This window comes from Melanotaenia boesemani, chromosome 1 (genome assembly GCF_017639745.1).
Source record: "Melanotaenia boesemani isolate fMelBoe1 chromosome 1, fMelBoe1.pri, whole genome shotgun sequence".
Taxonomy (NCBI): Eukaryota; Metazoa; Chordata; class Actinopteri; order Atheriniformes; family Melanotaeniidae; genus Melanotaenia; species Melanotaenia boesemani.
Window position 1 is genome coordinate 32,926,812 of NC_055682.1, and position 252,192 is coordinate 33,179,003.

A 252,192-nucleotide genomic window follows, 5' to 3' on the forward strand; every position below is an offset into this window, starting at 1 on the left:
CACATCTTTGGTTTTCAGAAGCATAAAAGGGCAGAGGGACTTGTTAATTTGGTTCAAACCAGCTCAAAGAAAAGAGATTAATGTATTTTCTATAAAGCTGTATGCCAAACCTTTGACAAAAACACATAACAGTTGGATGTACAAAGCTAGTGTAACACCACACATTTTCAAGGGCAAAATATTCTTAGGCATGATGACAGCTGCTAGTTTAGCAGAACACGACATGAAAATGTTAACAATAATGACACACTGGACTTTCATCTCACTTCTTTAATGAAATAATTAAGTTCTCAAGATGCTAGAAAAGGAATATGTGGTGCACAAGATAAAACACAGAACACAAACAGTTGCAGCAAAATGGAAACTGGTTAGATTGGAAACCGTGAAAATTCATTATTTCAAACGTATCAAGAACAACACCTTTTCACTGTCAGGGAATGAGTAGCTTTCCCTATATTGCTTTCATCTCTCTGATTTTGTCAAAACAACTTGTGTTTTACTTCTTTACGTAGTGGAGGTGTTGTAGTAATTAGCCTATAAGTCATTCTACACAGGAACTTCTAATCAGCACCACTCTACATCAAACGAACCCCCTACTGAGGAAGCCTTTGCAACAGGTCCCACTTTTCTGTTGTTTACTCAGCCGTTTGCGTTGTTGTTAAGATCATAATCAGTTGTTCCCGTGTAGGAAGACTTCCATGTATGTTTAGCATTGTGTTCAAATCATCACAGCTCTTGTTCTTTCAGCGTAACGCAAACCCTTGTTCTGAAATTAGTGAAACAGAGCTGTTTCAGCATCCATAGCTGAATAATAAGTATTAATAATCAGACTTGACCTACACCTTGCCATGTTGTGTGGTGTGAACCCACAAGTCACATATATTTGCCTCTTTGTCCTGAAGCATATTTATAGATCACCTATCAGAATAGCTTCCGTTGTCAAATATAATTTAATGAAAAAAAGAGCTTTTGTCTTAAACTGGTGGAGAAATTTTATGGTGTACCAACATAGGCTCAAACATGGAATGCAAATGGTCAGTGCAACACACATTTATGCACATTTCGTCAAAGACATATGCTAATTTTGAGAGGTCAGAAAAGCAGAGGTGTTTGATGTGACTGGTTGTGTGATGATCAGAGAACGCAACATATTAAAGCTGCAGCAGGAAATGAGGGGTAAGGAAGGCAGAAAGTGTTTCATGTCATGAAGACCTGAAGGAGAGCTCTAATGTGATTAGCATTTTCTCAAGTCTTTCATAGCCAGTATCATAAATACACAGGTTAAATGCTAAGTATTGTTTCTCACCTCATGCCATTTCCCCCTCTATTTAAGGTATTTACCTTTAATGGGCTGAAAGAATTCTCTGTATAATTAAGTTAACATTAATGAAGTTAACTTTAACTTCATTATACAATGGAACTAAATTATTCAAAAGCAGGGTAGAGTACTTACGCCCAACAGCTATTCATCTTGAAAGTAGACTTTTGTGTATTTGTTTTTCAGCTCCCCTTTCATTTACATTTATGTTCATTCTTGCTTTCATACACAAGCTTTCTGATACAAGTAAAGGTTTGCACTGTAATCCTGCAAAGTGGAACAAAATATCTCTTCTGCTGTGCAATTTATATTTGCAACTAGCTGGTAGTCCAGCACTAAATAAACCTCAGAGGTTGGAATTGGGACTAAATTCCTGAATGAATAAGTGATTTTTGATACAAACTGTTCCCATCCCTTATTTAATGTTTGGTTTATTAAACTAAAATGTGTGGACAGTGGTACCTTTCACCATGTTAAATAAATGTACACATGCATTTCAATTAAATACAGTATGTCACAGTTGTTATTGTCTTTATTCCATGTTTCCTTTCATGCATTTCATGTATTATCTATCTATCTATCTATCTATCTATCTATCTATCTATCTATCTATCTATCTGTCTATCTGTCTGTCTGTCTGTCTGTCTGTCTTGGGCGCTTGCATGATGCCACCTTCAAAGACAGAGATCAAGGGGACACCATCAGCGGTATCACTAAGTCCCTGGTCTCTGGCAGTTTTGAAGCTCTGTGTCTTTAGTTCAGTCTCCTACCTGATGTGGCCCTCTGACCATCTTTGGGTGCACAATCTCAAAGGCTGACAAACTAGAGCCCCTGCCCCTTTGCCCCTTGATGCAAAATGCCCCAAAGTGCTCTTTTGTTCACTTTGTTTGTGTGTGTGTGTGTGTGTGTGTGTGTGTGTGTGTGTGTGTGTGTGTGTGTGTGTGTGTGTGTGTGTGTGTGTGTGTGTGTGTGTGCGTGCGTGCCTGCATGTGTGTGTGTGTTGTGGCCCAAAACAACAAATAAAACAAAATGATAATAATTCAGATTTTCCCTCGATAGGTCACATGATCCACACTCACTGCCCTGATGTGCCCAGACCTGCCTTCCTGCCGCCAAGCAGCAGAAGACGGTAGCTTAGAAACCGAGGAAAGACGTAAATGGCTGCTGGTCCGGTGAGTAGGTTTTGCAGTATTTGCTTGTGCACGGTGTATTCTTGCAATATGAGTGATGAAGTGCAGTGAGCATCCTGTATGTGTGTGTGTGTGTGTGTGTCTGACTCTGGACACACCTCTCATAAGTTATAGCCACTACTTGACCCCATAGTGTGCTGAAGGGAAAAGTATGTCAGCTTCTCTTTGTTTCTATATGAAGAGCCCAGTACTAAAAGTGCCCAAGTAACTTTTTTGTCAGTTTCAGGCTCTCTGTCCTTGATGCATATATCAGTACCAATGTTTACCAAGCAACTAACTTTTTCCTTTAAAAAAAGTGTCTATGTCCTATTTGGCTAGAATCTTCTATTGTTAAGCTTAAAAGCACTGAAGTCCTGTACATAGGACATGCTATTTATATAAAAAAAAGTAATGTTAGTCATTGGAAGGTACGAAATTGGTGTGGATGCTGGGCATTCATATCATTATGATACTTTTCTTAATGTTACCTATTCACCTTTTATATTGCAACAGTAAAATCATTTGCCTTTCTGTCTGAAATCCAATTATATATGTAGGACTAATGTTACAGGTAAAACAATTTACACTTTTACTCTGTGGGTTATGGTAGGCCTGTTCTTTATTTCTCTGAACTTGTGGAACACTCCTTTTCTACACTTAGCATAAATGTGTTTTTTGAAATCAGATTTTTCAAGTGAACAGATATCCATATAACATAACATCTGAACTAAATGTGAACAACCACCATTCTATCAATTAAGCTATAATATACTACACTGTATTTATGGGATAAGTATGTTAGGAAAGAAAGATGCTGTGGTGGTAAAACAAATGGATGCAGGTATCAAGGGCAGCTGAAACTGGTCTTGGCTCAAATTAGAAGGCAAAGTCACTGTGAAAGGACAAGAGCTGTCATTTCATCTGTAACATGTGTTAGATGCTTTATTATACATTCACACTGGCCTGTCACTCTGCTTGATGCTTTTAAATATAAAATGTACAAAATTTTCTTCCAGGGGAGCATGCCCCCGGGACCTCCCTAGAAAGGTTGCATCCTCCTCACCTTTTTTTTTTTTTTTTTTTACCACTGACCCATTTTCATGTCTGTCTCGTGCTCTTTTTAGTGTCTACTCAGATCAATAGAGCCCACCACAGCCTCTTCACCAACTACCTTCCCAGAAGGTGTTCAGCATACCCATCAGGTAAAACATGAATTACTTTTGCTTTGCATTGCCCCCTAACAGAGGCAAAGATTTATTGTTTTAGCTGATTTTTCATTTTGCTCCTAAACACAGATTTTTGTGGGATGATGAGTTGACAAAGGTAATGTTTGCTTGCTAGGAGCTTCTGCCATCCTTCGAATCACTGTGCTTTTAACTAACTTTGCTAGTTTGTGTTGTGTGAAAGAAATTTCACTGCATATGTTAATCACTCATATATACTCATATAAATGTATACTCATATAATAATCACATGTGCAGTTTAGTTTTCTTTATTAATTTATTATTGTCAATCCATTCGCTATTACATTTTCATATTGTGTGTTCTCATTTTCCAGAATATTGAAGTTACTGTTTTTCTGCAGGTTTTTTGTGCATGCTTGTGTGAGGTCAGACTGACCACTCTCTTCCAAACCTTGAATATGGGAAAGTTAAGACTGGTTGACGCACCTGCTAGATAGCAATAGCTGTTTAGAATAACAGCCTATTTTCGGTCCTTGGGTGTGTTAATCGCCTCTGAGAACTGGAAGAGAATGGCACCATTTAGTCTCTTTTCACTCGCTTTATCAGTTTTGTTATTGACCTTCAGCTGGAGATGGGCTGAATAAAATTGTTTTTCTCTGATGGATCAGTAGAGTCCTCTCCTGACTCTTCATGGGTCAGAAGACTGCTCTCAACTTGCAAGTAATTCTGTATTCAATAATTCTCCTGTAATAAACTTTATATACTTTTACTCATTCCAGACTCTTTGTAATTTTTCTACAACAGTTGCCAAGTTTTCTAGTTTTACGTTTACTGAAGAAAAAGTCACTAAATGTCATGCGGTGACTGAGTACTGGTTAGATGATTACACGGCCCACACGCAGTAGACAACTAGATCAAATTCTTGCAGAGCAATACTGACCGCTCTTTTTTACACAGTAGCTAAGGTTTGTCTTAAATGTCCCTATTTACTGGGTCTCCCCATGTGAAAATAAGCTAAATCTGGTGACAAATCTGTTAAGTTAGCAACATTAAGGCCACTCCCAACTTCTTCTTCTTCTTCTTTGTAGATGTTTTATTATCAAATTGTTTATGGACATTACGTTTCCCAATTGTGTCAAATGATTTTTTTATATTTATTTTACCAACACTTTTAGAACCACTTAATCTATTTGAAAATAAATTTTGGTACGTGTTGATTTCATTTGTCTATTGTAAAAGTTGAGTCTACTACACCCTCACCAGAGATTATTAATGGAAAAGCCCACTGAGCACAATGCAAAAGCCTGCAAGCAGTTTTTAATTAAACCCTCTTCTGGTCATTCAAAGAAAGTTGAGTGCCTTTTGCCACTCTCCAATATGTCCCTAGATGACTGGTTAATGGCTTCTGCATTTTAGTCATTGGTGTAAAAACTCTCCTTTGCCCATTAGTTTTGAAAAATGTGTTTATAAAGCAAACAAGCATCAATTCATAAGAGAACAATATTGAGAACAAGAACTGACACATTTTCATCAATATCACACTCCATGTTCAGGTTTTGCTGCCTTATTCAAGGAGAAGATGCTCATTTATTTATTTTTGACACGGTTTCAGTTTTCAAAAGCATTACTTTTAGGACACAAACCATCATTGTCTAAAAGAGCAAGTGCCTTAGAAATGTTCCTGTCCTCCTTTGCAAACGTCCAAAGCCTCTAGAAGTGAAGTTTTGAATTCAAAGTGAGCATTTTAACTGTATCGACACAACTTGCAGCTGCTGCTGGAGATATGATTTTGGATGCAGGGGAATTGGCCTGTGGTGACAGTTGTGGCTTAATGCCTGATGTCCCAGACTGCTTCTTTGTACTGCCAACAGAAACACTCCCTCTCCACCATGGGGACATTTTAGGGGGAACAGTGGCATTATTTATGCATGTAACATGAGGATGAGGATTATGTTGTTGAGTTGTGACACCATAGGGAAGCAAGTCACTGATTGGACTTTTAACACATCTGACATTTCTGTAAGTGTATTTCAGAAGACAAACAGAAATGGTAATAATTGGATCAGCCTATATTTTGTCCTTTAGAAAGTGCTAAATGTATTTAAAGAAAATTAGGGCTGGAAAAAACACGTCTTTCACAGTGTTTCAAATTAGACACAACTTATCCAGAGCAATGTCCTTTTTTAGTTTAGAGACCACAGCTGCAGAAAGGATGGTGGAAAGGTTACCAGTCTTATTAATTTTGTTCTGAAATCCAAATTATTGTTGAGTATTCTTTTTCATAGTCCAAATTCTCTGTACACATTTTAAATGGAGTTATGACATTAGCACATACATCTAACTATACTTAGCTCTCATAGGTCAAGAGTCACAACAGTCAAAAATATAAATTTCTAAACTCCACGAAGGTAAAAGATTTTCATCAGAAAGAGTGTTGAAGGAGTTTTTAGGATAATCCTTCTAAATAAAGAGCGATCGTGTCATTACTACAATCATCAGACTTATCCTTCTTCAGAGTGGAAGGTGTTCATGCTTCATGGTGGGTGTGTTAACCCTCTTGACAGTGTGTCATTCAGGCCTGGATGTTGTCTTTCATGACACATCTGCAGTCGCCAATAAAACTGAATTTTTTCTTGAACTATCCCAGAAATGTGTTTAAAGAGAGTTGCATCTCCCCCTACTGTTACTGTAAATGCACCGTAGCAGAAATAAATATAATCTCAACCTGGGAAGCTGATTGTATCAACACAGAGATTTTTCTGCTTCTGGAGGTCTCATTTTGTTTTCAGAACAATGAGCTTGTAATATGCAGCAGATGTCAGTGAAGTTTTTTCATATTCATGATTTCAAGAAATCATGAATATGTAAAAAAAAAAAATAGATGTTTACTTGCAACTCTGTGTGAATTGAATTGATAAATTTTACTCAATACCAACACCTCTTTATCAGTGAACTGAAAGGTGCCTTTTGTTATTAGTCAGCTTTCTGCGGTAACAATGTTCTATGTAAAGTTTGTTCACAGAAAAGAAGAAAGTTATTTCAAGAAGCAGCTGATTTAACTGCATTGATTAGACCATCTTCTCTATTTTTCCTTTATTTTTGTATCTATCTTCTTGTGACTCATTTAAAAATATGTGAAATGGTATTTATTTAGACTAAATGCAGTGTTTTCTGTAAATGTTGCACCAAATACGTACGTTAACGATGCAGGAGATGGACATTAGTATCCGCCAGCATGTCTGTCTTCTGTGTCGAGCATAAATGGATCTTTACTCTTTTCTTTCTGTCTTCTGCCTCTCTTCCTCTGATAACTTCCTCTTGCATTTCTTTGCTGAATCAGTCCCTGTGCGCATTTAAAACGGCTGGTGAGTTGATATCTGATTGTTAGCATGTGACACAGAACATAAAGCGAAACTTAGCTGCAATGTCACGCAGCATCCCAGAAGTAAAAGTTGTGAAGTGCGGTTACCCAGCGTTGGGACTCTCATGAGCAGCGACGGCTCCAGAAATGTAATTAATAAATGTCACTGTGCCATCAAATGAATCAGGAATGCTGAGTTTTAAGGTCAGAAAGTTACACAGTGCAACTTTCATAAATTACTCTTAATTTTCTTGTGATAACTAATCAATCTCATTCAACAATCGGCTGTGGCTGACATTAAATATGAACTGCCTGTCAGGTTTTCAGACGGAAGTAAGGAACCAAGTGTGGGCCCTTGAGGCAGGAGGTAGACTGGTGCAGGAATGAAGGTTTTATTGATGACGACAAACCAGGAAACACAACAGGTACGTGAAGAATACAATGAATACATAAATACACTGAAGGCAACTAGAAACAGGTGAAGTGAGTTAGCTAAATTAAACTGGGTTTACTAATGACAGGAATCAGAAAGCAAAACAGAACACACAAGATAAAAGAGGATTACCTTCAGACAGACATGATCTGTCCTGCATGTTTGCTTGAAGAATTTTCAGTCCTTTCTAAATGTGAAAACAAAAGAGAGAGTCTCAAGTTCTCAGATCATTGATTATGTTTCCATGCAGTCCTGTCTGCATGTGTCCGTATAGGCTCCATAACACATGGCTACTACAAATAATGTATCAGCTGGGAATAAAACCTATCATCTTATCCATGTATGGGGAAAAACTGTTGAAAACTTCAACAATCTTTTCCACTTCTGTTTTTTCTTTCCTGTCAGGGGGTTTTGGTTGTTTTTATTCTCTGAAAGTAGATGCAGTACATCAGTCATTTCAAGTTGTTTTCATACATGAGCTGGAAGCTATTCTCAAGAAAGTCCAGATGATATAATCAGGTCTTTTTCTGCAGATGCTGTTCACACACTTGTTTCACAGCAGGCGGCTTTCTGCTGGGGATGTGCTCTCACCAGCAGACATGTTCAAACATGCAGCGTTTGCAAATGTTGCAAAATATGCTGTCATGTTCATACAATGTCTCAGCTGCTGATGAGCAAGTGATTTTACCAGGTGGAAAAATATAAAAATATAAATATTATAATAAACATAAAATTTTTGTATCTACATGCAGTTAAGAGACTGAAACTAGGGGGCACTTCTGGGCTCTCAGGGCCCTGGACCTTTCGCTCTGGCTGCCCTGGATGGCTGGCAGGGTCGGCAGCTGCCGATCCTGACCCACCAGGGCCTGTGCTGCATGACCGTGGGGGGGGGGCTCTGCCTGGGGCCTTCCTCTGCCACCCTTTAGGTAGGTGTGAGGTCTGAGCCTTTGGTTGTTGTTGGTGTGGTTGTGGTTGGTGAAACTAGGGATTGGAGTTCATGTTTGTGTATGGGGAGGGGGGTAAAATGTGCTTTTTTTTGTGCATGTGTGTGTGCGTGAAGGAGATTATCATGAGGTGTGTGTTTTAACATTGCTATGTTACAATATGAACCTTGGTGTCATACATTTTTGTTTTATTATGTAAAGCACTTTGTGTTGCTGGTTGCATAGAAAGCGCTTTAAAAATAAAGTTTTGAGGTGATTTTATTCGATGTGCACCCTGCTCTGGAACATTTCTAGAACATTTCAGAAGTCCAGGGCATGTGTGAAATCAGCTTATGTAACTTGACTGATTTGTATCTGATCTTTGAAAAAGGTCAGAAAATAACTTCTAGCAACCTTTGACATTTTTTCTGTAAACTTAAAGAGTTGGAATTTTACAGTGTACGTTCATCTTTTTTATAATTTCAAAATGTTAAAAAAAAAGAAAAACTTTTGAGTGGAAGTCAGTATAGAGTAACTTGTATATGAGACCTTCTACTGACATTAGTAATTTCCAGTGTAAAATGGACCCACTGAGGCCATAAAAAGCTTTTTCTTTAAAACCAAAGTGGTTTCTGGACTGAGCTGGAATCAATGTTTCCAGTTTAACTGAGAACAGAACATTCAGTTTTTCATTCTGTAATGAACCAAAGAGTGAAAGCAATCATATAAGACTACATTTTGGCTGAATATCTCAAATACTGAGTCCCACATTTTAACCATCACACTTGAGGAAATGGGCTTCTCTAAGCTGCTGATTGTTTGTTTAGGTTTTTTCTAGCTTTCCTTAAAACTAAACCTTTGCGTTCATCATATTTGACCTTGTTTTGAAGTCAGTGGTATAATAAACATCTTAGTGGAGTTAATCAGTTACATTTCTATGAGCAGACACATCACATTTACTGATTAAAATAAAATTCTGACAAGAGGACTATTGTCATGACAGGATGATGATTCTAAAGTCCACAACAAAGAGTTTTAAATGGTGCAAGCTGAAGATCTTGTTGTAGCTCAGACTGTTACCTGAATATATGGACACACCTTATAAGAGCTTTGCATGCAGTACTACCCACAAACCTGACAAAAATAGAAATTATTTAAAGAAAAATTGTATCATATCTCTGTAACAAGAACCAAAATCCCTTTTAATATACTGGTTACTGGTTATTATACTTTAATGCCCAAGCTTTTGTTGATAGCTCCAATACAGTGAAATCTGGAAATAAAAAGAGTCTTGTTTAAAAGAGTAGAGAGATGTGTCATTATTAATGATGAAGATTATGTTTACATTATTTACAATAACAGAAGCTTTTACCTCCAATATCTAAAGTTTTTTATGTCTCTCTATCTCTGGATATTGGAGAATATATTATGTGACTGATCCTGGATATTACAGTTACGGCAAAGCAGGCTTCTTCTCTTTATATCGTCTCAATTCTAATTAATCCAGAATCCCACCAGTTATCTCCACTCTGAGCCCCCTGAGATGTTCTGTCTCTTCTGTCCTTTCAGACCTGTCTACTGGCTGGGTAATGAGACCCTGAGGGTGTCGGCTGCCCTTTTTGCCGAGAACCGTGGAAGACTGTGCCAGGGACTGAAAGCCAAAGACGGTGTGGTGCCAAAGTCGGTGGTGGTGCTGCAGGGTGGAGAGCAGAAGCAGAGGTACTGCACAGACACAGACGTTCTCTTCAGGCAGGTGGGTTGTCTGCAGGTCGCCATTTCTTTATCCGACCATGTACGTTTATGTCCCCTCTGCATGTCCTGGCTCACTCTCCTCTCAGTTTGTTGTGCCTGATCTGTTATGGAAAAGCAGCCAGAGGGCGTTTGATCAAAGTGAGCTAAAACCTCCAACAGGTCAGCGTGAAGTTTGGAGATTCTTTGTCACTCATGATCTTCACTCTTACACAAGCATGTGGCCCCTCCTGTCTCTTTTTCTGCCACTACCACATAAACAAATAACTGTGGTTAGTTTTGCTCAAACATGAATCATAATAATCAAGATTTTTCTTTTAATTAATCACATTTCTTTTCCTAAATGGCCCAGTCAGTCAACCATCTTATATGTCTCACATTGCCTCTCTAATGCAGAGTTTGACTCTGTGAACTGTGCAGGAGTCTTTCTTCCACTGGGCGTTTGGAGTGACTGAGCCTGACTGCTACGGAGCCATTGATGTGGACTCTGGGAAATCCATTCTTTTTGTTCCTAAACTGCCTGAAAGCTATGCTACTTGGATGGGAGAGTAAGTCACAGTAATCCTCAAAGAGTTGTGTACACTGCCAACACTCATCAGCAGCTAGTCCAGGATTGTAGGCTGTGAATGTAGCAGGCATTTTTCTCACCTTTAGAGCCTGGTTGTATTTCATTTCTTAAAAATGCAGCCAAAACTAGTTTAGTTTTTTTTTTTTTTTTGTCATTTCCCAAACATCTTATTTTGTAACATGTTTCACTACATAGACTAAAAAAAACTTTTGTAATGCTATACAGAGGAAAACACACTATTAAACAGTTTTTATATATAGCTTGATCTTAGCAAGCTGCAGTGAAGTTGCTGATGAACGATTCTGATTCATGTATTGTCCTACTTTCTTTAAAGCTAACAGCAAACTGATTGCAGAACCAGGACTCTGCGCGTGTATTGGTCCAAACTCCCCTCGTAACATCTTATGTGTATGAGAAGGGAACTCTTTTGATACACTCATTAGAAATAATCTGCACCCTTTTAACCGTGTCACATAACACTCAGAAAATGTCCTGTTATCTAATATTCATATAAAATTAATATAATCTTTTTCTCAGGAGTAAATTTAAACACGTCTTTGTTCTTGTGTATTCAGAAAAATTTAGAGTAAGAACAAAGACACCCTCAGTTTCACTTGTCCTTATTTACATTGTCTGGGTTCTTGTTGTCATGGATTCAGTGAACAAAGCCAAATTAGACCAAATGTATTAAAGTTTGTATTATGTTGTTTAAAACTGGGTGTACTCACAAAACCAGAAATCTGCAAACTGGTTGTTTTAGTATATATTTTTTATACTTTATAAGATACCCACCTGCACAAACTTGATTTCCACTCCCATTTGTAGCCATGAATGGAAGTAGACACTCCTCTAATTTGTCATTAACATCAAGACATTATTTACTCTAGGCATAAATATTAAAGCAGTGTTTTTGGTTCAACAGAATAAATATTAATTGATTTAAAAATGTAACATGTAATAAGCTCTCTAAGGTCAGAACAAAAGGTTCAGCAGAAATGATCAGCCTATCCAGTAGCAACCAAAAGGTGCATCTGCTCACATAAAATGTAGGCAAACAGCCCTGTGGAGGCCTTTCAGACAGTCTTGTCGTAGAAAACCAGAACAATTTTTTAGGGCTTATATTATTTTACAGTCCCATCAGAGAGGTCTTCCATAGCGAGCACACACAATACATGGATGCAGTTATTTACACTTACTGCCCACCTTATTTGGTAAATATTTTCAATTGCTTGTTAACACAAATAACTAATTAGCTAATTGCATGTAGACACGTAGAAATGACCAAGTTCAAGCTGAGCTTCAGAATGAGGAGAAAAAGGAGTTTAAGCGATTTTGAACGTGGTATGTTTGTTGTTGCCAGACAAACTGGTCTGAGTATATCAGAAACTTCAGATCTACTGGGATTTTCACACACTACCATCTCTAGGGTTTACGGAGAATGGTCTGAGAAAGAGAAAATATCCAGTGAGCAGCAGTTGTTAGGACCAAAATGTCTTGATGATGTCAGATTTCAAATGAGAATGGGCAGACTGGTTGGAGATGACAGAAAGGCAACAGGAACTCAAATAATCACTGTTTCCAACCAAGGTCTGCAGAATAACATCTATGAATGCACAACACATCTGACCTTGAAGCAGATGGGCTACAGCAGCAGAAGACCACAACGGGGGCCACTTCTGTCAACTAAGAACGGGAAACTGAGGCTATGATTAACAAACATGCAATTAAAATGGACAACAGAAGATGGAGAAACACTGCCTGGTCTGATGAGTCTCTGTTTCAGCTCCATATTAAGAAGGTAGGCTCAGAATTCAGGGTAAACTAGTACACTTATAGCAAGATGGCATTTACTTTCTCTCTAGAAATCAAACTGCTCCATTTGATATCCAATGGCATTGTGATATAATGACATTTCTCAAGCTTTGCAAAATATACATGGAATGACTGTGGAACATTTTCTGATATCTTTAACTATTTTTAGCTCATTGTACATTCACAAAGCTCAAATCATCTCCAAGTGGTTTCTTGAACATGACAATAAGTTCACTGTACTCCAACGGCCTCCACAGCCACCAGATCTCAGTCCAGTAGAGCAGCTTTGGGATGTGGTGGAACGGGAGATTCTCATCATGGATGTGCAGCCGACAAATCTGCAGCAACTGTGTGATGCGGTTGTGTGAAACACCTTGTTGAATCTATGACACTAAGAATAAAGCAGTTCTGAAGGATAATGGGGATCCAACTTGGTACTGGCAAAGTGTACTTAATAAAGTGGCTAGAGGTGTGTACATCTGTAATTACTGTAAACTGACAATGAGAAACAAAATTAGCAAAAACATCATAAACACTCTGAGCAAGATCTGCAAATTAGTCTGTTTTGTTTACATTTCAACTTAATTTTAGGGCTGCATTGGTATAAAAATGTGTGGGAGCTGAATAGGTGTGCACAGTCTTACATTCTCCTAAGAAAACAAACAAGATGTATGCTTTACATATGCATCAGAGCCCAGCTGGGGTCAGAAGCAACATAAGCGACATGTAGAATAACAATGAAAAGAATTTTAAAAAGAGACAGTCATCCTGACTTTTCCTGTTTTTGTAGAATATTACACACAGAAAAAATAAAATAAAACTTTTTTTGCTTGACATAACACCCCCCCATTAGACCAGTCAATTTTAGTAAATAAAGTTGGCAATAAACCATAGCAGTCATTATAAATTATCAATTATAAACATGAAGAAACAGTCAAATGTTTCTAAAATGAATTAATTATCATAATAAAAGGCTCAGCCAAACAAACTGTGCAGCAGATGATATAAATGAACAACAAATAGGATAGGATAAAGTATTACTATGACAAATAAAAATTCATACAAACGTTTATCATATCTGTTAAGTTCCACTTAATAGTGGAGGTGGAATTTTTTCCCAGCTTCCATCAAAGATGAGGCAGTTTGATCGTGGACAGTTAAAGAGGTCCCCAATACATCACAAGGCCCAAATAAAAATCCAATAAGTTGATCTGAAAAGTGCTTTTATATAAAATCTTATTTAAATTTGTCGCCATTCACATCTAACTTCACAGGATGAAACTTATGTTCTGCACATGTAATTCTGCTTGTGCTGCTTCATCAGCCAACAACAACAAACTGTAGGACAACATGCAGCATAACCTGCCTGGAGTGTGCTCTACTCAGACACCAGACAAGACTTCTTCTCTCATTCACACACTACTAACAAGATCCTCACCTGATTCTGCCAACGTTATCTGAAATTCTGTGAAAACACCTCTTGTGTTTGTACGTATGTTGCACCTTGCTTTATTAGCAGCACATTTTGCATCTGTCGACAGGAGAGCACTTTAAGGGGAAATATGCTGCTGATGAGGTGCGATACATCTGTGACGTAAGTCTATGTGTGTTTGTCATTTCAACCACTCTCATGTGATCTTTTTCTGTGCAGAAATTAAACCTTCATGTTAAGTCCTAAAACAGGGACTTAAATAAAAATGCACTGGAAGAAATTACATTTCTTCTCAGATCATATCACTAATTTTCGTACCTTGTGCCAGATGTGACTGAAGTCATTGTTATTGCAGGTAACTCATCTCATCAGTTAAAAACAAACTGAAGTAAAAAGGAACTTGCAAGGCCATTTTAACATGATTTTTGACTCGTGTGTGTCTGCATATGATTGGACATTTGGGGGTTGTGCATGTATTTCCATAAGTGGATGCAAAGTCTCCATGGGGGCAGTCTGTCACATTCTTGGCTGTTATCTGAAATAATGTGGGCAGTATTCGGCTTCACCATTGTGAATAACTCTGACAGACACCAAACATCATAGGGGGCTTTCATTTGGAAATTAATTTAAAGTTGTAACCTGCAGCTTCATTTGCAGCCAGTTCTGGAAAATACACTTCTGTTCAGGCTGCGCTTTACTGCCTGTTCTGAGAGTTTAAGGAAATGTTTATCAGTGTCGACGGCAGATTCCCAAAGGAGCAAAATTCTTGGGTTGACGGCTCTGGAGTTATTTTGGATCCATATTTAAAATAATGAATTCCAAAAGAGCTTTTAACAGCCAACAAGTCAATGGGAAGTTTGTATTTGAAAAATTTATTTCCATATTTACACCTTACCCCTTGATGACTCATTCAGCTACTTCTACTTCTTTTTTTATTTATTTACTTATTTATTTATTTTTCATCACCTGCAGGTGATATTTAATTTCATAAACCCATTTTATAAAAGATAATCAGTCATTTGCTCCTTTAAGCAACAGGAACTGTAAAACTGTAGTATTAGGAAAGTATATATCAAAAGTATTACTCGCTAATGACTATTTCTCTCATTTACTAAAACAAAGAAAGAATCTTTACTGTTATCAAGTTTCAGTGTCAGTGTGATGGCCGCACCTACATTCACACAGTTAAAGGCGGTAACCCCATACACCAACACATTTCACTTATGTTAGTTTATCATTTTAGACTATTTTGATTGACAGGTATCAAATATCCACGGAAAGGAGGGAGAGTGCAGCACAACCACGGCTTTTAGCCGGCTAACAGCATGCCTTAGCTTTAGCTCCCCTACCTCTGTTAGCTGTTTAGCTCCGGATTAGCTCGGTTAGGTCTTAGCTACAGGCAGCTTGGAGTTTGATGGATGTCAATCATCCACCCCCATCTTCACATTTCTGCTCTCAGCTCCACCTCTTTGCCCATTTTTGGATTTTCCAGGAATGACGACACCGTGACGCTGCCAACATAGCTACGGTGGGAACCGCCCAATGAGCTTCAATTCAGCTCTTCAGAAACCTACGGGTGACGTCACGGAGGCTCCGTCCATCTTTTATTTACAGTTTATGGTGCGCACATTAGGGCACTTTTGTATTTTCAACTCTGTTTTATTGTTTAACATGTAACACAAAAGAAACCAAACTAATCTAACAAAGTAAGAGAGAAACAAAAACAAGTTAAACAAATAACAAACAGTTTGAAATTAGTCTGAGTTTCCATTATAAATTTGGTTTAGTTTTGTTCATTTCACCTCTTTTAAAAAGGGCCCTGGTGTTTTGAGTATTTTTTGGCTAAATAAAACCTTTCCTTTTTTAAGCCACCTGTGTTCCTTATTCTTTACCAGCTCGGTCCATCACAGTCAGAATGTCCATTTAATGTATTTAAAATTCCAGTTTCTGTGGGGCAGTAAAGGACCTAGATAGTAGGTTTTTGTTGTTGTTTTGTTGGGTTTTTTTTTGTTGTTGTTTGTTTGTTTTTTGTGAGAGTTGGAGGGCAAAGAGCTTCTTTTATACATGACTGATTTATCGGGCTGATTTCATTTTCTGAGGTTACTGGAGTTAGGTCAGGGTGGAAACAGGTAATGAAATTAACTGCAATGGCAAAGAATTTAAGCCTGCAAAATCCGCATCCATTACCACTTCCATGTTGGAAGGGTACAAAACCACAGTTCTTTGGAATTTTGTTGAAGTTAAATGCAAAATCATGACATAACTCCACATCTTTTTTCCCTTCTGAAGCTGGAATCTGACTGATGTACATTAATAAACTATCATTTTGTGTACTCTGTAAACAACTGATTATGTTCTCCACATCGCTGCAGAATTTTCTACATCTGCATTTTAACAGCATTGTTGTTGAATCAGTCTTTGCAGTTGTTCCAGTTCATTAAAACAAGTCAGTTAATACTTAGAATTTATGCTCTGAGAGTGAAGGTGTCCTGCTGTATGTTTAATGAATTGAGTTTAGTCATTAACTGTTCTGCTTATTACTGGAAAAGCCACAGTGACACAATGATGACTGCCAGAGTGACCTTTATTCAGCCAACTTGAAGTAAAAGGAAACTGATTGTTGTCCCTGCCTCCTCTAATTATTCCCTTTCTGCCTTCCTGCAGATTGTCGATGTCCTGTCCAACCTGAAACCAGCCGCTCTTACACTGGTAAAACAATTTAATCATACTGAATGACAACTGACATTTAATTCCATTGAATAATTTATGACCAATAAAAGGGATTTTTTTCTGAAGATAAAGTTGGGAATCCATCCATCTTTTTTTTTTTTCCGGTCCCACCAGGAGATAAGCTCCTGGTGAAGCCTCACCTGAATCACCTTCCTGTATCCTCCAGCACATTTGTGGCAAAAATAAAACTGGATTCTTTCAGTTTGTTGAGTAAGCAGCTGAAAGACAAGTACCGGCTTTTAATCATTTTATAGTTTGTTTCTCTACTGCTAAGAATGTGTTGTGAGAATAACTACAACCTCGGTTTAATAAACAGTCCTAACATTTCAGCTCTTAGCGGAGGTGTAATTATTTGTTTATTCATCTCTTATTTTTCCTGCAGCGAGGACAGAACACAGATAGTGGGAACATCAGCCGGGAAGCCTCCTTTGAAGAAATTAGTCGGTATTTTTAATTGGCAACAATTTGCATTAACATAATCATACTTTATTTGAGGAGGTTGGCTATTTTCCATTTATAACCTAAGATAAAGGAGACTGTTCTGCATACTGATTGTAGCTGATTAGCCTAGTTCTGAATTTCGTTTGATAAATATCATTTGCTTTTGCTTGTAAGTTAGTTGCTGCTGTCCTTGGCACTGGTCTTTGTTCTTTTCATAACTGTCTATATTTATCATTTTATCTATTTACCATTTTATATTCTTTATTTTTTTGTTTTTTTTTTTCTTTATCTTAACTTATTAACTTCTGAAAATTCTTCTAAACTTTGATTAAACTGTGGAGTGCTTTAAGTCTCATCTTAAGACACACTTTTATTCCTTGTTGTGTGAGTTGTGTGGTCATCTGTGTCTTTTATTGTATTTTATTTTTATTTTATTTCAGTTTTTTTCTTACATGATTTTATTTAACTTATTGTGGTATATTCATTTTGTGTGCAGTACTTTGGAAACCTTTTGTTGTGAAATGTGCTATATAAATAAGGTGATTGATTGATTAATCTGTGTCATTGTATTATTCAGAAAGTCCACTCTAAGGACAAAATGCTTTTTCATTCAAAAATCTTCACGGACCCGGTCAGTTACACCTGCCTTGGGAGGTAATCATGTTTCTGGAATAAGAAACGGGGTCTTCTCTTATGGTTGTGTTATTTTCTTCCTCTGAGTCAGAAATCAGTCTGCATGGACTTAATGGACTCCGTGCTCGCCTGCCTGTCTTTGGCATTAGAGTTTGCACCCTCCAGATGAATTGACATTTCCTGAAATGAGGAGGAATGCTTTTCAGGCACACCTCCTGGGGAGTTGAGCTTGATTGAACCCTCTACCCCTTCTTCTTTCCACAGCTAACAAGGCACTCTTTAATGGACTTTTTTATTTATTTAAAAAAAAATGTATTTGTGTTTCTGCTGGTTATGGCTGCCTGGTGTTATTTCAGAGATTCCAGTATTGTACAAATGATCAATTCCCTCCAGTACCTAACTATCTCAGGTATTTTCAAATAAAGAGTAAAAAGAGGTGATTGAATTGGCCACCTGCCTGAAATAAAACTTAGTTTTCTCTTAGCTAAAATCTATTTCAGCAGCTCTACAGTTCAATGAAGTAAATTGTTTGGCTTTAATGGATATGCTTGATATACACACTGAGCAACTGCACTCAGTGGACACTTTTATTAGATATACCATGTCTGTTAGCACCGGCTGAAAACTATCTTTTTTTATGACAATATAAAAAATTTACAATTGGAAGTACAAAAACATCCACAGACCATATGGTCCAATGTGGTTTGACGCTTGTACAAAATGCACCATGTGAACCACTGATGATTACTTTCACACTACATGGACATACCAACCTATTTAGTCTTTGTGGGAAACAGCAACTGAAAAACTCTCCAATATCCTGAACTGGAGAATCCTTTGAATCCCTCCATCCACATTACTTAGCTAACTTAACAACCCCAGAGAAAAACAAAGACTTTGTACATATCCATAAATGGACTACAACTCTTCTGTGGCTTACATTCAGAAAAACAATATATCTATTTTCAGTGAGATCTGGAAATTTACTCCATCTTCATTTAAGGTAAACACCTGGGGCAAAGCCTGTAATAACATTCCCATAAACACAATAAAAAAGAGGGGGAAATCATCATCATTATCAATAATAATTGTATTTATTTTAATAATGATTATAATCATGATTTTTACTTTTAGATTATTAGATATAGTGGTGTATTGGTATCCCCCCTTAGTATAATTATGGGGAGATAAGAATAATTTTGCCATTAGAGCTTTTAATTAAAAAATAATGGCCACAATAATTGGCAAAAACAACAACAACACAACAACAAAAAAACATTACAGTGGCCTGGTGGGGGCTGCTCTCTCTGAGTGCTTCTAGTTTTATTTGTGACTAAGATTTATGAGTAAGTGGACTTTCTTCTTCTCTGCTTTATTTTGAGCAGACATTCTGCTGTTGCTGTCACTTCAAAGACTGAGTCAGTTTATGTTTTATGTTGTGTTTTACTTGTTTCCCTGTTTCAACACACTTAAATCAAATTAATGGGTCTTTGCAAAAAACCTTTTTCCTTTTTATAAGGATCCCCATTAGCAGCAGAAAAAAGATGCAGCTATTCTTCCCGGGGAACAGGTATGCCTGCACACTATCAATATATAATAATAATAATATAATAATAATGATTATAAAAACAACAGCCATCATCATCATCATCATCTTGATAAAAAAAAAAAAAAAACATCAGCTTTGTAAATACTTAGTGTACTGATGCACTAGCAAACTGACTTCTAAAGATAAAGATGTTTACAAGAATAATATTATGATAATAACAACAAAGCTAAAAACCGAGCAAATTATAATAATATACTACCTTGTAATATTTTAGTGACATTAGAACATACTGTTTAAGTAATAACAGAAATTGGATTTGGTACTAGTAGATGAAATATTTATTGGAAGTGAATTCCATCCATACATTACTCTAAATAATACTTGTCATTTGCCTTGTAATTACAGCCTAGTGCTGTGCATGCCGCTCAATTCTGAACCATTTGAATTTTATTTATGAATTCAGAAGAAGCTCTGGAGCAGGCATCTGGAGCATTAGTTAAGGTATGATCATATTAATGCTTGGGTAATATGTTTTGTTGGGTTAGATGTTAAAAATACAGCATTTCTTTTAATAGAGGAGATCACACTCATTTTGTTAGAATGGAAAACAGGCTGATTAGAAGAGAGAGAGAAGAAGCAGAAGACTATGGGACCAGTTTATAATGTTATAGTTAATGACATGGGTCAGATCTCTTTCACAGAACTTTTTAAAAAGCATTATAATAAAATATAATTGCTGGATCTGTTAAATATTTAAATTTGATAAGAAAGGAACAGGAGTGGTAGTTTAGATTGCACAGAGCGTGTTTAAATGGAAACAATGGAAATGCCATGACTCACCTCATACTGATATCTTTTCAGAAGTATGTTATGATTATTATATTAGGCACAAGTTAGTAAGCAAGTATTGTTTTATATCGCCTCAGAGGTCTGTAGCTGCATTCTAATTGTAAAAACAGTAAAAACTGAAAGACATAAACTCCTTATCCTTTTGGTTCGATGCTGATGAGACTTTTCAGATGAAAACCAAGAGTCTATAACCACAGGGAAGTACAAATCAGTAGAAGTCTAAAGTTTAGACACACGCTCATGTTTTGTTTTGGTTTTTTATTATTGTTATTTAGAAGTAGCCACTTTCTGCTTCAGTGGTAGCTTTTTACACCGTTCACATATTCTCAGCCGGCTTAATCATCTGGGATGCTCTTCCAACCATCTAAAGAAAGCAGCCAACAGAGAGTTTTAAATACTGACTGTAATGCAGCACTCTGTATATACAGATGAGACTTCCTCAGAAAATCCCTGTAGATATATGGCTGTGCTTTAATTTTTAATCAGCTCACAGTGGTCACAACAATCGGGCGGCAGCTGCTCTGCAGGGCAGGGGCTAAAAGAAAAAGAGTAACCCTTCATTCCTGCAGGACTATTTCTTGTTCTTTAATGGAAAGTAACTGCAGTTTGTCTAATACGTTGCTTGTTTTAGAGCAATTATTTAGCAACAAATTGCAGCATTGTGAGTTTTGGGCAGAAATTTTTAGCTTGCAAAAATAATTTAATTATGCCTCACAGTAGCACTTTAAACCATTATCATGCCACCCAAAACTGCTATGGTTTTGGGTGGTAAATTTGTTTTTTTAGGACTAAAGGCAATGACCCCAGATTTCCCTATATTCAAAATAAAAAATAGTTATGAATCATTCAGGTTTTTATGTCTCCAAGATAAGTCTGAAAATTTAGTAAGTGATTAGTTTTGTCATTCTCTATGGATAATAGGGTTGTGTTTCCAGCAGCATAGCAATGAAAATGCAAGCTTTACTTCCTCAGAAGAATGTATAGCACAAACAAAACTGATCCTTGACTAGAACCCTGTGGTGCGCCATACTTAAGTGTGATGGTGTTGAGTACATTTGTTTTGTTGTTTGTTATTTGTACAAACAAACTAGAATATAATAGATAAATAAGACTGAGACCAGAGCAGAGCTGATCGGGGCTGTTGAATTTATCGACATAACAATGTGATGAAGATTTAGCATTTCCACTGTATCAGCTTGCACAACATGAACATTGCAGAGACATATGTACGTCAAGCACAGGTGTAATAATGAGGGCTGCATTCCATTTAGAGTTAAACAGATTTTCAGCACATGCACAGAAGGGGAACTAGTATTTACTGATACTCCTGAGTTTACCACCATATATTGAAGTATTTATTTTGTGTTGAAGCAAACACTGTAGCTGTGTCCAAACTTTTTTAGGTGCTACTGTACAGAGATGTTTTTGCTGCGTAATAGCTGAAACCTGATGACCAAAATGATGTCAGAAAGTCTCTAATCATTTACATTTTCAAGGTTTTCAGTTCAGTGAAATGGAAACATAAAACAGATCATTTGTTTGTGAAGGTGTGAAGTGGAGAGCCATGCACCGCCTTGCTGACAAGGTTCACCTGGACGAACTTATAAAGCTTGGCATCCTGCATGGTAGCATTAAGGACATGATGAAGGTCCACATGGGCTCAGTCTTCATGCCCCACAGCCTTGGACACCTGCTGGGCATCAACATGCACGATGTGGGAGGTTGCCCTGAGGTAAGAACACTTAAATTCAGTGTAGCCTGGAGTTAGGGCTGAAACAGTGAAGGTAGAAGTACAAGACAGAAACACACTCCTGTTTGTTGAATATTGATGTGTCATCAATAATACAGAGACTGTCGGAGCAGAAGTGAGAGGGGAACATAGTGAGGTCAAGATGAAGGAACAAGTTCAGGATGAGGGCAGCAGAGAGGGGAAGATGAAATGTCTGAACTCTGAATGCAGATGATTTCATGCCCTGGTTAAGGAATTTATAATGTTGCACAGTTTTGACCCGTAAATGTTGAGAACTAATGACCCACAGTGTTTCCAGTGGAGCTGCTGAATCATAGTGTAATCTTTTAAGTGAAGTTTAGAAACTGATACCCAACAGTATCTGGGTTTCCGGTGCCATTTTTTAGATCAGCATTTAGGAAACATTGATTTAAAATAAAAAAGGGTGAATGAACATAGTAATAACTGGTTATATGGTGGCTTGAAGTGGATTTTCCTGTTTTGATGAATATCCAGATTGATGCAGGGGCTGGAAACAATTTTGCAAATAACATTTAACCTGGCGAAGAGTAAAATGAATAAAATTAATAAAATTAATAAAATGACATGACTCAGCGTTTCACGTGACTGACTGATGTCTTCTGAGATTTGATTTAATTACCCAGATGTTCCTAGAGACCAGACTAATTCCTGAAGAACTCTTGCCATTTTAGTTTTGTGAATGTCCATTGTTGTTTTTCTCCTCAAGAAGAAATTCTATCGTCACCCTCTGGTGACATTTTGCAAACTAATTTATTCTTTTCAAAACTGTCAATGGAAATGTTTCTTCACATTTCTTTTTTTTTTTTTTTTTTTTTTATTTGGTTGTGTGTTGGACTTGCAGCACAGTACTAAAAAGGTCGACAGAAGAACAGCAGTCATCTCCTGTCATAATCTGCAAAAAAGCTAAATGTGTGTTCTGGTAAAATCTGTAAAGATGGAATACAATGGGGCTTTCTTTTACTAACTGTTAGCACTTTGCTGACTTCTTTCTGCTGGTTCAAACATGGCTATATTTGTGCAAGCCACACACTGTGGGACCTTGAGAAAGTTGTGCAATAGCATGGACATTAAAGTTACTTTTCAGATGAGGAAAGTCTTTGTATATTTGTATAAACCCTCAAGGGAAGTAAAGTTATTAGAAATTGATGAAATGATCGATATTGCCAAACTGTCCTCAGATGTGCATTTTCTCCAAAGAAAGTGCTAAATTCACATTTTATAAAATGTTCTAAAAGGAAAATAGGAAAAATTCTGATGTAAACTTCAGATCAACATTTTATTTGAACTTTTTTAGCCACAGACTCTGGAGATTATGTTATCTTAGTTTTATGCAAGGAGCTGCCCTCGAGTGGTTCAGGTCCTACTCAGCTGAGATAACTTTTTGTCAGTCTCGATTCTTTTAAATCCTCCAGTGCTGCTCTGTCATATGGGATCCCATAAGGCTTTATTCTTGGGCCTTTACTTTTTTCTTTATATCTCCTCCACCTGGGTTCTATTTTTAGAAAACACAAGTGTGCTTTTACATTTCTTTGCTGATGACAGTCGGGTTTATATGCCTCTGAAACTAAAGGAGTCATATTCCCTGAAATTGTTGGTAGAATACCTTGAAGCTGTAAAGTCCTGAATGGCTTTCAGTTTTCTGCATTTTAGCAATAAAAAGATGGAGGTTTGATTATTTGGTCCTAGTATAACCACTGGATCCTCCCCTGTTGATTTGAACCCTCTGGAACAGTTTGTTGAACCAACTGTGACCAAATGTGTAAAAATGGACAGTGATTTGAATTTAGAAAGGCAGGTCAGTGCAGTGGTAAAAAGCAGCTAAAAACTGGTCAAGATCAAACATATTGAAGTGTCTGATCCTCAACATTTCATAATCATAATTCCTTAACATTGTATAGGTTAAAGCATAAGCATTATGCAGGTAATCATATTTAGATCTGCTAAGCAATTTTAGACACAATGTCTGTTTCCATAGTCCTCATATGGATCCAACTAACACAATGGCTCTCAGAATACCACTATGACGTGAATTGGAAAAATGCCATGCGAAGCAGCACAAAATGTTTCCTAGTATTATAGCTCTAGGAATAAAGTAGTTTAAAGGATGTCTATTGTTTTTGGAATCTATATAAGGCTATTTTGTATGAAGAGTCATTGGGTTTTTTCAGCATTGACTGAGAGACCTCTGGATTCTGCAGATGTGTTTCAGATGTAACTTTTTGTAATAAAACCATCTTTTTTATTATTTTTATACATCAAGTTGGCGTCCAGAACTCTTTTTTGCCTCAAAGTACTTTCGTCACAGCACCTGCTTCAAGTGGTTCACTACAAAATGGCATCATGATTCAGAAAAGATTAAGCCACCACATCGCAGAAACAACATAATGGCACCAAGAAGCACAAAGAAGGATGCCATCACAAACAAAGAAACCACAATAACCTTCAGAGAAAAGATTTTGAGACAGTTATCTATGCTTTTATCACAACACGGCTAGATTACTGCAGCTCACTTTATGTTGGTCTTTCCCAGTCATCTTTATCTCTTCTCCAGCTGGTGCAAAGCACTGCTGCACGTTCTTTAACAGGTACATGGAAGAGAGAGCACATTTCTCCTGTTTGAGCTTCACTGCACTGGCTGCTTTTATTTCTTTAAAATTATTTTATTTGTTTTTAAGACATTGAATGGTCTTGCCCCGTCCTACCTCTCTGAACTGTTGCATGTCTACTCCTCCTCCTGGTCATTCAGGATGTGCCAAGGATGCGACGTAAGCTCAGAACACGTTGTTTATTTTTAAAACTCTGCTTTGGCCTTTGACCCAGCGTGAGAGTTGATTTTATTATTATCTAAATATTATTTTTGGTTTTATATATTTTCATCTTGTTTTAATTATTTTAGTTGTGGTCTTATTTTACATAGTTTAATTATGTTTTTAAATTTATTTTGTCTATCCATGATCTATACCACTTTGTCCAATGAAGTTAAAAAGACCTGAATGAAGACGGTTATTAAAGACCGAGCTGTTTGCTGCAGTATCACTACTCAGTACAGATATTTCTAAATACACAGAAGTTATTTTGATATAAACATATATAACATTGTCATTGCTACAAAAGAAGCTTCATATAGTTTCATTGTAAAGTTTTCATAGTAATTTAACTCTTGTAATCAGGACTTTCCTGAAGGAACTCGCTGTGCAATGACACAGTAAGTTTCTTTTATACATTTTACAAAAGAATGCTTCACAGTATTGTAAAATTTGTAAAACTGTAAATAAAACTTCCATCAAAAGCAAAAAAAAAACCATCAAGAGTACCGGTTGATAGTATGAGGTTAAAATTACCAATGTGTAAGTAGATTCCATCTTGTTCTGTGTTGTACTGCCTTTCTAATCTGAATTATAATCTACTGAAAACTACTAACAAGCTTCTTTAATAGTGAGACTTTATTTGACTCCATAAAAGCAGAAAAAAAAACTCAAGCTGGGCAGGAAGACAGCAGCATCCGTTTGTACAGTGTTATTACAAAACCACTGTGTCCCCTTGTTTGACTTCTGTGGTACTAAAACAAAGCTAATCAGGCTTTAAATCACTGAGAGATGCACATTTATCCCTGTGCAAACATGGTTCGGTAATGACTTTAAGAATAATAATTGCTGGTCTAAATCCTGGCAGATTACGAAAAAGGGATTGAAGATGGTCGGTGCCACAGTAAGTTGATCCGCTTAGATCCAGAGTCACTGTATAAACCATATAACCACCACAGCATAACTAATGTTCACTCACAAGAGGCTAAATGTCAAAACGTCTGATCCACATCTGTGTTAGCAGGCTAACCATCACCTCACATGTTCTGGGGTTATGTAAGACCCACATTACTATGAGAAAAATGTCATAAATATGACCTTTGTTGTGTTCAGATGGCACACTAGTACATCCCATATAGCTAAAACATAATTACAGTAGACGTTCACATCAACAAGAAAACATTGTGTTTATGTAACTGAAATGATGACTTTTCAGTAGTGGAGGACAAATTAATGTCTGAACCTTTCAAGTGTCCATCAGAAATGTATACCATGATCTTCTTCATGAAAGCAAAAGAAAAAAACAAAGGAAAAACCATTTGATATTTTTAAAATGGTTTATTTCAACCAAAAGCATCATGTGGTTGCAGTGTCCTGCAGCCCAAAAAACGCATTATTTTATTTATTTATTTTATTTATTTATTTATTTTACTTAACCAGGAAAAACCTCATTGAGATTAAGAATCTCATTTACAAGAGTGTCCTGGCCAACACAGCAGCAAACCAAGTTACAAGTCAATCAAAACCACCAATAAAATTACATATAAAATTACAAACATACATCAGCATTTCAAGTTACAATATGATATTATTCAAAATTTTACAACTTAAAGACTCATCATTTAATGCTCTTAACTTACTTTTAAAAAGGTGTAAGGAGCCAAGTTCCCCCAGACATAGCTTATCCTGCAGCAAATTCCAAGCTGTTAGAGCAGCATATCTAAATGCATAACCACAGACTAAGTTATGCTATTCTCCATGCAAAAATCAAAAAGCAGCCCAGATTGAGAAGAAAATGAACAAGAGATTTACATGTGCTGTTATTTTGATGACAGACTTTGCAGGAAAATCTGACTTGTCCACAACTTTACAATAAACTGTACACTAATTAACCAGGAGGTTTGGGTACATTTAACCCAAAAGGTATAAAGAACAGAGCCTTGTGTGGTTCCAGAATCCCAAATGGTTCATATACATGCACATGGAAACCACAAGGCTACCCTCAGTCTCTTACCTATTTTAATAATGATCCGACCAATCTTGTGCCTTTGCCCTTTAAAACCAGTCCACAGGTCAGTAATGAGAACCTGAGGGTGTCTGCTGCTCAGTCTGCAGAGACCTGCAAATAGCTCTGACAGGAGCTGAAAGCCTGAGGTAGAGCTGTGCCATCTTCCTCCTTATATAATAACTTAACTGGAGTTGAACAACTTTGTGCTTCTTTGTTACTATAAAAATCACCCTCATGACACTGCTTGCAAATTCCTTAAGCATTTTTTAACTGTCTCAGTCTGACAGCTACCTCGATGTGGCCGACAGCGGTTAACTGCAGCCTGAAGAAGTCTGCAGTCATGTTCTCAATATTTAGATCCTTCACCCTCAGGACAAAAACATTTTTTGCATTTAAGTTTAGTTTTAAAACAACCATGCATCGAGATATTTAACTTTGTATCCTCTTTCTGATCTTTTTTTCCTTCTATGAAAAAATGTTTATTGCTTTGCATCTGTTGAAAGGATCTTTCCAAAGATAAACATATGCTGTTAATGAGGTTCAAAAAGTCTGACATAGGTCTGTCTGAGTTGATCATCACAACCACTGTGGTGTTACTATGTTTTTCCTTTGCAGCACTTGAACCTTTATGTTCAGATGCAGGGCCATGATATCCCATGATGGCATCACTGGCTTCAGCCATTCTTTTCATTTGCAGCTTATGGCAAAATATTGGATGAATCATAAGATAAATATTGTGTTCATACAACATGTATCCATTTTCTCTCAGTATGGTTGCCAGTCATGTCTCTCAGTTAGATGGGGAAAATAGTTGCTTTCTGTGGTGCATATTTTCAAAGCATTACAAATACTTTAAGCTATCGAATGCAGCTGTTATTTGTACACAAAATGTGGATATTATGCTCCCAAAGAATACCTATAAAAGTGATGCTCGGCTTATTGGAGTTTAAAGCGTGTACAACATCTCAGTATGCCAGTATCCTTTAAGGCTGGCAATAATTTAAGTGCTATTGATTTTAGTTTCACACAACAGCTCAGAGGCTAGCAGTTTACACAGCATTAAAGTCATATATTTGCAATACAGTCACATGGATTCTCAGCTATCTGGAGGTGTGCAGTGATAAAGTCTAAATCAGCAAGTACCTGAGGGTTGTGTTATTGATGTTTTCCTCTGTGTAAACACTTTGCTCAAAACTCCACAAGTTTACTTCACAGTTAACAAACTTTAAAGGGGTGAAACTGAGAAAGACAACTTCAATACGTTTCTCAACATGTTTTTATTCTGGTAAAATCCTAGAAATATTGTCAACTATTCAGTTAAATGAAGCCACAACTGATCGGTACTCCTACTGAAATATCAGTGTGCAAAAGAAACGGTAATTATCTTGACTCTGTCGCCATCATATGGCTGTTTTGGGAATTGCAACCAAGAAGGCTGCACATTACTAAAACCTTTTTTGGAGGGGGGACATGCTTTAATTTAATGAATAAAAACAATTAAAACAGTAAGTGTGTTGAGTACAGAAGTATACTGCTTCCTGGTAAAGAGCTATCCACTTTGGGGTTCATTCACTTTGTTGATGACTAATAAATTAGTTATTCATGCTTAATAAATTATTTGCCATAAGTTCTGGGTGTGAATATTGTATCCTCTAGCACATCAAACCCCTTCAAGTATTCTGAAAGAGACAATCAATGAACTATTTGATCACTTACCCTCTGGAAATAAGAGTGAGATACAGGATCACCAGTATGTTAAAAGACAACCAATTATAACTGAACTGCTCTTAGAGGGATTTTTAAATTATGAACATGGAAATTGTTGGCTCGGTAATGCATTGCATGATTAACCACTTATTAAACACTCAGTATCTTTTTTTCCCTGTAGGTTATGAAGCAGGTGAAGTGTGGAAAATGAGAATGTGATCATTAGAGGTAAGTGGGGCATGCTACAAAGTGTTTGCATGGAAGCACCATGAAACATGAACGCATTGTTCCACTTGCCTGGCTGTCAAAAACCATCAAAGTGAATTGTGTGCTGCAATGTGGTGATGAAAGATGGAGGGCTGAATGAAATTTTTAAAAGAAAGGAACCAATTAGAGGAGAGTAAAAAATTTATGTTTCCTCTTGTCACTGCTGTTTTGGAAATATTTATTTACCATTTTCACTTTAGTTCTATTTTGTATATCACCCCCCTCTCCAACACCCACCCCACCCATTCGGCTATTCTAAAGGATGTGTGATACCTTGTATTTAAATCTGTAGCTTCATCATGGATGAGATGTTTCCAGATGTTGACTGTAACTGTGGTCATGCCCGTTGTATCAAAAGAGATCTGTGTTAAAGGCATTGCCTTGGGTTGACTTACTCATTACACTTGATTAGCAGGTGATTTTATTCAAATTGACTTAGAAATAAAGAACACGTGTATCCCGTCCAAGAAGGGGGAATCAAACCAGCAACCTTCTAATTGAAAGAAAATTACTCTACCTGAAGTTTTTAGTCTGCAGCTCTTTGTAAAAGACAGAAAATAACTTTACAGGACTTCCAGAATGCAGTTTCTATTTTGAAGCCGATATGTCCTGAAGACGTGAATGCAGCAAAGCGCCACATCAGCTGATCTAACGCCAGAGCGTTACCAAGCTCACGTGACTCCAGTAACACGTGACAGTGTATACACAGGCATCATGGCTGCAGCACCACAGTGAGTTTGAGTTTTTACATAGTAATTTTTATTTTCTTACTTTTATTCTTATATAGTAATAACACTAGAAAACGTTATATTAGGTAACAGTTATATAGATAATGAAGCTGTAATTGTTTCTGTTTGTTTGTCGCCCAACCGCCTTGTACAGATATTGTTTAGCCAAGCGCGAGCAAATATGTAATTTATGTGATGTGTATCATGTTGGAAATTTAATAAAGTGCGTAGATTATTAAATATTACTGCAAATAATGAAAAACCTATTCTCATCTCAGGACAAGTTAAATGCGTTTTAAATTTCAATTTCAGCCTCTTAAAATAGAAAAAGCTAAAGTTAACGGTTGATCTCAGTGTAGATTAATTTAGAGAAAAATAAGTTTTACATTACAAGTGTGGCGTTTAAAATTTGGATACTAAAAGGATTGTAGAGGTTTCTAACAATACTAATGCCTCCCTGTGTTAAAACTGTAATGTTCAGAGGACTTTGACTTACAGCTGGTCTGTGGCATGAATAATAACGTGATGGATCGCTACCTTTTTTTTTTTTTGGCGAAGCAACGAGTTCTATTATGTGGAAAACATCAGATTTTATGTGTTTAAAATGTGCTCTGTCTAAGTAGAGAGGTTACTGAAATATTTAAGAGTGGAAATAAGAGGAAGTACAGCGACAGAATCATGATCAGTTTGGATCACATGATGAGACAGATGTTTTGTTTTTTCTGGGTTTTTATTATTTCTGTCTTATTATTAATAATAATATTATTATTATTAGTAGTAGTAGTAGTAGTAAACTTAATCTCGAATGGCCTCAGGACAGGAACTCTACAAACTACTTAAGTAAAAAAAAAAAATGAATACGTAATAATAATAATAATAATAATAATAATAATAATAATAATGTTGGCCCTGCAATGAAGTGTTGACTGGGCCATGGTGTACACTGCCTTTCACCTGATAAAATGATGGGATAGGCTCCAGCTTACTCGCGAACCAAAACGAACAAAGTGGTACAGATAATGAATGAATAATAATAATTAAAAATAATAATAATAATTTGTTTTGTTATAAACATAAAAAAAAGCTTTTGCTGCTTTCAGCATGACATGCAGTATACAGTGATGATCTTGATAAAATGTTTATCACTTTCTGGTGATCACTACTTAAACCCATGCAATAAACTTCTGCTTCTCAGGAAAATGTGAGTGGTCAGCATATACTGACTGATCTCTGCTCGAGATGAACTGATTACAACTAAAAAGAACTGATATGCCGCAAAATATTATGTAATCTTATTTCGTTGACACATAAACTTTGCCCACAAAATTAACATAGTTTAATTAGTAGCATGGTAACCCTGATTATACACTAATTAATTTTCCTGGACTATAACTGGACTGTTAGTATTACATGGTATTGTGTCTGTGAGGAGGATCTATCCCATATGATACCCAGCTAAACTCTTAAACTCAGCAAACAGTGAATAATACAGCCATAAAAGTGTGTGAGGTTATGGATTAACCTTCGCTCCAGCCCAAGTGGGATTAGATATGTTGTGTTTTCTTTAACTTATCAGTAGAGGCAGGGACTAAGATTTTTATCAGAGACCTGCCAGTTACAAGGTCATCTATCAGTCTGGATCTTATGTCTTAACTGTTTCCCAAGAGGGGCAGAGTTGTGGTTCACTCATCTCTTTAGACAGCAATCTACTGAACAAATCCTGAGGATTACCTTCAGACAGGCCTAAAAAAAAAAAAAGCTTATCTTTGCTGCACAGTGGCTGATTTGCAGACATTTCCAAATGAATACTGGCTTACTTTACCTGGTTTGGAGCAAATGAACTTGACTGTGTAGATTCAGTGCTGTATCTCACTGGGTTCCTCTTGCTGCTGAATAATTTTGCTGGTGACTTTATAAGGGGAAAAGTCTTCAGACATTCTTACTGCATGCATTCTGTGTTTTCTTCTATGTCAGCAAGTTCTGATTATGCTCGTTTTCTAGGAACAGAAAAAGCTGGTCAGTCATGTGAGTAACTTGACTGATTAACATCTGCTCCTACACACATCAACCAGGTTAAATCCTACAAGTGCCTTGGTATTTATGTTGATCACCTCTTCAGTTGGAATTTCCGCATTGACTATCTGTGTTCTGTACTTGTTACAGTGACTATGGATGTTTGGTGTGGATCAGAAAATGATGTTTTATTGGGCTGTGCTGGAGAGCATAATTAGGTACGGGATGTTAGCATGGTATGGCAATCTCTCAGCACAAGCAAAATCTAAGCTGCTTCGTTTGGTACAGACTGCCATGAAGGTGATGGGGAGGACTGGGAAGCCCATCAAACTTTTACTGGTGAGAGGGTTCAAAGATGAGGTTACGTGTTTAAATGAAACATCACGTGGAAACTAGTCAGATGGGAAGTCACGTCTTCATCGCAGACAAATTTTTCATGACTGAAATGACAAACGCTGAAGCAAAAAACACAGAGGACAGAAAACAGTCCAACTTCTGAAGTGTCCTGATGAAGTGAATAAAGACGGTTTTACTGAGTTGAGTCGGACAAAATAATCTTAAAGTTCAGATATAAGATAGCATGTTGATTCTACAAAGAATTTTGGATCCATTTTAAGCTGTAATACGACTCAGGAGTGACTACAGTGATGGTAAATTCAGCTTGTTCAGGTTCTCAGCATCTTAGACTATAAGATGAACCCAGAAAAGACGTTCAGAAACAGATTTTCGCTCCACAGTCTTTAATTTTCGGAGTTAAGCTAAAGGCGAACTGGTCTTTTTTTTTTCGAGGAAGAATTGTGTGGTCCCCAGACTGTGGAGTGAGATGAAACGATAACAGGTTTGACCTCACAGCCTATCTGCACCTCCCTGGGCAGTGGTTCCCAAACTGGGGTCGTGACAGGGGGGGCACAGCAAGGCTAAATAAAGCTTATAGTTTAAACTGCTAGCAAAACATGGACAAATTTGTGAAAGTAACAATGATTATTCAAGAATAGAGATTTCAACTACGAAAAAAAAGAAAGAAAATATGAGGCATATCTTGCATCCCTAGGCATGACCAGGTGATGGTCAAGTAATGATAATGGTCAATAGTGGGTAATGAAGACAGACCACACTGTGTTGTATGTCTCAAAATATCAGCATCTGACAGTATGAAGCCAACTAAGTAATAATGCTACTTGGGGACTTGTCATCCTGAACACAAAGAAAAGACTCTTGATTACTTTAGAAATAAACTACTCACCTATCATATATAGCAGAGTTGTTTTACTAAAGCAGCATCTGTCTTATTGAAAACTAAACTCACTTAAAGTTGTTTGCAGAGTTTCCTGGTTTAAAAAATCTCATACTTTGGCAGATGAGTTGATCATTCCTTCTGCCACTGACATGGTTTTGACTGTAGTTGTCGAAGAAGCAGCCAATAAACTAAAGACTATTTCGTGGCACATTTGTTTGATCTTTTCTTTTTAAGATTTGGGCTGCATGTGGTACAGCAGTGGGGTGGGGGTGTTGACATTATTGTTCATTGTCAATGAAAAGGGGGCCCTGCAAAAAAAAGTTTGGGAACCACTGTCCCTGGGAGAGTAAAAAAAAAAAAAGAAACAAGATTTTTTTTCTGACTTTCAGGCGATTGAAGCCACAAACTGTCCTATATGCATTCTCTGCTGGAGTGTGCACAGTTGCACGAGCACGCACGTTTCTGTGCATGTGGCACCGGGGTGAAACTGTGATGTGAGCAATGCAGAAATGTAGAGAGAAATAATGTGCTGTGGTGTAAAAAAGATAGTTATCAGATTGTTTAGTTTCCCTACAAGGACAAAGTAGAAACCTGTTCTAGAGGAAACTTCAGTGTTTTGGCCTCAGGTTGCATCTTGCAGTTGGTGAATGAAGCTGTTCATATCTCAACTTTGTGTGCTTGTTAGAATATAGAGAAGTTCATATTTAGATGCCATGTGATAACCCTCATCTTATATTGAAAACATATTTTTGCATGAACACTGAACAGAACAGAAGGTGGGATTTAAAGGATTAAATTACTACATTATTCAGACCTACTGGGAACCTCTTCCTCCAGTCCATCCATGAGCACGGAGAGTTTTAACAGATCAATTCCATGTTTTTTATCCTGAATACGAGTTATTACCTTCTGGTAGAAAGTAACAAGCTCCAAAATGTAGACTGAACTGTTTTAGGAATTATTTTGTCCCATTTCTATCAACATGTTAAATAATTTTAAATAATGTCTTTTATGACCACATGGATGGTCTCTTTTTGGGGCTGTGGTAAATTGCACAATAACATCTGTTTTGGTCTTTTTCCGTTTCTGATGTTCTTCTCATTTCTATCCCAAATGGGCATTGTGTGATATATTTCTGATTTATGCAGTGTGGGTGATAGTTGTATGTAGATTACAGTGGTTTGTTATTGTGTTGTGTGGTTTATTTATTAAGACAGCTAATGTAACAGCACTTGAGTCCAAGCCAGATTTCCTAACTAGACAAGTTTTTCATAGCGTATCAAATTTCTTTGTGAAAAGAAAAAAGAAGGTAAAAACTGTTTCAGGTATCATGAAACATTCAAGGCTTTTGCTCAACCAAATATCTTTGAATTTACGTCTGTGTTGCACCAGACATTATGACATGGCATCAAAATAAAGAAAAAAACCATGCGTCTGTAGAAGCAACAGGAAACATCTTCTCCAACTTCTCAAGCCTCACCTCCACCTCCTCACCTTTAGAATAAATCCATCTATCTGCAACATAACTGAGCTACCACTTGACCTTAGCAATTACCTCAATCTCTGTTTTCCTTTCTATTTTGTTTAAAACACGACATTGAAATTGAGTCAGTACTTTTCAATAGCATGTATATAGGACACAGTATTGATAAGGAGAATTTACAGTGTAAATGTGGACCTGTTGAGGCCCTTAAAATACAGTGAATGCCACCACAGTATTGTGGTTTTGTGTCTGGACTTTGTATGGAGTACATTTCATCTTCGCTCTTTTCACAAAAAAACAAAACACTGTCACTGCATCATCAGCATAAAATTCAGTTTCAGAAAAAGAAAACTCTACACCAGCCTGCATTATAGAAACAAGTCATACAGTTAAATAAATTTCACATATAACTTAAGGAAAAAAAAAACAAGCTGAAGGTTTTACCATAACCTTGAAGTCCCCCTACAGAAACAGAAATGATAAGTTTCTTCAGGAAAAGTTGTGTAAAGCTTCCAAAAGAGCAACTAAAAGCCTTATACTGGCTAGTTAAAGCTAATACTTGTCAAAGGTTGTGTTAGTAGGTGCTTTCATGGTTGTCACTTTGTAATTTTCCTCATTTCCTGAGAACTGTTTTCGTTTAATGCATTTAAGGCTATTTTCCCAGTAACACAAACTCTTATCTGATGTGACTGATCCTGGTCATTGTAGTTATAGTGATTCAGTTTTATCCTTTTTATATCGTCTCAATTCTAATTAATCCAGAATCCCACCAGTTATCTCCACTCTGAGCCCCCTGAGATGTTCTGTCTCTTCTGTCCTTTCAGACCTGTCTACTGGCTGGGTAATGAGACCCTGAGGGTGTCGGCTGCCCTTTTTGCCGAGAACCGTGGAAGACTGTGCCAGGGACTGAAAGCCAAAGACGGTGTGGTGCCAAAGTCGGTGGTGGTGCTGCAGGGTGGAGAGCAGAAGCAGAGGTACTGCACAGACACAGACGTTCTCTTCAGGCAGGTGGGTTGTCTGCAGGTCGCCATTTCTTTATCCGACCATGTACGTTTATGTCCCCTCTGCATGTCCTGGCTCACTCTCCTCTCAGTTTGTTGTGCCTGATCTGTTATGGAAAAGCAGCCAGAGGGCGTTTGATCAAAGTGAGCTAAAACCTCCAACAGGTCAGCGTGAAGTTTGGAGATTCTTTGTCACTCATGATCTTCACTCTTACACAAACATGTGGCCCCTCCTGTCTCTTTTTCTGCCACTACCACATAAACAAATAACTGTAGTTAGTTTTGCTCAAACATGAATCATAATAATCAAGATTTTTCTTTTAATTAATCACATTTCTTTTCCTAAATGGCCCAGTCAGTCAACCATCTTATATGTCTCACATTGCCTCTCTAATGCAGAGTTTGACTCTGTGAACTGTGCAGGAGTCTTTCTTCCACTGGGCGTTTGGAGTGACTGAGCCTGACTGCTACGGAGCCATTGATGTGGACTCTGGGAAATCCATTCTTTTTGTTCCTAAACTGCCTGAAAGCTATGCTACTTGGATGGGAGAGTAAGTCACAGTAATCCTCAAAGAGTTGTGTACAGTGCCAGCACTCATCAGCAGCTAGTCCAGGATTGTAGGCTGTGAATGTAGCAGGCATTTTTCTCACCTTTAGAGCCTGGTTGTATTTCATTTCTTAAAAATGCAGCCAAAACTAGTTTAGTTTTTTTTTTTTTTTTTTTTCTTGCTATCTCCCAAATGGGAAATGTTACAAAAATGTCACTACAGCGATTAAAAAAATCCTTTTGTAATGCTATACAAAGGGAAACACTCGATTAAACAGCTTTTATCACATATAGCTTGATCTCAGCAAGCTGCAGTGAAGTTGCTGATGAACGATTCTGATTCATGTATTGTCCTACTTTCTTTAAAGCTAACAGCAAACTGCAGAACCAGGACTTTGCATATATAATGTTATTAAGTTATGTAATTAACTTGTTGAGCAAACTTTTCTGGAAAAAGTCTGAACCTTCTTCATGTGTTTTTCTCATCTCATGTGAAGCTCTAATCATCTGAAATCTGATTTTATTTAAAAAAAAAAAAAAAAAACTTTATGGAGTTAATGAAAACAGGTTTTTTTTTTTTGTTGTTTGTTTTTTTTTTTATCTCTGAGCTTCATTCTTGTTGCTCCAGCTTCGTTTCCATTTTCCAGATGTCTGTAGAAATGACTATAAAGCGGATTTCTGGCTGCCTTTGAATTTAAAGACATTAATCAAAGGAGCTGTATGTGAGAAACCAAAAGTCCAAATAACAGGAACTGCACAATGTGTGGAGTTTACTGTTATCTTCTTCGTACAAAGTCTGCTTCACCTCCACTGTGTGATTACTGCAGATAATGGTTTCCACAAGTACTCTGCAACATAGGTTCCATGCAGATAATCTTTACTGCTTTATATAGTTTTATTAATTTTGTGGACACATCATTTTTATATCAATATTAGGAATGATTGTTAGTGTGTGTCCTCATTCACCATCCTCATTTTGTTTTTTTGTTTTTTTTTTTTTGGCTCAGGCTCCAGTCCAAACTTTTCCTAGAAGTGAGAAAATGTCTCTCATCTGTTGTTTAGTGAAATAACTTCTAAAATTCCCATGTGTGAGCACGCCTCATGTATGTATGTGAATAACACTTGGCTTTATGAGTTACATGTCTTGCATCTGTCAATAGGATCTTTCCTAAAGAGCATTTCAAGACGAAGTATGCTGTTGATGAGGTGCAGTACACCTGTGACGTAAGTCTGCATGTTTGTTTTTACAGCCACTCACATTTTACCTTTTCTGTGCAATAATAAACCTTCATGTGGAGTCATAGCTGTGATTCACATCAGTTCCTCCATGAAACATATTAATGAAGGATGTTATACAATGAGCTTATACAATAGCTAACGTGATTGAAGTCATTGTTTTTGTAGGTAATGTCATCTCATCATTTATAAATGGATTAGTATAAAAATAAACATGTATTTCAACTTTAGACATAATCTTTTGTGTGTCTGCATCTGATTGGACATCTAGGGGGATGTGCATGTAAATAAGTGGATGCAAAGTCTCCATGGGGGCAGTCTGTCACATTGTTTGCTGTTATCTGAGAAAATGTGGGCAGTATTCGACTTCACCATTGTGAATAACTCTGACAGACACCAAACATCGTAGGGGGTTTTCATTTGGAATTTAATTTAAATTTGTAACCTGCAGCTTCATTTGCTTCAAGCCAGTTATGGAAAATATACTCATGTTCAGGCTGCGCTTTACTGCCTGTTTTGAGAGTTTGGGGAAATTTTTATCAGTGTCGACATCAGATTCCCAGAGGAGCGATATTCTTGGTTGATGCCTCTGGGGCAGTGTTGGAGACTAATTCAGCATAATGAAGGCAAAAAGAGCTTTTAACAGCCAGCGAGTCAGTAGTTGGTCTATGTTTGAAAATTATATTTTATATTATTCAAATCTTTTTTTCTTGTTTTTACTTTTTGGCACCTGTGTGAAATGTTTAAAGTCCTTATAAACAAATTTTTAACAGTAATTTTACTCCGTTATTTTAAATCAGACATTTTCAGAGATGTGACCATCTCATGCTCCCATCCACTAAAACTAAAACAACAGATGTTAGTTTTGTTCAGCTTATGATGTCAGCTGTGTAGGGACACAAGAGTTCAGTATTTTTTTCTTGTCAGAACCAGAACATAAATATATTTGGCAGTTTTCCATTTTTTTAATACATTTAGAGGCATAGCTGGCTTCACACTGTTCTTTCTGCTACACTACTTAACTTGCTGCACACACTTATCTTTTAGATTATTGAATATTAAGAGGGATGAACATTCATGGGTCTCATGATACAATTAAGATTCACCTGCTAATGAGTACACACCTCTAATTACTGTATAACTGATCACAGCTACTTCTGAATTAATAAACAAAAGCAACTGTTTACTTGCCAAAGTCAGATAACTGTTCAACATAAGCAGCTGTGTGTTGCAGAGGTTAGGTTAGGGTGAATATTGTTCCTTTGGTTTAACGGCAAAGTATGCTTACAAATAAAAAGCATACCTGGGTGCTCATTCTCAAAACACATTTATAACTCGCTGCTAATCACCACCGCTCTGCCAAATTCCTCTTCATATCACAGTAATGATAGAACTTTTCATGAGAAGTTCAGGGTAAGAGGGCTTTATGACCAAACTTATTTGGAGTTTTGCAAGGTAACAAGGTAATGATCACCAAATGACCACAAATCATTGTCCAGTTCATTAAAAAAAAAACTTCAAATTAGATTGAGATTTTATGTCCTTGGTGATGTTTTTCACATTATACATGTTGTTTTAGCCGTATTAGTAATTAATCACAGCACACTGCCACTGAGGATCAGGTGCGGCATCTGTCGTGTGTTTTAGGATGTTGGCAGAGGAGTAAGAACATTTCTTTAGTCATTTAGTGTGCTTCTTATTACCGGAAAAGCCACAGTGGCACAGTGGTGACTGCCAGAGTGACCTTTATTTAGCCAACTTGAAGTAGAAGGAACTGATTATTGTCCCTGCCTCCTCTAATTATTCCCTTTCTGCCTTCCTGCAGATCGCTGATGTTCTGTCCAACCTGAAACCAGCCGTTCTCCTTACACTGGTAACATCATTCATACCTAATGAGAGCTAATGTTAAAATTTATTAGATTTTACTGATTATGGGGTAAACCCTGGAGTTATGCTTTGGGAGTATTTATCTGCTATAAACAGTCCTAACACTTCAGTGGTGGTGTATTTATTTATTTATTCATCTCTTATTTTTCCTGCAGCGAGGACAGAACACAGATAGTGGGAGCATCAGCCGGGAAGCCTCCTTTGAAGGAATCAGTAGGTATGTTTAATGGGCAACAATTTGCTTTAACATAATCACACTTTATTTGAGGAGGTTGGCTATTTTCCACTTATAATCAAAGATAAAGGAGACTGTTCTGCATACTGGTTGTAGCTGATTAGTCTAGTTCTGAATATCATTCAGTCAAGAAAGACATCTTGCTTTTGCTTGTAAGTGGTCAGGTTTGATCTTTACTTTCTTCTTAACTGTATTTTTTAACCATTTTTTCTACTCACAGTGACTCTTAAATGTTTCTGAAATGTCTCCTATACTTTGCTTAAACATTTTGCAGCACAGTATATTTAGTCTAAGTAATGTTCCACCTTTTTTTTTTTTATCAGCTTCCAAGTGAACAACACCCTTTTACATCCAGTCATTGTGGAATGGTATGTAAGAATAATCTGTGTTATGGTATTATTAAGAAAGTCCACTCTGAGGACTAAATGCTTTTTTGGTCAAAAATCTTTACAGACCCGGTCAGTTACACCTGCCCTGGGAGGTAATCATGTTTCTGGAATAAGAAATGGGGTCTTCTCTTATAGTTGTGTTATTTTCTTCCTCTGAGTCAGAAATCAGTCTGCATGGACTTAATGGACTCCGTGCTCGCCTGCCTGTCTTTGGCATTAGAGTTTGCACCCTCCAGATGAATTGACATTTCCTGAAATGAGGAGGAATGCTTTTCAGGCACACCAGAGCTTAATTAAACCCTCTGCCCCTTGCCACATGTAACAAGACACTCTTTAATAGACTTTCTTATTAATTGTCTTTATTTTAAAACTTGTCTTAGTTTCTGCTGGTTATCGCTGCCTGGTGCTATTTGATAGATTCCATTATTGTACAAATGATCAATTCCCTCCAGTGCCAGACATTTCTGAGGTTCATAAATAAAGAACACTGTGGATCACCTGCCTGCTCTTATTAAACTAAGACTTCAGTCACTTTAATAATAAAGATAAATTTGAATTTGTATCTAATTATGTCATCCAGCACAAATCTACTGGTTGCTTACTTTGTGTTTGTGGTTGCAGTCGTCTCATTAAGACTGATATGGAGCTGGAGGTCCTGCGCTATACCAACAGGGTTTCCAGTGAAGCTCACAAAATGGTAAGATCCTCCTTGCTGAGACAGACCCCATGTAAGGGTTCTTACACTGGTACATAAGAAAACAAAAATACTAAATACTAATAATAGCACTTTTACAAAACAAGCCCTATTCTCTCTCTCTCTCACACACACACACACATACACACAGCACTATGCATGTGTGTCAGTTAATTTGACAGCATCCAGTTTAGAGTTTTGCTATGATGAAAGTGTGAACTGTGCTGAGTTAGATTAAAGATGTTACAAAGACCAAGAAGCTCTTGGTTATTCAGTTTATTCACTTTCAGTTGCTGCCAGATTGATGGACAGTGAATGTTGAAAACTAAGATTAATTCTTAATGAATTCATGATAGTTTTACCCAGTAATGTCATTTGTTTCTAATCACATAATCCCTTTTTTCTGCAGATCATGAAGCATGTGAAACCTGGACAAAAAGAATATGAAATGGAGAGGTAACCAGTGCGATTTAGACATATAGAGTAATGTTTAGTTGTAAAACATGGAAACACATTGTCTCACAACTCTTTTATATTCTTCTCAAACACACAATATTCGACTTAAGTTTATAGACTTGAGACATTCTGCTGCTAATACTAACAAATAAATCAGTGTATGGCAGAAGGGTAACAGGCCACATTTATATTGCACTTTTCTAGTTTTGTTAGTCAGGTGTTTTTTTGTTGCCCAAGGACACTTCAATGTGTTTGTTCAAGCCAGGAATGAAAGCACTGCTGCTTTGCTTGCACCACATTTGGATTTATCATGGTAAAATACAGTTACTGGAGCAGCTAAATCTTTGATTTTGAAGAAGTTTGGATTGCAGAGTGCTAGTTTCACTGGAAACGCTGGAAATGACTCGGCTCACACTGACATCTTGCCACAGCTGTTATTATTATATCAGCAAAAAGTGTATGCCACTGACAGAACAGCAGTCATGGGATTTAACTCCGTTCTGTATTTTTTTAAAAAAAAAAGGTAAAACTTCTACTATTACTAAAAGATGCTTTTTGTTTCCTCATCAGTCTTTTCCAGCATTATTGCTACACCAAGGGAGGGATGCGCCACACCTCATACACCTGCATCTGTGGAACGTAAGCCAGTCCATCTTTAACCTGTTTCATATCTGCCTTAGTTACTTTTGGTATTACATAATATACACATTTCTTTATCTAGCTACCAGCATCAAGGAGGGTGAAAATCATCTTTGCTAATCACTCCCTGACTTTTTGTGTAAAGGTCATGTTTACTGAGTTCCTCCCAGTAGTCAATGGACATGAATTGTAATATGCTTAGATTAGGAGTTTCAACTAGAGTCTGGGTTTATATTTAGTGCCATTTCTATTTTGTGGCTTTGTGGCTTTTCATTTCTTTTTAAATTATGCATTACTTTGTTTTACCAAAGGGGCAACAATTCCTCTGTTCTCCACTATGGCCATGCTGGGGCTCCAAATGACAAGATGATTGAAGATGGAGACATGTGGTGGGTCATTTTATAACTTTAGGACATCTTGGACTTGTGACTTCCTAACTGTTATCTTTTTTATTTATATTTTTTCTATTGGAGTTCTATGGTAAACTAGATTAAATAGCATTTTTTTGTTCTTTTTTTTCTTTTTCAAAAATAAATTGGTGTGTTTGGAAAAATACACCAGAATTTGAGACACAAACCCCAAGCATTTGATCATTCTGCTGTTCTGTCCCCTGCAGTCTGTTTGACATGGGTGGAGAGTACTACTGCTACAGCTCAGACATCACCTGTTCTTTCCCAGCCAACGGCAAGTTCACTCCAGATCAAAGGGCCATCTATGAGGCCGTCCTGAAATCCTCCCGCACCGTCATGGCTGCCATCAAACCAGGTGATCATCATCACTTTAACTAAGGACATGTTTAAAAACACAGGGATGGAAAGTAGTGAAAATATGATCCTCCTCCTTTAAATTAAACTTAAATAAAAAAATTAGATCAATGAGTAATGGTCATTTAGCTCTTTAGTGTTGGGGGCTTTTTCGATGATTATATGACCAGTACTCTGTGATACCCAATTAAAAGGGAGAGTCTGTAACTGCGAAAGGGAAGGGTAGTGTCAAGTGTTAGGGCTAAGGGAAGGAAGTGAGTGTGGGAGAATGTTGCTAATAAGGCCAGAAATACAAACATTGAAAGCTTTGCAGAGGAAACGGATTGTCTGACTCACCATACTGTACTCAAGTGAACTTTGTTGATTTTCGATCTCTTGGAAAAATGACTGATAAAATTGATATTCGGCCTAGACTAAACAACAATAAAACACCCTCACGCCTTCACACCTCCCCTCTTGCCTGTTTTGCACTAAAAACCGATATTGCTTTATAAAATAAAGATAAATAAGATGCACACATGTAAAACATTTAACAACATAAGCTGTAAATATTATAAATAATTATGCTGAGTCAGTTACACGAGAAAATAGCACTAACATTAAGCCACTGTAAATATAAGCACTATCAAAATGGAAGGTTATGATATTGGACTGAAAAGCAGAGAAGGTATCTGTGTCCCGCAACCAGACTGGCAGCTGGTTCCACTGGACAACAGCCTGACGGCTAAAAGCCCCTCTTACTAGTTTTACCCATAAAATTCCGGAAACCACAAGCAGACTTCAAGTTGGTCTCCTTTTAATCTGTTCTGAAGACAAAGCTAAACTGTAAAACCTTTTTATTATTATTATTTTAACACTTAGATATTTCTAGTGTTGTTGCACAATGTCTAAAAATATCTTTTTTTTTCTCACTACAAGTACATATGTTCAAACTTCTGATTAGTACTGTATAAAGATATGTTGTTTTCTTTCTTTTTCTTTCTTGCTGTAAAGCACAAATCAACATGACCAAGGTTTTCAGTTCAGTAAAATAAAAACATATAATTTGTTTGTGAAGATGTGAAGTGGAGCGCCATGCACCGCCTTGCTGACAAGGTTCACCTGGAGGAGCTTGTGAAGATTGGCATCCTGCATGGCAGCGTTGAGGACATGATGAAGGTCCACATGGGCTCTGTCTTCATGCCCCATGGCCTCGGACACCTGCTGGGCATCGACGTTCATGATGTGGGAGGTTACCCTGAGGTAAGAACACTTAAATTCAGTGTAGTCTGCAGTTAGGGCTGAAACAGGGAAGTTATTGAGACAGTAGAAGATGGACACACACTCCTGTCTGTAGGGATGCACCAATCTGCTTTTTTTGAGATTCTGATCTGATACCGATATCTGAAATTTGGATATCTGCCGATATTTGCCGATACCAAATATGTTAATGTGAACATTGTTGTTACTGTGGTTATTATTGCTGTTATAGCTGTGTGAGATTTCATTGGGTTGTAGTAAACAACACATTCTTTCTCACTGAGTTAACTTTCCAATACTGCGTACCAATATGAGCATAATTACAGATCTAACAATTAAACATTTTTTATTTTCTTTTGGTACATTTTACCCGAATACAACTATATGCTTGCATTTTTTAACAAAGATCTAGCTTTTAGTGTAACAAAACTTACACGTTGTAAAATTACCAAGGCATTTCTTTCTTATAAAAACAGCCTTTCCAAACATTTCACTCCAACATACTGAAGCTCTTTAAACTTTAATGTAACAATATCAAGATAAAACTGGTAGAACAACTGAAATGACATTTTCTGTAATTACTGCCACTTTTTAAAAAGTGAGGGGCAGATTTTTTTAATGATAATAGCTTTTCTGTATTTAATGTATCTAATGCAAGGATCTATAAAAACTCAAGAAATAGCCTTAAAACTCAGCAAAGGGCTAACCAAAACAGGAGAGGTCAAAATTCCACAAACAGGAGGACTAGAGAAGCTATCGGGTCCTCCACAAAAACAAATAGACACAATTCTGATTGGGGACTCTATAACACAGCATGTGAGGATGGCAAAGATGGTAAATCATTTTTTGATACATCAGTCAGGGAACTGATAGAGATGTTGCCGACCATTCTGTCTTCACATCCAGATGTTATGAAAATTATTGTCCACACGGGGTCTTTTGATTTTCTGAGGAAAAATGTCTCTGCTGTTGGAGAGACTGTGTCAGTTTGGAGCACACCATGTTTACATTTCAGGACCCATTCCTACAGCGGGTAAAGGAACTAAACTTTTCATGAGACTTCTTGGCCTGGACACATGGTTATCAAATGCATGTGTTGCCCATGGGATAAAGTTCATTGATAACTTCAATATCTTTTGGAACTGTAAGGAGCGACTCAGACCTGATGGTGTGCATCCAAATCTAATTGGATGCAGATTACTTGGTGCACATTTGCGTCATGCTGTTGGGACAACAAACCCAAACATGAGTGTACAGTAGAGAGGTTATCAACTCACAGCTCTGCCCCTCACCAGACCCTCTTCTCCACATAACCCAAGGTCTTCAAAGAATGTCTCTATACCAGTCTGGACCCCAGCAACCACCATCTACCAAGAAATACAGGGCTCCCCCTCCTTAGATCATCTGTCCTGGCAGAGCAGGACACGGGAGGATGTGCAGGAGGTTCACAGAGCAGCAGCAGAATTCACAACAAAGATAACATGCCATGATGCGTTCAGGGTTCTTGCTGTAGTTTTGCTACTACTGACAGCTGTTCTGAGATCAACCCTGAACCCAGTAAGATTCCTGTGTTAGTTAGTAAAATAAGGAATCGAACACGGTCAGTTTGTGGGGTGAATCGATCTAATCTGTTAACTATACCTTGTATAACTCAGAATACAACAGAGACCAGTGTAAACTTCATAAAGCTAGCTGTACTTGATGTTAGATCTCTGTCCAACAAGTCACTGTTAGTTAATGACTTCATCATTTCTCACAGTTTAGATTTTCTTTTTCTGACAGAAACATGGTTAACAGCAGACACAAGTGCTACCGTTCTTAATGAAACAGCACCCCCCCATTTTAGTTTTATGAATAAATGTCGAAACGGGAGGAAAGGGGGAGGAGAAGCTGCCTTATTTAAAGATTCATTCCAGTGTAAAGAAATTTCATTTGCTGATTTTACATCTTTTGAATATCTTTTATTTTAAGGGGCTTTTCTAAAATCCTATTTCTAATCATCTACAGAAGTCCAGGACACTGTAAATTTTATTGATGAATTTTCTGAGTTTTTGTCGGTTATCTCTACTGATTTTAACCATTTCATCTTAACTGGGGATTTTAACATTCACATAGATAACATGATGGATGGTTATGTTAAGGAATTTTCACCCATATTGGACATGTTTGGTTTGACTGGAGTATGTTTGCACAACCATATAAATCTATTCCTACTGTATGATACTGGTATCGAGTGTAGTATCGGAACACTTTTATGAATGCCGAGTACAAGTACACGAACAGGATATCGGACCGATATTGATATCTTTACCGGCGCATCCCTACCTCTTTGTTTAATATTGATGTGAGAAATGTCAGAAATGAAAGGGGAACATAGTGAGGTTAAGCTGAAGGAACACGTTCAGGATGAGGGCAGCAAAGAGGGGAAGCTGAAATGTAACTCTGAATACAGATGGTTTCAAGCTCTGGTTAAGGAATTTATAATGTTGCACAGTTTTGACCAGTAAATGTTGAGAACTGATGACCCACAGTGTTTCAGGGGGGTTTACTGAATCTTCACCTAATTTAAAGTGCAGCGTTTAGTGAATGTGTGAATATAAACTGTATCTTTGTCTAGCTTTTGCTGTCCTGACTGTTTTACTTGAATTTTCTTTTTGTCTAGATGGATTTACTTTAAGTCTCTGCTATAGCATTAAAAGGGAAATCTTTATTGCAGGCTGTAAAACAAGCTGAGGTATTAAACTGTGAACATGAAGTCAGTCTTGTTTTCAGGTGATAATGTCTCTGCAACATTTAATCAGAAATGGTTATGAAATCTCCTGTTCTGATGTGTTGAAGGGGGTTGAGCGCATTAACGAGCCTGGACTGAGGAGCCTTCGCATGGGCCGTCTGGTCCAGGAGAGGATGGTCCTCACCGTGGAGCCTGGCATATACTTTATCAACCACCTGCTGGACCAGGCCCTGGCCAACCCTGCTCAGAGCTGCTTCATCAACAACCAAGTGCTGGCTCGCTTCCGGGGCTTCGGAGGGGTGCGTGTGCTTGGAAATTTTATTTGGATTTATTTGTGGTATTGGATTGAAGAGGAGGAGAACTGTAATTAGCATTATGCAAACTAACAGTTCTGAGACCACTTTATAATCCAACTTGCAGGGCACTGATATATTTTTTTCATAATTTACAAAAAGTCAAATGTACATACTGATAAGAGGTGTGAAGATTGACTGCATAGTGTGGTTTTTCTTTTCTAGCTGAAATCATCTTGCTTATTTTCTGCTGTTTCAGACAGAAAAGGTTATGCAACATTTAGACGTTTGATTATAGATGAAGAGAAGTCTTTTGTTTCTACAAGGGGAAGTGAAAAAGAGAATCGTACATTCACTCTTCCTAAAAAGATCATGCAGAAGAATATAAAGTAAAAACCACTTTTCTGATGTATGTTTTAGATCAACTGATCCAGCTTGTATTTGCTGATCTTTTTCAGCTTGTCTTTAAACGTGTCCTGTTTTAGTTTCTGCTGTTTCACTGAGCACTGTGTAACCCCTGTCTGCAGGTCCGCATTGAAGATGACATAGCTGTGACAGCAGATGGCATTGAGCTGCTGACCTGCGTCCCTCGCACTGTGGAAGAGATTGAGGCTTTCATGGCTGATTCTGCAAAAGCCTTCAGCCCAGTGGCCAGTTCCCAAAAGTAAAAGTAATGAAGAACATCTGTAAAGCCTGAGCTGTGTGCTGCAGTATGATTAACTATCACATATTCATCAATAAAACTCAGATGTCTGTATTTTAAATGTTACATGCAGTAAGGATCTTCATACAACATTATGATTCTCATAAGTACGCCTTCTATAATAAATACACCAGACCGTGATGGATTAAATATTTTATGCCTTCTCAGAAAAGTAATTTTTGAAAAATATTTTTTTCTAAAAACACTTAATTCATTCACGGTTTCTTTGTAAACATTTATTCAAACAAATTTTGTGAAACTTAATTAAAACTTTTTGATTTGCAACTACATGCAGCTGTTGGTAAATTAATTTGATTGCTCTCATGAGTTACTATTAAATAATTTATTTTAAGCAGGAACTCACTTAACACTTTAGGAAAAAAGCAAGAGAAAAATGTGTCTGGAATTTCTTTAATTTGGACAATAAGACTCAGCCTTCAATGGTTTAACATCTAGTGTGAAAACAAAACTAATGAGGCCTAAATCACAGAGAGCTGCACATTCATCCTCACTAGAACATGGTAATTCTGGCAGAAACGGCTACAGTGGGTGGATCTGGATCCAGATCCAACCGCATGACATCAGCAGAACTTTCTTTCTTTCTTTGTTAGCACTTTAAAAAAAAAAATCCACAGAGGACCAAAGTGCTGTACAAAACTGCAGTAAGACATTTATAAATAGTTTGATAACACATAACCTGAAACATAAAACTTCATGAAGAATAAAATGATCAACATCCCATGAGTGGTCAAAGGCCAGGGAGAAAGATGGGTTTTTAGAGTAAGATTTAAGTTCAGGCAGAGAAGAGTCCTGTCTAATGTGGAGTGGCAGGTCGGTGATGGGTAAGGCACAGTCACAGAATCAGTGGTCACTCGCTTGAAGTAAACTAAGACCTACTTTTTTAGTCGGAGCAGAGTTCAGTTGCACATTTACACCTCCCCAAATGAGCACAACTTTCTGAGCAAACAAATTAGGATTTGAATCCGAAGAGATGGTGTGAAGGCACCCTTAGAGTCACAATGTCTGTCCAAGTGTAGTTAGGTTTGCTGGCTGTCAACTGTGCTGTGCTGTGCAATGTTCTGTTCTGGGTCTATGTGAGACTTGTACTGATTTCCCAAAAAGAGTCATAGATATGACCTTTGCTGTGTTCTGATGGCTCACCAGTTTACCTTATCATGCATCTGCTCCAATCAACAGACACATTTAACATATGATGTAACTATGACCATTGCATATCCTGAACAGAAGAATTAATTCCATGAACTTTTGACCTTAAATTCTCATTTAAAGTTCTCATTGGAAATTTTTGCCATGCATCCCTTCAGAAGCTGAATTGATGAGTTAAAATCTCCACTGTTCACTATGTAAAAGTGATAAGATGTTTTATATATATATTGATGGTGCCCTGTTCTGGTTCCTACTGCCTCAACGACTACACACCAGTTGCCCTAATATCCTATATTGTCAAAGTCCTTAAAAGACTGTCATTTGCTCACCCCAGTCACCAAGTCTCAGCATTTCTCTGTACACTGACAACTTCAGACTTCCAGTACAACAGAGTCCTGTCAGCTGTAATAATAATCTAATGACTCTGCAGTAGTGAGGCGTATCAGTGACGGACAAGAAGCTGAGGACTAGCAACTAGTCAAGCACTTTGTGGCATGGTTCAAAGCAATCACGGCATCTTGAATGTGAACAAAAGAAAAGAGGTGATGTGGATTTTTAACAGACCAGGAGTAAGCAAACATAAAAAAGAAAAGAACACATACAAAAGCTCTGAGCACCTTATTGAGTTTGCAACCTGTCAATATACCAGGGTCCTCTAAGGCTGATTGTGTGGGTCAGAAGTGCTATCAATTTGAACTTCATACAACAGCTGAGAGGCTCGCTGTTAACACAACATTAAAGTTGTATATTTACAATATGGTCACACGGATTCTCAGCCATCTGGATGTTCACAGTGAAAACACAAAATCAGCAAGTACCCGAGGGTCGTCATTGATGTTTTCTTCTGTATGAACACTTTGCTCAAAACTCATTCTTAGTTTTGGGTCGACAAGCTTTAAAAGGTCAAAAAACTTAAAAAGACACAAGGAACTATTTAAAATGCCTTCAGAGGTGATGCATTTTATAGTCAGATAAATTCCACAGCAACATTCAATGTTCCGTGTGGGGGAGGAGATACACCTGCAAGGTTCAGCGTTTACAAAGGTATTCTGAGGTACAGAAACATCCCTGTTGTATGGGGACTTAATATTATTTTTAATCTTTTACCATAAAAATATCTATTTCAATTTTGACAGATACTTTACTTGTATGAATATAAAGTTAATGCTTCAAAGACTGTTTACAGACGTTTACTTAGAGGTCTTCATGCTTTGATCATTAATAAGTTATAAAATCCATGCCTTACAAACTAACTGTCAAACATCAGTTTTGGATGTGAATATCGTATCATCTGGCACAATATTATTGTCATTGTGCCTCTTTAATGTTTTTTTTTTTTTTTAATAAAGCCAACCAATAGACTATAGAGAATATAGTATATATGTAATCTTGCTTTTAAAAGCTGTATTTATCACATTTTCAGATCAATAAAGCTACTTCAGCTGTTTGAATAAAGACTCACTTTAATTTAAATGCAGCAATAAACACGAGTAAACCATAAATTAGGAGGTTTTAGGTTTATCCAATAACCTTCAGGAACAAATCATAGCAGCGGATTAAAAGTTATGAATTGCATCAGTTGTAGGTGCCAGCAATGAGTTTACATATGTGTTTCTGTTCAGATGTCCTGCAGCTCTTCTCTAGATGTAAACCAAACAGAATATCAGGAGGCTCAAAAGACAAGAGCTGCTCTGTAATAAATTTATAAAACTTTGATAAATCAAAAGTTGTTCTTACATCTGCTCTATGAGTCTGTGTTAAATTATGTACTAACCAGTAATAAATGCATCACTTCTAAATGCATTTTAAATTATAAACATATCTAAGTACTCTTGCATGATAAAATATTTGGCATCCTTTTTTCCCCCCTGTAGGTCATGAAGTCTAAAAAAAACAGAGTAATAATAATGAGAAGGGAGAGCATGGAAGTGCTGTGAAATAATGCATTGATGTCAAAGAACCATCAAAGTGACTGGTGTGCTGCAGTGTGCTGTTTAAAGATTTAGGGCTGAATCCATTTTTAAAAGAATGGGGTTGATTAGAAGACAATGAAAATCCTTGAAAATAGCCGGTTCTCTGATCCCTGCTATGCTGAAATTGTTTGATTTCCCCATTTTTCTAAAATATTTAGTCATTTTGCTTCCCCCCATCCAGCTTGTTGCAACACTACTTCAGCTCTAGAGGATGTGTGACACTGTACTTAAGGAAGTCTGTGCTCTGTCATCTTTGTGGGGATTATTAATGTATGCAAAACGTGGTGCTGTGACATATATTTAGACTACAACAACTCCATAATATGTCCCAAACTTCTCTTAAGAATTTATCCAAAATGCTGCAGTGAGGGTTCTGCTAAGAAAAAGCCAATTTCTCCCATTTTAACTTCTCTTCTTTGGCTCCCTGTTAAATATAATAATAGAATATAATGTTAAACTCTTATCCCAAAATATATTGACTGAGCTGGATTGTAACGATCACATAGTTCCATATTTTGCGAACGGAGAACTAAAATAGAGAATGGGAGGCATACCCTTCAGTTAGCAGATACCACTCTCACAGAACCAGTTTGGGTTCAAAAGGCAGACACTTTTTAATTAGGCTTATATTTAACATTAAATTGTGTTTCTCTTTCTTATTTATCAACTAGTTTTCCTAGCCAACAACTATAGAATTAAGATTTGTTTTCTCCTGTTTCTGTCCTTTCATCCCCTACCAGGAAAGGTAGACGGCTGTCCTTCCTGGTCCTGGTTGCTGGCTTTTTCTGTTAAAGAGGCGTTTTTTCTCATCACTGTCACCCACTGGCTCATGAATACTCTGGACAGAGGACGGAAAAAGACAAAAAATTCAATGTGATCTGTTGGTTTCTTTAACGAGACAATATTTTTATGAATCAGGTTTATATAAACGCAACTACAATGAATTAGACTAATGTTGATTAGTCTGATAATGCATTTGATTTAATATGCTTATAGCTGGATTACATTTAACTGGATCATAATGGGATTGAATTGGACTGTATCTTTAAAAGTGGCTTGAGATGACCTTTATTGCATATTGGCACAATGTAAATAAAACTTATATAATATAACTTAATTAAATATCCACTTTCAGGTACATCTAGCATGCAGGCTGAAAAGTCTGCTGAGAATCTAAAACCAATTTTTACCTTATGTAATGACCTGTACTCCTTTTCATATATTAATCAAGAAATTTAGTGATCTTTCTAACCTGAGCCCTGTTTTCCAATAGATTTGGGTATAAAATATGAAAAGGTTTTCAATTTTCAGTTCAGTTACAATCCTTGTGTGTAAACATCTTGTGTGTGTTTTGCATCAACTGACAGGATATTGACTAGAGAGCATCTAAACTGTGGTTCACATCAAAACATAATGTTTAAATGATGAAAATCATTATATATAGGTTTTGGCATAAATGTACATTTGTTGTCGCATGACTGAGGTCTCTGACAGTGCTGGTACTGAACAGGAATATGCATGTTAATGTTAAAGATAACGTTACACTCGTGTTTGTCTCTGCATGCCATGAGAAACTTTGGACATGTGCACATATTTAGGAGGACAGATTTTTCTGTGGTGTAGCTTGTGACTTTGTTGGCTACAACCTGAAAAACTGTGGACAGTATTTGACTGTTGCCTGGTATGTGCAAACTCTGAAAGTGTTCAAATATTCACAAAATCTCTGGGGGACATTCATTTAGACTTTTATTTCAATTTATAACCCGCAGCTCCATTTGCTTCATTTTAAAGCCATTTCTAAAAACTACGCTCATGTTCAGGCTGCGCTTCAGTGCCTGCTTTGATTGATTGGGGGAAATGTTTTTGTGTTAAAATCAGATTCCCAAAGGAGCAATATTCTTGGGCTGACAGCTCTGGAGGGATTTTGTTGACAAGCGTGTCAACAAATTGAAAATAATATATTCAGAACACAGTAAAAATAGATTTTTGACAGCCAACAAACTGAGAGAAAGATGTATTCAAAATAATTTTAGGTAATACTTTTTCATTTACATATTTACACTTCAACCTGCAATAACTGTCAAATAGCAAGTTAGTACAATTTGTGTTAAAATATATTACTAAGAAAGGTCCTTTAGGTAAGTGTGAGATTAACAGCCTTAGTGGATTTTTGCCACTAAAATAATTGTGCATCTTCAATCAGAAATGGAGTTATCCATTTTGGTTGTGTTATTTTCTTCCTCTGAGTCAGAAATCAGTCTGCATGGACTTAATGGACTCCATGCTCTCCAGCCTGTCTGTGGCATTAGAGTTTGCACCCTCCAGATGAATTGACATTTCCTGAAATGAGGAGGAATGCTTTTCAGGCACACCTCCTGGGGAGCAGAGCTTGTTTAAACCCTCTGCCCCTTTTTCGTGCACAGTTAACAAAGAACGCTTTAATGTACTTTTTGAAGGATTTTTTTTTTTTTTTTTTTGGTATTAATGTTTACGGTGGTTATCACTCCTTTTTATTATTTGTTATATTTATATATTTAAGAGGTTTTCTAATAAATTATATGAATCAGCTACCTACCTGAACTTAAAACTTGGAATTGCATCAAGCATTGTGATAAACTTTGTTGTGGGTTAAAACAGCTTCATTTATCCATCCATCCTCTATTCGCTTAATCTAATTCAAGGTTGCAGAGAGAGCTTGAAGCCTATCCAAACTGCTCTCTCAGTTGAGAGGTGGGGTACAACCTGGACAAATTGCCAGTCAATCACAAGGTAACACAAAGAAGAATGAGAAAAACAATCCAGAGTACCTAGAGAAAACCCACGCACTCTCTGGGAGACAGAAAAGCCCCGGCCAGGGTTTAAACCCAGAACCTTCTTGCTTTGAGGCTGATTAGTTTCATTAAAAGGCAAACTTTCTTCAATTGCTTGTCATTGACTTGGTTTCTATTTTGATCATTTAATGACCCCAAATACTACATATGTCCATTCTAACAGCTGCTCTTTGTTCTGTCTGTGGTTGCAGTCGTCTCATTAATGCTGATGTGAAGCTGCGTTACACCAACAGAATTTCTAGTGGAACCAACAAAATGATTAGATCATTACCAGTAAGACAGGCCTCATGTAAAGAAGCTCAAGCTAGCACATTAAACCAACTGAAGCCAAGATCTTTGACTTCAATGACAGGATGTATCATCTTTTCCTTTTAAGGTAAATCAACCTTTTTCAATGGTGTAAACCCGTAAGAAGAAGAAGTTACATGAGCTGCTGCTTTTTGCATGTGTTTAATATAAAATTAAAGAAAAGTGAAAGGAAACATATTTGATGAAAGTGAATCAAATGGCTTACACACACAAACCTTGCTGTGTGATGCGTATTCTGTCCTGTGCCATTCTCTAACCCGCTTTGTCTCCCTTGGTCTTGGCAGCAGCTGCTATTTCTTTAGTGTCATTCAGCTGAGCAGTAAGGATCAAATACCTGTCGTTCTACACAGAGAGACATAATGCAGTTAGTTACACTTAGTCACAGAGAAACTACAACATTAAAAAAATAACCGTGAAGAACTGATTAGTCTCAACAGTTTAATGTGACATTAAAACTATGTTATGAGTTCCCTGCTGCTCTGGGGAATTTACTTTTTGTGCTTCATTCAGTTGGTAAAAGAAATGGCTAAAAAATAAAGTCTGATCAATCGACTGATGAGTTTCTAAATGCTGCTGTAAAATGTTTTACTGACACAGAAAGTCATAGGTCTCAGCTTTTATTTCTCCTTACTGGATCAAACTTACCTCTTTTCCTTCTCCTCCTCCTCATCATCACTGCTTTGCATCGCTTATGTCAAGATCCAATCCTTCATGCTTGTTGTTTCATCCTTCTCTGTGACCTGGCAAACACCACACACAAACTACAAGTTATTTCACAGAATACCTCATGTTTAGCCATCCCACATGTACGTTGTCTAATACACAAACATCGGTGGTCTCTTTGGGGGTGTTGTTGGATGCTTTGAGGCCCTGAGCTGCAGGTTTTTGCTGGGGAGGAGGCTGAAATTTTGGCCTGCTCTTTTGGCTCTCCTGCAGCTGCTGGCAGAAACCATCTGGCAACTCCTCTGATAAATTGATAAATATTTACATACAAAAAAAGAAATATAAAAAAAACTACTCTTGCCCATGTTGCTATGGGCAACATGGGTGCAGTCTGTGTAAGGGTGCAGAAATGAAAAGAGGCAAAGAAAAAAACTGAATTCTGTCATTTCCCACAACCTGTTTTCTAAAGTACCACTCATTTAATGTAATTTTAGTTGGGCACCCCCACGTCAGCATGCTGCTGAAAAATGTCTCATACATGTGCTGTTAGAACAGAGAGTAAGAAGGGTGGGGGACTCCTGATCTCACTGATGAAATTAAAGTCAATCACACCACAAATTGTTTCCAAATAAAGTATATTTCACTCAGAGTTTGGTTTCATACCTGTAGAGTCACATTCATGTATTGGTTTGGTAGGTTATGTGAAATGGTGAGAAAAAAGTCCACAATGGCATTTTTATTTCAACTGGGTAACAAATACATGTTAAGTGTGACATACAAATTGTAATTTAATGTAAAGGGCACTCTTGAAACATTTTGTGGTTCCTTCTGCCGCCAACCAGGATAAGGAGCCGTCTACATCCTCAACCGCACATGCTTCTCCACTGATTGTATGGATGAAGGCTTCCTGGGCTTCAACCCTCCTCTGTCGGACTCCTCGGTGTTCATGCACACACCAGGGGGTGAGTTGGGGAATACATGGACAAGTGCATTCTTACATAACACTTTACTATTGTAAATGTAAGACTATTCCATAATACTGGGTATCGGGAAACCATGTCATTTTTGTTGTTTGTCTGGTAGTGGCATTGGAGCATAGCAATGTGCGGTATACTGTATATTGAACAGTATGAGTGTGTTGAATGGGGGGTATTCCCTCTCCTCCTCCACTTCCTCACCTTAATTTCATTATATACTATGTTTTGATTGACTCTAAGATGTTTATGAAAGTTTGTGGTGTTGCTACAATACCTCTATGCCTTCCCACATCCAGTATACAGTGTACCGTTGCTGTTCAGCTCCACACGTGCCTTATATCATACATGACAATGGCAGGTGGGAAAAAAAGTAGTTCTCACCAAACTGGGTATAATTTAGACAAGATCCTAAAAATGTAGCTCTTTTCCACTGTATTCCAGTTTGTGATAAACTACACATTTACCCCAAATTACTAAAATATCAATGTGAACAACTGTGAACAACTTAAAAAACGGGATTTGTGAATCAAAATGATTTATACATACTTCTGTATTTGTGTCATGGTGGTCACATACATGTGAATACTATTATTGTAAAAGGGATAAAGTTAACGTTTAACTTCAGAAATTAGTTCTTTGTGTGTAACAGAGTGAACACTCTATTAACTATCAGATGACATGCTTTCATCATGGCTATGTCGAGGCTTTTTGAGATATGTTGCAATACGTGTTTGAGAAAGCGAGACGCTACAAAGCACTGCAAGACTCCAACGTTAGATGGTAGTAATTATTGCTTACATGTTGTCCCTTTAAACACTACTAATCCCATTCCTTTCTTTTTGTAAATATTTATTTAGTTATTTAGGGCTCTCAACTCTCACACATTGGGTGCACGCATTTCAGCTTGAGGAGGCGTGTCACCTCTAGCAAACTGGCCCACCAGTACGCACCACTAGTACTACAAGTCCCACAATGCACTAAGCTGGCACGTCAATCAAAGGCTCAAAAATGAGCACCTAAGTACATACGCTGACAAACTATTTAGTGAATCATTCACCAGGAATCATTGTGTGGCAAAGTGTTGAAAACAGAACACGTAGTGAGCACCAGAGCATGATAGTTAACTTTATAAGAGTCAAATTTAAATCTAATCACCACCAGTTAAAGTTTTATCTATAGGTGTTAACCCACATAAGTCTATCATGTTACAGAATGTTTTCAAATCACTGTAACAAAAAACTAGGTCACAAGTTAACTAGCTGCTGTCAACTTACAAAGTGTAGATTTTAAAATCTCTTGTTTTATTTGACGTTGATGGAGAGTTAAACATACATTTGAATTTTATTTGACTGTACGAAAATATTAATGAGTGTTAGATGTGATGGAATAATCAGGCTCTCTTGATATTCCCATTATTAAATAATTTAGTGTTTAATGTTGCTAATACTCTCATAACCTGTGTTAGTTTGAGGTTTTAGTGGGAAATATTTTCATTAGAAACTACAGTAAAAACTCTGCAGAAAAAGTCATAATAAAACAAATTAAAACAGTTCATTTATTTACTGAGTTTTTATAGGCAATGACCTGTAGACTGTTAGTTATAGGTTCAAAGAGTGCAATAAGGTCCTTTTTATTAAGTAAACATTAAACCAGTCTGGCCCTTGACTAGAACATTTTTAAAAAAAAGTTTAGCACACTGTGTTTCACATCCCTGTTTTACAAAGCTCTGCTAGGCAAAAACTTCCATGAAACATGAGACAGAGGCAGCAGGGCGTGATTAAACCAGTATGATGTGATTAAAAAAATCATGATTTTAAGAATAGTGTTAAAAAAGCCAGCTTTTATATGTTTTACTATTTTTAATATTTAAATTGATATTTAAAAGAAAAAAAATTAACTGCTGCTATATAACATGAATAGGGCTGTTAAAAAGCAGCTGATCTGTTTAAAGTATTATTTGAAAATATGTAATACACTTCTTTTGATTCATTGTTGAATTTAATGCATAACATTGGGATTAATTGTGATTAATCGCACAAAATGAGATGAACTATTGTGATTGTTTCCTAGCACTATAGGCTACATTTTAGTTAGTAATTCAATCGTAATTGTAATATTTATTTCTGTTTTAAATCTTTAAATGCATGCATTAATCACAGCATTTTTTTTTTTTTTTTTGTCTCAGATGTCAGGGGAGAAGCCACTCAGCATATCATTTATCATAATGGTGCTCACGTCTCACGCTGGGCCGAGTTGCAAAGTTGAGAGCTCTGTGTTACTTGCAGTCAACAGCAGTAAGAGCACTCTTCAGCGAATTGGGGGGAATTCTGACAGGGGAGCTAAATTAACCCTTCAAACAGTGGTTTTGAGTAACCTGGGCTCAACACGCTACCTGATTCTTTCAGGCCTGTAGACAGATTTCCCCTGCTGGGCTTTTTGAGTGGCTGAGACTGACTGCAGGAGAACTCCTGATGTGGACTCTGTGAAATCGATCCAAAGCTGCCTGAAAGCTATGCAAGATGGATGGGAGGGTGAGTAACAAAAGCCTCAGAGTTGTGCATGCAGCCTGCAGTGCTCACCGGCCAGCTCACAACTCTGAGCTACAACTTTTCAAAAGGGACCAAGACCTTGTTGACCTTTACATCTCTTAAGTCAAGTGTAACAATGCTTTTCATTGAGTTCTTTTTTTAAAGACTATAGAGGGCATAATGTTACCACTCAAATCCCACATTTGATTTTTGCATCTGATCTCTATTCAACCGTACAGTAACATGTTTATTGGTTTATCACAGTTGTCCCTTGTACTTTGCATCTGTTTAAAGGATCTTTGAGGTGCAAGATATCTGACATATTCTGTCTGTGTTGGCCATCATGGCTGCTGTGGTCTGACTTCATTCTGTGGAGCAATTGAACTTTTGTTTTGCTGCAGAACCATGACATTATATCAAAAGACATTGTGACTTTTGTCATCCTTCATATTTAAAAGGTTGGTGTAACAAGGGAAAACACCCTCTGTAATAGACAGGAGGACCACATGGAAGAGGCCAAAGAACACAAGTGATTCAAATACCCAGAGCTGCTAGAGGAATGCCAGAGGAAGGGCAGGAAAGCCTGCTGCAAACACACAGAGGTAGGATCTCGGATTTGCTCTGTGCTCCATCTGCAGGATCTACACCCTTCTCGGCATAACTGGAGCTGCAAAAAGGAGAGCCATCGAGTCCACAATAGAGTTGGCAGAGAGAGCTTCTAGGTGGATTTGGATCAAGAGATCTGAGAAGTGGGCCAATGCTGCTGGGACACAAGTTGAGGGTGGATTAACCCCAGCTGGGTCGCCTGAGTGCGGGTGTATGATGTTGCGAGACCAGAAACACCCATAGACCTCAGGAACATCACTGATGTTGTGTCCCAGCACACCATTGAATGTATCTATACACAATTTAGATCCCCAACCATATGAGTCTAATTTTTTTTTTCATTAATGTTGCAGCAAATGATCCATTCAAGCAACATGAAGTTGCTGCAATGCATCACACTTTCAGCAAAATGCATTGCTTTATGCAAAAATACCTCTAGTTACTGCAGTTTTCACAGACTCTGTTCATATTGTGTTTTTTAAAATCCCTTTAAAAATATCTTCAGAAGTACTGAGTGCATTTTTTAAGTTTAAAGAATATACAGCATATTGATATGCCAGTATCCTTTAAAGCTGTTCATGTTTGAAGTGCTATAGATTTTAACCTTATACAGCAGTTTAGAGTCAAACTGATAAGATAACATTAAAGTCAGACATTTACTATACACTCACACAGATTCTCTAATTGCTCTACTCAGAGGTGTGCAGTAAAAAAAAACAAATGAAATTTAAAAACAAACGAAAAAAAAAACTACATCAGCAAGTACATAAGAGTTGTCTAATTAAAGTTTTTGCTTATTTGAACTTTCTATGAAGTTTAGTTCAGAATCAATGAGCTTAGAAGGAACAAAACAAGGAAAATGCAGTTAAACAGCATTTTATAATTTAACCATTTTTGTACTATAATAGATGACTTCAAAGACATTCAACCACTCAATGGTTCATTGAATTTCATGTGGCAAACACCGTCATGAATGAGAGGAACTAGATCTGTTTGGTGTATAGCAGGACTTAAATGCTTCAGACTGTGTCGCCATCTCATGGCTATTTTAGGTATTACACTGCAGTAAACAACTCATGCTACTGAAGAAATGTTTAAAGACATTAATTTTGTTAAAGATTAGTACTTATTACAGGATAGTTTTAGATTAGTACTTAAAAAAGTTGGGAAAAAACAATAAAGGAAACCAAGACCATACAAAACTAAGGGAACTTAACAGTTAATATCAGAAACAATCTACCATGACTGTTTCTGGTGAGAGTGAACAAAAGTCAGCTAAAGATTATCATCATCATTGTATCTAAAAGAAAATGTGTTGCGTCCAGTTAAAATTATTACTACCATGTGGCACTCAACTTATTTTCTGATACTTTTGAAAGGTTGGTTTTTCAGTACGTTGGAGACATTATGATCCAGCAGAAGATGCCATCACCACTGCTCTCCACTGTCTTCACACATGACGGTATGGATCCTATACCTTGAAACGATGTTTGTTATTTTACTAAAAGGCCCTCTTCTGGCCCTTAGCTGATGAGCTTGTGGATTATTTTCATGTCAAAATTACAAGCATTACTGAAGTCCTTGCTCCCACCAAGATGAAACTGATCACCGGCATGGAAGGAACTGAAAAACAAGAACTTTGAAAAGCTGAATGCAGGTGGCTAAAAACAAAGTTGCACGTTCACTTTGAGATCTATAAGGACAGACTGAAGATTTAGAATCTGGAGCTGAGAAATGCAAGACAATCAATCTTTCTGAAATCAATGCTAAGAACAGCAATAATGTTTTTAGACTAACTGCTCCTCCTGTGTCAGTAATCCTGAACTTCTATCGAACCAGGCCTGAAATGAGTTTGCTTCTTTCTTTACTGATAAAATCCATAAAATCAGGCAGTCCATGCCAGGGACTGGACTTTTGTCACCACTGTGTCCACTCAGAAAACACTTAAAAGCTATTACATTTAATCAGTCCTAAAAACCTGGTTCGGATCATTTGCCGCTTAAAATCCACCACATGCCCTGCCAATGGGGTTTTCCAAGAATGTTTCAGGATGCATGGCCTCCAATATTTTACAGATTGTAAACGTGTCTCTGCTTTCTGGTGTCGTCCCTCAGACCCTAAAAACAGCCGTCATCAAACCACTCCTGGGGAGAAAAAAAAGAAGAACCTTCCCATTTCTTGGTAAAATTATAGAAAAAGGTGTCTTTCAACAATAACACAACTTCCTGACACTAAATAATTGATCTGATGTCTACCAGTCAGGTTTATACCCCCACCACAGCACTGAGACTGCTCTACTGAGCACAGATAGCAGAAACATTGCAGTCCTGGGACTACTGTATCTCAGTGCTGTATTTGACTTTCTACACTGGCTGAAAAACTGGGTAGGAATTTCAATAGTTCACTGGTTAAGCCTGATTTTAAAGACAGGAGTGTTTAAAAAAAAGTGTCTGCGCACTGGAAAAGATGAAAGTGTTGTTGAGTTTTGAATGTTTTGTACACTGATGAGACAAAAAAAAGTGTTTGATTAAACTGTATGCTGGAATAGGTCTCTGATGTGCAGGAGTAATTAGCAGTTACAAGAAATACTTATCTGCAATTATTTCAGCACAAAGGGGACAAAAACTACATTTCCATAAGAGCAACAATTCAGATTTTGTGACTCAGATAATAGAAATAGTGGACCATTTTCTTAAATAAATAACTGACCAGTTGTAACATGTTAGCTTTGTTGAGTCATTCAAGGCTGGAGTGATTATCTTTATCTTCCAGGTTATAACTTTAAAAGGATCATTTTGTATTTTTAGCAGCAGCCCGTTCAGTTGCAATATTGCCTTTATCCTCGAGATGGATGACATGAAGTATCAATTTTCCATCATCTGAAGGAATCACAAGAAAAAGCTGTTGTTTAGTGCAGAAATTAAGTGTCATCATGTTTATTTCAGTAACTCTCTGGAACACTGAAAATTAGCTGATGAAAATGTGAAATCTGAAAAAAATTACATGATTTATAACTCAGTCATAAGTCTGCCATTTTACTTTCACCATTCTTGACTGCCCTCCTCCCATGGGCTCACCACCTGCAGGGTGCATTGTGAGCTGGGCAGCTGCCAGAGGCGGGGACCCTGGCGGTCTGATCCTCGGCTGCAAAAGCTAGCTCTAGGGACGTGGAATGTCACCTCTCTAGCGGGAAGGAGCCTGAGCTGGTGCGCGAGGTTGAGCGGTTCCGGCAAGATATAGTTGGGCTCTGGAACCACTGTCCTTGAGAGGGGCTGGACCCTCTTCCATTCTGGAGTTGCTCCCGGTGAGAAGCGCCGAGCAGGTGTGAGCATGCTCATTGCCCCCCGACTTGGCGCCTGTATGTTAGGGTTTACCCTGGTGGACGAAAGGGTAGCCTCCCTCCGCCTTCGGGTGGGGGGACGGGTCCTGACTGTTGTTTGTGCTGATGCACCAAATAGCAGTTCAGAGTACCCACCCTTGTTGGAGTCCTTGGAGGAGTTGTTGGAGAGCACTCCTACTGGGGACTCCTTCGTTCTGCTGGTGGACTTCAATGCTCTTGTGGGCAATGACACCGAGACCTGGAGGTACGTGATGGGGAGGAATGGCCCCCCTAATCTGGAGGTGGATGAGGTCTGCCCAGAGTTCCTTAAGGCTCTGAATGCTATAGGGCTGTCTTGGCTGACACGCCTCTGCAGCATCGCGTGGACATCAGGGACAGTTCCACTGGTCTGGCAGACTGGGGTGGTGGTCCCCCTCTTCGAAAAGGGGGACCGGAGGGTGTGCTCCAACTAAAGGGGAATCACACTCCTCAGCCTCCACGGTAAGGTCTATTCAGGGGTGCTTGAGAGGAGGGTCTGTCGGATAGTCGAACCTCGGATTGAGGAGGAGCAGTGTGGTTTTCATCCCGGTCGTGGAACAGTGGACCAGCTCTACACCCTCTTCGGGGTCTTTGAGGGGGCATGTGAGTTTGCCCAACTAATCTACATGTGTTTTGTGGACTTGGAGAAGGCATTCAACCGTGTGCCCTGGGGACTCCTGTGGGGGGTACTCCGGGAGTATGGAGTGCCGGACTCGCTTGTACGAGCTGTCCAGTCCCTGAATGACCGGTGTCAGAGCTTGGTTCGCATTGCCGGCAGTAAATCAGAATCGTTTCCAGTGCGGGTTGGACTCCGCCAAGGCTGCCCTCTGTCACCGATTCTGTTCATAACTTTTATGGACAGAATTTCTAGGCGCAGCCGAGGTGTTGAGGGGATCTGGTTCGGTGGCCTCAGGATTGGGTCTCTGCTCTTTGCGGATGATGTGGTTCTGTTGGCTTCATTGGGCCGTGATCTTCAGCTCTCACTGGAGTGATTCGCAGCCGAGTGTGAAGCGGCAGGGATGAGAATCAGCACCTCCAAGTCCGAGACCATGGTCCTCAGCTGGAAAAGGGTGGAGTGCTCTCTCCGGGTCTGCAATGGGGTCCTGCCCCAAGTGGAGGAGCTTACATATCTCGGGGTCTTGTTCACGAGTGAGGGAAGGATGGAGCGGGAGATCGATAGGCGGATCGGTGCGGCGTCCACAGTGATGCGGGCTCTTCATCGGTCTGTCGTGGTGAAGAGGGAGCTGAGCCAAAAGGTCGATCTACGTTCCTACCCTCACCTATGGTCATGAGCTGTGGGTAGTAACCGAAAGAACAAGATTGCGAATACAACCGGCCGAAATGAGTTTTCTCTGCAGGGTGGCCAGCCTCTCCCTTAGACATAGGGTGAGAAGCTCGGTGATCCGGGAGGTGCTCAGAGTAGAGCCACTGCTCCTCCACATCGAGAGGAGCCAGATGAGGTGGCTCGGGCATCTGGTTAGGATGCCTCCTGGACGCCTCCCTGGTGAGGTGTTCTGGGCATGTCCCACCGGAAAGAGGCCCCGGGGAAGACCTAGGACACGCTGGACGGACTACATCTCTCGACTGGCCCGGGAACGCCTCGGGATCCCTCCAGATGAGCTGGTGAATGTGGCCAGGGAGAGGGAAGTCTGGGTTTCCCTGCTTAGGCAGCTGCCCCTGCGACCCGACTTCGGATAAGCAGCAGAAAATGGATGGATGGATGGATGGATGGATGGATGGATGGATGGATGGATGGATGGATGGATGGATGGATGGCATTCTCGACTGCCTTTAGAATGGGAATGGCTCTCTACTAGACTTAATTAGGTATACATTTGAGTTTTTCCTGAACATAAACAGCAATACATATACAGTACTTGTAGATCAGAGGTAAGTTTGTAGTACTTGGAGGGAATTCATAACAGCTATAATAAAAAATACAGAACATTCGGGATTTACTGAATGAAGTTCTGTAAAGAGTTTAAAATAGCTGTGGTTTTACAGAAAAAAATGGATGATAAACAAAAATTTGAGCACAAATGTAAATCTCAGGGATACTACAACAAATCAAGAGCTGTGAAATACTGTTATTACATGTGAATATTCTAAAGGTAATTATGGATTAACAGAGGTGGTACAGGTGTGGAATGGTCATATCCCAAGCGGGAAAACAACAATATATACAGTCTGTTTCAATCCTCAAAAAAGAAAAAGAAAAGGGTTTCTGAGCATCTGCTTCTGCCATCCAGCAGGCTATGAGGCCTACATTCAGTTCAGAGGTTGGGATTGGTTTAGAGGCAGCGCAGCCAAGAAAGAAGCCACCAGTGGCCGATAAACCAGTGTCCTCCCTGGGGAGCCACATACATAAATAAAGAGAGCTTTTTTCTCTTCACTTTCTGTGAGGGGACTGAAAACTATTAAAAAGCAAAACGACCTTTATCATTCATTCTGTCACACACACACACACACACACACACACACATATATACACATACATATATTACATAAGCTGCTTTTACACCTCATGGCTGCATAGAAAGAAAAACAGGTGGTTTGACAAAAAGATATCATTAAAATTCAGATTTTTCTTTTGTGACTGATGATGAAGAATACTACATTATCAGCATTTTAGAGGGGTTGATGCACAATATTGGTTTCTTAGTATTAAGAGTGGTTATGTGCAGTTGTCAGTTTGTTGAGGTTAGATATCTTATATGATATGTTGTCTTTGGTAGATGTTAAGCATTTGATTATCGGTGAAACTGCATCGACTTCATATGGCATCATGCCAAGAATCTGAGTATTGTGATGTTGAGAACCATAATGAAAGATACACTTTGCATATAAATGGTTCACAAATGGTTTGCTGGAGCTCTCCTTTTCAGAAGGAAACCACAAGAGCCCTTACTGGTAAAAAAAAATAATAAAAAAGCTGCAAACTGTTTCCTTGAAGCAAAGGACTGAAAGTGTTCTGGATCGCCCTGTTTGCATATGATTTCCTCCATTTCACCACGAATCTGTCCAGCAACAAGATTTGTGTCATCAACAATTCATAGTTGTTGTTTTTTTTCTCCAAACAGCTGCATCCACAACAAAAATGTTCCTCCCTCAGTTTCCATCCTTGGCAACCTAAATAAACATCCATTCCAGGCAATGTTTTGCCAGTCTAGTTCTTCAGAGTGCCTTCTGTGGATATCAAGTCTGGCCTAACATGGAGCTGAGGGACCCTGGTAGAGAGTGCTAGCTGCGGCCCCGATAAATAGTCTGTTTGTGGGCCCCTCGTGAACATGAAGCACAGCATGCTGTCTTGTAGTAATCGTACACACAGAGGCGAGCCTGGACCACCACGTTGCAGTTGTAGTACTTGTCTTTGCAGTTCTCATCTGAAATAACAAAAACGAAGGAATGTATTAGTTTCCAGCAAATACATGTGCAAAGATTTGTGCAACGGTCTTGAGCCGACGTGTCTGGTAATCCTTTAACGTGCTCTTGCGCAAAAATTTTCAAGACTTTCTAAAGGTCTTTGAAAGTTCCTCTCTGGACATTGGCAGCTTGTTCACTCATTTTCAGACCATTTTCACATAAATACGTTTTCTAGCTTGTTGAGCCAGTTAACACTGACCCTCAACTCATTTATTCATGAACCTCAAGGGATGAATGACTGTTAAAGACTTGACACAGACCCAAGATGCATCTGACCCATCTGTTCACTTTCAATTCACTTGAATTGAAAAAAAAATGTTTTTGCTTTATATATTATATATTTCTTTTTATGTTTAAATATGTTTTTTAAAAAAGCAAACTATTATCTGTTTTCCTGGAATCAGTATTTATACACAATACTGTATAAAACCCAGAAAACATATTAAGAATAAATAAAAATTGAGTGTTCCTGTGAGCTGGGACATTCCAGTCGCTGCATGTTTGTGAGGATGTTAAAATAATCTGAAAAACATTCTCAGACCTATGACTGACCTATGTGAGGTATGCAGGGCTCTGGGTTGCAGTCCTCCCTCTCAGCTGGTCTTAGCTGATCATCACAGCCCTCACTGGACTGCATGTCGTCAGATAGACAGCGCACCTCCCGCACACGGAAACCTCCCTCACATGTTTTTGAGCACTGGAAAGGCATGAGTGACAGCAGTCAGCCCATCATAAACAAAACTCTACTATGAAGGTGGTTTATACTGCTGCTACAGCAAGATTCCTTACTGCTGCTGTGTGGGTAGTACCTACTAGGTGTAGACACCACAGAGGGGCTCAAAGGTCAACTGATTCATGAACTTTTACAGTAAAATAATACTTAATTAAACCTAGAAAGTTTTGAATTCCAAAACTTTTTTCCTTTTCTGAAGATTCAACATATTTATAAGCAGATATATTTACAGAGATTAAAAAGGTTTATCTACACATTAGGTTTAGTTATAAAGGAAATATTCTAAAGGTCTGGAAACACTGACAGGAGAGAGATTTTCATATCTTACTCACAGTGCTCCAGTCAGTGTAATACCACTTCACTCCACAAGCTTTAAGGCTGCAGCTTTGCTTGCTGAGCGGTCGGTTCAGGGATGAGCACTCATACAGCGGAATGACTGTGAATCCTTCATCTGACTTCATTAAGCACACCACTGACCTCTGCTGACTCCCTGTGCCACACTCTGCAGAGCACTGGATCACATAAATCGACAGCATACGCATTTGAGTGTAATTAGAAAACGCTACATGGAGACACTGTATCACTGCAATATACCCGGTCTCCTGTTGTCTTTATACCTGGCTCCAGGGGCCTGTGAACCACTCAATGCGATTTTCACATGGGCCGTTGTTGCAGACCTGAGAGTCTGCTGGCCGCTCACTGCCACATCCTTCCAGTGGGAGGCTGCTGATGTGGTTGGTCAGGCAGAGAACTCCCCGGGTTCGTATACCCATCCCACATTCAGCAGAGCACTGTGGGGTGAAAAGCAGACAACCAAAACATCCCAATTCTTAAAAAAGATACAGTCTAATTTCTTGTAGCTAAATTGTAATCCATTTAAAACAAATCAATTATATGGGTCACATTAGTCCAGTAAATAAAAACTGTGTTTATATAAGTCAATTAATAAAAGACTAACTGCCTTGCAAAGGAATCCAATGGATTGCATCAAAACTCATTCATCTTAAAAGCAAAGTCTCTTAAAGCTTGAAACTCAAAATTGTTTCAAATTCTTTGCGCTAAATGGTAAACAAGTGCACCATAATCTCTTTAAACAGGTACCACAGTTTAATTCAAAACCCCTATTTATTAAATTTCCTGCAGTAGCTTAATAGCTGTTTAGCAGTCAGTTCTGCTGCCTGCAACTGTCATCCAGTGTTAAGCTGAAAGCAGGAAAACCCTGGGGCAACATCTCTGGTTCTGTTTCTCGTACACATTATCTGTTGTATCATAATTCAACTTTCCCCTTTTTAAGCTCATTTCTAGTTCTCACACTTTTCTATCTGATGCGCATCTGTAGTACCATTATTTGTTCAACGAATGAAATGAATTTGATCAACAAAAGACCTACAGTGAACAATAAGTACCGCTGCTGTTAACAATGAATAAAAGTTACTGTCTCCTACCATGTTGCCCCACTCAGTGTAGAACCAGCTCTTGGCACAGGCTCCCATGTCACAGTTCTCCACATCAACGGGCCGCAGATTCATGTTGCACTCCTCATCAGGAACAAAGTCGCCCACGTTGCTTACGCAGTGCACCTCTCTTGACCTCTGACCCAGCCCACATGGCACAGAGCACTAGGGAGACACAGTCTACTTGGTTAACTCTGCACCGTGCAGGTCGGCACTTTTAAAAAGTATATCCTCCAGCTTTGGATAGTGCACATAAATTTGAGAACTACATAAATGTAAATACCATCCCAATTCCAGAAAAGTTGGGACTCTGTAAAAGGTAAATAAAACATGATGATTTGTGCATTTCATACCATAATATCAAATGTTTAAAGTAAGACATTTTACTATGTTTTGAAAAATAAAAGCTCACCTTGAAGTTGTGCAAAACATCTAAAGAAAAGTTGAGATGAGAATAGCAAAAGGCTAGAGAATTAAGTGGCCTTAAAGAAGAAGTAGATGGAGGAAGATCTTTTAATAAAGCACATTAACTGACAGCATGTCAGGATGATTGGGAATTAAAAGAGCAAACTCAAAAGAAAAGATTAGCAGAGATTCAACAACCTATAAAAATAACCATCTACAAATCGTGGAGCAATTTATTAAAAATGTTACTCAACTAATAAAGACTAAACATTTCATCATCCACAGTACATGATATAGTCAAAGGATTTCAAGAAGCTGTAAATTCAGCACTGAATATCCATGATCATCAGACCCTCAGGCAGCACAGCATAGGAAACAAACTCAATACCACATCCATTACAACAGTATGTTGTTGTAGCAGAGTAGAGATGCAGAACTGGCCTGCTTACAGTCCAGATCTTTCACCACCTAAAATGTACATCATTGAAATGCCAACTATGGCAAAGAAAACCCCGGACTGCTGAGCAGCTAGAATACTATATCAGACAAGAATAAGATAGGGTCTGCCAAAGGTCTTCAGTTCCCAGGTTATTACAAACTGCTGTAAAGGAAAAAGGGGGATGCTACACCGCTGTGGCTCTGTCTTATGTTGCAGCCATCAAATTCAAGATAACCTAATATTTTTCATGAACTAGTAAAATGTCTCACTTTCAACATTTGACATGCTTTCTGTGATCAGTTGTAAATAAAACGTCGGTTTCTAATATTTGCTAATCATTTAGTTTTTTACACACACACTTTTTGGGATCAGGTTTATATCCAACAAAAAAATAAAACTTTTGTTGCTGATGTGGATGATGTAATATAATTGTAAACATGATAAGGAAAAATTTCTGGTTTTTTAAAGTGCTGTATCATGGTAAGAAAGCTTACTTAAAATGACAAAAAATGATGATAGTGATTCAGTCACTTTGTGGCTGACTGCTGCCACTCACAGCGGTCCAATCGGAGCGGATCTGCCACTCACTGCAGATCTTCAGCTGGCAGGAACTGGCCGTTTCAGGTCGCTCTAGATGTCGGCAATGGCTTGTGTGGACGTTGAGGGTGCGGTTGGCATAAACCTGGCGACACAGGACCTGCCGGTGCTGCATCCCCAGACCACAGGTCTTGCTGCACTCTGACCACTCTCCAATATCCCAGCTGCTCATGTAAAAACTTAATGTTAGCAATGCTGGATTCTTTAAGTTGCTTTTAATTGTGATTTGTTGCTTGGACCTGTATGTGTGTAAGGGGTAGGTTGAGATTATGTACAGCAAGTCTATGTTTTACACACAAAACTAGTAATGATTGAAAGTTCAGTGTGATGTAAAGAACACTATATAGTTTGTAAAGTTTGTAGTTTATAAAGTTTGGCTGAATTTTGAAACGGAAGTCCCTTCATTTTAGCCTTAATCAGTAATATTAAAAAAGTGTGAAGAGTGATCCCTTACAAGGCTGGGCAGGGCTGCAGGTTGCAGGCCTCCTCCTGCAGAGCTGGTCGGCTGCTGCTGTCACACAAACTGTCCGACACCTGGATATGGCTCAGCCGGTGGACGCAGTGAAAGACCGAATATCTAAAACCTGAAAAGCAAATATATGATCATGGTTTTGACTCTATATGTAAATTGTCCAGTTATACATTAGATGAAGATTTAAATATTTTCTTTTTACATAATATTCTACAAATTGATCTAAAGCATGTATGTTTGTCTCTAATGCTGTAAAAATATTACATTCCTTTTAGCATTTTTCTTAGCTATGAATTTTACACAAACAAATGTTATCAAACCTTTTCCACAAGAAGCGCTGCATTCAGTTGCACCAGTTACTTTCCAGTTGTACTCCTGTTCACGTCTGGGTGGTTGTACAGCAGGTACCTGGTTGTCAGGGAGATGAGGTGGATACCTCCCACCACCTGCTGGGTTAAAGTTTTTTTGTTGAGCGTTGCTGTGCTGCTCATTTTTATCAGATCTATTCGCAACTTTCCCTAAGACAGATGCATAAAGTTTAGACACACAGAAATACTGTAAAACAAAAGATTAGTCACACATGGGTAAAGTTCACAAACTGATGGTGACTACTGTAAAGCTTTGGTTGAACAGGTAATTGTATGAACAGTTTGACCTGTGTTGGGCTGATAGAAATTTATATGAGCCATTCAGATTTTCAGGGGATTGGCAGGCTCCCTGCTCAGAATAGATTTATCCAGCCACAACATATTTATCACAACCAAACTTTAACTTTAAATCATGCTGCATGTGCCATACTTAAGCAGTAGGATGCTGAAATCTTGCCTTATTTGCTTTAAACAGCATATTTTTATCAAGATATATAAAGTTCACTTAACTTAAGAAGTGACCCGGTAATGCACTACTAGTACCAATATCATGACCAAGAAATCCAACATCTAAATAATGTTAACTTTTTTTTCCCCAGTCAGATGTTGGATTTTAAGGTCTCCCATTTGTGAATAAATGCACCATCAGCAGTGAAACTGTTTTCTGTCCACCTATCCCTTCATTTTCTACAACAGCTTAACCTAACGAAGGTTGGTGAGGGGCAGGAGCCTATCCCAGCTGCAATCAGGCGAGAGGCGGGGTACTCAGGTGAACAGTCTGTGGTAAAACTGCAGTTTATGATTCGATCAGTTTGGTATGTGACAGGGTGAGTTCTTTTGTATCTGCTTGTATGATCTCTAAGGCTATGTATTCTCTCTCAAATATCTATAATGTGCTTCAGTGGGTGCTAAGTGTGGTCTAACAGTAATTTCCTCTAGTGAGTAGGTCTAGTTTACCTTCTGGTCTGTGGTTGGGTTCTTGAGGTGTGACTTTTTGCTCAGAGGGGAGAATGTATTCGTAATGAACACCAGGGTTTGGCTGCTGGAAGATCATCTGAGGAAAAGTGGGGGAGATTTTGTAAACAATCCTAAAATAATCAGCTGTTTATTTTCTTAAATTTTTGCCCATCCAATATGTTATACCTGTTATATCATTTTTTTAAACGTTATTAAGTGACAAGACTTATAATAATTTTGATGTTAAGAAATTTTTTAAACTCACATAAACATCCAGGATTTCATTGGTGGGCCCTTCAGCAAGGAAGGATTCCCCAGCTGTGCTACGGATCTCGTTGGGCCTGCGGTAGGTGAACATTGTCCCCCCACCTTCATACTTCCCTGGCCTGTCAATAGCCCAGTTTCCATTAATAATGGATCTTCCTGAACGGCTTCGTAGAGCTGGAAAAGACAGAGAGAACAACCACACAATCACCATTTGCAACCCTGAGCTCAAGCAAAGAGGAAAATCTTCACATAATTACCATTCAATGTAAAACCAGGTTACCTATAAAGACATCTGGTTTATTGGGGGGTGGGCTCTGTCACCAAAATGAGTTAAAGCTGAGTAAGGGCTGTCACACACTTTCAAAGGAATGTCTTTTACTGAGGTGAGAAACTGTTTGTTCCGACAAATCTTCCATGGTTTGCAACCAAAAGTCTAAAAGACGTTTTTCACTGATTTCACAGATTGAATGCAAGAGGCCATTAGAAAAGCATTAGGAGTGTAACATTAGACAGCCTGCAAAAAGACTGTTTGGACAACTAAATACACTATTAGACATGCACAACATAAAACAGATGCCTACTGAGGAAAAAAATAAAGTAATAAAGTCAAAATGCTATATGTGATTGAAATGTGGGATTTTGCAGCCTCTTGATCTGCATTTTCTGAGATTTTTTTGTTAATTATAAACACAGGAATGTTCCAGTTTCTTTTCCTGAAAAATCAAAACAGGCTTATTTGAGTGCATTTTTTGTTGTTTGTGCAAATATGAAGACTCTGTAAAGAAATGTTGCAGAAAGAATGTAAATGTTCAAATGAACTAAAGTACAACACTCTACATCTGTGTAGTTGAGATGTGGACCTTAACTACTGAATTCATCCTGAGTGGTCCTGCTGTTTTTAATTAAAAAGAATGGTGAGGTTTTTCTCTAATGAAAGCGTGTTTATGCACCTTCTTCTGGAGGAGTTGGGGGATGTCAGGGCCGTCCCCCTCCTGCTATGAATCTACTGCTGAGATGGGACATGGTGCTCATTAAACAATGTCTGACATTCCAACAGTCATTTTGAAAAATAACCAACTACTGTGTCCCACTGTGTTAGCCTTGCAAAAGGCAACTTCTTAAAGGCTCCGTTGAAAGGCTGAATCACCTTAAGGATAGCAGTGCAGACCACAGACTAGACAACTCATGAAAAAATAACTATGTTCTGATTTGCCTTTCAATCACCTAAATGTAATCAATTCTCACAAAGAGTGGCTCCCTGCCCAGCTCTGCTTTATATTTGTCACATGTCAACATAACAAATGAAAAACCCTTCTTATATTCAGCATTTAATAATCTCTTTGGTGGCGTCTTATGAGCTCTCTTCTTATATTTAATCTGTAACGCAATACTGCTTGTGGTGGATGGAGATTCCAAGTTTTCTATGTATATTTTGGGCTGGAATTTAAGCAGAACTTTGAGGAAGGCTGCAACTAACGAAACTGTGAACCCAGGTGGAAAATAAAATGCTCTATTTGCACAGAGACATGAAAATTAGCTGTTAGAGGAGACACGTTCTCCAACACTGTCAGGCTTCAGAGTTACAAGTCTGGACACACTTTCCCATTTAATGTGAGTGGTACTATCAATGGCAACTGAAGTTTTACCATACTGTTCTCACATTAAACCACCAAGTTATACTCTGTTCTAAAGAAAACTAACAGACATTAAAACACCACTATCATAGTACTGCCATGTCACTGACAACTTATATAAAATGATACAGATTTATTCAGAAAAAATGGTTCTTTCCATTATTTGCTACCACAAAGTATGACTGTGTCTTTCCAGCACTTCGTTTCCAGTAGTTTTTCACTGTGGGCGGGATCAGCTGTTCATCAGGCCAGTGTGGGTGAAGCTGCAGCAACTGCAGACTAGATACACAACTTCATTGTGTGTGTGTGTGTGTGTGTGTGTGTGTGTGTGTGTGTGTGTGTGTGTGTGTGTGTGTGTGTGTGTGTGTGTCTGTGTGTGTGTGTGTGTGCGTGTTAAATTACATGACACTGATTCATCAGCTTTTATCCAAATTGACTTAGAAGTAAAGTGTGTGTAGTGGTTATTGCACTGAATAAGTGTAGGAGTTTGAATGTCTAATGAGGGTGGTCATACTGACGGACTGCTGCAGAGCTCAGCTCCATCAGCAGAGAAACAAAAATCTGTAATCTGTAAATCCAAACCTCAGTCTACAAATCTGCTCATGTTTTCGTTTATCTTGCTCACAGTCTGCAATCCATGAGCAGAAATATAATTTACAATATAAATTTTCCAAAGGACTTTCAAATGACTTCATAGATCAAGGAAAATTGTCCAAGTGTGTGCAGAGGTAGGGCTGTTTACGCCCACAGGTGATGAGTCTTTGACCATTAAATGCTGCACAGCAGAAATCACCAACTCTGGACTTCTTGAGCCAGGGTCCTGCAGGTTTTCAATATGTCCATGCTGCAACAGACCTGCCCCAAATAATGGGTCATTAAGAGGCTGGTGCAGACCTTGACAACAAGCTGGAGACCTAATTCGTTTGAACCAGGAGACAGGTCTGTCATCATGTCTGTTGTTAACTGTAATCTTTGAAACAAACTTGTACACAGTGAATTATTAAATGTGAGTGAATTCAAATATTATTTAGCATTTGCCAAGTAGGCTCAAGTCAAGGAAATCCGCTCATTATGTTCATTCCATTGGAGACTCTTGTGAATCATGCTTTTCATTCACTAGTCAACTTATACAGACTTGTCATATGGAACATGAAAGTGTACAGAAGACTGCACACGAGTGCCTTCATGCTAGAAACTGCTAGCTACAGTAAGCTCTAGGTATTGCTACATGAAGCTTGTTTTGGTGGTTTTCTACCCACTAAGAATGTCTGGTAAGCAAACAATAGAAAATGTGAATTTGTCATTGTGTTGTTTTGTTAGATGCCATATTGTATTCCTACCTGCTCTCAGGCTGTCTTTTGTATCTTAAACTATTTCTACTCATAGCCAAATCTTAAACATGTGCATTTGCTAACTTAATTAGTAGATCTTGCTCTTAGTAGCACAATTAAATCAAAGTAAGACCTATCCTCTTTTTTTCTAACAAAACAACAATGGCTGCTAACATAAGCAATGGCTTCTCTTCCTTTCCACACAACATGGTGCAACCATCCCATACCACATGTCTTGATATAGGCCTACCTTCAAAGTATATCTGAAGGTAGTTCTTTCTCAGTATAGTGAAGATTATATCAACAACAGTTCCAAAGGCGGGACTCTGTAATGTGTAAACACATATTTCATTTACAATAGAAAACCTTTCAAATCAAATCAGGTATGTAGGGCATTTTGAGTTGGATGCAACATGTATTGCATTATTCCTCTATTAACAACAGTCTGTAAACATTTTGCAAGCTCACAATGTTACATTGAAGAAAAATTATTTAAAAGTTTGCTTTGCAGATTGCTGATCCTCTGCCCATCATAAGTTCTCAGAGACTAACTTTCTCAGGTGATCTTCCCAATCATGTTGCCATTTAACTAAATTAATTTAAACAATTTCCTTTAGCTGTTTCTTTTTAGAGCTGCTGCTTACTTTTCCACCCTTTTGTGGCCCCTGTCCCGACATTTTTGAGACATGTTGCTGCCATCAAATTTAAGATGAGCTTATGCTTTTCATGAAATAAAATGTTTCACTTTCAACATTTGATACACTTTATATCTTCACTTGTAATTAAAATAATGGTTTATAATCTAAATATTGGTTGCATTTTGTTTAAATTTACATTTTAAACACCATCTTAACTTTTAGAAATGGAGTTATAGTTGGCTTAAAACTGTACGTGGATAGAGTAGAATAAAAGAAGGAAAAAATGGGTGTGCACAGGTGTCATAAAGTTTTTTTTATGTTCTTTATGAAAAAGAGCAAACCTACGTTGTCCATTACTTCAGAATTATTGTGTTCCTTTCCAGCCAACATCAATTTAATTGACACTTAACTAAATATCTGGAGTGTGTAGTAATTATGAAGCACCCATACATTCATGTAGTGTTATAGTAAATGGTACTTGGCCTGTAGATATATAGCGCTTTTCTAGTCAACAAGTAGCGGTAATGCGTCAGCAACCTCAAGTGAATTCTCATTACAGTGACCACTCTTTATTGAGTGAATAAGAAAACAATCCAAAGAGCCACCAAGCCTACAGATGAAAGTGTTTTTCTTATTATCTGATCACTAGCTGCAGCTACAGCAGAAGCTTATAGCTTCCAGGTGAGCAGTGTAGCACCAGAATAGAGACTGATACCAACATAAAATAGTATGTTAGTGATATAAAACAGTAGCAAGTAAACCAGTACTGAGCAGGAAGACCACAGTGAGTAGCAGTGTCCTACTAAAATTTTTTCAGCAATGCAGTTAAGGAATGTCTTTTTTTTTTTTTTTTTTTTTTTACAGCCCACCTAGGTAGTTTCTGCTCTTCACCATCTCTGTCACGTTGATCTTGGTGGCTCCCTCTGGGATCTCCACTATCTTGTGGTAGCCGATCTTGGCTAAACTGTGTTTGAACACTCCTGAGACAAGCCTGCAGGTTGTGTTGTCGCCTCCACAAACGCCACACTTGTCCATCACCTTCCCTGATCCAAGATACTCATCACAGCCTAGACTCTGTGGAACAAAGAAGGATTCAATGAGTGAGGAAGGGTGAGTGATGAGCTTTACAAAGGGAAAACTCAGGATCAAATATCAAAGTATGCTCTAAGGGTGTTCAATAGAATAAGTTAGGGTTTACAGGAGTTGTGGAAGTACATGATCTAGTCTAGAAATAACTAATTAGACTTAAAAGATTATATTTTCATGAAGGGTAGCCATGTTTAGCTCTATAAATCCACATTAATGAGTTCATCAACAGAAGAACTAATTTACTGGGATCTTATTACTTTCCAGAAGGCAACATTTTGGTGTGACTGCCTTTGAAATGAGCCCAGATTTTCCTTCCTATTTCTCTAGGGTGTACATTTTCTGTGTCACATTAGTGGTAATAAATTACAGGAAATCTGGACACAGTAAAAATAGAACAGTTAACATCAGCAGTCCATAAATTACTCAAACCAGCAGTAAAAGCTGCGCACCGTGCAAACAGGTGGTCCAGGAGCCAAAACTAGTTGCAACGTGCTACCATGCACTCAAACACAGCGCGCTAAAAGCCACTGCAGCGCTAAGGTAAGTCTAAAATAGAGCACATTTACTCTCACCTGCCTTCCATTGAGGTCTGCTAATTGCAGCTGACATATCCCTATAACCCTGTTATAACACAAGCATGCTTCCTTCAGAGCTAATCTGGAACGAGGGATACCAACATCAATAAGAAAATAATGAATATTTTAATCCATAACTTCTTCAATAACATTGACTAATGCCTAAATGTTGACCTTTCCATGTGGTCATAAGGTGCCAAACATAAGTGTAAAGACAAATTGCTTAAACAAATTCATAGGAAGTGCATAATAAGTCATTAAAAATCTGTCCATCTCAACGGATTTTGCAGCTCTCAAGCAGCCATAAATCCATTGCTGCAGGCCTGTGACAGGACAGATGCACAGCATTAAGGGGATATACAGGTGGAGAAAGATATAGTAAAGGGATGAAGAGAGGGAAAAAGAAGAGGTGGAGGCAGAAAAGGTGGACTCAGCCAGTTAGAGTAAGCTGACGAGGCTAGTCTGGCTCTATCCCACCCATAGCAGCTCACTCTGTTCATGGCCAAAACACACCCTGAGCCAAAACAAACATGAAGTGGCTGCTTCTACGCAGGAATGGTAAGTGATGGAAGAAGAGAAAAGCAAGCTAAGAGGGCTGAGAAAAATTAAATAAATAAATAAAGCTGCTGAACCCTTCAGAGGTCAGAGTTGAATTAAGCTGCAGCGCAGCTTGGAGCCGGATGAAGCCGGGATCACAGCCACAAAACATAACACAATAACACAGAGGGAAACTCTGCTACCACTCATGATCTTAGTTTACATTTGAGCAACTATGAAGCAGCAAAGCCTCTTTGTAAGTTTTACTGTACATCTACAATTAAAGACAAATAAAAGGGCAATCAACGAGGACTGACTGTTAACATGACTTTGAATGATTGGATCCTCTTCTGTGTATCCACTTTCACCATAACTGCCTTCATCCAAAAACAGCACAAATAGCTGTTTGCCATCCAAATATGGAAATTTTGATGTTTTAATCAAAAGATGTTAATGTACAAGTAGAGACAAGGAAGTGGAGCTTTGAACCAAAATCAAAAATATGAAAGTAAAATCTTGTGACTTAGCATACAAAAACATAGGATCTTCGTTTCTCTGAGAAAAGAAGAGCCAAGAGATTTTATTCTAACTGTGCTGCAAGTATTAGAAAGTTAAATGGTTTTTGGATTTCTAGTGGTTTGGGCAGCTGCATCATTAAAACCTCTAAACTTTGAAGACAGCCCTAGAGAAACATGCTGTAGAATGCACAAAGACTGTAATCTGGTCCTAAATAATCTCACAGATTGTCACATCTACCCTCCAGGCTGTCTCCGACAAATGTGACCGTAACTGTGAACCCATCAAAATGAGGTGCTGCTTGTGTCAGGACACATGAGCGCATGCAACTACAGCTATGCTCAGAACACTGCTGGCTCTTCCCTGCACAGTTCAATCTAAGTGTGGCTGAAGAGGCAGCTTCGTTTCTTCAAACTGAGACCACAACCATGCTTCTTTTTTTCACCCTCTCTCTGTGGGTGGCTTGTGTCATGTGGTGAGCAAAACCGCCCTGTTTTCAGTGGAAATAAAACAGGATTTTTATCATGTCACAACAGCACACCTTCATCTGGAAATGGTTACATGTGTCAGGATGGAGGAGTCGTCTCCCAGTCAAGTTGTGAACCTTGAAAACAACTTCGTGTTACAGTAAATCCTGATGGTATTTTCCCACACAACGCGGATGAGTTAAACTCAGAGTTTCAGTATAAAGCTTAACTCACACACATTTGAGCCAAAGGCACTCCTCACTGGAGAGTTCTTCTCTTCCCAGAAAACACAACAAGACATTAACAATAAGACAAAGTCACTGTGAGGGTAGAGGTTTAGTCTATTTCATATTGAAGTACAAGTTTAACTTCAACTGCCTGTAGTTCAGTGATGGAAAAGTTTCCACACAGTGTAATAAAAAACTGAAAAAGAAGGTTTGAGACATTGGCAGCCTAAACTTTGGTGCTTAGTGTTATGGTTATTTATTTGTCAAATGAACCGATCACTCTAGGTTCTATGGACTCATTTTCATTGTTATACAGAAATGCTGAGATCATTTTTTCTTATTTTAAAAAGATTCAAGTAAATTAGATGACTCTATCAAGTACTCCTTGTTAGTACCAGTTTAAACCCCCTTTTACCTTGAAAACCACCATAAATGTTTGTGTAATAGATTCAACAAGATGTTGGAAACATTCCTCAGAGATTTAGCTCCATATTGACATGAAAGAATCACACAGTTGCTGTAGGTTTGTCAGCTGCACATCCATGATGAGAATCTCCCGTTCTACCAAATCCCAGAGCTGCTCTACTGGATTGAGATCTGGTGACTGTGGAGGCCATTGGAGTACAGTGAACTAAATGTCATGCTCATAAAAAAAATGTTAAAAAATAAAAAAAAAACAGTTGGAGACAATCTGAGTTTTGTGACATGGTGCATTATCCTGCTGGAAGTAGTCATAAGAAGATGCTACACTGTGGGCATAAAGGGATGGACATGGTCAGCAACAACACTCAGGCTGTGGTGGTTAAACCATGCTCAACTGGTACAAAGGGACCAAAAGTGTCACAAGAAAATTTCCCCCACTCTCTTAAACCAGCACCAGCCTGAACTGTTAATACAAGGCAAGATGGATCCATGTTTTCATGTTGTTTCCACCTAACTCTGACCTTATCATCTGAATGCTGCAGGAGAATTGTAGCTTCAGTCTCCTGTTCTTAGCTGACAGGAGGCACCCAGTGTGGTCTTCAGCTGCTGTAGCCTAGCTGCTTCAAGGTGGGACATGTTGTGTGTTCAGAGATGCTATTCTACATACCTTGGTTGGAACTAGTGCTTATTGGAGCTCCTGTTGACTTTCCATAATCTCCAACCAGTCTGCCCATTCTTCTCTGACCTCTGCAATCAACAACGCTTTGAGGCTGGATATTTTCTCGTTTTCAGATCATTCTCTGTGAACCCTGGTTGTGTGTGAAAATCCCAGTAAATCAGCAGTTTCTAAAATACTCAGACTAACAACCATGCCATGTTCAAAGTCAGGTAAATCCTCTTTCTTCCTCATTCTGATGCTCAGTTTGAACAAGTCGTCTTGACCATGTCGATATGACTAAATGTACTGAGATGCTGCCATGTGATTGGCTGCTATTTTGGTTAACAAGCAACTCAACAGGTGTATCTAATAAGATGGCTGGTGAAAGTAGATCAGTCGTTTCTTTCCTTCCCTTCAAGGCTTGCAGGACATTCAACAATTTGGTCACGTTTAGCCCTGATTTTTTTTTTAAAAACAAAAACAGTATTTTAGACCAATAAGAAGACTGAAGTAACCAACTATTTACAGAGTGGAGCTTTACAGCTTTTGTGTGTGCTGTAAGAAACGGATTAAATGAGTAGAGGCTAACAGAGCTAGCCAAGCAGCTGCAAGCTGCCTGAATGAAAGAGTGGGTGCTAGCTGCTTGCAGTTCAGACTTGGCCTGGCCGGGGAAACTGGCACTAGCAACTAGCAGCTTGAGATGAGGGCTTTTACAGCATAGTCATAAATGCCCTAGCAAAATTATTATTATGGCTTAACTTGTCACAAATATATGATTTTGAAATGTATGATTTTGAATAGCAGAGATAAACTTTTTAGGGGATTAACAACTGCTGGAATGGAACTTTAACATATATTATTTACCTTATCTTACCTTTACTTACCTTATTCTTATATGTCACATATTGTGCTCAACACAATTTTCTACATTAAAATGATGATTTGCACAGTCTCCATGATCCCTATGTTAAGAGTATAGTTGCAGAAATTGTTACCATCTGTGTAAAAGCTGCACACATGTCTATGCAATAAAAATTTAGAGGCAGTGAATAATTGTTTGTGGCAAGTGTGAGATATTTGCGTCATTGCTTAGCAGCAAACATGCACAATGTCAAGATAGAGTTACATAGAAGTTTAACATCTTCCTAAAAGCTCTGGCATGAGGCTACAGCTGCTTTGCAGTAATACAGCTTTTATTCACATAGAAGGCCTGGTTTGTGGCTCCACACTAGGAATGTAAACATAAAATGTTATTATCATGCTTAAATTAGGAACAGTGGTAGGTGCAACATGCAGGCTTTTAACTTCCTGCTCTAGTAGTAAATTTCTTGGTGCTGTAAATTCTGACGGTTTTTAAACGCTGTCACTTTTGCAGAAGTTCAGACTTTTCTGATATTGTATAACATAATGTTATGCCATCTGTATTTGCCATCTGTAGTATCAGGTGTCAGAGCACATGTCACACAGGTCAATAATGTTTTTTGTACGTACATTGGTCATTTATAAATACAGTTCTGTAACTTCAGCAATCTTTTCCAAGATGTATAGTCATTGAGGGAGTATTTTGTTGCCCCCCCCCCCCCCCCCCCTATTTTCAAAGCAGGAAGCAAGGGTTAAATGGAATTCCAGAGAAGAAATGTCATTTCCCCGAATGCCCGCGATGGTGTGAGGCCTGCAGTACTGATCAATCACAATTTCCTGACTTTTATTTCCACGTTATAGTCTCAATCATGCCACCTTTAATTTCCACCACAGCTCACAAAATTACTTTAAGTTGTACTGTATTAAGTTGTACTGCAGCAATACATTTTTTTTTTCTTACTTTGACTAAAAAGTTAATTTAAACTTAGTCATTTGTGTTAATTTCAATCAGATTAGAAAACCATGAGGTACATTGATTAAGCAAGCTTAAGAATGACTGAGAATGGAAGCTGCCATCATGACTGAACCTAAGCAATAAAATTTAAACCTTTGATTAAATCTCTATGAAACAATTTTAATTAAAATAAAAAATGATGAGAAATGTATATTATTAACAGATTTTGAGGGTTTTGTGTGCCAGTGCTCTAATATCTCAGAATTCAGATAGATGTTGACAGTAAATGTGAAGTTCAAAACTACAAAGACAGCTGAAAAAGTCACCAGTCTGTGTTTAATGTGTTTGCTGTCAACTGGTGTTTTGGTTGCTGAGATGGAATAATCTGAGACTGACAGACACAACCTGTCTTAGGCTAAAAAGTAACCTAGATCAGCAGATGCTCATGCCCAGATCACTTAGCATGCTGCATCCAGTGCATCAGCAGCATCCACATGTGGGCAGCTGTTCTGACTCATGTATACAAATTATATCAAAACAGAAACCTGATCAATACATTTTTCTTAAATAAAAAGCAAGTATCAGTCTGACTCCTCCATCGATCAGTGGCATTCAACTCACTGCCTGTTTGTGCTTTCTTAGTTTTGTGTCTCAAAATCTCACAAAGTAGAAATTCTCACAGACTTATATAAAAAAAAAGTAGTAAATTCTATCTTTCCTCTTGAAAAGATTACATCTTTAAAGTTTAATGTAAAGTCTAAAACATTTATACAATCGGTGTACAGCAGCTGCACATATCCCTAGGCACAGTCTGCATCCCAGAATTTTTGTGATAGCAGTTTGGGTTACAAACGACAACTCTCAGACCTTACTGTCTTGCCACAATAACTCCCATGGCTACATGTTGTTGAGGAAAAAAAAAAGGAATGAAATGGAGGTTATGAATAAAAGGATGTTTTCTTAGTCTGGAGATGTTGCGGTGGTTGTAGTCTAAATCCACATGAATCCACATTGGATTCCCACCAAAACCTTATAACCTGTGTCTTGGAAGCTTCCTGGTCAGCTTTTCTCCAAGCCACAAAAAAAAAAAAAAAAAAAAGCTGAGCATAAAGAACAATAATGTGAGACATGGACTGCTTCAAAACATGTTTCTCTACATACCACCACAATTACAGAGTTCCTTAATATAATCAGGGTTTTTATGCTATTCAACAAAACCTTGTAGTAAAACTCTGGGAACTAAGGCTAGGATATGAATGATTTCCACTACTAAAGTAAAAATGTATCATGGGATGGAAGAAGTGCAGTATTTCAAACCCTATTTATGAGCATAAGGTTAAAGGGGGCTGTTTGATGCGCATGTTGGGGATTTTTTTTTTCAGCTCTTTATACATAGAGAGGTTGTAAAGTTCTTTGGCAAATGGCCAATGAAGTTATCATGATTAGTTCAGCTGTGACACTCAAGCTCATCTGGAAATGCTATACAGTCCGATCTTGGCTTCTAGGATGAGAACACAGCATCATTTCAACGACAAAGAATTTACAGTGGAAGTAACCTCAAGATGTGATGCTGTAACTGGAAATGACATTACTGAGATCTTGCAATCATTTTGACAAAAAAGAGCTCTAATTAGAATATTTCAATCTACAACTTAAATGTATATGAATAGCCCCATTCTATAACAAAAAGTTATCTAAGAACATTTAAATATCAGGGAAACAATAATTCTCCTTGAGCTACACTTGATAACAGGTTTTAAGATTAGATTTAGATAAGTATTTAAAAAAATCAGTTCACGTTGCGGTTACCACGGCTACAAGCATCTGCCTCCCACATGCTGAGATGCAGTGTAACATTAACTGGTTTTAATGAGCAGGGGTAGGACACACTGCTTTTACTTCAGTCAGCACTTCAAACACATCTGTGTCTGTGCAACTAACACTGCCACTGAGTTACCATGTGACATCCTGACTAATGAAGTGACTGAAACACCCACTATGCTTCATTTTGTTCTTTTAACCATTTCCAGAAAAGCGGAGCATTCGTTTATTTATTGCAGCAAAAACTTAAATCTGTGATTTGTTAAATGGTTTAAACCTTTATTTAACAGACTAGTCTAAATAAATGATTTTCAATGTTTTCACTTACCAACTTAATTGTATTTAGCTAATTTAATTGTGGTAGATTCCACAATGGGCATATTAATTGGTGACAGGTGAGGTTTTCAGGATTAGGTATAAAAGGAGAATCCACCACTTACACCAATTTTACCAAGCAAAGATGGGTTGTGTCTAAACACTTTGCACCAAACTCTGCTCAGTTCTTACTAAAAGAAAGATCTCTGTCAAGGCTGGAAACTCATGTTAGATACATGCGACCTTTGAATCCTCAAGGGGAACTGCTTTAGAAACTGGCATGCCACCAAGATCAATATAGCACAAATTTTTCTTGGATGGTAAGAAAGGTGGTAGACATGTGTTCTGTGATCAGACAAGTTTATGTTTCAGGTTCAGGATATCAGGTTCTATGAGCCAAAGATGAGAAGAAGACCATCCAGATGGTTGTAAGAGAAAAGTGCAAATGTCACTGTTTGTGATTGTATGGAGTACGTCAGAGTCCATGGTATGAATGACTTGCATAACTGTGAGGGTACCACATGCGTACAAGATTCAAATTGGAATTTTGGAAACATATGCCACCTTCAAGAAGTAAGTGGTTATTTTAAGAGGACAATGCCAGACTTCATTCTGCAGGACTGACTGTATAATGCCCTAACTTCATAGACAAAGAATGTATGGCTGACAGGCCTGGCTGCACTTCAGACTTGTCTCATGTTGTAATGTTTATCAGATTATACAGAGGAGAATCAGAGAACAACTGGAAAACTCCAAATGAAGAAAAAGTGTAATTAAATGAAAAGGTGATGTAAGGCAAAGGTAATCATGACTCTTAACACAACCTAGTATGTCACTGGCATGAGCTTGTTTAAATTTTCTAAACACAATTGAGTTAGTCCTTAAACTAAGTTTATGAATTGGACTCAGACTTATAAAACTGATAAACATGTAATGATGATGAAGATAAACACAATATTTCAGTAGATGTAATTCCAAATTTAACGATCATAGCTTTATTCTATGTAAAGAACATGAAGCATGGGACTTTATCAATAGTTCAAAACGCACACATCCTTCCTTGAGATTTCACTTGCGGCTGTGGTATGATGGAAACAACAACTAGAAGACTGGCTACGGTTTATAAACACAAATCCAAACCCAACTTTTGGTATTTGGATAGCAATAAATAGGCTTTCAGTTTCCAAATTAATCATTGTTTAAACCTAATGATGTTAAACCAAACCAAGAGGACAAAAAGGCCATGACTAGCAGCAGTTAAATCTGAATAGCTTTTAAAAGTTGTAAATAAGATATTAACTCATTTATTTATTTTTTTTATTTAACATTTATTTATTCAAGGTTATGAAAAAAATATGACCAAATCAAAATTGGGTTTGCTTAGCTGTCATCTGCATGTTGTCCTTAAAGATACAAGCACAGGCATTTGCAGCTTTGTAAGAGATGTCGGCAAAGTGGCAAGACCTTTGATCCCAACAGTAAAAAGAGGCCTCATCCACCCCACAAACTGCCCTCAGAGCCCCAAGCAAATGCCACAGCGTGTTCGTTAAAGGCTCCCATGCTTGTAAAACAGCAGAAATAGCTTGGAGTGTGGTGAATCTTCAACCATTAAAACGTTAAGGGTTTCTCCTGACATCACTGCTCTGATTTGGATGAACCGCTTTGAGAGCAGACTGACACAACAGACTCTGCCGGGCCTCGGCACCGCAAGGTGGTGAGTTTGATTCCCATAGGGAGCAAAGTAACGGCAGGGGCTGTACTGACTGTTGCTCTATCCAGCTTCTGTATTAGCCCCAATATTCCATCAGGGGTCCTGGAGGCTCCCTCTAAAATAAAATAAAATAAAATAAAATAAAATAAAATAAAATAAAATAAAATAAAATAAAATAAAATAAAATAAAATCGGCTTAATGATTAAATCAAAACCCAAGAATAATTCAAGATAAAAAATCTAAATACAGAGCTACAGTTGTCTGTTAAGGATATAAAATATCACAGAAATCAGGGCAAAAGTATTTACTCAACAAAGAAAAGGAATTCTTATCCATTTTTTTTCTTTTTTATGTGTTTTTTTATATTATGTGTATTGGTTTCATTATTTATCTAAATTTGTAGGGCATGTAATTTAAAGTCCTATAAAGCTAGGACAGACATCTTCAAGACTTGGCACTTCATATGCCGGTTTATATGATTAACCTCACCCACCTCACATCAGTGTCATTAATCTTCAGCAAACACTAGTCATCTGAATCCCAGCTGAGCCAAAAACACTAACCACCTAATTCAGACTCTCAGTGTATCCCTAATAGAGTTCCAAGTACATCTTTATAGTCCCAGGACAGGCTCGAGTCTCCAAGTCTCGCAATAGATGAGAAATATAATCCCACAAGCATGCCGACCAGTGTGCTGTGGAAAAATAAACAGCTCAGAGAGCAAGCAAAGCCACAGTGAAAACAGCAATACTGTAAATACTTCCACTCAGCAGATGGACCACAGGATCACAGAGCTGCACCAACACTCCAAGTTACTGAGTGACACTGCCCATAACTGCTTACAACCACAAGAAATGGGTTGGAAAGGAGGCTCACTGGCTGTTACATCCATGGTCTTTCAGTAGGTGTTTCCATAAGACTAACTGTAATCACTGAATTATAGAGACAGGGAAAATTTTTCTTGAATTTTGTATGTGACCCCACAAATGTCAAAACTTCACTGTTAAGAGACTCAAACGGAAAAGCTTATCACATGAAAAGACTTGTTCAGAGATTCATTATCATTTGGAATCCCCACTATCCCCCAGGTTCCAAGCAGAGGTGATCCTACCTGTGACCGCAGCTTCCCCTGCACACGCATGTGGAGGCAGACGAGCAGCAGAAGAGCCAGTCCTGACAGCATTCTCTCATGTGGGAAACGTTCAACCAGTCACTCAGGCTTCCACACCAGTCTGGTGACCACTCCTGTCAGCCTGTTTCTCGCCTCTGTTTCTCAAAGAAAGTCAGAAGAGCCCTCTAACTCTAGAAGTGAGCTTCTGTGAGCTCCCCGTGTAAACTGAGCTGGGGGAGGTGCAGCAAGGGGAGAAGAGGGGGATTTTTTAGTAGAGAGTCTGAAAGGTAGCAAATGAATTGGAAAGAGGGAAATGAGGCAGAGAGTAGAATGAGGCAGTCACTACTGACAGGGACTTGGAAGTCAACAAGGAAGTTTGGGGGAATGTTTTCAATGTGAGGAAGGAAGGTCTACAGAGGATAAAAAGAAGATTTAAGGCAAACCACTACAGATAAAACTATGCTATAAGAAATACAAACACTGAAGTGGAAATTGTCCCCCACAAAAAAAACTGATAATTCTTAATAACAAATTAGAAAAAAAAAAAAAAAAAAAAAGATTCAATGTTTCTCTTGAAACACAAGCTGTTCAGCTACATGCTAAACGAACAACTGCTGCAGCCAAAATTCCTGACTCATCATAGCGGCTTTCCACTTTTGTTTCCACAACATTAAATTAACTCATTGGGACATACTGCACTGTGGAGTTAAGTCCACTCTTCATCCTTGCATGTCACAGTTGGTTTTCTCATGAAATACTGACAGGCTTGGAACATTGGGGACATTGTGGCTGGGCCAGTTTTTGCACAAAGAGCATTCTCCAAAGACAGGCTGGAATAAGCATACAGTGAGATAATTGAAAACTTTCCTGTTTTGAAGCTGCACACAGAGACCACAACAGGATCCTGCACTTTCTATGCATTTTTATCTACTGTAAGACTGAATCTCTGATGGGTACACAAAATGGACTTTCAACAAGGAGAGTCTGTAGGATTTAGCATTGTGTGGAAATATAGTACGATAGAAATTCATAGAAACAATAAATTTAAAATTTTCATTTAGTTTTTTGTCAGATATTAAACTGTTAAAGGGACATTGAATTACTGCCATCTAACGTTGGAGTCTTGCAGTGCTTTCTAGCATCTCAATTTCTCAAACACGCACTGCAACAACAGTAGCCACCGTATCTCAAAAAGCCTCGACAACACCGATGAAAGCATGTCATCTGATAGTTAATAGAGTGTTCACTCTGTTACACACAAAGAACTCATTTCTGAAGTTAAACATTACCTTTATTCACAGCCACCATATTCACAACAATGCAGTTTGCCGTCTTCAGTTTAATACTAGCAACCTGCTCTCTGCCCCCTTCACAGTAACAGTATACATATGTAACCACCATGAAGCACTAGTAGTAGTACTGTATGTATTAACCAGTATCACGGTTACTGTATTTCAAACTTAACACACTCAGGTGAGGAAGTTCCCTCTGGATCATAATTGGTCACGAGGAAAACATCTGGAGTACAGAAATTCACTGTCCAATATCGTTCCTCTGTGTTCCTCTTGACACAGCACCAGCTTTTGGTCATAGTAAAAGCCAGCTTACAAAGCCTTCCCACTGGCTTTTAGTCTGGCTTTATCGCAACTGAAAGCCGTTTACCGTTACTATGAAAGCAACTGAAACTGCTGCAATTCTATACCAGCGTGGCTGGTGTATTGTAGTAGAAACTACTGCTATGCTGCCCATGGTAACCAGCAACACTGTCAGACAAAACCAAATGAAAAAAGTTAGCTTCAGGTTAAAATTCTTTGCTTACAAGAATGTGACAGATCATTAGCGAAGGTCATAATACATCAAGGATAACATACATGAAGACATTGATTTAGTTCAGATTATATTTCTGTGTTTCTACAGACCAATGATATGCAGGACCAAACCCACCACCAGAACCATTTAGGTTGGGCTTCCTCAGTCTTTTGAGCACACAGACTGTTCAAAGAGGATGCTGATCTGGAGGACTACACACCGTCTTTGCTGTCCTATGTCCACTTCTGCACTGATGCTGTCCCACAAAGACAATCATGATTTTGCCAATCAGAAGCCATGGGTGGACAGCACAGTTCGGTCCCTGCTGAAAGCCCAGGATCCAGCCTACAGAGCAGGAGACAAACTGGCTTAAAGCAGGGCCCGCAACTGAAAAGGGCATCCAGCTGGCAAAACTCTGGTACAAGCAACAGACTGAGGAGCACTTCAGTGACAACAACACATGTAACATGTGAAAAGGCATCAAGACCATCATAGAGTACAAGCTCAGAGACCAGCAGGTGAGCTACGACCCCACTCTGCCTGACACCTTGAACAGCTTCTTCACACGCTTTGACACTCCAAGCAGCAGAAGTACTGTTCACCCTTCACAACCAAAGCCGCAGCATCAGCCTCTTACCCTGCAGCTGCACCAAGTGACCTCCACCCTGGAGGATCAACATCAACAAGGCTGCGGGTCCAGATAAAGTGTCAGGTTGGACAATAAAATTGTGTGCAGACCAACTCGCAGAAGTTTTTCTGGCCATTTTCAACCAGTCCCTGCAGCTTTCCACAGTTCCTATCTGCCTGAATTCCATCATTGTGCCTGTGCCCAAAAAAACAACCATTACCTGCCTCGATCACCGCCTCGTGATTCTCACTCCAGTCATCAGGAAGTGTTTAGAGCAGATCCTCCTAAAACACATCAAAGACGCCATCCCTGCCAACCTGGACAGCCTGCAATTCACCTACAGGGAGAACCGCTCTATGTAGGATGCTGTCTCGTTAGCACTATGTTAGGATGCTGTTTGTATAAAACACAAAGCTGGCATATGTACAAAAAATGGCATACGTCAAATAAAGTCAACTTTTCAACTATTTGAAGCGGAAGACTTTTCCCCTCCAGAATCCCCTAAGCTATACAAGAACGTGAACCATATCAGTCTTATCCGTTAGCGCTGTTGCGCTTGCCTGTCAACCAGCGAGCTATAACAAGCTGTGGTGATTGCAGCAAGTTGTGGCAGCTGCCGGAAGTGCCGCTGTAAGTTGCCGCTGACACGATTTGAGCTGCTGTCTGTTGCCAGATGAGCAGGCAAAGAATAAAATCCGGTGTTACTTTTACACCCCTCAAAACAAATCCGCCACAAAATTCCAGCAATATTTAATCAGAAAATCTGTGAAAGAACAGAAGTCTAAATCTAACAAATCTACACCATATAAGTTCACACCTGCTCATACGCATTGGTGGTCAGGGTTTTCTATGCCTGCAAGGTGAGGGAGGTGGTGAGGTTTTTAAAATTTTCTAGTGACGTAAAGAAGCACCAGTATGGCTCATGTACAGCTGTAAATCATGAAAAACAAAACCGGTTTTACCCTGTTGGGGGTGCTATGAGCCATTTTTTACCCACAAAATCCCGTTCTTTCATTTAAAGAAATTAAAAATTACAAATTATATTAACAGTATAGGTGGTTTTCTTCACAATTAAGTAATACTATGTTGTTTATAGCTTAAAAAAACACAATATAGGGTGTACACCACCTTTAAATATGTACTTTAATAAATTATATTAGATTTTATTGAGTGTGTTTGTGGTGAATCACGGACCTCCTCCAAGAGCTCCTTCACACTTTGGATGCAGCAGTCTGGGTCTGAAGGAGCTCTTCGGGGCTGTCAGCGTTCATGGGGAAACAGAGCTGTTTTGCCCTGGGATGCCTCAATACAGCAACGGAATTGTTTTGCAATTAGCAACAATCAGAAGACAAGCAATTTCAGCAACACTCCATTTTCTTTAGAAACTGCATATTCTTGTTACAACTACACTGCAGCTCCTGCAACTTGACTGTATTTCTCAATTTTCTTTAACCTCTGAGCCATATAAGGCAACAACTGACAATTACAGTAATACATGTGTTGCACTTATTTATCCTTTACTTGAGCAAAAGTACCAGAACAACACTGAATACTTAGTTATAATTAAATGTCAAAAAGTGCAATTGAAGTATTGAAGTAAAATGACTGGTTTGATTTGTATGAAGTAGTAAGAAACAGAAACACAAATATGGTACAAATTTACTCGGCTGCTCCTCAAAAAATTATTAGCTATTTTGAAGAATGGGACTTCAAATTTATGTGTGCAGTTATTAAGTGAACTGAAAAGATTGTATGTATGTTAGCTATTTCTTAATAAATCAAACCCTTAAACCTTACGCTACCATTCTGTAAAGTTGTTTCAGAGAGCAGTAGAGGCACTGAGTGCAAGGATGGAGGAAGTATCTCCACACCTGCAAGCGGCTTGTCCTGGAACAGTGTCAGCTGAGGCACAAACACATTCAGACACACATGCACACAGACACTACTATACACTGTATCTGTAGTATACACAGTAAGCAGCTAAGTGACAACCATCCCTTCCGTCAAACGCAGCTGCAGACATGTAGGAGGGGGAGTTCCCACTTCAATAACTCATCCATCATGATGATCATACTGGCATTGTCTCCTTAACCCCTGATGTGTCTCTGATCCGGATAGATCTAATTATGGAGGCCAGACTGACTCTCCAATACACCCTAGGGCTTTTGTCTCTATCTACAGCTGGATCAGACCTGAGGCAACCTTGGCTCCAGAAGCCTGATTTCCCAGTCTCCGGCCCACACACGTATATGTTGTGCTCTCCAGCAGGTGGGCTCAGCATTAGTCTTGTCAAGGTCCGGCAGATACACACTCAAACAAAACCTCCTTTCACCTTCTGTTTCTATGTTTTCATATTTCAAGCAGCAGTACCAGGGGGCACTCAACCAGGAAGATGCCTAACTTTTATTTACACCATGCTTCATCCACTGAAAGATAAGAAAATAGGCTTTACAAAACAGTCACATCTCTAAAACATCTCAGATTCATTCATTCCTGTCCAGCACTTTACAACATTCTACACTCCTGCTAACTAGATCAGCAAAAGTTACAAAAAGGCAGAAATTAGGAGGAGGAGAAAATATGTGGTTTCTGTGCATCTGGGATACATATTAGTCAGCAAGGCCAGACATGTAGGTCCCATGATCGTTCCCTTCAAGCAACGTGTTTGAAGAAGGCAAAAGAGGAGTAGAAGAGGGTGGGTTAATGAATAAAGCAGGTCAAGAGAGGAACTATGCTGGGAGAGCCAAGGTGTGGCTGAAGGAATCAGATCTATTTGTCTTTTGGTTTGTAACTGGAAAAACTGCTAATGAAGATGTAAAACTGTCTCTGTATATCAGACATTTCCTATCATGTGTCATTCTAAAATAGCCACAGGTGCTCCATTTGGAGTTTAAATTCTATAAAATACTGCAGCAGCTGATGTCAAGCATCACTTCTTCACTTCTGCCGGAGATGTATATAAGTCTGTCACTGTTGCTTATTTTTGTGCAACTATCGCTTGAAAAATGCAAGTAAAATTATTTGTTTATCTGTACAGATCTCAGTTTTTTAAAATGCATCATTCCTTACACATCTATGCTGTTTTGCTAAAGTATTCAAACTCCCACGTGGTGTTTTTTTTTTTTTTTTTTTTTTTTTTTTTTTGTTTGTTTTGTTTTGTTTTTTTGTTTTTTTTGCTGCATTACAACCGGTAATCTAAATAGATGTGTTTTTGGATTTTATATAATGTTTCTACATAGTAATTAGTGTAGATATTGAAATAAAATTTAAAAATAAATAAATAACAGTTATTTATAGTAGTATTTGTGTGTTGAAATGTATTCACAACTTTCCAGTGAAGCAGTTGTTAGGGATATAGTGCTAATAATTACCTTTAGAAGTCACATAATTTGCTCAGCTAACTCTCAGTAAATCTCATAGGCCACAACACCAACACACAACACATTGAAAACTGAGGAGTACTCCAAACAAGTTAGGGAAAAGGTTTTTGAGAATTCCAAATGAGTTCATGAGTTTTGGATTATTCAGAAATATATACATATCCAACGGAGCACCATTGAATGAATTTTGGGAAAACTGAAAGACTACGGCACCAAAAAAAAAAAAAAAAAAAAAAAAAAGCCTTCAAGAAAGCCCAGAGCTGTCACATAGGTAACAAAGAGGTTACCCTAAAGACCTGCAAAGCTCCATAGCAGATACTGGAATACCTTCTAATGGGACCACTTGAAGTTGCACACTCTATAAATACAGCCCTGATGGAAAAGTGGCTACTTTAAGGAAAAAGAAAAAAAAAATCTTAAGAGGTCAGCAAAATTCAGCTATAATACTCTCCAAAATGTGGAAGAAGGTACTCCAATCAAACAGGACTGCAGCTTAATCTGTTGCAAGTGGTTCACATCCAGCCCCCCTCACCACCCTGACAAAATCATCTCCACAGTGAAGCATGGTGGTGGCAGCATCATGCTGTGGGGATGTTGTTCCATTGGCAGGACCTGTGAACTTGGTCAGAATGATGGATAGTGCTAAATTTGGGTTATTTTGTTTTTTTGCATATTACTGTGTTGATCAAATTGTACAAACCCCAACAAAGAACCAACAATATCCGTTTATACCAGCTCATGTTAGGCTACTGGAAGCACTGAGTGGTGAAATCAGAAGGTTACTGATGCATTTTAGAGCTAAGTTTCTTTCTCAATACAAGAAAAAGTGATTTTAGGTAGAGGTTTTGAGTCTTTAAGGAAGACAATACCCCCAAACACACAAACAACAACTCAAAAAAGAATGTCTGACAGCTTGGTCTGGTAAGATTGCAGGTTTCAAAGCTATCATCATTGCACATTTTGTGATTGTCTCAATCAAGTTTTGCTCTTCTTTTTGCAGTGACTTGCTTTCTAAAGTAGTAATTTTGATGTTTGAATTCTGAACAATGTTTCAGCCTAAACAATGACAAATTCAGTCGTCCATTGTGTAAACATTTAGAAAGGCACAAACTATGGCTTGTTAAGACTACAAACTCCATCTTTAATAAACAGTCTAGACTTTCAAAAGGCTTTTGTGAAGCCTAAAACCTGAAGAGAGAAACAGTGTGTTAACTTCTTTTGTTTAATGATTCCATGCACCTGTTGGAGCCATCTTCCTAATGAAGTTGTTAGAAACCATCAGAAAGGTGTTTAATTTACAACATGGTTTAACCCTGAGCAGCTCTCACACACATTTCATCTGAATCACAGGGGCACACACAGTCTTGTGAGATATTCTTTTGACACAGAAAAGTAACTCCTCACACAGCTTCACACTTATATGGTTCTTATCTTGCTTTTAAATAAGACCATAAATTCCAGACGTCCAGCGAGCGCTGGCCACACATTGGGAGCACCAGACTGCTCTCATTCCAAACAAACCGATGAGGCATTAAATGTGCATAACTGTCCCGTCACAATTGACAGCCACCCAGATAGAAGCCAATCACTGTCAGCAGCCGTCTGTTTGAGGAAGGCCCAGTGTGACCACTCTTTGCTAAAAATACAGCTTCATTTCCCTCATAAATCTGTACGGGAAACCAACACAGTTGGACACACTGCTTTGAAAACACACTCCAGTGCAGAGCTTAGCCTGCAGTAAAGTCGCCCAACTCATCATACATTAGATTATACTTTCAGTCCTTCGTATCAGACATTCATTCTTGTTGGTGTGTCATCTGTCAGCGTCTTTGTTGGTCTGCCCCCCCCCAAACAACTGTTGAAAAGTTGTTTTCTCTCCAGTCTCCTGCTTGACCACACATGTTGAGCGCACAGCTTGACTGATTGTGTGTTGCTCATGTTATCACGAGTCAGCAAGCAGTGAGAAACATGATCACAGCAAAGCAGGGCTGTAGCACAAGTTGTAAACAAAGAAGGATTTAACGCAGAATGAGTGATGAAACTAAAATGAAACATACAGATCAGTGCACACAGCAGATAAAATGTTTAATTATACAGTTCAGTTAAATGGGGTCAACTTCCTTTAGCTCAACAAAAGGAAAATTGTTTGTGCTGATACCAGTATTTAAAAGGTGGCCCAGCTGTGGTTTAGCTGAGATGCCAGAATATGTTGAGGAAATGGAAGTTCAGACACTTTAGAGCTTCCTGTGGTCGTGCTGTCATGTTGCAGAATGTCATTTACTGTTATTGGTTAGCCAAACACATTAACTGTTAATTAAAAGGTGAGGGATGTATATTTTATCAAATTTAATTTTAAATGATTGTCAAACATAGCAGGAGACTGTTGTAAACCTGCAGTATGTTTACAGCAATTCATTACAGTAAATGGAGATCTCATCAAATGCAGACACACAACAGACTCTAACAGCTTGAAAGAGGCCCGGTGAACCCGGTGAAACACTCCCGTCCTTCCAGGAAAGACTTTATGAGCTGTAACAGAGCCCAGCTGAGGTGTGGGGCACAAGACAAGTGTCTGACCCCCCCAATGTGGAGAGTTTCATCCTGTTGAAGAAAAGCAGGTCACAGTGAGCCTGTTAAGGGCCGATGTGGGCTGCTGACAGCCAATTGGAGAGAACACCAGGGTCTTTTAAGATCTAGGAAGTTGAGGTCAAACGAAGACATCAATCTGTCATCCCCCTCACATCTTCACATCCATTTGTCTTAAATGTCTTCCAACTAGAGTAGCTACATTCACGCCTCCTTGACAGTAACAACTGACCCAACAAGCGTCTCTACATCTCTTTCAGGTCTGCGGGGGGACTCCAGCTCTATAACTGAACCTGACCTTTGAATTCCTGTGGAGGGAACCTCGAAGAATCAGCATCTCTGTGTCCAGCTTTAACTGACTTTACGTTCAAGTCCATTTAGCACTATTTGTGGTTTGTTTGCATTACAGGAATATATATAACAAGCCATTTTACCTGCTCTTTACGAAGATTCTTTTGCAGAGACATCATTAAAGAACTTCTTTTCTTTACTGATATAAGTTAGCAAACAGGCCATAAAGTATTGACCCAATTGCTCAGCAGCAATGAAAGCCTTCAGCTATGATAGCAGCCCTGTGAGGTGGAAGCCAGAGAAGCAGTGTTTTCTGAAGTTGGAGGTCCCATGCATCATTTTCTCCTCCTTTTAGTTTCTCAGAGCAGTCTAGAGTCCTGCTCATCTTCTCAATCAATAGTGCAGGAGTGTTTAATTATTATCTTTTTATATATCTTTTTTGTTCTATCTTTAATCCACTGATCATTTCTAACAACAATTTAAAATAAAGGAATTTGGAGAAATATTTACTCATCCTAAGAAACTGGGAAAAACAATCATATTTATTGGTTGTAAGTAAGTGTAAAAAAACAGAATTTTTCTAATGGTTACATTAGTGCCTGTGGCATGGGCAGCTTACACATCTATGAAGGCTCCGTCAATACTGAAAAGTACATAGTGTCATGTTCTATGGATTTAGCTTTCATTTTTGATGGATTTTTGTTGCAGTCTGTCCCTTAGGTTTGGTTTTGGTTGTTTTGTTTTCTCATTTATTTTGTAGAGCTCATCCCTTGTGTATTCCATTCTGGCTACTTCCTGTTCTGCACCTGGTTTTATTTGCTGATTCCCCCACTTTCTCCTTGGTTGTTTCCTCAGTGCATATACTCCCTTGCTTTTTAGCGTTCTTTGCTTTTTATTGTTCTCTGCTAGATTCTCATCATTATGTCCACATTATAATTTCTCCATCTTCCCAGTCTCGGTTTACCTTGGTCCTTTAATCTGGTTTGTGTGTGTGTGTGTGTGTGTGTGTGTGTGTGTGTGTGTGTGTGTGTGTGTGTGTGTGTGTGTGTGTGTGTGTGTGTGTGTGTGTGTGTGTGTCATTTATTTATTTATTTGAGAGGGGTTATCCATTTACTTGTATCCTGCTGTGGGAGCACCTTTTCCCGCTTAGCAGTACTTCTTCCATTCCTAGATCTGCCTGCTTCCTGCCTTAGTCCTGCATTTGGGTCCTGCCTCCACAACAAACTCTGACACATAGGGTTGTAGAGTCCCCATCCAGATATCGATTTCAGGGTAGGCCCTGCATATTTCAGCAAGACAATGCTGAAAAACATACTACATATATCATAACAGCATGGCTTCACAGACCTAGAGTCTGGATGCTGAGCTGGCCTGCTTGCATCATGAAACGAAATATCAGGCAACAACGGCACAGATCCAACCCAAACAAGAATGGGACATTCATCTCCTAAACTCTAGCAACTGGTCTCCTCACTTCCCAGATGTTTAGATACAGTCATTAAAAGAGGAGGGGGATGCTACACAATAGTAAAAATAACTGAGTTCCAGCTTTTTGGAGATGTGTTGCTGACATCAAAATCAAAATGAGCTAATATTTTCTATGAAATGGTACAATGTCTGTTTCAAGATCTTATGTTTAAGCTTAATTGGGGATAAAATATGTATTTATGAGATTTGCAAACAATTACATAACCTTTTTATTTACATTTTACACAGCATCCAAACATTTTTGGAATTCAGGTTGGTCTTTATTGACATACAACTCATGAGAATAAATTATTTCACGGAACTAAACTCAATGTATTTATGTTTTGCAAGCATATGTTTTTTCAGTTAATAAAATATGTGCATTTTTTCATTTTTTGTGAGTTTAAACAAATAAAGCAGAAAAAAATTAAAGCATTTACTTGTAAGCCACAAGTTAGGGAGCTTGCTGCCACTTAAAACAGCCAAAATTAGATAGAGGTGCACCATATCAGGTACAAGTGATTAGCACATGGAGAAGCCCAACTTATTTATGCTGTAGACCCAGAAGTACTTTAGTTTGCTCTTGATTATGTTATCACTACGGTGAGATCCAAAAGTTGTTTAAGGTCCTCGCTTTGTAGGCAGAGACTCAGCCGGAACCAAATTCAGTCATAGATTAATATTATAGCCACAAATACTTATCATATCTGTTACTGTAATATCTGTTGGGCAGGCTTCCCTGACATGAATGAATAACCATCTGCAGCAAGTAATGATAAACACCCTGTGAGCCTGCAGCTGGGGCTGAGATTGAGCTATCTCCTCCAGTCTGTGCCAGGCAGGCTGTATATCAGCACACTCATCCTCCTTTTAACAAGTCTGTCTGTCCACCACAGCAGGGAATGCACAAAACAGATGCAGCCGTCAGAGGAGAGATGTGAGGAGTGGTCTTGGCTGTTGTTTGATAAGTTTGGGCCTGAGCCGCTATCTGGGTGCTGGGAAATATGCCAGTCAGAGATGGAGGTTATGTCGGAGGACTCAACGTAGCATGCAGTGGGTCCGATATACACTCCTTTTAAGTTTTATTTTTATGGGGAGTTAATCATGTCCACTCTTATATGTGTTACATCACTAGAGAGACACAACTGGAGCAAGACATATTTTTACCCTCAACTGGATCCACTGTCGCCAGCAGTGAAGTGTGTGGTCAGTAGTCGCGTTTTAAAAACACACAGCCTTCTCAAATGCACTTCCTTGGCATAAAGGGAGAGAAGTCACAGCTGAGTGGACTTCCCACCATAAAGGGATCTTTCTTTCACCATTTTTGTGACACAATCAAGGGGGTTTAAATGCCTCAGAGTTGAATTTTCCAATGTGTACATGTACACAAATCATAGAAAACTGCCTGTAAGTGATCCTAAAAAGACAGATCACTGGGAAAATCATGGCCATAAATATAACAATAATTTAACCATTTCACTAAATTAAGTGGTGCAGTGCTTTACTTTTTAGTTTATACGCAACAGAGGATAAAAAGCATCATCAGACGTCATACGAAAATGAAGGCTGAAGGGAAATTTTTGGTGGGCAATGTTTATGTGTCAGAGGAGGTACAGCATTTTCATAAGTTTTATACTGTATAAGCCACCTCAAATTAGAAAATATTGGGATAGTATGGACTCAGTTTTTTGTTTTTTTAAGCAGTGACACTTACATTTACTTTCAGTGAAAGGATGTGAAAACATTTGACTATTTCTACCTCTACAGTACAGAATAAAATTAAACATCTCAAGGAAACTACAGAAATTAAAGGACAATGGGTCAAACCTAAATAAGATATCGAGGATCTCCAATCTTACATTAAGGAAAATAGTTCTTTATCAACGGTTAAATATGAACACATAAGCAAAGGTTTTCTATTTACTTACATAAAGGCCCATTTATGCTCCCTTACGTACATAAATAGCAACTTCCTTTTTAAACTTTGTCATACGTCATCGTCCTCACACTTCTATGTGTCTTCTGCATTGCCATGGTTATTAAGTCAATGTCTTCATTAGTGTGCATTGCTAAGTCCAGAGTTCATTCCCACAAGCCGATGTTAGTTTCAGACACCATTTTGTAGCAGTAATGCACTGGTTTGAAATTATTTTCAACCAACCAACACACCCTAAACACTTGCATATCCTTTCTTCAAAAGCTAACACACTTTCAACAGTTGTTTTCCCTGTCTTCATTCTTCTTCTGCTTTTTTGTTCCCTTCCTGATCCTCTTCTTCTTCAGTTTGTTTCTTTCGCTGGTCACATGTCAGCTATTCTGCTTAACACTGCCCCCATGATTTCTGGTGGTATTGCTCCATCTTCTGGATAGCTAAGCTCCCTGAAAACGGACAAAATTATGCGTATAACTGCCACAGGAGACGGGTGAAACTGTCCGTCCATCTGCGTATTCGTCTTCTATGTTGAGCATAAATGGGTCTTAAGGGAGCATAAATGGACTATTTACTGTGTAAAAAGAAGCCTTACTGACCCTATGGCCATGCCATGGGTCCTCCACAAAAGACAAAATGGACAACCAGACCTGTATCAGCAACAAACCCAAAAGCCAAGAACAACAGATCCTGCCTTCAAGACAACATCTTTTCCAAGGGTGTCCATACATTTTCCAACATGACAATGCAAAAGCACACTCTGCACACTTTACAAAGACACGGCTGGAGAAGAGGGGAGTACAGGTACTGAACCGGCCCAAATTTGAGATGAAAAATGCCAAAATGACAATGTTCCTGTATTGTTGCACATCATCTGAAACGTCATCGATCAGTATCCTTAAAGTCAGGATGTCTTGAGTGTTGTGGGAAGGACTGGCAAATATCTCCCACAAATGTCCAATACATTGCACAAGTTAATGTTAATAAAAGAAAACAGACTGTGTGCAGCAGCTTTAAACATTTCCCTCCTGGTGGCTGAAAACATTCAGCAGAAATAGCTTTGTCTTGGGAAATGTCATCAGTGTCTTTTAGGTCTGCTTAAAGATTTACAGTAGCATTTCTGTGCTGCATTAAGACATGCTCTGACTTGTTGGATTTGCTTAGTTGGAAAACTGGGTTGGACGTTTATCTATGATTCGGCTTTTTTCCAAATCAGATGAATCAGTCTCTGGTAAAGCTCCAGGTCTGAAACGCCTGACAGTGATGGAGTAATCAGTTTGAACCGAAGCTGTGTGAGACATATACTCTGATCCATGTGGTGTGGAATGGGTTTTGGTTGAAAGGAATTTAACATTAGATTGTTTAGTTTATAACATTTTTTTTCATATTTGATAATACAGTTTCTGAACCAAAAAACACCTGACAAAACAATTCTCTGCAAAACGATTTCAAGAAAATTTGACAAAAAATGCTCCCAGAAGCAGATTTTTTTTCACATTGAGGTATCACCATAACAACCACACAAACTTGACTTTTCATGCCAGCCTTTGAGCTAGAGCATAATCTTCATCTTACCTTGTCATATAATAACAGAAGAAAGCAATATTTCCTTCTGTAATGGCAAGCGTATGAAAAAGATATGTTAAAAACATGTGGTGAAATGTAGTCTGGTATAGTGTTCATCTTCAAAAGGATTTTAGTGAGCTTGTTAACACTGCTTGTACTGTAAAATATCAAACACATAGTGGGCTCAAATAATTGAGGTACTTCATCATCTAAAGAGCAGCTGGCCGGCTGAGCGGAAAGCGGCTGGAGCAACACTGAAACAGAGCACACATTGTGCATGCTTTGCAGCCACAGAGGATACAGCAGGTTTGCTACAGACAAGCTTACCTCACCTGAGCTGGAAGAGGCAATCAGCTGTGACGTTCCTCAGAATCAGCCTGAAATGCGGTCAAACCTGCTCATACAAAATACTTCTTTATATATCTGAGTTCTATTAATAAAACATATTACAAGAAGTATCATGCCATTATTAAGACATAGTCAAGCAGGGGGCACCAGACCAGCTGATGATTGACTGATCAAAACAGACACCAGTCATTACAAACACCATAAATCTTCACTTTTTCTTGTGGTTCTTTCCACCTGCATGCTGCTGCTGACACAGCTGATGAATGACTTCTCCTCCCTCTGATGCAGTCTTTTTTAAATCTCTCTGTTTGCAATATGTATTCTATACATTGTGATATGAATTTGCAGGCTGCTCTTCTAAAACCTTCAGCTTTTTTTTGGGAGAGAAGCTCTATGTTTTCTCAAAAAGAATCTTAGTTTGAAGATGTACTCTTTTAAGTAATAAAATAACTTTACAAACTATAAAATGTTTGCTTCTGACATGTTTTGATGGCACACTGTTGTCAATTACACACATTCCTGCATTTATTCCTGCAACATCCAGGGGCTGAGAAACAGCTCTCACATTTTATTTTCCATCCGACTCAGCAGGTGACAGCTCAGTTTAGCATTACGGTACTGCAGCATTGCCATTCTGAGTTTGCACCATGGCTGTTATAGCAAAGAAAGTCAAGAGGACATTATCGGAGAAAGCAAGGAAAGGAAAGAGAGAAAGTAACAGTGTAGAAGAGACAAGATGTAAGACATGTGCCGGATTACCCTTTGTTAGGTATCACCAAAGTGTTTAGTGTGCGGGGCTTCAAATGGCTGGATAAGCAGAAAAAAATCAGGGTGAGGACAGTGAACTGTTCACTTGCTTGTTAACACAAATAACTCATCAGACAATCACATTGCCGCAATTCAATGCATTTATTTATGTACACATGGTCAGAACATGGTACTTGCTAAAGTGCAAACTAAGCATCATAATGGGGACGAAAGGAGAGTTAAGTGACTTTAAATGTGACATGGTTGTTGGTGTCAGAGAGGCTGGTCTGAGTATTTTAGAAACTGCTGATCTACTGGGATTTTCACACACAACCATTTCTAGGATTTACAGAGAACGGTCTGAAAAAGAGAAAATATCCAGTGAGCAGCAGTTGACTGGACCAAATGTCTTGCTGGCGTCAGAGGAGAATGGGCAGACTGGTTGGGTATTAAAGGCAACATTAACTCAAATAACCAATAGGTTACAACCAAGGTCTCTGAACACACAACATGTCTAAGCTTAAAGCAGATGGGCTACAGTGCTAAGCATCATTTAAACACCCCAGCCTACCGCTGACCATGTCTATCTCTTTAGGACCACAATGTAGCATCTTCTGATGGCTACTTCCAACAGGATAATACACCATGTCACAAAGCTCAGATCATCTCCAGCAGGTTTTTTGAACATGACGATGAGTTCACTGTACTCCAATGGCCTCCACAGCCAACCAGGTCTCAATCCAATACAGCAGCTTTGGGATGTGGTGGAACGGGAGAATCTCATCTGCAGCAACTGTGTGATGCTATCATGTCAAAATGGAGCAAAATCTCTGAGGAATGTTACCAACATCATCTTGTATCTATGCCATAAAGAATTAAGTAGTGGAGGCATCAAGGAGTCAAGCCTGGCACTAGCAAGGTGTACTACAACTCTTTTAAAAGAGGATCCAGATAAATGATTTATTTATCTTGCAGATCAGTTACTTTTGCACAACTTCCCAATTCATCTGCATTTAGTCTCATTACTGATAATAATTCAACCCAACAGATACAAAGGAGCAGTATGATGAGTGCTGCAGCAGTGAAAATGTTAAATAACGATTTAGAAATCCTAGAGCTTTTTATCTTGATTAAATCTTAATGTTACAGAGACTGTAGGTGGATCATTGTGTATGAGAAACACACAGGGTTTACCAAGAAAGGTTGCTACATGATCAACGGGAAATTAGCTTTTTTACTAACACATTTATAAGTGTTAAGCCCTGATCAAAAGAACAGTAAAGTGAACTAAGCACAAAGCCAGTGATAAGCAGACCCACATAGCAACAACATCCTGCTTTGGTCAAAGAGGGTAACACTAACTTGACTATCACATCCATAGGTCACAAAGAGAGAACCGACTCTAATGCTATGCTGCCCTCTTTTGGTCACAGCCATCACTACATCTGCAGTCAGTACAGTGTAGTTCCTGCTAAAAATACAGTAAACCACCCAACATCTAAACTAAACTACACCTGAAGTTGCTTCTTTTTCTATAAAATAAGATAATAATCACACAAGTGAAAGTATCTACAAGAAATTAACATACAATGCAACAACAAGAGCAGTTTGAGGGAAATAAAGCTTCATGAACATATCAACCGTTTTTTTAGCATGATGCAAAGCAAAGCTTTACACATCCAAATCGCTCCTGCAATGTTAAAAAAAAAGTGCATTTGTGGCCTACCGTGCACTTTCCGGCCACACAAAGAGAAGTATCATTCTTTCCACACGGAGTACCATCGATCACCCGGTCTGACTGCTGCACGTAGAATCTGAAGCCTTTGGCCCTGCAGTTGAGTTCACAAATCTGCTCTGCAGGAACTGAAAGAAGATAAAGGACCTTGTGACATCTGTATATTTTGAGAATATGTTGGCAATAACAGAAAGTAAAGAGATTTACAAAATGATGGATACTAAATACAATATGTGAATGTACGTTTATATCTATGGTAGCTCAATACTGTTATTATGTGGCTAAAATAAAACACATTTTTATGTCAACATTGAGTTCATTACTCAGAAAAAATGTAAAACATGAAGTGCTTTTTTAGAAAGCAGTTAAAAAGATGTGCACATCAAGTTAGGGTTTGTAGCATAATATTTAAATCAATTTAATATTCATGCAGCAGCCCTTAAATTACGTAATTCTCTAAAACAGTAGCCAGCATTGTTTGGCATGTAACTCATGCAATCAGTATGTAAGGTTTCTTTCTCAATCTCTTGGCTGTTTTCTTTTAAATATGTTTGAATATCAATCAATCAAAACACAAACAAAGCAGAAGAGAAACATAATAACCTACAAGTAATGTGCATTTCTGCATCATCAACATGTGAAAAAATGCTTGATGCTTTTTATTAAGAACAAAACATTCAGTTTGATGTTTGACAGAAGAAGAGGTAAGCACAACAAGGCGGTACACTTTCGATTTTGTCCATATGGTTTATCAATTAGATTTATTAAAAGTCCAAAAGCCTAAAAGTCTAAGCACTGCTTAAGATGGGTGTCAAATAATTCAGACTCAACCTCTTTGTTTGGGGTGATTTCATCTTAATGTCAGCATTACCCATCAGTCAAAGCTACAGCAGTCAATGCTCAATACACTTCTGTTAGACCGGGTATTTATTTGGCTGCTGTTATATCCATTCAGCAAATGCCAAATCATCAGGTGTTATGACTGTTGCCTGGATACCGCAGGTGAGAAGGGTCACAGAGTTTGTATGAATGAACTTTCAGGCTGTGTAGTTTGTATGGATCAAGCAGGTGAAGACGTACCACTCTGTGAAAGTCTAGTTACCAGTAAGTTTGGTGCGACATCTTGTACTCTGCTTGTCTGATAGATTTTTTGTAAAGCACCCCCGTAGCAGTGCCAGCATAAAAAAAAGTGAAACATAAGACTTAGGAACAGTTTTGCTAAAAACTTTTAGATCCATTTTGGTTTTATTAGTTCAGTAGTTATCATTCCTACAGTGAGAATGTAATTTATGTGTATAACACTGCTTTTCCTGAACTGGGCTACATGTATAATGAGTCTAAACAGATACCCACAGACCTCCCTCTTCCTAGTCACCTCCTCCAGTGTCTCCAGAGGAACCCTGAGGCATTCCCAAGTCATCCGAGAGATGTAAAATACCTCTCCCCCCGAGTCCTGGGTTGTTGTTTCAGGAATGTCGTACTTCCCATGGGAGGTGTCTGCAGGGCATCCTGACCAGACACCTAAACTATCTTTCAATGCAGAGGAGCAGCAACACCATTCTGAGAAACTTCAGATGAGAAACCCCCTAATGTTCGACCTAGGTGCTCCTTTGGAGGAAGCTTGTTTCTACTACTATCTGTTTCCAGTTTCACTTTATCAATCACCACAAATAACTTTTAGGTAAAAGTTTGATGCAGATCAACCAGTAAATCAATAGCTTTTGCCTTCTGGATCAGTTCTCTCTTTACCTCAACCAACCGGTCAACCTCTGCATCAGTGCAATCTTCCACTTATGACTAAGAACCAGAAATAATTACTATCCTCCACTTGAGACAGCAAGTCACTCCTAACATAGATTAGGTTACTCCACTCTTCTGCAACTAAAAATCAAGGACTCAGACTTGAAAAAAAAAGCTAAATATTACATGAATATATTGTACATGTGCACATGCTGTATTGAAGTGAATACAAGCTCACAGCTTACCATCATTAAAAGGTTCCCACTCATACAGTCTGCCCATGAAAGGCTGGTTGTTGTAAGAAGAACACTGAACAGCTCGGGTGTGTTTGCTGGATGGAGGACAGACCTGAGGATGGACCAAAGAAACACAAACACTTCTTTTATTTTCCATTAGGATGTAAATCTGAGCCTGTCCATCTTTCTGCAACCCCAACAGCCTCCTGCTGTCATGCTCTGTAGCCTCTGAAAGACTGTTGCTGTCAATCATTGGTGTTTTAATGGTTTCCACCCCTAGACTTGAAGTCATCCTTACTTGACAATAAGAGTTCGATTTCAACATTTGTGAAAGCTCTGCAGTGAAACTTAACCTCCTTTAAGTCACTTCGAATATCCTTTGTCTAAACAAGCTTGGGGTCTGCTTGACTTTACTTGAATGTCTGTGTCACTGCTCACCAGGGAGACAATATACAGACCCCAGACATTGTTTGTTCATGTTAATGCACACAGTCCATAACTTCGGCTCAGATAAACAAGGCTCATCCTCACACTTGGTAAATGTACCCAAGTCTTCAGCATCACTTGTAGGTTTAAGTTGTAAGGACACAGTATGTGGTCTTGTCATGGTTTTTACTCCAATAAAAGCATGTCTGTCTAACAAAGTGCACAGAATTAACTCTAAGACACTGAAATTACAATGAGCAGAGTTACAGAAAAAAAAGAAAGGACGAAGACGATTGACTGTAGAACACTGCATTCAGCTTTACAGAAGACTATAAAGCTGAATGCAGCTCAAGAAAAAATGCTGCCTTTTACGCTGGATGACTAAGTGCACAGAGGTGTATTGAGAAGAACACTGCTAAAAACACGCATTTTAAGCTGCAGTTGGCTAGCAGAAAAAGGGTTTCTTAATTCTTCACTCAAACAGGTCATTAAAACATCAAATGACTCCACACAAAGCAATCTAACTTGTCTACTGTTCCACCACTGTGTGTTGATGGAGATATAGTTATTAAATTGGTTTGTTGTTTCAAGTATATTGCTCTTCTAACATACAAATATACCCTGGCTTTCCAAACAAGAATCAAACTGATTTTCAGGGTTTAAAAAAAAGAATTAATTGGGCAAAACATGAATGTGATCAATAAGGGGAAGAAAATGAGGAGAAATCACAGACTTGCATACATTACTGTTGCAGATTCTGTGGTGAACATGCTCCCCTGTGCAGAAGGAAGAAGGCAGCGGGTTGTAAGGTCTCTCCTGGTGCTGCTGAAAGCCGGAGTTCTGGCTGCCCAACTGCAGCTCCTGCTGGGCCCCAGCCTGGTTTGCTGAAGTGGGCTGGTAAAGAGGGGCCCAGACTTGGTTGTTTCTGGAATGATGAGCCCTGGGGTTCATGTAGGGTCTTCTGAAACGATGGAGGCTGCTGAAGTTGTTAAGGCTGCTTGAGCTGTGGCCATTGTGGCCTCTAGCGGTGTGGTGGTGGGATATAGCTGCAGCTGAGCGTCTCTGCCTGTGGCGGCGAGGTGTCTCAGAGCCCTGGCCTCTATCTGTCTGCAGGGATGCAACATAAGGTGCTCTTCCATACCCATACCTCCCTGGAATAATTTGAGTGACCCTCCTGGAAACACAAAGACCAAGACATGTTCCTGCTAACGAGAATATAAAACTGAACATCCATCATCTGCCAAAACACTGTAGAAATTATTTAAATTGTATTAGCTATAATTTATGTAAATATAGTTGTTAAATGAGAAAGCTTTATGGTCGTTCATCCAAGCTACAACTTTTGAGAAGCACCAGTGTGCCAGTTAAATTCTGGGAGTTTTTGTTGTTATTTAGCTTCTTAGAGTCCAACTCAAACAACTCCTCCAACGTTAAGCTGTCAGTTATATTTGTTAAAAAAGAAAGCACAACAGGAAGGAGGTCACAAAGCTGCCAAGCCCAAGCCGAGCCTTTGACTCCAACCATAAAGGACTGACTTTCCCCTGGGAGGCGAAAAGTCAGACTGCCCACAGTGATGGCTCCAAAGAGTCACTTTAACATCAGGCTGCTCAGTGTGCAGCACAGTTCTCAACAAAAATGACAAAACAGAAAAAATACTAGAAGTTCCTCAGAGGATACTGTCATTTCATAGATAATTATTTCATATTTATTTCCACGTATCTGCCTTTAGAAAACTATGCTGTTGTTCCATTACAAGATATCAGAACAGATCCTGACAGCTCAGAATTAATAGATGGGATGCAGTTGTAGCATCATATTCCACAAAGGTTGTGGGTCGTCAGTTCATGACAAACTGCACTTCACTCATTCATATGGATGGGCTGTACATAAGTGTTCAAATGGTAACAGAGACCAATTTTTCCCTGTATCACTTGAGGGCTCTAATCATTCATCGTCAGCTATTGATCTTTTTTTCATCGAGCAAGTAGAAAAGTGCGTTTTAGTGCATTAGTGATGCTGCAGGTGGCATTTCAGAAATTCTTCATGCCTCCATGTTTGCACTTAGATCAGTTATTTTCTACTATGATGAACTACAAGGAATATAACTGCTGTGCCCCCCTTTATTTGCGATGGTTGTTGAGTTAGGCCGTAATTGTACTCCCGTCATTTGACATCCTCTTATCACTCAAACTGAAAAAAATATTATATAAAAATTGAATTTCAATCTTAAACACAGTCAGCAGATTGTTTTGTGGCTAGGAGATTGTTCCATCCTTCTGGGCAGTACGATATCCTGTACCTGCGCTGACCAGGCCTGATCTGCTTCTCCCTCCTCAACTCTCCACTGCTGCTGCTGTTGAAGGCTCCGTCATGGTGTAGGGAAGGTGCAGGCTTTAGGGCTGAAATTACATGGCTTGGCTGCTGGGGCTGAACACTTGCTCCCCTGGAGGGGTACTGAATGTGCACAGGCAGACAGGGCCTGGTCTGTTCTTGTACCCCTTTTCCACAGGTCCGGGAGCAGGATGACCAGGGTCCCCAGGTGCCCCAGGACCCCTGAACTTCTTCCTGCTCTGCCCTGAACTCCTGTTGAGACTCTGTCCTCCGAGGAACCTGCATGGAGACAAAATATGCTCGATCAGTGACACCACAAGAACAGAGAAGTTGGATAGGGCAGTTAGATGTGAACACCAAGGACAGATGGAAAGCCTCCATTTCTGCAGATCATTGCTTTGTTTCAAAGCTCAAGTCAGTGACCTCATGTCATCACAGTCCCCCACCAATGGTCATAAAGTAAACCCTTTGTTCACAGTAAAGCCTCTTTTTGGCTGATTATTCTGTCTGTTAATGGCCTGTACCCCTATTGGCTATCTGAATTTCTCACTGTGGACCCATCCCCTTTGTGCCACAGCACCAAGGACGTATAAGCTGCAGTCACTGCACTCTCTATTTCAGGAAACTGCCAGCAGGAGCCCCCTCATGCCAAGCTGACTTTATCCATGAAGCTGCATGGAAATCCTGGTCTTTAAAGGAGCACTTTGTAGCCTCTCTGGCCAAACACATGGCTGTAGTAAAAACTCAGCTGCTGTTAACTTTCAGCGGATGGAAGGAGAACACAGAAGCAGTAGGGAGAATTTGGCACGAAGCTCCTCTGCTGTCAATCAGCCTGGGAAGCTATTCAGAGAGACCTCGCCCCCCCCCCAGCCTCATCTACTGCTTCAGCTTTTGTAACTCAATGCCACTGTCATCTCCGGGTCAGCAACAGGTCACACAGCTGGACTCCAAGTGGAAACACATGGAGCTGACTCGCAGCAACGACTGCCTTCTTCACACACAGGATTGTTTTCTGCCAGTCAGCTCCTTCCACTTCTTTCTTTCTTGTGGCTCCAGAGGCTGCAGGGTTCAGGTGGTAGTTTGCTGACACCTGACATCTGCCCTTTCTGTTTTGCTCCAATCATCAGAAGCTTTTATTGTCCCTCAACACAAGTTTACAGATAATCACCCCTCCAGGAATTACTGCTTAGGGAAGCATTCAGTTAAGCTGACCCTTTACAATCATGCATGCAGTCTTTGGAGATAAGAAGTCGCTCTTCTATGCCAACAATGCAATTAAACTGGCAAAACCTAAAGAAAATTCCTCAGGAATATTGAAGGTCTACTGTAACAATGAAGGATATCATATCAGAACACAGATTTTATTCTCTCTGGTTGTGCCACCTGCTGCTAAACTCTAGCTTTTACCTTCCTGTGGTCTGCTGTGTGCTGGCTGTTCAGCAGTTGAGACCAAAGCAGCAACAGCAGAACAGAAACTCTGCAGACATATGAGAGAAAAAATACTTAAAAAACTCTTATAAAATATGGTGATGCTTTAAAAAAATAAATGTAAAGAGAATAAACAAGATATTTAGACAAAAATAATCAAATCAGAACAAAGATTTAAATTACCTGACCATCCAGAAACAGGTTGCATGCATGGCCACTTGCTCTCACAGTTGGACACTTTGGGTGTGAAGTTTCTATCAGCACACACCTGAGTAGTGGTCACACAGCCAGTTATCTCTTTGCAATATCACATTTATGTCATTCTCAAAGTGATGAGCATTGATTCAAGTAACCTTTGAGGAAAATATTGGACTTTTTTTAAAATTACCCCTCAATTTTTGGCCACCATTTTGGTTGTGTTACCACCATATAGGATTTTTGTTTTTGTTTTTTTATTAAAAAAAATAAAATAAATAAAATAAAATAAAATAAATAATAAAAAAAAGACAGTATTTCTCTTGAAGAACTTTAAAACTCCAATTTAAACTTTTCCTAAAGGTTAACGGGATTAGTGGACAATAAAGTAAAACCAAAAACTACTCAAATAACATTCCAGATTAATATTTTTCCACTTCTTTTTATTCAGATTGCTAAATCAGTTTCCACCCCAATGAAAATGAACAAATATCTTTATTTAAAATTATAATCAACTTTATTTTTTTTTCTTTTCATAAAACAGTGACATTATGCCATCAAACTGATATTTAAAGGGTTAAAATAGTTATTACATATTTGGTTGTTGTGATTAAGACTTGACAGGAAGACCTGAACAAAAAAGTTGGAAAAATATTAATCGGTAGTTTCTTTTTATAGCAGTTTTTGGGAAAAGACTGACAGGAAAGGGTAGTTACTTATAAATCTGACACTAGAAAAATAAAAAAACTAAAAACTAACTAAATTAAATTTTTACTAATTTGTTGTCTTTAAATAAAATAACCAGCCACCCAAAATATATTGTATGGAGAATAAGTCATTTTTGTATGTTTTTTTGTTTCATAAACAGTGGAATCACGTCATTATACTGGCATTTAAAAGGGCAAAATCATTGTTTTAATTAGGACTAAAGTCGATTAAAATAGCTGAGCCAAAAAAGCGGAAAAAAAAATGTTTTTTGTTTTGGTTTGTGTGTGTGTGTGTGTGTGTGTTTTGTAGCAGTTTTGGGGAGAAGACGTTTTGTTCTCTAATGACCTGAAAGAGTAGTAAATTAAAGCTACCCATAGTTTTTTTGTTTTTTTGTTTTTTCACCACCAAATCACTCTGCCTGACAAACCCACTGACCCAAGCAAAAAGAACTTAAATACTTCTACTTGACCATGTGAGTTGACCTCTGACCTCTTTAGACCTTAATGAAGAACCCCCCTGGTGAAACCCCCTCCCTAATCGACAGCAGGTCTGCGGTCCAGCAAGAGAAATCTTTTTACCTTTCACTCCCCACCACATAACTCTGCCCTGCTTTGCACCTTGTCTAAATTAAGTTCATTGAACCAAACAAGGTGGTCATCAGGAAACACTGATTCCATTCGCAACCAACCAAACAAACATGTTTTTTTTTCTGTTTTTTATTATTACTTAAAGGTTTGGGAACATTTGTTATCATTACCACAAAATTTGTTGTTATTACCAGAAAGGTGAAGGAACAAGCAGCACAGATAGCTGATAGAAGTCCACATATCACAACGACTTACCTGCAGGCTTCTGATGTGTGTGTGGTGGAGTGTTTGCTGTTTCACTGTACTTTTACCAATGTGTCCTATCCACGCGCAGGTATCCTCGTAGTGGAAACATGAATCCAGGTAGAAAAGGAGAATTTCTTCCTCTGAAGACTTGCTGCTGAGCCATGTAAATCAGTTAATCCGCGCTTAAAGCCGTGTGCCTGACGCAACGCTCCGTGCTCGTCATGGTGATTCCTCGCTGTTCTGCTTTTACGCGCAAAACACAGCGATTGACGGAGAGGCGAGAATCAACACGGCAGAGAGAAAACACCCTCCGCTGCGCCCCCTGCAGCAACTACTGCTTGGACTCTGCTCGTGGGCTGTCATGTAAACTTGGAGGTGAGTCTTGCTCTCTTTTTATTCACCCACTCTCTGCGTGAGGTGGTGGCGCGCTTGGATAATATTCTGAGCGTAAAAGAGAACTTAGAAAGTTTTTCTTGCGCTCAGGCGCAGTGACTTCCTGACGTTCCTCTTTCTTTTCTCACAGTGACATGTCCATGTTGGAGATAAAACAATCACGAACCCAGAGAAAAATCTCCTTGATATACTCGGTTAAAATGTTTGACGTCCGTCGGTCACACGGTCAACAAATCACCCAGTAAACCAGTTGATTTCACATATTTAAGCACAAAGAGGTTATTTTGTCTTTTAAATCTTTGAGTTAGCCATGATCAAAATCAAAATCTGAATAAACTAAGACTTTTAGGATTACTTTAACATGTGCTTTGTACAAAATTTGAGTTCACATATTAAGTCTGAGATGAGAAAATAAGAATCATATTATTGAGTAAAACTTAGTTAATTTATGACTGGTATTGATTTAATTGTCTGCTGAGGCAGGTTACATCATCATGAACTACTAATGATCTCACCGTGGATTAAAGTCATGACCTAAAACTTTTATAATTTGTTCATTAATATTAATTCAATGTTGCTTAGAAGCTGAAAAGTACACAATAGAAAACAAAACAATTATTGGCAAAAAAAAAACAAACAAACCAGAACACAGTGGTTATGCAATGGGGTGAAAAGGAGCTGAAGTACTTTTGGTGCTGATGCAGTCTGTTGGAAGCAGTGGTATGATGTGTGTGTGATAGTAGCTTGGAAAACATCCTCCAAACTACCCCATAAAAATGTGTGATGCCACAACACACTGAAAGTAAAGGAATTCTATCAAGGCTTTAATGGTGGCATTCCTTTTATTATAGCTTTCAGCTGAAAATACTGGTGAGAAATACTGTTCTTAATTTTGATTTAACAACATGACTGGTTGATAAACATGATGAGAATAGCTTCATTACTCTCAAATAATCTGAAAACAAAGCAGAAAAATGATCAATATGTTTATAAAAGTGCACCTGTGCTATTCCACTGGATGTAAGTTTATATCATACTCGATGCCTGTACTGTATGAGGAAGTTGTCTTTCCTTCATTTTTTTGCTAAGCAGGGCTTACAATAAACAATACAATCAGTTCATTCCAGGAGAAACTAAGAGTTGGTCCTGTGAGGTGGAACAAATTTCTCCACAGTGCACACAAGTCTATCAGAGGGTTGATGTCCACGTCAACACAGCAACATTTAAACCTGAAATTCGTTTATTGCTGGTCATTCACCCAAACACAGATTATGTAAATAGGCTAATATTGCATATTTGTCAGCATGTCCACCCTGTCTTCACTCATGCTTTCTGCTATTACCCTAACCTCCTCTGTAGTCTGTGATGCTACTCTAATGATCAAATAACAGTAGCTGAATGAGTCAAGATGTGGCCTCTTTAAAAAGCATTCTGAGAAATACTAACTTACCGAAATAGGGGGCATGATGCTGACCCAAAACCAGCGGCTCCAACAAACATTTACTGTTCCAATATGTAAGGGTTTGTGAACTAAGGAGACAAGTTGCTGTAGTTTTGGAAGTGACATGTTTTCCCATTCTTGCTTGATGTATTTCTGCTGCTGAATTCCAAAAAATAATCAGATTATGATTTGTTGCACAAGATTTCTATTTTGAAATCCATATTAAATGAGTAACAGGCAGCATTTCTGATTCTTGTTTATAATCATTTATGGATGGTGGTTAGTTGTGTTTGCTGACAGCTGTTTACGGAAGTGAACAGAAGTTTTTTGTAGAATCACGTCTTCTTTTAACGCGGTGCTGCCTTTTTCTTTTACATACAAATATTTCTCTGGATTCTTCAAGTGTTCTAAAGGTTCAGCGTGTCTTACAGAGTGACATCAAGAACCATAAACTGCAAATAGATAAAACAAACTTCTCTCGCCCTTCAAAGTATGAAATAATAATACAAAAGCTTGAGTCTAGAGTCAGTGTTTGATTTGTCCTTTTTAGGCCACTGTTGTAACATAAAAAAAACATGGCAGAGGGGAAATGCAGCGTCTTTGAATATGAGCTGCTTATTCTAAAGTAATGCAAACAAAATGAAAACATACCTGTGAATACTGAATCACCCTCATTGATGCACAGCTGAATTTTTATCCTATGTAACAAAGGTTACATACAATAACAGACTAAAACCTACTCTTTAATACACAAGCACGTTGCTTTCCAAATGCAAGCTTACAAATCACCAGTGCGATATCCCCCCAAGTGATTTTTTTCTGAACGCATGATGTAACCTCTTGTTTCCCATCATAAAAGACTACATAACTCTCACCAGTTGACTGATTGTGGGTTATTAATAGCCAAGACAATTCGACTTTTGCAGTGTTGTGCCTGAACGAGTTCATATTTAGGTGAATGTGAACTGAACGTACTGTATTTCTGCCTGATGAACGTTATTGTGAGCGCGCTCATTCTGGCATTTGTGAATTCCGTTCTTTCGCAGTTGAACTTTGTTTAAGAGAGTGCCAGATTTCCACGGAGCCCTGGAACACCAGCCACCACAGAGCCGCATCAAACTGCAAAACATGGAGGCAAAATCCAACAAAGTGTAGCAGTTGGCCTCTTGAGGGCTGAAGGCCGGAAGGGCTGATTAAAAACCAGCAGACTCAAATTGCCTCCCTAGCACAACAGCTCCAGTCTTTGCAGGCTATGGTCGAGCAAACTACGACTAAATTAACTAAGGAAAGGAGGTGCCTTCGGTGTAATAAAGCAGGACATATTGCTCGTACTGCCGCCAAGCCTTGCCATCCGCCCCTAGGGCATATCTGGGCCCCAGCACCCAGTCAGTGGAGGCAGAGCTCCCAGAGTTGGAACCAACAGTTGTCTCTCATCAGGTCACCCAGTCCGCCCCTGGTTGGAGAGAAGCACTACAAATGTGTCATTTAGTGGAGAGCGAGCAGAGTGAAGAGAGGCTGGGTAAATTGCGAGTGCGCGCGTAAAGCCCGGTCCAGATTCCTGCAGGCACCACAGTGATGGTTCCTGCCACAGGCCCGAAAGGCTGAGGACCCGCTGATCCGAGAGTTCCACCTCTTCTGTGACAGATGGCACAAACTAACTAAGGCGGAGAGGAGGAAGGCATCCCTGATGTTCCTGAAGCTGCTGAAGCAGTGGGACCGGGTGATGGAAAAGAATGGTGTCCTTTTTCGACGGGTGGAGTCACCAAAGGGCGGACCACCTTGGAACCAACTTTTGTTGCCACAACAACTTCAAGGGGAAGTCCTCCTCAGTATGCACGATAACCATGGTCACCAGGGGGTGGAAAGGACAATAGACCTCATCAGGAGGAGATGCTACTGGCCAGGTATGAACAATATAATTGAGAAGTATTGCAGGGAGTGTGAACGCTGTATGTTGGCCAAAGACATTCACACTCATCCAAAGAGCTTCATGGGCCACTTAACGGTCGCTAAGCCCAACGAGATCCTGGCCATAGACTTTACGGTCTTAGAACCTGCAGCTGATGGACGGGAAAATGTTTTGGTTATGATGGACGTATTCTCAAAATACGTGCAGGCCATCCCCGCCAGGAACCAAACGGCTGTAACAGTGGCAGAGGTTTTGGTCAAACACTGGTTCTGCATTTTTGGGGTCCCTCGTCAGATTCATTCTGACCAAGGACGATGCTTTGAGGCTAGAGTCATACAGGAGTTGTGCCGCCTGTACAACATTAATAAGACAAGGACGACCCCTTATAGACCTCAAGGTAATTGCCAGTGCGAACGATTTAATAGAACCCTCCATGACCTGTTACGTACCCTGCCGCGACAGAAAAAAGAACAGTGGACAGTGCACCTGCCGCAAGTATTTGCTTATAATACTACAAAACACCAATCCACAGGATACTCACCCCATGTGTTAATGTTTGGACAGGAGCAACGGCTCCCCATTGACTGTGTGTTGGGAGCCACAGGTCAGCCAGAGTCGCGGACAGTGGAGGAGTGGGTCATCAACCACCAGGATAATCTAGCCTGCATCTATATGGGAGCAAGGCAGCGACTCCAAGCAGCAGCTGACCGACGAGCGAAAAACAACAGCTAGGTCAAACCAGATGTTTTGCAGCCGGGACAACTAGTCTTCTGTCGGGACCACAGCCACAGAGGACGTCACAAAATACAGGACCACTGGAGCCCCGTGTTGTATAAAGTGGTGCGGTGTTTCTGTGAGATGGAGGGCCGGTGTACACTGTCACTACAGCAGAGACAGAGGGGCCCCTGAAGCACATACATCGGTCGGAGTTGCGACCAGCAGCAGGTAACGACACAGATTTACTAGTGAATGACCCAGGTCTCCCTAGGGATTTGCTCCTGGTTGACCACGAAGATACCCCCCAACCACCATTTGTTGTCGAGTTTTCCCAGGCACCAGTACCCGATGTGGTGGAGCGAGGCGACTTAATAGCATCACCGGCAGATATCGGGAGGAGGCTGGAAGCAGAACAGGCACCGCGGCGCACCCTTAGGACTACAGCTGGACAGCACAGGAACCTGCATCATCTGCCCAGATCAGCCATTGTCCAGGCGAATCAATCAGCCACCCTTGGCCAGGGGTTCCATAGGCCCTGGCTGTGAGGCCATTGACGGGACGTTGATTTAATTTCCCGGGGGCAGATTGTAGCAGTTGGCCTCTAGAGGGCTGCAGCGGCCGGAAGGGATTCATGGAGCCAGGTAGTAATCAGGAGGGGCTGATTGGTGGCAGATGTGACTGAAGGGTGCAACTACTTAAACCCAGCGGGCAAGCTCTACTATGAGCATTGATTCCCTGGCCCGCTGGTGAGATGGACTTTTTGCTTTGTGTTTATTGTACTGTTTTATGATTTTTAATTGTGGGTCTGCTATAAGCTGTGACAAGAAGCTAAACGTTTTATGTGTTTTGTTTTTAGGGACAGCGCTGGCTGCCGTTTAGTTGATTTTACATGGTTTGGTTTATCCTTTTTTTTTCTTTTTAGCATAATTCATTTAAATGGTTTTAGCTTTTTAACACTCCTGTCTTCTAGTGCTGCAGCTGGAGCCTCCTCTGACTGGTGTCGTCTGGGGCTGGGAGTTCACTTAGAAGGTGATTTGGTTTGTGGTGCACGCAGTTTATAGCATGGTGTTTTTGTTTGGAAGTAATTGGATTTATGTTTTGTTTGTATTATAACCCCAGGCCCGCCGCGGTGAGTGTCTGGGTTCTTGGCCGGAGCTCGACTGTCTATCATCTTGTCCTTCACCTCTGTGTTTTAAGGTTTTAGTTATGTTTAATAAAATGGCATGTCTGACCCACACTGACCATTGTGGCCTCATAATTGGAGCCCCTACGTGCTACACGTATCGCTGTACACCCACCCTGAGGTTACAGAAGGCAGCACCTCCTCAGCCTCAATGATCACTACAGCATCTTCGTATGATCACTTAAAATAAGTTTTTAAAAAAGGACATTGATGAGAGAGAAATCTTGCCTTTTTTTGTAAACTTTGCCCACTTGGTGTCAAGAAGCAAATCCAGACATCAACAACATCAAGAGCAAACCTGAAACGGCATATTGAAATAAAGCACCCAGCTAGCCTTCCAAGGTATGTGAACTAAATGTTACTAAAAACAATCTAAAGACTTGACAACGGCGTGCTAAAGCAGATCCTCTACCACCCAAAACCAAATAACGGCATACAGTAGCAGCAGCTCCATTGTCTTCATCTCCCAGCCGCAGCCTGACAACCTTTTGCAGTATATTGTCGCAGACCGGCAGCCTTTGAGGAAAGAGGAACCTTCAGCTTTCATAAACTTGACAAATACAAGACATATGGTCTTGCATGTCTTTTTTTTGTTTTGTTTTTTACTTATTCATGTGGGCTGAATTTTGCACTTTTATGACCCAAGTTCTAGAACTTTTCTTTGGACAAACAAGTCAGAAAAAATACATTTACAAAAAATTGAACAGTGACTTAATAAAAAGATAAATATTGTTTGAATGTTTTGCACTTCAAGGTACATCCTTTGTTTCCTACCTCAGCCTGGTTCCTACCTCAGTTTAATAATTCCTCATTAAAAAAAGACAAATTAAGCAAGTTTTTCCTCATATTTTTATACTGTAGGAGTGAAAGCTGCAGCTGGCTATGACTGTGGACTGAATGGGTGGCAACAATAGGAAAATGCCAGTATTCTGAGGGTAATAGCTCATTGGGGAAAAAAAGAACTATGAACTAGTTCATTTTTGGACCTGTGAACTTAGTTAAAAAATTTGAATTATGAACTGAACTAATTCATTTTAAAATGTGTGAACTGAACTTTGAACTAGCTCAACTGAATTTTCCCAACACTGACTTTATGTATTCAGCTGCTGCCTCAGCCACATGGAGCTGAATAAAGACTGCTGTCGGTGCTCCGTCTCTGTCTACATGCCGTCACTAGTCCTGGAGTTTTGTCAGTCCTTTTGGGACTAAACTTCTCTTGCAGTGTTAGCAGCTGTAGTCCCATAAACTGTCAAAGTGTGTCAGCACAAAGCAGTGGTGCTATCAGAGTTGTTGAAAAGAAACTAGCTGAAGCTTTCTGACAGCAGATGTTTGCACCAAGTGGTTTTCTGCAAAAGCAAAATACAAGCCGTTAAGGAACATGAGCCCCAAAACATCCTTTCTATTCAGGGTAGGCTGCATAGGAATTCCACCAAATTGTTCTAAAAAAAAATAATTAGGGATCAGGGATTATTTCAGTTTTCTGAAAATCGGTGCACCAGCTGCATTTTTAAGATGAACATGTTCAGACAGACAGCAATAAAAATGCTTCTAAATCTACTGGTCAGCAGATCTGTGAAGATAAAAGCTCATCGAACATATCACCTGGTGTTTGTGACGGTTTGAAGTCAAATACCTGTGAGCCAGGCACTGATCTCCAGTGGTGCGGATGACATAGGACAGCAGTACCTGTCAAATGTGTGTGGAGCCGTTTGCCACTTCTTCGCCCTGCAGTTACTCCTCTGGGTTGGTTCTGTGCTCTCTGCTAACTCACCTGATTAAAAAAGGGTTAAAACATTTTTGTAGGATGGCTTTAGTGAGGGAAGCAGGAACACGTGAGAAACAGGGGAAGCTTCTACACCTTCAGGGACATTCCAGTCTTCAGAACTGACACCACTTAAAGGACCCTTCATCATTTTTAGACCCTACTCATACTTACACACTATGACACATGAGAGCAGTGGCCCATGAGGGGCTGATAACGCTGTCTTCCAGAGCAAATGTAGAGGCGGATTCATGCTCATTCACAGGAGAATGCTTGCACAAGATTGAGCTGCTAACCTGACAGGAAGCCTGACAGACAGAACATATTCACTCCTGTAGCAACAATTATGGTAAAAACAACCGTTCAAACTTTGCATAAAAACTTTGTTAATGCAGAATCTTTTAATTCTAAGTACAATACAGAAAATCAGTGGTAAATGAAAGGGGAAAAAAAAGACTTTGTCCTTTTTGTGCCCTTATTTTTTAAGTCAGGCAGGACAAAGTGAGAGGATGATGCATGAGACTGATTATAGGACAGAAAAATCATTCAAGTCTCCAGAAAAGAGACACTGGTCATTTTCAGCTGATGATGGTGACAGTACAAGGAGCCATTAAGAAGGCTTTTAAAGTGCAGAGGATGCTCAGTAGCGATGACGATGCACAACAAGTCGATAAGTTCCTCAAACATTTTTCAATTATGATTCGGCTCTCAACTCGGAAGAATCACATTGTGTATTTTCAGAGAAAACCTACATTCAGTCAAGATGTCTACAGACGCACAATTCTTCAGACATCTTTAAAATAGTCTACATCCATCTGATAACCAATCAAATCACTTGGTGATGATGTGTTATAGATGGAGACTGAAATGGGAAAAGCAGTAGGAAGCAACATCCACCATATGTGCATGTGTATGTGGTCTATGAGTGAACCTTTGGTCCTTTTCACTTGGTCTCAGAGAGCTTTGCCAAACTGGCTTGGCGGAAGGCTGCTGTGTCCCTCATCTCCAACACACAGTCTCTCACCATCTCTGCAAACATGGATGGCCAGAGTTTGTGTAAAGCCTCGCCCTTCAGATTGGTGTCTGATGCCCTTTGGACCAACTCCTGGAGGTACTGCTCTATCATGGCAGCACGCTCTGATACCTCCACAGCACCCTCCTGTATAGGAGACAGAATAATGTTAATGCTGCTTCAATAGTAGTTGTGAAAAATTATGTGACAGTTATGGAATTACCCTGCTTTACCAAACTAGCTCTAACACAGCCATCCCCTAGATACCTTGTTTAAGCTGCAATATTATGTACCAACTACACTGATGCTTTCTTTGGACAACAGCAGCTTCCTCTGGGCTGTCTTTTCCTATGCATTTACATATGGTAGATGTCATACAGGGCTTCTTCTCTCAGCAGATAGACATTCTCTGTCATGTTTTTGGCCTTATCTTATACTTACTTCTTACTTGCTTTTGTGGATGCAATTATTCTGAGATTCATGTCTTTTTCCAGCAAACTATTGAAAGAATTTATTATAGTCAAAAGCAACCCAGTAATATGTGTGTAATTAATTAAAACGTATTTTTTCTCAATATTTCTAACTTCGATGAAAATATGGCTAAATTAAACCACAAATGTATACATAAATGACAACTGAAGAGAAGAAAACTTAATAATGAACAAGACACTTTCTTTGTAACATACTTATTTTGCAGTTACTTGTATCTTCAGCTGTGAAGTTCCTGTTTTATCTGTTTTATTATATTTTTACATCTGTGATGAATCAGTGAGTCTGTCAGTCAATTGCAAATTCAGTTGAAGAGGAAAAAATCTGTAGCATAGCATGTATACCAGACCTCTAACACACAGAGGCTATGTAGTATTAGTATATACTGTAATTCTGGAGTTCAATTTTTATGGTGATTGAAATAGTGTCAAATAAAGAAACTTGTTTCCCCTCTGCATGAACATGTCAGTCACCTCATTCACCTCAGGAAAGAAGTCAGTTCTGTTCCATGTAAAACAAGATGAAACTGCATTAATGTCATTGACTTAGTAGCTTTAAGATTTATCCTCTCAGCTGCTGAGTGAGCTTTCGTGTCTAATCCCATTTATTTATTGATGTGGAATTAAAGACTGAGCAAAGATTTAAGGAATACATAAGAGCAAGTGTAATCATCTTAGTTGTGTTTGAGAACCCCTGAATGTGTGGTTTAAAGTGAATGTGATTACTACTAGTGTGGAAGATCCTTCCATTTACAGAGTACATAGATTATTAGATGCGCTGAGATGGTTAATACTGTTGCTACGGTATTTGTGTGGCATTTGCATGTTTTTCCTGTCCATTTAGGGGGATCTTTGTGGGTACTCCGACATGTGTGTTCGTCATTCTAAATTGATTCTAAGAGTATGTGTGAGTGTACATAGTTGGTTGATTCCATCGTGGAGAGCAGACTCGTTTTACTGGAAATCACAGAATAGTGTAAAATAAAATCATATGCAGTGATGAGATGATTTATCTCATCATCTGTGATGACTGATGTCCATGTGGTAACACCTCTGAGATTCAGTGTCACACAACAAAATATTTGTTGTTAGTATAGATGTCATGTGGTGATTCCTCTGATTCTGTATGATAATCTGTGTGTTAATGGAGTTAATTATTCCAGAACCTAAATTTGTTTCAAATTACCACTAGAATTTATATTAGCCATCTTTTAACACCTGTCTCTGCTGCTTTGAAAAAGGATGTATACAGTGTGGTCTACATTACAGCTGAAGTACTGTCAGCACATAATCTGCACCTCAGCATGGTCTTGGTGGCTGGTCAGAAGACAGATGTGGATGTTTGAAGTTCAATTCAAACTAGATGAAGTTTCTGTCACAACTGGTTTAATAAAATCTGTGTAAAATGAAAAAGGACTAACCTCGGGGCTCTCTGCACTGCAGTCCCTGCTTGGGTAGTTAAACAGTGCTCTGCTCAGGCCTTCGCCCAGGAGCTTCCCATTATCCCGCAGCTCCTCCGGGCTCAGCCCTGCCCGCCGGCCGCGCCCCTCCAACAGGAATTGCAGCTGCCGCTTCCTTCAGGGTGTGAACAGAGACGAGAGCAGAGTGAGTCTGACAGAGTGAAGAAAAACTCAGACAGCTGAGGGAGAAACACAGGCAGCAAGTAAGTATAACCAGCATAATAAAGGTATACAGTTGTGACCATCTAAGAACATTCTCTCACCTTAATACTGTTGAATAAAAAATATTAAGAATTACTTAAAATCCACCAGAATTGACAGCATATACTGCACAAACACTTTCAAATCTATTTAAGCATTAACAGGGCTTTGGTTTTTTTTCTTGTCACACAGCATCACTTATACAAAGTCTTTAAAAGTGATGTAAACCACATCAAATGTTGCAGCCTATCACTACGAATTCTCATGTGATTCATCTCTGCACCGACATGTTCACCAGGTCAGTGCCAGGATGCTGAGACTTTCACATGTGGCTGGAGGCAAACATTCCACATAGTACGATAGAGTTTGTGAAGGGTGTGTTTGTCTGTGTGTGGGTATAAAAAATTGGAATTAAAATGAAAAGTAATTGCATCCAAAATTCAATTTGGAAAACAATACTGAAAAGTCAGACCAAGCAAAATGCTTTATTATGCAGAGAAAAAGAGCAAAATCTGATGAAAAACATGTCCAAAACATTGGAATTGAGCCAACAATTCAATCCAAAGCTCATTATGTAATTTTACTATCAAAGAGTTAATTGCATCTCTTTAAGGTCCACAGAACATGTGTTTTGTAGCAGACAAGATTTTTATACATCAGCTGCAATAAACAATAAAGCAGGTGCTTTCACTCTACCAGAGGTTGTTACAATGTGAAAGTAATGTGCAAGATTAAGTAATTAAGCTTTCCCAGCATGAATCAGGGGAACGAAGTCTACGTTGTCACATTCATTTATAGCTTCTTAACCTAAAATGCTAATATTGAATAATAATACAAGATCACAATGGCATTATTGGGCTTCATTTGCAACCAAAGACAGGACACCTTACAGTAGCAGCATCCCAGTAGGAATGGATCCTCAGACCCTGAGAATGTTACGGCCTTTATCTACTTACTGACCTCGACAGGAAACGTGACACCTCAACAAGGTTTTACCCGTCGAACAATGCAACAGCACACAATGACAAAAATGGAAACATGGAGGTCTGCAGCGATCTGTCATTTTCTGTTCAGGGTTGCTCATTGAGTATTCCATTTTACAAGAACTTTTTAGCACTTGGGCAAATGAACTAGCTAAAACAAGACTACCCCTTACTGAGTGTGAAATATTTGTCTACAGCCCCATGGTTTTCTGGAATAAGACTTTAAATCTGCATTTATAATTTAAACAGTGTCTTAAATTTTTCGGAAATGGGACTATGATATCTGTGTAACAACTGGTTGTAAATGAAATTGCAGAAAAGAATCTAAATGCAGTCTTCCGTGATGATATGAAAATAATACCAGGCCTCAGGGTGTTGTGTATTATCTCACTGTAACAGGATGAGTTCAAACCAGGCAGATTAGAGTCAGTTGTCAAGTTTACTTTGAAAATAATTCAGCATGGGTAACAAAGGACCCGGCAACTTCTTTAATAGTTAACATAATGCTAGAGTGCTAACTAAAAATTTTCATTTTATTCCACTTCAACAAAATTCAACCAAATTTACACACACACAATTGTCCTCAATTCAAGGAAATTATTTAACTTTTTCAATCAAGCAAATAATTTTTCAGTAACGGCCATCACAGTGGAAGCTGAACCACTCGGATGACTCAACTTCACAATTTGCCAGAAGAAAGTTCGGTTCAGCATTTGATCTTTCACGATTTTGTCTATGCCTTTTTCTAAGAAGTTCTTAAGAAGCAGAGAATCATCTTGTGCGTGACAAGTTCAGCTGACTTTTGCTTCACAAGGACTTTTTTTTTATTGACCCAGAGTGACAGACCTTAAAAGTTTTTTGGCTGGGGAGTCAGAGGAATGTTTGTGTCCAAGTGCCAAGTACCCACCCCTACCAAGGAGACACATAGTCTAATTCCCCTGGCTCCTTGGTGCCAGGCTCTGTCTCACTGCTCTGCAGTAATCTCCACACACACACAAATGTATTCACGCAAAACACTGCATGTAGGCATGCACATACATGTAGAGAAGCCTACATATTCAGAAGCTTAAGGACATTGAAGAATTCACACATTCTTGATACATCTAAACAAACACCACACGCAGAAACACAGCAACACACCTGCCACTGAAATGTGGTTAAAGTCATGATTGAGTTCTCACCTGGACTCCTCCAGCAGGAGGAGGAGCCGGCAACGTGGAGTTTCAGTGGCTGCTATGTGACCCAGAGTCCCAAACACTCGCTCTGCAGCGATCACATCATTCATGGTCACCTGAAGTTGACACACAGAACAGCACCGAGTTACTTTTTTATGTGCATCTCAACACAAGAGCTTGACTCACAGAGAGGCTGTGTCTTTTACAGTTTATTTGGCACTTTTAACAGATGCAAGTAGGTGTAAGACATGAAAACATAAGCTGGCAGAATGAAAACAGGCAGCAGCATGTTTAAAGATTATTTAAAGATAATTTTTCAAGACTTGAAGTGCTTTTTGGGTTTTTTTTTTTTTTTTTGTAAAGATCAAATTCTATATTCATGCACAGATTTTATTTTACTCCATGTAAACTAATAAACAAATGAAACTGAAAGCAATTCCTTTCTTTAACTTTAGTAATCGTATATCTTTCATCATAAGGTTTGGCATTGCAGACAATGTATGCCGTTACCTAATGGTACCTCGTCCTTGGGGTTGAACAGAAACAAACGTCTTCTGCTAACTGTTCACAGCTGCTTATTATTGGAAACCTCCATGTGCCTTGTCTTCATATGGTTTTAGGGGTTCTACAAATTGACATTGTCCAATTGGTTAAAGGTCTTAGCTTCCAGAGGTTATGTTGTTAAACCTTCTGTTTTTGGTATAAATAAATTATTTATTTTGGGTTTCTAATTTACTAAAATGTATTTTATATACAGACAATACATTTTTTGTAGTGGGGACAATCTGAAGCAGCTTCTGGAAACAGTGGAACTTGAATTTCAGATACTGGTAGTTGAAAAGTGGTTTGATGCCAACAAATTATTTCTCCATCATTGTTTATATTATATCCTTCATTAATTGAACCATATATGATGTACTGTGTTGAAGAAAAACTTATAAAACAAACACATTTTTTTTTACTGCAAAAGGCATTATATAATTTCCTAATAAACCTTACCACCAAATTCATTATTTGTTTAATTATGCAGATTGAAATTTAATGAATTTGTAAATTATAAATTAATCTATGTACAAAGAAAAACACAAGAACCACCGTTAAATGTCACTGTGTTTCAGGTGTAAAACTTGTCCTGAAAACTTAAAAATGAATGATTCTTTGAAAGCATTTAAAAAGATGTGTACTAATTATAAAATCGGTCTTTACTCTGATGCATGAGATACCTTGAGAGGTCATACAACTGACTTTGGTTGGTTTATTTATTTTTCTTGTAAAATATATATCAAATTTATACTTTCTTCATGTTCATATTCTTCTGTTGTTAAAAGGGGTAGGCATTCTACAAGCTTTAGCTTCTACCTGTACTACTTTTGGTTTATCTTGTTTATTATTTATTTATTTTCTTTATTTAATGAGAGAATTGTGTGACTTTTACTTCCTCCTTCATGTCATTTATTAACAGAACTTCGGTACTTTTTTGGAGTCAGGTCAGGAGAGGTGTTTCTATCTTCTTATTTAAACAACACCCAGAAAATATATCAGCACCCCAGCCTTCCATCCCACCATACAATTATGCACCAATTTGCAGCTTAAGTTTTAATGAAATTCTCAACATTGACACAATGGGAGGAGCTAGTTCTCACCTCCTGGCCGTTGATCCTCTGGAGGTTGAAGTGGTAGAGGCGGTAGATGATAAATGAGCGCCACAGAGCCAGACTGACCACTGGGTTGCCCTCTGGGTGGATGGTCAGCTGATCCAGACGCCTCACCTGAGCCAAGGCCGCCAGCTGCGGCAGACGACTGATGTTTGTTTCCAGGAAGATCAGATGCTGTGGAAAAGATGACAAGTTGTTGTTCAGATAGAACAAACTATAGGTGTTTATGTTTGTAAGTCACTATGCTAATTATGGCAATGACAAAGACTTAAGGTCAATGTTATGGAGGATGTTTACATTGCAGAAACTCTGACAATGATGTAAAATATCAAGTTGGAGGCTCACAGTTACACTTGTGTAAACATCATCTTTAATTATCTGCAAAGGTCAGATGACTTTAGATTACTTTGGGAAAATGGTTTAATGTTCTAATGGTTTAATGTCGTGGCAAAAAATCATTACCTCACAGAGAAAATGATTAAAGAAAGAAAAAAAAAGTATCCAATACTGAAGGACTATCAAGCTAAATGGAAGCTGGTAACTTGTGTTAAAACAACTAGTTACATAACATGCATAAAACAATACTTTTTTTTTCTCTCTTTTTTTTTATCTTTGATGAACAATGTTAACAGCAGGCCTCACCGACAGATTTGGGAACTTGACCCTTATTCTTGGCAGTGTAGGTACAATGGCGTCAAAGCTGATATAGCGGAAGGTTATAACAGTGACAGCACCAGCAGTCTGAACACCCCAACCCCTCTCCAAGGCCTCCAGGGCTCCAAGTCCGAATAAACGCAGGGTGTCTCCATCCAGCTCTGCCAGGTGACTGTCAGACAAGGACAAGCTCTGAACTGTCCCACTCCCTGCCTCCACAAGTCTGCAAAGTATGCACACAGACACAAAAATTCTGCTTGTAAGTCAGTCTTGGTGTGAATGCACATAATATGTTGCCTTGTGAAACTTGAAAACAGCCTTTACCTCAGAAATGCTGTTTTATAGATGCTTGTGTGAAAATTCCGGCATTGTGCTAAGAGAAGAAAAAAGGTAGAGAAAACTCACTGGCCTCGTCACTGTCCTGTCTGAATTGCTTAATTGTTGCTCTCTATTCTCCTACACAACAGCTGAAGTGCCCTTTCCTGATAAGAGAGTCGTGAGAGTAGAGAATCTGTGCAAGTCTCAGGGAGACATAATCTCCCTTCCCGAGCCCATGTGCTCAGAATTCTTGGTCTGCTGACACTCAGGGGACTTTTAAGCATAGCAGGGCATCAGATGGCTACTGACTGCACACTACTCAACACTGACCACTCAGAGTTCAGCCCGCCAACAAACTTATGAGACCTATTCGTATTTCACACTCACCCAATGACTCTGTAACCGAGAACCAAAGTGGTTGGAAGACTAATCCTTTGATTGCACAAGTCTAATCCAAGATTCTTGTTGAGACCAATTTTTACAAAGCTTGTGTTTGAGGAGAAGACAAGCTTACAGTACATACTGTAACAAAGCCCGATTTGTTGCGGATACTGAAAGTCCAGGTTTGACCTCAGTCTGCAGCAGAAATGGCTTTTCTAGCAAAAAGCCAATCAAATATCTATCAAAGTAGACAAATAAGGGGGTGAAGAAATAAGAAAAGAATGAGGAAAGGGGAAAGGAATGACTCAGTCAAAACTACCTTGAAAAATGCAAAGAAAAAGAAAACAAATAAGGTTATTCTGAAACTTAATGAAAGAATTACTGTTTCGATAAATGAGTACATTGATAACTGGTGTGTAGTCACTTGGGTTTTTACATCAGGTTGCATCACATGTGTAAGCTAAGGGGATGGATGCTACTTTGGCCCCAGTTACTTCATCTCATTCATTCTTGTCTCAAAGATATGTGGATGGTCAAGGAGGTCCAGGATGAGTGTGGATCATAAACTATTAGTCCCCTGGGTAGAGTCCTGTTTAAGTAAAGGGTGTGTGTGGTCTATCTGATGAAGCTGAGGGTCCTCTTGTTTCCTTTAAAAGCACAGTGTGGCTCAGAATTTTGTCACTTAGTAACCAGTAGTAAGACAGTAGTGAAGTTTGTGTAAAACTGCAGCACATTGTGCGTTATGCTAGCCTGTAAACACAACAACTAATTATTCATTAAGATGGCCCGAAACACTTGGCAATAAACTGCTCAGTGATGTGCAGATGTTGTGTTTCTCAGTAAAAGTAGGTATTTTGAAACCAGTGGGCATTCCTCAACCTTTAGGCGTGGCTGGCTGTAAATCACCAGTTTTTTTATGAGGTTAAGACTAGGAACTGACTTAGGGTTAGGGTCACAGTGAGGTTAGGGGTTGGGCTACATTTGAAATCTACAATCTTTCACAGAATAAAAGAAAAATCAAAGGAAATAAAGTGACTTTCTTCACTTGGAACCTCATCTTTGGGATCCTATTCTGTTTCTCAAATAATGGTTCAGGTCGTCCATTATATTTTTGGTTAAACATTACAAACCGTTTACTTTTTTTCTTCAAATAACTTCATAAGTGTATTTAGAAATCATTTTAAGCACAAGTACAAGCAAAGTGTTTTACAGGGCAAAAGAAATGGACTACATAACAGCTGATGAGAGTTGTTTGTTACAGCAAAGCAAAGAAGGCCAACCTGGAAGAAGTTATGTTTACTTACTAATCAAAATATATGATGGAACTATACAGCAGAATCCTGTTTTCTGTCATCAGAGGTCATGCATGAAGCTCTGTCCTGTACACACCAGTTTGTTGTGTCTGCTTACTTGAATTAAGTGAGCAGGTATTCCATATGTTTATGCATACATATTTACTGTACCCAAATTATACTTGTGTGTACACACACTGTAAACTGCTACATAATCAAGTACCAGCAAATGTGGTGTGGGGAATCCCACTGATGAATTAAAATGAATGGAAACAACATGACAGGCATTACTGAAGTCACTATTTTTCACCAGCTGCTAACACCAGCAAACATTAAGCATTTCCCTTACTACTTTAATTACAGTACAAACATCTGTAAGTGATGAAAAGATCCCAGGAAAAACAGCAAAGTCAATTACTACTCTGGTTCTTTGGTACTTTAACAACTTGTGAAACTAATGTGGAAACTGACAAACAGGGTAAAACACCTGCAAACACTAAATTATTTTAGTAAACATAGCTTCAAAAACATGCTTAAGTATGTGCATGTTAAAATCTGACAGTAGCAACTGATGCATGCACTCATTCAAATAATAAAGTCTAAACGCACCACAAGTAAGTTCTTTAAAGTTTTAAAACCACAATTGATAGTGAACAAAATTTTACATTGCAAAGTCCAAGTATGTCCAGCACACATATGGACAGAAATGTAGAACAAGACGGGGAGGTACCAAACACTGAAAGGCAGTCTAAACATCAGGATTTGCCACACCTACAAGGTGAAAGATTGCCAAAGGTAGTAAATCAGGAGGAGCTGAAGAGTGGTGCAGGAGATGGAGCATTACATGTACAGAAGTCCCATAAAGAATGAGCATAACTTCTGTATGCCTGGATGTTTGCCAATTACCAGAGGCTGAAAGGTTGCCAGGTGGCTCTGAACTACATCATGGCATCAGCCCACCAACAAATGCTGAGCAAAGAAGAGAGAACAAGGCAGAGAACATAAAATGGAGAATCTGTCACAATTACAGGGATCTTTCTCTGACAGCAATAGGCTATAACTCTAATTCAGTTAAGGCTATCTTACTTAATCCTACAGGACTACTATAAAGGGCATCTGTCATCTCTGTAAAACTAAATTCCCTATAAAGACATAGCGTGTGCACATGTCTACAGCTGCAGTCACACTGTCTGAGCTGTAACAAAGCATTACACAATTTCGTCAAAAGTGAAACATTTGCTGGTTTAGTATTTCATGTTTCTTGTATTAATCCAAAATGTATGTGCTTAAAAATCCGCCTGTTTGCAATCTCAGCACAAGTCTTTCATAAATGAAATTATTAATAGAACAATGGCCAGTCCATCCCCTTGCATGGTGACTAATCGCACATCGAAATTCATTGTAAAAACTCTTTAAATGAAATTCACCCCTCTTGCATCTCTTAAGGATCTTAGGTTAAATAAATTGCTTGCAAATGGATAAAGTTGGGCTTACATCACAGTCACCCTTTAGTAACAACACATTACAGTCCCATAAATTTTTAGGATCATAGCAACAATATCAAGCTACAATTGGCATTAGGATTCACTTAATTCTCTTTCCAACTTGTCACCAAACTGGGGCTGCTAATATCAAGCAGAGATGTTATCATGTGTTTTCTTTCTACAGTGTCAAGTGGTCCCATTCAACCAATAAACCCTGTGATCCAATTAAACAAAACAGTTTGTAAATGAGACCGTGGCAATCAGATTGTATCCACACTTAAGCAGTTTTAATTGTAAAGTTTTCAAAGAAACTGGATTTCTGATTATAAGCACCAGTTTCTTTGAAATATTGACTGGCGCAGCCATTTTCTCCCATTCTTCATCACTTTAAATTTTTGTTGTGAAGCATTCAATCATAATAACTATATATTTTTCAAAACCTTAATCATTCAAAATTTTCTTGTGAACTGTCTCTTTAAAATTTGTTTTCAGCAGAATTCTCAGAGCTAAGAAATAAAGACTGCCATCCCAAGTATGGTGCACACACAGATACATCAAGTGATTCCCCAGTAATAACAGAGTTGTTCCAAATGAATGGATGTGCCAGGTCCAACCCTCAACCCAGCAAAGAAGCAAATAATCTGCTGCCCCAGAGAGGCAATCTGGGGCAGAAGGATTGTAAATGAACTGAAACAAATCATGTGCTCTTTCTTCATGATATACACGAACAAATCCTCTTCTGCTGTTGGTAGAATACAAATCCCTGAGGAACTGATGTTCATTGTCTGACAATCAACTAAGAATGATGATTCGAAGAGCTCAAAAAAGAGACAGTGCATACATCATCTTCTTTTCTGCTTTCTATGGGGGAGGTTGGTGCAGTTTCTCTGAGCATATAGTACTTCAGCAGCCATCTGTGGTGGACTACACTGTGTAAGCATTACAACCTTTCTATAAACCCACACACTGCTCGACAAAACAACTTTTCAATTTCCCACCCACAGGTCATATTGAACATTTTACCCTTTGAACTTTTATTCAAATATATTGCTACTATTTCAAGTTAGTGCTGCCAAGCTTTGGAAATTCTCCCTGGTATTCTATCATACAATACAGGTCAAAGTAATAAAACTCACAAATCATTAGCGTGTACTGGATTGAATTGTGTGACTACTCATTCTTTACTTCAACCCATTAAGCAGCTTCCCCGAAGTTACAATAGAACGTGTAAAGGAAAGCCATTGTCAGTGGAGAATTTAGCTTCGGGCTCATTTGCATATGCTGGAGCAGGAAGGAAAGGCCGTCAATAAAACATGCAATAACAGTTGTTGACATGACCTACACTTTTATCTAAGCTTTCCCTCTCATAACTCATGCAGACCTGAATTAGGAACAACATTTCTGAAGATCTCAGACTTGCACATAACTGCCAAAGCGCTCAGAGGAGTTACAGGAGTGACCATGGTCCTACTACCTAACGTACAGTAAATAAAAGGGTCGCTGTATTTTTCTGTATTTTGTATTTTTTTAGGCCAGTGCAGGGACTGAGTCCCTTACTTATCTCTTTACAAGTTTATCTATACCATTCTACCAAATTTTTATTAATTAAAGTGAAACTCAGCAGGTAGAAAAACTGCCTTAATATTAAGGAAAGGAGCAGTCACAAAACAGTGAAGATAAAAGGTCTTGAGAACAGGTGGGCGTTATGACATTATGAGATTCTATCTGGGGTAGCAAGAGGCCCGCTCGAAGAAATAGAGGGGAGCATTAGAACATTTTTCCCTTACTTAGGATCTCGTGGGCTGTTTGGACGACTGTTGCTGCGGAGTCTGCTTTCTGTTCCTCCTGATGGTCGTTCTGGTCCTGAACCTGGGCTTATCCGCCTGTTAAAAACATACAAAAATCCTCAGCAACAAGACAAATGATTGAATTCAGAATGCTGATTTTATGGAATATACAGCTCTTAACCACATGAACCTTAGATTTATAACTGGAAATATGATTTGCTGTGGATGATTGTTGACTTCTATAGTTTTAATGCAATGCAACACATAACAGCAACATCATGTGGCGAACACCTTGGTTCATCTGGAGAAGGCTCCTGTGCAAGGCCATTGGTCTGTGCGGGGCTGTGAGCAGGGCTGTTCTCTGGACTAACATCCTCCTTAGCGCCGTTTGCAGGGGGCAGCTCCAAGCCGACCCTGACACCCTCCCACTGCTGTGCTGCATTACGGATTGCAAGACGCCGCTTCTCCTTGGTGAACAGAACACACACAGAAGATTTCAATATAAAATTCTTTAGAGTACAACAAAGAGGGTAAACCAAGCAAATCAAAACTCTTTGTGTGTTTTGACTTTGTCATAAGAAGACTTAGATTTCTTCAATGTTTGTGAGAGAATACAAGCTAAGCACAGATTTTACTTGACCTCAGATTCTGCACATGCAACATGAAATTGTAAATACATGTATTGTTCAAATTTATTTGTTCCTGTTACTATGCTACAACACTTTGATTTAACTGTGGCTGGCTCTACCTGCAGAATAAATTAACATTCAGAGTATCTCTTTGTCTCTGCTGTGTTTCCATTCTTTTATTTTTGGCCCAGTTCTAGTTTCAATATACTTAACTATGGAATGTGCCACTCCTTGATACAGAGCTGGGTCAGTATCGATTTATAGTGAGTCTTTGCCCTGATGAACATGGCTGTGACACACAATATAACTTTTTTCAGCACCAGGGATTAGCAAGCATTAGGTTACTGAGGTACTGAGACCACCTCTCAGTGCAGCAGGACACAGCAGGTGCTGTGGCACTACACAATCACAAATATTGCAAAACAGATGCATGTGCAAGATAAAACATCCTAGATCAAAGAAATACGATACAATTTGTGAACACATGGTGCACCTGTGGACAGATTACCACTCCATAAAACCCTCTGCTGTCTATAAAGCATCAGAAAAGTGTGAAAACACAGACTTTTCATTGCTTGGAAACACAAAGACACATTGTCTTGAAGGTATATGTGCAGAACTTGCAAAAAAAAAAAAAAAAAAGCATTATGTAATCAAATTAAAGCAAAACAAAGATAAATAGACAATAATTATTGTAAAATATTAAGAGGCTGAAACCTGGATATCTAAATTCATGATGCTATCATATGCTTTCTTGAAATCACAAATCCTGTATTTTACATATATGTAGTGTTTCTAGAAAAATAAAACACTTGTTTGAACCTTTCTAATACATTGTCATCTTTCTACCAAAAACAAATAAATACAGCTTTTGACAAATGCCTTGGTGCTTTTTATGTTACAACTTATTAATCTGCAGTGTGAGATGCAGGATGCAAAGTGTGTTTGCTGTTCACTATACGCTCTGTACACTGAAAGCAGGCAAAGATAACCGGCAGAGTCGGGTGATACCTTATGAATGGTCTGCTTTTGACTCTCCTTCTTCTTTTCCTCTTCTTTTCGAGTTTGTACACCTGCCATGCGCCGATCCTCGTCCTGAAAAGGATGGCTGGTGCAATCAGAGTGTCGCTCCATTCATGAGTACTGAATTATTCAAGAGAGAAGGGGGGAGCCACAAAAGATGCTGTCTGGAAGGCTCTTCTCTCCACCAGAAATCAACCGCTATAGAAGCTGGGTGAAATTCTGATGGCAGCCAGCTGCATCACAGGATTATCTGTCTGATTTTTAGTCTCAGATAAACTGAGCCCAGCTGTTGGGGAAAGCCAAAACTCCCAGAATGCAATGCTGCCACCACAATCTGATTGTGCCTGCTAAGAACAGGGGGTTATTCATCTTTCTGTTGATAAGCTAGCAGAGACAATGCTTCTTCTTGATCAACAGAGGCTAAATGCTATCCTCACTTGAAAAACTCCAGTCATTTCAGCTAGCAGAGAGATATTTAAATAGATTTAATGTATTTCATTTCTTTTTTTAATTAATGTTCAAAAGAAACTAAAATATTTCCAGGTTATCTAGAAATTCAAACATATTTATTTTTTTCTGATGAGATAGTAGTTGCTTTAAGATTTATAATAAACATCTTTTACATTTATTATACACATTTATCAAAAAAGGACAATCTACAAGAAATTAGTCTGAGTTTTTGACAGCTTAGCGACAGCATAGTGCAGTGGAGGCATGCTAATCCAAATCAGATTGGTTAAACAATAAATTAGATCTTGGTTAACAGGCCGACTGAAGTCAAAGACAAAACAAAATTTTCCTGGACTAAAAGCTGTAGGCAGTAGTTTGCTTTGGGGGTCATGAAACCTGCTTAACTTGATCACATGTATCTTACATATCTTGTAAAAACACGAAAATTAATGAAATTGGAGCTATGTGTTTTTTTTCTTTCTTTTGTTTTTACTGTATGAAAACTATGTTTTGAGGGCAAGGTGTGTGGCACTCATAGATTCCTCTGCAATACAAGCTCAGACCTGGGTGCTCCCTGCTTGACAGCTTCTCAAAGTATGTTGATGTGTGACCGCAGCACATTGCTGGCACACCGTATAAAAACAATGACTTCATTTATAAAAAGAATTTTCTCTGTTTTGTTCAATTACTTACAGATAATGTACATTGTAAATGTTTTTCTTGTTGTCATAGGTTAGTCACTGTTCCATTAGTGCCAGAGAACGTGATGAATCCTGCATTGGTGTCAGAGCAAATAGCACATCTGACTGTGAATTGGAGATGAGTTTTGTTTTTAACTGGGATACAAGAGTAAAGTATATCTATTTAATCAAATCGTTCTGATGATCAATGTGTATAGCATGTCTGGATCATTAACTGAATATAAATAATTAATATAATGCATGGGTTCTTAACTTTAATAAAGTATCGTGAACTAAATTTTGGAACCCAGCTCATTCCAACATCCACAGATAACCTTATTTCTTACTGTGATGCGCTTCATGTCCAGCTGTCTCAGATGAAGCACACAGCGCAGGACGGCCTGCTTGTACCATGTCTCCAGGGCTACAGGATTCCCATCCAGGGTTAGCTCAGAAAGGGAGTGTGACTCTCCAAGGCAGGCTAGCTGATCAAAACTAAAAAACAAGAAGAGAGAAGATTTATAGGAAATTCAAGCTATGCTTTAAAATATCCCCTTTTAATGTGAAGATTTTACAGTAGTATATGATGTGACATGATGTATTGCTCACACAAATAAGTCTCAGACAGCCCAGCTATTTAAATCTAAAACCCAGGAGCGTTCTGTTTTAGCTTCAAATGAAAAGATTTTTTTTATCATGTTAAAAAAAAAAGCCACAACAAATTGTCATTTAGCTGGCACTCTGGCAGCTTGGAATTACTCTGGTGGGCAATACTGAGTGTAAAAAAATCTGCTATACTGTTATGAATCACCCTGTGGCAACAGAGAAAAAAACAAAATCAGGATAGCTAAGGCAGGAGAGATTGTATCATTGCTAATTTGTTGTAATAACCCTGATGAATAATTCGTCTGGAACTACCCATGGGCCTACTGCACTGCATGCTGCAGCCTGAGATTTATTTGAATGCTGTGGAGGACCTGATAATAACCTCTGACAAACCCACTTAGAGCTAAAACTGTTGTAAAGCACATTTTTACAATTCCTCCTCCTTTTGGGTTGGCTGGAAAAAAAGGTAAAAAGCAATCATTGTTATTTATAATATTTTCAGTCACAATTTTGAGGAAGTCCAATTATGTCAAAAATCTAACATTCCTCAGTCAGTCTAATACATTCACTATAATAAATTCCCATAATTTAATAAACCTAGTTAGAATAGAGACAAATAAATACTAGAAATAATGAAGAGATTGCTCATTCACAATGACCAGCAGCCTCTTGGCTATGATTACCTTGATCAACACTGCAATAATAGAGAAATGACAAGATGTGTGTGATCTATAAGTACAAACTAGGACCTCACCTCAGAGGCATCACAACTCACACCCTCTTGTTTTTACTTCTGTTTTGCTCCTATTTTTAAGGTGTCTAAAATAACTCAGATAGGATTCATGAAACATGCATAATTAGGATTTGTTGATCTAATATTTGCAGGCATTCATGAGGGAGTTTTGCTCCAAGGTCCTCTATTGGGTAGGCTGAATACACCAAACAGATGAATGTTCTCTACCTCTACCTAGCAACAGAGTACAACTCATCTCCTATCAGCATTAAACACTTTCACAAGGTACATGCACCACATTTGTAAGTTAATGTTAGATCCATATGATAGTCACTTAAAACAACAAAAACTCTAAAATATAGATTTTAAATGAGTGACTGAAATATTACACTTGGAACAAAATATTACTCTTATAAAGTTCTAATGAGTTTGAGATGAGTATTTGTTGCCTTTCCTTTTGTCGTGATTGTGTGGTACATCAGATGCTGAATCACACAGACACTTGAACAGCAAGGCTGGCATGAAATGTCAGGTCGGATCTATCACAGCACAAGGTGACCATGGGCAAGGAGGCTGTCCCACCCTGAATCCAACACAGCTTTAGTCAGTGAGAAGGCTGTTCTGCTTTAATAAGTTAACTCTATGACATCTTGATTGCTAAACTCACTTAGAAAAAAACACAGAATGGTTAGGAAAAAGTGTGTGAAGCAAGTTGATATTTGTAGCCAAATAAAAAACGCACACCATGATTCCATTTAATTCAGCCTTCAAATAGGCATTTAATACAAAATAATACTTCTTCTCAACTGGCACCTCTGTTGTCTGATTAACTTTTCTGAATTATAACATATTCTTTAAGTAGCAGCATGTTAAATATTGGTAATTAACAGCCCATCAGGTTGGTGTTTTCTAGGTTAAGGAAACTGCTCACTACAGCAAACCTGTGTGTGCGGCTGTGAGTGTTTGTATGTGTTCTGAAATGTGTGCCAGGAGCTGCCAAGAGCCAGAGGAGAGGACGTGGCGCTGTCCTGCCACCATCCCTGTCCCTGCCTTGAGGGAAGGAGGGAGTTAAGCAGTACAAGCTCCTACCTGATGATGTTGTTGCAGCTGAGAAAGAGGCGCTGCAAGCAGGGCAGGCGGTCCACCTCAGTCTACAAAGAGAAAGAGGGAGAGGGAAGACAGAGAAATGGATTGATGCGAAGAAAGGAAGATGCTCAGGAAGAGGGCACTGCATCGTCACAGCTCTGTATTCCTCTCCATTCCCTCAGTCACCTTGCAGCTTTCTGCTCCAGCATTCAGCATCCCCATCCACCCTGTGCATACACACACACACACACACACACACATATATATACACACATACACATACAGAATGCTGCCTTGTCTGCACATGGAGAGGAGGGGCAATGGAGAGGGAGGGAGAATATGAGAGAGAGCATGAAGAGAACAGGGGGTAGGGAGGGGAGAGAGAGTGGGTGCTGCGCTAATGCAGTGATGCCCTGCTGCAGGAGGCTAGCTTAAAATGCTAACTGGAACATATACATATAGCTGCACATACAGCAGTCAGACAGTCACAGCACTGCACTGCAATACACAAGAACATTAATTGGGGTAAATTTAATGGACCCAAACTGGGATGAGGGGATGCTTTTACAGACGAGCAAGCTCAGCTGCAAAATCAATGCAGACTTCAGTGAGAGGGGGTGGGGTGAAGAGCAGCAGCTGGCCAGATGGCATGCTGAACTGGACACACAGGGACAAAGACAATGTCATAACCACAGCTACTAATCAGATTCCAGAGAGGGGGCATGTTATGTTCAGTTGTATCAAGATCTGGGCTGTGTATGTATGTGTGGACAGGCAGTGATTCACATGCTGGAAGCAAAGAGGACACTCCCAGCAGCAGTCTGAATGAGCTGCGTCAGCATCTACCCATATTTCAGCCAACGCCTCGCATCCTCCCTCAGCTTTTCTGTCTCCCTGTGCTTAAATAACACATTCACCTAGCTGCTATGTAGAGAACAATACAACACTGCAGAGTCTCTATAAAAGTAAATCCACAAAGCCTGCATACAGTTATCTAACATTAAACTATCATTTTCAATTAACTGACCATATTGCCATAAGCTAACTACATAATGCATCAGAAGCTGCACTTACTTTTATCTCCTCATTTATATAAGTTGTGTTTTTATATTGTAAAAGTGGCAGATTGATGGTTTGGAAATGTAAAATTTGTTCAAATGATTTTCTATCACCCCTTTGCACAGTATTACATAATTGATTTTAAGTTATTTGGTAGATCAATTAATCAGTCCCTACACTAGAATGGAGGTAGGTACTGACTATGAACTAAGGCTAATGTTCAAAAAGAACAAAGTGTTAAGAATGTCAGTGTTACAGAGGGATGTAGGAAACTGTGTTACATTTCCCAAAGTAGAACAGAAGCTTTATAACCATTGTGTGCATGCCTTTGCCATAAAACCAGTCTGAAATCTTAGTAAGTTAACTGTGACCTCAAAATTGCAAGGATGCCCAAGCTGTTGCAAGGTACTCTTTTCTATTCCTAATATCTAAAATAGTTAAAAACAGAAATAATACAACCAATAATACAAAGGGATTCATAACCTGTTTAATTGATCTCTTTAGCTAAAATTGTTGAAGATTTGTCTTTTCCTAGCATACAGTACATCTATTCTATTGCACCTCTTACTGTGCTCACAAAACAACAAAATATAAAAAAAGGACAAGATTAAAATAACTTAAGGAGTCTGGCCCATATGCAAGTAAGTTAGCACCATGTCTTCACAGCAAGGTCACTGGTTCAAGCCTCAGCTAGGGAGGGGTTCGAACAAGGGTCTTCCAGCTACTCCGGTTTCCTCCCACCATCCAAAGACATGCATGGTAGGTTAATTGGTTACTCTAAATTCTGTGAGTGGTAGTTTGTCTCTCTGTGTTGGCCCTGTGATGGACTGGTGACCATGCCTCTCGCCTGCTAATTGTTGGGATAGGCTCCAGCTACCCCATAATCTTGAATTTGAATATGTGGGATAGAAAATGAATGAATACCTCCCATTATGTTAGTTTCAGGGGTTTCAGAAATTTTAATTTAACTACCTATACTCATAAAAACAATAGAAAAATAGTGTCCCATTTTATATATTTTTGTGTTGTAACATTGCAGAGACAAGATTGCTTTATTTCCTTTAAACCTGCAATTCTTGCTGTCAGTGTTAACAAAAACTGACGATCTACCACATTCCCAGAGACGACTGAAGCCCCTGTATGGTTGCTGGGAACACAGCAGCCACTGCACACTGTCTTAGTCTAAATATAGCAGCTCTGTCTCAGACAGAATGATGTCATCACCGAGCTGATGAGCTGCATAACAATGGCCCACCAATGTGTTCTCTTTGTTGAACAACCTGATCAATCAGAACCAATCAGGATTTGTTGTGAAGCTGTGTACAGCTGCGCTAATGTGCGCGTATATGCCTGCGGGAGTGTATTTATCTATGTGCCCGCGCCTTCACCTCTTCATCCCAGCTCCACCCTCTTCCTCACTGACAGCTTGCATGTCCTTATTTTTCACACTTTGAGCTCCGGCGGAGGTATTACTCCACAAACAGAAAAAGCACTCATCAAAGCTTTCAGTGTTGCATGCAACTACGCACACCACAAAAGGGCATTAAAGCTGCTCAGGCAGACACAGGCACAGGTAAATAGAGATGGGTTTTCTCACACTAAGCTGTTTAGTTTTGGCACTTTCTTCAATAGAATAGACTCAAAGTGTGATATCACACATTTGGCCTCTGCTATTGTGTACTAGAACTGAAGATGCTCTGGCATTAAGTGCACATTGCAAATGTGATTGCACTAAATTTCAAACGGTCACATGTCAATAAAGATCTTTTGGTACTTTATGTACATTTTAGAGTAGAAATGGGATTTTCCCTTGGATTATTTTAGCTGTAGTTTCTCATTTTAACAAGTTTGTGTTCTCGGGCCATTTTTACACACTTGGGTCATTGCTATAACTGTTAACTGACTAAAACTTGTGACAGCATATAAGACGTAGGGCTGACCTAACACTAATTAGGTCAGCTAATTAAACTACTGTTTAATGATGTTGCTTAGCTCAAGCAGCTCACAACAAAACAAACCTCTGCTAAACTATAAAGCCAGCTTGCGTCTGGCTGACACCTTTCTGCTTTGTCTGTTTTATCCTGTCTCATGCTCACTGTTGTCTCTTCCACACAAATCATTGCTACTTCTGCCAAAAATATAAAAATCTTCACTTACTTACTGACTAAGGTTGGCACAATGGAAAGGCCCACATAAGAGCAGGTGTAAATACAAAACCTTTTCAAATATGACTAATGGATGATTTATAACTTTGATCTAAATAGTTCCATAATTTTACCCCTGATGTTGAAACACATTTTTAAATTTTTGCTGACAAGCTGCATTTTTAAATTCAGTTTCACTCTAAATCATACCCCCCCCCCCCCCTTTCTGTATCCAGCATTGTTAATCAGTCTAATAGCCCTTTTCTGTATTGTATTTATTGTTTGTATATTACTTTTGTATGTGTTTTACCACACTTCAACACTGTAATTACACCTTTCTTTCGTATTTAAATGATTAATTTTACTTCAACACTTCTCTCATGAATTCCTAACAACATAAAACTAGTTTTATTCAAATTTAAAGCCAATTTTATTATATCAAACCACTTTTTCAGTCTATTTAGTTCCTCTGTAATCAAAAACTGCTACAGTTCCACACCTGAACAAAAAATATTTGTCATCTGCAAATAACACAAACTTTAATATATTTCATCCTTTGCAGATGTCATAAATATAAATAATACACATTTTTGGACCAAATCTATGATCAAATTCAGTAGAAAGGTTTGTGTTAAGAAAGACTAGGGCTGCTGCTACAGTGTTTACCGTATCAAAAAAGATCAAATTAAGTAAGTTCAGCATCCAGTATTTAATTACAAGCACAGGCAATAATGTGCACATCCACATGAATCAATAAGCATACAGCTTTCTGTTTATTGGACGATGGAGCCCAAGTTATAATCAAGTCCATAAATTGTTTTCAAAGTCAGTGACAGTCTTTTTATCTCGTTGAGAATCTGCCTTCCCTTTCATAAAATGGAAAAAAAAGAGTACCTGGAGGCCGGCTATTTACTTTGTGTCTGATAGAAATACTTGGCAGCGAGCAGCACTAATGACAGAGATAACAGAAACTGCTGATGAGTAGTATTTTTCCTCTCCCATGTATCAAATAAAACATTACATCCAATAATTAGGAGCTCACAGCTTGCAGGCAGAGGACAGGGTGAGTCATGGGAAGGGCCTACGGTTGATTTACAACATTGGATTTTGTTTTTTATTTTTTTTTATTTCTACCCCAAAAAGCAGAGGAGGTCTTAGGGGATTTGCATACAAATGAAGGGGCCTGTTTTGGCACACACTCCTCTGTTTATCAGATTAAAACTACTGAAACTGAAGAAGTGAATTTCCGTGTTTAGAATATCCAGTTTCTCCCTCACTGCAGCAGAGAGTCAGTGGGAGGTTATGGCTGGTGAGCTATGTCTCCCTGGGTAACACAAACAAGATACATTTCACCACAGACTTACATACACAGATTCTATTGACATAACTCCTGTGTTTGCTCTTTTCTGACAGAAAAACTGTCACATGTGATCCTGCAACACTAAAACAGAAACAATCTAAGCGATCTGGTCCAAGAGGAAGGAGATGAACATCAAACATGAAGGATGTTACAAGCATCTTTATCCTGTGAGAAACATTTTCCTACATCTTGTCAAAGAAGAAAAGTGTGTTTGTTTGTCATCAGGATGCAAAAAATATATACTTTTTTCCCCCTTTGTTTAATTAGTAGCAGGAGGAACCTTTATAATTTCATAAGGTAGTTGTTGTGCTCACAGTGTGGAACCAGAACGTGATAATTACAGCCTTGAGTTGATACATCTGCTCCCTGCAGTAAACAAAGATCTATGATCACTTCAGATCAGATGGAATAAAGCTGCAACAAACCAGTTAAACTCAGCAACAAGAGAAGCCAAAAACGACTCAGCTGTGCAGCTAATTAACAACTTCTGCAACATTTATGTTTTGAGTTGTTGCAAGAGGGAAGAAACAGTATTTTTAAGTCCTTTTTCAACTAGTCAACTGTTGCAATCCAAACAAAAACAAAAAGGAAAGCACAAGATTCTTTACTTTGATATAATTTGATATAAATTAATAAAATAGTGAAAGCTTTCAATTATTAGTAAAGAGGCCACTCACCACACAAGAAATGTAGTTGCGCTGCAAATTTAGTTCAGTCAAGGAGTCCATGCCCTGCAGGTTTTCCACTTTTGAGATGTGGTTTCCAGACAGGTTCAACACGCGCAGCTCGCTCAGGTGAGAGATGTGTTCTATCCTGCCGATCTGAAAGCACAATGAGAGAAAGAACATTAAGAAGTAAAATGGCAATACAGTTAATTAAATTCTACAAATAAAGAACAGCAGAGGGAGGATGAATAATACATAATCAGTCCACAGTTGGCACTCAAGTGGTACATCTAATGATTACCAAATGGCTAAAAACCACTTTAAATTCTTCAATTGTAGATAAAATAGAAAAAAAGAAATAATAACAAAATGAATAAACAAATAAATAAATAAATAAGTTAAATACATTTTTTTTAAAAAGCAGGGCACTTAATTTTTTTTCCAGCCAGATGTCACACAAGATAAGTGAGCATTACCATTTCCATACCTTAAACTCAGAACAAGTTGTATAACAGCAACAGTCTGTATCACCGAACCTCTCAAATAACTTAATTCAGCCAGTTACTGTTCATCAAGCCATGACTTCCATCTGAACCTCCAAAATTACAGCAACAAACAGCCAATGATGAAATCTGATGCTGCTCTCTTCACCTCTCTGTCTAGGAGAGAATATTTAGGAGTACCTGTGACGCTTAAAATTGTTAAGTGTAATACGCAGCAGATTTGGCTGTGAGATGGTGTGTTTGCGCCCTATAGTTCACATAAACATGTGAGGAATAAGTTAAAGGGCCACAAAGAGTTCAAGCCTTCAGTTAAAACAAAAAAGTCTTACATTAACATGTGCTTAGACTTATAAATATAAAAACAAGATAACATGTAGGTTTTGAACTAGATGAGTTAAGTAGTTATTCTGTCTGGTCCATTGGTCAGTTTGTAACAGAACAGCATGTTCATATAAAAAGCAGACAAAACTACAGAGAAACACTGAAGGTAGAGTAATAACACTCTGTACTTTTTCTCATTTGCTCATGCCGAAAAATATGCAAGTGTTATTACTGCTGATTGCTTAGAAGAGTTCAAATCAAAACAGAAATGGATTATGACAGAAATAAAAGTACACAATCGTTTCTGAATTTTGGCCAGAGATAGTAACAGATACCTTCTGACAATGTTTAGAAAACGCTAAAATGTTTTAACAAGTCCTGATGTCTTTCAGAATGTAAAACCCTTGGACACCCAAATGACTTCTAACAGAATCACACACTAGGTTTGACTAAACTAAGAGTATATGTTATAGAGAGAGAAAAAAAAAACAGAACATAAGATGAAAAACAAACATCACTACTGTAATGCCTGCAGTTTTTTTTTTTTTTTTTTTTGAAAAAGCATCTTTTCTGGTCTTGTGATTACTTGTACTTTAAACCCCAAAGAATGTAGTCACATAAGTAACTAAATTACTTGTTTTTAGTAATTTTGTTTAAATAAAAGAAAAACTTTGCTGTTTTAAAGAAGGACTATTTAAAAACCATTAGAACAAAATCAATTACATATCAATTTCTTAATGTCAGTATTATATATGTATATGTAAAAAAAAGAAATGAGCATGAAAAGTTTTTCTGCAAATACAAGGCAAACAGGCTTGGTCTTGGTCAAGAGTAAAGGTCATATTGTAGCATCAGCTCTTGTAATGTTTTTTTTTTTTTTTTTTTTGTAAACAAAATAATAATAAAGATGATGCATATTGTATCACTGGTCACAGCAAAACCAAGAACATTACTGTGAAGTGTCCCTGTCCCCATTTTACCCTGTCCCACAGAGATGTGTTTATACTGAACATGACACACTGACTCAAATTTAATCAAATCACTTCTCCATGATGTGTAATAGGGAGACATGCACAAGTTATGCTAACTTTTTTTTCATTTCAACATTTCACAGATCCAGTAAGGAATTCTTTGTTAAGTCCTGACTGCTTTTAAGTGAAACTGCTCAAAGGAAAACATCGCAGCCTAACAGAAGAACTGGTTACTAAACAATGTTAGGTCTAGTAAACCAAAATCTTGGTTATTGAGACTGAGTGTGGGTTGCACGCACACTCCTAAAGCGATTGTAACCTTTTGAAAAATTCCAGAAAAGTGGAAGTTAAACCACATCTTTCTACTACAATAAATGGGAACTAGATAGGTTTATAGCAGTGTGAGCCTCCCAGTTTGAGGAGGGGAGGAAGAGCAGATGACAGTGATGTACGGGTGGGAGTCGAAGCATACCCACAGATGTAAAGAAGACAAGCAGCTAGTGTTTTATGGGTCAATTCATAAAGTGGTATCATCGTTTCAGCAGCAATTCAGATTATATTTTTCATTGGTTAGGTCTCTCATGATTTTGAAAAAAATGCTGAATACATGTGACTGAACTGTAATCTGAGTGCATAAAACAGGGGGCTTTGATCTGTAGCTGACTAAAAGGACATCTAGTCAAAGGAGAACAAAAGATTTATCGTCTGCTCCACAAAATGTGTCCGCCAACAAATAGCTAAGCCTGAATGTAATGTGTTCTTATTACCAGCTGGGACTAATTTTTTCTATGGCTAAATATTTAATCATACCATTGTAAAAACTGTTTAAATGTGCAACAAAGATGCAATTAGGATGCATAAGATGCAGTGCCTGTGGCAACAAAGTATCCTCTGTCAAGAAAAAATTATAACGCAACACTCTAGGAGTCACTGAACAGTAATTGGGATGCCTGCTCATGTAAAGAGCAGCCAACACCAGAAAGGGAAGGAGTCTTACCAGAGCTCTGGAGTGGCTCTCTGAGGAGGAGCGTGGGCGGCACGCTGGCAAAACACTAAATTGACCAGGGGAAGCCTTTCTGTTCTAGCTTTCTTTTCCAAGAGCTGTTGAAATCCTCATCTGACATCACTGGATTTCTAAGGCTTTTAATTTCAGTAAACTGAGCTCTGTTGTGGAGGCTGAACAAACAGCTACAAACAAATTAGTAATAGAAAGATTATGATCTGAGGCAGCTCAAAATTGTTCCCAGTGCCTAAAACATAAAAAAGAGTAATGCCTGTTGGATAAATTACACTGGGGTCACTGAGAAAATGAACGTGGGAGTAGACCCGAAACAAGAGCCTGTAGATTCTGATGGTTTAATTCTTTGTCCTGTAAGAGTGCTGGGAACAAAGACGAATGCATAAGATAAAAGTCCAAAAAAACACTCCATGAGATTTCTGGCTTTACAAAGAAAATATTGTTTAGTATGCTTACCTTTAAGAAAAATAGTGTTTGTTTGTTTGTTTTAATACAAAAATGTATTAGGTAATCGGCAAATGGCCTGAATATGCATAATTTTGTAGGCCAGTGGACCATGAGCCTGAATGATCATGCCTGGCCTCCTGCTGTCATGTCTGATTGACTCCAGCATTTATAAAGCTGAATCTCAAATGGCTCTGATAATCTATTTTGTGGAGGAATGGGGAGGGGCAACCAGCTCCTGCAGAACTTTCAGCTATATTGTGCTTTGCATGAAAAGCACTGACGAGTAAATTTCCCAGCTAAATACACATACGCTGTAGGTCCAAGAACAGTAAAGAAACAGTACCTGATTGTCATGCAAATCCAGGATGTGCAGTTTGGACAATTTTTCCAGAGAGCAAATTTTATGGATTCTGAAAATGATCAAGAAAAGGCGATATAAAATCCAAATTATCTTGAATAAACTTGAAAAATACACAAAATATATGGGGTCAAAACATAAGTAAACAACTGAGGGAATTTTTACCTTTTGGTTTAATGTGCCAAATAGTGGTTAGCTGATAATGGGTTTACAGTAACAGGTAATGATACACATTATTTCAAGCGCAAACACAGATGATAGAACTATGATCATTACCTCCTATAAGCAAGTAATCAGTTAAAAATAAAAATGTCTAAAATTTAAACTTCCATTTAATATCTACAAACAAGTCACTCTTTTGTTCAGTACTAGCCAAATAAATTTGGATTAAATTACAAATTTGGACAACAGGCCAATTTACAGAGGCATCCTTTACTTCTCAGTAACCAAAAATGACCTCAGACATAGTGCACCTAAAAGGACATTCCACAGAGAGCAGAACAAACAGTAGAGCACAGCTGGAAGATTTTAATATTATCCACAAAGTTGTCTTTCATCTTCTTACCACCAACCTTTTGAAATACAAATTAAATTGCAGCAAATACATTTCTAATTATTTTGGGCATTCAAGTCACACATTTCTAAAGCTTACAATGTAATAACACCAAGTGGATAAAAATGTACAAAACTCCAATTGTGAACAAGGTCTTACACAATCCACAAGACATTAACATTAAACTTTAAGGGTGTTATTTAGAAAGGAGTAAAGCTACTCAGCAGGCTCTGCCATACTAGCAAAATATGAACATCACAGTACCATAAATGCCATAGAACAGAAATTTCAATTAAAGTACTGTTTCCTTGCTTGGGACTCCAGCTCTGATAACCAACCTGTTTTTTCCCAGCATTAGAATCCTAAGAGACCACAGAGCCTCAATGCCAGTCATGTCAGCAATGTGGTTGTCATGCAAGTTCAAGAGAATAAGCTGCTGTAGATGTGATAGATGCTGGATCCTGGTGATCAGATTGTGCTGGACGTTGAGAAGCTGCAGCTCTTTCATGACATCCAGCTGGGGGAATTCCTTCAAGGAGCACCTGGATAATTGAAAGAAATCAATTCCAAGATTTATACATTTGGTTTTAATTTATATGAATTAACTTTAGTTTATAGATTCAAATAGCTAATTTAGTATCCGCTATACATACAGAAGAATAACCTTTGCTGAATACATATGAAGCAAATTACTTTGTTGTCAGCATAATTGCTAATAGTCGCAAGGACTGGGTATTCAAAGAGACTTTGCTGCTCCCTGGTGGAAATCTGAAATATTTTCCTTTTCACTTGACAGTAAAATAATTTCTCCTGAAAGTAAGGAGTCAGGTCAGGTTGAGCTTATTAAACTTAGTAATGATAGGAATGGAATAAAAATAGGAAAGAATTAGTAGCAAAGACAAGTAAAATTGCTCTGACATAAGACAGGTCAAATATACAATGTCTTTAAGTTCAAACACTTTGTTCTTCAGTACATTTCCATTTCACATCTGCTGGTAAATGAAAAAGACAGAGCTTACCTGTCCCAGTCAATTCGCTGAAAACTGGAAGCAAAAGGTAACTGGGTGAAGGCAAAATCTGATGCAGCAACGTGATTACATTTGCCAGAACCACCTAGTATGGACATGACAAACTGAATTTAGAATACTCATGGTATCATTGCATAAAAACTTATTTCCATGTTTATAGTTTAGACACATTAATCTAAAGATAAGCATTAAAATGGTTTTCTCTGTTTCATTGTATTGATATTACCATATTTACATGCTGCCCTGTGATTTTTTACAGCAGAATGAAGGCATGAGGCCCCTGCACTGTGGGTTGGTCTTCTTGGTTTGTCTCTGTCCTCATTTACAGCATATGAAACCGGAGCACCACCTGCTAGTAGCACTGCACTGCGTGGAGGAAAATCGGCAGCATTCTCACTGGCAACTCTGGTTCGACTGCATGCTTGTAACCCATTTTCTGCACAAGATGTGGTATCATAGAACAAGATGTGCAAACACACCATGAGATTCTTTACATAGCCATAGCCATTCATGAATGTATAGCATGATGCTCAATCACACAAAATCCTCTTAGGCGATTGGCGAGTGAGTGATTGAAAGAGTGAAGTGGGTCAAGCCTACCTGAGTAAGTATGTTTAATTATTTGGGTGATGTTCATATTTGTTTTCTTCATAAAATCTTGAGAATCATTCTGTTAAACAGCAAACAAAATAAGTGAAGTATGCAATGGAAAGCATGCAATTAACTACAGTTGTAAAGGTCAGAAAAATTTAAATAAAGCACATAAACCAACTGGAACAATCAGAACATTTTTATATAACACCATACTGAATAAAATCAACAAAGATGCTCAAATATGGCTGCTATTAAAAATATGTGTAACAAGAGATGTAAATATAATGCTCTGTCCCTGCATCAAAGTGTTGTTGAAAAGGTCTGAAGCCCACTCAACCCCTTCATGGCGTCATCCATAATTGAAAAATCCTGAACAATAGTGAAATGTAAAACAATATGACCTCAAATTACAATAGACACATTTATTCATTATTATTTCATTGCAGAACCTTTGCCAACACACATGTGCAAAATTGTTTTCGTTGCTATCTTGAAGCATTTCACATCAGATAACAATAATTAATATTTTCAAAAGAAATTAAGTCTGGAGTTATACATGGTCATGACTAAACATATGTTGCTATTATATCTTTTTATTTCATTGTATTGCCTGCAACAACAGAGGCAGGAAAAATAATTTCACAGCATAAAAAAAATCATTCCAGCTTTTTTCCCCCTTCTCGGACTCATTTATCAATCAAAAAGGCACCAACAACAATGTATACCATACAATCTATATTCATTATGTTTATTTACAATTTTGCAACTACAAAATGTTTTTGCATTTAAAAAAAAATCTAATTATGACAGTATATGTGTTGTTCTTCTTTGAATAAGTTATAGACTTACCATTGCCTCTCCCACTTTAACCGGTACAAGTGACTTGACACTTGTAAGGTGCAACTTGCAACTGTTAATCTACAGAAAAGGTCAGTTGTGGTTAATTAAATAGGGCCAAGGAGATGGGACGTGACTTTAAAAGTTAGTTTATATTGCATTATAGCTACTACAAAACACGATAAAAGTGTTCAAAGTGGTATTTACCATAGGTGTGAGAAACTCCAGTCTATTGCTGGAGCTAGTCTGGTGTTTGGAAGAGCGCATAGTTTTACCCTCATTCGGCTCAGACTCCATTTAGCCAACCTCCTTTAAACTTAACAAGTTAAAAAAATATATAATGCTTCCAGTCTTGTATCAATTTCAAGACGTTTTCAAATAAATACGTGTAGTAAACTTACCCTTACAACTTAGATTTATCCTCGACAAAACCGATACCCACCCCCTCTTCAGAAGTCACAAAAGTTTCCTCGGGGGGTAAGCGGTCTTACCATGGTAACGATGGCGTTGCCTAGTTACACTGACTTCCTGTGTCACTTAAAAACACTTCGTAGGGAAACAAGCAACTCAGCTGTTTCGTTTAGTTGGATTTTTATATTTAAAGGTTCTTGTTTCTCATTGGGCTTCTTCTTGAAGAATGTTAATGTTATCTTAGTTTATGCTGTGTGTATGTTTAATACATTCTCAATAATGTGTTATCGCATAAACCTGCATGATATAGTTGCTATATTATTGGAATATTGTTTGTCAAGGCTTTGGCTTCCATATTTAGTTTGAGTAATTTAACTGGCAGTATATCTATATATAATGTTCAGTAATCAGGCCTTTGGTCAGTAGGGAGCCACAGGTGACTTGTTTACTTTTTGACATCACACTGAGGACCATTATTGGTTGAAAAATAAAGTTCAGTATAGAAAAACAGATCACAAAGTACTGCTTTAACTTCTGTCATTTTATACTCATTTTAAACAAAACACAGAAAAGTTGTAATGAACAGGAGCATGTTATTTGGTATGATTTCCTACTCCCATTTTATATATCTGGCAAGATCTATTCATTGCTGGAGAAAGACATTTCCAGAAAAACCACAAAAATACTGATTCGGAGAGAGGACAATATTTTCATTATAAGGAAAGACAGGAGGTGCAACAAGTAACAGTAATGCCAGCTCTTTTTTATTCAAGTGTTACACTAAGCCACAACAGGGATTCAATTGCACTTCTGGAATTTCTCTGAATGATTATTGATCCCTAAATTAGCCCCTGGACTCTATAACTTGTAATGTACAACGTTTAGTCACCATTGAATTGTAGAGTCAGTCTTCCTATTGATGCATGCATTTTCAAAACCACTTCTAATCTGCAGTGGCTATGATACCACATGTTCAGCAAAGATACCAGGTAAGTATTTCTAATAAAAAGCCTTTAATAATGTATGTTGAATCATTAATGCACTTTAAAGTAACCAAGAAGGTGATATACCATATGACTGGGGGTTATGACTTAGTCATTTCATGGCTATTTTTTTAGACCTGATCTTTATCCACATTTTTGGCATCCTTTATATTATCCAAAGACTGTGTAGCCCAGGTGATAATCAAACAGTAGCACATCAGAGCACTAAATATGATCAAATGAATTGTGCAGTGTTTTCACTGCCTTCTTAGCCAAAAGTAAACTGCTGCTGAGAAAAGACAAGTGCAGATCCATCAAAGGGATGCATCCCACACACTGCCTGTCACAGTCTATTCATGAAGCACAGGCTGACACATATGATGGGAGGTGATCTTAGACAATTTCAGCTACAAGGCATGCTAATAAAGTCAAATGTAAATTTCAGCCACTTTCATAGATATTTGTACATTTACTTAATATGTTTTCTTCCAAAAGAGATAGAGAGTCAATAAAATGTGTTAGTTGTACATTGTTTACTTTATTGCCTCTGGACAGTGATGCATTTCTTTATGATCGTATCTCCTTTTTCAGCTTTGAGCCCACTGTAGAATTTTGCATGGTCACAAAAATGTTAGTACCATGCAAAGTAATTGTAGACCTAATGTTATGCTGATTGTTGAAAAATATATACTTTTTTTAGCTGCAGTAATATAAATTATAAATATAAATATGGTGTGATAGCACCTCCTGTAGTGATATGTTGGCAGCTGCCCAGCATGGTTCCTGCCCTGGCTGATTGAGAAAATGTAGGTGTAGAAACAACAACATTATTTATAAACATAGTCATGAGTTAAAAAACAAAAAGATTAAAAAAGTTATAATGCTGTAACACACGTCTGTGGATGCTATCAGGCTGCTGTCTAGAATAAATATTTTTTATTTGGTTACACTGTGAAAAGCAAAAGCTCATTATGTAAATGATTTAACTTATGGGTGAGACTTTTGAGGTTTGAGGTCAGGACAAGGTATGTTTGGTTTAAGCAAATAGTAACTGTAAGTCTTCAAGACATAAAACATTTGTGTAATGTCTTCTCATGATGATAGAAACATACTGGAAGTGTGTGTGCTGTGTGTTTTCCTGTCACTCTTGAAGCATTTTGTTTGCCCATGGGAGCTGACAAGATTTATGCCATGTCACTCTCTCAGAAAATCATCATTGGATTCTTCAAAAACAGCACTGTTTTTATCGGCATGCAGATTAATGGATGTTTGTTTAATGCATGTCTGGATCCAAACACATCTGCTTTGGGTCAGACCCAGAGGCTAAACCTACAGTATTTTCAGGGTTCATATATCTAAAATCATAAGCCTAGCTAAGAAAAACATGTTTATAAGCATGTGGGAATGCTATATAATTACCCTCATTCCCTCAATAGCACAACTACCTATTAGTTTCATGCTGTTTGATATGAGACTGAAAGTGGTGCCATACAATAATGCAGTATGTTAGCAATTCGTGTCTGTGACTCAGTTATGTTTTTTCACAAATTACTGCGAATAGAGAGGCAATGGGGTCCTTTCACACCCCTGCTTCCTGGGCGCCACCCGAGGCGGGCAGGGGGAGGTGGTTGCCCCAGGGGCCGGGATCCAGACAGGATCTGCTGATAGGGTGGCTGCTGGCCCTGGGGGGTGCCCAGTCTACTGCATCTGGGTGTGGTGTGGTGGGAGGGTGGGCGGTGGTTGTGGGGGCTGGATTTGGGGCTCGCTTTCCTCTGGTCTGCTAGGATGGTGGTGGGAGTGGTAGATGGTGCCCTGGTTCCCGGGGTGTGCGGCTGGAACATTGGGGTGAGTGCTAGCCCGCGCTGGGTCTCTGGGCTGCCCTAGTCTGCCTCTAACCTCAGTGGAGGCATGGTCATATTTGCACAATCACACTCATCTCTGCTCAATCCTGACCCCTCATACTCTACAAGCTGACACAGTCACTGAGTTGTCCACTGGGCTTATACGCCCACCTTGGGTGTTGTTGTGACACATCTTGTTGTTGTTGTCTTGGTTATTTTTTTAAGGAGCTCCTAATGACTGTCAGCTTAGTGTACCTGTAAAAGTTGTAAAAAAAAATTCTCTGTTGTGTTTACATAGCAGTTGATTGTCTTTACTTCTCTCCATTACTGTCCTTTTTTTTTTTTTTTTTTTTTTGTCCCCTCTCGTCAGGTCCAGCAAGATTACATAAATTAAATAAATTAGATAAAACAATATATTTAAACAAATAAAGAAATAAAAAATTAGATTATTAAGAGGAGCCTTATACCTATAAGGCTCTTCTTGGCAAAGCAAATTTGTTTGGCACAACACAGCAGTCAGACCATCATTCTGTTTGCTATGATGCTGGACAGGACAGGGAAAAAAAATAATAATAATAATAATTACTGCAAACAATACAGCCCCAATCCCAAGCAAGTTGAGCCACTGTACATAAAATCAGAATGCAATGATTTGCAAATTTTATAAAACCTTATTTTATTCCTAATAGAACATAAACAACATATCAGGTGTTGAAACAGACATTTTACCATTTCATGGAAAAATTTGCTCATATGGAATTTAATGGCAACAGCACATCTCAAATAAGTTGGAGTAGGGGCAAGAAAAGCTATAAAAGTAATTGACATAAAAAAAAAATGGAGCTGCATTTGACTAATTAGGTCAATAAATATCCCACCATGTGTGTATAATATCAATAAAAGATTCAGAGAATCAGAAAGAATTTCTCTGTGCACAACCAAAGATCTAATCTTGATGCTTGTGATTTCAAGTCCTAGTAAAATCGGGCATAATTCTCTACTGGAAATCACTTCATGAGTTTAGAAAAACTTCCAGAAAGCACTGTCTGTGAACACAGTTCACCATGCAATCCATAAATGCAAGTTAAAGCTCAGTCATGCAAAGAAGAAGCCTTATGAATATGATATAGAGATACTGCTGTCTCATGAGCCAAAGCTCATTTCAAATGGTCCAAGGCAAAGTGGAAAACTGTTCTTTGGTCAGATTAATCAAATGTGAAATTATTTGTGGAAACAATGGACACAGTGTCCTGCAGACTAAAGAAGAGAGGGACCATCTAGCTTGTCGCCAGACTGGTGTGGGCAGATTACATATCTCCATCAATGCTAAAAAATACTTGGAGATTTTAGAGTAGCATCTGCTCCTATTCCGACAATGTCTCCTTCAGGGAACGCCTTGCAGATTTCAGCAAGACAATGCTAAACTACATAATGCATCCATCACAACAGTATGACATCAGAGGAGAACGATCTGGATGCTAATATGGGTCTGAAAATCATTGTATTCTGTTTTTATTTACACTTTACACAGTGTCCCAACTTTTTTGGAATTGGGGTTTTATTTTTCCTATGTATGTGACTCAAAGGGCTTCATCAAACATACACTCAACACCCCAAAATTAATGTAGTATTTCTACATGCTTCTCTGCTGCTACAGTAGCTCCTTATTTAAAATTAATGCTACAAATTCAAGGCGAAAAACACTAATAACAGTCTCACATCTGCTCTGTGGTGGTTAAAATGAAGGAAGAAGAAATAACAGTTTGTCAAGCCTTGTCCAGTAATACCAGTGATACAAAATCTACAAACTTATTTATTTAGTAATTTAACCTTATTGACCTCATGTCTGTCCCGCCTTTTGTTAGCTTAGCAGCAATAAGTATGAAAGGAAGGTTCAGAAAATGGTTGTTACTCTGGTGTACATCTACACTTATTATCTCGTACTGAGCTTGATGTGCAACTAATCCAAGAGGCTTGACTGGTTTTACTGAGTCATCACAGCTTGTAAATCTCTGCTGGTGAATGTGGGACTACACTGCAAAGCTTTGAACTTAACAGTATTTACACAACATGCTCATGGTGTTTGTAGGGTCATTTCATGAAAATTCACCAGATATTTTCAGTGTCAGGGATTTTATAGGGGGGAAATATCATATTAAAATTTTGATTAAGTTAAAGAGATCTTGTGAAATCATTAAACTCTAACAGACAATCATGTTTGGCCTTCACAGTTAAACTGAATATTTTTTTTGCCTTGCTGATATATTTAACTGGACTTGGTTGAAATTTGTTCCAAATATGAATGGAAACCAGATTTTGCAAATCAACTATTTCCACTTTGTTGGCAGCTGTCTTGAGAATTATTAACATGGACTTCTAGTATCTTAAATTGATTTGGTCCAGCATAAAAATGAAATCTCATGGATGTTCTTGTCTGTCTTGACAGTGTTGAAAATAAAAAGTAAATATTCTAAATCAAAATTCTGTCTTATTATCTCAGTTTTTTTTATGTCAAAATGTTGAGATGCTACACTGGATTTTGAGATACCAATATCAATACAAACACTTTAAAATGGTATCATGGAGTTTTGGGGGTTTTGAGGGCTTTCAATAATAGCTTCTTAAAGACACAGTGTGTAAGAATTACTGACATCTAGTGGTTAAGAAATGCATAGAGAAGACTTCAAATACCAAGCAAACTGTGCTCTAGCACCTATCAAACAAAGCCTGGGCTGCAGTTTTAAAGCTCAGAGTTCTCACTTCATATCCAGTTGTTTGTCCATTCAGAGACACCGTAGTAAAAATAGTGGCACAAATATGGCCGCTTCCATGCATGTGTAAGTAGATGTAATGGTTCATTCTAAGTGGATGAAACAGTCATTTTAGTAAAGTGATTAGATGCCAAAAGAAACACAGTTTTTAAATTATATATTGTATTTTAATGTCATTAATCTTTGACTTTTGTTACGCTACACCAGGGGTAGCCAACGTTGGTCCTCGAGGGCACCAATCCAGCTGGTTTTCCAGATTTCCCTGCTCCAGCACACCTGACTCAAATTAAATGGATCCAACAGCCTATAAGGATCTCCACAATGACTTGTTAGTTTAAGTCAGGTGTGTTGGAGCACGGAAATCTGGAAAACCTGCCGGATTGGTGCCCTCGAGGACCGACGTTGGCTACCCCTGCGCTACACCTTTAAGCTTCAGGGCTTAAAGAAGCATTTTTAATCTCAAACCAAGAAGGGTTTTCTAAAACTACTAAAAACTTTAGAGGGAATGTTATTATTCATTGAAGATATATTTTTAAAATGATATCTTCTCAATTATCAACATGAATTCTTTTAAGCTGTTAACATTTAACATTTTAAAAGAAGTAAAGCTGAAATAGCGAGAAACTGTATTTATGAATAAAGGTACTAATTAAGTTGCTAATTTGAAAAAAAAAACTGTTAAGTAAGAGGAATTTAAACCTAGAAAAGATTTAACATGAAGAATAAAAAATAAATAAATAAAAAAAAGATAATGAAAATGTGATCCAGTTTCACACCCTTAAGACAGAACATCCTGTCTTCATGTCGGTGATGTTACTTGGTTTTGTATTTAATGATGCAGGTGCTTGTATTACATCATCCCAAACTTCTATTTTGTGTGACCAACCATTCAAATTCGTGTTGGTGGATAAACAGGAGGATACACATCTTTCGGTGCATATTCTCTGTACATCTTTGTACATGTTTAACTCATCGAGGACAGTTTAACTGATGTTTGAAAGAGAACTTGTCGCAGTCACTAATAAGAGGAAGTGATCTGCAGGAACATTTCAAAGTTCCTTATCAGAGTTTCGCAACAGTCTTTACAGTGATTCTGCTAGTTCAGGAATCTTCCTGTATTAATCCATCAAAAGGGAATTAGGTATGAGATGTGATGCTAAGAAAGTCTTCAAACTAGCTGGCAGCCTGTCACTTGGTCTGAGAAGATAAGTATGCAATAAGCTACTAAAAGCCTTCAGATTATTTGCTGGCAGTGCCGTCCTCACTCCCTCCTTCTCCCCCTCTTTCTCTCTCCTTCTTGCATTGTACACAGACTGAAGCACTGTATGGCATGTGGTGCAGAAAATGAGTCAGACTGCCCACCAGCTGTAAGCCTGGCTTGCCAATGGGGAGGAGTAACAATATTTCATGCAGGGCTGGCAAGAGCCAACTATATCAGTGTGGGTGATTTACAGGGGTATTAGCATACAAGCCAATCCAAAGCTGCTGACATGGACTTGAGGTAAAGTCTGCAGGGACATATTCAAATCATAATCATATTATAGTAGAACACCTGCATTTGTGCTACAAAATCAACATGAAAGAAATCAGTAATTAAGGATATATGCTCAGGAAAACAATATTTTACAATGTTTTCACTGTTTCTTTTCAGAAAATGAGCAGCTTCATGGCAGCTAGTGAGCACTCTTCAGTCATGCTCTCACTTTCTGTCCTAAAATTGAACTTGGTGCCTTCCTAAAATTCTGATTTGAAACGTGTAGTTTCTTTTCAGAATGACTCTTTTCAAATAAATTATCTTTTAAAAGACGTGTTTGTGAAATAAACCAGGTCTTAATAACTTTAAATAATACAGAATAGTTGGAGAATCACACAAACTTACAAAAAAAAAAAAAAAAAAAAAAAAACTGGTCCGTTTTTACCATCTTGGGTTGAGTTCACTGGTCCTCAGGATTTGTGGTCGTACAGAATCGTACAGAAACAGAGTAATAATTAAAACTAAATATTAAATATACCGTAATCTAATAAACATGTACACATAGACCAGTTTAAAACTAAAGTGGACTTTTATTACCCTACAAATGGCCTGCAAACTTTGACTATTGTGAATGAACTGTCTTCAGAAAAGTTGTATTTCCTCCTTGTTTCAGGCATATCCGCCACTTGCTTTCTGCGTGCTATCAGACGCTGAAAACCTATTATCCAATTAGCGGCGTTAGGCAAGGGGTCGTCCTTGACACGGCAATTTCCCAATTAGAAAGAAACACGTGAATTTGCTCCCCTACTTAGAGACCAGGAAATGGGGCATTCGTGTCTTCACACAATTAGACACCTCTGTGTGTAGAGAAAAAAAAAAACAGTGGGGGAACCACGACTACCAGAAATATGCACGCGTTAGTGAACGCCTTCATGCGCTGCCTCTCCTTCCTCTTGCCTCCTTCTTGGCTTTGTGTGAGCTTTTACTTGTGGGTTGGGAATGACTGCGAAGAGACGCTGCCGCAGCCCAATCCCAGAGCTCGTTTCAAAAGTAGAAAGCCTCTTACATATGAGGAAGTAGCAGCAGTAGCAGCGGTAGAAGCACAGGGAGGCTCCAACCCGTCGGTTTCACCAGGTCCAGGCTGCGTCTCGCTGGCTGCTGAAAGCCCCGTTGCTCCTCAGGGCCCTCTGACGGGTCGGATCTGGATCGGGGGTCTCTGGCGAGCCGTGGAGCGAGTCTTCGGAGCCCCCTGGGTTATTCTCCGCCATCACTGGTGCCCGAAGAAAGGTCTGGCAGCTTCGCGCACCCCGTATCCTATCCGTGCCTTCGAGACGAGTCAGATTAAAAGCTTCCAGGGAGGCGCTGCTGTAACCGAGGACTGGAACGGACCAGGTGAAGCCACCTTGACTTGGAACATGAGTGGGTCGGAGGGGATCCCCGATTTGAACCCAGCAGAGTGCGCCTTAGAGGCGTCAGTGGACCAGAGCAACGATGAGGTCATTACTGTGGACCCGCTCTCGCAGGAGATGGGGACGGTGACGATAACGGTGGCGATACAGGCGGCGGAGGACGAAGAGCCGGAGGAAGTGCTGTCTAATAATATTGACTTCCTCGGAGGCAGCTGTAGCGAGGACGATATCGGAAGACATGACAAATCAAGGTATGCGCTATCTGCTACTTTTTGTTTGCCTAAACGGTAAGTGGACTGATTATTTCTTTCTTTCTTTTTTAAGCCTGTGTTGGAATTTAACTAAGCAGTCCAACAATATGAACTTTCCCCTGCTGCTGCGGATCTTACCAAATAGGATGATAATAATAATAATTATTATTATTATTATTATTATTATTATTATAATAATAATAATAATAATAATAATAATAATAATAATTAAAGTTTAAGTTTATACACATTTCCGTCCTACTAGCTTTCACTACAAGACTATATTAATTTAAGGCAACCATCCGACTAATAGTGGCAGCACGTGAAAGCATTGACACTAGATTTGTTTTGTTTTTTTCCCCCACTGACACAGTCTCCTAGCTAAAGCTACATAAATTCCGACAGGTGTTGCCTATTACAGTGATAAAGGGAAAGACGCCACACATTGCAGTGGATGAAACTGGCATGAAGTGTATCCTAACACACCACATATATTTATATGATTTGAATGGGATAAGTTTAACCACCTGTATGCAGCATCTTGGCTGTAAAGCCTGACACCTGAGACGAGCTAAGGACGGCACCTTCTCTTTAATCTAATTCCCCTGCGTCACGGTGAGCTATTTTTATCCTTTGGCCTATAAGGTCCCTACTCGGACTGCGTGAGCAAAGAGTGAGTCAGTGATAGAAAAGCCAAAAGGGAAATGAATCTCTTCTTTTAGAAAGTGTTTGTTTTTACTAGTAGGTAGGTCACACCTTAATGAAATAAAGAGGATCTGTGACACATCCTAGCACACTAATGCCACTTGGTGAATGGCAAGCGTTTTCTTAGAACCTAACCAGCAAAGTTTAACACTGTGTGGTCGTTGTACTTAAGCAGGAATATGATTAACTTAATCAAGGTATTTTTTTAAAATGATTCATATTTTATAGTGGTGGTATTTACTTTTGTTTTCCCGTGTGTGAGTACTGGTGATATTCTCTAAATGCTGGTTGTTGCCTCTATCCGACCTCCCTGGGATGCTGGCTCGTGCCAGCTGTGTGGTCAGCGGTGGAAAGCTGAGGCTGTGCGAGGGAGGAGGTGATGAGTCATCCACAAAAATTTCATTCAGACCCTCACTCTGATCTGCCAGGCTATCTAACTGCACTGCTTCACACAGGTCTGTCAACTTTGGGCCTGCAAGCCTCAGATTTGCAATGCTGTTGTGAGGTTGATGTGGTGAGCCTACCATATTCTTTGTGGGAGGGAGACTCTGACTCTGCACCCTTCAGATGGAGAGATCTTGGCGCTTTCAGGACTAGTTGGACACAGGGTCTGGCACTGAGGCGAAGTGACTGTGGCTGCACACCCAGCCTGTTGACAGCTGCAAGAAAATCTGAAAGAAGGGAAGCAAGCAAGCTGAAAAATGACAAGCTTATGTTACATCTCTGCAATATTGTCGTAGTCAAAGGAGGAAAAAAAGTGCAACATTTGTAATGTTTAGAAAATGAAACATTCAGCCTTTTTGAGCATTAGAAGAGTCTCTGCTGACAATCCATGTTTTCTTCCCACACACAGTGGTGCAGGCACCAGTGGAGGGGAGTTGGAGGAGGAGAGCTGGCAGCCCCCAGATTCGGAGCTCATCCAGAAACTGGTCGCTCAGATTGAGTATTACCTGTCTGACGAGAACCTGGAGCACGATGCCTTCCTGCTCAAGCATGTCAGACGAAATAAACTCGGATTTGTCAGCGTCAAGTTGCTCACATCATTCAAAAAGGTAACCATGGCTGCAATTCAGCTGGGTATAATATAGAAACACAGCAGTGACTTGTTTTTCAATAGCTGTGACCTGCTAAGGCAAAACTGTCCACAAAGCATTTGCTACAATTATCTAGAATATAATGTACATACCGCTTGCTAACAGCTCTGTGTACTTATAATTATCTATTTCTCAGCTGCTAAACGGGATTGGTGTCCATCCACAATTTGTAATTTGATATTTCACTAGAATGAACAAATTAAGTTAGCTGTTTTGGGGGGGGGTTGAAATGGGAACCTGGATTAATCTAATTTTCATCACTGTATTTCCCTGTGATGTGGAGGCTCATGAGATGACTGGATGTTTCCAGTGTCATCAGCATGACTGTCTGTTGCTGTTTCTGATGTTCTCACATTGATTCACACACACAGCAGGTGCTACTTTAGGCTCATGCATGCTGATTTGTTGCCTTGTGATTGTTTTGTGTTTTTTTTTTTTTTGTTTGTTTTGTTTTTTTTTCTTTCCTTTTCCCCGTCTGTTTGTGCAACAATGAGTCTGTCCAAACACAATCATTTTTTGAATAAACATGAATTGAAATGTGAGATGAACAGCACTTTTATATTCTCATTTTAATTATGCATCTCTTAAAGTGTTTGACTCTATTGCAGCTTCCATGATTCAGAAAGGCAGTACTCTTTATTTTGTTTTTAAAATGAAGTTTAAATAAGTTATTGACCATAAGGTTATGGCTTAGTTCCTTTAAAATGCTCTGTATGTCACCATAGTGACACAAGTATTGTCTTGTTGCAGGTGAAACACTTGACTCGTGACTGGAGAACGACTGCTTATGCTCTGAATCACTCGAAGATACTTGAGCTGAATGATGAGGGGCGCAAGGTGCGGCGTAAATCCGCAGTGCCGGTCTTTGCCAGTGAGTCGTTGCCCAGCCGCATGCTGCTGTTGAGCGACTTGCAGAGGTGGCCCGAGCTGGCTGCTCTCACTAAGGATAATGAAAGCAGTGAGGGAGGAGCCACTCAGCAGGAACAGCTGATGAAGCTGTTGCTAAAAGCGTTTGGGACGTATGGAGCGATTGCCTCCGTTAGAGTCCTGAAGCCAGGAAAGGACCTGCCAGCAGACCTGAAGAGGCTAAGTGGGCGCTACAGTCAGTTAGGCACAGAGGAATGCGCCATTGTGGAGTTTGAGGAGGTGGAAGCGGCTGTTAAAGCCAATGAAGCTGTAGGGAGTGAGGATGGAGGAACTGGTTCACTGGGGTTGAAAGTAGTGCTGATTGGAACCAAGCCACCGAAGAAGAAGGTGCCCAAAGAGCGTCCTCATGAGGAGGGAGGGATGCGCAAAAGCCGCTCTCTCAACAGCAGAGTACGGGAGCTTCAATACCACGGGGACGATTCGGCATGCAGCTCCTCAGATACAGAAAGCAACCCCACGTCGCCCAGGCTGGCTAGAAAGTCTCAATCCTGCAACAAGCTCAGCCCCACCACTGCCGGCATCAGCTTCCAGAACAATCACCTAAGCCCTGGTATGTCCCCACGTAACAGCCCCTGGTCTAGTCCCCGTGGCAGTCCTTGTCCTCAACGCAAATCTCCCCATTCCCATAAGTCCCCCTTAGCCAGTGAGGGCAGACTGAGCCCTGAGCCTGGCCGCCGCTGGGCAGACTACTCCTCAGACAGTAGCCTCACCCCATCGGGCAGTCCGTGGGTTCAACGACGCAAGCAGGTGGCGTCGCAGGAGAGCAGTCCAGTTGGCAGCCCCATGCTGGGCAGAAAGATCCAGAATGCTGATGGGCTTCCTCCAGGAGTGATGAGGCTGCCCCGGGGTCCCGATGGAACCCGCGGCTTTCACTGCATCACTGTTGCTGAGCGGGGAAAGACTGCTGCTACTCAGACTTGATGCGCAGCGTGTAATTATGCAGAAACAAAATGATCTATTGGAAATGAATACAAGCTGTTCTTGGCCATGTTGCTCAGCCCACCTCCTACATTTGAGACTGTGTAGATACATTTTTGTTGAGTGCAACAGTTTTCAGTCTTTGTTATATTTTTATACAACTTTTTGAGTTACCATGGTAACATTAGGGATTACCAATGGAAATTTTGAGTAAATGTAAACTGATATGGCTTTGAAAGGAAATTACATACACCATGAAATGGATCGTGTTTCCTCCATTTCTTGTTCTACTTGGAAGTTGGAGAACAAATTCCACTTTTGTTTTTCCTTTTTTCTTAAATCAAAGTGTCTTGTCTACTGTGTAAAAGCTCGCAACTTTATCTGTGGATGGTGTATAAATGTAAGTGGCATAGGCACATGGAGCTGATAGCAATATCACCATATGCCTTTTGTGTATGTGTCCAACGTGAATTCCAGTTTGTTTTGTTTTTTTTAAACATGTTTAAACCAAGGCCATAATCACTCCACTGCCATACAGACTGGACATTAACTTCAGTTTTTATTTTTCCATTTTTTAATTTGATTATTTTCAGTATGCTTTGGCACCTAGTAAGGGACTCTGTATGTGTTCAGCAGATGGCTGCTTTATTTATTTTCTTTTTAAGCATTTTTCTTACTTTGTTTTCTTTTCATGCCATGTTTTCAGTCTAAGCTCACAGTGAGGTTTGAGGGATGTTCAGGTCAGGTGGAATAGATGCTCTTATGTTCTTGCCTTCACATCTGAGCTCGGGTATTTGTACATTTGAAATTCCTATTGTACAAATAAATCACTGAAATTGCAATTGACTTGATTTTATTTCTGTGTGATACATTTCCTGATGCAACCTCTTTTTTTAAATGTAGTTTTAATATGTAGCAAGATTCAGTGAGATTTCATTAGAGGGTTAAGATTAGCAGCAACATTAAACTTGAAAGAAAATTGGCTTATTTAGGTTTTTTTAGACAAGAGTTGGACTAATAGAGGAGACACAACTACATGAAAAGCTTCAAAAAGCTGGTATGCAAATCTGTACTTGAATGAAATGATGAACTTTTAGGTTAACCGGTTAAACCAGCATTTTTCTGTTTTTAAATGTAGAAGAAGCACCTTTCAGACAGCAGCAACAGCATTCACACATGAATTTGCAGGTCAGGTTTGTGGATGTCTCCTTGCCCCACATTCATCCGTGCTTCAGGCTCTTTGTGACTGAACTGCAATTTTAAAGCCTCATCACAGGTTTTCAGTTGGACAAGTTTAACCTGGATAAATATTGGAAATTGTCATTTTTGATTTTTGTTTTTTTTTTTTTTTTTTTTTGAGGGCCAGCTCAAATTTTAGCTTTGATAAGGCTGCTGTTTTGCTGTCCCCTGCAGGTTTTTCTTTCGGCTTTGTAATTTGCTCCATTCATGTAAGATGTTCTTTTCACTCACTTTCTGGGGCTGCATCACAGAGCTGTGCTCGGCGTGATCCATGTTTGTTCACAACCCTAGCTGGCCTCTTAAACTTGTTTTCCCCTGAATGTTTTCATTGACTACTAAATGGCTGTAGGTCATTTTGAATACACACCTGGATTTCAATGCAGTTGCCCATTTTAACTGTGATTTATGCAACGGAAAGCTGGGTTAAAATTTGTGTAACCAATTTTTTTTTTTATAGATTTAGGCTTTAATTTAGACAATATTAAGCTTTATTTTCACGTTGGCACTGATTGGTCATTTCCTCTTAATATGAAAATAATTGTCCCTCATTGTGATTCAGTGTTGAGTTGCAAAGGTACAGGGCTGGTGAACACTTTTATAGGCATGGTAATTCTGTGCTATGTCCTCAGGTGCTATCACATTCTCCTTAGCAACCATGTGAAAGAAGTGCACAGTTGGACTTTCAAATTCATGTGGTGGCAGCTTTGTTTATCCTGTGTTGGTTAGATGCATCACCTCCTGTAGGAGCGAGCATAATGGGAGGGCACAACCTATGAAGCTGTGCTGGATGCGAGGGTCAAAGCCTGAGCTCCAGGACTCTGAGTCGTGATGGGACTAAGTGGGTTTGTATTTAAGAGAGATGAATAAACTTTTGTTCCCCCTCCTATTTGCCTGATTAGCAATTCAAAATAAAATTGTGATGGCGTCTTGTCTTTCATGGCTCTCTGAGGCTAATAATGAAAGAAAATTACTACAAAATTAAACTATTTTTCTCAGAAGCTGAAATTCTATATAATTGCTTTTAGAGAGAGTTTTATACTTGAAGCAAACAGGAGCCTGAAAAGGCAAAGCCACATAAGAGTCTGGTTATGTTTTGTAATTGGACATTAAGCATTAATCAGGGATTGAAAAGTAATTTAGTCCAGTCATTCGACTTGATTTCTTTTTAGAGATGTTAGATTACTTACGTTAAAATCTTTGCACCTTTTGTCTGCAAAATAATTTTCATGAAATGACCTTGTAAATTAAGCAGTGTTCTATTATCCCAGCCTGTTATAATACATGACTCTAAATTCGTGTGCTCACATTAAACCCCTTTAAGCCACTACTGTGATTTAGATAAAATCATCCATAAAAGGATCACATAGGACTGAATCCTCCTGGGACAGTAAAAATCTCATGGAGAATCTTGTAGAAGTAAATCCTTTTGTCCATTTGAATTTAAGGTTTGCAGATGGGAAAAAAAATAATGATCTCTTCTTGCAGAACAGAAGTCTCCTCAACTCAGAATATGACATCTACTTACATCAGTCTGTGGGTGGGTGCTGTAGTGACTAAGTGGGCGGTGTCAAAATTGAGGAACTGGAATTAGGGAGGAGAAAAATTACAACTGTCTCAGCAAAGCAGCCAATTAGAAAAGTTGAGACAAGTTGCCAGAACGGAAATGATTTTTTTTTCAAAGCTTGTGATGCAACAGGACTGCATAGGTGTCAGTATAAAAGTGCGAGTGTAAAAACTTAGGGGGGCTGATTTACTGTAACAGTAACAACTCTTGTTAACTGTGTACTGACACCTGCTGTAATGAAATGCTTTGGTTACTGGCTCTCGAACAGTACAGATCAGGAAGGGAATGTGCCTCAGCCACAATGTTACCCTCCTGACCCCCTCCTTCTGTCACACGCCTGCAGCAAAGACCTCGGGCACCAATAGCTGCGTAAAATGTGAGAAAAAGCACAGACATACGTGAAAATAACCTCAACTAATAATAAACCTCTGAGTTCTTTTTAGAGGCTGCAGGGAGATCAGCCTTCAAGTGGAATTATGTCTCTTTACATGATGTTTAATTACACTGAATATGTAACATTAAAAAGACCTTTTTTTTTTAATAAGTGTTAATTATAAGTGTTTAACTGTAGAGACAGTCATGCATCAGTTCAATTAACAGAATCATTTCACTGCATTGTGTTATGAATCTTAAAACTGTGACATCTTGGTTGTCAGTGTGATTCCTCTGGTGTTACTCGAGCACTATACAAAATGGGACAGCGTGACAGCATTAAATGCAACCATACATAAAAAAAATTAATGATAGCTAGTTATATTGTCTTAGCAGTGTTGGGTATAATTAGATTTTTATTTACAGAACTTAAATAGACAGTATTTACAGTTTGAACAGAGAAAAAGCACCTGACACTGCAACAAAACTTATTTACAAAAAGGTAGGTGGTTACAGGTGCAAAAAAAAAAAAATTACAGTTTTCTTTGTTACAATGTCAAGTTTGATACCAAGTGTGGGAAAAATTACAAGTAGGAAGAAGATATTTCCAATACGGGAAACCACAAGTAACTGCAGTTTGCAAGTGCAGTGCATTTCAAGTGTTTCATTATGTATCATTAACAAACATACGTCCTGTTAAGATTATCTGTGCATTTCTTGGAATGAGACTACATGCTACAGCAAATGATGACAGAGATGATCCTTATCGCCTCTGTTTCAATACCAGTAGCTCTTATTTATAAAACAGATGCATTATAAAAAAAAGTTTAAGCATTCGTTTAAGCTTTTGGAAAGTCATAGTGCCATTTATCTAATCTTTGAGCAACATCCTTACAACTGCATGGCTGCACTGATTCAATGGAGGGGAAAAAAGAACAGAAAATAATTGTGTTGTATCAGTAAAACCACCTCATTACATTACCCTCTGTATATTCATGCTTTCAGTACATAAATCATACCTTTCAGGTTGTCTTTTGTGTGTGTTGTAACCATAAAAAGCCCTGTAGCCATGGTTACTATTTGACCCTCATTGATGCGTCTACCTTGCAATAAAGGAGGAGCAATCTGTGCTCAAAGGTGACAGGATGTCTGTGAAAGCGCTGCTCCACAGGAAACCAGAGCTGTCTATCAGCAGGACAGATAAACCAACAGTTAAGTCAAGCCAACTGGATGCACGTAATCACTGGTTTCTCATCCTCCTGCACAGCTCCATCTGCAGAATCTCAACAGGAGCCGGATGCAGAATGATTGGGATTGATCTGATGGTTGTGTGGGTAGAGTCATCGCTGGTGTGATGAAGAAAACACTTCCTGCTTGTTAGCAGATGGGATGAGGACGTGTCGAGCAGAGAGCTTAGGCAGGCGAGCATGTAGTGAACGCAACAGCTCAGATCTTCTATCTTTTGAGAAAGTGAAGCAGTGTGAGGCGGAAGAAATCACAAACCAGATGTATTTCCAGAGCTCTGCTTCAGATGTACAGAGAACCATCAGCAGGCCCCACATAGCCGACCCCGATCAGAAGAACATCTATCAACGTCCAAATGCCCAGGCCTCCAAAGCTGAACAACTTGCCAAGGCCCTCTCTCCACTGGCCCAGATAAAACCGATCGGCTCCAAAACCACCAAGAGTAATGCTAAGAGAAAAAAAAACAGAACACGCACAAATGCAGCCAGAGATAACACATGAGTCACATCCTGACTCAAAAAGATTTCAACTTTTTACATTCAAAATGGCCAAAACTGCTGAGAAACTTGTGAAAAGCTTACCTGAGCGCCAGTGCTGTTGACCATTTGTACCCACCAGTCCAGTTACAGAATAAACGTTTCTGAAACCGCCTTTTACCTACAAGAGAAAGAGCTGGTTAGTCAACACAATGCAGTGATCCTGAGAATAAAAATGACTAAATACAAAAATGAGAACTTAGGGCAGGCTATTTTTTTCATAAATAGTGTGACCTACTTTATGATTTCATGCTGGAAATGAAGATATTAATTGCATGAAATCTGATTTAATAACTTAAAAGTCTAAATAAAGCATATTCGGACTATTACAGAAACTTGAGTTAGACTATCAAACAAAAATCACATTTTCATGATGCAGTGGATTGATCATACAAAGAAAGCAATCCTTATAACAGTCCACTCCTAACACTGGACTGTTATAAACAGACCTAATGCAGTGTATTGGTTTCAGAACAGCAACAAGCTTGCTAAGTGTTCTTAAATGCATCTTCCTTGGATGCTAGAATTTGCACAACGGGGGCTCTCTGTTTAAATTGCAGGAGAAGTAATGAGAACAAATATAACTGGACTAATTTAACGAGGAGTGAAACTGACATGTAAAACCTCCACAGACCTGGCAACACACCAGGTCAGAAAATCTGATTTATGCTTGATAAGGCTAAGATGGCATAGAAATTACTTCAAATGCCAAACACAGTCGTAAATGGACGGTGGTCAGTGGCCAAATTTTTCCACACAAATATGTTTTTTTTTTTAATCTGCAAGTGGATCCAGGGGCCTCAGGTGCAGCGATGACTGCACTACATAACTACTACAAAATTGTGTACATGTGTAATGTCTTCTTCTAAGTGCTTTTTAAAGTATTACCTATCCCATACGGAGCTCTAGCACCTATCAAACAAAGCTGAAGCTGCAGTTGTAAAGTTCAGAGGGTTCTGACTTCAAACACAGAGCTGTTTATTCATTCAGAAATACCGTAGGAAAAATGGTGGCACAAACATGGCAGCTTCCATGTATGTGGACTCACAGCAAGTAGATATAAATGGCTTACTCTAATAAAAGAATTAAAACATGAGGATTATCTTTTTTAAGTGATTAGATACATATAAAAACAGTCCTTAAGCTTTGACTTTGTTAAAAGCTGCACCTTTAGGAGTAAATAATCTCAAAAAGTTGTTAAAGATGCATTATGGAACTTTTGCAGATTTTCTCAGTGACACGCCCCCCCCCCCCCCCCCCCCCCCCCCCCCCCCCCCCCCCCCATTGACAGGTAATTCAGGCATCCTACCTACACTCTTCACTATCTGTACTGAGCTCTTCCCAGACAGTAAACCAAAGTCTCATCTTGACCCTTGCCTTTTCTCTGGCTCTGTGCCTTTCTCTCTTTCTTCTTCTCTTTTCCTGATAATATTTCCTTGTTTCTTTGTTGAATCAGCCGCAGTGCGCATTCAAAGCACATCAATATCTTGCTAGTGTGTGGCACCGTGCTTAAAGCCACTCAGCTGCAACGCCATGGGGCGTCCTAGATGAAAAAGTTGTGAAGTGTGGTTTCTCAGCCTAAAGACACTGCTGGACATTGACAACACCAGAAATGCACATACTAAATATCACTGTGCCATCCAATGAGTCAGGAACAAAGAGTTTTAAGGACGGAAAGTTACATAGTACATCTATTAACCTACGGCACGTAAAGGGAGCTTGAGGGCTGAACAGTACTCAGAGATTCTAAGTTTCAGAAGTACTGTAACTACAGTCAATGGATTCAGTTTGTGCAGGACCACAGTGATAGAGAGTTAAGGATTACCTGCAACACCTGCCTTATTTTTCACCTGCTGGTTTTCCACACTATCCAGTGACAGCTGGGATTACTAGACACACCAACATGGCTCTGTGGCCAGACTGAATCTCTCCCTCCTACACTAGTGTGCTCTCACTGCACTGACAAGTAGGCTGAATCCTCAACAGGACTGGCTATGACAACGCAAATTCCACAGTTTAATAATTAATAATTTAGTCCATAGCTGGAAGGTCAATGGAATATCTAACACCTGTAGTGTGTGTTTGTGGCTTCACATCAACACAGCTTGCTTTGGTTAAAATAAGTTGCACATGCAAAAATAAGTATAACTTTATATTATTCACAACTGTTAATCCCTTAAATTAGGAGTTCCAGATAAAGTGCTAATAATTAAAAGCTTTTCAGGGAGTGACAGGTGGAACCTGCCTGCGTATGACTGTCTATGATCCACTGTCACCTTTGTGCTTAAGCATGTGCTGATGTGAAGATCTTAAAAGTTGTCTACAGGAAAAAAAAAAGAAAAGAATTACTTCTGCATTACTCTGGCAAGATCTCCTAAAGGCTTAAAAACACTTTGTTTCACTGTAACAAAAAAAAAAGGCTGCCCCAGCAAATTTAGCATTTAGAGTTTAACCACCCCAAAAATTCAACACAGCACCTCTTCTTGGTGCTGCTCTGCATCTACAAAGATATTGCAGAATTCTGACTTGCATTTGAGGCTGTCTGGGAAAAAGCCTTTGCTATCCAATAAGAACATTAAACTAATTGTTTGGAGGCAATGAGCAGGATCTTTCTCCACACAGTAATATAAAACCTACCATATTTTTTTGAACAAAGGACTGAAAAGCTAATTGTGCTTGCTGAATTATTCCAGCACAATATCTTTGTCTGTGAGCACCGTTTCAAAACAATTAAATGTCTGCTGCTCAAATACAATGAAAAAACTAACAGTACTTACTTTTTAATGAATGTAAAATGAGAGAGAATGAATGAGTAGACGGAAAACAGCCTGTATTCACTCTTTGATCTGGTGTCACTGGTTAAATATGCATATTGTTTGGGATTATATGTCTATGAACAAAAAACAAATGATGTTGTGCAACAGTGTTCTTCACAAGAGGCTCAAAAGGAAATTAAATTTACTTAAACATCATTCTTTAAAGAGATATCAAAATCTACCAGCCTCTTATATCTGTACTATCATTTCTATAACAGAGCCAGATAGTGCAAAGTTTACATTGCTCAGAGATCAACATATGCAGGGATCCCCAAATCCGGTCCTCAAGGCCCAATGTCCTGCAGACATTCAATGTTTATGTACAATAACTTCCATCTATGCACCTTTAGTGCTTCATTATCCAGATTTCCTGTCTATAATTTCTCTAACCTTTCGTTCTTAGCTTGACTGTTTAGCTCAGGGGTACCCAAAGTCGGTACTCGAGGGCTGCTGTCCTGCAGATTTTCCAGTGTTTCCTGCTTCAACACACCTGACTCAAATGAAATAGATCCAACAGCCTATTAAGTTTTGCACAATGACTCATCAATTTGAGTCAGGTGGTTCTGGAGCAGGGACACATTAAAAACCTGCAGCATTGTGGCGCTTGAGGACCGGAGCTGTGCACCCCTGGTTTAGCTTAATTTCTTGCACCTGCACCCTCAGCTACTGGCAGTTAAAGGGTTAACATCCAGTTTTACAGGTGTAATGTCAGGTCTGTAAATCTAACTATAAATATGTGTGGTATTCACGGAAATTCTGTTTCTGTGATCACCAAACACAGTTAAGAAAACAAACAACCAAAAGACCAGGTACACAATGTCCAAAAAATATATGTAAAGACAAATTATGGCTCCCCGTGTCCACCTGACGGCATGAACTGCATGTGGCCAGTGAGCAAGAAGTTTGGGAGAAAAAAAACAAACAAACAAAAAAACCAACTGTGTTTACGTGCAATAAAAAAAATTATATATATACTGTACATGTCCTTATTCATTCTCAGGTATTATCACTCTGTTGCTCTGTTAGGTGAAGTTGTGTACGCATGTGTGGGGGTAGGGGTGTTTGGACAGGAGGTAACCAAGGAAATGGGGCTGTGGACACTAGTTCTTGAAAAAATGGACTACTGCGTTCATGTTTCCCGATCTACAGCCAGGGGTTACTGCCTATTTTGGACTGCTGAGAAAGAATAAGGAAGGATGCAGGACAAGCTCAAATAAGCAACGACACTCATGAAAACAAGCCTAAAAACCTGCAACCCATGACTGATGATATTTCCAAGTGAGTTTACACAAAAACAAGCCCAAAGTCGCTTAAAACAAGTGGACTTGTTAACACTGATCACTGCATAAATAAGTACCTTCTATTTATCAGAAACATCTAAAAGGAAAAAACATCATTGTGTAAAGTGTAGACGGAAATCAAATTTCTGAAAAGGACTACAATTGTGCATCTTCATGGTTTCTCCACTGGAGCTAGAAACAAATCAGACTTACTGAAAGATCCATTATCATACCTAAACAATGCACGTGCTCTAAGACATTACAGGTGGCGTTGTAGCGCTTGCGAGGGCATGAAACGGTCATGCAGTTGGTGGAGTTTGAGCAACGGTACAGAGATGGGTCCAGCTGCCAGCAGAACTGACAGATGATGGTAAGGGAGAAGTTGAAAAGCTCCTGCCCTGACTCTCCCTGTAAAAACACAGACACAAGGGGAAAGACTTTGAGTATATCATCTCACTTCAAGTTACACTGATCAGTTACATCATAAACTGCTACTCACTATACAATGAACCCCTTTTTTAGGTTTACAGGCAAAGGAGGCTTTTTTGCCATAGGTGCAGTTGTGTTGGTAACTGCATTGAATGCAATCAGCTGGTAAGCGACTACACAATCCCCCACTGGGGCACTTGGATGTGTAGCTCTCTTCATCTTCTGGAGACACTGCAAGAGATCCCACAATAAATTACAGATCTCAAAATCTATCTTGAATAATTGATATAATATAGTGTAGCAATGTTGAAACTTTGTTGAAAGCTATAATAATATGATTCACTTCTTTTGTTTAGTTTTCTTGCCAACTTTGAAAAACAACACTGTTGGGGGGACGTTACTAAAATTCTACCCTGAAATAGGGAAACCTATTAAAGAGTGATTGCTAAAAACCATTCACTCTTGATTGCTCTATTATGGCTGCCTGGTGGCTAGAAAAAGCAAATGATCATGCTCTATAAAAAGTAATGCACTTTACAAAGTCTGAATAACACAAGGGCATAAATTTGTTTGTTGTGATGCACAGTAATAAGAAAATGTCCAAACATAAAAGAAGTGGATAAAAATGTATTAATCTTCAGTGTGCCATGAAGTGTTTAATAAGAATCTAATCCTTCATCATATTGCAGTTGCTGCATAGCAACAGATATGTATAAATGTCCGTCTTATAATTACAGGCCACATACTATACAGATAAATTTTCTTTTAAACATACCACATGTAAGAAAATACTTCATGGGTGAAAAAAACCTGTACAACTTCAAACAATCTAATCAATGAAAAGTCAGTCTGTTGTTAACCTGTATCCCCTACATTCAAAAGTGCTGGATTTCTTTACAGTTGTGTGGTAAGTACATAAATACGACCACAATACAAGCATATCCCAAGCAGCATCTGACTATTGTTTAAAAAAAAAAAAAAAAAAAGGACAATTAGAGTGACAGAGGTGTTAACCTGAGGCTGCAGCAGCAGGGACCACTGGGCTTGTGATGACAGGTCCATGCTGGGCATCTGTGGTATACGGAAGCTCTTGGCCAACATGAGGAGAACTCAGGTATCCTGACAAGTAAAAGATAAAAAGAAAAGATACAGCTTGAAAATGACTGTAGCTTAAGTTTAACTCGGTGTTCTACTATGACCATGGCCCAAAACAGTTTATTCATCAATCTACTGCTTCATTTTAGTTAGCTACTTCACTTAGGACACTTAGGCTCGAGACACTTTTCTTAAATCAACAAATGGCTGTTAGTCATCATTAACAATTATTAAAACATGACAAAATTAATGAAAGACGCCTGCTGTCTGTTTCAAATAAACAACTGTTAAACCAACACTATTTAGTTTATGCGTTACCTTGCCAAGTAGCTAGGCTCTGAATGTTAAGCTAGCTTGCTAATGCTAGCCCCGTGGGAGAAAGCTAACGTTGGACAATAACGACTCAAAGTTAATGGTACATAATCGATAATAAGTAACCGTTCTATAAACATACCGTTAACAGACTGTAAGACCAAGTCCATAAACAATATGACAACTATTCCGTAGTGTTTAAAGCACCAGCCTCGGTCTGGTCTCCATATCTGACAGCTAGTAGCCATTGTTGCTGCGGAACGAGATGCAGCAGTTGCGTTCACGGTGTGTAGGAAAAAGAAAAGATAATCATTTAGTTGTGCTGAAGCACGTTTGGGGTAAATTGGTTGCGAATTATTAGCTTTTCGTGATTGTTTTATCATCATAGCTGGCATTATGTATATTTTACGTGCAATATTTACCATTTGCAGCATAATTTCATGGTCTTTAATTTTCTACACATTCTTTGGTGTTCGTATGACACTTTGACTACAATGACTTGTGAAGTTTTAATGTAATTATTCTGGAGAATATGTTGGATTTATCAATATCTTTTTATCTGCTATCTATACTGTAGATTCCACTAATTCTGTTGTAAGCTGAACTCCAAAGCAGTCCTGGGGAAAGAAGAATCATGGGAGTTCCTGTGAGTGCGGTATGTTCCTAGGTGTCCTGACATGCTATGTGAGGATGTGGGTGTTCAGTGCTCAACAGACGTTATTATTGGTCAGCTGTCACTTTACCAAGTATTTATCCATTCACCTAAATGAAAACTGCCTTGGAATGACACAGTCTTGCAAACTTCTGGAAGACTGCACTTTTCCACAGAAACAGCTGGTTTGTTATTGTGATATTTTATATAAAAATGCACTATATATATATATATATATATATATATAAATAAAAAACACTTATATTTATAAGAATTATTTTATTAATAGGTTTTCCATTGAAGACAGATCCTTGTGAAAGTAAGGCTGTGCCAGTTTCACAAGTCATTGAGCACAACTTGTTCTTATCAACTTTCCTTCATGTAGATTTTGACTACTTGTTATAAACAAAAAAAGTCCCTTTTACACATTGCTCGTGACCATGTTTACATCTTTTTTTTTTTTTTTTTGCAGTCCCTTCATTACAAGTCATTACGAAACATCACTTCATACATTTCTCTTATTTTAAATTAAACTTTCGCTACCATCAGCCCATTTTCTTTGCTGCTCTGACTGCTGAGACTGAGGTATCCAACAAAACAGTTTGCTTTGTTTTCGTGTTTATCAGAATTCCTCCTCTGCATTTCGACAGCGGGATTGTTTGAGCAGGGTCAGGCGAGCCATCACCTCACACACCGACAGCTCTCCGTGGACCTTGTTGTCTCTTGTGCGCACATTGACGCTGTTAGTCATCTTCTCCTTCTCCCCGACAACTGCCAAGACACAAGACAACAACAGCTTGACATGGGCCAACCAACACACACAGCTACCCTAACACAGTCCCCAATTTGTGCTGCTGACAACTGTGGGTGGTAGGCCAGCTTGGACATCCATTTCAACCAGTCTAGTTGACCAATTAGGAGTGTTTATTTTGACTCACCAAAACAGTCATGGTGCCACTGCTGACAGCTGTGCAGTTAAACAGACTTTACCCTCCTACCACCCTGAATTTTTCAGGACACTTGTTACAACTCAAAATTTCAAAGATTTGTTTTTTGCTGCTGATCCTTAAAAAAAAAAACTACCATAGTTCAAGGCTGCAAAACCTTCAAACCAACCAACAAGAAATAATGTAATTTAATTTACAATGTTGTTAAAAAAATATCAAAGCCCTGAAACACATAAAAAAAAAAAAAAAAGAGTTAAAACATAATTAAATTAAAACAATATACATAAACTTAATTAAAAAGCTGATTCAGTGAGTCACCATTTAATAAAGATCAACTTTTTAACCAAGTTAAAAATGTTACATTTGATTTATTTATGTGTTACAATAAAATGAGAAAATTTAGCCACCATCTTTGGCTGAACAGTGACAGCAGTCTCAAAAAAGTGAGGTCAGACAGCCAGAATACTCCATGTAAAAGACTGGAGAAGCCAGTTCAGTCGACTGGAGGGGCCAAGGGGGCCAGGAGCAAGCTGAGGAGCTAGTGGGAGAAAAGAACAGAAGCTTGGGAATTGGAGCATTTGGCTGGTAATGCTGAAAACTGATTTTAGGTGACAGAAGGCAGGGTCATTTGCTAGCAGATGGAATTATGGATGTGGACAGACTAGCACAGTAACAGATCTCCATTTACTGAATGAAGATGTAGCCTCACCCGAGACATTTTAAGACCAGAAGTTTGTTTTTTAAAGAAAAAACTTTAAAATATGTCATTTTGAAGAATGCCTTTGTTTCAATGAGATTAATCATTGTTGGAGTGTGACTTTATTTTAATTTATACTGCAGGGAGCAAAAATTGGAGACAATTGAAAAGATAACCAATCAGCAAGAGAACACCCATCTTCTCAGTCATCACACAATAAAGACAAAACTCCCCTGGTCATTGTGGGACGAACCAGTTAGTTTCAGGTTAATTATATTTTTAGATGCATGCCATCAAGGAGATGTCAGATGTTATTGTATAGCATGAAAACAATTTAAAACATAAAATCAGACTTAAAAAAATCTTCCACCAAAAGAAAAAGGAGTGTTAGATGGACAGACATCTGTCACTGCCTAAATCTGTGGAGCAGCAAGTTCTCCAAGATGGTGGAAAGACATATCTTGGCAAGTCCCCTTCAATAACAGATCAAGACTATCTGGAATATGCTACCATTTAAAGGCAAAAAGGTTTAACACAAAGCACTGACTGAATTTAGTATTGATCCTGTTTACTACTGCTTGCAATATGATGACTGATAAATAAAAACGATTTGCTTCATCATCTTTGAAAGCATCTCGACTACAGTGTACGTGGGCAGTACATGTCCTCACCCAGAATGAAGTTATATTGGGCCAACTGAGCATTTCGGATTTTCTTATTCAGGAGACAGCCAGAGTCCAAGTCAGCATCTGCCATGAAACCAGCTTCTGTGAACTGCTTACACACCTGACAGATATAAAAAGACCAAACATTACCATAAACAGTAAGCTAGAAAAAAAAAACAAAAAAAAAAAAAACAGTCTCCACCACTGAATGCCACAAAAAATTAGCACCATCCACAGGATCATATTAAAACATCCCTGCAACAGGGAATTAGAAGATGTACCTTTTTTGCGTAATCTTCACAGGAGGGGTTGACCGGCACCAGCATCACCTGACGTGGAGAGATCCACAGAGGCCTGAAGGAGAGACAGATGAACATTAATACTCCTCATACACAAATATTCACTTTCAGAGTTTAGGATGGAATCTTTGTGGTTCGGGAATGACACTAATAACGCCATGAATTGTTTGGTTTTTCCAGTAAGATGGCAGATCAGCTGGGGCTGTCACAGTATCAGTGTTTAATATTTTAAATTATAATTATACTACATTTAAATATATTCAGAATTTATGATAAATGTGTATTACAAATTATTATACTTTTTTTTTAAAAAAAAAAAATTGGTAATTGGTAAATTTTTTTTTGCCCTATGGTTTAGTGTATTTAAATAGACATGTTTAGTGTAAATGATTTGTTGTTTTGTTATTCGGCACTTTGGTCAATAGTGTTGTGTTTAAAGTGCTCTATAAATAAATTAGATTGGAAATATAAATTACTGTAAATTGTATTATTAAAATGTTTTAAAATTAAAAATTAAAATTAAAACATTTTAATAAAAAAAATAAATAAAAATTTCAATCATGCAGAAAATGATGCAATTTCATTTTTTTTTTAATTTAATTCAATTTAACAAGGTTATTGTGGCCAGTAAAATTCACAGTATTGTCACATATCAATAAAAAAAACATATTTATAGCTGTGAACTACATCATCTTTGCTGTTTTGTATTTGTCTAATTTACTTTTGGTAGATTAAATACACCCAAAAAGAGAAGAAATGGAGCTGCAACATAAATAAATAAATAAATAAGTGTGTTGTCTGTACTGTACTGGAAATACTGGACTATAATAACCCTGTTTATAGCTACAGTTTTCTACAACTTAAGTTTACAACAAAAATACCCAGCAGTAATAAAGAGTATTGGATTTATCTTGGATAAGGCAGATCAGAGGATTGGGCCATATCAGTGTTGTGGATTGTGGTTTATTTGGCATTTCTGGCTGAACCCAAGCTGAACTTCTCACCATTTCCCTGCATAGTTCTCTGTGAGAATAGCAATCATCCTTTCCACTGAGCCCAAGATGGCTCGATGGATGATGACGGGTCGGGCTTTGTCATCGCCATCCTTTCTGTTATCACAGAAAACAAAAGAATGGAAAAATAAAGAAAACATCACACACAGCTTTATACTAAAGCAAAGCGCTGTAAGTTAGCTTTCATCATTAAGATAATTACCCTCCTTACCTACTCGCTCTAAATACACCCGTTTGCTACTTTATCAATATCTATTAGTACCTCAGCACTATTCATTAATCTGTGTTATGTTACTGTACATGATGTGCATGGTTTTCCCTTGCTGGTACTATTATTTGTATGTTAAATATGTATACAACTCACCCCCTTTGAAACAATACCACTCAGTAGTGGAAGGTGCAAGCTGAGACATCTTATCCTGAAGGGGCTTAACATATAATCCTTGGTGCAGTGGAGCGAACAGACTCAGCAGTGTGGCAGTGTTTTGATTAGGTGACTCACCCCACAAAGGTCAGTTTGAAGCGAATAGGCAGCTGGAAGTCCAGCTGAATGGTTGCACACTGGTGGTAACGTCCAATAGCGTCTTTGATCTTAATGTCAATCTGCAATGGCACAGAAAGGATTGCAGCCCTTTCAAGACTTCAGGAAATAAAGCTGATGATGTTGTGTTTGGCAGGAGTTATCTTTAAAAAAAAGAAAAAAAAAAGCTCTGACCTTCGGTCCATAAAACGCACCGTCTCCAGGGTTGAGTTTCCATGGCTCCCCGAACTCATTCAGACTGTTTTCCAGTTGCTGTCAAACATGAGGCAGAGGTTCATTACATCAGAATTTAAATCTAAACAATTAAAAGCAATTACTGTGATGCAGTCCAAGTCAAACTTAAGTACACAATCAAATGCAGAAGTTCAGTCTGTACTTTGCACTGCTGGAAGCCTTTTTATTTACATTATAGTAATGCAGCATCCAACCGTATAGTAATAACCAAACCCAAGACATATATGAGTAATGTGTCTTGCTGACAACACACCACCTACAAGAATTCACTGAACTTCACATGACTCACAGATGTGATACTACTGTATGATCGCATACATGGCAGGGACCCAGCTCTTTCATGCACAGAGCCAAATTGCAACACAAAGATTTAACTGCTTAAATCTAAAAAGTGTGCAAAGTTCTTGTTTAGAAATCAGAGTCAGATCTGATAAATAGCTGCTTATTTGAGTTTTAACTCTGATGCATGACACAGTTTACCTTCTCAGCCTGGTTCCACATTGCTATGTCGCCCAGGTACTTTTCTGGACGAGTTGAAAGGTGAAGCTGAAAGGAGAATCCGAAGACGTCATAAACGCAGCGGAGGAAGTCCAGACAGCCCTTCATCTCTGACTCGATCTGAGATGGGAAAAAAAGAACCCGGATTTAGGAAATAAGAGATAAAGTATTTCTTTTTGTAAAATAAAGACGGAAAAACACAGATCTTATCACCTGGTCCATGGTGCAGAAAATGTGGGCGTCATCCTGCTGGAAACGGCGCACTCTGGTCAGTCCAGTTAATGTTCCTGACAGCTCATTCCTGTGGAGGACTCCAAAATCTGCCAGCCTCAGAGGAAGTTCCCGCCACGAGCGAGGCCTGTGACTGAACATCAGGCTATAGGACAACCAGGGAACAGCAAAACAAAAACAAAAGAAATATGACTAACATGGATTCAATTCCAAATAAGCGGTTTGACCCACACTGCACTTCCTGATCGAGCGCTCTAAATTTTACCAGTGACCGGGACAGTTCATTGGCTTCAGAGCAAAGATGTCATCTTCCACGGGGAAGGAGAACATGTTTTCGCTGTAGTGTTGCCAGTGGCCAGATGTCTCCCACAGGTTGCTGTTATAAATGTTAGGGGACGCTACTTCCTGAAAGCCTCTTCTCCAGTACTCGCCCTAAGAAAAACAACCAAACCACATAAACTAAACACTCCAGCTGAACTGTACAGGTACTTCACACAGCAGAACCTTGAAACCTCAAACCACTGCAGTGAAAATAACATCTTGCGGGTTTTTATTTATCCATTTGTTGCCCTTAAGGAAAAAAAAAAAAAAAAAAAAAAACATGTAACAGCCTGTTGAGCTGTTTGGCAGCCAACATGATGAGGCTGGTGTAGCTGAATAGATTTCAGTGCAGAACAGAAAAAAGAGGTGGAAACCATGCATGCTCAGTCAGCTTTTCCTAACTAAATAATATTCAGCAGAGAAACAGAGCTTCAGAATCTGACTATTTACTGCTTAAACTCCACTTTAAATCAGCAGAAGACTGTATTCAACAGCCAAATGTTGTATTTATCCAGTTTTACAGACCTTGTGATTACAAGAGGGATATATTTTTAAAGGAATTCTATTAATTTTAGGTTAAAAAAAATATTGCCCTCCAATAATAAATGAAATATTTATATTTTCTAAATGTCCTGATGCATAAAAACAGTGAACTGAGAGGGGGGGCACTTTTTTTTTTCTTTAATTTAACCCCCACATGTCTTATGAGCAGGATTCCTTGCACAGCAAGTAAGACTTTTTTGGTGATATACTGTATGCTGGAGGCTAATTCATATTTACTGTTTAAATCTTTTTCTTCCCCCCTTTACTCCCCTGCAGTTATAACAGACTTGGGAGTGACGTGATAATGATCTTGCACAGTTTCTGTGCAATCAATGTGAGGTCCTTCGGGCTTGGTCTGGTTGGTGGGTGTGTGCTGTGAAAGCATTCAAGATGTCAACTTAGCTTCTGCATTTACGTCAACATTTCCAACAGAATCACTGAACTTGGCTCAGCTGCTGAAGTTGCTCTTAAGTCTTAAGTTTCTAATTGAAAGGGAGATTGTTTACCAGTCATCAAACTAACCCTGGAAATGTTTGGCTTTACTTTTTTTTTTTAACTCAAACAAAACTGGCTAGAACTCCAGTCACTGTGAGTCTGATACCATCTTTAAATTTAAGTTTAAGTATCAAATGATTAAAAAAAATGTTTTGTAAGGCAACAGCTAGGACCACCCACAGCAGTCACTCCTAGGTTAAGATCTCCTAGCACTGATTTAAACTGCATGAAACTGTAAAAAACAACAACAACAAAAAAAAGAAAAACGAAAGCTGAGTTCATTGTTTGTAAGTGGTCTGCATTTGAGTGAAGTGGCAATCACCAGCAGCCCACTGAAAATGTGAAGTACAAGCTGAGCCTCATGGGCTCCATCTCTGCACCACTTCAGATGTAAAACCAAGTGCTGCACAGAAGCCAGTGAGAACTTTCCATAAACTTTTATGCAAAATAAATTTAAATTAGTCAACTCTGATAGGTCTATCTCAAAGGAGATTGCAAAACAACTATTTTATGATATAATCTGTGTTACAGGAAGATGAGCATTTTGAAATAACCAACCGAAGCTGGTAATTTTATCACAGATGAGCTCCTACCCTGATGAACTCTGTGAGTGTGTTGTAGATGTAGGCTCCACGTGGCAAAAAGAAACAACTGCCAGGGCTGAGATCATGGAAGAAGAACAGCTCCTGATCCTATGAAAGAGACAAAAAAAAAAAAATTAATGACTTCTCATCTCATCATCATCTGCAGGTACAGCCAGCAGGAAAACTCTTCCATTTATTATTTATCCAGTTATCACACATCAATCATCCTCACAACTTCACAGTAAAGCATAATATTCTGAAATGAAAAACTGATGAAAATCAACAGAATATGTGCTGTAATAATGTAACAATGGTAAACTTTACACTTTGATTTAATACATTAGGCTTTGAGATTGCAGCTTCTATTATGTTGGGTGATATCCTCAGTAAACAGATTCATTAAAAAGATTGTAAACCCAAGATTTTAGGCTTAGGGTCTGGACGCCTGAACATTTCCCTCAGAGCTACAAGGTCATAAAGATGTTATCAGTGTCTCCACAATGCCCTGTCCATATGAAGAGGCTTCATTTAGGAAGGTGCCACTGAGCACCATCTTAAACACAACATGCCAGTTTTGCCGCCATCCTCTAGCTGGAATCAACCGCATTATCTTGACTTCTTCGTTTAATAAGGATGTGTGTTATTATACGTGCTGATTGAGGTGCTGCCGTCTGTGTCTCCCATGCTGGGAAACCAGCTGGAGTGCTTTGATGATTCACGGCTGTCCTGAATGTGCCTGAAGGAAGGAACACAGTGCCCTCAGCTGGTATATAGTGGTAACAGGCAGCTAAGCACAAAGCAGCACAAGTTTATATGTAGACACCTGGCTGCCATGATTATAAAATGCATGTATCCTTACAGGTTATGTGTTTTATCTTCATTCCGATATTTAACGCATCTACAAAACCACTGACGCTAGTTTTTACTTCCTCACAGGGAAGTAAAAACTACAAAAAAAAAAAAAAAAAAAAACAGCACATGTGTTAGCCATAATGTTACACAATTACACATTAAAGCGTGGTGCTGCCTTTCAGCCTCAACCTGCTGGGTGGGCTAAACCCTGACTGCTTGCAGCGACTCACTTTGCCAATCTTGCGATGGTCTCTATTCTTGGCCTCCTCTTGAAAGCGTTCCCACTCCTTCAGCATCTTTGAGTCTGGGAAGGAAATCCCATAGATCCTCTGTAGAGTCTCCATGTCGGAGCGGCCCTCCCAGTAGGTAGAAGAATTCTGATGATAAAAGGAAAAATTAAAAAAAATTTTTACACAGTTCAGCACAGGATTTCCTTGGGAATTAATTAATTTGGAGATCTGCTTATTTAGCAACATACCGAAGAAAATAATACAATAAGTGTGTGTGTGTGTCCCCTTACCTTATAAATCTTCATGGCCTTGATTTTACCAGTATGTCTGACATGGGGACCTCTGCACAAGTCAATCAAGGGCCCACATCTATCAAAAGTTTGTGTTTCAGCAGTAAGCATTTTAAAATACAGGGCTACCAAAAATAACATCTAATTTTGTGAATTTAAAAGCTGCAATATATATTTTCATTAATCAAGACATTTAAAATATAAATATATAAAGAGAATCAGCGTACCTGTACACTGTGGTAGTGGGAGTGGTGACCTTCTCATTCAGAATGCGACACTTGAATTTGTTGTACTGGAAAGATCATCAAGATGTCATCTTTAGCTCAACAAACCTCTATTTGTTTGTTTATCCTTCATCTTTAACCTCATTATCATGCGAACACCCTGTACAAGAGGCAGCATGAGAGCTTCTGCTAATTTCTCCACTTCAAGCAAACACCACGGACTAGGTGTCACATGAAGGCAGAGACTGCTGGTTACAAAGATGTCTGTCTCATCACTGAGTGACAGAAACACTGAGCCAGCAGCCAAAGAGTAGCAAAAAATAAATAAAAACAAAACTGCATCATCTTAAATCAGGTCTTATTTTTGATGTTTTGAATTGTATTCCACCACAAAAAAAAAAAAAAACAAACAAAAAACATCTTGGGCTTCATTTCTCTCTGGATCCTTGTGGTGTTTCTAAGGTGAATTTGGGTGCTTTCTCTAAACTCTCTTGACTAGATTATTGTCAAACTTCAAAATCAACTGATGGATTCCTGAGACATTTATCTGTTAAACACCTCCATTAAAACAACTGTAAAACTGCTCAGGTTTAATTTTTCAGCTTCTATTTTTGGACCGTTCCTCATCAGACTTTACTAATTTTGATTGTGACACTCCTGTAATAATCTCACATGTCGCAGCTTTCCATAGAGACCAGGATGATACATACAGTCCTTGTAGTTGTGAAGATACTTAATTTATTTTTGGGTATGTCATTTCAGACAGAAGGGAAAACAACAGACCTCATGATGAACATGTTAAATAAAGATTTCACCATTTTCTTTCTCCCAAATGACCCTGTACTGTACCAGAAACCATCACACCAGCACAAGGACACACTTCAGAACGGTTAACAGGTCAAACACTGGACATCAGCAATGCCATAGGTAATTCTAAGCAGAGGATCCCAGGTAGAGAGCCATCATGCATCCTTCATTACACTCACCTTAAACATTTTTAGCAGTGTCTGCTTGCTAATCTCAAGTCTCTCAAAGGGCTGTTTTTCCTTCATCACCGTCTTACACAAAGTCTCCAGGTCCCCAAACTCAGTGCTGGACACTGACCTGGAAACAACAAACATGTTTAGTTCATTCCAAGTTACAGTAATAATCCTGTACTTTTCTAGTAGCAGTACGTCTTCCGTTTATAATTCATTAAAAAAGCCAAACATTCAAATTTAAGAGCTGTCATTGAAACTCAAGAAATAAGCCATGAAATGAGCTAATTTATCTTAAACCATGACACAGGCCATTTCTGAGCTCACTTCTGTCCATCCAGGAACATGTCATAGTAGAAGCCATTCTCAATGGGGGGTCCATAACACAAACAACCTCCATAAAAGCGCTCCATGGCCTCCCCCAGGATGTGAGCGCTGGAGTGCCAGTACACCTAAGAGTAGGATGCAGACGATAGTTTGTAAACACTCGTTTTTCTTTTACACTCCTTCATAAATAAACTGAAATGCAGACTGTCAAAAGACCTCAAAGAAGACTATTAGAACTCAACAAACCAAACAATATTTAGTCATTTAGTTCAAGAGAATGATTCATTATTGCATATCTAAAATGCAAGAGTGTACAAAGCTTTGCTTTCAGTATCTCGTAGTGGTTCCAGTCTCAGGCATCTGCTCAATATTGCTTTATTCATCTGCATGGAGCAACTTTAACTCCTTCTTGTCCTTCCACAGCATTTATAATGATTAACTTCATCTTTGTTGTTCGTTAACTCCTCTTTGATGTATCGATTTCTGTGCTTATGGTCCTCGTGTTGCCGCTTTGTTCCCTTTCTCGACAGTTTAATGGTTTAAACAGATGTCCTGGCATTTTACTTTACAATTCACTGTTATAACTCAGAATCTATTAATGTCTATAAACTGTCCTGGAAATGATTAATCAAAACAGGCTCAAACCATGATACTGCCACCATGTTTCACAATGGGATGAGAAATTTAAAGTTGGAATTCTTCATGTAAAACACTAATGATTCAATTCAATAAGGTTCTTTTTGTTTTGACCTGGCTAAGAAACCAACTTCCAGCAGCGTTCTGGTTTATTTGAATGATATTTGGTAGTGTTTTGACGTGGCATCCTGATGTCTTGAATCACATATTTACTGATATCATATATTTACTGACATCATGGAAAGTAGATTAATTCAGTTCATAAAAAAAAGTTAACACAAACCACTGATGTCATTGTAATAGCTGGACCTGTTTCCAATTAATGACAAGCTACAAAGCTTCATTAACTTAAAAAAACTATAGACTTCTTACAACTTTACATTAATTTCTGGTCCTGAAGGTTCTCTTTTTTTAATCACAACCAATCTACAAACTATTGAAAATAAATAGTTCCATCAACAACTGTTGTCATATTATCTCTTTCTTATTCTACTTTTAGGATTTTGGAAGCTGGGTCTTGGATACATTTACTAACAAAAGAGGAATTGCACAACACTGAGGAAATGAAGAATTAAAAAAAATCCAATTTTCCAATACCAAAAAAAATTATTTGTCTTTGTCAATTTTGATTAGATTTACATTAAAAGGGCATTAACAAAGACTCCTTGTACTCACAGCTTGAGCGTCTTCATTGTCAAAGCGCAAGATCTCAAGAGAACAGTCCTTCTCAAGAGGTCTGTCCAGATCCCAAAGCTCCCCATTCACCCGAGAAATCACTGCATTGTCAGCCAGGCCCTGGCTGAAAGATGGAGTGCAGCACAGATGCTTCAGAAATGCTGTGTCCAATGTTACAATAGGGATTCTGTCATAATGAAAGAGAGGATTACCTGATTTCACTAGCCAGCTGATATGGCGTGGTCACCCAAGACTTGCCTGCCATCTTTCGCCCATCTGTCAGCTCAACAGTAATGGGCTGGCTGTCTGCAGCTTTCTTTGCCAGCAGGGCATCGCTCTCCCTCTTCAGCTCGTCATACAGGCTGAGGCGCTCAGCAATATAGCCAGGCCAGTGTTTTAACTTCAGCAAAAAAAAATAAAAAAAAATTTAAAGAAAAAAATAGATGTGTCAAAAAAATGTTTTAATATGTGTATCTGCATGAATAAAAATCCAGCTCCTTGAGTTTTGCGTGTAATTTAATAATAAAACTGAGATACTATTATGTTCAGTCCCTGTCAGCACAATGGAAGAACAATGTTGTAGTCCGTTAACATTTACCTCCTTCACACTTCCATCCACTTGCCCCTTATCCTGCTTCTTCTCCTTCTTGTTCTTGTCACCTCGCTTTGTGTCCAAGGTTGTCACCTGTTAGAGTGAGAGAGTGAGTTTCTTTGGCTCACATGGACTCTCATCATTACCCCTAAAGCCAAAAATATTCTCTTGGTAAGTATTGTAAGACTGCGCACAGTGTAAAAGCTATTTCTGGAAACGAGGTGGTGTGGCTTGTCATTTCACTTGACTGGACAGAGGCCCTGCCACTCACAGTAATACAGTGCTGTATCACTCTCTGATCACAATAAGAATTCCAATAAAACCACCTAAACTGGAGGACATTTTCTGTCCAGGCCTATATCATTACCCCATCATCAGCTCGATTGTTTATCTGCTGGTGCTTGTTGGTGTTTTTCTCCATGGCTTTGTTACTGTTAGCTCCTTGCTTTCTCTTGCCCTGCGCCTCCTCCAGCTCCAGCTCCGCCTGCAGACCCCGCCGGAGGTGCAGCAACCGGTACCTGAGCTTCTCATTCTCCGCCCGCAGGCTCTCAAGATCCGGGTTTAGTCCCGTAACACTGGCAGTGTCAAGGCCATTAGTTAGTCCATCCCGCAGAGTGGATATTTCTTTAGTGAGGAACCGTATTTGCTCCTCTTGGGTGGCCAAACGTGCTTCTAAGCACTCCGCCATCTTTAAATGACCAACAGTAACGACTGACTTCCGGTAAGAAAATATTAAAATTTCACTCACTGTTAAAATAGATAGCAGAAATAGTTATTTGTTATTGAGCATTCAAACGCTTGCTGGCAGAGGAAACATTTTTTTCTTTACTAAACATTACTACAAATATTCTGAATGTATGAAGTTGCAGTAACGGAGTACCACCGCCAGGCGGCAGCATCATATTTTGAGATACATTTTGTCAGCTGTGTGCATAGTGACAGTCTCTGTAATGTAAACACTTCATTCATGTGTAGTGGGTTTGCCGACAGGTTAGTGTGTCAACTGTTTGATTATCTGTTTTTCTATTTCCTTAAATAACCACAGAAAGCTTTTTACACTTTGGGTTTAGTTCCGGGTGACGTTAGTAACTTATAAATTATCTGGTATTTGTTACAATAGCAATATATTATACATTTCCGGCACAGTACGTGCTGTGTTAGCTAGCTAGAACTTGGATAGCTAACATGATTGACAACTAATTTAATTAATATGTCGTTTTTGTTGCTTGTCAGGACTTCCGGAACATTCTAGAAAATGCTCAGCATGCATATGTGAAATTCTACATAGTTTCGGGAAACATTAAGCGACTGTAAGTAGTAGCTAAAACAGCAGTAAAGTTGCATTTTATTTGTGCAGACTTAGAAGTATTGATATCTCTATATTAAAGCTTTTAAATTATTGATAAACACAGTATGGAAAAACCAACATGTAAACAGTTTTGAAATAGAATAATGTGGGATAAACTATTCATTAGCGCGATATTTCAATATGCTACTTTCAGGGAACATCTTATCTCTGAGCTACCGATAGAAAGATAAAGAGGGCATGTATCGGGGCATTGTTAACGGCAGCATACTAATCATATATTCCAGCTGAGGCCTGTCTGGGAGTGTCCAATGTTGCGTTGTAAGCATGGCTTCAACTTCCAGTTTTGCTCCTCCAAAGCTGGCGGACTTTATCCTGACAGAGCGACTGGGCAGTGGCACATATGCTACAGTCTACAAGGCCTACAGGAAGGTGACAATTAAATTATTGTAAAGAAATGTTGCATTGTTTTTCTTATATTTGAAAAGAACGTGTCCAAATAGAAGAAAGCCCAGCATTTAAACCTCAGTGCGGTTGTGAATTCCTTAATGTGATGTTGCAGGGGGACAACAGAGAGGTGGTAGCAGTGAAAGTGGTTGGGAAGAAGACTCTAAACAAGACTTCAACAGAAAACCTGCTCACAGAGATTGAAATCTTGAAAACAATTCGTCACCCTCATATAGTCCAGTTGAAAGACTTTCAGGTAACCACCCATTATGTTCTAGTTTTATGGTTTATTTGAGGAATGTTGTTTTTTTTTAATTATATTTCCACTAGATCTGATTATTCTTTGCCCAATATTTTTGAAGAATAATGTAGTTTCTTTTTTATTAAATAACATAAGCAGTTAAGCTCTGTAATAATTATTCACAGCGTTATAAGTAGTTTTGATCACTTTGTGCCACAATCTCTTTTGTTACAGAAAGACATAACTTAAACATATTTTAGTCAAAAGACTCACAGGAATTAAGTTAATTAAAAAAAATCTAATTAGCCTCATAATAACTGTAGGCACACTGAGTTTTAGTATTAATGACATAAAAAATTCTGGAATAAATATCCTTTTATTATTTGCATAGGTTTTGTATTAAGTCTTCATTGTTCTTCTTAGTGGGATGCTGAGAACATTTATTTGATCCTGGAGTGGTGCTCTGGTGGAGATCTCTCCCGCTTCATTCGCAGTCGCAGGATTTTACCTGAAAGCGTGGCCAGACGTTTCCTGCAGCAGATAGGTGAGTCATTCCTGGGTTTAAGTACATCTGTAAGTTTTGTTAACGTTTAGTCCAGCCAAGCGGTCAAATGAAACCTCTTTATTTTCTCCCATGCATATAAATTGCGAGGGATCATTCGTGTAACTTCTTCTAGTAGAAATATCATCTGAGGTTACTGTGATTGTATTCAGTCTTTCTGTGTAATTGTACACATATCTGCATAAACAGCCTGCGCCCTCCAATTTCTTCATGAGCGAAATATCTCACACCTGGATTTGAAGCCTCAGAATATTCTGCTCAGTGGCTCTGTCCTCAAGTTAGCAGGTGATCTCACACACTCTCATGTAAACAAACACATAGACATATGAACCGAACAACATTGACAGTGTGTCACACACACAAAAAGTACCATTTCTCCACATTTCTTTGTTAACATTAATATAATCTCAAATGATTTTACAATTACATGTCAACACTTAACACACAGCTCTCTTTGTATTCTCACTGCAAACATGATCATTGATTAGTGTTTTCAGATGGTTTGATGGCGCTTTATCCACATCATGACAGTGACCATGTTGTTTACATTTTGATTTGCTCTTAGATTTTGGTTTTGCACAGTACATGTCACCGTGGGATGAGCAGAGTGCACTGAGAGGTTCTCCTCTTTACATGGCTCCTGAGATGGTGTGCAGACGCCAGTATGACTCCAGGGTGGATCTCTGGTCTGTGGGAGTCATTCTATATGGTGAGAGCTTTATGTTAATTTTTAATCCTCTAAATGATGTTTGTTTTATACATCTATATTACATTTTCACATGTAAGTCTGTGGTAATGTGCTCATTTGTGGATTTCTTTGTAATAGTGATTAATAACACCATAATGTAGCTGCTTTTTCAACATTAAAAGGTTAATCAGTTGAGTGGTACTGGGGGCTTGATAGAGCGTGCTCAGTAGGTTAGAACAGAATTGTGCTATTAATCATGTACTGACAAGTGAATGAAGAGGCCTTTTATGGGGTTAACAGTGCAGTGATAAAGTCATAATAGCACAAAAGACTCTGTGGGGTAACAACATTAAATGAGTGGAGTTCTTGTCGTTGTCTGACATAAAAGCTAAATAGAAAGGCATATGATTTCCTGAATTCTGTTCCTAGATGCCCAGCATTATTCTTGACTTGATTATATCCTACTTTTGTATTATGCAAATATTAAATATAAATCTCTGAGTTGATTGATACAGTGGTTTCTAGGCTGAAAAAGCTCAACGATGTGTTGCAGCAACAATTAGCCAACCGGCACTGCTGGTGGGACCAATGCTGGCATCAAAGAATGTTTGCATACATTGCTCTCCAGTGATTGGTTTAAGGAAAGTTAAACCCTATTTTCTTTGGAAATTTGCTTAAATTAGTTAAATAAAAAAACCTGAAGAACATGAACACATCCAAATATCCACCAGATTGGGAGCTAGAACAAATGGCAGCCACCAACGAGCTCCTGCAGAGGGTTGTATTTTCTTTTGTGACTTCTATCTACTTTGAAGACCCAAAATCTTAAAAGCCCACATGATACATCACACCTCTTTATGAATGCTCATAAAAAAATAACAAGCTTTCTAAAGGTCTTTACTACTTTTTCCACTTGTATTCAGTACAGTGGTGAAAAGGATGTTTCTAAGAAATAGAAACAAACCCAAAGACCTGACACAAGACCTGAGAGATGCATCTGGACTCTCAGTTCCATCTACTGTTCACTCAAGCCTAATCAGAAATGGTCTCCATTGAATGGTAGCTGAAAACAAGTTGTTCTTAAGGAAGGGAAACTGGGAGAAAGGGCTGAAGTATGACAAATCTCTCTGAACTGAAAATCGGTGGCCGCAGATCTGATGGAGTGAGGAATCCTCCCCAGATGCTGGATCTCAACATTATTTAAACAGTGTGGGATCATCCAAAGAGGAGTTTTGTAAAGTTCTTCAAGAAGCGTGGAGATCTTTACATGAGGACTACTTAAAGACACATTGTGAAAGTGGTCAAACCAAGTCCTGACTTTCAAGCTTTTTACAATCTCACAAACTCTGTCATTGCCTTAAACAATATTTTCGTTTATGGTTGCATGTTTCAATTTTCCTTGCAGTCCATAAATATGACAAATTGACAAAGGGCCCTTGTACGGTACCTGATATTTTTTGAGAATTTAAGCATGATCATGTCACAAGAATAACTAGAATTAAAGATTAGGGCTAAATCATACTGTCAAATATCAATATATAAATACATACAACACACACACTCACACAAACAAAACAAACAAAAATCCCTTAATTATTACCATTACAGTAGCATTGCAGAACATTTCAACTTTCAAACTCAGTATTTTTGATGTTTTTATTGCACAGTGACATTTATTATGCACATTTCTGGAGCAGTCATCGCCCAGCAGCATCCTGAGACTGAGAAACCGCACCTGGTTTTAACCAAGGCTGATTTAGCAAAGAACACCGAGAGGACATTTTTAGAGGAGGCAAGGAAAAGAAAGAGTGAAAGAGAAAGCTCAACAGCTGTTAACATATGACTGACTTTTACTCACTGTTGAGAGCTCAGATTAGAGATAAAATGCATCATGGATGCAGAATTAGCCGTGGTTATGGGGGGGCTTTAGTGAGAAAATCTGCAGAAGTTTTGAATAGTAAATGTACTGTACTTAAATAGTACTCTTCAAGTCACATGTTGACCACTCAAGGCACTCTTTCACTACATGTCACATTCACCTATTACACACATTTATACCCCGACAGAGGCAACATGGGGTCCAGTGTCTTTCCCAAGGACACTTTGGCATGAAGTCAGGGGAATACTAGAAATGATCCATCAATTTTCCGGTTGGCAGACAGCCGCTCTTCTCCGAAGCTACAGCTACCCATCAATCAAAGGAATCTGGCTATAAAATGTTGTAGATACTAGATTATAGAAGGAATACTAGATTTACAGTGTGATCTTGTGAATTTAATGTAAAAAGCTTATATAAGTCATGTAAAGAGACAATTCAAAGTTTTTGTTGGTGATGTTAAATGGAGGCTGTGCCAGTAAGAACAAAAATGTATTTGGTATTATTGGAACAGGAATATTTAGGTTCACTAATGGACAATGATATTGTTTTTTTTTATTGTAAAACTGTAATTATTGCACGTGATCCCTTTGAATGGTTTCCTCAGCATTCATTGCTTGTGTGCACACAGAGGCATTGTTTGGACGAGCACCATTTGCATCTAAGTCATATGCTGAATTGGAGGACAAGATTCGGAGTAACCAGCCTATTGAGGTTAGTGATGAGTAAAAAAAATATTTTCAGACAGCCAAACCTGTAGAAAAATCTGAATTGCACCAGGACCCCACACTGTGAAAACAATAAGGTATTTGTAGATTTGCAAATTACTCACATCCCACTGTATATAAATAGTGAAAACTAGTTTAGACAATATTTTTTTACTGCACCCTCATGCACAGTTGGGATTGAATGACCAAAGCCTGGTCTCCATTGTTTTAATATCTACTATTTAACCACTAGATGGCAGACTGTTCCACTGAAGGAGGAACAGCATTTTAATTCGAACAAGATTAGTTCTTCTGCGTAATCTAGTCAACATTTAAGCAGTCTACTGGGATTAAACTCTCAGCTGTTTTTATGATACAAAGTCACCTTTAGCCATCTATGTAGTTCAATAGACCTAATGTTAGTGTACATCATGTAAATGCTTCTAATATTTGACATTTTTAATAGTTGTTAAGATAATAGAAAATGAAAAGTTTTAGCCGTTCCCTGACTTTTCCCACTACATAAACAAACCATGTGTTGATCCCCTCTGGTTTACTTTATGTACCTTTAATAATGGAGCACTTTGAAAACAGTTGAATTCCTGTGTCAAACATTAGGCTCCTGCTTAATGGATTGCATTAGCACATGGTCCATTATCCAAGGATTCACATAGAGTTTAAAGGTCATCTTTTGACAGAAAGTAGTGATGTGAGACTGAAGGGTCTGCGGCAACAATTGCTGCCCTTTTTTCCTTGGACCGTCCTGTGGATTGGGTGCAACATAATAAGGTTGTGTTTTGTGAATCAGCTCCCTCCTGGGGCCAGGGTTTCCAAGGACTGCAGGGACCTTCTGCTGCGGCTGCTTGAGCGAAATCCAGATGCCCGGATCACCTTTGCAGAGTTCTTCACCCATCCTTTTTTGGATTTGGAGCACATGCCGAGTGCAGACAGTATAGTGAAAGCAGTAAGGCGGTTAGAATATTTGCATGCCATAAGTGTATAAGTTTGTTTGTGAATGACAGTGCACAAGGCCACATATGTTTATAGTTTAGTGCACATGCTTGCCTCACATGTGATGCGACTCATTCTGGCCTTTTTAGAAGGAGCTGGTACTTCAGGCCGTTCAGAAGGACCAGGAAGGGGAGAGGTCTGCTGCTCTTTCTTTTTATTGCAGTGCCCTTGAGCACTTTGTCCCCGCTATTCACTGTAAGAGCAACAAGCACTCTCATATCCTGTCTATGGCTTAAGCCCTTCAGCAGAGCACTGTCTTTGTTACAGTGAAAGGAAAACTCTCTAAAGATCAAACCAAAATATCTCTCCTCCCTCTCCAGATGAGGCCGACCAAAAACGTAAAGATGCCCTCAGGCAGAAGGTAGGCCTGAAACACCTGCTTTATATTCACATTTAGATTACCTTTTTTTCCCAGTTGGTCTTTTTTGTGCTTCAGTGGCTCTTTACTTGAATTGAATTCTTCTTTATGGCTAACATACAGTGTGTCTTTAGAGCCCGTGTGCTTGCTGCTAAAGTACATGAATGTAAAAAGACTACTTGCAGGTCAAACAGTACGTATCCAGAGCTGAGGAGCTGAAAGCCCTGCTAACTTCAGACAACAGGCGGAGATTTGAGGAGGCCCGAACATCCAGAGATGTTCTCCGAGGTAAACATTACAAGTCAGGCTAAAAGAAGAGTCAGGGCTATTGCATGTAGACATATAGCTATTATATATATATATATATATATATATATATATATATATATATATATATATATATATATATATATTATATAGATAATTGCAGGTAGATTATTGCAATTTTTTAGGCATTTGGTGTTTCCAAGACATGTGGTCATCCAGTGTAAACAATCAGCCACTACATTGAAACCAGTGCAGTGTTTAAGCCTGGCATTCTTTGCTTTTAAATAACCCAAAATTTTCCACAAGCATCAGCCTCCCCCAGCAGGACAGTACACACAAACAGCTTAAGGAACACGCATTTACCCGACTTCCAAACTCCAAATCTCCATAAAAAAGGTGTCTGGCCATCACCTGAAGGTATTAACAGTTCCATCACCCCCAATCTAAAGGCAGACTCTACAGGACACTCCAGAGGTGTCCAAATTCCAAGTGGTCAGAGCTGTTTGTCGTATGAGGGAGAATTTTCAGGTCTTTTACAACTGTTTTAAACATAGTTGACTAAAACAGTCCCCAAGTATGTAAAGTCAGATTTAAAAATCAGAAGAAATAAGCAGCGTTCTGAGTGACAGAGCTCAGATCAGCTGAGATGAGCCACGCTGTGTGGTAAACAGAGAATCTAAATCCCATCTGTAACTGTAAGATGGGAAATCATGAATGCACATGGCAGATATTACATTTTAGGTCACTTCCCAGCTGAAGTAAAAAAAAGTTGTTAGATTGTGCAGCTTACATTCTTGTGGTGGGTATGTCCTGCAGAGGATTCATTCTGACTTCTGTAGTTTAATTTTAGTATATGCACATCCAGTCCTGTAACAACCGCAGTATGAGATTATGTTTCCCCTTCAAGCCAAAGAGAATGAATCTGAATACATCTGATCCTTTAAGTTGTTGCCAGATCTGTGGTAGTCCCACATTTCAGCTTTATTCTTTGTCCAAATTTATTAATTTCTTTTTTTATTTCAATATTCTTTTCCAATTTTGAGTAGACAGCCTTTATTCAGCAAATTCTGACATCCAGTAAATATAGTAGACATGCTGATGGAGGCTAAAGAGTGCAGTTGTTTGTTGTCGGATATACCTCTAAGTAATTTAGTTAACTAGCTCAAGACTGATGCATTGTGTTAGCATCTTTGTAACATCACAGTGTTATAGGTTATAGGTATAGTCAGAATTTCTCTGCTTTAAATCTGAGAGCTCTGATTTTAGGCAGTCCCTACAAATCCTGAATAGAAAAATCTATGAAAAGTTGTTTAACTTAATAACTCCGAAATTCATTACAATACAGGTCTTGTGTCCTTTAAAATGTTAGGTAGCTCTTGTCTAATGCATGTCCATGAACCATGAATTATCCACACATGTAGGTGAATCATGAAACTGCGATGTCCATAATAAGCATCATCATTGCAGGAGAAGCATGATTCCCAGAGTGATCTGCTTCTGAATGTCATCTGTTTTCCCTTTCTCCAGAAATGTCTCAAGACCAACCTCGACTGCTTGCTGCCCTGGAGCTGGCCTCCATCGCCATTGCTAAGGTTAGATTTGTGTACTTCTTCAGAAATGCACATATAAGCTGGACGAAGCCGAATAGATTAAATAGAAAACCATGTGACTGAGTCACAGGGTTCTCCAGATCTCTTTAAAAGAAACAAAAGCAAACATGTCTGTTGTTTACAGACCAGAAATTTTATGAATGAGGAAGAATTCCCTTTACACACTGGTTGCTTCAATATTGAATTAGCTGAATGATGAAGTATATGAAACTCCTCTCATAGGAGGAAGGCGGCTCAGATGACCATGAGGCCCTGGATTTGTACCAACAATGCTTAGGGGAGTTACTGTTGGCGCTGGCAGGTAAAGAAAAAAAAAAGAAGCTTTTCTTTCTTTAATACCACAATTTTATGCTGTTTTTGAGTGTTTCAATGATGGGGGTCACTCCAACATTAACCAGAGAAGTGCACAGTGTCAGTAGTAGTGTGTAGATGAAATTTAAACATTTTTGTATTCCCATAACGTTATTTAGAGAAGCATAAGCAAGGTAATTTGGATATTCAGTTAGAATCAAAAGTGGATCCATATCAAAAGAGCTGCTAACAAAGAAAATTACCCTAAGGGTAAGGCTGCAAAGAAAATTGAAAAACAACAAAGATATGGGGATTATTTTAATGAGACTTAACTAGAAACAGAGCGAGACTATGATCTAGCTGTGTATGTAAACAAAGAGACTGGGAATCAGTAGACTTGGAGAAAGGGGACTAATAAAGGGCAGACAGAGGGGTGACTCTCTCTGTGGCCTGGCGTCCAATAAGCCGGGTTCATGAGCTCATCTGAAAGATCAGCCTAATGGCAGAGGTGGGATAGAGTGATCCAGATGTGGGTTTGAGCTGGGATGAGAACCGGTGCCAGCACCCTGTGTGTGGTATGAGAGCTCTGCCATCTGCTTCTAATTCTAGCAACACACTTTGTTTATGTGTTATTGAACACTAAAGTCAAATAAGAACTATTAGTTTTCTAATAGACGTGACCTTCACTCATTGTGACATTTTGCTGTTTAAATTCATCCAAATAGTAGTTTGTTTTTTTTTCTTTCACTTTATCGATTAAAAATGAACTAAATAAATTCTTGCAAAAACAAGTGAAACATTAAATCAAAGTTTCATAATAGTTGTGTGAAGGAAAATTTCACTTTGACTTGGATTAGTATTGAACGATGTGTTGGTTTAGCAAAAGTCAACCAGCCTCTCTTGCTGTGTGGTGCAGTAGATACAGGCACAGAGATCGTTGGTAGAAAACATTGGTTCTTTGTTTAGCTAAGAACTCTTTGTTGCACAGCTTCCCAATGTGCCTCACCACCACAGGGCCCTCCTCCTTTTACTCCACTTTCTGTCACTCTGCCCTAAAGGATGACTGACTGCACAAACACTGGCCTACATTAGAGCAATTTCCACCCGAGCCCCCCAGTCTACACGCTAGCGAAATCTAATCTAGTAGTCGGCCTCCTCTTGAACAAACAAAGTGATTAGGTAGTGGCCTCCACTGCTTCTCTCTTTTCATTATTTTTTTATTTTTTATTTTTCCCTGCTTTCTTTCTTGTCGATCCAGCTGAGCCTCAGGGCCGCAGGAAGGAGCTGCTCCACAGTGAGGTGAGTTATTAACATTAGGAACCTTCATTGAGCCACCAGCTGAGCATCACATGACCCCTGACTCTTGTTTTCCCCTGCAGTCACATAATTCATCATTCATACATTACTGTCCACTTTATAATTGGATTTTTCTTTTCTTGACAATAGGTCACATGACCACATGTTTGTGAAAAGAATATCCACCGACAAACAGAGAGCTAGCCAACTCTGCAGTTTCCTTTAATTATATGAGTTTAATAACATAACTAATTGCTGTAGAGGAGGAAGTTAGCTTGTACACAGTGGCATTAGAGTAGCATATTTCCTCTCGAGGATTAGTAAAATCCACAAAAAAGTCCAAAACGGAATAAGTATTTGGACTTAATATTTATTAATATTAACCAGCAACATGTTAGTTACACTTGTCTTAAAAATGTGGAAACAGGCAACATACGACTGTCTTATAAACTTAAAATCTCTCCTGCAGAACTTACAGATTTATCCTTGAGGAGAAAGAGTTTTTATTCATTTAAAAGTTAATCAAACAGCTAAGCATTGCTCTTTAATTAAACTGACACATATTACCTTCAACCAATCAGATGAACAAAGCACAACTACTGAAAATAAACAATGAAAAGAAGATGCAAGTCATCACATCTAAATCCCACCTCTAGCTCAACTTAAAATAGATTACATGTTTGTTTCACACCAGTCAAATTCTCCACAATGACAAAGCAAGAAAAAAAAGCAAAGTGAATTGACTAACAACAAAGTGTGAAATTGACTTAAGTCTATCTGTACCAAATACAGTTAATTGAACGTGCTAAAGAATGAGTCGCTAACCTTTTATGAGGTTTATTTGAGTCAAAATCTGTAGTTTGCATTAATGAAAACCAGACTACGAAGTTGGCAAATTGTCCGTAGACCTGCATTTTGGGATTATTTTAAGGTAGAACTGTGGCTAAAGAATAAATGTTTGTGTAACATTTAACAACAACACAGCACCTTCCATCCTTATCAAAGAGAATAGCAAAACCCTCTACAGCAGGGGTATTCAACAAAATTTAAAGAGTTCCAGTTAGAGAAAAGCCGAGGTCCATAAGATCATAATGACTTAAACAAATAAGTACTGTCTCGTCCTCTAACTATCAGCCTCATGGACAAGAAGGCTTTTGAGTGGCTGCATGATGAGCCCTCCAATATACACTCTTTTTCTTACGCCTTATTATATATATTTGTCATATTTCCTATTTATTCGCAGGCATTGTCAGTGTTGTTTTGTCAACTGAAGTGTGCTCATTGTGGCATGTTCGGAGGGGGCTGTAACCAAGGAAACAAGGCTGTTGACAGTACCTCGTGAAAAAAAAGGATATTGGGATTTACATTTACTATTCTGCATCTATATGTTATTGTTTTATTGGGGACAGTTGTAAGGGAGAGAATCAGGAAGGCTAAGAGGAAGAGATTGAACATCAGAAGGACTTTTGCTGGAAAGAGCCCAGAGTAGAGGTAGGATGCAAGGTGGATGCTCAGTTAGCCATCGTTAGGGGCGCTTCAATGAGAAAATCTGTTTAGTAATGCTTCTTTAAGGGTATAAAAACCAAGTGTATGTATATATATATATATATATATATATGTAGATAGATAGATAGATAGATAGATAGATAGATAGATAGATAGATGGATAGATCATTTTTAAACAAGATTTTTAAACAAGAGCTTGTTTTGAATTTTCATTGTGGAGAAATTAGAGTAGATTGATAAGGGGGGGGGATATAAATGCATCAACTAAACATAAATGTCAAACATAAAATACAGAAAACCCAATGTGGTGTATAAACTTTCTCTTGGCTGCATAGATACCTGAAAGGTAACAGAAAGGTAACAGACGTATGTCTCCAGTTTTAATGACCTCTAGTCTTTTTACCCTAATAGGAGCTTTATTTTAAACTACAAAATCAACCTTCTTGAATGGGTTTTAATCTGGTAACAATACTAATTGTTACTGAAAAGAAATGTGAATTTAAATACGAGCATCCGTATTTTACAGTAAGTTGGTACCTTAAAAGTACTTGTGCATGTCTGCCATTAACTCCCCAGGATATTTTCTTTTTGTGCATTGTTTATCCAGCAACTGAACCAACAACACACAACAGCTTTTCACCAACAAACCCCAAAAAAGGGGTGGTGCACTGAGTGGGCCTCATAGACCTCCCTATTTGAAGTTTTTATGGGTGCTTGTCTTAAGTAAATTCAGATGTGGTTGTAATAATCTAACTCAGCATTGGGAGGCGAGGTTGGGGGATTAAATTGAAAGCACGTGTGTTTGTGAGAACCCAAATCAGCCAACACATGTTGCCACGGCTGGCCTCAATGTGTGCTCACTTCTGCTGCAGAGCACACTTTCGCCTTTTAGTATCGTAGTTCATTATGCCAGCTTCTCATATGTGAGCCATAGCTTTGATGTGGCTGGTGTATGTTGATGTTGACAGAACCAAAGGATCCAGGTGTCTTTATCCTCTGTCTGAGCTGGCTATAAGTACTATGAAAACTGCAAGTTATCAATATGTCTCATGTTCTTTGCTCACCCACGTAGATTTCTTCTAGATTTATTGTTTTTGGTGATTAAAGGGATTGTGTATGAAGTTTTGTGGCTACATCAAATTGGGGTCAGAGCTAGATACTAAGAACCTGTGGTCAATGTGATTATTTACCACCGATTGGAGTTTTAAAAGGATATTATGGAAGTCATCAATGTCAATGTCCTGTCTGTATGAACTTCAGATGTTGCAATAACCAAGAGGGCTTGCTTTGCCTTGAAATGGGCTGTTGCTGCAGCCAGGTAAGAGGTGTAGCCAAGAACTTTTATGATCACCAGGGGACTGATTACCGCAGCAAAGAGCACCCTCAAGCTGCTGATGACAAGAGTTACTACTTGCACATGTGCACCATATGAGCTGTTTTTAGACACTAGAGCAATGACAAGTTTAGCTAAGTTGATCAGTGTGATCATAAATTTGGATTTTTTTGGTCCCCACACATCTTAGGGTCATGCTGAGAAAATATACAGTATATGACAGTACATCAGCTGCCTGCAAGAATATTTTAATGTGTTTCACAAATCTGTATTTTAAAAGTACAAGTGTTAATTGAACTTTTATGTCTCTCAAACAGATAAAAAGCCTCATGACGAGAGCTGAATACCTCAAAAAGCACATTAAGGTAAGGCATACTGTATATTCTCCTGTTTAAGGAGATGCATAACCTGAAACTAACATGTTTGATATACCAGAAAATCACATGCTTATTATTGTTAATTCCTGTTTGATTGTAGGAAAAAACAGCACATAAAATACTGATGCTGATCTCAAGATCCTTCTTGGAATGTGTTTTTATTTCAGATGCAGGAGACTCAGATGGATGTGTCTCTGGATCGAGAATCTCTCGCAGATTCTGTCAGAAGCTGTGAGTTTCTCTGCTGGGTTCAGTAAACCCGTTCTTTGTCTACAAGACTGTGGTTTTTATAACCAAGTTCTAATTACCAATAACATAGAGGGTTGGTAGAGGAATACAGGTGAGGGAGTTCAGCAAGGAATGAATGCCCAAAGTTGCAATGAAATGTCCTTTCACAGTTTTTTTTTTTTTTCCTCACTAGTAAAATATGAGCCATCCTCTTGCTGTGCTGGCCACCCTGCAGGGCTGCCAGCCTCTTTGATTTTGTTTCAGTGCAGCTTTGGGCAGCTCTGCTGCCTACCTAGTGAAGGTGGGACACAAGAAAAATGAAAGAAAATAAATGCTTCTTGAGATACAAACACCAGAAGCAACAACTCACACATGCATTTTACACATTCAGCACATATAAAACCAGCCTAAGCATCCACGAATCATCAGTGTGTAACGTTCAGATTTAATATACTTGAATTTCTCCAGTGGTAACATATACACAAACCCTAATTCATAGAATTTTCTGGGCTCAGCTTTAAGATGGATATTGGATACCTAAAGCCCAGACAATATCCTGTTCTCAGCAAGAAATTCCTGGGGAATTGTGAATTTAAAGGGGGGTAAATAGAATGACGGGGGAAGGGAAGAAACAACTGTAGGGGCTGCTCAACTTTCGTGAAGAATGTGGCTTCTCATCCTTCTGCTGTTGTTTTAATAAAACCACACTACAGTCAGCCATCCCAGCTGGCACTAATCCAACAGCAGCTGTAGTAGAGAGGGTCGCAGCAACGCCCAAGTCTGTCTTGTGACCTTAGTCTACCGACATAAGCAGCAAAGTGATGAGAACCATCACACTGTAAGCCCCAGAAAATTTACATTTCGAACTAAGCTGCAGGCTCTGTTTTTCTTTTTTTCCATTTAGAAGCCCTAAAGCACTGAACCCTAACACACTTGTAAACTAACATTTCATTCACGGTCAGTGTAAGCACCTGATTTCCGTGACTCACAGTTCAATTAAAAAAAAAAAAAACAAAGAAAATGACTCTAAATGCATTAGGAAGAAACTGCTTAAATGTTCAATTTCTGCAGCATCACATGGAAAATGAAGGCTTACTCCCCTTTCAGGCTCATAATTTATTGCGATGAGAGCATTTAGTACATGTTATTATTTTAATGCAAGGGTTTGTGAGACAGTTTCCATATGGTTGCCTTACTCTTATTATGTCATTTGCAAGCAATTCACAATGAAATTCTGGTAAAAAAAAAAAAACAGACTAATTGAGATTATGTAAAACTATATTTTTGTAATAACTAAAAATGATGCACATCCACACAAGTTTATAGTCTCCAAACCATTCTGCCAGCAGTGAATCCTCTAGTGTAAGTTTATCATGGCAGAAACTGTGATCAGGGGAAGCAGGATGAATATTGTGACAGATTGTGTGAAACCTTAGAAAAGCAAGAAAAAGTTCATTAAGAGATTATAGATGTTATCATAGCAGGGCTCAATATAATGAAGTTGATGAAAGACAAGCAGAGGTACTGCACCTTTGTTTTCTAAAGGGGTCAGGGAAACATTAGAGAAAGTATTCAGAGTTAAAGTTTTTACAGTTTTTCTGTAGTTCAGCAATAACAAATTCCAAATCTTTTAAAAGTTTTAGTTTCAGTTATAGTCAAACTGATCACATAAACCAGAATTATTATGAGAAATTATAAAGTAATAAAGTCACCTACAATGCATGCGATGGAGTCTAAATGTATGGGTACAGCCGTGACCTTTTTGTCCTGGTTATTGTTTCTTTATTTAAAAAAGTCAGCTGCACACACTAGTGTAGTTCCAACTGCCCCGTCCTCATTAAATGTTAGCATTCATGCCAGGATGTTTTATGTTTTTTTTCACCAGTCCCAATCAGACCTAGAGCCAGTAGCTACCCATGACTACTTCAGGGTCACTTGATGTGGGACAAATGCAGATTGTTTTTCACACTGCAGTCAAAATTAAATGAAAAATACTTTGTTTATCCCAAAGGGAAATTAAATTAATCCCAAATTTATCCCAGAGGGAAATTAAATTAAATCAAAACCCAGATGTTAGTGGGTGTTACTAGTCTTTTTTTATAACCAGTGATGTTGTTTTACACCAGAAGCAGTGTATTTCAATGGGTTTTGTTTAAACATGGGTACATCTTTAAATCAAGATTATTAAATCCTTTCTTATTGCCAGAAGGAGTGTGTGTGTGAGGGTTACAACTTGATGGTTCAGTATCCACTACCTCCCAGGAGTCAAGCCTGTAGCTATGACAACACAAAGGCAAGACATGGCGTTACGCTGCATCTTGCAGGCTGTGATGAATCGCAGTTTTGGTTGATGTCTGTGTTCAAATCTTCATGTAAGATGTGTTATGATAAGTAAACATGTGTTTTTATAGAGAAAGAAATGCACTCTTGTAGCTCCAGCTAAGGCATCCTTAATAAAAATAAAATTTAGCATGTGCATCTTACATAAATACCAATCAGAGCTGTAGCTGATGAATGCCAGTGACCGCTGTAGAATTATTTGATGCAGGATGAGATGCCGCTGGATTCAGAAGCCAGATTTTTCCTGGTGTAAGTGGGCCTTTACAAATGTTTAAATGCCCTAGAGGGTCACAGAAGGACAGAATTAAGTTTCAGAACCATGTATTATCATCAGACGTACATATTCAGAGGGTTCCCACTGAAAATGTACAGGTACTTGATTTCCTGTATATTTTTAATATATTTTTCTTTTAAAAACAATACTTTATGTAATATTTTGTCCAAGTCAAACACGTCTGGTTGTGTGTTAACCTAAAATTGTACCATTCATTCAGAACCAGGTCAAAGTAGGAAAAAGAGGAAATCAATCATTGAATTGGACACAAATTGAGGGTATTTGACATTTTCTAGAATGTTGAGCTAAACTCGTTTTCACTTAATCGTCTGTTTGAAATGACTAAATCTGGAAAATATTATTTGCCCGATCCATCTGTCTTTGTGGATGACATGTGATTACTGATCCCACAGAGATAAATTACTAAAATATTGAAAGAAATGTTTTATTTGAAATGTGTTGTAACGGTGGGAAAGTAACATCAGTCATTTGTGTCTCCTCAGCCTGCTGTTTGCAGTGAGTGGGGCGGCCACCATGAGAAGCCTGGAGTGTCCCACAGCCTCTGTCAGTGTTCAGGTTGGACACAGAGCTCTCACCTCACGGGCCCTATGTGGGGCCCAAAATCACACCACATCCTAACCAACTGAGTACACAGTCTGGGTGGGATGTTGCACTTGCCAGCCAAATGTGGTCTGTGTTTTGGCTGTTGGTGGAAAGTTTTTCTATTAGATGAATTGGCAGGTAAAGAGCTTTAGTTTATTATTTTTCAGGGAAGGAAAAAAAGAGTTTGCTGGTAAAATGCTGAAAGTAGCTCTTGAATTTTAGATTTGGACACTGGTGAATGTGAAAGTTCCCGGCTCTGTAAACGGCATTGTTTGGAGGGCTTAGCCTTGATCTCCTCCTCCCGACATACCATTGATATGTAAATGCTGGACAGCTTGTATGACAATACCACACTGTCATGGTAAATGAGTTAAACTGAGACTGCTGCATTTTAGTGGAGCACAGGGCAACAACAGTATGTCCAGAATGCTTCCAAACTGCGAAAACTGTAAATAAAATCAAATGTGAACAAAACTCATAGCAGTTTATAACTGTGTTAATATTGTCTATTGAGGCCTGTGCTGAAATTATATTTAAGTGTAAGACCCCTCTAATCCCCCAATCTCCTCCACTGCCTTTACTGTGGGTCCACCACAGGCTCACCATGCCCTCTCTGCTGATGGAGTCCTCACCACCATTAGAGGAGCGTGACTTCTGCCTTATTTACACTGGTCTTAGGTTTGGCATTGGCTCTATCTGAGGGGCGCTCTGAGTCATCATGCTCATCCAAAACCTTTATAACAAGGCTGCTGTGAACATGTAGAAAACGGTAAGTTAGTGGCATGCTGCTGTAGGGTTGTAGTTACTTCATTTCAGATAAAATGCTGGGATTTTCCAAAAGGGAGCTTTATTTTGAGGACAGAGCTTGAAGGCAACTTGCACCTGAAACATGGATCAAATGAGAAAATTCTATCTGCTGGAAAGAATTACACTTGCTGTATTGTTTGTTTTTTTTTATTTTAAGTTGACAAATGTTTTATAATGTATAATGTAAGGGACAAAACAGATGTCAAATTTAATAGAAAATAAACTTTCAACCTCTAAAGAAATATCTGCATTCTGTATCTTTTTTAGGGCTCTTTTTCCCCCAACAACATGAAGTGAATACACATACAGTAAAATGGGTTTCCATTCATTAGATAAGCAAATCTGAAGCCATATTTTGGGAAAAATAAATCAAACACATTTTCATTTAACTGGATTTGAAGCAAATAAATTGGGATGGTGTTGGGGGTGAAGTTGGTGTAATTCAGTTGAAGAGAAGTCATTACTGGGGAAAAACGAAAGCTGCGGTGGACATCCAGAGGAAAAAAGAAAGATGTGCTTCAGGGATCACTACAGCAGCTGCTGAGTCATATTATTTTCATTTTTGCTACATATCACAATGTTGCATCTATCCCACCAATGCACAACATATCTTCCTGGTGTTTATTTTTGTTTCCAGTGGCCTTTCTTTAGTCAAGTCCTTGTAACATGACTCAGAACTGATGATGGAAACTTGCTTATATTTTGGAACAAATGGGGAAAGAATATTTGCCTTGCTGGGACTTCACTGATTCCTTTGTCATCACCCTCATCATTTAGGAGGACACTAAAGAAACAGCTGACAGTAGAAAGAACAGAAGAGGTCAGAGAGGAAGATTGAGTGCTTTTGATAATGTGTAATTCATAGATAAAGGGGGAACTGAAACAGAAAATGTCCATATTAGTTAAACACAATTAAATAATGGGCATCTTGCAGTTTTTACTGTCTAAAGTTCTCCCTTCGACCCTGACAATACCCTGATAAGTGGGAAATGGATGGATGGATGTCTAAGATGGAGTCATCTTGGGAAGTTTTCTGACCCTTCAGCCAGTGTTTTGTTTATTTATAATAAATAGATTAAAATACACTCTGACACTTTACTTAGTTTTTCCTTGACACATGTCTGGGAGCAATGGTGACCTTGTATCTTTGGGAAAGATCCTACTACACACTTGGCACATCTTTCCTTTGGAAGTTTCCCCTTTTCTTTCTGGCACAAATGTTTAAGCACATTTTATAGTTTTGTTTTTTTGTTTTTTAGATTGAGTCACATTTCTGGGTAAAAGCATATAAACCTTGGCATTTACAATGTCAGCTTTTAGCATTATTTTACAGTAATGCCTCATTAGATGATGAAGTCCTTGTCTACTCAGAATTGGTTCTATTTTTGGATTTTCTGTAGTTTTTTGTTTGCTGATGGTTAATCAGTTAATCGCATCCACCTGGGATGCCAAGAGCAGCTCGGCTCTGAGTCCTGAAACAACAGGATGGAGAAGCATCAGGTGATGTGTTTGTAGCTGTGCTGTGGACGGGGCTCTCATTGGCTCTGCATAGTGCTGGCTCAGCTTCTTTGCTTTAATCACGACATGAGCGTATTGCTGCCAGAGAAACTTTGAAACCCCAGTGATTTCTTTGTTGCTTGTTTCTGGGAGTTCTGCCAACTTATATTGCCCCCTCCCCACACAAAAAGTGTTTTAAATATCCTTACAGTAATGTGACCCATAAAGGGAGATTTGTGATGGAAAACTTAACCCACATCCTCATCCTTCTGAACTTCACCCCTTTTTTTCTCTCTGAACCACAGCCTATAGCATTGTGGCTTGATTAGCCTCCATTTTACTGCGGCTCCAGTAACTCCAGTTCCTCCCAGTTTATCTGAGATCAACAAAATGACCCCTCTTTATGCGAGATGTTGATGAGAGATTGCATCAGTATTCTTATAAAGAGGGGGTCACTTAATTCCAGATACAAAGGGGCTCAATGCCCTTGACTCCAGGATCCCCCTGCACAGAGAGTAGGTCAGCCATTCACTGTGGCTCGATGGCCATCGTGAATGGAACATTGTACCAATGCGAGACAAGAGCCTCCTAAATCCAGGGTCACTCCCACTTTGGAGCTGTGAAGGGAAGAGTGCAGGTCTCCAGAGTGGGGGTGGCAGGCTGAGGGTTGTTTCAAAGAAATGTTGAATAAAGATAATTTAGAAAATGGGCTCCAGCACACTGCTGCCTCTGTAACCCCCCACCCCACTCAAAACACTCAGCTCCCCAAGGCTGCTCAGCTCATGTTTGTTTTGATTTTGCTCCCAGAATTGGGTGGAAGGGGTGTAGAGGGGAGATGGGAGATGGGGGATTTGAAGGGGGGTTGGGGTGGTTGTTTTGGAGAACTTTAGGATGTATGGCAATGATTAAGAGGGGCCGAACTAAAGACAGCCTGAGTGAACTGGAGGAAATCATGTTATACTGTAGCTGTTGGACTTTTTGTTTCTCCATCTCCTTGTTTTTATGAACCTACTGGAAGTGCTGGAGGATTCCTGTGGTTTATGAAAAAAGCAGGAGAAGCTGTGTAAAAGTTTGTCTAAGGCTTGGAGACCTTACAAAAATGTGCCACCTGTTAACTCATAACAAACTTCTGTTTGCTCATCACATGCTCAGTAATGTGCAAATGAGCCACTCCTCTTTTCTTCACACATTGCCTGGAAAACAGGAAGGAGGTGCAGTAATTTATTGAAATGTGAACAAACACAATTGATAATACAACGTGGAAGGCAAAAACAGTGTTTGCACAATTCAAATGAGCTTGAATGTCAATATTTAAAGTGAAAACCTTTATTCCTCAACACGTGCTGCACCCGCTCAGACAGGATTTCTTGTAATTTCCTTAAGCATCCTTCAGGAATAGTTCTCTAGACTTATTTAAGGACATTTCCAAGCTCATCTTTGGATGTTGGCTTTTCTTTTTGTTCTTTGTCAAGATGACCCCACAGTGCTTCTGATAATCCTCTGGGGAGGATTCATCTCTCCATCAGACCTGTTGCCTTTGATTTTCAGTCCAGATGTTGTGCCATTTGGCATTCCTTTGCCTTTTTTTCTCTGTTTCCTTTCCTTAAGAATCAGTTCTTGACAGCCAGCTTTCCATGGCGACCATTTTTGATGATGCATCTCTGTCCGCTCTTTGCAGGATTTGTTCATATTTCTGAGGGACACCACTTTCAGATACTGTTAATCTGCTGTAGTTTTAGATCTGACACTTCTTCTTTTGTCCTCCATTTGTCCAGTTTCCTCAAATCTTTTGAGGACACAACACATTGTGTTGGGATATTGGGTCTTTTTGGCTTTGTTACCTTGTCACCTTGTTGGTGCAATTTTACAGTTTCATTTTTGTAGCTGTTTGTAAGGAAATGGGAAGAAATGATGTAACTGAGCCGGGCTGCTAGTGACAAAGCTGTCTGTCGTGCAAACACAGCACTACGTCATCCCTTGAGTTAGCTGCCTTCTTATGCTAAAATGATTTATAGGTTAGTGTTAACAGACAAACTAATAAAACATACATTCTGGTTAGGTGCAAGGATTGAACTGAAAATAAGAAAAAAAACATATTTTGAGAAATTTTCAGAAAGCCTGGAGAACTATTGATCAAGACATCTAAACATTACAAGTCCAGGAAGTAAAATATAATGAAATGAGGGGTGGAGGAAGACCTAAACTGTGCTGTAGTTGTTTTTTTTCTCTCTCTCTCTTTTCCCACCCAATATATTTCTCACCAGTCTGTGAATTTTTTTTTTTTTTACCGGCACACATTTGTACGATTTGAGCATTTACAGAGCAGGTGTGCAAGTGACTCTTTTACAAGTTGCTAATGACTTGTAAATACCTCAGCTAGTGTGGAAACAAGCCCCAAATGGTTGATTGCTCTGAAGCAGTACCATGTTGTTTTAGGCCATAAGCAAAGACCGAATACCCAGACAGTTCAACCAAACGCTTACAGGAGAAGTTCAGCTGCATCAAATCTTTCTCTGCCTTCCTCCTTCTACAGACTTGGTAGTTTCATTTCACTCAGATTCCTAATTTACTGTTTATTTCCACAGAAAGTGGGCTGAGCAAAGACCACACACTTAAAATTTCTCACCAGGTTTCAGTTACTCTGATCTAATCCCTTAAATATTAAGACAGTGAGAACAACCACATGCTGTGGTCTCTGGGCTGACTTGAGTTTTTTCCCCCCAAAAAAGAAAAAGATCTTGTTAGAAATTACCGGGTGAAGTTCTGATATATGTAGTTTTTTTTTTTAAAATTTAGATTCAGAGCATTTAACTGTATAAAACACTTAAACAAACATTTCTCCAAAGTATATATTCACGGGGTCATAAATGCTCACTAGACGTTCGGTTCATGTGCAAACAAATGTGCACAAAAAGTGCAACTTAATTAGGTTATAAGCTTAAGATACATTTAATCACTTTTTTGTTCTCTTCTATGATAAATCATACATAAAACACATTATAACATGGCTCTACATCAGAAATATTTTATTATAAAACTCACCCTTCCAAATGAAAAACTCTCTCTGGAGTAATTACTGCCATTTTCTCACATTGAGATAAAAAATGAAAATCGTGTCTTTTTTTGTGAAGTGAATCAGAGCTACATTTGTGTTTATATTAACTGCATTTAAGCAACTCCTCTTACTGCATATGATAGTAAAATATATACACATTCTTCATATTCTAACTTCATAATTTAACATAAAACATTGATCAAGAATTCAAGTGGCAAAGACAAAACTGGCAGCTTTAGTACAAATGATCAAAACATATTTTTTGCATTAAAAAACAAAACAAAACTAAAGACAGAGTGGTGGAAGAAGGCCTGTACTATCGGTGCAGACATTCAAATATGTAACATTAGCTTTGAGGTGATATTCTCATCTTTAAACACACAATGAACGACAATAAGGCAATGTACTTCATTATGAATTTGTGCAAGTGACTGAATCTCTGATATCATTAGAGATTTATATTTGTGTGTGTGCATGTAATGTAGAGCAAATAAACTTGGTGAAAAGACTGATTAGGACTCACTTTTATGCTGCTTTTAACTTCAGCTGTGTGACAAAACAAACAGATTTAACACCTGTTATTTATATACTGCCTTGGTCGCCGACTGGGACAATGCTTGTGATCCAAAAAGATTTTGTTCAGTGAGTTCAGGGATGTGTGAAGCAGAAAGAAAACAAAGCAGGTGAGACTTGCTGTTTACTGGATAACTTGCAGGTATGACATGTACATACCAGCTGATGACAGCTTTTGGTGGGGTGTTTTTGCAGCATGAAAGCAGTAATGGGAACGAGACTGAGTGCTGGAGAGACGCTTCAGTTAATTTGAGCACTTGATCCCACACCCTTGCCTGTTCTCTGACTGTTCCCACAAATATTTGAAGTGTGGTTTCTGCAACAATGCAAAGGCCACTGAAATGGAGAGCAGAGCAAACAGAGACTGGATGGGCTCCATGTTTGTCTAAGGTCTTAATAAAGCCACACTTCAAGTACCACTGAAACCAAACCAAATAAACAGAAGCAGTTAAAGGGTACACAAAATGTTCAGACCCTGCGGCAAAGTCTGGTTTGGGTAATTTCCTCTCACCTTAAAATATATTTATATATTTTGACATTTTTGACAACAAGCTTCCTCTCTCAGTGAAGTCTCTGGAAAGAGGAGTTTCCTTCTTTCTTCCAATGTTCAAGAAGAATAACTGCAAACTGCAGGGTTGTGGAAAGTCAGCACCAGCCATTACAGTGCTCTCTGTCCGCGTGCAGCTACAAAAGCGAAGGCAAACAGACTCAGCAGTGTTCTTTACCAGGATCAGTCTTTCACTGGTTCTTAGTTAATCCAAGGGGGGGGGGGGGGGGGGGGGGGGGGGGGCTTTGTGTTTTCACTGATGAATCCAACAAATGTCCCCAGCATCCATAAAAATCAGAGTAATATCCAAAGAAACAGGATCAGCATGCAGCTGTGTAACCTCTGGGAAGCTGAGGAATTTTCTGTATGAACCTCCTCCTTGTTAAGTTTTGGATCATAGTCCTCATCCTCATACATGTCATCAACGTCAGGCAGGTCTGATATAACGCTGTGGTCTCCAATGGAGCAAAGTTTACTCATGTTCTCCTTGACCACTTCACAGAAAGGCCTCTCCACCCCATCGCAAACACAGCGGTTCAGCAGCATGCCGTTAGGGATGAAGAGCATCTGCTGAATGGTGGCTTTACATTTCGAGGAGCACTTCCTGCCGTTGAACAGCTGCCCGCAGTATGACAAGTAGGCCGTGAGGGAGGTGTGGCAGTTGCTGTCCTCCTCGCAGCGCTGTCGGGCCTCCATGCACCCGATCCCACCGGCGTCGCTGGGGTGTCTGCGCGGGAGGCACGGCTCGATGGCCCGCTTTGCGCTGAGGCAGTCCTGGTCCTGCGCGCAGTCGCATCTCTCCAAGTCTGGCCCGCTTCGGGTGTGATTCAGCCTTATCAGCGCACTAATGCAGTGGCTCGGGCACTGCCTCCTCGTGCCTCGGATGTTCCCCTCACATGCCGCTAAGTACTGGCTGTATGCGAGCTCGCATTCGGGCTCGTCGTGGCACCTAAGGAGCGCCTGCCAGCAGATCAGTTGGGCATCCAAAACCACCAGCACCCACGGGAGAAGTGCCAGGGCGCTGCACCAACATTTCATGCTTGGATGGAATTCAAGTTATGTGAGGAGCAGTTTTCTCCACCAACTCATTAGTATATAAACGTTTTTTGAAAAACTTAAGCCTAAATCTCATAGGAGTCTGTTACCAGCGCAGCTTTCTCTCCCCCAAATTTTCCACTAACTTGCACTTCGACTGGGGTTTGCCTCCTGCTGGTGGTCTTCGCAACAGTGGAAGTCAGTATCTGGTTCACGGAATCCACCACGAGCGAAAAAGAGACGCTCACCCCTGGAAGCATGTCCGCTCCAAACTGCACGTCCACCGAAACGCGCCAACTATCCAAAAGTGAACCCACAGTTTTAGTCCTAAACTCGGATTCCCACATTTGAAGTAATCTTTCTTGCCGTTGCTTGTCTCGACTCTTCCTAGCGACACTTTTTACATCCATCTACACATTTCAAAGTTTTTTTTCTCTCAGTTGGGAGACGTTTCTCTCTGTTGCATTCAATCCCGCTATGTGCGTCTTTGTCCCTCTTCTGGTTGTTACGCTTCACGGTCCGCCGAGCATTATCCCACAACACCCCTCCCTCTACAGAAAAAAGGGGGAAAAAAGGGAAAAGTCTCCCCCCTCTCCCTGGTTACCGATTGGTCGCCATTGACGAGTCAGTCGTGAGACCCATTTCCAGACCTACAGCAGCACAGCTCTCCGCACAAATCCTCTCAGTATATGAGAGATGGCCTGCATGAAAGTGTTTATAATTTTCCTTGCATGAAGCCGAGGGTCTGTGTGGTCCTTTAAGCAAAACACAAGTCAGAAAGAGAGAGGAGGGGGCACACGCAGAGGGGGAGCTTGCAAAGTGCATTCCTTTACAAGAAGCTCACATCTGCAACTTCACTGCTTCAATTTTTAGCGCAGAAAAACCAAAATCTGCTAGAGATGACCACCTCTACGCCCCCCCGGCCTAAAAGGTTCTTGCTAATTGTCACTCTTTCCTCCCTCTCCCCTCCCATTCTACAAAGTTTTTTAAGCCCTTGGTAGAAGAGAATGGGAGAGAATAGTATTTTCTGGCCCGTTTCACCCTAATTGTGTCAGATTGGCCATGCAGTGGCCCAGTGTCTTTCCAGACTGGAGATTGTTCACGCACTGCGGCCTACCAATAGAGAGAGGTTCAGCATCAATATATTTTACAGCTATTCCCTTTCACACTACACTTGAAAACTAGCAATAGCTCAGGCATCCCTGCCATTGAAATGGTAAGTAACTGTTGTTGTTTTTGCGGGGAGGGCTTGCTTTAGGAGGCCAGTTCACAAACGCCACAAAACAGATGGATTACAATAGAAACAATAACTGCTGCAAGAAATTAGATCATGTTTTATTTCATAAACTTCAGTTGATTTTTTTATATTCATTTATTTTTGCGTTTCAAGCCAGTGACAGGTTTTTAAAAATGGAAAGGGATCATTTAGGGCTGGTTATTTAAACAGGTTGGATTTGAGTGTCAGTTTTATCATAATTATGGTTGAGTCTTTGAGGGACATAACTCGGTCGAGGAACTCTGGTTCATCTTTTAATATGTGAGAAAGTAATTTAAATGTTTAAAACAATGTTCCTGTGAGAAAGATTGTGAGAGGTTTACATATTTTATCTTCTAAAGTGACTAACAAATAAATAAAACACTTATTATTTTCCACGTCTGCTTTTTAAGGTCTTCCAAATACATGAGATTATTGTTGTCATTAATTTGCTTCTGTTTTTCTTTCTGAGCAGGTATCCTGACTTAAGAGTTATGGTGCTTATTGACCCTGCTGTCCTGTCATCTCCAGTGCTTTTGGTAACAGTTTTCCTTTCTTCCTTCCTGTTAAGAGTTTTTCCTCTCCACTGTCACCAGCTGTGCTGCGCATGCTCAGCATGGGGATTAAATCAAAGATAAGATTCAGTGCAGTCCATTGGTTTACTTAGCTAGGTAATTATTTTTTATGAATTGGCTTCAGTGAACACACTTATAAATTGGACTAATGTGGGTCATATAATGAATTTGTCTAAATGGGATTATAATTAGACAGCAATGAACTGGATTGAAGTGGACTGTCTGTCATGAATTGACGCTTTACAAAAAAAAAACAAAAAAAAAAAAAAAACGCTAATTTAAATGGATTTAATATCTTTTAACCGTTTAAGAAATGTGGAAGAACTATTTTCTTAAAGAGCTTGGGTGTAAACTGGCACTCAGACAGTATGGTATCAAGAAAATGAATCAATAACTGATAATAACCACATTAGTAAGGTATAAGTTAAAGGAACTTTGATCAAGAGCATTATTCAAAGATGGGAGGTGAGGTCCTGATACTTGTTTTGCACCAAGGTGAAGACATCTTGTGCCATCAACTTCTCTGGGTTGGGAGGCATCTGGGATGGTGTGGAAATGTGTAATGTGGAATGATCAGTGATTCAAGATCCTCTTTTTAGGAAGAAATAGAGAATATTAAAGGATTAAAGATGAAAAGGACAGTTCAGACTGTCAGTAGAAACATGTCCTAAAGCCAGACACTGTGGCATCATCGGCACCCTTATCAAAGCTAATTTATACTTTTTGATGGCAACATTAATGCAGAAAAGTAAGAATTTAGGGCCTCATATGTTGACTTAAAGCTTCTTCAAACATGTTTTCCAGATACAGCCATGCATTTTTCATAAACAATGAAAGACCACTTTCTGCACATATTACAAAGGCATGGCAGATGAAGAGGGCGTGGACGCTGAACTGGGCCACCTCCAGTTCTGACCTATCCACAGCCCCAGTAGTACAAGTGTGGAGAGAACTGAACACTTTAACATGTGCTTGCAAAACGAATAAGACTAAATATCACCTAAAATTTCAAATTTCTTAGTGTCCTTAGTGTCAGAGGTCTTTTTATCAGTACTGTGAGAAAAGTGGTAACTTTACAATGTGTTAAATGTTTCACTGTCTCAGATTTTTAGGAATCTGCTGCAGATCTGAAATGTCGAAACACATGAATACTAACAGAAAAAATGGAGTTGAAGACACTAAGCATGAATTATCTTGGTTTCATACAGTCCACAGATATATCTGCATTATTTGAATTTTTTGGTCTCCACATTGAGTGCATTGCTATAGTCAAGAGCGTATTTGTCTCCACCTGCTGTTCAACTGCTGCAGATTCAGGGTTATGCACAAAGACATGAGGCTGCTCTCTCATAAAATAAAAAAGAAATTGTTATAATAAAAATAAGTTTATTGCAGTTAAAACTTGAAAAGAAAAATCACTGAAGTACTCAAAGACAGAGTGACAGAGATACAGAGAAAGAAAAAAACAGCCAAAGAACAAGAAGAGGCTGCACGTCATGGCAACCATTTCCTGAAAAATCTGCTCAACAGGTTAACAGCACAAAATCACGCTTGTGTATTATCATTATTATTACTGACTTATTATTATTTCCAGTTACACACACTCATACTAATCAAAGAGTTTTGATTTATGGCTTCGCTTCCACCAATAATATTATCTCATGATCATAGATGAAAGATTCTATTAGCTCTATTAAAAAAGGACTTATTGCAACTTTCCCCTCTCCATCATATTACTAATATATTATTGTCCATCTATCACATGACAATAATGAATTCTATGAGAATGTGTTGCCTTATTTTTCATTCAGGTGGCACCTACAGAAAGAAAATTACTTTTAATCTTCTGGAATTAAACAAAAGGGACCTCATTTTGACGAAAACTTCACAATTTAGTCCTAAAAAAAACTCAAGACCCAAGCAGACCACCTCAGCACCACTGCTACAGAAATGAAATACATAAAAAAGAGAAAAAAGGAAATAAAATAAGAATTTTATATGAAAGTAGCACAACATCAACAGCATCCCATCTTAACTGCCTTAACGGAGGCAGAACACTGCACTGAGCCTTCAATGACCGTGTGCTCAATAAAACTATGATGAGCACTCCCAGATTCAGGATGGGGGAATTTTTTTTCCTCTTTTTTTTTTTTTTTTTACTCACAAAGACTCCACTTGACATTTCACAATCGGCTAAACAACACAAAATCCACCAGCACGAAACAGCACTATCAAGATGATGGGGCAGATGAGATGGAGGACAAGGTTAAGAAGGCGTGACGGTTGACAACACTACAAGATCCAGCAAGCTGCCGAAGAGCAAACCTGCTGCAGACGGCACATAGTCTTACACATCACACAACATGAATACTTGCATGTGGACTTGGTATTTGCATTAATACACACAATGCAGTTACACAATTTGACATACATGTGTCATTTTCTCTATATTAGTCAGAAGTATTATCAGCAAAGGCTTTGGCATACAACTCCTAAAGCATTTACTTTTATCTCATTAGAGCAGCTTTTATTTATTTATTTATTTTTTATTTTTTACCTTCTTAATGCAGCATATGCACAGATTTACTCACTATATACTTGATATGGATGCTAGGTTAAATTTGGGAGCACTGTTACTGCACACACTTACATGTACATAATTACAACCTACAAACTGCCGCAAGTCTAAAAAGTTGCTTTCATTATTGGAACGTGGAACTTGAAAGAAGACAACCTTGATGTCCAAGGCACACTAAAGTACAGAAAAAGCTATAAACTAAAAAAAAATATTTTATGGTGATATGTGTTGAAAAAGATTAAGACTACTGTAGACAAAGATCAGCTTTATTGTTGATCTAAGGAAATATTGCCAGCTTATGTAGTTTTGTGCTTGTTATACAAGAAATATAAACAATCCCACAATGAGCGGTTTCATTGTATTTTACCCTGAATATAGAACAAAATTTCCCAAATTTGACATAACCAGTGTAAGCCTTGGGCATGTGTGTTTTCTTTCCAACCAAGCAGCTGATCATAGTGATCCCCTCTTATTGAAAGTGCATGTGCTCATCAATGGAATCAGCTGCTGTGTGTGTTGGAAAAAGAAAACACACTGCTATGGCCTGCTGCAGAACCATATTATGTTATCACTGGTCACGTGAGTGCAGAGTGCAAGGGAGCCTGGGGAATGGCAGAAAGGAGTAGAGGATCTAATATACTGGACAAAATTTTACTCAGAGGATGAGTTGCTCAGATGGCAGAAATTATCTTATATGTTATATCTGAGTGGGATGTGCCACAGGTTTATTTTTTGTTTTTTCATCAAGCAGCTGGTTGGTTTCTGTATAAATGTGAATGACATTCAGGACCTTCAGGATTTAGAATGATTTTGTATGTTTAGTAAGACAAGCCCGAGATATCATAGGGTTTGGTCAAACTTTGCACCACTAAAAGAACTGTAATTATGCGACTGTGCCGATTGACATTCCACTAAAGCAATGAGAAAATGCCTACACCCAGAGCAGCTCTGCCTCTTAAAAATATTTGCACAAGTATAACTGATCTCCCGAGACTCGGAGCTGGCGCGATCACATGAGACTGCAGTTTTCCGTCTGCTTTTTGAGGTCTTCCAGTGTGGCCTGGGCTTTGTCTTTCAGCTGGTCCATGTCCATGTTCTGGATGTTGGACAGCTGGCCCAGCACCGACTGCTTGTGTGCTTCCTCCTGGTTGTCCTCGGCGATCATCTTGGCCAGCTCTGTGGGTAACACCACGTCATCCCCCGCCTGCTGGATCTGGGTCTCATCAACCTCATTCTGAGAAGCAGAAACACAGGAAAATTGGGATATAAGCACATTTCAGCACACCTCGAAGAATAGAAGAACAAAATAATATTTAGTGATTTCTTCAAAGTTAATTATGATTAACTTACCTTTGGTAGTCTATACTTATCACGGAAATGGCTTCTAACTGTGGCTCTCTCAGCTTTCTTCTGGGCGAAATGAGCTTCCCTTTCTTGTCTGCAATACAGGAGGCAAAATCTGTTAATAAAACTGCCTTTTTTCCTGTTTTGTTTTTAACTCTAAGATCCATCAGTGTAAAGTTATTACAAAACCACTCATAAGAAATCTAAAAATTTAAGATGTGTTCTTGATTTCAATGTGCATTTGCCTCCCTGCCATGGGAGAGTTATGAGACTCCAGTCCTGCTGGATGCGGACCATAGAGGCCTTGGAGGCCAGCATTACCACGTGTCCTCCTTAACAACGGGGTATGGAGCCAACAGAAGGTGGAGCAGCAGCAGTCATGCCATGGGGGAAAAGCAAAGAGATGTTCTGCTTATGTCTGGGATCCCCAGACGCAGCTTTCTGTCTATCCTGCACTTCTCAGGGATTTCAGTCCAAATGGCATGTGGACTACTAAATGCCGACTCACTACCACACGTTTTAAGCTGTCAAAGCAGTGTTTTATCACTATGCAAAAGAACTGAGCCGCCCCAAATTTCTTTATGTTTTGCTTCCCAAGGAGGCAGGATTTTTGCTATCTTTTAAAATAGTCTCAAGCAATAGTTTTCCAGACTTTCTGAAAGTTTGACAAAGTTTCTCTTCGCTGCTTTATTACTCCTTTTTTCCAGTCCAGTCTTTCCACCTGACCATTTTCACAGGTATCTTTCTGTTTGTTAAACCACTTAACATTGTCCTAAGAATCATCCAAGAATAAAAAGGCTTCTAACTCAAGGGATGAGTGTTATGTCTTCAAATAACAGAACTTAATTACTATCAACCTGTGGCAAAAACACATTTTCTTACTAAAGAAAAACTAAAGAAGATGCCAAAAACAGCACAGTTTGTCTGGCATAATTTTTTTTTCTGCACCAATAAGGTGATTCCCAAAGAGCTGTTAGTTGAAAACTTGGCATATCTTAACATTGTGTGCTGTAGGTCTATAAAACTTTATGAAGCAGATGAACAGCATTTTAAAGTGACATCCTTAAGAAATATCATCTACACAGAAAACAGAACAAAAGGCAGCCAACATCCAAACAAGAGCTTTAAGAAGTCTGCAGAACTATTACTTAAAGAAATTACAATAAAGTTTATAAGTCAAGACGGTTTCAAGAACTGTGACTGTTCAACACTGTGTTGAAGAATAATGGTGCAAATTCTGACTTAAAGGTTATTAGAACTGAACAACTTCTGATTTTGACGTCAAGTTTGCACATTTCAAGAAACTGCTGGACCAAGTTCCTCTTTTTCTTTAAATACAGAAAGGAATGATCAGTGTTTTAACACTATTGCACAGCCCTTTGTTTGTTGCACTGTTGCCAGTTTCAAAATGGTTTAAATCATGGTTGTCAAATATACGGCCCGTAGGCCAAAATTGGCCTGCCAATGGGTCCAATCTGGCCCACAGAATGAATTTGGTAAATGTAAAAATGACATAGAAGAGAGCTTGAGTTGTATGATAAAAGTAACTAATTCCTAATTAGTCCATGTGACACTGCATTTTTGTATGTTTACAAATAAAACATCTTCAAGGCAGTAAGATAATCTTTTCTATATTTCTTACATAATAGACCTGACTTCAGTTTATATTATGAGGCGAGTCAGGTCAGGTGGTCAGGATTACTACACACGGAAAAGTACACGTACATACCTTTAAAATAAGTTAAGTCTTGAAAAGGTTCTTTAATTAATTATGTGAAGTACTGTATTTTACAGTTCCAGATACCTGAGATTAAATCTTTAGTGATTCCATTTTGATTAGTAAGTTGTAAAGCATGTATAAATGTGTAAACTTGTAAATATTTAAAATAAATACAAATAATATAAATAAAGTAAAATAATAAAAATATAAAATATAACCATATCTAATAAATGTACAATTTATTTATTAAATTTATTACATAAAAATGTATAAATATGTAATTTTAAAAATAAAATGATAAAAATGGTCCTTTTTTAATCACTCTTAGAAATTAAAAATTAATCAAATTTATTATATAAATTTATGTATGTTTCTATTCAAAAATAGATAAATTAAATATAGAATGTATACGTATATGATCATAAAAAATCTCAATGAAAAGTATGTAAATAATAAACTGAGGCAAAATATTGTTGAAACTGCACTTATGTTTTTCAGAAATTTCATGTTGTTCATAATGTTTTCTAAAAGAATAGATTGTTAAATGTAAACATCTTGACAATGTAATAGCACTTCTTTGGACTAAAATTAAGGGGATAATGTAGAGATTTTGTTTTCATAAGTTATTATGTTGTTATTTACTCGTGCTGCCCACTGGAGATAAAAATGCACCATGTGTGGGTGAACTAAAATGACTTTAGCCTGTGCGGTCAGATCAGGTCGGGACGCCTTTTTAGGTGTTTCCACACGCAAAAACTGGGACAGGTACCCTGGGGCGGAGTGGCTCAGTGGGTAGAGTGGTTGTCTTGAAGCCTGAGGGTTGCCGGTTTGATCCTCGGCCTGTTGAACTCATGTCGAGGTGTCTCTGAGCAAGACACCGAACCCCAAATTGCTCCTGATGGGTCGTGATTCAACGCCTTGTATAGCAACTTCTGCCATCAGTGTGTGAATGTGTGTGTGAATGGGATGTATGGTGTAAAGCGCTTTGGGTATCATTCCAGGTACAGTAAAAGCGCTATATAAATACAGACCATTTACCATTTACCTTAGTATCGGACCCATCCTACTTTTTTGTTATTCTTTCGTTGGGGTACCAATCTAACCGACCTGACCAGAAAAGGTGGAGCTTGAGAGACTGCAATCTGTTGATTGGCATGCGACCAAACATAAAAACATCGCAGGAATGGCTCCTTGTTTAGAGCAACATATTTTCTTTTTGTTGATTAAAACTCCCTTTAAAAAGGCGTCACAAAGCACCACCAAAAAGAACGAACACAAACTGTTATATGACCACCATTTTCCTCCTTTGTTTTTGAGTCGTGTTTTGGTTTTACTTTGAGGAAGGCGCTGAGCTGTGATGGCGTCATGTCATTACATAGCCAAGGAACCTACCGCTATCTATTGCTGATATGCCACCTCTCAGGTAAGGTTACTGGTAGGTGTGGAAACCTAACAAGGTTATAGTTTACAGACTATATCCACACCCTTACTGTTCCGACTAGTGATGTGTCGGTCACGAACGATTCGTTCAGTATGAACTAATCCTTTATATGACTCGGGAGTAACGGGTCCTCTCAGTGAGCGATTCGTTCATTTTCATGCGGTACCTCCTCTCGCCACATGGCAGGCAGCTGCATAAACTCAGTCAGTAGGTCAGGACAGGAAACAGAAATGATTCGTTCAGGACTCGCTCAGGTCCGTCCTCAGGTCCTTGTTCTTTTGTCACGTGACAGCCAGGCTGCTCAGGCATTTGTGACAGACAGCTCGGGCTGCATGGTCTCGTTCTCGGTCTCGTTCTCGTTCATCATTCAGGCTGTTTCAAGCTCAGCAGTACGTTCACTCTCGGCTCGGTCTCTTGTTCATTTGTCACGTGATAGCTACCGAGTCACTGTTGCGCTGTTAAACAATGGCAGGGAGGATGTAGGACACAAATCACTTTATTGTGGTGTGTATTTGCTTCCCTACGTTTTCACATGGTTTGAATTGCTTGTGGCATTACCAGTAGTTTTGTTGCCTTTAGTATTTACTGCTTGAGAATAGCAGACTTTTTTACAACGCCACCTGTTGTAAAAATGAACGACATGATTCGTTCAAGGTTCGTTCACTTTACTGTTCAAGAGTAAAAGACCTGGGTTAGTGAAAAGAGTCAAACTTTGCATCACTAGTTCCGACCTGAACCGCACTCGTTGGTGGAAACGAGGCTTTTGATTCCCCCTGTTTAAACGGTCTTGATACACTTGATGTTCACTTGATAAGTTGGGATGTGGAAGTTTGGCCTCCCCAATCTAAATTCCTATTACTGTTAAAACTATCTCAGAAAAAGAGGTTATGGTTTCCTGAAGGCATTAAGTTAAAGATGAAACATTTCTGTAATATTTTAAAGACACCTCTTTCAATTCCATCTTTTACAGATTTAAAGTGACAAAGAAAGAAAGGGGCCTGAAACACAAGTTTGAACACCTTTCATCGTCACGCTCCTTTTGGTGAGTATCACAGACACTGTTTGTTGCCAATTGAGTCTTTCAATTATTATCTAAGGGATTTTGCCCATTCTTCATGCAAACATCTTCTGGTTGTAGAGCCTTCTTGTATGCGTCTTCAGTTCTAACCAAAGATTTCTGACCATATATATGTTGGTTAACAAGATAGCCCATTAAGAAACTTGGGGATCATTCATTCATCTTATTGAAGATTCCATTCTCATCTTTCCATCTGCTGATGAAATGTTTACTTTGAGAACTTGCTGTAATGGCGCTCAATCAATTTTTCTATAAATGAAATTTCCTTGACATGCATTACAAGCCCAAATCAGGATCATTCAACCACTGTGCCGAAAAGTTGGAGATGTGTTAGTTCCATAAGATGTGGTAGCTTTTTCTCTTCAAACACAGATTAGCTAAGCATAACTTAAAACTTTATTCCAGCTTCTTTATTCTGCAAAACTTTTTTTTAAAATGCATCAGACCTGCACAGAGGTTCATTTCTAAAACTATGATACTGAGACATCTTCCTCATGTTGGTCATGTTTGCATAGATGTGGCTTTATCCTATCTTCCTAAAAACCTGTTTTAGTCAAAGGTTTTTACCACAATAATTGTAGCAATAATTTAGTATTAAAAGTTTAGTATAATCTTCCAAAACTCAACTCAGTTTTAGCTTTATTAACTGATCGTGTTAAGTGGCTGCTCAGGGTGTGGCTGCAGATTGAAGGTATAAGGTTTAAGAAGTCAAAGTATTCATTAGACATAGCCCTAACAAGCTAATGAAAATCTGAGACCTTTAGTGAAAGTGATGCAAGAGCTCAGATATGTTAAAGTGTCAACATTTAATATGGCCCATCAGTTGTATTGATATATCCAACATGTCTGTCTTTGAGAAACCACATGTTGGGGGAAAATATCCAGAACTGAACTCTACTAGTTGTCATTTGTCTCTTCAAAGTCAATCTCATAAGCAATCCATCAAACAGTATGTGATGCCTCCAGCAGAGGGCAGGCAGCTGTCACTGCTTTATTCACTTCCCATCACTGGGATCATCTGAAAGCATCATCATACTTCACCCCCATAAACTGCAAAATTTGCTTAAATGCCTCAGACATTGTGAACCAACACAACACAATGCTGAATAAATTCCCCGAGGAAAAACGTGACATGATCGCAGTGACAACAAAAACATTCATAACATAAAAATACAGCAGGTTCTAATAACAGGAGGAAACAGATCATTTTCATTAGAGCAAATCTTTAGAGAGAGAAATTCATTCAGATTTAGTCCTCCAGGGTGAAACTGGAGGATTTAAGCATTGTTCACAAAGAAGTGTTTGCTCACTTTGTGTAAGAGGAAGGTCATTTTATAGAGAAGCAGCATCCTTATTTCTGCCTGTGTGATCTGGAGTTCACTTTGGATTAACGTGAGCGGGCCAAACACCAAGGGGCCACACAGTGTTCACTTGCAGCCAGTGAGCAGCTTTGTGTCTTCCTCTCTCTCAAGGGCATCAGATGACCAGGGTTGTCACTGTGGCCCGGGTGCTGAGGGTGATAAAATGTCTACATGTGACATGCCACAGTGAGCAGCCCACTCCGCCCTCCCCAAACAGCCTTATTCTGCTTTAATCTGAGCAGAACGGACTTCTCGATGATCTATGCTCATGTTTAGCACCTCTGACTAATAGATCTTTTCCACTGAAGGTCACATTCTGACGGAAGAGCATGCCTCCAGTAGAGATCAGTAGGCTGAGCTGAGTGTTAATGCTGTCAGCGTCAGGACCTCACCTCCCACTCATTCCTCAACTATCTGCACATGCTGCCATGAGACAGTTTGGGTAAAAGTGTTCATCAAAGGTGTTAATTAATGATGGGAGTAAGCCAGAGACCCAACCAAACTGGACATCTTCATGAGACCAAAGAACATGCAGTCCCTTCTTTTTTCCTGATCTGAAACATTATCCAACTATATTTACCTATAAATGATTATTTAGCCAGTATGATCATACAGAGGTGGAGAGTCCTGCTCTGGGGAAGGATCACACTAATCAAGAGTGAGCTTCTGTCTGCAGGAGGAACTCTGCCAAACGACCTTGCTGTTCACTTGTGTCCTTAAGTGCGCTCTGATGATGTAAAATAAATAAATAAAAGAAAGAAAGAAACATGAGCATGAAATTCGTGTGAAAATCCTTTGTTATGTGAAACTGGGACAGATTTCAATGAAAAACTGTAATAAAATCACTGGGTTCATATTTGTAAATGTGAATAATTCAACTAGATCATCAGGCTCCAACAATATGGGTGATGCAATTTTGTAAAATAAAAAAAAGAAAGAAAAACACATCTGAATTATTTAAAATTAGTCATGGTTTTCCCTCTGATAATCACCACTTTATTTATTTATTAATTTTTATGTCTGATTCATTATTCAGCGGCGCGCACAACAATAGGGAACATGTTTCGCCCGGGGCTTAATTCCCCATGAACATTTGGATGAAAGAGTGATTCCAGGAACCCCAAATTTAAAAAAGCGCTTCAGATTCAGATTTTTGCCGAAGCAAAGAGACGAAGAGCTCCCTGGGCGAGAGGAGCAGCTGTGAGTGGAGCGCTCGCATTATCCCACTGATGCGTAAAAATGTGCACAGCGCGTTGAGAGTTCTCCGTTGTTTACACATAAAAAGACACCGTTTAAACAAGCTGCGATTAAGTCGCTTTCACTGACAAATTCAGAAATTTTTGATCATAAGTTAACAGTCTCACACACACAGACAAAAACTTAAATCATTGCCTTACTTTTCCTCCTCTAACTGTTGCTGGTATTGTTCAAATTCCTCTTGAGTCATCCCCTGCGCGGCGGCTTCTGATTTCTCCCCTTCAGGTTTCTCCTCTGTCAGTCCGCCCGTCAGGTTCTTCAGCTGTCCGCCCACCATGTGTTTCACCATGAAAGCCATTGCTGCGAACCGAAAAGTCCTCGCTGTGATCGACTGAAGTTAAAGGCTCGATGCGCTCTTGGATAGAACGGTGGCGATCGATGGAGAGATGTCTGCCAAGTGGCGTTTAAGCCAGACGTTTTGAGGTCTCCCACAAAAGAGACTGTAACTTTCAATAGGTTAATTGGTCGGGTGCAATCAAAGCTTTGTGATCTGGAATTGTCTTCCGACGGGCGCGTCGGAAGCTGGCAGTTTCAGCACCACTGGCCCTGGACAGCTCCGCGCCGAGAAGGATGGAGAGGAGCAGCTCAGTTATGAGTCAACAAGTTTGGCGCTGAACTCTACCAATCCTGTGACTCCGTCCGCAGCCACCACTCCCTCCACCCAATCCCAGGCACCGCCGGACTGGGAGTGCGCGCGCCCTGCATCGTGGGCTGCACGGGATCCCGTGATTCGCCGTCTGATTATAACTCACGATGGACTTAGACAGAACCCGGGGGTGACAAAGAACACGTGACAAGCCTCAGTTACTCTTGGCTGTTTTGGTGCCCCTTTCATTTCTGGGGGTCATGTAGCCGCTGGAGCCACACGAAGAGTTTGTCAATACACACACACACACACACGCACACACAGACGCACACACACAGACATAGCTTCCTAATTGCAAATGAGTCAAATTGTTTGTCTGTCATACTAGGGCATGTGACTTTCCTGCCTTAATCATTTATAAATGATGAGTCTCTTTATTAGATGCACATGTCTCTGTTCAAAACATGAGAGGAAATTGAAATAGTCTGTGCTGATGGAGTTCAACATTTAGCCTACAAATGGGATCTCCAGCATGATACTCTTGTATTATGACTCTAGTCAACCATCCTACAAGTGGGATCAGAATGTCTGTGTCTTATGCTCATTAGACCGTGTATTTCTGGATGACACTGCAGATGACACAGTGTTTAGCTGGAGAGCATCATATGTTAAAAAAACGCGACCTACATTTGTGTGTGTGTGGGGAGTATTTTAAATCTATATCTCTGTGAGAGTCTTGAAAACCAAAGTGTGAAAAACAACTTTGATCACAAGGCAACAACTTCAGCATCCTGATCCTCCCAGCAGTCTGACATCAAGCCTGGCCTACTTTTCCAGTCCCTGTGGATCAGGAGAGACAGAGCGCGTCTCAATGTCTTTGTCACAGGCTTAGCGAGGCCCTGTTAGCCTATACCTGCCACACTTACAAAAAAAAAAAAAAAACTCCCTCCAACTTCAAAGCTGCCAACGGTGAATAGACTGAAACATAACGCGGTGAATAAGATCAAAACTGTAATCTCTGTGAAATTGAATACAGGGAAAGAATGTGCCTAACCAGCATCTTTTAACATCAACTTATATGCTTTTGCTTTTGATATTCACACCAAGCCCAGTTTCCAATCACTTTTTTATGGATTATCACTAAACCCTGACTACAGGTGCTTTAGCAGGTACAGCCAGAGGTTTTAATCCAAAGTAATGTATATTAAACACACATAAATTTCAGAGTAGAGGGCTACAGGCCTCTTATGATGACATGTTGTGGCAGCAGAGATTTAAAAACAATCTAACAGCTGTAAACAGCAAGAAGCAGAGGTGTTTATTGGCAAGTAAGCCAAAAAGGGCTGGAATCTGCCATTTTTGTGATGCACTATTATCATTGTTAGCAACTGAGTTATGAATAGATACAGAAACATTTTAAATTTGTGGGTTTATACTAATATTCCTCTTTTGAAGACTCATTTTAGATTACCTGTAATCTAATTATTATTATTTTTTAGAGCAAGCTCACAGAATACCAGATGCATTCAAGACTTTGGTTTTCAGAAAGCATTGGACAAGGTCACAGGAAAGTCATGTCAATTTATGGCTGCATACTCATATTTCCCTCCTGAGGCTGCATCTTAGATTACATGGCAGAAGATCCTTTATGTGCAGTCAAATTTATTCATAAAAATCTGAGAATATCTGATGCTCTGGTAGTGTGTTTGGTTGTTGGTCCACAATGAGCAACGCTGTTGGTTAAGGGTCTAGGTCCAAGGTTGGTTAAGTAGCATATGGCTTAGAGGATGCTTTTAGGTTGCTTCAAGTGGATAGAATATCAACACATATGACACAGATCTAGAAAGTTATTACCAGGACAGATGACTTCTTCTTTTGTCTTACCATTCTGCAGGTGTTATCAGCTCATATTCTTGACATACAAACACACTACATGTAGAAAAAGCAAAGAGCCACTAACAGTGATGTGAAGTTTTTATTTTTTGTAACACTAGCCAGGTAGGTTTTGGCATCTAAGTCTACCTCAAATAAGAAGTTGTGACATGTTTAAGCAAAAAACAAGGCTGAATGAATGAAAAGTTAAACAGACAGACGTCTCATTGTCTCAAAACTTTATTAAAACCTCTGTGTATTCTTGCACCAGGCTTTGACAGCGTCAGAATGTTTTCTCATTTGGTCTGTAAGCTTAAATAAACTCACAAAGGATAAGTGTTGGATTTCCAGTCTCACATTGCTTGTGTTATCTTAAGAGAGTGGTTTTCTTTCCACAGGACTTGGCATTGTGTTAACACACACCTGAATGCTCTTGAACAAACCCACATAACATCTGCTTTTGTAAAGAGTTGCTGATGATTAGTTATTCAAGTGCATTTGTTTGGCAGCACCTGGTTGCCACATCACTTTAATTCCTAGAAGCAGTAAAGGCAGACTTAAAGGTACAGTGTGGAAGAATGACTAATATCTAGTGGTAAATATGGGCATAAAAATGACTTGAAATACCAAGCACAGCTATGAATGCATGGTGGCTGTCAATGTTGTGCAACGTCACGCTTCTCATGACATAATTTGCACAGAAATGTTAGATTTAATTTTCAGACAGTATGCAATATTCACATTAATAATCATAAATAGACGAGGTGTCTGATGTGCATGCTGCATCTGCCTCTCTTTTCACTTGGACTTGCTGTTTTAATACAGGACTGCACCTGTATTGTTAAGCTCGGGTGTGCAGTGCATTGTGGGTAACGTAGTGTAAAGTGGGTGTAGTGCCAGGAAAATGTAGGCAGAGACTCGCATAATCTGAACATGTTCACGTTTAAGTTCTTGATTTGCAAATATGTTTTGTTTAGTTCAATGTTCACAGAAAAATGAATGTGTTCAATGAACTCATTCTTTTGAACTTGTTCATGCCCCACACTGGTGGCCGGCAGTGGCCAACATTCTTCCAGACATAAACATGATTTCATCTGCCAGTGAATCCAGGACTTCACTACAAGTAACCATTTCAACATTGTGTACATATCCTCTTTTATGTGTATTTTAAGGCATTGCTTATCCCAAACATTGCTGTAGCACTTATCAAACAAAAGTGGTGCTGCAGTTTTAAAGCTCACAAGGCTCTTACTTCACACAGAGTTGTTTGTCCATCCAGAGACACTGTAGTAAAAAAGGTGGCACAAATATGGTTGCTGCCATGTATGTGGACCCACGGCAAATAGTTAAATGGTTCATTCTGTGAGAATAAAAGTATAATAGTTATTTCAGTAAAGTGATTAGATAACGTTGGAAATACAGTTTTTAATCATGTATCATATTTTCTGTCATTGAGTTTTAATTTAATGCTGCTCCTTTAATTTTTCACATACTGTCTGTAATTTGGATGAGTTTTTGTTTAACATATATTGGTGTGATACATTGTATTGTTCAGTTTAAGGCCTGATAATGTAAAGATTTGTAAAACCTTAGAATTCAAAGAAGATGTTCTTGTTCTCATGACAATGGGTATTCACAGACCCATATTTATTGGATGAATGTGATGCTGAAAACACCTTTGGAGTGGTATTAGAGTGTGTTAAGCTGTCTGACATCTAGATTTAAAGATAGGGAAAAAATTGTAATATATGTAAAATATTGTAAGATTTTTTGTGCAAGAACAGACGTGCTACATAAGCAGCTCAGTCATCTTAGAGGTCACGACATAAAAAAAAAAACAACAAAAAAAAACTACCCATAAAGTCAGTGGGACAAAAGAGATGCAATGTAAATTCGAGTGTTGTGCTTGGGTGAGCAAAATATTCAAGGACATTTCAAAGGTACTTTACATTAGACCAGTGATGCAGATCAGTATCAGTGTCTGTGGATATATGATGGCACAGAGGGATGCTCACACATATTTTTGCAAAGCATGTGCATTGTGCATTTATTATGTGTCTTAACAATATTCTTCATCTAAATACGGACATTTGTAGGCTTCAGAATATGTCACAACAAGTTGGGTGACTTCCTGAGAGAATTTCCTGCAAATTTATCATCATCATCATCATCATCATCATCATCAATCTCATCTTTATTTGTCAGACTCAAGGTCCATAAAAAGAAACATCAAAACAAACACAACAACAACAACAGTTATAAAAGACATTTACACTAGTGTTTACACTGAGAAGACTGGTAACGTACTGTACTAAAACTAGGATTCACCAGCATCAGGACAAGGCTGTTTTCAGAATTATTCAAGCGACAGATAAATCTATACATCAAATTTCTCATTAGTGCCTGAAAGGTACTGACACGAGCGTGAGAGAACAAAAAACTGGCACTGCTGGACCAGAGCAGATTCAGTCAAACAGCAACCAAAAAATGTGGCTGTTGTCTGAAATAATTTCACATTACAGGATATTTTTCTACCTTTTACTTACAGCACAGGGACAGGAAAGGAAGTGAGGATCCAGTCGGCTATATTCGTCTATCATGAACATATGACATTGACATGACACCTTCACAGTCAAATGCAGAGAAAAAAATTACTCACATTGCCTGATTTATAAATAGGCTCATGTCATGCTCCCTGGCTCCTGCCTGTGCTCAGTTCATGTTACAGCCTACTCAGCTTCGACTGAAGCCTCGCTGTATTGAGAAAACAAACATTTCAGGTTTCTGTATAGCATGCACGAAGCAAATTTACATACAAAGCTTTAAAACAGATGTTTACTGTCAATTCATGCATGAACATGGTAGCACATAAACCTGACATATTATCCTCTGCTGCAAACATCTGCGGTTAGCATGTGTAATCACATTTTTTCTGCTCCAAAGTCCAATATTTCTCACTAAGTAGCAGAAACAAAGACAGCTGATATAAAAAAGGATTTTTAAAAATTCACATTGTTCACATGAGACAGTAAATATTTGGTGAGATGCAAATATGAGTAAAATTTGAGGCAGCAACAACAAAAGGTTAGACAGGCGTGACATGCTGTGGTGTTGTGAGCCAGGAGCGATCACAGTGTGAGTCAACATCATGGTGGCTTCCACCCAGTCCCATTTCCAGCCCGGTTACACTTGATCTTCCGGGATTAGGAGGCTGTGTGGGATTGGGTGAGTGAATGGCTTATGTACACCATCACTCATGCTTGCTGATCCTCAGCAGCTGTGTGTTACACCTTTGTTTCTGCAGACAAGGAATTAGACTCATCAAACGTATGTGCCCTGCGGCAAACAATACCCACATTCAGGGAGTTCTTAAATTCACACAGGAGGAGATGATGCCATTAGCAAGTCACTAGGAGGCCTGTTTAAAGAAAAGCAGCGTGTATGTGTGAGTGTGTGTGGTGCCCCCCTTGTGAGATGATAAAATATCACACTAATCACATTAGTGAAAAGTGCTCTGCATGCTCTGTGACAAAGCTTTCTTTAATTTTTCCTTTTTTCTGTATCAGGGAAAGACTTTGCAGCCATTTGGATTCTCTGTCCACCTGCATCAGGGGCTGACCATAGATGGAACCGACAGGTGGGGTCACAGCAGCATGGCTCCATACGGTGGCCAGCGAGTTGCCCCAGCACACATGGTTTGATGCCCTGCAGGCTGTCCATGAGGTGTTGAACCACACCACATGGCAGCATGGCAACTGTCCCCCCAGCTAACATCAAGCATTTCCACATGAGGTGCATTTAATGACCTTGATTTAGAGAATGAAAACATTTAAACTTCATGTTTTAAAGCTGCATCGAAGCTAATGTGTATCATTTTATCCGTGGAGAAGATGTGGATGTTATTTGCCCAGGTTATGAGATAGAAATATGTCCTTGTTTTTTCTGCCTCCAGTCTAGTATAAGTGGAAGCAGATGGAAAGTCGTTTGTGGTGCTTACAAATAAAATATTGCATAAAAAAATATTAATGAACCATCTCTTTCCAGAAACTGTACCTCAGTTTCACCGGAAAATCCACAGAACTCGCTGCCAACTGCTTTCAGAGGGGCTGTTTCTTCAGTAGAAAGTAGTTCAGATGGAACCTTGACAGGGAAATCTGTGGATTATCCAGGATAAGTGGGACACCGTTTTTGGAAAGAGATGTTACTGTGAAATATTTTTCTCTCCCTCCTCAAAGTTTCAAGCACCTAGAAGAAATGTGGACTTAAGTCTGTTCCTCTTCAAATAGGCAGGGCTCCCTAAGACAAGTGTCACACAACCTGCGTCTCTCCAACCATACACATAATCTGCATGTGTAGGTACCGCAAAGGCTGAGAGAGGAGATATGTCTTTTTCTGCTTTCATAGATGCGTAACCCTCCTGTTATGTTAATTTCCCAGGACCAGCAAATAATATTTCTGGTTCAATTTGACCCAGGGCATCCAAAAGTATAAGAAACCAGAAAAATACCAATAACCATGTCTCTTTATAAATACAATTACTTACCATTTCAATCAATATTTAGCGCAATGGTGTTTTTACCTCTACCAGATCATGGCTAAAAGAGGCCAGCTCAATAGCTGACTCAATGTCTGTCACAATAGCCACTGCCATGCCAGCTGGACCTGGCGGTGTCTTTATGATGCTTTTTGCAGACAGCTTTTCCTGATCTTTAGTAGGGAATAAAGACCACTATATGTCACCATTTTTGGTTGTGAATGTCTTGCTTGGAGGAATGTGAATACCAGTTTAATCATTTGGTTCTTGATCAATCATCAGACTCAAGTTCACCTCAAGATAAGAATAATAATGATATTAATGAATTAAACTTATACAGCACTTTTCAAGGTACTCTACATTCTCTCCACATTCACACTCAGGTGGTCAACTAAAGGTGTTGCCACATATGCAGACCATCAGAATAGCGGCAGCTAATTCACGCCAATGGTCTCTTCGACCACCACCAAACATTCATACATCAATTTTGCTGAGACTCAAAGGGAAAGTGGATGAAGTGCCTTGCCCAAGGACACAACAACCAATTGACTCTGATGAGGCGAAATTTGACCCCCACCCCGGTTATTTATTTATTTAGATTTTTAAACTTTAAAATGGATCAATTTGACCTTGACTGAAAACATTCTCCAAACATTAAGGTTATGTTATTATCCTATAATCTAAGCATTACTGTTATGCCCATCTATCCTATTTGTTGTTTATTGATTTGATTATGAAAATATATCCCCACCGCCCCCCCATATAAGTAGCATTATAACAGTTTCCTTTCTTTTCGACACTCACCTAGCAACAATGGCTTCTAAATCTCTTTCAACAGACGCAAAAGACATTTATTAGAAAAAATGATAACTGGAAAGAGGAGGCCAGACTGGGATTATTATTGAGTTAAACATTGGCATGAAAGTGTGTGTGTGTGTGTGGGGGGGGGGGGAGCTGCCAAGAGACACATTCTGTGACAGAATTCACAGCATAAAATGCGTGGATCAGAAGTGAGAAAGATGAAACACAAATGTTCAGAGAATTGAAACCGAAATAGGTTGTGAAGTTAAGTGTGAAAATAAAAGATCCTCAGCTGCTTCCAAAACAGCAATCAGATCAGGAAATGAGAAATCCTCACAGTTAGGTGTTGTTTGGACACTGTTATGAGGCAGATTCTTAAAAAACAGTGCTATATCTTTTTCATGATGCTGGACTGAGACAGCAAAGAACAGCACACTCCAGAAGAAGCCTTTTTTAGTCTCTCCTCTGTTTAGTAATGTGCATCTTTTTTGCAAAGACAGTCATACAATTATTTGTACTTTGTGAATTTCTTCAGAAAACAAGTTTCATTTTCTTCTGCTGCATCTCTGGTTCTGCTTCTGGATTCTTCCACCTATTTCGTGTCATCAGAAAAACATGAAACAATTATAAAAGGTTGTCAAACATGACTGTAACCTTCTTGTGTACACTGTGTATACCAGATGTCTGCAACAGTGTCGGTTTCGCAAATGAGGGAATAATGAATAATAATGGGGCGGCGTGGCTCAGCAAGGTAGAGCGGTCGTCTTGTAACCCAAGGGTTGCCGGTTCGATCCTCGGCCATGTCGAGTTCATGTCGAGGTGTCCTTGGGCAAGACGCCGAACCCCTAATTGCCTCTGATGGGTCGTGGTCGAGCGCCTTGCATGGCAGCTTCCGCCATCTGTGTGTGAATGGGTGAATGTGATGTATAATGTAAAGCGCTTTGGGTATCATCCCAGGTACAGAAAAGCGCTATATAAATACGGACCATTTACCATTTTAATAAAGATCTATCTAATCTGATCTAATAGGAGAAATTACAGAACTTATGTCGAGGCCAAACATAAAGCCAAATCAAATGTTAAAAAAGTTGGACAAAGACTTTCCGACAGATCTCAGCTAGGCATTAATACTCTGGAATCGGTACTTCAGGACTGGCTAGGCAAAATAACAACGGCTAATTCAGCATCCATCTTGCATCCTACTTGTACTGACTTCTGTCAGGCGAATTAAATTCAGTCTTATCTCTAGGTCTGTTTCTTTCTCTCTTTTGTTTTCTCTCTTTTTCTAACAAAGTCCTCTTCCATTCCTTTGCTGAATCAACCAAAAAAAAGTTGTGAAGTACGGTTTCTCAGCCTTGGCATGCTGCTGGGTAACAGTGGCCCTAGTAATGCACATAAAAAATGTCACAGCCATTAAAATGAATCTGAAACATGTTCACGCTTTTTGGTCAGAAAGTTTTATAGAGCTACTTAACAATGGTATGATTTCCTTTAAGGCCCTAAAAGTATCTATATCAGCACTGAAGAAAAAAAGTGCCATAAACTAATGGCATCATATTGAGAGGGAAAGTGTTGGTATGACCCATCCCTAATCTAAACAGGCAACAATTACTTCATCTGTGCCGACTAAATCCAGCTGGGTGACAGCAACACTGTAGTTTAACATTTGTAAGATTAGCATATTATTGCATCATTTTGCAGCAACATGCATGAATACTTGCCTTATTGCTGTAAAATGAATCTACATTCAGAGGTTGGAGGAGTCGAACTGGAATAAGTCCCCAGATCTAAGTTATGCTAATTATTTTCATCCAATAAAATATAGTACAAAAACATCCTAATTTGCTGTGAAGTACAGCCTTTTCTAAGCTCGACATCATGTGGTAGTATAGTATTGATACTTGCCTCTGAGAGACCTTAATATTATACATTTTGGTTAAAGATTTAAGTTTTTACTTAGCTTGAGGAAGTGAATTTGTAAATCAAAAGCAATTAAGGAATGGATTTCTTTACGGCTGGTATGAGTAGTTGTAATTGTTTCTGTGATTAATTAATCCATGTGTGAGTGTGCAGCTTTGTGTCAATGTTTTAAGGAAAGATATTTTCCTGTTTCAACATGACACCATTTTGATTAAATGTCTACATGTAGTCCTGACCTCGACTTCACCCAGCACCTACACCTCATCCATCACTTGCTCTTGTGAATGTAAGCTATTCCCTGCGGCCAGTCTCCACTGATTGGAAGCTCTCATAGTGACATATTCACATGAGTGATTTTGGAATTAAATATTAGTCTCGAACATGTGCAATATATGGGTATCTGGTTCTTTTGTACCTTGAAAGCTTGACAGTGTGGTCTTCAAACCACTTGTGCTGTTAATCACCCTGTCATTTATTCAGATTTACTTGCAAGCTACTGTGTATGTGCTCATTTACACCCAGAAACTCACACATGTCTGCGTCTGACTCTGGAGTCAGTTACATTTCTGTGCTTGAACAAATGTTGCTTAATCTGCATACTGTGCATTAAGACTGCTTTATTTCCTGCAAACCTCTGCCAACCTGTTAAAGCCACTTAAAAGAAATGGACCTACATCAAATGGAGCTCATATCTTCCATGTATGCACGGACTAGTATTAACATTGGCATGCTCCACTTCTGTGCATTCAGAAGCATGAACTTGTATTAGTATAAGTAGCTCTGGTGGGTTTAAATCTTGGGAGTGTAGCAGCTTTACTGCCATGCTTGTACCCGCTGGGCTGCAAAGTCGCTGCACTGAGACAATCAGTGATATAATCAGTGTGTTGGACAAATAAAAATAGAGATATTTGCATGTTATATAAGGAGAGCAATAATTTAATTAGATGTTTTAGAAAGACAGTAGATGTAGGATCACATGTGAAATACAAGTTTACATTATGAGCATATGGGTGGCTGTTGACCCTGCTCAGAAACTGTTATCTTTTCTTTGATTTTTCAGTAACCTCGTACTTCTTTTCCACCTCTCCTTCACTGCTTTGCACACTTGCTTTTTTTCTCTGTCTCTTCTCTGCCTCTCTAACCTTTCCTTTTTAACCACCCAGAGCCCTTCCTCACTCCTCCACCACTCCTTTCCCTTCCTTCAAATCCCTGCCATCCTCCCTCTCCCTGCTTCACCTCCTTTGCCTGATTTAGACTTCTTGCCTGAGAGGAACATCAGAGCACAATGGGTTAGTGCAGGCTGAGCTTAAGTGGAATGAGAAAACCAGAAAATTCTCTTTCATGAATAGATGCAAACAAATAGCAGTGTGAGGGTGAACAGACGGGAGGAGGCTGAGATAATGCAGACTGGGACGTAAGAAGAATGAAGCTAGGAAATAAAAACTGTTGAAGTGAGTGGAGATGTGATGAAGGTCAGCGAAGAGAGGGCACCGAGGAGTGACCCAGAGTGATGACATTTTTTTTTAAATACCAAAAGCCATTTAGAATAAATATTGTTTCCGTGACATTTGTGACTTAATAATAATTATTGTGTATAATCCTATGCTTGTGTGTATGTAGAGGTTTTACAAGAAAGTTCTTAATTTCTCTAAAACTTTATAACACTACTGTGAGATTTAGATGTAGCTTTAAGGGGAACAACAGCTGGGAACAGCAGCTAGGAACTAGTAAAGCAAGAGCCCCACCACATCACAAAAACTGTTCAGAAACTGCTCAACAAGGAGCCAAAGGAGGAGACATAAAACCCTCTAAATTCCTATAATTTAAGCAGAATGTATTGATACAAGCCACATATGCTAAAACAAAAGTCAAAACACAATGGTAATATCCAGCTAACTAGCTAATGTTAGCTAGCAAGCTGCAGACGTCACTTAAACCCACCATTGCTGAGTAATTTAGCAGACTCTGACTCTTTTTCATTTTTTTTTTTATTTAATTTTTCCATTATTTAACATGAAATTCCACTGAGATTACAAATTTATTTTCCAAGAGGGATCTGGCCAAGAAAGCAGCACACCCAAAAGTACAAAATAACACGAATCAGGCAGACCGAAATCAACCATCAAACACAAAAAGAAAAAAACAGATTTGGCAGCCAACATTAGGTACACAAAATACAACTTGGGATGAATTAGTTATGCACAGAAGTTTAAAAACAGTCACAATGGCCAAAAGAGTTTCCTTCTTGAGCCCTCATAATAGACTTAAACTCACTCAGAGAGATCAGTTTTGTTAATTTTAAATCAGAATGTAAATTATTCCAAGTGGAAGCAGCAAATTCTGTTCTCACTCTCGAGACCACCATCTGTTGACCAGAATGGGAGTGAAGGCCATATTGATTCTGGTTCTTGGACATGTAGGTAAAGAGATATAAAGGAACCAAATCAAGAATGGTTTTATACATGAAAATCAGCCAATGCAAAGCCTGTGTGCATAGAGGGATGACCATTTAGAAGTAGCATAAAAAAGCAGCAATGTGTGCAATTTCCACAGCCCGCCCAGTAATGAAACACAAAGCACACTGGGACACAGTATCCAATTATCGAGGGTGTATCTTTTGCTGCAGTTAAACTTCATTTTAGAAAATGATGTGTAAATGTTTTACTGTATTTGTCACAAAGAAATATGGGACCTTATAGTAGTAACACCACCAAACAATCGGTACAATGTTGGTCGTGGAGCAGTAGGCCGTGACTGGTAGAGTGGTCATCTTCCAACTGGAGCGTCACCAGTTTGATTCTTGGCGTATCCATTTGTTTAAGCCTGATTGAGCAGGACCTGAATCCCCCACTGTCCCCATTACATTCATTAGTGTGAGAGAAAAAGCATTGCATATACAGGATGTATTAAAGGGAAGTAGAAATGGTAGAAAGAATAGAAAGAAGCGCTGTTTGAGTGTGAGTGACTGGGTGATAAAAGCTTTATTGGACCTAGAAAAAGTTATAGGTTCTATATAAGTGTGGAATGCTTACTACCAATTTACCAAACAGGTGAGGGCCAATGCAGATAAAGTGCAGATTAATTTTTTAAAAAGTAAAACGAAACAAAAAGAAAAAAATCAAAATTACCAGATGCTGCTCCATTGTAACCACTGAAACTTAAAGCGGCCTCCATTCTTAACTACATTAATGTGACTAATCTTGACTGGTGTGGTGATTTATTTCTAAATATGTTCAGCAAAAGGTCCATTACACAGTAAAAGTGCACACCAATGTGCACAGTTCATATTTCTCATGATCCATCATGGCATATATATCTTTTCATCTTGTTGTGACTCTGAGCACTGCCCGAAGCCTTGAACTCCATCTGTTTCCAGTGTGTTACACATTTTCAGCTTTATTTCTCTTCATCTTCCACACATTTACTGACAGACTCAGATGCACACAAGCAAATCTCAAAAACATCTTCTAGAAACATCTAGAAACAGCAACTAGAAGGGTACTGGTGTTTAGAGGATACTTGCATATTTGATAAATTGTTCCATCTCCCCTTATGGACCGCCATGCCAGCAACATACATATTTTTGTTCTCGTTACATAACCCTCCCTCAATGAAAACTTATGACAATAAAAACTTATGACAGAAGTTATGACCCCGAGTCTGCAAAACCCTGCTCCTCTTTCCTGCTCCTGTATCTTAGTTGTCCCTAGAAAGATGACGTTTCCCAGCTCAGTCATGTGAAGTTGAGTCACAGCAAAGCTGAGCTTGTTCGTACATTCAAAATAAACACAGTCTGTTTACACTATGAGCACCAACTCCTACAGTCTGACCTCAGAAAGCCTGCTCTCTGGCTCATAGCAATTCTGCCTCGCTTTACCAAAATGGTTGAATTCAAAGGATGCAAAGAAAAAAAGAAGAAGAAAAAAAAAGCTTTGGCTGAGAACAAAGTGTCGCCTCAGGAAAGCAATTAACTGGATTTTTGGGGCGTTTTTTTTTCCCCCGGGGTGGGGGGGGTGGGGGGGTAATCTGTATGATAAAGACAAGCAGGCAATGCCCTCTACAGCCCTCTCTGTCTGCCACACTGACCCAGCTCCCACTACAACGTACTCCCTGACTGTGTATTTGTTTTAGCATGCAGACACTCTTCGTCCCATTCACTGGAAGCATGTGAGAGTAGATGTTTATCATGGTCCCAGTGGACACAAATGATCAGAGGACAGCTGAACCACTGCAAACATGAGGCCTCATGGAGTTGTGATGCATCATAGTGGGGGTGGAAGATGCCTATGTGAGCAAACATGAGTGTTAATGCAGCAGAAGCTCATGATTTCACTTATCCTAGTCATTCATAATGCGCTGAATTTTGACCCCCAAGTATATTTTTCTTCTGCTGTCAGCAGTCAGCAAAAATGTCAGCATCCTGACATATGCTGCGACTAAGGGTATCCTCTCCCTTCGTTGTACCGCTCTCATAAATACACAGTTGACTTCTTGCAGAGCCACTGCACAGCACACGCTCTGCATCCCTGACGACCTCATCTGATCTTGGCCCTCACACATCGCTGCCTCTGAATTCTAGTCATCCTTAGAGGCCTCGTATCTGTAAACACCAAATGCACACATGACACACACAGATTTTTAGAGGCTGTGCTGCTCCCCATGTGAGGAGGGAGTATGAGTCAGTGTGTATCTGTGTGCATGTGGAGGTGGGGCTAATCGTCCTCATCCTGTCACTTCCTCTGTTCCTCTGTCTGCTCAGGTTCTGCGAAGAGCCTTCAGAAAAACAACAGACTATGGACACAGATTACAGACCGACTGACAAACTTATCGGCGGCTGTTGTTTTCCAAAAAAATATTTGCCAAATGTGTCAGAAAACCAGAGGGACATTTCTCTGAGCAGAACCACAGTACACAACCACTTCTATCTTTGTAGACAAAGTACTTTTGCATGTTCTAGCAATTGTTGTTTTTTGGATCCTTAAATCCCCCCCCCCCCCCCCCCCTTAATGGTAAATATGGATGATTTTTTTGCACTTAAAAGATGAAAGAGAAAGTAAAAATGGCTCTGACTATTTTGTTTTTTTGTTGTTTGTTTTTTTACTGGAGACAATCTGATTCAGCTTTATTCTGTGCAGTCGACAGACCCGGGGTGGATTCTCATGGGCCCTGAAGGCTCCTGTGCACTCACAGCAATTACTTTGTGGTAGTTTGTTTAATCATGCTGTAATAAAATGATGAGCATCTTAAAGAGGATTCATTCAGAGAGGGCTTGCATCAAAATCTCATTTAATAGTTTCACTATTTTATTGAATATTATTCTTTGTGGAGGCTTTCAGTTAACAAATGTATCTTTCATTAAGTGATGAGTTCAAAGCCCATTGAGTAACTATAGAGGGAAAGAGGAGGCAGACATGAACACATTGAGTGCATGACATTCAATTCATACCATGTTTTAGCTCATTTGTGTGCATTAAATAAAAAAGGAGTAAAATTCAGTTAATTTAGCAAATCGGGTGCACACCTCAGAGGTCTGAAAACATGATTTGAAGATATTGATGGCATGTTGTTGTTGCAATCCATAATATCCACCTTATTGCCATTTTAAAAATCTCCATTTTTTTGTCTGTCCTCCAGAGAAACCTTGCTGTTTTCTTGACTTGATGACTGATATTCTCTTTAAATACTTGATCAGTCAAACAGAGAAGGTAGCAACAGTCTGGTTAGAGCTGCAGCTCTGTAATAAATCCACTTAATCACTTGATAGGATGAGTTTTAGCACCAAGATGTCAACAAATCTGTAAATATTTGTTTTTCTCAGAGTTGGGGAGCCGTTCAGGCCTCTGGAATATACACATTGATGTTAAGTTGAAGGGTTGATCTGCCGAGCTGACGCTGTGTAGTTAGTAATTTTTTACACATAAATTAACTAAAATATTCAAATAAATAACTAAAACACTCTAAAAAGGATCTAAAATTCATTAAAGATAATAGTAAAGGAGTGAACAAGCTGTCTCTCATGCAGTCCGTAAAATAGGCCATTCCAATGCCTCCAATGCCTAAACTTAATAAAACGTCTTAAATGAATGCTATAATTAAAGCTAAAGGTGTAAAGGTGGTCCAACCAAAATATCAAAGTGTGTACACTCACCAGCCACTTTATTAGGTTTACCTTGCTAATACCACCGTGGACCCACTTTTTTCTTCAGGACTACCTTAATTCCTCATACCATAGATTCAATGAGGTGTTAAAAAGATTTCTCAGAGATTTTGATCTATATTGACATGATAGTATCACACAGTTGCTGCAGATTTGTTGACCAGCCAATCCCAAAAATCCCATCCCAAAGGTGCTCTGCTGGACATCTGGTGTCTGTGGAGGCCATTGGAGTGCAGTGAACTCATTGTCATGTTCAAGAAAGCAGTTGGAGGTGATTTGAGCTTTGTGACATGGTGCATTATCCTGCTGGAAGTAGCCATCAGAAGATGCTACACTGTGGTCATAAAGAGATGGATGTGGCCAGCAACAATACTCAGGAAGGGTGTGGTGGTTAATTTATGCTCAGTTTGTACTAAGGGGTCCAAAGAATCCCAAGAAATTGTCATTCACACCACCATTAGCAGCTTGAATTGCTTATAAAAGTCAGGATGGAGCTATGCTTTCATGTTTTTTCCTCCTAATTCTGATCCTACCATCTAAATGTTATTCAGTGCATAGTTGTGTCATTATCCATGGTTGTACATTATAAGATGGTAACATATTCCTGTTCTGTTGGGCAACGTTCAGGTGACATGACGGGAATCTAAGCATATGAATGTAAAAATCTGTAAACTGTAACTATTGTAGAATTTTAGACCCAAATTATGTACTTAAATTCTAACTCTAACTCTTTTAAATCATAAATCTAACAATTTGCAGGTTAAGGTGCAGTAGAAAAGTACAATGGCTGTTTAAAACATTGGCAAATTTCTTATACATCACTCCAGAAAAGTCCAAAATGAGTGTCTTCCATGTTTTCTTCTGTCTTCCATCCCTCCAACCTCTGCCAGTGTTTGTTGCAAAGTAGATTCAAGGAAGATTTGTAAGATCTACATGATTAAATAGAAAGATGTGTGGCAACACAGGACATCAGTGTGATGATGCATCTGTGTAAGGAAAGCTATGGAGCCCATCTGGTCACATCAAAAGAAAACATATTTCACTGAATAGCCATGGATTACTAATGTGTGGGAATGAGAGAATCATGTTATTAATGTGTCTACACTGTAGTTTTTCGGGAACAAAAATGTGCTGGAGCTGCTGTTACAACCTGATGTCCCAATTATGTTTGTTGTTTTGTAGCATAAAAATTATTCATGTTAAGTGCATGATATAGTTATAAAGAAACGTGTACATTATCTTGTGGTCAGGATTTTTGCTATTACTTCCTACACAAAACTAACATATAAGTAATCCATGTCCATGACTTAGTAATGAATTATTTTTGCTTCTGATGTCACCAAACGGGCTCCGTAGAAACATTAGAAGATATATTTATTTTAGCCTACCTTGTAAAGGCCAGTCTGCCTGTTTAAAGCTTCTTCCATTTGAAAGAAGGTTTTTCCTCCCACTGTCACAATATGCTGCTCAGCAGACCACTGAGTTTTTCCACTATGATACTGAAAAGTGTCAATCTCACAAAAATCTGACAAATCAGAACTAAAAGCATAATGTTTTTTTTTTTTTTTTGCTTATTTGTCTTCCTGATTTAAGTAGATCAAAGAGCATATTTGTTTTAGGAAAATAAAGCACACTGGATACCTCTGTTTTAACATGTGAGCCAGGTTACTTGCCAACTACAACACACAGAGGAGTTATATAAGACCCTGCGTATTGGTAAATGTCTCTGCTCAACCCCCAAAGAGCATGAGGCCAGCTCATATGCTCTGCTGAATCAAGCCCACACCCCAAAGGCAAACTCATCATCTTCATCCCGCTGGAGCGCGAACGTCTCCTCCTTTCCTACCTCCATGTTAGAACTTTGCTCACCCAATTCAATTAATTCTGGCTCAATCAGAGCGTCTCTGCACGTGTCATGACTCGAAGGTGAAGGTAAGGTTAGCTTCGAAAGCAGGCCATTGATGTCTGAGTCAGGGCCAAATAGTAGAGCCATCAAACCTCTGGAGCCTGGACAGAGGATGCAGGATTTATATGACAGGCTGCCTGAAGATGTTAGCATTGCTGGATGTCATGGATCTTGCCAAAGCGATCATGGCCTCCATGCCATGTGACTCAGACAGCAGCACATAGGCTGTAGGGATTTCCCCCCTCAGCTAGAAAGTATCCATCACAGTCAAACTCTTGCACACCTGGCTGATACATCAGGAGGCACATGAATTATATAAACAAAGCAACAAAAAAGAAGACACTTTGATTAAATTGGCTGCAACATTTTAAAAAGGATGGTTCAAATAATTATTTACTCACAGAGGAATAAAAACTAAGCTTTTTGATCAAGCAGGTGCTACTACAAAGTCACTTTGATCACTTTGGTTAACTTACAGCATTTCAGCGCTAAGTCCAGGAGCAGCACATCACCTACAACCCCATCGTATATACCCTTAGTCACAGCAGAGCGGAGGGAATTTGACGTGGTTTCATCTCCTGTGTCAGATGGTTCTGATGGACCAGAAAGATGGAGGGCAGACTGCTTTGACGCTCAGAGCTGCAGTTTGAAATGTGATTGACAGCGTTGTTTTCACAGCCTGTCTTTTCACATGTTATTCAAGATGATGGAAGACAGGAGACCTTTCTAATCCACATTCCCTTTTTCCTACTTCTTGCCGTTGCCACATCTATTATTGTGTGATAAAGAGTTAAAATGAACATTCTTAGTAGCCACGTGAGCCACTCATGACATGGCTGCCCACGCATGTGTTTGGGGGGCTGATGAGTAATCCCGCTCGGTCTGAGGCAGGAGGAGAGACTTTTAAGGCGGCTCTCATCCCAAGGGAAATATTGAAGCTAGACATGCTGCTAATACAGATCTAATGCCAGCTCAACTGTAACCAATCTGGTGAGACACTAGCCAAAATTTGACTGGATTGGGGTGTCGATTCTAACCAAAACTGAACTCTTCTGGAAGGCTTGTACTGGAGTAAAGCAGCTGCAGGAACATGATAGCAGTGACGTAAATTTGACCTCAGGCTGTAAGAACACAAAATCTGCTTGTTATTCTTACATAAGACTTATCAGAGGTCTGATGTCATCTTTACCGTCTCATGAAGCACAGTTATACATAAAATGCTACACTTTTCAACCAATCACATTGGAGCAGAGCCGCTCTATAGAAATCAATTTCTGCAATGATCCTGAGGACAAATCAACATTCTGACTTAGTTTCTCCAAATTCTGATTCAATGTCTTAGAATTCTGAATAAAGTAAACTGAGTTTTTCCGTCCCACATTTCCCCAAAGAAAACAAGTCCACATGGCACTGTTTTAAAAACAAATCTCTGTCCACATAAGACACGATTTAAACACTGTCATGATCATGTCAAACCAAACGCTGGCAATCTAGCCCCCTTCTCCTGAGCCACGCTAGTTAATCAGAACGCTGACAAAAATCAAATAAAAAATTTACAGCTTCCGGTAAATTTATGTTGTTTTATTTAGCAGTGTCCTCAATAACCAGTTCTGACTTCTTCTGTTTTTTTGTAGAATCGAAGATTAACTATATATTTATATGCAAACGTAAAAAGTTCTGCTAACAAGATTAGAGCCTGCACAGTCTTGGCTGCCATTGCTATGTAAACAAAGGAATTAACAGCACAGAATCTGAAGCTACAAGCCAAAAATGCTGGTTATCCTGTCCACACATAAACATCACACCCAGATACTCTGAAAATCTTCACCCAGCAAGGCGTTTTCCTTAGAGTATGTTTTCAGTGCCCCAAAACTGTGTTTGTATATGGACAAATGTTGGAAATGCATGTGGACATGGCCTTAATATCTCATGATTCTGTGATATAGAAATGGGCTTCCAAAGCTATCAAACAAAAGGAACAAGATTCAAGAACATTTCACAATTATGGTTTGCATAGTTATGAGCAGGTTAAAATTAAATAACTTATCATAATAAGTTGTTGGCCTGAAGAAAAAATTATCTGCAATCTAATGCTAATTCTATATAAACAGATATTTTCTCAAATAAAAAAGGAATTCCAACATGTTTCATCCAATCTTAATGAATTAACATCTGCTTTAGTTAAAGATAATCAGGATGGGAATGAGACATTCTTGAAATGCTGCTAAATAATTGCAGGTAATCACTGCAGTCCCAAAATAGTGAAGACAACTTGATTCCTGCAATCCCACATCTCACCAGACAGATTGTATGCACAGTTACATAAATACACACAGAAGCAGTAGATGAAAGCAGCAGAGGTGGGGCTAGCTTGCTATGATGACCAGCAACACAATTATAAATAGATGCTTTTAAATGATCACATCATCACAGGTTCCACACAAAGCCTCCTCTAATAAAGCAGCAAAAATGTACAAAATGAGGCCCAGCTGGAGCACATCATCAGTCCTAAGCCACAGAGGCAGTGATCCATTAAATTGAGAGCACAATGGAACAAATTGAAAGGGTCAAGCAATGCCCTGAGAGCAGTTCCTATTAGACCTAAACAGGACAAAAGGAGCAGCAGAGTCATCCATATTTAGATGAACTTTCTTCCCTGAGCAAAATTATACAAAAAAAACAACAACAAAAAAAAAAAAAAAAAACAAACAAAATAATTTTTTTATATTGTCTTGTTATTAGCAATCCTGGAGAACAAGAGTGCCCACTAACAGCTTGCTTTGCTGCGGCTATGTGATTATACATGTCTGCTCACATGTGAGTTGCCACGATGCATCAACTTAATTAATGTGAATGTGCTCGGAGCAGCCCGGAGTCATTCCTGCCCACGGTAGAGAGGCTGTTACATCACTCTCACAGAAAACAGGAAAACACAGGAACACACACAGTCACTTACAGACTGCATAAATCTGGAATAATGTCTTCCTTGTAATATGTAAAACAATCCTGCATTCCTTTGTTGCACTTGGAGCGTCATCCTCGTCTCTTCCCTCCCTCCTCACTTTTTAAACGTGGCGCTGCAGCTGCTGAGCCCCACACTGACTTCTGGCTGCATTCATTAGCTCCTGTGTTTCTGGGAGGATCTGGCAAGCAGCACTGAACAAGCTTTCAGCCGTCATCTGTGTCTCCTCTCCCTGACCTCCTTGCCAGGCTGCAGGAGTGAAGCTCAGCCGGTGTGTGTGGTCATCCTGGGGGACTGGAGTTTTGAGAGCTTACAAAGCCAGAAGCTCCTTCTTGAAAATGACTCTTGTAATTATAATTAATTATAATCAAATGGAGAGCAAGCTACAGTAGCCCACATGTCACATTTTCTGAAAAACAAACATTTTCATTACTTTTATCAAACCAAGAACATTTTTATATCTTGTTGCTTGAGTAACCCAGCTGACCTCGGTGAGGTATGTCCACATACAGTTGTTTCAAGCCTTTGACTGTACGGCTTTATTTGTCTCTGAGGCCTTTGTGAACCTTAACATTAGTTGCGGTTGGCTGCAGTTCCTCATGTGTCACAACAGTTTATACTCTGTCCTCTGTGGATCCTCACAAAGTCGCCTAAACAAAGCCTGGGTGATTTGTGAGGAAGGAAACCCCAAAAGACAGAACATTAATTTTCTTTTCTGAGACAGGAAATGTTCAGACATTCTCTCCTCTTTAGTTTATCATCATTTCCTTACAACATTCACACTGTGTATGTCAAAAGGACTGTGTAAGTGTTACAGTGAATTCCTGCATATGTGTTGGATTTTTATAATTACTTTAGTTTTTTTATGACTTTTATACAGAAAGTTGTTGGGTCAAGTTTATCAATGCATTCCTAGTGTTCATAATGGTACACAAATACATCATCATCATCATCATCATCAGGCAGCTTGCCACCCAACCCACTTCTCTTCTGTAAAATAAATAAATAAATTAAAAGAAAGATAAAAAGATAGCAAACTCCTATTTGTGAATGACAACAAATGTCAGACTGTAACTCTGACTCACACTGCAAGGATTCATCAGACCTCACATCATCTGCCAGGCACCAGGCTGTCAGGAGGGGAAGAGTAGTCTTTCAAGCTGAACCAACAAACTTTGCACACTAGCGTCTCCAAATGGCAGCGAGCCTTCTGTGAAAACTATTTGAACTTCAATTCCTTTGAGGAGGCGTCTGTACACTTAGCTCGGTGGTGTTTACCAGTTCAGACAGCATGCTGGGATGGTAAAAGGTCCAATTTTAGAAGCTCTGCTGTCTCGCTTTTTGTTGGTGGAGTATAACGTATCATGCTTAGTCAGTGTTGATGTGACAGCTGGTTTAGATGTCATAAAAACACTCACATCAGCATTTCCTCTCATAATGACACTAATACACTCATACAGAAGATAAACATGATGCAGGATGTGAACTTATTATTATTATTATTATTTGCAAATTTTGTACAGCTAAGGGAATCATTTAGGTATGAAACTCCAAAGGTTGAATTGTATTACAATGGTGGCTCCTCTTAGGGGCCACAGGGCCCTTCATGCACTCCGAATCTAGATTTTTGTTGGCATTGCCCCACCTCCGGCTAGCTACCAGCCTGGGGCAGAAGGAGGTGAAATGTCAAGGAGAAAATGCTGATTCACGCTGACAAGCAATGCAGAAAACATGTTCTCTACGACTCATGGAACCTTGATATTTCACAAAGTCAAATGAGCATGTCAGCCAACACTGCAGGGCAACTATTGGGTTATTTAAAGAGGAGGTGCTGTGAGTGGGCTGCTGTTGCAGGAACTGTTTACAAGCAGCTCAGCCAACATGGCTGCACCTCTGTTGTGGTTGTTATCCGTGTCCTGCAGTCTGCCTCAGACTGTGAGATTCTCGCGGTGAGACACAACGAGGATTTGAATCAAAATGCAGCACAGACTGGGCCACATTAATCTGTCATTACATCACTGCTGTGCTCTTACCAGCTGTAACTGGTGTCACACCTTTTCCTGTGTCTTATCTAACTCCAGCACTAAACCTTCAAAAACTCCAGAGGCCAGAGCCTGAGCTTTGACTAGCAGCAGGACTTTCGACCTTCATTAATGGAGGCTTTATTCTAAACACAACGTGCTATAAAAATGATCATGCAGCAAAAAAAAAAAAAAAAAGCTTTGCTTGTTGCCATGCCAATCATAAAATCTCATAAAAATAAATATACACCAATAACTGGTTATCACTTTATAAATATATCAACACTCCCCTCTATGTACATACACTTGGGAACATAGTTGGGATGATTCCAGCCTCCTGCATCATGACAGCATCACTCACCACTGTTTGTGTTTGTGTGTGTGTGTGTGTGTGTGTGTGTGTGTGTGTTTCTTATTTCTTTTTATGTCACAATTAGTCATTCAAGTGGATTAAATTGCTTAAACTAAATATTTTAAATGGGTCACATGCCCAAGAATGTTGACCCATTAATCGGATTCAGGTGTTCAGGAACAGGAAACATCCAAAACCTGCAGGACAGAAGCCCTCGTGGACCGTTTATGGACACTCCTGGATTAGACCATTTCAGAACATTCAAATACAAACAACAACGTGTTTCTTTAGGAGTATGCTTAGTTTCACTGTCCTTCAGGAAGGTGAGTCTCCATCCAGGTATCAATATCTTTAAGATCTGTCACTCCTTCAGTTCTGACAAACTTCATGTCTATCTGATGAAAGACATCCCACAGCAGGATGCTGCCACCATGGTGCTAGACGCATTTTTCATAAACTTCGTCTTAGTCTCGTCTGACCAGATAACCTTATTCCATTAATTTTTGGGAGTCTCCCACATGTCTTTTGGTAAACTTTTCCATCACCTATTGTTTTGTGGAAGGTCATTTATTCCATTTTGTGATGATAGATTTACTGGTGCTCTGTTATTTTCAGCTGTATTTTGTATTTCTGTTGTTGGTTTTTACAACCCAACCTGGATTTAAACTTTTTTTGTTTCCAGCCTCTTTGGAGAACTTCCTGGTCACATTTGCTTGGTGGTACCTGTTGTTGCAGATATATTACAGAAGATAAAAAACAAAACAAAAACAAACAACAAAAAAAAAATCATTTCAGAACAAAGAGGAGTTAATCTTAGCCTAGATACATTAGAAAAACGATTATTCTCAGCAGTAGGAGGTTTAATAATTTAATCTAAATAATACATCTTGAACTAAACTCTTATGCTAAGTACAAATTGGCATGTCATGCAGACATGGTTAACCAAATAGATTTGACTGCAACTTCCTGCCAGGGGACCGTCTGGAAGATGGTTCTTACATCTTGGAGATTTTTTTGTCCTAAATACAGAACAATGGAGTATTCTCCTCACCTATTTGCACGAAAAATAAAACTTAGGGAGAAAAAGCCTTATGATAACAGCCTTATCATGCCAGTATCTAATTCATAGCACCACCTCTCCTCCTCCATCAGGCGTTGTCCTGACGATGCTCTCAGACATCTGAGATCACACTCCCTTCTCTTTTGAAGTGCATGAACTGTCGTTGGCAGTGCTCATCAGTAGCTCTGTTTCCGAGGTCATGCCTCCTGCGGTCAGACATAAAAAATCCACTGAGCTGTGATTCCTGAGGCCTCAGTGTTGCACTCAACATAAACTTGACCCTGCAAAGAAGAAGTACGTCAACATTAACGTAGCAGATTTGACCCATGATGACACAGTGACTCAGGCTGCTACAACCCCTTACTAAAATAATAGAATCACCACTTTATATATATATATATATATATATGTATATATATATATATATATATATATATATATATATATATATATATGTATGTGATATATGTGATATATGTGTGTGTGTGTGTGTCCACTTTTTGGGTGGGGGGGCTTTTTTTACAGTTCCGATCAAGAAGAGGAAAGAAATGATGGAATCATTCAGTCATGGAAAAAAATGGATTCATGAACCAAAATAATAAAATCAGTATAATTACTTTGTTGCAGCTCATCTGGCCTTAATGAAAGATTGAAATCTTTGAGGTGTAAACTTCTTTAATGAAAAAAATTCTTTGTCATCAATCAGGTTCCAACTCTCTCGTATAGCAGATCAGCTTTTCTGGATGAAGCCTGGTCATGGCCCATTTCTCTTTTAAATTCCACCATAAATTTTTAATTCCGCTGATCTTTCCTAAAGAAAAGTTTTAACACTCTGTGGTGAGATGTATTACTAACTGAATGACTGCCACCTCTTCAGGACCTTAGCTTCATGTGAACCTTAAATCCTCACCAAAGGTGGAAATCTAATTTTTCTGTCATTTTCAGTCTGCTTTATTTTTAAGATATTGTGTGTCCAGTACAGTGGACATCAGAACTTCATGCATGTGAAACACCATAATGTGCAGTGATCTTCACCGTCACTCATGATTTCTAACTGAGGATGAATTATCAACTCCTCATTAAGTAACAACTTCAATTTAAGGAACTTTAGTGTTTTTTCCCCCCAAAAGACTAGCAGACAGTCATATACTGAAGCTATATGCTGGCGATTGCCAGACCAACAACCTTGTCCATTTCCGAGTGCAAGTAGCCTGTTTGTATAAATTTAGCTTCTTGTCAATCAGATTTATGCCACCAATGTTGGTGTTTTATTTGACACCTGGACAAACCCTGTGCCTTTTGTAGACCATCTTCTGCATGTGTCCTGTGGCTCAATGCCAAAGGCAGATGATGCCGTGGACACTGGCTTGTTGTCCAACCATTTATGACTATAAGTTCGGAAGGACTTTGTCTGACCACCATCTCCAATGCCCTGAAGGGCCTATCCCAAGGATGGGTGACTCTGGTCCTTGAAGGCCACTGCCCTGTGGGTTTTAGATATTTCCTGCTCCAACACACGGGATTTCAGTCACATGGATCCAACAACTTCTTGTCAAGTCCTGTAAATGACCCATTTATTGTATCAGATGTGTTAAAAAAACACATCTGATTAAAAACAACTAAAACCCTATTACCCACCCCTGGCATATCTCCTAGAGTTAGCCTTTTTCTTCATCAGGGTTCCTGTCTATGTCAGTCCTTTTGCAATCAGGATGTTCAGGTTGGCAGTTATATAGAATCAGTCACAGAATTGGTGGACTCTTTGGGCTGGGCTAAATGAACAGCTTCAGTTCCCTGTATTTTCCCTCTTCCTGTAAAATGTTGTTGTGGTAATGGATGCCACTTTTCTTGATGATAAAGAGAACGTTCCCAAAACTCCATCCCTTTAAGTGTGTTATCATTTAAAATTCCTAAATGTCTTCTTTAGAGAACAAAAGGAGTTAGTTCAGTAGCAACAGGGGAATGAAGAAATTTAGGTTTACAAATGTCTTCCACATAAGACGAATTTGAACTACTGGCAGTCAGGAAGCTACAAAGGCTGGAACACAGTAGAAAATATAAATACCATCTCCTCCTAAAATAAAACCACATTAGTTTTAGTAAAAGCCAGAGGACAGCAACCCAGTTCATCTAGGAATTAGTCTGATGAGTAACTGTGGAAAAATAAAAGCTAAAAAAGTGAACCTGAGCAATTTTAATATAGATGTTATGCAAGTAAATACCTCAGGAGCCCATCAGCCGATTTTAAAGGATTGACAACTCTATCAGTCATCAGAGTCAGGAGAATGGAGGGATACCCCTCGAATTCACCTTAGAAACACCTTGAGGATTTCATAAAGCATGAGTTCCGGCTACTTCCATCAGGGCACAGGTACATCCTACCAAGAAACAAGACTAATATTCTTTTTTTTCCCATGCAGTCATTGCCCTGTTGAATAAGCTGAGAAAGTAGCCATATTTTTCTGTGTTTATTTATTTTTATTTATATTTCTTAGTCCTTTTCAATATTTATTGCTGTTTGTGTGAATGTGTACTGACTGATTGTCTTTACTGCTTGCTGTACAACAAATTACCCTCACGGGATAATAAAGATTCCTTGATCCTTGAAAGAGTGAACCCCCAGATATTATAGGAAGAGTGAATACTTCACTATAAAACCTCCTTCATCTTCTTGGAAACTACTAGGACCTTCATGACTAATCTCAAACAAAGACAGAGTCATAGGTAAACACATTAGCAGAGTTTTTTTTAACTGGAATAAACCTTTTGACCAGAAAAGAGCCAAAAGACATGATTTATGATTTTGTGATAGTTTTCTTTGCTATTTTTTAACTCTGAGTTTTTGTCCCACAGTGATGAGAAAGAATTTTTTGTAACCAGCAGAGTCACTGCTTTTATATGACACCTTGGTTGTGTGGTTTGCTTGAAGTGGAGAAATTAGCAGAAGCTCTAAAATGGAGGTGATATCATGATAAATTCCCATATAACTGCTTGGGGTTTGAATTATGTTTTGTTTGGATACCAGTGCATGGTAGATTATTTTAGCTGAGTTTCTCCCTGGGATTTTGTCCTGCTACATGACAGGATTTGTATGTAAATAAAAGTTCATCTTTCCTGACCGAACTTGGTCAGACAATAACTGAAGTAAAAAAAATATAGCACATTTGTTGGACTGAGCAAACTCAATAAAGTTGTAAACGTAGACAGGCAAAGGCATGTGAGGAGAACCAGTGAAATGTCCACGCAGAAAAAATCCTGTTACTGAAGGCACAGGCATGTTAAAAGCACCCAGCTGGCCTGATAATGTCAATATCATTTCTGTCATCTGAGCGCCTGCTCTTTGTCACCGAAACAGGCTGAAAATGAAGAACTCCCACTCTAAGTGACAGTGCCTGAGCTGTGTAAATACACCCTCATAGCCAGTAATTCAACATTTCCTTTCCTGCAGTCTGTTGCCTCACAGAGTGCTTTGATAGAACAGGTGCACATTTGGGGACTTACACTTTCTTGCTTAAATTTAGCTGCCAGAAAGATGTTTATTCTACCCATGAACAGCCCCACTGAAAGCCCTGATTTTAAAATACTCTTAATGCCCAGTAATCCATGCCAGACACAGCACACAGGCTGGTGGCTTCAAGAAATCTGCCATCATGTGACAGAGGAACAGCGTACCAAGAGGACCTGAAGCATCACCCCACCTCTCCAGCTCACCCTCATTCTGTCACATGTGTAAATTCGTCAGGTCCCACTTGATGTGCGAGGCACAACAAGAGGGGGGTGGTTTGCACATACAAACTCTACAACACACGTAGCCCTCAGCATCTTCCTCGGACTAGTGCCTGTGTAATCAGATTAATTCAGGAGCTAATTAGTTTCTGGTAGAGTTCAGCCTAGCTGCTGTCAGTTGCACGGATCCATAACTTATCGAAAGCTGATTAAGACATCAGTCCTACTGCTTGTGCCTCTTAAGAGTGCAGAGCTGCACGGTTGTCAGGATTACTCAAGTGTGAAAGGAAGTCAGAGGCATCCAGATGTGGGAGCCATGTGTGTCACCACAAGCTCCCGTCAAATTTGGCTTTATATATTAGAATATTTAGTAAATTAAATAATAATAAAAAAACAACAAAGGAAGCAACTAGATGGAGGAAGATGGTGTGGAGGAACATGACTTGTGACAGCAGCTGCTCTCTCACAACAAACTAAAAGTCATTTGTGAATGCAGCTGCCTCTGATCTCTGATCTCTGACCTTTGTCTTGTAATGTGAAATTTCTCATGTCTGCTATGTTGAGCGCTTCCTTCATCAAAGCTCAGTTTTGCTTAGTTTCTGTTCCATTCAGTAGCCAGGCAACATATAAAAAAAATAAATGAATGAAATTCTTACTTGTCTAATGAGCTGTACAGAGACAAAACTGATTTAGGTTTGAAGAGGAATGAGGAGGAGGAAGAGGATGAAGGGGGGAGGAAGGGACCTCTGCAACAGGCCCGTCTCGTGCAGCCGTTGCATCATGGTAAATGGGAGCTGGCGTGATAGGTCCTGACAGTGGCAGAGCTTTAGCCACGAGCATAAACTGCGTTGCTTATGTAACCAGCCCATTGTTACCGCCCTGTCACCGCCATTAAAATTCATGCGATTCACATGAAATTAGGGCTCAAACAACTGTTTGGTGCAACAGCAGCAGAGGATGCAGGCAGAGCAGATGAGATTCAAATGAGCTTAAAGTGGAAGTACAGGACTCACACGGACACACAGTGAGACTGGAGGATTGCTCTTCCCTTCCTGAAAATTGCTCTCTTTATCCCACTAGGAACTACTAAGATGACACTTCTTCACACCTTTAAGCCTGCACTGACAATCCTTCATGTTTTTTTTTTGTTTTTTTTTAAGCACTCCTGCTATTACAATCAGGAATATTTATAGATGCAGCCATAAAGCATTGTATAGTAAGTTTATCTTGTGATCCTCATCACATGTCCATGGAGTGGTAAATAGTCATATTTAAGGTCCACTTTCTCTTCTCAGGTTGTTTAAAATAATTCTGAGAGACTATGTACTAGGCAGCATTTTATAAAAATGACAGCACAGCCCAGAGAAAACATGTTTTAAATTAAATTAGAAATTATTCTCTATTTAATTAAACCTGTAACATTTATTTTCCAGCTCGCTGCCTTGTTTTGACAACACAGAAAGCTGATTTGTAAGTTTTGACAACCAGCTCCTAGAGGTGGAGGTATGTGGAGCTGTGAGCCTGGGGGGGAATTTAAGTCGGAATTAGCAGTGAAAGCCTTAATAGATGAGTGAAATTAATATAAAAGAAACAGAACAGAAAACACAGCACAGTGACTGTTATGTGCTGCTGCATAACTGACAACGAATATGTTTTAAATTGTATTTTTAGATATTTTATTTGCAACCTTTAGCGAAGAGATATTATTCTTATTTCTTTAGTTGCATACACACACACACACACACACACACACACACAACACTAAAGAAAACAGTGTGGGAGAAATAAAATCATATTTTAGCACCAACATGTTGATTCCCAAAAAGCTAATAGCTGTAACTTGTCATGTCTCAGGATGGCTCGCACTCTCCTTATAAAATGGCTGAAACTAGAAGAAACAGTAGATCTGAAAAATTACAGCATATTAACTTCATCTGAAAGTGATGTCCTTGAAAAATAATATTAATCCAGCAAAGACCTGATACAGGACCTGAGGGATACAGCTGGACCTTCAATTGACCCATCAACCATTTACTGAAACCTAATGAGAAATGGTCTCCATGGAACGGTGATTGTCAAGAAGCCATTCATAGGGAAAAGAGATGAGGAGGAAAGGCTGACCACCTCAAACAACACAATCTTTATGAAGAATTCCAGTCATGTTTCCGCTCTGCTCACAGTACAGTAATGGTTCTGGTGAGATGCACAAAATGACCTCTTAATAGCAGCGGCACCAGCACACTCCTCAACCGGCCCACAGTTGGTTACACTCATATCTCACTGATAGAACACATCTCCTTCAGAAACACAAGATCAAAATGACATCTATGGGGTCCCTCATGGGTCTGTCCTTAGCCCCATTCTCTTCATCATCTACCTCCTTCCTCTTGGCTAAACCAACAGCTGGTATGGTATTCCAATCCATTGATATGCTGATGACATAACTGTAGGTCAAAACCCCAGCTGCAGCGCCACCTTCATCAAAATCCTCATTGTCATCATCACTCCCATCTGTCTGGAAGAGACAAAGACGTGGATGCAGCAAAACTTTCTAAAACTAAATAGCTTAAAAACTGACCAGGCTCAGACATCATCCAAAACCAGCTCACTTTTGAATCCCACATTTAACACCTCTGCAGGACCTTCTTCCTCCTCCTTTGAATTATTGACAGACTCCACCCCACCCCACCCTCACTCACTCTCCCAGATGTTGAAAAGCTGGTTCACACCTTTGTCTCAACCAGACTGGACTATTGCAATAGACTTCCTCAGACTCAGAACTCTGCAGTTAAGATCCTAAGTACAGAAATATGAACATATAACACATTTTCCACTCATTTCCCATCTCGATTAGGACTGAAAATACATTTTCCCTTCTTACTCACCAGTGTCTACATAAAAAATGCTCCACTATTCCTCGAAGAACAACTCATCCCACAAATCACAATATCCTTCTCATTCATACGGCCTCCTCCTTCCCAGGACAAAGCCAATCATCATGGGAGATGTGGCCTTCTGTGTTGATGCCCCACATCTGTGGAACGTCCTTCCTGACACCCTGTAGTTTAGCAGTTTCACTGATCTTTAAATCACTTGTTTTGAAACCCTTTTTACTCACCATAAAATTTCTCTCAAAATTGATTTAATGCTTTTAACCTAGTAAAAAATTTTTTTGTTTTAATATTTGTTCTTTTTTTCCATCTTTTTAGTCAAGCAATGAAATTTCCTACAGTGTGTGATATAAAAAATGTATTATTATTATTATTATTATTATGCTAAATAACTAGGCTGAAAATTAGTGGCAACGGGTCTGATGGAGGGATGAATTCTCCACAGGATCTATCTCATATTATTGAAGCATGTGGAACCATTTTAAAGTCAGAAAACAGAAGAAAAGGCCTCCAACATCCAAGAAAGAGCTCTAGAAAGTCCTTCAAGAAGCCTGAAGAACTACTAAAGACTACTTAAAAGAAATGGCAGGAAGGTTTGCCAGAGAGGGTTCAGACTTTGTTGAAAAAATAAGTTCATGCCA

The 252,192-nt window shown here is 38.9% G+C and overlaps 10 protein-coding genes and 1 long non-coding RNA gene across 20 annotated transcripts; 5 read left to right on the forward strand and 6 right to left on the reverse strand.

Annotated features, from left to right (window-relative positions):
* The first annotated feature begins 2,475 nt into the window (after window positions 1-2,475).
* LOC121651130 (xaa-Pro dipeptidase-like) lies at window positions 2,476-10,797 on the forward strand. Its single transcript, XM_042003086.1, has 4 exons — window positions 2,476-2,490; window positions 3,612-3,689; window positions 9,896-10,141; window positions 10,558-10,797. The coding sequence occupies exons 1-4, from the start codon at window positions 2,476-2,478 to the stop codon at window positions 10,687-10,689; spliced, it is 471 nt and encodes a 156-aa protein (XP_041859020.1). The 3' UTR covers window positions 10,690-10,797.
* An 18,570-nt stretch (window positions 10,798-29,367) lies between these two features.
* LOC121643888 (xaa-Pro dipeptidase-like) lies at window positions 29,368-47,271 on the forward strand. The gene is made up of 15 exons (XM_041991484.1): window positions 29,368-29,439; window positions 34,994-35,177; window positions 35,594-35,721; window positions 36,878-36,941; window positions 38,779-38,826; window positions 38,996-39,057; window positions 39,399-39,443; window positions 40,086-40,161; window positions 40,568-40,614; window positions 41,185-41,253; window positions 41,565-41,642; window positions 41,870-42,018; window positions 43,075-43,259; window positions 46,095-46,286; window positions 46,808-47,271. The coding sequence occupies exons 1-15, from the start codon at window positions 29,423-29,425 to the stop codon at window positions 46,946-46,948; spliced, it is 1,485 nt and encodes a 494-aa protein (XP_041847418.1). The 5' UTR covers window positions 29,368-29,422; the 3' UTR covers window positions 46,949-47,271.
* A 16,815-nt stretch (window positions 47,272-64,086) lies between these two features.
* Window positions 64,087-109,930, reverse strand: LOC121641058 (thrombospondin type-1 domain-containing protein 4-like). 2 transcript variants are annotated; one of them, XM_041986939.1, is made up of 18 exons: window positions 109,774-109,930; window positions 108,212-108,296; window positions 108,008-108,077; window positions 106,569-106,879; window positions 105,011-105,443; window positions 103,853-103,955; window positions 101,859-101,995; window positions 74,983-75,187; window positions 70,509-70,684; window positions 70,244-70,340; window positions 69,239-69,364; window positions 68,901-69,030; window positions 68,406-68,610; window positions 66,997-67,170; window positions 66,169-66,342; window positions 65,884-66,063; window positions 65,371-65,515; window positions 64,087-64,778 (listed from the first exon to the last, which is right to left on the reverse strand). In XM_041986939.1, exons 2-18 carry the CDS (start codon window positions 108,238-108,240, stop codon window positions 64,636-64,638), a joined length of 2,838 nt encoding a protein of 945 aa, XP_041842873.1. In that variant the 5' UTR covers window positions 108,241-108,296; window positions 109,774-109,930; the 3' UTR covers window positions 64,087-64,635. The 2 variants fall into 2 exon arrangements, with proteins under 2 accessions (XP_041842873.1, XP_041842866.1); XM_041986932.1 differs by having other exon boundaries at window positions 69,239-69,367.
* Window positions 109,931-110,716: 786 nt separating this feature from the next.
* Window positions 110,717-131,127, forward strand: LOC121641086. Its single transcript, XR_006010649.1, has 3 exons — window positions 110,717-110,730; window positions 129,949-129,955; window positions 130,587-131,127. It is a non-coding gene; the product is annotated as an uncharacterized LOC121641086 (long non-coding RNA).
* Window positions 117,557-147,611, reverse strand: LOC121641070 (leucine-rich repeat-containing protein 49). Of its 4 annotated transcripts, none has more exons than XM_041986968.1 (19): window positions 147,526-147,611; window positions 147,332-147,440; window positions 147,137-147,205; window positions 146,294-146,363; window positions 145,929-146,129; window positions 145,685-145,778; window positions 145,004-145,207; window positions 144,098-144,164; window positions 140,507-140,650; window positions 135,270-135,331; window positions 133,189-133,336; window positions 131,700-131,783; window positions 130,351-130,526; window positions 130,060-130,155; window positions 124,786-125,020; window positions 124,132-124,317; window positions 122,495-122,604; window positions 120,091-120,244; window positions 117,557-118,328 (listed from the first exon to the last, which is right to left on the reverse strand). In XM_041986968.1, exons 2-19 carry the CDS (start codon window positions 147,419-147,421, stop codon window positions 118,113-118,115), a joined length of 2,406 nt encoding a protein of 801 aa, XP_041842902.1. In that variant the 5' UTR covers window positions 147,422-147,440; window positions 147,526-147,611; the 3' UTR covers window positions 117,557-118,112. The 4 variants fall into 4 exon arrangements, with proteins under 4 accessions (XP_041842902.1, XP_041842885.1, XP_041842894.1 ...); XM_041986951.1 differs by having other exon boundaries at window positions 145,920-146,129; XM_041986960.1 differs by having other exon boundaries at window positions 145,920-146,129; window positions 147,532-147,551.
* A 7,705-nt stretch (window positions 147,612-155,316) lies between these two features.
* On the forward strand, window positions 155,317-160,750 carry larp6a (La ribonucleoprotein 6, translational regulator a). Its single transcript, XM_041993383.1, has 3 exons — window positions 155,317-156,264; window positions 157,823-158,021; window positions 158,814-160,750. Exons 1-3 carry the CDS (start codon window positions 155,513-155,515, stop codon window positions 159,909-159,911), a joined length of 2,049 nt encoding a protein of 682 aa, XP_041849317.1. The 5' UTR covers window positions 155,317-155,512; the 3' UTR covers window positions 159,912-160,750.
* Window positions 160,751-163,481: 2,731 nt separating this feature from the next.
* tm2d3 (TM2 domain containing 3) lies at window positions 163,482-171,075 on the reverse strand. The gene is made up of 6 exons (XM_041991899.1): window positions 170,939-171,075; window positions 170,404-170,508; window positions 169,460-169,620; window positions 169,194-169,368; window positions 164,910-164,985; window positions 163,482-164,776 (listed from the first exon to the last, which is right to left on the reverse strand). The coding sequence occupies exons 1-6, from the start codon at window positions 171,042-171,044 to the stop codon at window positions 164,611-164,613; spliced, it is 789 nt and encodes a 262-aa protein (XP_041847833.1). The 5' UTR covers window positions 171,045-171,075; the 3' UTR covers window positions 163,482-164,610.
* Window positions 171,076-171,718: 643 nt separating this feature from the next.
* On the reverse strand, window positions 171,719-184,022 carry tars3 (threonyl-tRNA synthetase 3). The gene is made up of 19 exons (XM_041981896.1): window positions 183,687-184,022; window positions 183,326-183,412; window positions 182,940-183,127; window positions 182,728-182,851; window positions 181,417-181,541; window positions 181,099-181,216; window positions 180,116-180,180; window positions 179,889-179,967; window positions 179,599-179,745; window positions 178,526-178,624; window positions 176,839-177,005; window positions 176,556-176,718; window positions 176,325-176,462; window positions 175,785-175,862; window positions 175,572-175,672; window positions 175,061-175,165; window positions 174,039-174,111; window positions 173,764-173,878; window positions 171,719-172,219 (listed from the first exon to the last, which is right to left on the reverse strand). Exons 1-19 carry the CDS (start codon window positions 184,005-184,007, stop codon window positions 172,071-172,073), a joined length of 2,442 nt encoding a protein of 813 aa, XP_041837830.1. The 5' UTR covers window positions 184,008-184,022; the 3' UTR covers window positions 171,719-172,070.
* On the forward strand, window positions 183,959-201,670 carry ulk3 (unc-51 like kinase 3). 6 transcript variants are annotated; one of them, XM_041981924.1, is made up of 17 exons: window positions 183,959-184,040; window positions 184,913-185,057; window positions 185,188-185,328; window positions 185,737-185,857; window positions 186,065-186,160; window positions 186,441-186,584; window positions 189,071-189,153; window positions 189,955-190,110; window positions 190,247-190,352; window positions 190,478-190,518; window positions 190,701-190,803; window positions 192,310-192,374; window positions 192,615-192,693; window positions 193,942-193,982; window positions 197,136-197,183; window positions 197,363-197,426; window positions 200,541-201,669. In XM_041981924.1, exons 2-17 carry the CDS (start codon window positions 184,953-184,955, stop codon window positions 200,555-200,557), a joined length of 1,410 nt encoding a protein of 469 aa, XP_041837858.1. In that variant the 5' UTR covers window positions 183,959-184,040; window positions 184,913-184,952; the 3' UTR covers window positions 200,558-201,669. The 6 variants fall into 6 exon arrangements, 5 of the variants coding, with proteins under 5 accessions (XP_041837858.1, XP_041837864.1, XP_041837877.1 ...); XM_041981909.1 differs by lacking the exon at window positions 183,959-184,040 and adding an exon at window positions 184,221-184,309; XM_041981917.1 differs by lacking the exon at window positions 183,959-184,040 and adding an exon at window positions 184,422-184,629.
* A 4,283-nt stretch (window positions 201,671-205,953) lies between these two features.
* On the reverse strand, window positions 205,954-209,000 carry LOC121644647 (growth arrest-specific protein 1). Its single transcript, XM_041992739.1, has one exon. It carries the CDS (start codon window positions 208,155-208,157, stop codon window positions 207,414-207,416), a length of 744 nt encoding a protein of 247 aa, XP_041848673.1. The 5' UTR covers window positions 208,158-209,000; the 3' UTR covers window positions 205,954-207,413.
* A 2,350-nt stretch (window positions 209,001-211,350) lies between these two features.
* On the reverse strand, window positions 211,351-221,419 carry cplx3b (complexin 3b). Its single transcript, XM_041992750.1, has 3 exons — window positions 220,904-221,419; window positions 213,913-214,000; window positions 211,351-213,796 (listed from the first exon to the last, which is right to left on the reverse strand). Exons 1-3 carry the CDS (start codon window positions 221,059-221,061, stop codon window positions 213,572-213,574), a joined length of 471 nt encoding a protein of 156 aa, XP_041848684.1. The 5' UTR covers window positions 221,062-221,419; the 3' UTR covers window positions 211,351-213,571.
* Between the last annotated feature and the right edge of the window lie 30,773 nt (window positions 221,420-252,192).

Bases quoted from the DNA above. Each gene is read 5' to 3' on its own strand.
- LOC121651130 (XM_042003086.1), top strand. The intron at 3,690-9,895 runs GTAAAACATGAA...TAATTAATCCAG, and splicing joins GTGTTCAGCATACCCATCAG to AATCCCACCAGTTATCTCCA. The intron at 10,142-10,557 runs GTGGGTTGTCTG...TGAACTGTGCAG, and splicing joins CAGACGTTCTCTTCAGGCAG to GAGTCTTTCTTCCACTGGGC.
- LOC121643888 (XM_041991484.1), top strand. The intron at 40,615-41,184 runs GTAACCAGTGCG...TTTCCTCATCAG, and splicing joins AAAGAATATGAAATGGAGAG to TCTTTTCCAGCATTATTGCT. The intron at 43,260-46,094 runs GTAAGAACACTT...GATGTGTTGAAG, and splicing joins ATGTGGGAGGTTACCCTGAG to GGGGTTGAGCGCATTAACGA.
- LOC121641058 (XM_041986932.1), bottom strand. From the start codon at position 108,240: ATGCATGCAACCTGTTTCTGGATGGTCAG. The intron at 101,996-103,852 runs GTAAGCTGTGAG...ATCTTCTTTCAG, and splicing joins GTGGGAACCTTTTAATGATG to TTCCTGCAGAGCAGATTTGT. The intron at 75,188-101,858 runs GTAGGCCACAAA...TTTGTTCCACAG, and splicing joins GTGTGGCCGGAAAGTGCACG to AGTCTAGGCTGTGATGAGTA.
- LOC121641070 (XM_041986951.1), bottom strand. From the start codon at position 147,421: ATGGAGTCTGAGCCGAATGAGGGTAAAACTATGCGCTCTTCCAAACAC. The intron at 130,527-131,699 runs GTATCACCCGAC...CTGTTCACCAAG, and splicing joins AAAAGCAGACCATTCATAAG to GAGAAGCGGCGTCTTGCAAT. The intron at 122,605-124,131 runs GTGAGAACTAGC...TGTCAACTTCAG, and splicing joins AGAGGATCAACGGCCAGGAG to GTGACCATGAATGATGTGAT.
- larp6a (XM_041993383.1), top strand. From the start codon at position 155,513: ATGCACGCGTTAGTGAACGCCTTCATGCGCTGCCTCTCCTTCCTCTTG. The intron at 156,265-157,822 runs GTATGCGCTATC...TCCCACACACAG, and splicing joins GGAAGACATGACAAATCAAG to TGGTGCAGGCACCAGTGGAG. The intron at 158,022-158,813 runs GTAACCATGGCT...GTCTTGTTGCAG, and splicing joins TGCTCACATCATTCAAAAAG to GTGAAACACTTGACTCGTGA.
- tm2d3 (XM_041991899.1), bottom strand. From the start codon at position 171,044: ATGGCTACTAGCTGTCAGATATGGAGACCAGACCGAGGCTGGTGCTTT. The intron at 170,509-170,938 runs GTATGTTTATAG...TTTACTTGTCAG, and splicing joins GGTCTTACAGTCTGTTAACG to GATACCTGAGTTCTCCTCAT. The intron at 169,621-170,403 runs GTTAACACCTCT...GATCTCTTGCAG, and splicing joins CCCTGCTGCTGCAGCCTCAG to TGTCTCCAGAAGATGAAGAG.
- tars3 (XM_041981896.1), bottom strand. From the start codon at position 184,007: ATGGCGGAGTGCTTAGAAGCACGTTTGGCCACCCAAGAGGAGCAAATA. The intron at 177,006-178,525 runs GTAGGAGCTCAT...TGTTTTTCTTAG, and splicing joins CACTCACAGAGTTCATCAGG to GGCGAGTACTGGAGAAGAGG. The intron at 176,463-176,555 runs GTGATAAGATCT...TTCCCATCTCAG, and splicing joins TTTTCTGCACCATGGACCAG to ATCGAGTCAGAGATGAAGGG.
- ulk3 (XM_041981924.1), top strand. From the start codon at position 184,953: ATGGCTTCAACTTCCAGTTTTGCTCCTCCAAAGCTGGCGGACTTTATC. The intron at 189,154-189,954 runs GTTAGTGATGAG...TTTGTGAATCAG, and splicing joins GGAGTAACCAGCCTATTGAG to CTCCCTCCTGGGGCCAGGGT. The intron at 190,111-190,246 runs GTAAGGCGGTTA...TGGCCTTTTTAG, and splicing joins CAGACAGTATAGTGAAAGCA to AAGGAGCTGGTACTTCAGGC.
- LOC121644647 (XM_041992739.1), bottom strand. From the start codon at position 208,157: ATGAAATGTTGGTGCAGCGCCCTGGCACTTCTCCCGTGGGTGCTGGTG.
- cplx3b (XM_041992750.1), bottom strand. From the start codon at position 221,061: ATGGCTTTCATGGTGAAACACATGGTGGGCGGACAGCTGAAGAACCTG. The intron at 214,001-220,903 runs GTAAGGCAATGA...CCTGTATTGCAG, and splicing joins CAACAGTTAGAGGAGGAAAA to ACAAGAAAGGGAAGCTCATT. The intron at 213,797-213,912 runs GTAAGTTAATCA...TCTGCTTCTCAG, and splicing joins ATAAGTATAGACTACCAAAG to AATGAGGTTGATGAGACCCA.